Below are 288,358 nucleotides of genomic sequence, written 5' to 3'. Positions count from 1 at the left end.
CACATATTATATTTTTTTTTATTTATTTATTAAGGAAACAAACAGTTACCTACATTTTGAATACAAAATATGTTAAAAAGAGAATAGTGAAATTAATTGCAACCAAAAAAGTTTCCATGTATAAATTATAATATATTTAAGCCTAACAAGAATAAAAAGTGAGAAAGTAAGAAACGCATAATTATATTATTACATACATATATATATATTACATATGAAAAATGAGGAATAATTATAGACAAAATAAGTTATATTAAATATTATTATATACATACATTTTAAATTTGGTTAATATCCATTATACAAAATTTTGGAGATAGCGCGTTTAAACGAAACAGATGTATTATTGAAAGGATCGACGGTGGAGAAAGACATATTGTAATTTAAAGAAGAGCGCCGAATAAAGGAGTTTTTTGCATAATTTGAATCACTACGACTAACATGGTACAAGCTTGGTTTCGCGTAAATTGAATTAACTACATAACCTATGTAGCAAAATACTAGGTAACTATACTCGTACTAATATATATTTTTCAACAGTGTCCTAACAAGTAAAACTCACCGCACGTTAATAGTAGATAGATACATTTATTTATGTTTTGAAATAAAAAGTGTTATTGTACCGATAAAATGATCAAATGAGAAAAATTTTAACGGATTTAAAAAAAATAATGTAACATAACTATGAAGCTAAAACGGTGAAATAGCTATCAATAAAAGTTAAAACTTACAATGCCTATGTAAGTAGGTTGATACTTAGTGAAATCAATCTGACCTTTGTCATAAATCATAGTTTAGGTGTCGTGAATTGCACTAAATGTACAGCCAGAGGGATGATTTATGTTTGCAAGTAACTTTTATATAAAACTACCCTAAAATCAAACCCGTTATGCCCGGGGTCATAATTACGCTGATGGAAATTACGCCTAATTCAGAGATTGAGACATTTCGGTCAGCGAGCGATGTTTTTAAGGCTATACTTCAGCTGGGGCACGGTCTAATACGATCGTGATTATGCACGCGAAGATTTTGCAAACGACGCGTGCAGAACAAAAGAATTTGTCATAAAAATTCAACACACGTCCATTAAATGTTATGTTTATTGTTCTTTTAATAATAATATATTCTTTAACATGTTTTCTTTTTCAAGTAAATGGGAAACGTTTTTTAGTCATCTTTACACGATTTAAGAATTAATTCCCCCGACGCCATCACAAAACAAATTGACGTGTTCACAGCTCGACTTTCGCTCTCCGATTGCCAGCGAGTCCGAAATTTCGTCGCACATATAGTTGAAAATTATTTGCCGTTTCACTGAAGTATGCTCTTAACTACATGTCTCTCTTGGCGGCTCTCGTGGTGCAGTGGGTAAGGCGCTCGCCTTCCACCCGAGAGTTCCTGGGTTCGATTCCCGGTCATGACAAAAACATTTATGTGTTTTTCTCAAAGCCTGGGTGTTTGTGATTGTTCAAAATTACTAACAACCACCTTGTACGAAAAAGCAAGGACATGGTTATTAATAATTCTAAAAAAAAAAAAAAAACTTAATGTCTCTTAAAAAATGAAGAGCGAATAGGTACCACATAACAGATTAATAATATACGAAGTCAGTCGCCATAGATCAAGTTTTTGAAGCCGAATTTAAAATGCTTGAAATATAAAGCCTCCGGAATTTTTATGAATCTTACCAGTATTGAATACCTACATACTTATTCATATCTAAATTGATTTCACATTTCAACTAAATATATTTAGTTATGTTACATACCTGCAATTACTATCCCCTAAATTAATGTGTACCCATATTTAGTGTTTTTTTGTATATTTTAATAGATCCTTTTTATTTTTTTACTATCACTGCAAATTTGTGATGTGTGTTTATTTGGTCGACTCGCCTCGCCGGGCCCCCAGGCTAGAACGATGATAATGCATCAGTGAGGAATGAAAAACTAATGCATCATTTTGGTGAATAATTAATATATTGTGACATCACACACGATTAGGTAAAAAATAACGATACTTTAAACACTGAGAGAAATTCAAAATTTTCTTATCCAAGGATTAAATAGATTGTGTGATTCTTCTCTGGCATTAATCCAATCGTAACTCGTAATTGAATTACTGCTAGGACGGTCAAACTAGTGCAAGTCTTGAGGTTTTGATGGTCTGAAGATAACTGGCTTGTTTATAATATACCTAGATGCACAATAATGATTGTGGGAGGTAGATTAGGAATTTTTATTATATTAGCGCTACCATAATTGGCCCAAAAACACATTATTTGACAATAAATAAAGTAAAATAATAAATTGTAATAGAAAAGAAATGTGGAAAGAGAATATCCAATAAATCTTATTATAGAACAAGGTTATTGACTCCTTATGTAATACGTAACTCTGTTGGTTGCTATTCAGGATCGGATTTAACCCTTTGTTGCCGGCGGCGTGTTGTGCTTTATTTGATGCAGCACATCACTGTAATAATGATTGAATATCACCTGTCAGGCTAGATACGTTACGATGCGCACTTTGTTTATGTACCTACCGACACCGAGAGGGTTAAATCTAAAAACAATATATATATATATATATATAGGTACTGCCTAAGACAAACAGTAATCATAATTTCATTGTATTCTTTGTCTATTACAAGCTAAAATAAGTCTCCCTATGTTTCCTACATTCAACCCGATCTTGCGTTACTACGAGGGTGGGTCAATAAGTCCTTAGAAAAGCCGACAGGTGGCGCGACTAGTACTGTAAGCGGTTTGTTTTCATGCAGCGGCACTACCGATTCAGTATGCTGCGAAGTTTCAATCAGATTGGTCGGGTTGTTGTGTGTTTGTCGTACATTTAAAAAAAAAATTTGCTTGTGGAAAATGGAAAAATGGAAAATGGAGAAAATTGAGTTTAGAGCTGTTATTAAACATTTTAATATAAAAGGGTTAACAGCAAAGGAAATAAAAAATGAGTTGGATTTAGTTCACGGCATATCTGCTCCTTCACTTGCAACTATTTATAACTGGTTAAATGAATTTAAACGTGGTCGTACATCAACAAAGGATGAACCACGCTCAGGACGTCCTGTAGAGGTGACTACACCAGAAATGATCAATAAAATCCACGATATGGTGTTAAGTGACCGAAGATTAAAGTTGAGTGAGATAATTGAGGTTACAGGGATCTCAAAAGGTAGCGTCATTTCTATTTTACATGACAAATTGGGCATGAAAAATATTTCTGCAAGATGGGTGCCGCGTTTGCTCACAGTCGACAATAAACGCAATAGGGTGGTGGCCTCTAAAGCCCTGTTGTCGCTCATGCAACGCAATCCGGATGACTTTTTTCGTCGCTTTGTGACTGTAGATGAAACATGGATACACCACTATACTCCCGAGACGAAAGAACAGTCAAAGCAGTGGATTGCGAAGGCAAACCATGTCCAAAGAAGGCGAAAACCGTAAAATCAGCTGGTAAGGTTATGGCTACTGTATTTTGGGATGCACGTGAAATTATTTTCGTTGACTATTTGGAAAAAGGAAAAACAATAACAGGGGATTATTATGCATCTTTACTGGAACAGCTAAAAAACAAAATTGAAGAAAAACGGCCTCATTTAAACAGGAAAAAAATCCTCTTTCATCAGGACAATGCCCGTGTTCACACATGTTTACGATCAATGGCTAAAATTGAAGAATTGAAGTTCGAATTGGTCGACCACCCACCGTATTCGCCAGATTTAGCCCCCAGTGACTTTTTCCTTTTCCCAAACTTAAAAAAATGGCTAAGTGGACAACGTTTTTTTTCAAATGAAGAAGTCATCGATCGGACAAATGCTTATTTTGAAGACCTTCCGAAAACTTATTTTTCTGACGGTTTAAAAAAATTTGAGAAACGTCTAACCAAGTGTATTGAGCTCCAAGGAGATTATGTTGAGAAATAAAAAAAAAAACAAAAAAAAAAACTGTTTTAATGCTTTTTTCTAAGGAATTATTGACCCACCCTCGTATCATTAATTAATTCCTTTATGTCGTAATATGCTATCATCCCCTCACCTTGTTTGATGACACCTAGGGACACTTAATTATTACTAAACTTATACGGTATTCTCCACTCTACGATATATTTGGTTCATATGCTACCTGGGATCCATGCGATGTGTTCTTTTCTTCCACTTTTACACCTCTGGCAACCTGATGTTTTTACAAAATTACTTGGGTCTTATACCAAAAGTGATGCAGAGCATGTGAAAATTCATTCAGAGAAAATTGATTGGAAGTTGGAATGCCGGTAAACATGGCCCCCACATCCTGAAGCGGGCCCACAGGTTAGGATCTTTGCAGCCCCCCTACCTATCGTTAAGAATAAAGGCACTGTGATGCTCTACAGTAGCGTTTTTCAAATGGTGTAGGTACGTGGTAAAATTAATGTGTATATTTAGTGTTTTTTTGTATAATACTCGTACATCCATTTGAATTATAGAGTTGTTACACAAATAAAAATTGTATCGTTCAAGCACATACTTTTAAATATTAACCTTATTGAAGGAAAATAGCACCGCAGGTGACTTTTTTTTACTGTTTTTACCTAAAGAATCCGGGCCCCCAGGCTAGAGCCCTGTCAGCCCCCCCTTTGTGGGGGCCATGCCGGTAAATGAATATCTTCCGGGATGGACAATTTTATCGTGTCCGGAAACTTGTACGTATGCAGTTCGCCGTATCACACTTCACCGTAAAATGTTGTACCTATCGGAAATATATGGCCGTTTATTAAAGATCGTCCAACCTCGTTGCGTCGTATAGATAGTACTGGCATAAAATTCATGTCTAATTAAAACACGGTTTTTGTCGGTTTACACATTACAGGAAGCCAGCAGCAAACAAATTTTGAAAACAGCCGATATACTGGATTATTTATTAGGTTTTCATTGTTGAATTCATGAATTTTGCCGAAATCAGCTATGAAAATTGAATTAATGTTCGTATTGAATCTAATAAAATTGGAGACCGTATAGTATAAACTCATGGTGAAACGTTTTAGCACAATTTATATGTAACCCAATTTTATAGTAGGTAGGTACAGTTAATTACTATCCCATGGAAAGAATAACAAGCGATGATGACTAATTTCTGATAGCATTTTGGAACTAGAAAGAAAATAGATTACTGAAGATAACATTAGGCATGCGACCTACTTAATACAGTTTTTACCTAAGAGACTATAGATAGATAATTCGTGAATCTCAAGGATTCCCGAGATTATTTTTGACGGTCTTACAAGAGGGTAATAAAATATGATTTCCTCTCATAAATCTCGAAAACTACCCAATCAAGACTCGTAATTGGACAAAATCAACATTCGAATGAAATTTTCAAAATGGCGTCCGATGGTAGTTCGAAGTTCCATTTTTGGCCATTCTACAGATAAGTTTGTAGGTCTGTACATTACACGAACCCTATACTGTGCCACACGGTTCTTTAAGATGCTTTCATTTAGTAGTAGAAGTTTAATGCATTAATAATACAATGAAAGCAATTTGAACATTAAATGTTGGTTTAATTTTTTGGTATATTTTTATACACAGATTCTGAATTTTTCTTTTTAATATGTTACTGTTTGACTTGACGGCCCATCATTGGTGATCAGAATATATTTACTGTTTGATATATTTACGGTTGTTTTTATCGTAATAGATTATTGGGTTTCCACCGCGTGTACTTCTTCCATCTTTTCTTGACGTTTCGGGCTCTTTGCAGAGGCCATTATCAAAAGTGTTATGATGAAGTGTAGTGTAGGTGTATGAATGCAAACGTCGATCTAAGAATGCCAAAAGGAATCCGATTAGCTAAGAGCACATGTTGCTCAGAGTAATGTCTCACTCGTTACATACACCTACACTACATTTCATCATAACACATATCACTTGATAATGGCCTCTACAACGAGCCCAAAACATCGAGAAAAGAAGGAAGAGGTACATGCGGTGGAAACTCAAGAATCTATTACAGAATATATTCATCTTAAATTCTTCGATAAAGCCACAAATTGACAGTCTCCAATCTTATGATGGCTATTTCATTCAGTGTCAAACCTTTTAATACTACATGTAAATGCAGAGTAAATCGTTTACCAGACTTCGATTACCATTTCAAGTGAGAATTTTACGACCATTAAAATGGTTTAATATAATCTCTCATCATCCAATCAGAATGGGTAAAATGGCTGACCTGGCGCCAGCTGGAGAGCACTGCATTCAATAAAGTTTTTTTTACAATACAGTGTTGGTATTTTCCTATCTTTTTTCTTACACTTTTAAAAATACATTCTCGTAAAACGTAATTAACCCAGCGCATATATTGTATACTCGTATGTACAGTGGCTTGCAAAAAACTCTCGAAATGGGTAAGCATTTTTAAAAATTATACAAGAAAAACAAAATATATAAAAACAAACAAATTTCTTCTAAATTAATACAAAATGGGTTGATATTTTTAACGTTTTGTTTCACTGAAATGATAATAATTAATTTATACTTAGGTACCTACTTACGTAAGTCAGAAAACTCTTGTAGTTTACAAGTCCTACAAACTTGAAGCTGAACAAACAACATGATAACCAAAAAATACGACACCTACCTAGCAGTGGCGCACCCAAGATTTAGTATTGGGGGGGGCCCAAGGAGGAGAATGTAAATTAGTCCCATAGGCTTTTTTCTTTTTCACAGCTTAATTTCTCGTTTATCGGTCTTTTGTCTATTGCACTCTGTGTACCTACACCATGGTCCCCACATCCTGAAACGGGCCCTCAGGCTAGGATATTTGGCGGCCCCCCTACCTACCGCTAATATTAAAGGCAGTATGAAACACTAAATTAACGTTTTCCAAATTGTGTTTTAGTTAAAATTAAGGGTACTTATACAGTGAATTATTGGCGATTTTTAATACATCTACTTTAATAATAGAGCTGTCGAGTATCGACACATAGTAATCAAAAATATTTATTGCACAATTATATTATAAGGAATTGCAAATGTTCATGGCCATAAAGTATAATAGCGCCGCAGGCGACTTTTTTTAATATTAAAGCTAATTTATGAGTTTATCTCACTTATCTGGTCAACCCGACACGCCGGGCCCCCTATAACCCGGGCCCCCCGGCTAGAGCTCTGTCAGCCCTCCCAAGCTATGACCTACACCACTCCGGGATTCGGGTGGACACGGAGAATTTTTTGACAGTTCCATTAGGGATTGGGTTTCTAAAAAAACTCGACATTAGTATTTCGAAATTTTTGTATTAGAAATTAAAATCTAAGAATTTTTTCTAGAAAGGTGCTGGTGAATTACATTCTGATAATTTTTATTTTGGGGAGTGCCAGGGCCCCCTGGTCCCCCCCTTGGGTGCGCCACTGCTACCTAGTATCTTAACATAGTTATAGGTACTTACTAATGAGATAAGATGAGAATAAGGCCATCCGCTCACGCAGAAACTAAAATCTGACGAACTGGTTGGTGATGGAACTCATAAACTGGCCAGTGACTGATGCTTTGCACACAGCGCTAATGAAACCTAATAATTTCATAACCTCAAACTGTCAAACCCATTGTCTTTCCTACTTCATTTTAAGCTTTTTCCGTAATATCTTTACGGGAATATTCTGGCAGCCTGTAATTATACAGGCAAGAGTATTTCTCAACATTTGCCACATATTTTAAATTAAAAATCGGTTCGCCCATCTTTAAATTTTGACGTCTTGATCTGTTATTGCTTGTTTAGTTCAGTTCAGTGCTATCAATTTTGGTAAGAAAATATGATTTTTCATCGAATCTACTGATATTGGTATTACTGTTTTATGGGTGACTGGAAACCGAGAGACTGGGAGACTAGCATGTCACGTCTTTTCGGTTTCGGTCGCGGACGTTTTTAAATTGAGAGATTCCAGTCTTGCCGTCAGCGAGCCGCCATTGAAATACATTAGCTAGATACTGGAGTTTCAGTCTCGTCTTTTTTGAGTATTCACATGAGCGGATGGTCTAAGAAAAGGGTATCATTGAAAGACAGATATTGACAATGGTCTTCGAAGCAGTACCTATTAAACAATGGTTCAACGAGGGCGACTCCATTGGAAATGATAGTCATATAAGTAGGCTTACCATACTTCTCGGTTTCACACATTGGTCCCGGCGTCCGGTTTGGCATGTTGTCACGACTGCTGTTCCGCATGTGAATGATTGTCAATAATAAATTGTCATGATTGGCCGTAGTAGCGTACCTATATGTGATGAGACAGCGACAAGGGTGCAAAAATAGTTCATTCCAGCAAGAAGTACGAAATGACTGATACAATAAATAAATAAAATAATTTAAATTTCTGCTGCAGCAGAGTTTCTGCATTCTTCTTTGTACATAGGTACTTGTTTTAGGCAATAAAACAAATTTTGGTAGTTAAATTTATTTCTCTACCCTATATCTACCCCGTTCCTGTCTTGGATTAGAGTTTCATAATTATAGTAAGCCTAGTCATAAGGCATGTCTATAAGACTACCAATCATGCAAGAGGCTATTTTTTAATGGTTACATGTAAATTGGAAGTAAAATTTTCCCTGTGGCACAATTCGCCGTGAGCTTTCTTATCGGAAAGAGATGACCGTATACTATACTGTCTCCAATTTTATTAGATTCAATATGAACATTAATTAAATTTTCATAACTGATGTTGGCAAAATTCATGAATTCAAGAATGAAAACCTAACCTAACAAATAATCCAATATATCGACCATATTTAAAATTTGTTTGCCGGTGGCTTACTGTAAACCGACAAGAACCGTGTTTTTTTTGACATGAGTTTTATGTCAGTAATATACGACCCAAAAAAGTCGGACGGTCTTTAATATACGGCCATATATTTCCGATACAACATTTCACGGCAAAGTCTTATAATAAGTACTCACGCACGTTCTTGCTCGATGGTTTTACGCTCATTCCAACATGTCTCAACGCGTGTACCTTCTGGCTCGATGGTTTTTTGTTCGACATCGAACAAATTGCGCTATCCGAAAAAGATTGAAGGTCCGTAATTTGTGCTCGATGCAGTTTGAGTGAGGGAGTGAGAACGCACCGACAAGGCTCGTGTGGCCTCGCTCTCACTCGTGGTCGAAGTCGTGGTGGTGCGACAGTGGCCTCACAGCGTCTTGTGTCGAGTTGCTCAACTGTATGGACACAACGACGAGCATGGTTCCAAGTCAACATGCTCGATCGAGCAAGAACGTGGGTACTAGGCTTTATACGCCGAACTGCATACGTACAAGTTTCCGAACACGCGTTTCAATATACTGTATGGGAAAGGTAGGATCAGGAGATTTAGAATGAGGTTATTTGGTCATGTAGTTTGGTACGCAGTACCTAACTCTGAGACTTAAAACTAGTGGCAGACAAAGACGAGTAAGATGGCCAAAGCCCAAGACCCACATTGGGTTGTAGTGTCGATGATGGTTACTTAGCAAACATAAAGGATGAACAAGAAACTTATTTATTTTAACCTTTTACAATCTATTCTCTAGACGTCACTGGGTTTAGTATGAAGGTAGCTACTGGCTTTTAGTCGAGTATAAAATAATTGCAGGTCTACGTTGTGCCATAATTTGATTTGCCGAGCGAACCCGAGGCACAGTGGTAAAAAAACTGATGCGTGAAGGTTTTCTTCCATTAAAATAATTATGTTTACTGCTACCTTATTAAATTTTTGATTACTTATGAATGTAAATCAATTATATTATTATTGAAATGTCGAATAGTGAATGATTTGCTGTAAAAAAATGATAAATGTAATGAATGGAAAATGCTTGAGTAATTATTTATTAAGTGACCAATTAAAAACAGTAATAAATACTATCCTGTTAAATCAATTTAAAGAAAAAAAGATTAATTGAAATAAAATCTATTCAATGAATTACGAATTCATTTTATTTGTAAAGGTTAAAGTAAAATGTATTGATATTAATGAATGAATGACTACACACTATTTTTGTTATTAACAATATAAAAAAAATATCATTCATACCTAATACATTGGTAATAATAATTATCAATAGCACTTATTTCATTCACAATATTGATTTTTTACTTAAAGACATAGCAAATCTACTAATAAAGCACGCTTGATTAAAAAATAAAGTGATTTAAATGTTTGGTATTATTTTTGATATTGGCGATGTAAATCTATAGGAACATTTCTTATTATCTGGTTACGTTAAGGGGGGACATGCTCGTCGAAGGTCAAAATTGAGTTTTTATTGTATTTTCAAACCATGATCCTTTATCGTGAATATTTTACAAAAATTATCTCGTAATAAATTATACCAATGGTTTCATAAATGCGTTTAAAAATTAATAAATGTAAAAAATCTTAACACCACTGCACAGTTATGTACCGAAATATGACTATATTCTAAAACATTAGAGCGAGAGGTTTAAAAGAATACTATTTTATGTAACATAAATACTTTATGCAGTCATCAAATGTTTAAAATAACTATAAAAGATAATAAGGCTTCAAAATTATATAAATAGATTATCTACAACGTTTAAGGAGTGTCCAGGATCATTGTTTGAAAATACAATAAAAACTCAATTTTGACCTACGATGAGCACGTGGGCCGTTAACGGTTTCCAGATAAATTAATTCCACGACAATACGTTTTAAATAATTGCATGAGTTAGTCGATGATGAAAGACGTGTCCGGAAACTTGCACGTATGTAGTTCGCCGTATCTCACTTCACCGTGAAATGTTGTATCGGAAATATATGGCCGTATATTAAAGACCTTTTAACCTCTTTGGGCCGTATAGTACTGACATAAAATGCATGTCTAAATAAAGCACGGTCCTTGTCGGTTTACACTTAACAACAGCAACATTTTGAAAATAGCCGATATACTGGATTATTTGTTAGGTTAGGTTAGGTTTTCATTATTGAATTCATGAATTTTGCCAAAATCTGCTATGAAAATTGAATTAATGTTCATATTGAATCTAATAAACTTGGAGACTAAAGTATTACGGCAAATCCAGAAAGGTCCACAGAAAAACTAAGACCCGGCTCTATAAAACCGTCATACGCACAGTCGTTGCATATAGGTGCGAGTCATGGACACTAAATATGAAAGCAGCTGAAATGGTGGACTGCTTTGAGAGAAAAATCCTGAGGCGGATATACGGACCCATGAATGATGGTGGGGAATGGAGAATTAGGTACAACACGGAACTATACCGCTTATACCAAGATTCAAAACTCTCCACCTTCATAAAACTCCAGAGGCTAAACTGGGCAGGCCATATCCAGCGCATGCCTGAGTCACGGATATCCTCGAAGGAAACCCAGGGGGGGAAAGGAAAAGGAACTGGAAAAGACTTGCGGAGGACCGTTCCGGCTGGAGGACGGCGGTGGAGGAGGCCAGGGCTCGACTTGAGCTGTAGCGCCATCGAAGAAGAAGAAAGTATTACGGTCATTTCTTTCCGATAAGCAACTCACAGTGAAATGTGCCACGGTGAAACGTTTTACGTACAATTTACATGTAACCATAAGAAAATCAATGCTTTAGACACTTTAGAGTCTGAGGATATCTTATTTAATGCGTCTAGTCTGTTTGTTTATATACCATATACCTTTTTGACAGTTGAGTCCAGCGTTGTCAACATTTTTCTTGCCAGATCTAACATTTTTGGATAGGCATGTACTGTACGACAACATTATTTAGGCGACAACAGGAAGTCGCCTTTGTCACGCCTAGAATATTTCTAAGTGTTGTCATTTTTTGAGAAAACAAATCCCGCGAAATTAGGTTTTTAATTTATATCAATCAGTAAGTTCTCAGATAGTAATTAATTTAGGAGTCCAATTATTGTTCGATAAGTATCAATAGAAAACTTATTTTAAATAATTTCACCTCTTAATTATTACTATTATATAAGGATAATTAAAACAGCGTAATTATTGAATTTGGAAGGAACTATATCATTAAACCCACATTAACTGATAATATTGCTGCAGGTATTTATTAATTAAATAATTAGGATAACACAAATTATGACTAAATAAGTAGAAGTGAAAGATATAACATATTCAATATTATTTTGATGACCCAATCACATTTTTTTATAATTTACAATTGATGTCTTTTATATCGTATTTTTAGTAAAATTGTTGTCGAAACACATACCTACTACCTACTAACCTAACCTAACCTAACATTATAAATTTAAAAAAATATGTACCTACTTATCGGTTTAAAAATACAAGGACAATTAATTAACTAACCGTAAATACAAATAAGATTAAAATAATTGATAACGTCATAAGGTCATCAACACAATTTTTAAAAGTACATTTCCAAGGACACGACATTAAAAATTGATTAAACCAATAATCATGTGAGGTATTCTACACCAGACATATTGGTTTCATCATCACTCGATACTAATTCACTTTCACTACTGCTGTCAAAATCGACACTAAAAACTAAACTTTGGTCACTCATAGTCTGACAACATCTATCTTTTACCATATAATCCTCTTCCAAATGTATTGTGTGTTCACATTGTTTTTTCCAATCGTCCGGTGTTATCGTTACAAAAGCATCTTCTGTTAGCCTCTGCGTGTCAGTTGTTCGGCAATCAACATTATTACTTGCAATTCTTCTTTTCACAAGTGACCAGATAAATTCTATTGGGTTAAGATCACAGGGGTATGGTGGTAGACGAACTACTGTTGAGCCTTTTCCTTTAATCAGCTCGTCGAATAAATACTTTGGTGGTAGTTTATTTCTATCAAATATTTCTTTTAATTTTTTTAAGTAATTGTGGGAATGTTCTCCACGCAACTATGCCGTGTCTCTCTATGATAACATTTCTTTTAGAAAGGCTTTTTTTTTAAATTAAAACCCTAGCTTATGTAACCTTCGCCGTAAAAATTCTTTGCTTCCTTGAAAATCCATGCACTCTCCTAAAAAAACCAGTAAGTTTTGCAGCGTCGGAACTTGTTTGTGGACAGGATAAAGCTCCTGCACTTTTTGACGTATGGTACATAAGTCCATACTGTCCAATGCAATCTTATTTTTTCCAGGCGTTACGATTTTTGAAGAGGAGGCACTCGCTGCAGTCATTTCTTTCATGATTCTAGAAACTGTCCTTGGGATATTCTTGTAAATTAATGATACACTACGTATAAGTATCTAGATAATTTTAAGCATTTTTGTAAATTTTACATCTCCGTAATAATTGATTTAATGCCAATAATGTTTATTCTTGAAAATATTCTTCTTGCCAATTTATTATTACACTGCCAGTGTACTTAGATGATCATTTATACTTAATTATTATACCTCACAAATATTAATAAAATAGATTACAATACACACAACTATATAATATACAAACATTATTCCCAGTTTTTGGGGAAATATTTCTAGTATTACAACACTGAATTTTGACATACCTGACAATGACAGCAACCCGTGATATGGTATTGTATAGGCTCGCCTTTTAAATACGACTCTTTTTCTTCTTCACAATAAATCAAAAGTTTACTAATAATAATTCGAACATGACTTCGTATTGTTTTAGACATCTTTTGAATATAAAAAGCTTCAAATTACGTAAATTGATAGATGCGTCCAATACGACTGTCAAAAATGTAATGAATAATTTGGGGGCGTTCCTTTTTTGAAACCGGAAGTTCGATTAGCTGATTGTAGTTCACAGTTTTGCCACGTAGCCAAGATGAAGTTGCCGGACAATAGCTTGCAACATTTCCATCTGGCGTATGGTATTACCTAAATCTAGCGTTTTCCACATTGTAGACAGCTTCAAACTTCTCATAATAAAGCTAGGATTATTACTCCAAATTTGCTCTAAAATCAACATACATACTAGTATTACGTACAAACCTTACCAAGAAAAATACCAGGTGGCAGCTTCACCTGTCAACAAATATAGATAATGTATGTGCATTTGTGTGTGCCTTGCGCTGGGTTGTAGACAGATAAATCACGACAAAGAATTAATATACCTACCTATACACATAATTATTAATGCACTAGTAAATGTTACATTCACAATTATGACTAAATTTCTTACATGTATTAATTTTAAATTTTATGACCTATTAGTTGTAAAATACTTAATTATTTTTTGACCTTTCTTCTTGTATAAACGATGTTTATAATAATTGTGACACTATTTTTTTGAATTGATAGTATGTAGACAGTTTTACAATTTTGAAAACGTCTAGCATTTTATTATGTCATCTGGCTTATTTTTTTACCCCTACCTGTGGGTCTATTCTATACTTATCGACCGCTAAAGTGATAAAGTGATAAATAATATCAAACTTAGGGTAGGTTTGTATCAACATATTAGCACTTATTGTAACAATTACACGAAGTTGGTTTTTATTGTTGCAATACGTGCTATATTTTAACAGCACCTATCTTGCTGCTGTTAAAATATCGCACTTATTGCAACAATAAAAACCAACTTCATGTAATTGTTACAATAAGTGCTAATATTTTGATACAAACCTACCCTAAGTTTGATACTATTTATCACTTTAGTGTTCGATAAGTATAGAATAGACCCACTGGTATATTTTTGTAAATGGCAGTAAGTAACACTGGTTAAGTCGTTCTGACTTTATAGAGAAAATCGCGTTTAAGTGTGAAATTTAAAAAAAAAAACTTAACTTTTAAAGATTTAGATTCAATCGCGTTGGAACTCTATATGCGGACCACCTTAAAATAATTACAAGTGTGTTGAATTGTTCATAATAAATCATATTATTATGGTAAGTATTAGGTTTTAGTTTTACCAATAAAATTATAATTATTTATATACTTACCTATATATTATTATGTCTTAAGTAAATAGGTACCTACTGTAACTGTGGGGTGTTTTCCTCAAACTCCCCTTACCCTGCAACGATAAGAATGACTGCAATAAGTATGACCTATATGTACGATGCAAAGTTGACGTGAAGAGGCGCCACCCCACGGCACAAGCATTTCTTTTCATATAGTGATTTACTTATATACATACATACCACCGCGATTTTCCATAACATAACAAAGCAATGTTTATCTTACGGGAGAAAACGCTCAAGCCAGAAATGAAAATTGAAAATTTAGGTACACTTTAAACTCGCATATTGAAAAAATTGTCAACAAATTTGTCGTTTGGTAGATGCATTTATATGTAGGTAGATTGGAGAGCAATAAAAATAATTACCAATTCGGTCCACTCGCTTGAGTTTGAGTGCATTAAAAAATTGATCGCAACATGTGGTGTTCGCGCGCGGTTCACTGGGCATAAATGCGCGATTGGCGCCCTCTCGCAATTGCGTCCCGTGGCGCTGAGGGGGCGGCCGTAAACCTCATTACGTCACTGGGGTGGTTTCGTTAGTGGATGGATCATTGGATACTTCAAGTGAGAGGGCTTTATTGCGACGCGATTCTCAAACTAATATTATATTTTATCGAATATATATTTAGGATTAAAATAAGAATTAATAGGTAGGTACTCACCAGATATATTTTTTTCTTTTTAATATTGTGTATTGTTCTTATGGCTAATTATATACAAATTACATTAATAGTTATCGTTTCAAAACTAATTTGTATAATTAAGGTCGGTGTATGTATCTTAATTAGTAAGAAAACTACGTGGTATTGACCAGATCAATAGACGGAGAGTACCTACCTAGAGGACAAGCAAGAGTTCTCTTCAGATAGACGGACCAGATAAAATATGCTACAGGTTTTCTACTGATATAATTTCTCCATGCCGCAGAATACCTAGAGGGCTGAGCTAAGCTGAGGGTAGGGCAGGCGAGCACACGGAAAACGATTAGGAGGGGTTTCCATTTTGACAACATATCCATAATATTTTTTTATAGATTTTAGAGGAAATGGGGGGGGGGGGCATGGGTTAAGGAAATATAGCAGATATCACTGACTTCCACATTTACCCCGCCTACTACCTTGCACTTTTTAAAGTATATTCCCCATACCCAGATACTCCGCACTTTGAGTCTTGCTATAAACACCTGACCTGCTGCTATAGCCACAAGTCACCTAATCACCTAAGTTATTGGGGCCGGTCGCAACCATGAATGCGCGTGGCCAAACGGTCATAATTATTACCATCCCTAGTGTCCGTTTGTGTCGTCCGCGCTATAATGTATTTTAAACATGCCACATAAGAATACATATCAGACCAAATATTGGATGCCAGTTGCCAGATGCCAGATTGAGGGATCAATCCTTTGAGAAAGCTGTACGATAGCCAAATCACCCAGTTTACGATCTTCGGGCATGATGAAGAAGAAGAAGTTTAGTAATATTCCATTCATCTCAATAATTTGTATTTTTTTTTTGTCATTATTCGTTCAATTATATTATTATGTCATCGTGAAACCAACAGTGAAATTTTTATCTGATAAATCAAATATTAAGTATTAGTTTTAGAATATAGGTACATAGTAAATTGGAGTTACGGGATGCTAGCATAGTGTGGGAAGACGCGAGAATATTAGTATGCTCTAACGGAGTAGCGGACATGTGTGTAAGCAAAAAATATACTTACCTAAATAATAATTATTGTTTGTACAATAATAAATTATTTTCCCATTTTCGTGAAGTTTTAGAGGCGCTGTAAATTCAAGCACTTGCTATAGGTCCTTTTAATCACAGTGATGATTGATTTTGATTGAATTTATTTTGTTTGAGGAAAGTTGACTTTGTTCAAAGCTATTTTATTATTTGATTTTCTTTGCTTTACAGAAGATAATAAGTATTATAGGTCACAGAAATTAGAATTCACAGAGTATGTAGGCCTTTTATTATTGAATAGAAAATGCAAGTACCTACTACCGATTAGAGTTTGCAATTCCTAAAACCATTATCCCGGGGTCCCACTCATTTTTTTTGATCGAAAATCCCGGTATTACGAGATTAGTTTTTACATTATTTTCATCTCAAACAACGTAGGTACTGTGTGCACTAAAAGACAGTATAACTTGAAGAATAATGATTTTTTATTACTAAATCGTTGTCAAAATTTCGATTGTATACCTATTGAAGAAGTGCTCATGGCCGTTGTATCGAGTCTGAAGGCAAAAAAATAAGAGAAAATAATTAAAATAGGGGTTTTCTAGATTTGATTTAACGGTTTATATATAACTACTTATATCTATGAGAGTATTAATTTTTATTATAATGTTGATTCATCATAGATTTTAAATAAGAAAATGAATAAATTAGATTGCTTCAAAGACAATGTAAAGCAACTAAATGTCCGTCTGTCTTTCATTCATATTATATATTACTTCCACTCTTCCACACCAGTGTCCAGCCGTACTTTATATATTGTAGTACAATATAGGTATACTGTGTTTTATTCATTAAAATTTTAATTGAAAACAAATAAAGTCGAAATACTATAATTTGTATACCTTCGTAGGTACTATAATCTAATCAGCATAGAAAATAATCACAACACAACACTGTAAATTCCACATCGATGAAGCAATGAAATATTGCCTTCAAATGACAGAATTTATCGAACAATAGCTAAACGGTGTTGTTTTTATTTATAGTCTCCTCCACATTTATCACCGAATCGACAGCAGATTGCATTATGTTGTGTGCGATATGTTTTATCGAATTTATCACCTCTATAAAAATGAATTACTTCACGAATGAGTTAGCAACGACAAAATACTAGTAGCACATGTTCCAGGATTATTTTTCACTTGAATTGCCAAACATACTTTGAAATATTTCCTATATATTATCAATAAAACTATTAACTATTATTTTTATTCAACGAATTATTTACAAGATTTAAGAATGTAGCATTATTTTTATTAAACATAGGTACATAATTTTTAAAACACTTCTGAAAAAATATAATCCCAATAGAAAAAATCTTTTTTGAGAAAAATACGACACCCAGCAGGATCGAACCTGCGTCTCTCGGGAGTCACGCCCGCGCACATCGACCACAATGCTATAGGTATTACATCTAAATGCGACAAAAATGTAGCTAATGGCTCTTACAATACTCTTCTGAAGCGCTTTCAAATTTAGTTACTATTGGCAATCGGCTTTTGTATTTTTAAATCAAAGTATTATTAATTTAATTACTAACCGACATCCCTGATCGGTTCAGATCAAAAAACATTTTTTTATTGATTATATATTTTCTCAGAAGTGTTTTCAAAATTATGTATGTTTAATAAAACTATTTTTGGCAATAATTATTGACGATTTTATAGTACTTTTTCTTCGGCCATATATACCCCTTAGTTGGAGCATATGGACACCACGCGACGCCTCCAAGAATCCTTGTCACTCGCCAGTCTTGTTGCTTCGCTCCAGGTCAAACCAGCATCCCGTAGCTCCCCCGTATACACTCTCTCTATGGATGGTATTTAGCGGCCTTCCAGGATGCTGGTCGGCTTGAAGAACAAGCAAGACAGGTTGAAATTCTCTTTTGGCATCCGCAGCACGCGGCCGAGCCAGGTCCAATGTCTCTAGCGTGAAAGCCTAAAATGAGTTAAAGATTATTAACTTTATTACTTTATTGTAAAACATTAATTTTATTTAACAAAAATAATTTGGAAACTCGTCAGAAACATACCTATTAAAAAAATATGAAGCCGGACAAGACTCAAACCTGCATCCATCAGATTTTAGCCAATGTGCTTTACTATTTTAGCCACCTGCGTCTTACTTAATTAGGACAAATTTAACTAATAATCATGAACTGAAGCACTTTACAAATTTCACTAATATTTGCGACAGGATTTTGTGATTTGAATCAGGTACCAAAAATAATGTAGAATAGTGTCAGATTCTTGTGGCAGTGTAGGCGACTCATTTAGGTGTTCGTACCTATCGTTACTTTCAAATGACACTAACACTGTTCTAAAGTGATTTCGTCATAACCGTAATGCCAGAAGAATCTGTCCTTTCTTTACTTATTTGGATTACCAGCCAGCATCAAGATCTCTCCAAATTTTAGTCGATGGCTAAGGATTTTTTTTCCGACCATGTCCGATCTTTATAAAAACATATGGGCCTCCACAGCGTGGAGGTTTGTATTAACAGATTTTGTTTTTACGAGAAATGGATGTCAGCCACTTGCTCAACCTATTAGGTCCATACTCTGACTCACACACAAATTGAAAAACAATATGTCGTGTAGATACTTGTTAGACCCAGGATTCGAACCTGGGACCCAGGACGCTATAGTCCGACGCTTAAGCCGCGTGGCCATCGTGCATCTGAGGATTTAATAATTTTTTTTTATTCAACGAATAATCCACAAGGTTTGAGAATGTAACATTCTTTATTGAACAAAGATAATTTGGAAACACATCAGAAACTTACGTAATTAGAAAAATCGATAGCACAGAAAAACCTTAAAAATAGCTGCCCTTAGAATTGGTGTTTTTAGACTTATCAACATATTCACGCCGTACACGGAATATTTAAAAAGCGATGAAGTGGGATATAAATCAACGATTTTCAACATAACGATAAGCTACGGAATCCGTGATTGCCCATAATTTTTGCTTAAAAATCGAATTTAACTCGCAATATAATATAGTTTTGTTTTTACAGAGGATGAACTTACCATACTTGTTTTTATCTCTAGAACAAATTTAAGGGATGGGTTGAAGTAAGCAGTATAGATAGGGTATAGTGGGGAGGAGATGAGAGGGGAGGTAATGACCCGTGAACCATTATGTAATAGGTGATCAGATGTCACGTGACCTCTGTTCTACTGCACGGACTGCACCCCTTTGAACTCAAATCAATTTTCGATGTTGAATTACCTATCTGAAAGTGAACTTAATTTTATTAAAAAATGTGTAGGTAATAATTTCATTATTGATGACTATGTTGTTGTTACGGATCGAAAGTATTAATTTAACTGTACATAATACAACATCTATAATAATATTATGATCGTATTTAATACCTTCTTGACTGTTGGGACCACATAACTAAATATCATCATCATAATCATCGTCAGCCTGAATCTATCCACTACTGGATGAAGGCCTCTCCAAGCTGAGACCACTCCTCATTGTCCTGTGCGTTGCGTTGCTACGTACTTCCGCAGAAATATATCATTTCGATCCAGCGGCCTCTAGGTCTACCTTGCGGACGTTTTGCACCTCTTAGATACCACTGGATGACTAAATTTGTCCAACGATTGTCGTTTCTTCGAGCTATGTGTCTAGCCAATTTCCATTTGAGGTTTTTAGCAAACTCTATTTACATCGCAAACCCTTAACTGTTCCCTTATCCACTCATTCCTCTTCTTGTCTTTTCGAGTTATGCTCGGCATGCACCTCGCCATACCACGTTGTGCTACTCTAAGTTTCTGGGTCTCTCTTTTACTTAGGATCAATTTTTCACACGCATATGTGATTACGGGAAGCACACACAGGTTAAACACAGTGGGACTGATTACTAATCCATATTATGATTCAGCTGTCAGCTTCAATGGCATTCAGCGATATGAAAAACTTGTGTTAGTGGAATTATTATCTCAGGAGTTGGGAAATTATAGTGGTGCATATAAATATAATATTTGCGACAAAAAAGCTCAAACAAAACAAATAATGAAATGGGTATACATACTATGTATTATACAAAATAACGTCAAAGATACAGCTATATTATTTTACAATAACCAACATTATTGTGAACAAGAATATTCCACAGAAATCGTTTAGAACCATCACACTGCAGCGGTGCTCCAAAAGCGATCTACGCACATGGCGAGAAGCACGAGGCGAGGCGATGGACCGAGGGAAGTCGCGCGACCTTGTGCTTTCCCAATGTCCTAACGCTGGGGCGTGACAGGGTGAAGTAAGTTATCTTGAGAGAAATCGATTCGAAATTACAGTGACTTTCTGGGGACATCTATCGGCTGAAATGTGAAAGGTTCAATTTAGTAAATTTGTACTGGTAATTTGCTTACCATAAGTCATATAATATATCAGAACATAATAGTACAACGACATTATAATTTATGTGCCAGTGCGTGCGGTTTCTTCTTCTTGTAGGGATGCTGTTGAAAAATACGCATATATATATATGTAGGTACCTACTATTTGCTACATATTACACTTAGGGCTTTGTACCTTTGTAATTATTTGAATCTTGGCTACTAGGACTTGGCTACTGGAACTAATTGAATCTTGAATATTAATAATATGGATTCTGTGTTAAAGTGAAGTAAAATTCACCATACGATTGCATGCATACATTAATTATTACACACTATGAAGATTATTTCTGGGGGTTCAGAGCGGGTACACGTAAATTGTACGTATTACATTTCACCGTATCACAGTTCGCCGTAAGCTTTCATACAGGAAAGAGATGTCCGTATACTATACGGTCATCTCTATTATAGCACCGAGATGAAGAAATTACGCGTTGTTCGTGGAGCATTTCAGACAATAATGTTCCAATTTTATAAGATCCTAACCTGTAATGATGATTGATGCCTTTCAGATCCAGTGATTGTAGTCATATAAGATAGGATAAGTAAATGCTCAGAATATCAGTCCTATACGACATTTGTTTTACCACGGGAAAAACTTAGCTATAAATAATTGCAGTTCTCAGTTACCAACGAATACGACAAAATATTCATCAGAATCACCACCGCCTTGCGCTACAAAGAATTTTCCAGAGTTTTTGCAAGGCCGTTTCATATGCCTTGGCCTCGAATTCAAATTAGCAATACGCGATGCGGGTAGACGAATGGTTTTCAATAAGTCATCTTTCTCAGCCGCCACAATTTTCATTTGACTAGCATCAAATAGAGTAGTTTGCATGCCAAAGTACTTAAAGAAACATCGATAGTAAATGCGAGGTATCCATAAAGACATCTAGAGAAAGGAAAACAACCCCAACCTAACCAAACTTAACCTAACCTAACAAATAATCCAGGAATTATATTGGCTATTTTCATAATTTGCTAGCTTCCTATAAACCGACAAGAACCGTGTTTTATTTAGATATGATTTTTTTCTCTTTATAACGGTCTTTAATATACGAGCATAAATTTCCGATGCAACATTACATGGTGAAGTATGATACGGTGAACTGCATACGTACAAATTTCTGGACACGGTGCAGAGCATCTACAGATTCTACAGCATCTATTTACAATACACCACTGACAGTTACCTACTAGAGACATCGTTTGTCAAACACTACCGCCTGTTCCGAAATAATGAATTTAGTATGAGCAGAACTAGGTGTCAATAAACGAGGGCCTGTTTATACCTCAGATACTGCATCAATCAAGAAAGAAAATTCATGAAATATTATTTTTCACCATGTTGAACTATTTGAAACAGACAAAAATACCACTGCAATGTATATTCTGTAATAGTGTAATACCTACCTGGTGATTTGAACTGGTGCTTAATGAAAGGGGAGAATTAGAGATGTGAACCACTGGACCGTGGGTCGCACGCGCGTGTCACTCCGCAGACCATCAGCCACGCGACTCCCTCAAGTACCATCTGCCGTTGGTAATAAATACCATGGCTTGGGTAAAAATAAGCCACCGCAAAGATCAAATGGATTCTATAAAATGTACTTATCGTCTCTTATCACGCGATCCGTTTTAGCTGACATGCTTAGATACTTAATTTCTGTATGAAAGGTTTTATAAAAGTACTTACCTACATTTCCATGCAAGAACAACTTAAAAAATATCTGATATTTAAAAATAAAACTTTAAAAACATAATTATTTAGGTTTTATAACTGATAAATGGTTTTATTTGAGCTGAAATTTTTCAAGATTACATTTTTTGAATACGTGTGCATCAAAGTGACAGATGAAGAAAAACAAATGATAAACGAAAACAAAAAAAAAACAGATTTGAAAACAGAACAAAAGTGTCGTATTCTTTTGACCAGTGTTGCCAACTGTATAAGCAGGTAAGTCTCATAGACTATGCAATATTTTTTCACCGATGCTTCAAATAGACTCTATGACGATCGGTCATATATATGTCGAAAAACCCGTTTCTTATGTTGGCGTCCTGTGTCACAGGGTGTCACAGAGTGTAAATACGATGTCATAGCTGTCATACAATATGTATGTATAAATGTCGGAATGGCATAGATTTGATCATAGACACTAAAACGCTCTTAGCATATATGTGCCCGATCGTCATATAGTCTATTTGAACCTTAACAATGCATACATATTAAAATGGAAATAATTACAAGATAAAAAGAACTTTTTATATACAACGTTTTTAAAATTTCTGTTGAATCATATAAACTTGACTTGACTAGCTTAAACGATCGAAAAAAATTGTAGGTACTTGTTAGAAATAATACTAAAATGTCATATTGACATGTCATATTGATTTCCATAGTAACGCAAGTAGGTATATATTAATAATTTAGTTGCTAGGACCCCAGACTCCTAGCAACCAATAATGGTGTCGAAATAACTTTTCATACAAAACAGAATTAACTGAAAATGAATTCAATTCTACTTAAAGATGGCTAAAAGTATTAAAAAATGCATTGGCATCGTGTTCTGATAATATATTCTAACAGTTTCAAATGTCTAGCTAGTCGGGAAGTTAGTTAAAAATCGATCGCAAGATTTGTACCGGACAAAGAACCACCGGACAAATAAGAATACGAGCTAAGAAAAAAGTTGTAAAATTAACGAACCGAAGCGGTCGATAATTTTCTGAAGATATTGACATATTTATCAAATTTTATATGTATTTTCGTAGCTCTGATGGTCAAATTATTTTTTTCGCGAGACGGAGCGATGATTTTACCGATTTTACGAACCGGAACGGAACTCCGGTGCGCTCCGGTGCATTTCAAGTCTTGCATAATATTGTATATCATAAAAATGTTGGACTGGATGGGATTCAAACATCTTTCCAGTGGCGGTTTACCAAGACGCAGATGATGCGATCACTTCGTCAGAAAATATCATAATATACCTACAGTGTAAAAAAATCAATTAAAGCATTAAGTATAACAATGAAACGGAGGGTAAAAAAATGTAAAAATAATTATTATTAGGCATTTGTAACACTCAACGATGGTTTATTGCATGGCCATTTTTTTGCAAGAGGGCCACCAAAACAGTCAGTGCATCAGGTCTCCGCGCACATAAACTGCCACTGAATATACACACCATTTGCAAGATTATATGGTTAATTAATTTGAAATAAATCATTGGGGATAGCCTCGCGTATTAGAAAAAGTCTTGACAAAACCTTGAACGTGTGGTTTGAACACGCTTCTTTCGATAGCTGGTGGCCCGAAGAAGCTTTAAAAATATATTTATTAAATCCTGGCAATACCTACAACAATACAAGGGGGGCCTCCAGCCATGTCAGTGCCTCGGGCCTCGACGTACATTTGTAAAACCATCGCTACATCCTTCACTTGCCAAGGTGTTTTGGTTACGAATCAGAGCTCCCGAGATTCGGAATCAAGAGTTTCGAGTTCAAAAATATTTATCTATATAAATATATTATCAGGGGTTAGGGGTTTTCTTCCGGTTCTATGTCCAGCTCTGGCATTTAATTAGAACCTATGCATGATATTTATAATGTCATAATAACAGATTTGCAATTTATAAAAAGTCAGACGCCATTTTAGGCGCATACTGACTGACGAACAGCCTCAGGCAGCTCATATCACCGTCAACGTCATGCGAAACAGCCGCGCGCAGCACCCTTGAGCATTGATAAACCGATAACGATTGGATCGGTCGTGTTCAACGCCCGGGCGAGCCGCGTAGTGACTGACTGAGCATTTTGCCTTGCGAGGCTTTTACGTATATTATCCATGGCGAAGCTGCCTCGCTACCACGCGAGGCTGCTCGCTTAGTCAATACGCTCCTAATGGCTTTTTGTACAATGGATATCTGGCAATTTATCTTCAAAAATACTATAAATAATATGACTGTTTGTTATACCTAGTATGTGGAAACGAACTCAAAACACGTATTTTTAAACTTACGACCATACAAATATAAACTTGGAAATATTGAATAACTTGGGCACCAGAATTATGTTTTATTATGCAAAAGTACCTACTCGTAAATCAAACTGCATATTTAAATGGCCAATGTGTTGTCATTTAAAATGCATCCCTCGCGAAATATTAATTAATCGTACAAAATGTATTCATTGCGCTGAAAATAAAATAAATAATAATATAAACCCTTATTTAGCGAAAATGACAAAGCAGCGTTCAACAAACTACGCCCCGTCACATTTTTTTCATTCGACTTATTATTGTCAAATCAGTTTCCGCATCAAGTCTTACTAGGTTGGGGGACACTGGTGGCAACATTCAGTGGCGTAGGTAAAATCCTTTCCGGTATACATGTTATATTCTCGTGTTAAACAATAATAATGGTGTGTCTATAATCCGTGGAAGGTCATGGCTTCATCCAAAGACTTTTTCCATCCCAGATGTTGCTGCGGACGATACTCTTCATCACATGAACATAGAACAAAGAACAAACACAAGGTTGCGTTATTTACCAGACCTGCAGCGCATATAATATATCGCATTTGTAGTGGAAAGTAAGATTAGTTTTACCACGATTACAAAATATAAAATAGAATAAATTGTGATGAAAGACGTATAATACTTATATAATTTAACGGTTCGTGTCTTTTTCGTGGAAGCCAGCGGCAAATAAATTTTGAAAATAGCCGATATACGGGATTATTTATTAGATTAGGTTAGGTTAGGTTAAAATTCTTGAATTCATGAATTCTTGCTGAAGTCAGCTATGAAAATTGCCGCTGTTCCCGCTTGGCTTCCAATAAAGTTTACTAGTAAACATACTTGTACCAAATAAACGAATCAAGTCGTTAGATAGTAACCCCAGATTGCATTCAAGCGGAGCTTTCCATAAAGAATTGTTGCGAAATATAGTGTAATATAAGTAGAAAATGTGAAAAATTCTGTTAAGGTTCTATAGTTTTATCTCTATTTGACAAAAATCTTCGAACATTATTAATCGAAGGGTGATTTATGCGCTATTCACGTCCTCAAAAACGAGGGATAAGTAATGACATTTTTCTTCGAATGATAAATGAAAATCAAAATTATACCTACATACAATTTGAAAACTCGCCATAATAGAGTGGTTCACAAGCATAATGAAACAAGTCCATTCTGGTTATTTTTGAGTAAGCTAGATTCAAACATAATATTTGAGTATTTTTTATTCTGTGGGTACCTATGACTTCCCTTACATAATAACATAAATGTACTCAAAATAACACTTTAGAATTACAATCCCTTACAAAATTATAAATACTCAAATATCATGTTTGAATCTAGCTTACCCAAAAATAACCAGAATGGACTTGGTTCATTATGCTTGTGAACCTCTAATATATAAACAAAATTTTCTACGCCACTGCAATACCGAATGTCAAACTGTGATTTGTATTGATTCGAAGCTATGGTGCGAAATCAATTGGCAAAACAATCACCACTCAGGCGTGTTTTATTTATGTTTAACTTTTTCGCTTTGTTGACATAACAGTTTTAGAAATAAATTTTATTATCTACATATAAGTATTTAATGTTTTTCATTTTGTAGTAGGTAGGTAGTAAATCGTTTTTTTAATACGTTTATAGAAACCTGTTTCAGACACATTCGCCTATTATTAAGACTAAAAACATAATAATTTACGCAGGCACTTAGAAACTTAAGTTCGGCTTAATCTAAATATTTGTCATATTGTACCTACATACATGGCTGTATTGCATTTTTACAATCACAGGTTAATTAACAGATATATGTATTGTACTTAATTTATGGAAGAACTTGTTTTGATCATTTTGACATAGGTACAATACAGGTACCTATATAAACTAAACAGATTATGGAACCCATGGAAAATTTCAATGCGTAAATATGTCAGCATTGCAATGTATATTTTAATAAGATTCTTCTTAAATAATTAATAAAATTCAATAATTGCATTTTGACTTGGAAGTAAAAAAAATGTTACAACGATTGACATAAGTAGGTACTTAAGCCTTAAGCGTATTGCAGTCAATCTACGCCTATTTTCGAAGCTTGACCTAAATTAATAGAACTTCTACTCCATTATTTTATTTTTCTCTGTGATAAGATAGGTAGGTACGTCAGAAAAATAATTTAAAAGTCATGGTTGAATTAAAAATGTAACACAAATATAATTAGATATTTTTTTTTAAATATTGCTTAGACCTTTTCCATCCAAACACTGGTGTACTAGGATACCATTACATATATTAGATACCTATTCTAAGAAGCAATAATCACTGGAAAAATCTAGTCATCCAGTGTTACCGAAAATATAGAAAACATCCGAAGGGTAGACCTAGAGGCCACTGAATCAACAAAGTAGTTAAGTTTGTAAGTGGCTACGTAATTCATAGAACCGACAAGAATGGAATGAGATTCGGGAGGCTTTCATCCAATGATGGCTTAATCAGAGTTGATTATTTTGGTATAATTATGGGGATAAACAACTCAATCCGTATCAGCATATTGATCGGCGATATTAAATAACTGACCGCAAGTATAAATTACTTAATATCCATTTCCTGTACTGTCCAATTATGGCGAACTCAGTAAATAGCTTACTGCAATTATAATTTCCGCAATTTTCTATTTTTCCACATAGCCAGATATATCCAAAGACGTAAACTCCATATAGAGTAGCTGACTCAATTATAATAATTTCCTAAATACTCTTTTCAAGATATTATTTTGATTGTGAGTAGGTACGTCAATAAATAGCGGATCATAGTTCATTGAAGATGTCACTCGAATATTAGTTCCCGGTCTGTTAGTATCTCAGTCTCTGTATCGCTCCACACAACATCTAATTCTCGGACTCGGACCTCGGAACAGTATCATAAGTATTGTAACATAACTAGTGTAACATACTATTGTACCGACTGTTTACGCTGCAAATGAAACCCGCTCCTCAATTCATCAGAGCAACCACCAACTCTCGATCTCTTCACCCACCATACCTGAAACCCACATAATTTATTTTACATAATTGTAAGGCGATCCACACACAGAGAATCGACGCGAATTAAATAAAATCTGAACCCATAAAATCTAAACTAAATCAATTAAGTATTTATTTGAAGTCGCACACAAACGCGATGTATTACGTTATATAATTAAAAGGTGAATATCGACTCAATAGTGAAATACTGAAACCATCTAAACTCATTGAATAAAAATGTCAACTAGCAGTGATTTTGAAGTAAAAATATTGGATTGGAAAATATTTGAAGTAAAAATATTCAAAGATGATGATGATTATATTTGAAGACAATATCCACAACAATTGAAAGAACGCAGACTATGAATGAAGAGGAAAAAAACAATCATTTTGATTTGGGGCCAGCGAAGGTTGAATGAACGAATATACGGGGTGTTCCGTAATAACAGTTGACGTTAGATTAAAAAGCGAATTGCAGTTGTCGCGCCCTGTTACGCGACATTCGCATTGTGTACCGTCGCTGATGATGATGGTGATTCTGATTGTCAACCGGAGCAAGTGCACCCTATTGTTTCGTACCCTCCCCGAAAACGCGCGGGGTGGACGGGCGTGTGCCACTGTGTTTTTTAATCGTTAAAAAATGAGACCGATTTTTATTACTTATATTTTGATTATTAATTGACTATTTAAAATAAAAATAGTACATACATAAATATATTAAAACATGATAAAAGGAATTGTTCGTAATTTTTAATGGTAGGCTGTAAACTGTATTTATATATTATGTTACACCGAATGTGCGAAATTGACTATTACATGAAATGGGCAAAATTTTGGCTAATTCATGTAATAGTCAAGCCTGTTGCCTTATTCATGAATTAGGTAATTTTTCTGCTGAGTACATGAATTCGCCACGGTATGGAATTCTCGAACTGTCAACATGACAGAAGAAAAAGTAAATTTAATACGGATGGTTTTATTAGTTATAATTGGACATAATATAATATTATTATTATTAGGTTAGGTTAGGTTAGGTTTTGTAATTCTGAATTAAATTATTCAACTGAATGTCCATTTTGAGGTTAGCTATCAAGTGTCAACAAACTATCACAAACATTCAATCGACCATTGCACAATTGATACCCAAGCACGAATCAAATCGCGAAAATACTTTTCAATAAAATTCTTCCGTTATCATATTATAGTTCTAGAATTTTTTTGCGCATAGTAAATGGATATGAACGTCATTGTAGTTATTGGTTGGTATATTTTTATATTATAATCAATGACATTTGACACATTTGTTTAGTTACAAAAAACACCACGGAGCGCGATCATCTATTTTGACCATAGATAATATAAATGTACAAATGTACACAAGACATGAAGTAGGCAGAAAAATTACTGCCGATTTCACGCACTCTCTAGATATTTTGTCTAATTTTGCCCATTTCATGTAATATTCAATTTCGCACATTCGGCGTAACATATATAAGAGTCCCATTAATATTTTCTCCAAATCGGAACAAAATAAAATAAAAAAATAAGAATTATTACATATTGAATAAAAAACACTCACTATTGTACCTAATTGAAGGCAATTAGGAATGGTCTAAATCTGATATTAATCATTTAGTTTTGACCGTTCATATAGTCTAAAAAGTTAAGTACTTACTTATCATTTTAGAATCACAATCAGACGTTTTGAAGCTTATATTACATAAAGAAATAATACCTATGCCAAAGACAAACACATTTTTCAATGTTTTTACGTGTTATTATAAACACAGACCTACAGTATGACCACGCCTGTACAGACTGTGCGCTCCAAAACCACGAGTGACGTTGTGACATAACTGTGATAGTGTGTGCGCGAGTGACTTGGCAGTCAAAAGTGCGGGACTTTCCGTTCCGTTATTGCCCGGAGTTCTAAAATCCTACCCATCCGAACAAAGACTTTTCATTACAGTCCACTTAAATTATTGCTAAATAATATTATTTATAATACAACTAATATAACTCATGGCAATGTACTGCGTTAGACCGGTTACTATATATTTTATCAAGTATTTTTTCTGCAATGATTTTAATCCATAAACTTTTCAAGAAAGGAGATGAAAAACTTGATTTTCCCAGACAAATAATAATATAGTACAAATTTGAACCATCCCTACATAACCTAGCATTTTTTTTTTTAATTTTAATGGCTACAAAAATCAGTCTCACTTTTTCCGTTGCACCGCTCAGAACTAATAAGTCCCACTGCGATATTAAAATGTATTGTCGTGTGTCGCACCATTATCGGGACTGACTTTTATTATTAGAGGCTCGCGCTCCGCCAAATTATAGATTACAAGCGGGAAGATAAATATTTTGACATGTTCATCGCACTGAGAAATTGTCGACTCTCAGCCATTGTCTGTGACATTTGCAATCATAACTAGACATCTCGAATGTCGACATCCAAATAGTCACCCAATGACATTTCTTACATACCAGGTTTATTACGTATTATTTAAAGTTGATTCTTAGAAAATTAGTGGGGAAAAACGGCAGGAAGCTTTTAAAATGTGGTACAGGAGAAAGAATGCTACGATTTCCATAGACAGCATAGTGCATGAACAGTTATATTCATAGGAAATTATGGTTACATGTAAATTGTACGTAAAACATTTCACCGTGGCAGTGACGTCCCTAGATAAAATGCCGCCCCATGGCTCATTTTTTATCACCCTTTCATGAGTCCAATATCTAAGAAATTTGTTGTCAGGATGCATTACAGACAAAATATCAGATTAATTATTCGCAAATCTGCACGTGTCGTTTCTGGTCACCAAGGACGTTGAAGGGCAACGAAAGTAAACTAGATATCGCGAACCCAACAAAACCAGTGAGCTATTTTTTTAATGAAAAGATATTTTCGTTATTAATAAGTTTAGGTAGCTATTTCTATATATATTCCAAATGATTTTCTTCGATTTGCCGCCCTTCGAGTAACTGCCGCCCACAAGCGATGCTCAATCTGCCTACCCCCACGGGACGTCGCTGCACCGTGACACAGTTTGCCGTGAGCTTTTTTATCGCAATGAGATGAACTATACGGTTTCCAATTTTATTAGATTCAATATGAACATTTATTCAATTCTCATATCTGGTTTTGGCAAAATTTATGAATTCAAGAATGAAAATCTAACCTAACCTAACCTGATAAATAATATCGGCTATTTTCAAAAATTGTTTGCTGCTAAAATGTAAACTGACAGAACCGTGTTTTATTTAGACATGAATTTTATGTCATTACTATACGACCCAAAGAGGTTGGACGGTCTTTAATATACGACCATATATTTCCGATACTAAATTTCACGGTGAAGTGTCATACGGCGAACTGCATACGTACAAGTTTCCGGACACGGTTCACCACTGAGTCAGATAGATTGCTTAATTGGGAAAACACGCTTGAATTCAATGGATTCAGATTCGCGTCCCCTCGGGATAAGTACCTACATATTTTTAATTCTGAGTTTCCAAATTATGTATTTTTAATATTGGTTTAATCAAATAAATAATTTATATGTAATATTAATTAATAATGTCATTTTCTTAAAATACACAAACTTGTCTGTCCGTTGTCGTAAAAATAATTTTCTCTCAGAAGGAATACAAATATTTGCATTTATATGAAGTATAATATTATGCTTACATACATTCAAAACAAACTGCGTTTACACGTAGGTAACTGGGGATATTCTGTCCTACCTATTTCACAATATTACGTAGGTATACACAATGTCTACGGTCGGTAGATATTAAGTTCGTATACACTATACAGAGTGTAGGAGAAGTCAAGAAAGTAGATATATTTCATTTTATTATATTTATTTAGTTTAATATTTTTGTATCATGTCTGTACTACCTGTAACGGTGTAAAAAACTTTAATATATTCAAATTCTGAATTCAATAATAAATATAGTTATGTAGGTACCTACTGATTGTAATATTTTAAATATAAAAGAATTATTAAAAAATCGGTGTGTGTACATATGTACGCGCGTTAGAAGTTATACTTCTTTGGCGTAACAAAACAAAAACAAAACTTGTGATAAGATTCTTCGATTCTTCGATTAGCTCTTAATTATGTTGTTAAATTAAACACTCAAGAAAAAGGACCACTTATTGGAACGCCGTTGGTTTATTTCTATACACTTTAATTTATATTACTAAATTATATATTGTTTTCTCGTTGTTTTTATTTTTAAAGTGCCAAATGTCACTGACGTTTAATCTTTTGTTTACGTAAGGAATTGAAAATGGCTGACAATAATAAATTCACTGCCTAGGCAACGAAACAATTTTTAGCTATAATATTATACTGTATAATTGTCACGATTGCAGTATCACACTGTGGCGTAAAGGTAGTGCGTTCGGCTGATAACCGAACAATCGAATGCAACAGTTCGAATCCAATCGAGTGAGTTTTTTTTTTGTGTGAAAAAATAAATTATGTGTTACATGTCACGCCAAAAATACACTCTAATCTGATTTTCCAAACGCGCCAAAAGAAGTATAACTTCATTCTCCTAGGCTAGATACTAGATCTAATGGCTAAGTACACGAGTAGTCTCGTTGACTGTCCGTCCCTTAGTGACTAGAGAATGAAATATATATTATTGCCCAAACCAACTCAATGACTGGAGCCAAAATGGTTACCAAGAATGACTAAAGCGTCAATTACATTGAGCTTCTTTACGAGCTGTTTGTTGGCAAATTTATAATCTGCCTGTAAAGTCGCATAGTGTAATCATCGAACAAGCTAAAATGTTCGATGATTACACTGGGCGACTTTACAGGCAGATTATAAATTCGCCAACAAACAGTTCGTAAAGAAGCTCAATGTAATTGAAGCTTAAATGATTTAATCTATGATTTAAACAGAAACATACAATAATAACACGAAACAAAAATTTGATCATAATAAATACAATTACTAATTAGCAACTTATACCTACTATGTCCGATCCTAATAATATGATTATATGGGACTCCACGGAGTGGAGTTTTGTAGATGTAGTTTGTAGATTGAGAAATGGATGTTAGTCACTTGCTCAACCTATTATTATTTAAAATATTTAAAATTATTTATTTATTTAGAAATCAAAAAAAATTGAGTAGCGCAACGTGGCATGGAAAGGTGCGTGTTGGGATTATCAAGTAAAGTTCACAAAAAAACCAATCGATAAGGAAACAGATAAGAGTACGCGATATGATAGAGGTCACTAAATGGATAAAATGGCAATGAGCTCGACATGTCGTTCAGAGAGTAGACAACTGCTGGACAAATGCCGTCATCCAGTGGTAGCGTGTAGTGCCCACAAGGTCGCCCTAAAACCCGTTGGATAGACGAACTTATAAAGTACTTACGGTGGATGTACATGGCAGCAAATAACTATGGACCGAGAAGAGTGGAGGGAACTAGGGGAAGCCTAGTGGATCGACCCCGGCTTATGATGATTTATTTTATTAGAAAAGAAGATTATGGCATTATAGCTACCTATTGGCCAATACATAATAAAATACAATACAAAATTATAAACAATATGAAATTATAAATAGTCATGAAAAGAATATAATATAGACTTAATTCGTAATAATTAGGGATTCCAATTCCGGGATCCCGAGCTATTTTCGGTACCTATGAATCCCGGGATTGATAAACATAATCCCGACACTTTCGGGATTGATTTTTTTATAATTTTTTATGGAAAATAAAATAAAAACTAAAATATAACAGAAAAAATACTAAAATTGTAATCCCGAAATCCCGGGATCAGAATTTTGGCTCGGGATTGGATTCCCTAGTAATAATAACCAATATAAATCATGAAAGAAGAAGAGAAAGTAAGTTCTTTAGTAACCCGCTCTTTCCTGTGTGCACACCTTCGTCAGCTGAATGCAGAACTATTCTAACTCACATTTGAAATACTTTACAAAAGTGTTTCTTGAAACTACATAGTCAAGTTATTTATAAATAATTTATACCCCTTTTTTCATAAATAGTTCTAGTAAATTATGAAGACATTTTTTTATATATATAATTGAAGTAGGTTGTTCCAAAGAACTCCCTTCCAAAAAAAAAATTGAATGTGAGTTAGAATAGTTCTACATTCAGTGTATATAACTAATTTAGTCTCAGATATATAAGTGAGACAATGGCAGGTTAAATGTCTCAAAAATGGAAGACACCTAATTACTTAAGAGGCACGTTGTCACTAAAAGAGGATCAGAAAACATCAACTAAGGTTGTTTGAACTTGCAGCACTATGAAACTGTGAAAGTAAGACAGCAAAGAAAATGTATAATAATTATTACTGATAATGGTGAGTGTATAAGATTTTTTTTCTATTATTTCCCAAGTCTATCCATTATTGTTTCAAAATTTAATAGAAACGTGGACTATGTCCGTAAATATAGCACCCCGTATAAACCACCACATTCATAGGTAGTGGCTTCGGTCCATTAGTGGAATTAAACCACCCACTCCCCCTTAAAAGCCTTTCTCCCCTCTCCTTACCTCATGGCTCGCCGTGGCAAGGGTTGCGGTACTCGCTTCATTCTCCACACACTGCCGGATTTATATGAATTCTATTTCCAGCTGCATTATAATTTTGTTGAAAATTCAAATTTTATTCAAATTTAAAATTCAAATGTATTTTTATTTTTTTTTACATACGGTAAACATTACAAATTATAAATTTAAGACGTTCATAACATGACATTTAAAAACAACGAAATATTATTAAAACAGTGTAACGAAGAAAAGAATATAACATACAGTATCACAAAAACAGTCAAACATGTCCACCTCTAATTTAAATGCGACTTCTGAATGTCAAACAACACTATTTACAAAAGTGCATCTTTACAGGAGAGCCAAAAAACGTTTTTTTAGTTTCTTGTACGAGTAACTCAACAAAGGATATGTTTATTTAAAACCAAATGGTCATATGTTATGATTTATTGTGTATTGTAGGTACCTACATTTATATTGATTTATAGTGATGTTAAAATTTATGGGTAGTACCTATGGTTTTAAAAAATATATGAAAACATGGGTAACTTTATGTAGTGAACGTTAAACTTTACTGATGACTTAAAAAGAAACTAGAATCATCTAAAAAAAACTTTTTTGTAGATAACGTTGTTTGATTTTAAGCACTCGAATGCATAGCTACCTACTCATTGTATGGATAAAAAAATGTATATTCTTGATATACGGGTTTAATTTAACAATTTAACGAAAGAGATTTCGATAATTGAGCCAAAATAAAGACCCAAATATTGTTTTGCTGACATGATCTGTTATATTTAAAAGCTACACTTTTGTGGACTGTATGGAGTTGGGTTGAGGATTTGGATGTTAATGAGGGGCAGCGGAAGCAGGATTATGTCCACGCACTGACCTTTGATGTTAAGCTGGACTAGACTGCTGACTCTTGGGGCGCTCTTCTGACTCCCGGGTCCTGCACCACACACTTGTTACTGCTTAGCACTCTCACTTTCACATGAATCAACCGGAACTTTCTTTATATGGAAGTTGACACTTAGGGGGTATTGAATTTATTATTGGGCGAATCACGGTAATTGACGCAGCGGTCTAGCCTTTACTAGTGACTGAATGTTTGCTATGGTGACGTGTGGCGGTTTTCATGCAACACAGTTGAACTGTCACTTTTGAGTCGCCTTGTATGGAGTTTGTAATGACAAAATCTTGACTCGCTCATTGTCTTGATGTAACTAACTGCTTATTAATCACGGTCAACTGATGACCCGTAATTGCGTTTAATGCCTGGACTTGCGACAATAATATGGATTAGAGGTAGAAGGGAAATAGTGGGATTAGGGTGACCATACTTGGCTCAACCATTGCGTTTATACTGTATTCATATGACGTTTTTTTCAAAATGTATACTTATCTATATTATTATAAATATAGCTACTTCTATATAGGTATTTTCAACTATCAATGAATATACAAGAGAATCTGCTTGAATTAGTAATTGTATGTAGGTAGGTACTAGAGGTGGGAAAACTGGTCGATTTTGAAGACTAAGTATACTTACTACCAGTATAAAAAAAATACTTGGTATCTAAACTTGTTCCAAAATACTTACTAGTATTTGAAATATCAGCTTTAATAGAATCGTTAAAAATACATCGGCTTTTTGAAATGTCCCATTTTCGAGACAGGTACAGCTAGAACTGTGGCGCTAGTCACTCATGTTTCAGTAGTTATCCATTTATACAATCACGCATATAATTTGAATTCAGTTTATGTTTACAAATTACAATTATAACACTAAAAAATCGAGAAACTTGACGTGACGAAACCAGATAAACGCGTAGTCAGTTAACGTTATCAGAACTCCGTTATTCTGGCTTGCGACTGACGTCAATTCGATGTAAATGTCTTACTCAACTAAAACTAAAATTAAAACCCGTCGCATACTAAGCATACGCGAGTCGCGACGCCGAAGCGATGATTTCATACGTGGCAAAACTACGAACTAGCTAGCGGTCGGCGAGATCTCATACCATGTGTCGAACTCCTGGACTCGATAAAGTTTCATACTCAACTAAAACCAAAAACCAAAAACTCTTTTAAACCTAAAACCCTAAGGCGAACTCAAAAGTATCCTATAAAAAGAACACGTGACCATTTCTGTCCTTCACTATGCCAACTTTACAACAGAGGAGAAAGGGAGAACAATGACAGTTGAGTATAATATCACGGCTAGACATACGTGTATCATGATATCTCGCTCGCGCGCATTTAATATCAATAGCGCTGAATAGCGAGTCACGGCGCATATATTAGCGAATGCGTTCGAATTCGAACATCTAATACGTTTCAAGTTTCTTGAAACAAGTTTATTGGGCAACAAATACTTAGTATGGGTATTTTCATCCGAAACTTAAGTACACAAACTTGTGACAGTATTTCCAACTCACCTCTAGCTAGGTACCTACTTATATAAATATATAAATCTAATATCGCATACTTATTTGAAATTATTTAAGAATAGGTAATGCTGTAAAAAAATCAAATTTTAAATATGTGCAATCATACGATTTGGCTAATTATTGAGTAATATTATTCAGTTCCTACGAAAAATCTTCGCGTTCGTAGCGATTAACCATTAGGGATGATGATTGATGGAACACCCTGTAGGGGAAAATAACAGTTTTTCTGTTTGCGGGTCTCGGTGTACTGAGGTCGATGAAATTTATGGGGAGATACTTTAATTTAATATACCTATTTATCTACATGCCTCCATAATACATAAGGCCATATAATACAAACGACTCTAAAGACTACACGTACCTACTTACCTATTATTTTTGGTTATATAGATATTTGGTTATATAGATATAGATGAGGAACTGCTTTTCGGACCCTGCGATTATTTGTATTAATGGCACCCAACTCAAGCAAGTCAGCAGCTACGTTTATCTCGGATAGCAAGTGCCCATAGATGGAAGCATGCACGATGAAATTGCTCAAGAACAAAGCTGGGATGGAGTGCTTTCGGACATCTGAATAGTATATTCAAGAATGACCTACCATTATGTCTTAAGCGTAGGGTGTTCAACCAATGTGTGCTGCCCCTGCTCACGTATGGCTGCGAGACGTGGACCCTCAACACGAGAGGTGTCCAAAGGCTAAGAGTCGCACAGCGAGGCATGGAGAGGTGTATGTTGGGTATCACGCGAAAGGACCGTAAGAGAAACGAATGGTTTAGGAAGCAGACAGGAGTACGCGATGTAATAGACGTTGCCAAACAGCTGAAATGGAGATGGGCGGGGCACATTGCTCGCCGAAACGACGGCCGCTGGACAAATCCCGTCATCCAATGGTACCCAAGGGGCACGAAACGGCCACAGGGTCGCCCTAAAATCCGCTGGATTGACGAACTGATAACGTTCGGCGGAAATGCGTGGCAGCAAACGACACATGACTAGAGTTGGGTATTTCCCGAGAAAATCTCAAACTCGAGATTCGGGATTTGCAGAAAAGAATTCTCGGGAATTCTCGAGATATCGGGAATTTAAAAAAAAAACTGTGAACATCCTAAAATCAGTGTAAAAACAGACAAATTCCAAAAAAAATACAAACAAAATAAGTGTAGGAAAACAAAAATAATTAATAACATTACTTATTGAAATGGAATTTCAAAAAACACAGACTCTCAATCACTGCATCTGACAATCACGTACGCTTTTGAGACACAAAATTCCCTGATGTTGCACAAATTGCGCTCATTTTGAGTCGACGTTGGCTTAATTGTGTTAAATGCCCCGATCAGTCTTTGAAAGTTTTGTGTTTTCTGTCCACTTTTTTAATATAGAAAATCGTTTTTTCAATTAATATTTGAGAAAAGATTTTCGAGGTCCGGGATTTCCCGAAATGTTAAAAATTTCAATACTCGAGATTCGGGATGGAAAATTCCCGAAACCCAACTCTACACAGGACCAAGAGAGTTTGAAGAAGCTTGGGGAGGCCTTCATCCAGCAGTGGATTGACTCCGGCTGATGATGATGATATAGATATATGATACTTAATAAAAAGACACTACAGTAACCAATTGTCGACGTAAAAGTTCGGCATACATACGAGGAAACATAGATATCATTTTAAGTAGATAAGCATCTAATCTACGGGTTCCAAATCCATCCGACCCTTAGGGTAGTTGCAACATATTTTCTAGGGGTCAACTAGGTACTAAATAATAACATAAAAACAATATTAACTCTATTGGTGTTTGATGGCGATGAAATTTCAAATTTCATTTATCGGTGTCTCTTTGAAAAGCAGGCTGCTTCAGATGGAATTTTATATTATGTACATACTACTGTTATTTTGTGTAAAAGTTATTTACTCTTGATAACCCTGTCGACCAAAAATTAATGAAGTCGGCTGAAAGCAAGAACAAACATTTTTAGTGTAAAAATAATAAAAGTACCTACCTACAATGAATAATATAAGAACACTCATACATAATTTTTAAAAACACTTCTGAGAAAATATAGAAGTATTATAACTAATAGAAAACATCTTTTTGAAAAACGTGAGACACCCGGCAGGAATCGAACCTGCATCTCTTGGGTTTACGCCCCGTCCGCGCATTGCCCACTATGCTACTAAGTGACATACTAATTACGATACATTTGAACTATTGGCCTTTTAATACCTGCTCATCAATGCTCTTCCAAATCAAGCTACTATTGGCAATCGGTTTTTGTTTATTTAGGTACCTACTACTTCAATTACTAACCGACGTCACGGATCTCTCCAATATTTTATGATGTACTTAACTTATTCGAACTTGCTAATAATTTTTAATTAACTATTTCTTATTTTCTCAGAAGTGTTTTTCAAAATTATGTATGTTTAATAATTAGAATGGTACATTCTTAAATCTTGTGAATTATTCGTTGAATAAAAAACTAGTTAATTAAAAACACTCAGTTATCGGCAGAGACGATACAAATTAGTCTCCAGGAAACTAGAAAAAAATGTAATGCCGGCACTCTATTGGCACGCAAGTCAGACGATTTACAGTCTTCGGACTTTTTTTTCGCGTGGAGCACCCCAGATCTGCGGACTTTTTAATCCGCAGACCAGGCTCGTTAGATTTCAAACATGTTTGATATTTTACTCTCTGAGTTGCCAGACTTCGTCCGTCGATCACTATGCAAATTCGATTTGACATTAATACGCGATCATTCGGACCGAAAAAATCTGTAATTGTTTTAAACATTTTCATTGATTAATTTGTTAATTTACACTTTAGAAAATGAGAGATTTATCGATTATTTTTTTATTTGTATTTATGAAATTCATAAAAGAAAACATAAAACTTGTGTTGTTTTCACTGCTATATTATTTTATGCAAGTCTACATATAAATAACACAAAATTATAGGATTATCGGAAGAAATTACGATAATCGCAACATTTGACTTTTGACAGCTCGACTTTTTTGTTCGTTCGTTAATCAGTAGCAGAGCATCGACAAATCGGATGATTTAATTGTCCTCGGACTTTTGGCTCGCCAATGGAGCGCCGGCATAATGTTTGACAGTGAACGGAAAAGAGTAAAGCAAACCCAAATGCGATGTTTCCTCGTTTAAAAGTAGAAGCACATTCAGTGTGAAACAGTGTAATAATTGTCAATAAGCAGAAATACATAAATTAGTAAACAAAAGCGTGTTTATTGATAATCTAAGTGAAACTTGCCGTGACATTACCTATATGAATAAGCAAAAGGTAATACCTACAGTAATTCTGAGCCCACATGTAAACACAAAGTGAAAGAAAATTCGATGATGTACCTAATTCTAATGTCAAATTTCGTTTTATGATTGTGTTTAATGTGTTTTATTCGCCGTATTAAAAGGGGTCACGACGCATAAAAAGTTGGTAGCCCGTGATATAATCCATTGCTTTTGAAATTTTCTAAAAGTACGTACCTACCCATAATGTTTTAAATATTTAAATACAAAAATTTGGCGATTCACCCAGGAGTGCAAGCGTTATTATTATTATTATACATCAGAGCCAGTGTGTCATATGTACGATTTTGCAGAAAATGAGTTAATACAGAGTTTGGTATACCCAAAATAACAGCTAAATTCCATTTTGAGTTCCAAAACCAAAAATATAAAAAATATAAATTACCAATACGAAGCGGCTAAAAAACCATGTATTTTTTGACTGAGTCAGCAATAATTTTAATAAGTAAACATATTGATTAATATTGTTTATGGTTAACAGAAAGCCCATGATAGTCGAGCGACTTACGCGTCGGCTTATAATGTCGTGGAGTCGTGGACCCCAGGTTCGAATCTAGGGTCTGGAAAATATACATTTCAATTTGTGTTTGGAGCAGAGCGTTGGACCGGAGCTTGGAGCAGGAGCACGGATCACTGGAGCAATAGAATTTTGCCTGGAGTAGGAGCGGAGCCAGAACACCGAAAATTTATAGTGCTCCAATGCTCCGGATGTTTTTTTTAATATTAAATTTTCGTCCTAAAATCCAATGAAAATAGTATATTTTGACACTTTGCAACACTGGAATTATTTGAAATATGGCGACACTGCCGAGTGATAAGTAACCTCACTTTTTTGACAGAAGAGGCAACCTAAGGAGGATACCTACCCCAGATGATTGAATTGCAGAAGTCATGAGTTCCCTTGACACAGACCTTGTGTAGAATCGTGGAGAATCGTCAGATAAATCATCCGTATCATGTAACGAGTTCCTGACGAAGAAGAGGAATAATATTTCATTCACCAAAATAATTTGTAATATTCTTGTTCCTGTGGAGTTTAAAATCGACTAAGCATTTACGTACCTATCTACGTACCTAATATTATGTAAATTATATCTAAATTAATAAATTTGGTGTTATAGTAGAGCGTTGGAGCGGAGCTCGGAGCAGGAGCGGAGCTAGAGCACCGAAAATTTGTACTGCTCCACTGCTCCGGATGTTTTTTTTATTATTAAATTTTCGTTCTAAAATCCATTGAAAATAGTATATTTTGACACTTTGCAACACTGGAATTATTTGAAATATGGCGACACTGCCGAGTGATAAGTAACCTCACTTTTTTGACAGAAGAGGCAAATAATGAGAGACGATTTGCTGTCGGGTTTTGTTTAATAGAATTAATAATGAAAATGACGATTATTTTAAAACTACTTATTTTTTTAACATCTGTATACATATAATACTTATTAAAACAAGTGGCTAACATCCATTTCTTGTAAAAACAAAAATCTGTTAATACAAACCTCCATTTTGCGGAGGCCCATTATGATCATATTAGAATCAGACATGGTCAAAAGAAGAAAGAAAGAAGGTTAACAGTCTGTGTACATGTCAGACAAAATAATTAGTTATGTTCTTACCACATAAATTTACAATTTCAATAGCTATTCCTATATGTATACTTAATTGGAACACATAAAAATATACCTGTTAGAAAATACTTTTTGGAAAAATGATGATACGGAGTGGGTCTCTAATCTGCAACCATCGGATTCCAAATTCCCAATTAATACATCCATGCCATACCTAAACACGACTTTGTAAGTAACAACTATGCAACTGTGTTATCAAATTTCGTTAATAAGGGCGACCTTCTTTTATGATTTTAAATGAAGTTATTATCAATAAGTCCCTAGTTGATATCAAGTAGGCTTAAGTTTCTCTCCAAATTATAACGTAGATACTTGAACTCAGAGATATAGGTACCTATTATTAAATATAGAATTGAGTATCTCTAATACCAAAGTTTTGGTAAAATAACAGCGATGGAAAGCTTAAAATGCATCATGCACCAGAGAATAACTATATTGACTGATAGCTTGAATATGCAATGTTGTGCAAGTTTGTTTTAGATAGAATATTGCAACGGCAGCTAAAATAAATCTATCGGCCGATCGTGTGTGCCCAGCTGAGTGGATGGAACGCATTAAAAGTTTTATTTTGTTTTGTTGCAGACAGGGAAATTGTCGGGAAATGTACTTTGTATATGGATCGAAAACAGTTAAAATCCACACCAGTCAATTAACAATGCGGATATTAAAATATACAATAAGAATTAACTATTTTTTTATTCAACGAATAATTCACAGGATTTAAGAATGTAACATTCTACTTATTGAACATAAATAATTAATAATTAGAATGTTACATTATGAAATGAATGTGAAATTATTCGTTGAGTAAAATAAAATAGTTATAAAAATTATAAGCAAGTTCAAGTAAATTACAACGAAAAATCTTGGAGTGATCCGTGACGTCGGTAAGTAATAAGTACCTACTTCGATTTAAAATACAAAAGCCGATCGCCAATGGTAGCTCTATTTAGAAAGCGCTTCAATGAACATTAAAACCCATTAGTTAAAATTTGTCGCAATTAAATATGACTCCTTTAGCATAGTCGTATATGTGCGTGGGCACGATACCCGAGAGATGCAGGTTCGATTCCTGCGGGGTGTTTTACTTTTTTCAAAAAGTTTTTTTCTATTGGCTATAATATATTTTTTCAGAAAAAATATGTAAGTTCAATATATAATACTACTTCAGCCTGTCACACTGCAGCGTCAAAGGACAAAGCTCGCGCACAAGGTCGCATCATTTCCCTGTCTAGATACACGTTTTACCCATCTTGGTCTATCAGAAGTGCAGTACAAAGATTGCATCGCAAAGTGCATCGCTGCATAATAAGGGAAGATTGACCACAAAAGCGAAATCGGCACAAAACATGGAATAACGATAGGTAAAAAATAATACTCTTGCAAATATTAGAGTTCTCCACATTTCTGTACAGCGTCGAGTCATGAACCCCGAGTGCAAGGAAACGGAAGGCAATTGATGCCTTTGAAATGCGGTGTTGGCGCCAAATTCTTCGTATTTCTTGGAAAGGGTACAGGGCGAGTCAGATAATTAAAAAGAGACTATATATAAAGGAACGTTTCTCGACAATGTGTTTGAGACGAAATCTGGAGTTTTTTGGACATATTGTTCGGCACTGACCGAATAACCTGGATAGACTGGTAGTTTTTGGTGGTCTCCAGGGATGGCGAAGCAAAGGTAGAGCGTCTGCGCGCTTTAAGTGACGGAGGTAACTAGAGGCAGCATTCACTCTGCCCTGAGAGAAGCAGAGGATCGAGAGGGATGGGAAGTTTTCGTCGCTCAAAAAAAGATGACAAAATTAAAAGATGGTTACGACTCACGATCCTAAACCATGAGGGAACGACCAAAAAGAATATTGCAATGTAAGCAGAGCACATTTTTAAGTAGACTTCAAACTAAAACTTTCAAACTAAAAACTAAAACTAAAAACTAAAACTAAAAACTAAAACTAAAAACTAAAACCTAAAACTAAAAACGAAAACTAAAAACTAAAACTAAAAACTAAAACTAAAACTTTCAAACTAAAAAGTCGCATTCGACCAATCTGCGGTGCTTCATTTGGCAACGAGTGTTTTGTGAATAACAATGATGTCACACCGACGTATTCGACACGTTGCAGACGGACGAGTTTTGATGTGACACCCGGTTAATAAGTATTTCTATAATACAACAGGTACATTGGCAGAATAGGACAAAAATTATGTGCAGACGTTAACCCAACTTTGCAAAAATGACAATTGCTGCAATATACATATACATTTTTCAATCGTATGTACCTACCTATCTGTGTTTGATCTTGTTGTTAAATAATAAAATTTGTATAGGCTATGAGCAAGGTCATTCGTGAGAACTTTTATTATTTATCACATACTATGGGTATTAGGGGTTACATGTAAACTTAACGTAAAACATTTCACCGTGGCACAGTTCGCCGTGAGCATACTTATCGGAAAGAGGTGACCGTATACTACACTGTCTCCAATTTTATTAGATTCAATATGAACATTAATTAAATTTTCATATCTGATTTTGGCAAAATTCATGAATTCAAGAAAGAAAACTTAACAGAACCTAACCTAACAAATAATCCAGTATATCGGCTATTTTCAAAATTTGTTTGCTGCTGGCTTCCTGTAAAATGTAAACCGACAAGAACCGTGTTTTATTTAGATATGAATTTTATATCAGTACTATACGACCCAAATAGGTCGGACGGTCTTTAGGTAATATACGACTATATATTTCCGATACAACATTTCACGGTGAAGTGTGATACGGCGAACTGCATAAGTACAAGTTTCCGAACACGGGGTAGTAGAATGTCAATGGTTGCCGCCGAAAGAGCTTTCATTTCTTATCTCGAATAAATTAAAACTAATAAAAAATATATACATACCTACACATTTATTTATTGGTAAGAAATCATTCAACGGGTGATAGTAATGTTAGTAGTAGAAGGAGAATATTAAAAAAGTATTGCCAGCTAGTAGTAAGTTGAAGCGACGTGTTTTACATCTGCTTTCAAGTAGTTTTGATAAGCTCTTGTGATACATACTCCGCATTATTTGTACAGAATCGAATTAGGATAAGATTATTTAAAATTAATTACAAGATAAAAATAACTTTTTATATACCACGTTTTTAAATTTTCTGTTGAATCATATAAACTTGACAATTCTATGTATTAATAATTTAGGACAAATAAGGCATTTGTCAACAAATCATTTTTTTGCTATTTCGCAACAAACAAGCAAATATAGAATACTGAAATGTCATTTTGATTTCCATAGTAACGTACGTATATATTAATAATTTAGTTGCTAGAACCACCTCTTAGCAACCAATAATAGTGGATTGGATTACGGATTTCTTCCGAAATAACTTACAAAACAGAATTAACTGAAAATGAATTCAATTATACTTAAAGATGGCTAAAAGTATTAAGAGAATGTATTGGCATCGTGTTCTGATATATTCTAAAAGTTTCAAATGTCTAGCTAGTCGGGAAGTTACTTAAAAATCGATTGCAAGATTTGTACTGGATAAACAAGAATACGAGCCAAGAAAAACGTGGTAAAAATAGTGAAGAGGTGTGCCTGTTAGACAGAGATACAACAACTACTTAAACTAAAATAATATATGAAAATCACTTTATGACCAAAAGATGAGTAGACTGTTTATTTAGAACAGCGGCAATTTTCATAGTCGATTTTGGCAAAATTAATGAATTCAAGAATGAGAACCCATCCTAACCTAACAAATAATCCAGTACCTATACCTATTGGCTATTTTCAAAACGTGTTTTTAGTGTCCACTAAATACACGAGAACCTTAACCTTACTCAAGACGGAACACAAGATTTTAAAATGCAATAATAATGAAATACCTATACAACATTTGGAATGGCCTCATAAGCTTCAGAATGAATTGCAATGTATGTGAGTGCAAATTAGGTTCGAGTTTTTCTGAAGGAAATTTTCGAATATAATAATTGAATTCATTACTTTTTTTATTCAACGAATAATTCATAAGATTTAAGAATGCAACATTCTAATTATTGAACATACATAATTTTAATTAAATTTAATAACCAATAGAAAAAATCTTTTTGGAAGAAGTAAGAGGAATCGAATCTGCATCTCTCGGGTTCCGCGCCCAAGCACATAGATCACTATGCTAAATATGGCCGCGATAGCGATAGCCAAGAATAATGTTTTCAAAGTTATGTGTGTCTAATAATTAGAATGTTGCGTTCTTAAATCTTGTGAATTATTCATTGAATAAACAACGTAGTTAATTATTAGCAAGGTCAAGGAAGCTACAACACTAAAATATCTTGGAGTGATCCATGACGTCGGTTAGTAATTAAAGTAATACCTTTTTTAATTTACCATACAATAGCCGATAGCCAACAGTATCTCAATTTAGAAAACGCTTCAGAGAGTAGATATTATAAGAGCCATTAGTTAAAATTTCTCGTAATTAAGTATGGTACCTTTCATTGGGTGGAGGTACGCTGTTAAGATCTGATATAAATTGTGCATACTAAACATTGTCAGTTATACGTATTTGTTTTCATTGAACTGAGACTACAATTTACAGATGGTGTTGGTCAGTTATTAAAATTCAACTAAACCTTACGAAAACCAAGCCATAATAGATAATAGTCAAAAAATACTCGTCTAACCATAAAACATCTATAATTATGACATTGAATCATGAATAATTTTGGATATTTTATAGATAGAATAATATTTTTATATATTATGGTATGGTTTAAGCAGGGCTTAAGAAATTTAAAAAAAACTTAGCAAGAACATGTGCAATATGTATTCTTAATTTAACGAAAGCAAATAAGTATGAATGAAAAAGTATGCACGATTTGATTTTTTTAAATTAACCAACTCCACCTGTAAATTGTGGTCTTAGTTCAATAAAATAATGCGTATGACTTACAAATTTTAATGTGCACTATTTATGTCAGATCTGAACAGCCCACCTCCACCCTTCGCCACTTGTACCTTTAGCATAGTGGTATATGTGCGTGGGCGCGAAACCCGAGAGATGCAGGGTCGATTCCTGCGAGATGTCTTACTTAAAAAATAAGGTTCTATTTGTAATAATATATTTTCTCAGAGGTGTTTTCATAATTATGTATGTGTAATAATTAAATTTTATGTTAAATTCGTCACTGCATTAAATGATGTATGTAAAAAAGACATAGCACATTGCTCACTGCACCCTTGTGCTTTAAAGATTTCTTATCCGTTTAATATTAGGCGCATGGCGCTTGTGTTTCTCGTTTGATGTTTCCGCTCTCAAGTAATTTTCCCATACCTCCTCCAGCGGGCCGATTGACTTCACACACTATGCACAAGGGATAATATTTTACTCTTATCGTGTATAGTTTTTAGCTTCTAACATGCTTCAGTTGCATGCTATAAATTATATTCTAATGTCACGTTTTTGAAGTGGGTGCTAAAGCTGTAAGTATTGTGCAGCGAGAACCGCAGTCGAATGATAAAAAACAAAGTAAAAATATTACATAAAACAGTCTATTTTACCACGTTTTTCTTAGTAACAAGAATACGTGTTTATCCGGTGGTTGTTTATCCAGTACAAATCTTGCAATCGATTTTTAACTAACTTCCCGACTAGCTAGACATTTGAAACTTTTAAAATATATCAGAACACGATGCAAATGCATTCTTTTAATACTTTTAGCCATCTTTAAGTAGAATTGAATTCATTTTCAGTTAATTCTGTTTTGTATGAAAAGCTATTTTGGAAGAAATCCGTAATCCAATCCACTATTATTGGTTTCTAAGGGGGTGGTCCTAGCAACTAAATTATTAATATATACTTACGTGCGTTACTATGGAAATGAATGACATTTCAATATTCTATTTTGTTTGTTTGTTTGTTGCAAAATAGCAAAAAAATGATTTGTTGTCAATTGCCTTATTTGTCCTAAATTATTAATACATAGAATTGTCAAGTTTATATGATTCAACAGAAAATTGAAAAACGTGGTATATAAAAAGTTCTTTTTATCTTGTAATTTTTTTTTTTAACTTTTCATGTGACAATTTTAATATTCTCAAAATTGCTTTATTGCACTTTTCTTCAAGGTGCTGGAAATAGCGAAACTACCTTGCGTGGGGAAGGTTGGTATAGGCAGCGGTCGAAATGGATAATTTTACGAACCGGAGCGCTAAATGTTTTTTCGAAAATATGAACATACTCGTACTTAGATACTTATTTAATTTTATAAAAATAAGTGTGTTAGATTGTTTGTAAATGTCCTATTTAGCTCAGATGGTCAAATTAAACTTTTCACTCGACTGAGCGATAATTTCGGGTAGTTCATGAATCGGAACGGCCGCGGCGCTCCTGTGCGCTCCGGTCATTTCGAGCCCTGATAGCACCCTACTTTTAAAATACCCTACAAAATACAGAACACATATCACAGTTTGTTAAAAAATTGAAGGAGAACATTGATGTAGGTACTTATAGGTATATGAATGGACGAATTGTGTGAAAAATAAAATGATATCAAAATTTTTATTTACCCTGTACCTACTTAGCTTAATCTAGATACTAAGATCAACTCATATTTTTTATTTTTCATAATAACCGGATACGGTTCTAGTCGGTTATGTGGAATACAGCGGCCAACACATTTTGAAAATACCCTATGCCTATATACTGGATTATTTGTTAGTTTGGGTTAGCTTAGGTTAGGTTTGGTTAGGTTAACCTAACAAATAATACAGTATATCGGCTATTTTCAAAATGTGTTTGCCACTGTATTCCACATAACCGACTTGTACCATACGTTTTATAGCTTTTTTCCCTCGCCAATGAGTCCGATTCCTAACGCAAAGCGTTCATTTTATAAAATATACACAGGTATTGTATGTATTTAAAACTATAATAATATGATTTGTACAGATTTTTGTCAGATGTCAGAGTTTGAAGCTATTTTTTTACTCCTTTCAACCACTGGGATAATCGTCTTTCTGCTTCGTAAATGCGAGGCGATTCGCCGATCAGTATAAATTATAAAGTAAATCCCTAATTATTTTTAGCTTAAATACCCTGCATTAAAAAAACCAATTAAATCACTTTTAAACGGAGTTGCCACAGAAATATGCACCACTATATTTAAATTAATGTTTTCGTAAGTGGTAATAGAGAATTTAACACCAAAGATGTTAGAAGACATAAAAAAAACACTTTTGAAAGTGCTTTTAAAAGGGAGGAAGTTAAATAGCTCTATCCGCTTTTTAAAGTGTTGCTTTATGAGGAATTCTGTTTGAAAAAATAACTCTAACTGTCAAAGGAAATTACCACTTTATTTAATAAACCAAAATCAGACAGAAATATGCTGTTTAATGTGTCTTAACATTATACATTACCCAAAGCATTTCTATTTTTATAAAACTTCATCATCGTCTCATCCACTGCTGAATGAAGACCTCTCCTTGCTGTGTTATTAGTGTTTCATCGGAACGTACTTCCGCTGAACTGATTTTCTTATCGATCCAGCAGGCTCCTGGCTGCCCTTTATGATTTTTTAAATATCATTTGGATACATCTGTTACCGCGGTTGCAACATTAATTACTATAGGGTTTATTTAAGGTTTGCCAAATGCATCTACAATAAAATATCACTAGGTATAAATTGATAGCTCCCACGATGACTGACTCGTATTGTATCCTTAAAGGCTTAAAGTATATAAATAGAGGGTATCGGGCTCAAATCCCGGGTCAGGAAAAATGCACGTGTGGTTCAACCCAGAGTATGGACCAAATTGATTGCGCAAGTGTTTAACATCCATTTATCGTAAAAAATGTGTAGAGCAATTTTTTTATGGCACAAGTCGAAACATTTAAGAAAAGTATTTTTTAAATAGTTAGGATGCGATAAAGAAATTTTTAGTCGAAGAAATTATGGGATGAAAAAATAATCGGCTGAAGGCGCGTACACAATAGGGGGGGGGGGGGTTCTGGTCGAGATCTTCTGATTTTTTACGTGACAATTGGACTGAGCGATATCTAGATATATCGCCTGCGCGGTAGAACGATAATAGCGAACCTGTCGGTAAAAAAACGAACTACACCGTGCAGAGACTCATTTTGAGGTTAAGCGAATTTCACGACCTATCAAATAGTACCATACAATGACGACACGCTTACTCTTGAAGGATGAGATTGGCAAGACAGTTAACACTTTTACGTGTAAACAGTTATTATCGCGATAGTTCAAAAATTACACTATTGGTGCAAGTAAATCGGCGATATTATATGAATACAATTTATATGCAAAATGTTTGTTTACTAAAAAACCACGTGTTCAATTAATCACTGAAAACAAAGAGCATATAAAAGCGCCGCTTTCAAATATGTATAAATCCTCGAGCCGTATGATTCCAATTATGAACGGCGTTCAGGTTAAAAAGCTCCATTTAGTAATTAAGACATTTGTGAACATGTGTCGTGAATAGATTTTGTGAACATACTTATATTTTTAGGGGGGACTGGGTAGAAAGCGAACAAGGGAGATGTCTCCTTTGTTTATGTTGTACGACTGACGATTTTGTCCCTTTTTATCAAGCTGATTGAATTTTTTATTATTGTTAATCATTAAAATGATTATCGTATAGGTAGGTACTTGTATGCGATAAAAGAAAAAAATAATGGGGTTTTTATATTAAAAAATAGTTTAACATATAATATCAGTGTTTAATTACTAATACCTACCTGATTAACGGAAGCTCAACTAATAAATGGATATGTGTATATTTATGAATATAAAAAAAAATATTAATAGGGGTCATCTCAACATACAGACATGTCCACTAAAGAGGTTTATAGCAAATTTTATGAGGGTACCTTATACATACTTTAAATTGAAACCAGGGAATACAAAAATAATGTAATAAGTTGCCTACCTTCTGGGTGTGGTAGAAACATGTTTTAAATCTACAGTGTAGAGAAATGTGAGATAAACTTAAACACGTATTAATGAATATGTTATTTTTAATAATTATTTCATAAACAGTCCACAGTTTGGCACGTATACGAAACGCGCATTCAATATTGGTGATATTTCAGGATATCCAGCGCTTTTTTTTCTTGTCATTTATGATAGGAAAACAAACCGAACTCGATTTCAAAAACTTCGTGATGATTGGCTATTAAATTTCTGTTTTATTAATCTGTTCTTTGATTGAAACAAAAAATCTACTGAATAAATAAAATATCACCACAAACTCATATTAACATCGTTTGGTATACTAACATATTAATTAATTGCTTCAAGCAGTGACTACATATTTATAATAGCAATATACTTATCCCATTCGATTCCACATATTATATTCTCCTGATAGTACTTAGTCTCTGTAATAATTCTGAAATGTAAATAATATAATTTAAAGAAGATGCGAATGGGGGATATCCATACGTTCATTCTTACGGTAATAGATATAACAAATTTTATTAATCACTACTTTATATTCTAATATCATAATTCATATAATATGCCAGTTTGGTAATACAGCAGAGTAGAATTCCAGATTACAAATAAACCGATTGACACAATATGGCTAACCCTACTGAAAAGAGACATAGATTTCTGAAAATTTAGGTTAGTTAAAAGTAGTTTTCTTTTTAGAATAGGCGAGTAATAATATATTTAAAATACGTAGCGATATATAATTATACATCTTAAAACTGTTCAATAGTTTAATAACCGTACCCAACTCAAAATGCTATTCTATTATTTTCTTATTCTTTGGTACAAACCATAAATACTTAATTACCAGAAAATACAAGAAAAAATCGCGAAAGTCTCGGGCACTATCAAATTACAATATTCTTTCTCAAATTTACACTGCATGCGACTTTCATGGCAGGCGTCAAAGCTTTTAACTTTGCCCATTAGCTGTCGCGAGTCAGCATAGAGATCATGTCTCACACTGAATTAAAAGCTGAATGCTTTTTTATTTTATACGTCTTGTGAGGCACACAGCAAGTCAAACAAAAACCTAATTATGGTTTTGACTCAATTTACCTCTGTTTCCTCAATCATCATCATCTTTATCAGTCGGGGTCGATCCACTGCTGGAGTAAGGCCTCCTCTAGCTCCCTATGCTCTTCTTGGTCCCGAATTCTTTGCTGCCACGTATATCCACCGAACTTTATGAGTTAGTCCATCCAGCAGGTTGTTAATGTTTAGGTTTAATATTCAAGTATGCAAGACTCATTTTGGTTTGTGCAACTTATATAATATATTGTTTTAAATATCTATTGACTTACTAATCCGCCAGCATAAAATAAATTATCACTAATACACATTTTTGATAAATGAAGGAAAGGTCGGGAACTTGTTTGCCAAAAATATTGATATTAGGCACATTTTCACATTTTTCACAGTGGCCATGAGAAGGAATTCACTTAAAATTAATCACATCTGCCACAAGTTTTGCACAGCTGATTCATTATTTTGCTTGAGTCCAGAGTAATCATGATATTCACTCATGGGGTGACGATGAAGAAGAAACTTTCGCCTGAAACACAATTTCTAGAATTAAACATATAAGCATTGTAACATTGAATTATTCTACCATGAAAATGCCAACTCATTTATATGTATCATACCACCCACCGATCATCATTATTAGCCTGAATCTACCCACTGCTGGATGAAGGCCTCTTCAAGCTGCTTCCACTTCTCTCGGCCCTCTGCATTGCGTTGCCACGTACTTCCGCGGAACTTTATCATTTCATCGATCCAGCGGCCTCTAGGTCTACCTTGCGGACGTTTTGTACTTCTTGGATGCCACTAGATAACTAGATTTGTCCAACGATTGTCTCTTCTTCGAGCTATGTGTCCAGCCCATCTCCATTTAAGGCTCTTAATAAACTCTATTAGGTACATCGGATACCCTTGTCTGCTTCCTTATCCACTCATTCCTCTTTTTGTCCTTTCGCGTTATCCCCAGGATGCACCTCTCCATACCACGTTGTGCTATTTTAAGTTTCTGGATCTCTTTTTTACTTAGGGTCCATGTTCCACACGCATATGTGATCACGGGAAGCACACACGGGTTGAACACTTTACGCTTTAGGTACAGTGGAAGGTCACTTTTGAAGACATTATTCAGGCGGCCAAAAGCACTCCAGCCTAGCTTTGCTCTGCGAACAATTTCATCAAATTTTATATACATCCATATATACTTGATTTGATGTACTTGTTGTCCCAGATAGATGTAGTTTTTCACCTGTTCGAGCTGAGTGCCATTGATGAGGATCTCTTTTTGGCCCGCAAAGCAGTTGAACATGACTCTCGTCTAAACCAATACTTATTATAAAATATTTTTAACGCTAACGAAAACAAATGGGACAGTGATATAAACACAATCTTCTGGTTGACTAAAATAAAATAAATTCTAGTCCAAAATATTTAAAAAAATCAGCAAATATGGAAAACATATTTTTAAAGTTTTGGATGATTTTAGATAAAGAATAAGGGCTCCCTCAGAGACGAGGTTATAGTAAGATACTTTTTACAAGAAGTAGTTGTTAACTATTCGCTCTACCAATTGAATTCTTGCTCTGGATCAAACACACGTTGAAAAAATAATAGTATTTTTTTCCAGAGACGAGCGTTTTATCAGCTACGCCACCGTGGGGCTAACCAATTGTAATAATATTACATATGATTTTATTAAACCATTGACATCTTAGGCAATTGTGTAAGTACATACAGCATTGTATTCATACCACAATGGCTTTGAATGACGTTTCGGTTTATGAATTAATCAGGCCATTAAAGGCCTCCAGAATGTAATCAAACAGTACCAACATTGAACGCGCGTTTACTTTACGTGACAAACTTTAATGCATATTAAGTTGTGATTATAATTGAGAAGCACGTCGAGTACTTTCCCGTCGATAAATTCAGTCTATGGTTTCGTCATTTTGCAGAATATTTTGAACGATTACCATCTCTAAATCTAAGTAAATTCTATGATGGAGAATGCCAATTTTGATGTAGGTATTAGTATGTTAAATTATTATTCATTATTCATGCTAATTTAAATTAATTTTAACACTTTCTACGTACGTACGTTAAAATTACTTTATTTTTACATCCATAGATAATATTTGAACAGAACCCAACCTGCAGACCATAGATTTACATTATTATGGAAAATACATAGTGCCAACCGCTAAAAACAAAAAACACGCGATTTAGATATGAGTCGAAAATGTGTAAACATGTAGAAAATTATAAAAAACGTTAATTGAGTCATGCAAGTGTCAATGAAGTGCGGTACAACGTGATGTGACCTCATTCTTGTTCTGGTGATTTCGGCAGATTTTGATAACCGACCTTCGTTTAAAGGTTCAAAATGTGCAACGGGATGGAAGCACCAGTCTGATTTGAGATGACCAGTATGATCATTTAAAACATCAAGAAAAACGACATTACACACTTCTTTCCCATAGTGGCAGCTTAATGTGACGTCACGTGATAGTACGCTATATGCATCATAATATAATCTCAACTTTACATACATGACCATTGAAAATAACATAATATTATTTAACACCTGTTTACCTTCTAATTTTACCTTCTAACAGACACAGCTGGAAGATTTACTTATTTTACGTTTTTCTTAGCTCGTATTCTTATTTGTCCAGTGGTTCTTTGTCCGGTACAAATATTTCAAACGATTTTTAACTAACTTCCCGACTAGCTAGACATTTGAAACTTTTAGAAAATATCAGAACACGATGCCAATGCATTCTTTAAATACTTTTAGCCATCGTTAAGTAGAATTGAATTCATTTTCAGTTAATTCTGTTTTATATGAAAAGTTATTTCGACACCATTATTGGTTGCTAGGGGTCTGGAGTCCCAGCATCTAAATTATTAATATATACGTGCGTTACTATGGAAATCGATATGACATGTCAAAATGACATTTCAGTATTATTTCTATCAAGTACATTTTTTTTTGATCGTTTAGTTTAGTCAAGTCAAGTTTATATGATTCAACAGAAAATTTAAAAACGTTGTATATAAAAAGTTCTTTTTATCTTGTAATTATTATTGTTATGTTCTCTGATGTAAATATATTAATATAAATCCTGAATTATATAGGTATGGCAAAAGAAAAACTTTTGAAAAACCATATTTAAAATTTAATTTTCATTTAACTACCTTCAGTCGATAGTATGTACCTACATTATTATACCTATAAGTAAGTACCTACCTACTTCCTGTCAGCCTATGCACTATCTCCATAATTACGTGAAGTATGATGATGTGAGTCTGATGACACCCACGGTGGTCGCGCGGCTTAAGGCTATATATACCTACCTCAGTTGAGGCATGGTCTAAAAAGATAGTGGCTACGCGATGCGCGGATTGCAGGTCGAGGAGGCAAATGACGTATGCCGAATGAAATGTAATTTGTCATATAAATCCAACATGCGTCCACTTAATGTTCTGTTTAGACGTATTCTGCAGGCACCAAACTAGAAGACTCCAACCTTCGCACTGGATTAGCCAGTTCCTCACCGGCCATGGCAACTTCGCCGCCAGACTCCACGAGTTTTGCTTGATAGTAGATGGGCCGGGTTGTACCTGCGGGCATGACCACCAAGATGTTGAACACATCCTCTGGGATTGCCCGCTTATGGAACTCGAACGAACGGAGCTGTTTGCCAGGGTCCGTCCTCACACGGGCCCAATTGGTCATGGAGATCTGAAAGTAACCGAGGCCAACTTTGCGGCATTCGAGAAATTAGCAGCGTCGTATGGAGAGCGGGATAGTCCCGATTCTTCTGTAGACTCATCCATTTCAATTCGTGGCACTCAGTATGCGGGTACACAAAGCGCTTAACGTCAGCGGACAGCAGAGCCAGTCCAAAAAACAAAAACAAAAAATTCTTTCTTAACTTTCTTCTTTAAGTACTACGGTGCATGGTTGCAGCATCAGTCCCGTGCGGCTCCGTCTGTACGGAATGAGCACTTAAAATTACTTCTTTCAGACACGTTTAAAGCGTCATAGAAAGCGGCCGTGCATATCCGCGGCCGTGCATATCCACGGCTGTGCATATATGACGGGTGGTGGTGGGCACTTATATGTTCTATTTGTAACAATAATAATATATACATTGACATGTTTTCTTTTTAAAGTAAATGGGTAACGTTTTTAGTCATCTTTACACGATTTAAGAATTAATACCCCCGTCGCCATCACGAAACAAATTGACGTGTTAACAGCTCGACGTTCGCTCTCCGATTGCTAGCGACTCCAAAATTTCGTCGCACCTATAGTTGAAAATTAATTGCCGTTTCACTAAAGTACCGTCTCAAGCTTTGGATTATAACGCCGTGAGTCCCAGGTTCGAATCCTGGGTCTGGCAAGTATACATATTGTTTTTCAATTTGTGTATGAGTCAGGGTATGGACCCAATAGGTTGAACAAGTGGCTGACATCCATTTCTCGTAAAAAAAAAAACAAAATCTGTTAATACAAACCTCTACTCTGTGGAGGCCCATATTATGATCCTATTAGCAGTGCTCCGAAACCGGTGTGCCGCGGCACACTGATGTGCCGTGAGACGATGCTACGTGTGCCACGGTGCAATAGCCAAATTTGCGTACATGGCTGGTAATATATTTGAGCACCTGCATGAACTTAATAAAACAATGCAAGGTCAGAATGAAAATATATTGACGTGGTCTGATAAATTAGCAGAATTAAAAAATAAACTCGAACTTAAGCAGAAGGATCTCTACAAATGTTCCAAAGGAACTACCAGACCACCATTGAAAACAAGTAATCAATTTTGGATCCGTCTCAAAAACATTTAACTTTGCTGCAAAAGAAATTTCATCAGTACTTTCATATGTTGGTTGTTGGTCGCCACTGTTGAGGTCACTCCAGTGTGGTGTCGATGCGTAGGTAGAGGATGATAGTAATGACGAAGTCTTCGATGTCGTATGGTGAGATTTATTTAGCAGCGTATTTATACAATGATAGTTACTTGCTAATTACTCTGAGTCGAGTGACTTGATTTGAGTGACATTGTGTTGAATTGTTTTCCCTTATTTATACAATACCAAAGTAACACGTCAACACAAAATTTACACAATATAAAATATAATAGGTATACAATTACATTAGACTAAGTATAAGCATCAGCGTTTTAAATCGAATAGTGAAATGAAATATTATTTGTTATAAAATATGACACTACGAGAAAACTGATTATTCAGATAATATAGTAATAGTATAATGCGCTATGATATTATGTTATTATAGTTGTAAGCAAATACTATGGGAAACGTTTACTTAGCTCAATATGCCGTAATACTAATTAAGTATTGTTATATGTAATACTACACCGTCTCTAATTTCGCTGACGATCTGTATGTTGTTTACTAGAAAATACATTCAGTGGGAATGTATCGCTGCAAAGTAACTTGATATTTTTATAAACAATAGATGAATTTGATAGTTATTATTCGGCCACTACACATACAATCAATGCGACTGGATACGAAACCTTTCTGCAACCAATGCCGAAAATTCTATAGAAGCGCTTTTCCTATAAATTCGAGAGGAATTTGTTGAATTGATAAATGACGGGACGCTAAAACTGAATTTCGCCGATGTTCCATTGGTTATTTTATGAATTTCAGTTAATAAAAACCTCGGATTTCCGACAAAACTATCGCAGTTCAGCTCCCATTTTCGAGTCAAAAAAAGTTGCCTGCGGCGCTATTTTACTACGCTGGTATTAATATTTTAAGACATCTTATTGTAGAATACAATTTATTATTATTGTGTCAATACTTAACAAATAATTATTCCTAACCTGACAACTAACCATAATTATATTAATATAATATAACCATACGAAAAATTGCTAAACATAAAATCAATACCATTAATTTTACCTCGAACACTATTTTAAAAATGCTATTTTAGAGTATCACGCTGCCTTCAACCTTAGCTATAGGTAGGGGGACCCGCCAAAGATCTTGGCCTGGGGTCCCCCTTCAGGATGTGGGGTCCATGTTTTGGTGTATAAATTGTTTTACGTGTGGTGTGCCACGGAATTCTGAGAAGACCTTTGGTGTGCCGTGGGTGGGAAAAGGTTGCGGAACACTGCTATTAGGATCGGACATGGTCGGAAATATGATGCATACCTACATCAAAATTTGTTGGTTAATGTTAATCATTGTAATTAATATTCTATGCAAATAATCCCTCTTGGAAATATTTAATTGAAATTAATTCAAAGCTAACACAATACTATATTGCATGTGTGCAAATAAATTCATTACGTTCGGTTCCGTAAGTGGGAAGATGTTTGCGCTCGACTTGAAAATGCGAGAAGCTAAACAAATTTTAAGCCCGACCCAATATTGTACGGACCCAAGGAAAGGGGACTCTCAGGCAGAAATATCGAACTTTTTATTGGTAAAATAAATACTATTAATTTTTTAATTTTTTTTACACTGATTTGGTGACATCAGCATGTGAACGATCGGCGATCAGAGATGTGGCACCATTTAAGGCTATATTTCAGCTGGGGAAGATTGTGCAAATGACGCGTACAGAACAAAACATAATTTGTCATAAAAAGTCAACACGCGTCCATTTAATGTTATGTTTATTGTTTTATTACTAATAATAATAATATATTCACTAACATGTTTTCTTTTTCAAGTAAATGGGTAACGTTTTTTAGTCATCTTTACACGATTTAAGAATTAATTCCCCCCGCGCCATCACAAAACAAATTGACGTGTTCATAGCTCGACATTCGCTCTCCGATTGCCAGCCAGTCCGAAATTTCGTCGCACCTATAGTTGAAAATTATTTTCCGTTTTACTGAAGAACCGTTAGATTAATAAGTTAGAAACGTGAACGCCAGTCGGCATGGCAGCATCTTGGCAAGACTTTGGTGGTAGTTTTTGTGGATTATTTAATCAGAGGTAAGCCAATAAATACAATAAATATAAAGGTCCCTGAATGTCCTCAAAAATTACCAATTTAATGCGCGTTACGTGTAGGTACGTGACAAAGTTTTACACATTGTTTGAGCCAATATTGTTGGAAAACTCCCACCAAACCTTCTCATCCTATACCTTTCAAATCATTTATGTCTCCCAGGCACATAATAAATTATTCAGTTACAATTTGATCGCCGCCATGACTATAGTTTAACTCAATCATAAACACATTAACAGAACCACAGGGTGACCCGTCGCGAGAGTGATAAACATAACAATAATCGACCCGGAATCCAGCTGGAGCGCTCCGGAAAACCAGCAATTTGACCATCAAAAAGGTTAGTGCCTGGACCACATCCCTGTATCCACTAGTTTCAAAAAAAATCTAACTTCCTCAAATACAGTCCACTCAAAATTATCACCACACATAAAATACCTCATTCTATAACACGTGTTTAAGTTTACCCCATATATATCCACACTTAAGAACTGTACCTTATTACAGCCACACCCAGAAGGTAACGCACTTCTCATTACTAATGTGTTCCTGTGTGGCACATTTAGATTTACAAAAGTTCAACTAAAACTGTCAAATAAAAATATAGATAACATACAAGATAGAATAACTTGATTCAGTAGAATCTAGATTATCAACTAGTTTTATGTATCATAATGTATCCTAATATGTACTGAGAAAATAGATTAATATACTTTAAAAGGGTAAATTACCCTTTAATGCAGACGAGTTTGAAAAGACAGTCGCGTCTGACTACTTCGTATTTATAGAAAGACGGTCGCTCTACCAGCTAGGCCAACATGGGTACATAGATGATGCGCCAAAAAATTACATATATTTTTCAATGTGTATTTGGTCCAGTGCAAGGACCTATTGGCTTGGACGAATGACTAACAACGGTCCCTCGTAATACATACAATTTATTAAAATATAATAAAATACGGCGTTTTATTTTTATGTCAGTATTCAAAATTCGAGTTCCGGCAGTTGTGCTCTGCATTTCATATATAAAACAATTTGTAAGCAAATGAAAACACTTGAAAATTTCATTTCCTTTTGTTTGAAGTGAGACCTTTGCAAAGGGTATATTCTGAGCGATCGCAGTTCAGTTTTCCTCAGCAGAATATATATTTTTTGTTATATGAAACCATAATAAAACCTACCTATAGATAGGTACTTACATTAAATTTAATGAAAAAAAATGTCATTGAGTGACCAAGATTGATTACCTAAAAGTGACAAAATTTGGATTTCATCAAATCAAACAAATATTTTTTAAATAAGTTCGTTTGAGATATAAATTAGTTTTTAAAGCAATTGTCAACATATTTTTAATTAAATGAAAGTCAAGTGTCGATTGTATCATGATCTCATAATCGCGACAAAACAGAACATGACAAAACAGAAAATGACAAAACAGAACATGGTAAAACAGAACAGCCAGGGGAAAAATGAAACATTAATTTTTGTGGAATCAATTTAGGTTAGGTTAGGTTAGGTTAAGTCATTATTTCGTTGTACCTAGTGACCCAATCATTTTGAAAATATTATATTGATTAAGATGAGATATCCTAAGCTTGCCGCAACACCGAGTTAAGTCCCGTTGATTTGAGGCTTTTTAGCGATCAGGAATTCAGAAATTAGCTACATAATTTGATTTATTATGGCGTATTGAAAATCTGTGCTATTAAAAATCTATCAACATAATAGAGATAGGACAATTTCAATATTAAATTTATATTTTTCCTGAAAGGTCATAGTTATATTTGTCGTTGTTCTGTTTTGTCACTCTTCTGTTTTGCCATGTTCTGTTTTGTCATTTTCTGTTTTGTCATGTTCTGTTTTGTCACTGTTATGTTTTGTCATGGAACTAATAAAAGACGTGTTATTGATATATTGTGGAGTTACATATTAATTTTATCCTTTTTATATACATGAAACATGAACGTAATCGTCCGCAAATGAGTTCAGAAAGTCCAAAATTAACCTATGCCCACTAACTTCTGCTATCACCCACTGTACTACTTGCAGCGCATCGTTGATTCCACAGTGGATCTCTGCATTTGTGTATTCCCCATGCTCAGAAACTCCGTGCTTTGATTCTAGCCTCTACTTATATATACTGAAGGGATTCTGAAACCCACACGCGTGGTCTAGCGGTACGAATGATGCTGACAGTTAGCCGGCTCTCACATCTAAAATCGCCCATTTGCCGCATAGCCATAATTCAATCCTTCCTAGAACGTCGATCCGGTGTTGCATATGAAGACCGCGCACACCTAGCGACAGTCGCACGTAACATTCGAAACGTATAGATATTTGGATGCATCGATCGGCGAGCCGGTATAGGAATGACTAATTCGTAGGTATTCGTATGCATCCTGTCATCTTCGACACGCAGCCCGAGAAGCGTGCAACTTGTCGATTGCAACAGTGGATGCTTTTTTCAAGCTAAAAATTCGCATTCGACCAATCTGCGGAGCTCTAGCCAGCTAGCTCTAGAGCTGCCAGCTTAGTGTCCGTTTTTGTCATGCGCGTAGTGCTGTCCCATCGTTTATATGTCTCGCATGGCAGCCATCAATTTATTTTAATATCATTATTGTAAAAACTAACCTATATAAATTTGTGATTTTAATTTTTTACAGAGGGTGGGTAATTCCGAACATGATAACTCAACCCTTGTGTGTGCTCCTGTGCCTACGGTTTAAATGGAAAAGTTTTGTAAACTTTCAAGCAAAAACAACATAATATAAATAATCATGTCTCTTATATTATTATTTCCTCTTGTAACAATTTAAAGTTTCCCCATGTCGATTTTACTCAAATGCGCAAACTACTGAAAAATAATATTCCTCTTTCAAAGATTTGTTGAACACTGTCAAAAAGTTTTCTCGTCTTGATGTGAACAGCGCTTAACATCTGAGAAGAAAACATATTATTCCAGTTTGGGCCAAGTTCTCCAAAAGTAGTAGAAAGTGAATTATTGTAACAGATTGAAATTTACGGTTTATAATACTATTTATGAAAGCAGTGTTTAATGATTTTGAAACAAAGTTTTTATTTGTAAATTCTACTTTGTCTGAGTTATTTATGTTGACAGCTTTCTGAGGCTATAAACCGATCCTCAGAACAGTCAACTAGAACCATTATAATAGAGTTTTCCACGTAAACGCCAGTTAAATTAATTAGCAATGCTTAATTATTAAAATAGTTTAATTTAATTATTAGCCATTGCTGCATGTTGTAGGAAATTTATTCACTTATTACTATTTTTTTCAAATCAATGCAATTTAATTTTGGTAGGTAAAGTGTCTAATCTTGAAATTAAAATGAAAACATTTTTTTTTTTAAATTACCTAACTATATTTTTAGACACGTACATCAGTATCACACTCGACTATGCCTGCGAGATGGACAACGCTAATCTGAATAGCCTTTCCAGGTCATTCATTTGCTCGTATAGTGTAGGTAGACAATGGTAGATATACCTACATATTCAAAGATAACCACAGCATAGTCACAAAAACAAAATCATTTTCTTAAGGAAATATCACTAGAGAGTCACGAGTGTCACCATGTCAGTGCATTTTTATCAGCACAATGGATTGCACAGTGTCCCTCAGGGAAGGTATACATGTCAGGTCTCAGCCGCTTGGATTTATTCACTATCACATAAAGTAGAAGCAACAATTGCGGAGGAGTTTCTTTAAGCTCTAACATTGGATTTTCTTATCACCGATGTCTGCCATTTATTGAGCCAGACCTCTCTTTGCGTAGCTCTTTTCCTAACATCCAGAAAGACTTTCTTGAGTTTATGACGGTACATGAGGTGAAAAGATCAAATCGATGTAAAGGCTGAATAAGGGGGGTATTCACAGTAAGATAATTCAAAGGCCGCTCAATATATCTACATTGGTTAGTAATTAGGTTTTACTAAATGCTTTAGTCAAGGTGAAATAATTAAAAGGTGTCATGATGCGTTCACCCGTGTTTTGTAGATATTTTTAAAAATATAAATGGATAACATTGTCTTATGAATGTTAACTTTCTTTTTTCGAATAAATAATATTAGAATAGATCGAAAGCTTTCATTCCAATGTTAAACACATATCGGGAAGGGTATACCGATATATTCTATTTTTGACTTACGCCGAAATATTTCATATAAAGTTAAATAAAAAATGCATAAAAAAACTTGGAATTCTATTTATGCGATGACAGATGTGGTCGTGAATATTTATTTATATTCCATAAATCAGTTTTCGGCTTTCAATCAACATTACTATCTGTATATTGCGGTAGGTACCTACTCCTGTGTATTGAATAGTAGTCAGTCGGCTTTAGTGAGTAAAAGGGAGACATGTTTAATTTTGCGGCTGGCAGGAAAGCGGTTGAGAACCATTTTCATTTATTCATTTTCTTTGTATTTATACTATTCTTTAACTTAACATCGGTGCTAAATAACATATAATATACCTAAATACATATTTCTTGTTCTCATCGACACCTTGTGTCAGATTTGACGTCGATTTTAATACACCAAACTTTCAACAAAATCTATTGACGTCTTATACTTATACATCCGTTCAAGGAAGTGCTACCCATTGGATGCTAGAACAAATGGGTGCCTAGATAAATTTATGGGCGAAGAAGTTCATTATAATTGAACCGGCAAGTAGATAAACAAGTATACATGTAAAAAAGTAAAAAATATGATGGTGTGCCTTCACATTCCAATACTTTACTAAACCACGGCGGTAATGGTTATGTAAACTAGGTACCTACTTACATGTACGAAATAATTTTAAATCAATAATTTATAAATAATAACATAATTGAGGCCCGTCGAAGGATTAAAATATGAAGCTACCTACAGGTGATGCAGAGTACTGTTTTATCGACAGTTAGTAGTATCTGCGACATCTATTAATTGTTCTCATATTTAATTTATTCCTTGATGTCATTGATATACTACTAGATGAGCAGTTCCCATACAAGTGTCATTTTAAAAATGTACCACAAAAGATATTACGAATATCGTCTTATAATATTTCCTTGTAGGTATAATGCGTTAAGACCGTTAACATGGATTCCCGAATTTCACCCGTATTGCCCTGGCTGTAAAACTAAATTTGCGTTCTTGGAATAGTGAACCTAAGGGTGGCTTCAACGCAAAACAGACAGAGCAAGTCGTCATGCGCTGACTATTAGTTAGAGTAAGATGCAAGCTAGATCGGGCTTACTCAGTAAGTTTTAAGAAAGGCCGAGTCGCTGAAAATCGGGCGTCATTTTAAGAAGCATATGATTCATCCAGTAGTATATCAATGCTTGATGTATAATAAAATTGTGTTCATAAATATTTCTGACGTTTATAATGATTTACTATAAACAGAACATACTACTTTAAGTTTAGTTCCAATGGTTCTCTATCTGTGCAGTCGCCCGCGAGTGAAAACGAGAGTGCGTCGACGTGTTTACTGTTTGTTTATTTATGCCTGAGTAATTCTATAGTGAGTCGGTTCGACGCTACTGGGCGCCAGGCTTAAAAGCATTCCGATTTAGCAGACGGCGCACATACATTTTCGATGAACTCCACGATGATCGCGAGGCGCCGCCCGTTGCGCGTCTTCACACGTGCGATTTTGGAGATGTTTACACCTATAAGTATTTATCTATCTGTGAAAAATCTACACAGTTTTAGAACCAAGAATTTAAACAAAAATTGAATTATAAGTCGAAGCGTACACAATAACCCACTAGAATCCCAGTAGTGGTCTAAACTATAACTCAAGTCCAAAGTCGTCGCAGAGGAATCATCATCAGTGACCCGTGTAAACGTACAATCGTCAACGAATCATCAAAAGTGATCATCCGGAATCAAAAGTGAATGAAGTTCAACTGGTACTACTTTTTGATCACTGCGGATGATTCCAAACCTGGCGCCCCTGAATATCTACTGTCATAATATTTACATAGGTACGCAAACTGTCATTCCGAATTGAAAACAAACCAGTTATATAGATGCTCCCATGATATTACGTCGCATTACCCATGGTTTTATCCACCACCACCTCTTTTTCCTATTCCTATTTCTCTCGATGAAATATCTGCGTTCATATAACAAATAATCACAAATTGCTTGAATTCCAACCTATACCGCAATTTCACTTGACGCCATTTTAAAATTAATTGAGTATTTCACTTTCGGTGACACGTCGTGTAAACAAAAAGTGAATGCCTGGATTCAATTCCCTGCGGATGATCATCCGCAGTGCCTCGTCTAAATGAGCTTATAGTTCCAGGTTGAAAGTAAACCCGAGTAATTTTGGAGACAATCATGGTTTTATATCTAATATTATCATTTGGTTTGTGCAGGGTTTAATTGAATTTTAAAAACTAGCTAATACGACCTGTAATTTGCAGTATTTGTTCAATAAAAAAAAATAAGTATGACAAACCAATTTATGCACTAAATCTCCACAGCCTGCCTCCACCCTTCGCCACTATTATATTATTGATTAAGTGTCAATTGTATTATTATGATTTAATTTAATTAATATATGTCTTTATAACTATGTCTTTCCACTAATAATTGACAGCCATGACGATACATTGTTAATGTAAAATTGTTTCGCAATATCTACAACAAAACAATTATTTATATGTCAGCAGTAAACTTTTAAAATCCGAAAATATCAATAAAATTGTAGCACAGTTGGTTTCCGGGGTAAAAAATTGTACAAATGTAATAAAAATTCTTTTTTAAAGAGACATAAATTATAAGTAACATCGGACAGGGATAATTTAATTATTTTATTGAGTGTGCCAAAAACAATGCGCTATTTTGATGAGTCGAGCACGGTGGTCCAAAAAGCTGTCATCGGAAATAAATTAAATAAAATTTCATTCTTCGGTCGCGCATCACGAATGAATGCTAAATTTAAGCAAAAAAATGTAACCTGTTGGAGCCACATTACATAACATACTTTTTTATTTTTAAATAAATAAATAAAATAAAAAAACTAACGTTGTATAGGAACATAATATTAAAAGTTTCTAAGCTTGAATATTTTTCTCTCGGAATCAGTTAAGTCAAGATTAAGATATTATATTTAAAATGTAAAACAATTATAGGTATATCGTAAAAAAAATCATCGTATATAATATATTATATTATTAAATTTAGCCAATTTATTTAATTTTGAATTTATCACCTGGAATATCTAGCCATGCTTAAGTTTTAATACAATGCATTATCTTAGTTATTGGGTATAAGCATCTGGGATAATACAAGTCGAGGAAAAACCGTTGGCAATTTAATGTAAAGTTTTTTTTATTGAAATAAATTTATTAGGTACGTATACATAATTGAATGTGAATCATGTCCGAGTTTCATCTGTTTCAATAGAAAATTTTCAACCGATGTCCTGAAAGCAGACAAAATCTGTCATTATTATGAGGAATAAGTAATCAATGTGCGAAGGGTGGAGGTGAGCTGTTAAAATCCGACAGAGTTTAGAGTGCACAATTTATGTCGAAACTTAACAGCCTACTTTCACTCCTCACCATGACCCCCACATCCTGAAGCGGGCCCCCTACTTATCCATAAGGATAAAGACACACGCTCTACAGTAGCGTTTTCCAAATAGTGTAGCGGTAAAATTAATGTGTATATTTAGTGTTTTTTGTACCTATATTTTAAGACATCCATTTGAATTATGGAGATGTGGAGTATCGATACACAATTAATAATTGTATCGTATAACCACATCATTTGAAATAATAACATTATTGAAGGAAAATAGCGCCTTCAGAAAATAGAGACTTTTTTTTGATATTAAAGCAAATTTGTGATGTGTGTTTATCTGACTTATCTGATCGACTCGCCTCGCCGGGCCCCTCCCGAGCCCGGGCCCCCAGGCTAGAGCCCTGTCAGCCCCCCCCCTTGTGGGGGTCATGCTCCTCATCACGGAGTAATATAATATATTATATAAATTGTGGTTTATTTTAGTTGTCACAATGTCTACCTTCCCGCATCACACTCGATCTTAATCGAGCGTATCACGAGGCTCTACAATTGATGTGAGACATCTGCAGTTTTGTACGCCTTGGAATGTCGCAACAGAAAATACCCAAGTCTGAGGTCACCACGCTATCAAGTGTGCTTTGACTGAGTTTACAGAGGCTTTCTAATAAAAGCGCCCATAGGAGAGAGGGTCACGATGAGCTTACAAAAATAAATGATTCTAATTAATAAATATATAGTACAAAAAAACACAGGTAAAATAAAATATACGAAACTATGTGAAGAGAATTTCACGTCTGTAATAGGTGTCCCGTATTTTTTAACACAAAATTGACCTTTGTGGCGACCAGGTTTTCCCAACAACTGGTTGGTCCATTTAGTTACAGTAATATTTGCACGTCGATATTTGCTATAATGAAAACCGATTTCTTTAAACAATTTCAGTATAAATGAAATAAATGATTTTATCAGTCAGAAAATATATGATAATTCAAAATCACACGTTAAATGATGATATTTATTATGCTATAACATAATCACTTGTCTGGATTATGCAATTCGCCGTATGCAATTCGCCGTATCACACTTCACCGTGAAATGTTGTATCGGAAATATATGGCCGTGTATTAAAGACCGTCCAACCTCTTTGGGTCGCATTTAGAATATGTCTAAATCATGGGTGGCCAACCTTTTCAGCAGCCGGGCCAGATTCTAAAAGTCATCATGTGTAAGTGTCATCATTAGAGCATGTTTGTAAAATGCAGGAAATTTCTCCTTATCCAAATATGTTTTATACAACTCTTCCAAACCAACCTGATGGAATTTCTCCTTTAACTGTTCATCGCAACATATTTCACAATGCTCAATTTGTATATTTCCCGGTAATAAATTCACGTCTACGGAGAATGGCGTTGCAAATGCAGAAAAAGCACATGGTGCTTTTTAAAATCTTGAACTAATATCGAATCTCAATTTGCGAAATTAGCACATCTAGCGGCAGCATTTGATATTATTGCTATTTTCTCACTGCTCTACGGGCCACAAGTTGACACCCAGTAGGCCGCATGCGGCCCGCGGGCCGCGGTTTGGCCATCCATGGTCTAAATGAAACACGGTTCTTGTCGGTTTACACTTTACAGGAAGCCAGCGGTAAACACATTTTTAAAATAGCCGATATATTGGATTATTTGTTAGGTTTTCATTCTTAAATTCATGAATTTTACCAAAATCAGCTATGAAAATTGAATTAATGTTCATATTGAATGTAATAAAATTGGAGACCGTATATTATACGGTCATCTCTTTTCGATAAGAAACCTCACGGCGAACTGTGCTACGGTGAAATGTAATACGTACAATTTACATGTGACCCAGAATCACACGTTAAATGATGATATTTATTATGCTATATTATAATCAATCAACCATGCTGATGGGAAAATAATATTTAAATATGTAGTAAATTTAATAATAATTTTGTAAAGAAAGTAATTTATTCGTGGTTTATAGGTTAAACGAGGTCGAGAGATTTGAAATAGTCCTGCTAAGTGAATCAGGATTGATGTCAGCTATTTACTCAACACACGTGTTTCGTAGCTGTAACTGTACCACACTTATCTAATGATAGATGAGCCCAACTATATGTTATTGTAACGTAAAATGAAGACAATAAACTTTACTATTCTTTTATTCAAATAATAATTTATTCACAAGATGAGTGTAAGATTATATTATTGAACATGACATGTATACTATGAATATAATATAACCACTAGAAAAAAATCTTTAAAAAAAATACGACACTAAGTGTGAGGTCTCAGTGCCAGCGTTCGGCGCAGCGTTGAGCGTTCTGCGCAACTCAAACGTATAACTGTATAAATGTATAACCAAAAAAAGATATTGTCTACGAAAATTTTCACACACGGTTATACGTTTGAGTTGCGCAAAACGCTCAACCCTGCGCCGAACGCTGCCACTCAGGACGTACACTAAGGATTATAGCCTGCGCCTCCTGGGATTCGCGTCGGAGTGCCCTGGTAACTACGCTTTACGTGTCCTATCTAATTGCGACAAAGTTAATTAGTGGTTTTATTCTGACGCGCTTTTTAAATTGCGTTACTTTTTGGCAATCGGTATTTGTATTTTAAATCAAAGTCTATGCAACTCAAATCTAATTTCTATCTTATTTACCTGTTATGTACCCTGCTTCGAACCGTTATTTATTATCGTTTCAGATTTCGTTCCGGTTCCGGTTTAAAAAAAAAACGGTTTTTCCAAGGCCTGAACAAAAACGATGCATAAGTGCGAGTGAGAAAGTATTCGGTACCCTTATAATCTCTGCGAAACGCGCTAAAGTAAGATAAAAGGTTTACAGATCTGGGAGATGTTTTGCTACGGTGTAGCCGGCAAATCTTCGCTTATTGCATAACTAAGCGTCGATAACCGGGTTGCTAAAATTGCTATTTATTTGTTAAACATAAAGTCAGTGGTAAATATTTTTAGTTAATTAAGTAGAAAAGATGGTTCTGTGTGTTGTATTAAAATATGGTAGCCGTATTAATAAGCAAGAAGATGGTATTACGTTTCATAGGTAAGTTGATACATGTTCGTGATAATTTATTTGTATATTATTATAGGTATATTTTAATATCAGTGACTAGTGTTTCTTTAAAATAACTTAAATTATGAATATCTTTACCTAATGGTTGCATTTTGACCACTTAAAAATACTATATGACGTAAAAAAAATAGAAAATTATATTATAATTCTGAGCGTCTAGTGCGAGCACTAGCGAAATGGTCTATGGTCTCGAACATTTGTAGACGAATGCGCTCGCTCGCCCACAAACCAAATGCACGGCACGCAGCTTCATTTAGCAATGCAACGGGTGGCGTCTAGATGTATCTATAGCAGGGGAGGGCAAACTGCGGCCCGCGGGCCGCATGTGGCCCGCCGGGTATTTTTTTGTGGCCCGCCATCATTAATTGTACTTCTGATTACGAATATTTTTTTTATAATTTAAAAAAAATATTGACAATAGACTAAAATTTGAAGAATTTGTTGTTTCGTAAATGTATTATCTCAGTACGTCTTCCTTGCGTCTCGTCTCACACTATGTAACCACTATTTTCTACGTTGAACATCGTGACACATTTAAATAATTTTAACTTCGCGTTGCAAGGAAAAAAAATATTATGCCTAATGATATGGTAAAAAGCTTGAATGGATTTCAATTAAAACTCAAGTTATTCCTTCGACAAATATCGAATAACAACGTGGACCACTATCCAACTTTGAAGTTGCTGAATATACCAGAATATAAATTTGAAGAATATGGTTAAATTATCAAAGCTCTTTATGACGATTTTTCACAAAGATTTGGTGACTGACCGAAAAATTGAGACAAGTTTAGCAGTACGCGATCCATTTTCAATAGATATTGATAGTGTACCGACAGAGCTACAACTTGAGATTATTGATCTGCAGTGTGACACTGATTTAAGAGAATTGCTTCATCGTGAAGAAATCTCCAAATTTTACAATGCCCTTAATTCAGACAAATTCGACCAACTTAAAGATTATGCAAGAAAAATGTTCGTTATTTTTGGATCAACCTATATATTATGTGAACAAAAATTTTCGATCATGAACCTGAATAAAAATTCTTTACGATCAAATATCTCCGATGCCCATTTACAAGCAGTTTTGAGAATATCAAATATAAAATTAACATCTGAATTGAAAAAAATGTATAACAGTTTCATTCTTCTCATTAATTTTTTTGTAAGGTTTTTTTTCGTGATAATAAATAGTGTATATCTAAAAATGGTATTTCACTTGCGGCCCGCCGCTCATTTTGAATTCTTGAATTTGGCCCTCCATCCAAAAAGTTTGCCCCCCCCTGATCTATAGTCTATGGGTTTATCTGATTTTCGGTTTTCAGTTCAGCTCCGAGTGATTAATTTTTAAATGTTTCGAAGACTTCAGACGTATGTCATATTGCGCCTACGACAACTGAACGACAACTGAAGTAGGGAGTAAGAAGTTCATGTTAACGGGCGTGTTTAATTATGTACCGAACCGAAAAACCGATTTTTCTCCGATTCGATTCCACTTCTCGTTCCGAAAATTAATTCCGGTTTTGAGGTAATGATTAATTTCTAACTGAGATAGGTAGAACACCTATACCACTCTCATATTTCAAAGAAGAAATTTGATGGATTCCCAGGAGGGAGGGGATCTGTTAGAGTTGTTAGACGAAATTTCACTGGGGAGAAAATATGCAGACCCAGATAGCGGTTGCTTTTCAATGACCAGATGAAAAGAGAAACGAGAATTTATTGTTAATGTCAGTATTTGATTTGGATTATAGCGTCATCGAAGAAGAATAGTTATGGTATACAGTGACGTCCCGTGGGGGTAGGCAGGCCATACGTTGTATATGGGCGAACGGAGGAGAAATGGAGGAACGAATAGGAATATTACATCTTTTGAGAACAGTGGCGATGTTCCGTGAACCAGACGATGCAGTTGCTTCGTTAGAAAGTACTTATATTATATTTTTAAAACATCTCAAGGGAGCATCCATACTTGTCAGCACCTCAGTCCTCCACGTACCTAAAACCATCGCTGTTTGAGATTAGGTTTCGTGGAAATGCTCCTAATTTTCAGTAGATTGTTTGGGTACAAGTCGGTTATGGGGAAGCCAGGCGGGAACCACGCTAATTTTCAGAGCCGATTTAGACAAAATTCATGAATTCAAGAACGAAAGCCTAGCTTAACCTAACAAATAATCCAGTATATCGGCTATTTTCAAAAAAATATTTGTCGTCGGCTACCCCATAACCGACTTGTACCATTATTTGTTTATGTCATTTTTTCAAGATTTTTGTTGCGTTTGTCTGTTTAGCTGTTTAGCATGATAAAATAATATGTAGATATACACTGTACAATTTTGCATTAAATTTGAGACAAAACATGAAAGGGGGTGGTATTATATATCCGCTTTACTTAACGACGTCACTGATGGTATATTTTTTACAACGTTTTTTTTAGCTCGTATTCTTATTTGTCCGGTGGTTCTTTGTCCGGTACAACTCTTGCAATCGATTTTTTACTAACTTCTCGACTAGCTAGACATTTGAAACTTTTAGAATATATCAGAACATGATACCAATGCATTTTTTTAATACTTTTAGCCATCTTTCAGTAGAATTGAATACATTTTCAGTTAATTCTGGTTTGTATGAAAAGTTATTTGACACCATTATTGGTTGCAAGGGGTCTGGAGTTCTAGCAACTAAATTATATACGTGCGTTACTATGGAAATCAATATGACATGTCAAAATGACATTTCAGTATTATTTCAATCAAGTAATTTTTTTTTGATCGTTTAAGCTAGTCAAGTCAAGTTTATATGATTCAACCACAGAACAGATAATAAATAGAATACCGATAGGCAATATTCAATACGCCGCATGGTGAAGCAGGCTTTTGAATGTGTGAGTGTTCTACGAAAATGAAGCACGCATTATGCACGTGCAATAGTGTGTGTAATACACCAACATTAAATGAGCGTAACTGCATAAACCGAGAGCAGTCTTTAGTATTCGACGTAAAACGTATTCTTAACACGCGTGTAAGTTTAACCCGGATTCTTCCTTACTCGAGTCGGTTACCTGCTATCGCCTTACCCGTTGTGTATTTCAGTTCCTATTATTTCTGAGTTCCCTGGATTCAACAGAAAATTTAAAAACTTGGTATATAAAAAGTTCTTTTTATCTTGAAAATGTAGCTTCATATTCATAGTATGTGGCATGATATCTTTGGTTTTATACGTAACGGTTCAAGCAAAAATAAAACTGACAGATTGAAGAAATACACCGCTCACTAGATAATAAAAAAAGTCTTTAAAGAAAACAAAGAATCATAGTGAAATAGTGAGACTCGTAAAGGTCGCCAGGTTCGCAGTACATTATACGGGGACATATTTCAATTTTAAAAAAATTTAAAATACACACCTACAACAAAATTATGACATGTGCAATTTTAATTAGTTTGACATAAGAACATAACTTGGAACAACCTTCGAAACATAATATAGAAAAAGCCATAAAAAATGAATTCGGTATATTTTTTACAACTTTTTCTAATATGTACCTATATTCATTTCTGGTGTTCAAAATTATGTATCGTCTCTGTTCTGGCAGAACACACTAACTGGAAAATACTAGTTTTGAGTAATTTGACTTTGAAGTTGTTAAAATGTTTGAAATGGTCTATCATGTGAGGTTTATTAAGTAATCGTAAAAAGGATGACTTTAAAAAAAAGACTGTTTATTTATTAAGAAGGTTTCCAGACGGTAAAGTTTGAAATAAGGAACATTTTGGTATAACAAACTCAATATGTCATTTTTTCGAATTAGTGTCTTCTGCCAGTGATTAGTGATAGTGATTAAATACAATGAAATAATCAGTTATTTTATTTGTATACTTATTGTCGGACAAGAATTTGTTGTCCACCTGTTAAAATATGTACTAACAATCCCTTCCAGTGCAGTAAATCGAACTTCTGTTTTCAAATGTGGAACGCTACCAAATTTATCATTTAATTTTACGCTCCTGTGGTGCTGATCTATAAATTTACGTTATTTGAAGCTTTTTCTAATAAAAATATGTCTAAAACGATCAGTAGTGATGTAAGAATTATTATTAGTAAACTTTTGGTAAATTGCAAAGAAGAAAAGAAGTCGCATCTAAAAAGAGAGCTGATACACTATTTAAACACGCCGTGCACGTTTGCCGCCATGACAGGTATGTCACTGAGAAGTCTCCTATATACGACTACAGCGACTTCCTGGTATCGCCGATTTATTGCGTGTCCGGAAACTTGTACGTATGCACTTCGCCTTATCACACTTCACCGTGAAATGTTGTATCGGAAATATATGACCGTATATTAAAGACCGTCCAACCACTTTGGGTCGTATAGTACTGACATAAAATTCATGTCTAAATAAAACACGGTTCTTGTCGGTTTATAATATACAGGAAGCCAGCAGCAAACAAATTTTGAAAATAGCCGATATATTGGATTATTTGTTAGGTTAGGTTAGGTTTTCATTCTTTAATTCATGAATTTTGCCAAAATCAGCTATGAAAATTTAATAAAATAATGTTCATATTGAATCTAATAAAATTGGAGACCACATAGTATACGGTCATCTCTTTCCGATAAGAAAGCTCACGGCGAACTGTGCCACGGTGAATTTTTTTATGTACAATTTACATGTAACCGACTTATTGTTGTCGGACATTATGTGAGGTTAGCTACTTACTCAGTCTATGGGGTTCATGTTCTCATATAGAAACAAATATAGAAAAACAACGCGACTTTAGCAATCCCGAGATTTATATTAAAAACGGATGTGTTCAAAATTAATATTACAATTTTCACTGATTATAAACGATTACTATATTACAACATTAAAATAGATTATTTTACATTGCATACATCTTCAAAGTAGTCGTGAAGTTAATTAAATGTCAAATAATAATAATATGTATGTATATTAAAATAGCTGACGTATTTAAAAAAAACCAAGTCACGTGATAACCTGTCATGAGGTGTTTATTAAATAAGTACATGTGCGTAAGGATTATGTCCGCAGCTCAAGTTTATAATCCTCTAAATCCTTTGCGATATTACGGCCTCGCTGTGAGGTCCGCACCTCATGATGTCAGAGGATTTAAGTCAAATTGGTGATTACAGTATTACCAACAGGGTCATTATAATTCTACATAATATTATAACAAGCAGTTCACTGTGCAATGTAGAAAGTACCTAATTCAAATTTAGCCCCTTTTTTGGTTAAAATCGCATTGTCTCTTTCGCATCATTTCGTCTAGCTATTGGTTTTAAGCTGTTCCAAAAAGCGAATGAAACTTCGGCCATGCTTCTTTCTAGCCAAGTACGAAATATTATTTCTTGAGAGTAAGGGTGCCACGCGCTATCATTATTTGGTATATCATTCGATATTTTTTATACTGTGATGAGCTTAGTTCTAAATCTAAATTCTAACACGTGACGATTTATAATGGTACCTATATCTATACAACACAATCAAGAGTGCGTACTTCATATTAAGAGCATACATAAGTGAAACGGAAAATAATTTTCAACAGTAGGTGGAACGAAATTTCGAAGTCGTCGCCAATCGGAGACTGACAGTCGAGGTGTGAGCACATCAATTTGTTTTGTGATGGCGTCGGAGGAATGTATTCCTCAATCGTGTAAAGATGACTAAAAAACGTTCCGCATGTACTTGAAAAAGAAAATATGTCAATGAATATACTATTATTATTACGAATATAATGATAAACATAACAATAAAAGGACGCATGTGTTTGTCATTTGCACAATCCGCGCATCGCCTAGTCACGATATTTTTTGACCATGCCTCAGCTGAAGTACAGCCTTAATAGCCGAGCTTTCTTTATCCCTATTAATATATGTATGACAATAGATCGGTTTGAAAGTATTAAAAACTAACTAAGCCTAAGACGTTGCCAAATGGAACATCGCACATTGGACGAATGCGACTTTTTAGTTTGAAAAAAAACATCTAGTGCTGCTAGTAACAAATCGCATGTGTCTCGGGCTGTGAGTCGAAGACGCTGGAATGCATACGCACACCTAAGAATTGGTCATTTCTATACCGGGTGGCCAGTCTATGCATCCAAAAATATATACGCTTCAAAAGGTTACATGGTAGATGTGCGTGGTCTTCATATGCAACATCGGAGCGACGTTCCTAGAAGGTATGATCTATGGCTGCGCGGCAGATGAGCGAGTTTAGATGTGTGAGCCGGCTAACAGAGATTTGTTTGAAATTCTATCGGTTCACAAAAGTAAAAATAATATATTGCGCTGGCTACATCATTTATTTTTATCTTCATAATATATAAACCCAACTATCCTAGGGAACACGAATCTCTTCTGTTGGGGCTTAAAAGTGGGGCGTCTCCGTTATGCAGGCCATGTCACAAGGATGAAAGATACCCAACAATATGAAATGGAGGAGTTGGGATGTGTAGAAAAAGACAGAGCATCCCCGACGCTACAGTACTAAAGGAAACTTGCGGTTGACATCGTATGGTGCTGAATTGCAGACTCACATTAAGTTGTAGTGTTGATGAGGAATGAATGAATTGTAATACTGTTAGGTTCCATCATTGGTGTATAAGCTTCAGACAAGCATAGCGTAACGGCACTTCCCTCAACCCATTGCCATATCTCGAACCACCTTCCTTGTGAGGTCTGCTGCGAGTAGGTCGCTTTGTAGCAGGGAGAAGAAAGATTGGTTACGGCGATGGAATCCTTGTAGCTGTGCCATAAGGGTACGAAGTGTCGCACTCTCTGGAGGCATCCGTAGCACATTTCCAAACTGCGTGAACCGTCTCTTAGTGACTTCTTTACTCGTGCACCAATATCACCCGAGAACTAACGTGTCCATTCATACGTATATAATATATACTTACTAATATGTAGGTACATCGTATATTTTTAAAATACAAAAACAATGTAAAAACACTGAGTTTAAAAAGTAGGAAAGTAATAATTATTATAATATTATGACAAAAATATTCTGATAATCGCATTAACGAGATTATCGTGGATTATTCATGAATATGTTTTACATAATATCAAATCGATCAAAATAATGATGTAAACTTATATACGACGAAGTCATTAGTGTAGACAACCAAGTACTTCCATTGGCATTTATTCAAATATTCGTATGATATCAGTATAATATATTGTATAATATATTAATGAGATTAAAAAGAAAAAAAATACTACAAGGTACATAATCATATTATGTAGTTTTTACTCGTTCAAAGCGGTTTATTAGTAAATATATTTATTTAAATTTTAATAAGACGGAAATTTTTATCGTACTTATTCCACTTTTAATTTAATATCATGACCGGTTTTGACCACCTCAGAGGAACATTTTCAACCTACAAAAATGCGTTTTATTAAATTAAGAAAAAATAATTGAGTATCGCTTGGGGGCGGCAGCATTTCCACCATGAATTGACAGTTAACACAATAAAATAAATTATTAGTAGATACGTACAGTTCCGGTCATAATTTAATAGGTATGTACCAATGAATTATTGATAAGGTTATTTTGTTCGCTATATAGACAACACTTTTATAACTGTTAGTTTTTGTAGTTCAGGGCCCAGGGGTCTACATCTGTGGTTTTAAAACTTCTCCGTCTCAAGGCTCCATTAGTGTAAAAATATTCTTTCACGGTGCTCTAATAGCTATTCGGAACGGATGCATGATTTTTTTCAAAACCATTCAAGCTTCTTATTGAAAAACTTATATTAAGGCCCTCCTCCCACGGAGCAACTGAAATCCGACGGAACTGAAACTAAAATTCCAACCAGTATCTAGCTAATGTATTTCAATGGCGGCTCGCTGACGGCGAGACTGGAATCTCAAAGTTTCAAAACGGTCGCGAAGCGACGCGACATGCTAGTCGCGCGGTCTCTCAAGTTTTCAGTCACCGTAAAACAGTGGTACCAATATCAATCAATAGATTCGGTGGAAAATCGTATTTTCTTACCAAAATTGGTAGCACTGCGTAACAAGCGTCATGCTATAAAAACCATAACAACCCAAGACGTCAAAGGTACAAGATAAGCAAAATTGAAATAACCTAATTATTGTATTCGAGTAAACGCAGCAGCGTGCGTGTTGTCGATTTTTGTACAAAACAGCTGATGGTCCAGTTTGACAGTTTGGGGTTATGTGATTATTATTTCAAGTGGGTTTCAGTAGCGCCGTGTGCGAAGCATCACATTGGTCAGTTTATGAGTTCCATCATCAACCAGTTCCGTCAGATTTCAGTTGCGCCGTGGGAGGAGGGCCTTAGAGTTAAATTGACCAGGACTTTAGGAAGTTCTGCTGAGTTGCTACTAGCAAAATTTTAAAACGCGATGATCGTTCTTTACGCCATATCATACGACTGAAAGGATGTGTAGACATGTTAGGTGTGGGGAAAACATGTTTTTACTTAGAATAATAATAGAACAGCATCTGAAGTTGGGCTCGAAATGGAGCGTAGCGGACCGGAACACAACTACTATCGGGACTATCGCTTCGTCTCATGGAAAAAATGAAACTTACGTACGGGGCCGTAAATTAGTAAGAAAATCATTAGATTCATTTACAACTAAATAAACTGATTAAACAACCGTTTTATAAATACGAAACAATGAAATCCTGTGATTTTTACAGTATATATGTTGTAGAAATAATGTTAAATCATTTGTGGCCTTGACAAAATCTGCCTAACCAATCGTTAGTAGATATACTTACCTACCTGTCAAAGGCTTAAAGACTATAACAATTCTATTTGACAGTCCAAGGTACCTATACTTTTAATATATTTAATTTATCCAGCACTCCGGTTGATACATTTTTCAATTTCGAGCGCTGAATTTTGAAAGAGAAAGAAATGTTATCTTTTAGTAGACATCGGTGACGAAATAATACATGTAATTTAAACCATCTATCTACGACTATAATCATTATAATAGTCTACAGTATAATATAATATAATTTTGAGTGTTTCTCCCTCTTAAATTGAAGCTTTTGGCGTGTAGGTAGTAGTTATCAATAAGCACCATAATAAACACGACAGTCGCATAAACTAGAGCCAAATCACGAGCTTTTATATTCTCGTAAGGCTTTTAAGATAATATGAAAGCTCTTTTGAGTCGTGAATGGATAAGTCCGATCCGTCAAGTCACGAGGCCTCCATAATGACATTAGTCAATGTCGTAGAGGTCAGAGCTTTTCACGATTGACGCTTGGGCACACAAAAAGCTCTCTCCCATTGAAAAGCAATCATGTGGAAATTTATTGGATTGATAAAAGGCATATGAGGATTATTTGATTTAAGTATTTACTTATTATGTAGCTAAGCAAAGTGAGTAAAGCTCTCGCGGTTCTTTTAGTTGTTACAATAATGATCAATTTTACAATTAGAATTTATTAATTCAAGAAATATATAACATGATATTTAGATTTTCTTTGACGTTATAGAAGTAGAGACTTGTTGATTCAACGTTTGACCAGTTGGAGATCCCGATAATTGAATAGGTTCACAACCAACCCGGCTCATTACAACGTGAGTCTTCAATTGATTGCGACGATGTGCAGTAGGTAGGTACTGCATGCATTGACGTCAATAATCCACTTCGCATTTTACCCCTTGGCAGTATAAATAGTTCCTAAAAATAATTCCTGCATATCTGACTGTCTGTTTTTTCCAAATGTCAAATGGCAAATGGAGATAACCGCTTTGACTCTAGATAATTACACCTGCCAATTCTTGACTGGACATGGTGACTTCACTTGTAGGCTCTATGAGCTTGGTCTTATTACCCGTTCAACATGTCCACGTGGCGGCGAAATACAGGATGTAAACCAAATCCTCTGGGAATATCCTAAAATGTGTACGGAAAAGGAAGAGCTACTAATTAGTAAAAGTCAAAAATATATTCAAACTATAAAAATACCACGAGGCAGTAGAAACAGTGAAAATGGCTAGTAGTCTACTGAGTGTAATTTTATCTCACGTAAGTGGAATATATCAATACCCGAAACAAACAAAAAACAACAACAAAGTTGAAATTGGCTCTACCCTCCAAATTATTATTATCATCAAAGGCAGGTTAGTTTCATGACGTTAGAATTTTTCATTATTATATCTAGGTGACTATACCTAGGTGATTAAAATTTATGAATATGTATATAATCTGATGATAGACGGTACGATTATTATAGCCATTAGCCAATAATTTACGAAATATATTAACACAATATAGAAATAATTACAAGACAAAAAGAACTTTTTATATAAAACGTTTTAAAAGTTTCTGTTGAATCATATAAACTTGACTTCACTAGCTTCCCCCCCCCGACCATGTTCGATCCTAATAGGATCATATGGGCCTCCACAAAGTAGAGGTTTGTATTAACAGATTTTGTTTTTACGAGAAATGGATGTCAGCCACTTGCTCAACCTATTAGGTCCATACCCTGACTCACACACAAATTGAAAAACAATATGTGTACTTGCCAGACCCAGAAATCGAACCTGGGACCCACGGCGTGATAGTCCAACGCTTAAGCCGCGCGGCCACCGTGGATATAACGCTCTATCACTAGCTTAACGGCCCACATGCTCGTCGTAGGTCAAAATTGACTTTTTATTGTATTTTAAAACCATGATCCTGGACACTCCTTAAACGTTGTAGATAATCTATTTATATAATTTTGAAGCCTTATTATCCTTTATAGTTATTTTAAACATTTGATGACTGCATAAAGTATTTTTGTTACATAAAATAGTATTCTTTTAAACCTCTCGCTCTAATGTTTTAGAATTAGTCATATTTCGGTACATAACTGTGCAGTGGTGTTAAGATTTTTTACATTTATAAATTTTTAAACGCATTTATAAAACCAGATTAACACATTTGAAGATGGTTAGAATTATCTTCAAATGTGTTAATCTTGCCGATTTTTTGAATAATAAAATGCCTAATTCTTGTCAAATTTGGGATCACAGAGATTATCAATATAATTTTTTATCGTGAATATTTTACAAAAATTATCTCGTAATAAATTATACTAATGGTTTTATAAATGCGTTTAAAAATTAATATATTTAAAAAATCTCAACACCACTGCACAGTTATGTACCGAAATATGACTATATTCTAAAACATTAGAGCGAGAGGTTTAAAAGAATACTATTTTATGTAAAAAAAATACTTTATGCAGTCATCAAATGTTTAAAATATATACGAGGGATAATAAGGCTTCAAAATTATATAAATAGATTATCTACAACGTTTAAGGTGTGTCCAGGATCATGGTTTGAAAATACAATAAAAACTCAATTTTGACCTACGACGAGCATGTCCCCCCTTAATTGTACTTGATAGAAATACTGAATAATGAAATGTCATTTCATATTGATTTCCATAGTAACGCACGTATATATTATTTAATAATTTAGTTGCTAGGACCCCCTAGCAACCAATAATGGTATCGAAATAACTTTTCATACGAAACAAAATTAACGAAAAATGAATTCAATTATACTTAAAGATGGCTAAACGTATTAAAAGAATGCATTGACATCGTGTTCTGATATATTCTAAAAGTTTCAAATGTCTAGCTAGTCGGAAAGTTAGTTAAAAACGATTGCAAGACTTATACCGGACAAACAACCACCGGACAAATAAGAATACGACCTAAGAAAAACGTTGTAAGAAAAACGTTGTAAAAAATATATTGTGATATAATATTCAGTATGTGAAAAATCTAGAAAAATCGGCCTCGCTCTGAATCTGGTTGAATTTGGGGTAGTTTTATTGTCGAAGGGTAGCAATGCGAGAGAGATTCACGAAAACAAGTAAGGGAGGGGATGAAGGAAAAATAAGAGAGGGGTGTTATTCTGTAAGAGGGGTGGAAATCTTAGAGCCGCATTATTTTTGCCTTCGATACAAAGCGGTATCGTGGTTAATTTAGATAATAATTATAATTTTAGAATATACTTACCTATTTTTTTCTATATTGAAAAAAGATACGAAATTACATGAACTGCATAATATACTAAAAATGACGGATAAAATATAATGTTAAAAAAACCGTCTTACATGAAAATGAAAGCTTTAAGCTTAAATTATGTCAGTCGGCTTTTCTCATTGGTTTCAAGTATTTTATGCCACTAGCACCACTTAAGATTAATCATCGATTGGTCAAGAGAAAAGGTAAGTGCCGTTTAGGTTATTACATAATATTGATACATAATAAACATTACAAATTGACACTGTGAGCACATGTTAATTGCCTAATTTAGTGGTACGTTATGCTTTAATGATATGTACATAAAGAAAGCCAAAATAAAGTAAAGATCCTAGGCACCGACCTTGAATGATGATGAGGCTCCGTGGTCTGGTTCTCAGTCACTCGCACTACCACTCTCGCACGTTGCTGTTTATTGAGTCACCCTGTGCGCGGCAATGGACGGTCAAAACTAGTGCATGTAAATGACGTCTTAATGTTTTACATGTTATAGGTATTCACAGGCGCACGGTTGCAGAATGACTCCATGTTAATAGTATGCCTGGCAAGGTGGATAGGATATTTATATTGATATATATTTGGCCCAACCAATATGAAGTAAAGTCTATCTCATGGCCCCCATATCTGAAGTGGGCTCCCAGGCTAGGATTTTAGGCGGCCCCCCTACCTATCGCTAAGGATAAAGGCACCGCAGGCGAATTTTTTTTTTACTATGAGAGAAAATTTGTAATGTGTGTTTATCTCACTTATCTGGTCGAGTCACCACGAGCCCCCAGTCTAGAGCCCTGTCAGCCCCCCCCCCCCCTTTATGGGGGCTATGGTCTATCTAAATACTGACCACAAAACAATCATATGGTAGGTAGGTATATTATAGAATAATTACATACCTATTAATAATAGTATTATGTTATGTAGTTGAAAATTTTGAGATAAATTCTTGATTTTATATAATACTTATTTTATTTTCAGTAGATACGATATAATAAAAAATCTCTATATCTTACCCACCTCCCCTGTGGCTAGCATGCATTCTGTGTAAGTATATAAGGGTAGTTATATGAGAGCGTCCCGACGCTGGATTAACAGCACCACTTAGCGCTAAGAGCCTCCGTCTCCACCCTCTCTCCCTTCGCCCCCTTCCGATACCCTTCATTCTTCGCCGTCCACCCTCGCCAGACACCCCGCGGAAGACCGACAAGTAAGTGTTTACTTACAGAAAAAAATAAAATGAAAAAAAAAACATGATTAATGAATTTATAATATTCACCTACGTTCCTTAAAAAATACCGATGTGGTGAAAGAAAAATATATTTTTTAAGAACAATGCTTTAAAAAATAAAGTGTAAATTTTAAAATAAGTTATATCTATCAGTCTTGCTACATTATTATAAAATAGCTATGGTCAAATACATATAGATAATTTTCTTAATTTTTTAAAAATATTCACTGTTCGTTTACTTCTATAATATAGACTGAATATTTTAGTGAAACTCTCCATGTTTCATGAAAATTCTTTCTTTTATAAGTCACACTATTTTAACCTAAATATGATATTGTTATACTTATTTTAATATTTAAATTGTTGTATTATGGCTGTCAATTATTACCGTGATATATTATTCACTTTAAGAGCATACAAAAGTGAAACGGCAAATAATTTTTAACAGTAGGTGGGACGAAATTTTTCACTCGTCGCCAATCGGAGACCGACAGTCGAGGTGTAAGCAAGTCAATTTATTTTGTGATGGCGTCGGAGGAATATATTCTTAAATCGTGTAAAGATGACTAAAAAACGTTACCCATTTGCTTGAAAAAGAAAACATGTCAATGAATATACTATTATTATTACTAATATAACAATAACATAACATTAAATGGACGCATGTTGAATTTTTATGACAAATTATATTTCGCTCGGCTCGCGTCATTTGCACCATCCGCATAGCACCTAGTCACGATCTTTTTAGACCATGCCTCAACTGAAGTATAGCCTTAACAAAAAATATCTGTAATAATATTGTATTGAAAAATAAATTATGTTTCGAATTGTTTCGTTTTATTTTTGGAAGATGATATTGAATGATGAATTATTATCAGTACCTACACAGCGATATTTATTATAAATGAATTAGTTTTTTAGAATAGGTACGTGGCTTTTAAATTGTTTTGTTTACTCACAAGAATGAGATATTCGTGAATATTTCCTATGGGATTAGAATGTTTTGATGTCTTATTCGTATTAGCTACATTGTTGTACACGATTGCAATGAAAAGGAAAATTCAGATTGAAAAGAAAATTTGAAAGCTATCAAACAATACTAAAATACCTTTTCAATTGGAATAAGAAGATATCGAAATGAATACTGTAGTAATACCAACCTTCGGTTAGATAATAATTTAAATTATTTTATTATAATTAAAAAAATCGATGTTTATTTATTTAAACAAATTTATAACAAATTTTTAATTCAAGACGTTCACAACATGACACTTAAAATAAAAAGTACAAGTAAATCAACTGACACACACGGTGGCCGCACGGCTTAAGCGTTGGACTATCACGCCGTGGGTCCCAGGTTCGAATCCTGGGTCTGGCAAGTACACATATTGTTTTTCAATTTGTGTCTGTCAGGGTATGGACCTAATAGGTTGAGCAAATGGCTGACATCCATTTCTCGTAAAAAACAAAATCTTTTAATACAAACCTCTACTCTGTGGAGGCCCATATGATCCTATTAGGATCGGACATGTTCGAAAGAAAAGAAAATCAAATTACATAGTAGAAAAAAAACAAACAAAAAAATTTTATAGCAAGAGAAATAAAAACAATAATTCAAGAAAAATACGAATTAAACAATAAAACAGAATTTTAAAAACAAAATACAAGCCGAAGCCGTACCACTAAAAATGTCTTCATCTCGAGGGAGTGCATTGACCAGTCGGAAAGACCTCGCTATTGGTACCTGTGGGTCTATTCTATACTTATCGAACACTAAATTGATAAATAGTATCAAACTTAGGGTAGGTTTGTATCAAAATATTAGCACTTATTGTAACAATTACACGAAGCCGGTTTTTATTGTTGCAATAAGTGCGATATTTTAACAGCAGCAAGATAGGTGCTGTTAAAATATAGCACTTATTGCAACAATAAAAACCGGCTTCGTGTAATTGTTACAATAAGTGCTAATATTTTGATACAAACCTACCCTAAGTTTGAAACTATTTATCAATTTATCACTTTAGCGGTCGATAAGCATAGAATAGACCCACTGGTGAGCCTGACATAAGGAAGTTTTCACCCAAAATAGGTTACGCATGTAATTAACGGATGCATAGAAATTCAAATTTTCTGGAATATCAGAATTAGAAACTATACCACGTGAGAGCAGGGATAAATGCTTTAAGTGACCTACGAGCTGTAAGAGAATGAAAGGCGAGAATGCCTTGAAGAAAGCTAGTGGGAAAATACTCGTTTGAGGAACTGTCAAAAGGGAAATATTTATATACTTACATTAAAATAAAGATGTCGAAGAGATTTCTTCTGTATATGCTCTATAAGTCTAAAACAAGCTTATGGGAAACCCTATAATGACTCCAGATAATGGACCCATATTCAGAATACTCCATACTAACGACTCAATATAGAATGTACGTAAAACATTTGGATTCTTGAATGTCCTTTCAAATAACATAAAACAATACATTAAAAGCTTTGAAATTATTCAAAAATATTTTCTATACATTCGACAGAACTGAAGAATCATTAGCCGCATATTATTTTTACCTTTTGAGGTATATAATTTAAAACCTGCGTAGTAACGTGGCATATATACGTGAAACAAGTAACTTTTTAGTAGAGCGGAAAAGGAAAATTATCTAATTTAAAATGCATAGTCTATTTATTAAAATGAGTAAGTACGAATTATACCTTAACTAAGAATCATTAGATGAATGAAAAAAAAACGTAAAAAAATGACAAGACTCCATTGTTGCATCTCACTGGTCAACGAGTTATCTACAGCTCTTCTTCTGTCCACAATCAGTGAGGTTACGAGGAACCCAAAAAGTCTTTAGATTTCGTGGGTTATATTTTCAGCTATATACCGAAATGCTACATAATATTATATGCAGACACTAGATTTTATAAGAGAAAGTACTTAGTTTGCATTCCCATTATGGACGGTTTAAAGAAATCAAAAAACCGGATTCCGGTTTTTGACAAATGACCGAACATCCGATGAACCGTGAAAACCATTTCCGATTTTCTGAGAAATTCAAAAGAATGAAAAAATAAACGCAAATTTTCCCTCAGACGTAATAGCTCAATTTTATTTTGAATAAAGTAAATTATTATCGAGGGGTTTTTTAAAGCATTGTGTCGACTCATTCGAATTTAGGGCGGACGAGAAAATCAAGATTTATGAATACAGAATGTAGATAATATTGTAAATCTAACATAGGTACACGTGGTAAAGACCTATGACTTCCTTTTTATTCGAAAAAAATATTTGGGTAGGTAGTAAGAGCTACTATTATGGGCCAGCTTCAATTATTGGCCACTTGCAGATAAAATCTAGTTTTTTAAGATATTAAATCAACATTGCCATCTGTTAAGTTATTAAAAAATCTCGTCAATTATTCCTCCGTTGGTAAAACAGATAATTGTTACTTTTAGCATTATAAAACAACCTCAAAACCGCATTTGTATCTGACAGTTCGAGCGAAACCGTGAAATAAGTGCGATTTGTTGTAAATTGTACAAGGATATGACTTCTGTTAAAAGGTATGTTAAACATTTAATATCATACAAAATGCTAATCCAATTGACAAGTATCTATGTATTTGATTTATGTATACATCATTAGACATATATTTTGGAAAAAATATGTGGGTAGGTATATTATGATGGTGGCCAATAACTGATTCCAAAATACGTCGATTTTCCTTTATCGGCCGGCCTTGCTAATAATAGAATATGTGACTAATTAGTAAAGTATTACATTTATTTTTATTAGGTAAATAGTGTTTTAAGAGTATTATTAATCATCTTTGTTTTTATTATATTTCTCCGACATTCGTAGATAAATATTGGCCACCTGGCCCATAATTGTAGCTTTGATGGCCGATAATAGAAACTTTTTTCTTGATTGTTCCAGAATAAAAATGCATCAAAATAAACGAATGAAATATAGTCAAGAACTGAAGAATTAAAGAAGCAATAGAGTATATGAAAGACCATAGTGAAGAGTCTTTGCGTTCAGTAACAAGAAGATTTGAAATACCAAGAAGCACACTAAAATTCAAAACTAAAATTCCTTCCGCAAAAATCCTCAACTGAAACTTGAATGATTCTCATTTATCCTTTATGCTACGTCAAGATGTTTGTTATTTCTATTAGCTAGGTATTAGATTTCTTTTGAATTTTTGAAATCAATTTTCAACAAGCTCTGCGTATTTAATTAAATATGCCTATCTCACTGTAACTCAATGTGAACGTGTTCTTTGTATTTTTAAGTAATATGTTACGTATGTCTAATAAAATGACGATAAAGTTGCATTAGGTACTTGATTGAACACTTAATAATGATGTGTGATCATAATATTACATAAACTATTTTTTAATTTTTGTTTAAATAATGTTATTACAGCAATTTCGGGGTGGCCAATAATTGAATCTTTTGGTGGCCAATAATTGAAAAAAGTGGCCAATAATTGTAGATTTCTGCCTTTTTTTTTGATTATTTTTTTTAAGATGTAAAATATATTTTTTTAAATGTTCTGATAATTGATTATTATAAATAAATAAACAATTTAACGCACAATATTTTTTTATTTCACCTTCCTAATGATATCTGTCCACAAAAAATTAACAAAGTTGAAAAAATCCTTAACTGGCCAATAATTGTAGCTCTTCCCCTATCAAAATTTAGTTTATTATTGACAATTAGTGGTGAAGATTCGAATTTAAGTGGTTACATTGATGACGTTCACACTCAGGTGAGGTTTTGAAAGCTCCGTGCACTTCTTTGGAAAGCATTTAGTGACGCGGTATACGCTAAAAATGGTGGTTACACGTAAATTGTACGTATTACATTTCACCGTAGCACAGTTCTCCGTGAGCTTTCATATCGGAAAGAAAAGTATATGTGAATGTATACTATACGGTACGGTCATCTCTATAGCACCGAGATGAAGAAAATACGCGTTGTTCGTTGAGCATTGCAGGCAATAATGTTCCAGTTTTATAAGATTCAATATGAACATTAATCCAATTTTCATAGCCAATTTTAGCAAAATTCATGAATTCAAGGATAAAAACTTAACCTAACCTAAAAAATAATCCAGTATATCGGCTATTTTCAAGATTCGTTTGCCGCTGGCTTCCTGTAAACCGACAAGAACCGTGTTTTATTTATACATGAATTTAATCTCAGACTGTACGACCCAAAGAGGTTGGACGGTCTTTAATATACGACCATATTATATTTCCGATACAACATTTCATGGTGATACGGCGAAATGCATGCGTACTAATTTCCGGACACGAAAAATGGCATGGAAACATTGTGGGTAGTGGAAGCAAAACAGACTAAGAAACACAGAAACCCGAATCTGTCTTTAGGTAGGTACATAGTACCTACAGAGAAAACTCAATATTTAGAAATAATAAATAGTTAAGTGTAAAGTTTATATTGGCACGTGAAAGTAATCAAATTTTCAAATCAAATTTAAAAATCGAATCAAATCAAATTTTACATATAACGAACATAACAAATTATAAATTCAAAGCGTTCATGACATGACATAAAATAAGTGTTAATAATTCTTAAAAATAAAAATACAGAGAATAAGTTATAAAATAAGAAATAAAATAAGGAAATAAATAAAATAAGTAACAAAATAAAAGTAGATGGAAGCACACAGAGTGAACGTTGATAGACCCTATCTTAAAAACTTATAAAACAACGTCCACCTAAATTCACCCTCACGTAAGTGGAATATATCAATATCCGAAGCGATTTCAATGTAAATATTAGAATGTAAAAATGTAATGTAAATATTTATTTAAATTTTCAAAAAATAATAATATAACCACAAAATGATTTTCTATTTTATACGGTATAAAATACAAAACCAAATTTAAGTTGGCTGACATTACAATCAATACCTTTGACGGTTTATCCGAAATTGGTTCCGCTATTCAGCGGTTCGAAAAAACTTAGTGACTTCCATTCAAATCCGATTTGGACATACAAGTAATTATTGATACATCAGAAAAATCTCTTGAAAATGATATATTAACTCTGAAAAAAATCATTTTCCATACGCCTATTAGTTGGTAGGGGCCCGGAACCAGAAATATTAATTAAAATAATGTTGTAAATGTGTATATTATAGGTATATGCCGCAATGACACAGTCAAACACATACAATTTGTGGATACATCAAATAAAAAATAATATTTATAAGAAGTATTGATGGAAGTTTTAGTGTTGCATATCAGTTGTCGTTATGTCGTTACGTCAACACACGTAATAATAATTACAAGATAAAAGGAATTTTTTATATACCACGTTTTTAAATTTTCTGTTGAATCATATAAATTTGACAATTCTATGTATTAATAATTTAGGACAGATAAGGCAAATTATCAACAAATCATTTTTTTGCTATTTTGCAACAAACAAACAAAATATGTAGAATACTGAAATGTCATTTTGATTTCCATAGTAACGCACGTATGTATTAATAATTTAGTTGCTAGGATGACCTCCTTAGCAACCAATAATAGTGGATTGGATTACGGATTTCTTCCGAAATAGCTTTTCATACAAAACAGAATTACCTGAAAATGAATTCAATTCTACTAAAAGATGGCTAAAAGTATTTAAAAAATGCATTGACATCGTGTTCTGATAATATATATTATACATGTTTCAAATGTCTAGTCGGGAAGTTAGTTAAAAATCGATTGCAAGATTTGTACTGGAAAAACAACCACCGGACAAACAAGAATACGAGCTAATAAAAACTTTGTAATGTAAAAATATGATTACCTAAGCAAACATAAAAACAATAGGTATAAGTATAATTAAAAAATAAACTTTTTGTAAATTGCATTTTAATAATCCCCAATAATTAACAGTTGGCCTTCAAGTACAAATTTGTTTCTGCCGGCGCAGGAAAAGAATTAAGTTGAAAGAAGTTCTTACCGAGACAAAATTTCACAATTTGAGTGATTGATCAATGCCAGTTTTGATATTAAACCTGGAAAATACAATACGCAGGTTGCTGTATAATATAATGATTATGTCAGTAATTCAAAGTGGCGAATCTGTGATATTAATCAACAAAAATGAATTTAATATAAGTAATATTTATTTATAGATATCTATATTCTCCGCGTTTCCGATGTTTTTTTTCAGTCAAACTCTTTCCCGGGTCCCCCACGAAGCAACAACAAACTGCCTCGGTTGAAACTCGAGCCCGGGTTTCCCGCTTGGCAAGTCTACGCTACAGTGGTGTACTTACTTATCTATATTATTAATGTGCAAAAACAGGCGTTGATATTTTACTTTATTGATTTTAATTAGATTTTATTTATATAGACGCAGCGAGCAACAAGTGTCAGCCATGATCGAGTAACAGAATGTCCACATCTGAAGTTGCGGGTCGCGGTTTGATTCTTGCGCTATTTCAATATTATATATTTTCATAATATTAAAAAAAATGCAACATATTGACCATAATTTATGCCAGATCAATTCTATGATGATCTGCATTGGAAGTACACGTGGTAAAAGTGATACATACGCGGTTAAATATCCGTTTAGCGTTCACACCAAACAGTATAACTCAAATATTCTATATCTATGACAAAGTGTCAAAATCAGAGTTCAGAATAATAATAGAAAAGCAACGTTGTTGTCATCACAACATCATGTTGTGCTCTTCTGAAAAGTAAGCTTGTTAGATTAATTTATACTTCAAGACATAATCCTATAAGTTTTTTGCAAGATTTTAGAATATCATGAAAAAAATACTTAGGAATGATTGAAAGTCCAAAAAAATTGTTAGAGTTTATCTAAGCTAGCTTTATCTAGCTAAGTGTTTATCTTAAATGTATATCTTATAAATTGGGAGTATCAGTATTTATATCTCTCCACCACTCACCTGTCATTGGTAATGCTAATTGGGAGGGCTATAAATATGGTAACTCTACAATTAAAGCTCTTCAAATGTTGATATATTCAACTGGAGGATAAGTTTATGTTTTTGTTTTATGTAGGTATTCTCAAAATAGGGTATGTACACCACCTATCACACGCAGTGTTCTTCCATATTACGTTATTTTTGTTTGAATATTTTTATTACTATTACTTCTTTGTTTTTTCATATCGTGGTGTGAAGGTTTTGAATGTAGGTACGTATAATTTGTAATGTTCACTATGGCCGCGCGGCTTAAGTGTCGACCTATAGCGTGGGTTCCAGGTTCGAATCCTTGGTCTGGCAAGTACACATATTGTTTTTCAATTTGTAGAGTATGGATCTAATAGGTTGAACAAGTGGCTGACTTCCATTTCTAGTAAAAACAAACCACCACTCTGTGGAGGCCCACATGTTCTTATTAGAATCGGACATGGTCGGAAGATAAATAAAATACTTAAACGAATTTTACTAAAAATATACTAGCAGTGAACTTCCTAGAAAAATCATCATCAGCCGAGGTTATCCACTGCTGGGTGAAGGTCTTCCCTACTCCCTTCACTATTCTCGGTCTTTAGTTCTTCTCTACCACGTACATCCACCGAACTTCACAAAAATAAACGAATGTAATGTTCGAACGGGTATAGATATAACATTTCGTACCCTATTTTCAGAAAATATTGGCGCGTCACTGGCTAGCGTATTATTTTCTCCCAACATCTGCCGCGTAAACAAACAGAAAATATAAAAATAATATAATGTAGTAATGTATGGACGAAATGTGAAACTCGCAAACAGATTCAATGACAGCACTGTCCAAAAATGACATGACGATGTCAGAATGACTGGTGACGTCACATCACTTGATGTCAAAACGAAAATATTATTTATCGGGGTGCAAGGTTTGTTTGCTTGTGCGGTTTTGATTTCGGACCACCGATGAAGAGGAATGAAAGAAATTATTAATAGAATTTATAATTTCATTAGGTCTTTTTATATATTTATATCCACTACTTACTGAATTCGATTCACATACTTCTTATAGGGTGTCATCATCATCATCAGCCTGAATCTATCCACTGCTGGATGAAGGCCTCTTCAAGCTGCTTACAATTCTCTCGGCCCGGTGCATTGCGTTGCCAAGTACTTCCGCAGAAATTTATCATTTCATCGGTCCAGCAGCCTCTAGGTCTATCTTGCGGACGTTTTGTACTTCTTGGATACCACTAGATGACTAGATTTGTCCAACGATTGTCTCTTCTTCGAGCTATGTGTCCTGCCCATATCCATTTAAGGCTTTTAATAAACTCTATTACATCGCAAACCCTTGTCTGCTTCCTTATCCACTCATTCGTCTTGTTGTCCTTTCGTGTTATGCCCAGCATGCACCTCTCCGTACCACGTTGTGCTACTCTAAGTTTCTGGATCTCTCTTTTACTTATGATCCATGTTTCACACGCATATGTGATCACGGGAAGCACACACTGGTTGAACACTTTGCGCTTTAGGCACACTGTAAGGTCACTTTTGAAGACATTATTCAGGCGGCCTAAAGCACTCCAGCCTATAGCCCAGCCAGGTGTACCTACCTATAATAAATAGCACTTCGATAAATAAGCTCAAATTACACTGGCATACTCTCAAGCCGATCGTCTGCTCTGATCGTGAAATCGGGGCATACGATCAACGTGAGAATATTTCAGTTTAATTTGATTATAAGTACATATATGTTACTGATGGTAGGTATTCACTTGCGAAGGCCCAAAGGTTTGTAATTTACAGAATCGATGTCTCCCCTAGATCTTAGGATTGCTCTGTATTGTACGATCGCAACACGCTAGAGTTTATGAGCTAACTTGTCAGTCCTTGATATCTAATCACGAATCACGTCGCCAGGGAGTAGGATACTATGCACCCTTCTAGTTCAATCATACGAATTCCATCACCGTGACTGACTTTTGGTGTTCTCACTAACAGCACTCGTAACCCTGTGATCTTCATGATACCCCATCCCAAGATGGATATGAAGGTTTTGTTTTTCCATATGTTGGCATGTAGATATTTAGGCGCTTTCCTGATTGGTATAGGTGTCATTATGTGTTTTCTACCCTTATGATTATTCAAGGCGTATCCGGTAATTTGTACGAATTAGTCGTTATTTTCAAATACATATACGCCTGTCAAATAAATTTCACCTGTGTAGAGGTTCTTATTTTTAAAATTCGTACACATTACCGATTTGACAAAGAGCAAGTCGATGAAAAGTCTATTCAGCTTGAGTGCTTTTCAATTTGTAAATCGGTTTAATGCTTTTGGACAATTTTGCTAATAAAGACCTACTTAATGTTATTTTAGAACTCTCATTAAAACAGATCATATTATTTTATGTATACTACCCATGGCCCCCATCAAGGGGTGGCTTACAGGGCTCTAGCCTGGGGGCCCGAGCTTAGGAAGGGCCCGGCGTGTCGAGTCGACCAGATACACGTATCACAAATTCTCTCTAATAGTTAAAAAAAGTCGCCTGCGGTGCTATTTTCTTTCTTTAATGTTATTATTTAAAATTATGTGGTTGTACAATACAATTTTTAATTGTGTATCGATACTCGACAACTCCACTAAAATATACACAATAATTTTACCGCGTACACTATTTGGAAAACGCTACTGCAGAGCGTCACACTGCCATTATCTTTAGCGATAGGTAGGGGGCCCGCCAAAGATTCTAGCCTGGGGGCCCGCTTCAGGATGCGGGGGCCATGATACTACCTATTCTTACCTATACTACCTTCTTTGAATATCGATATTGCATAGATTGTACTTTTATTGTGTATTGTGGTGCATTGGGCAATCACATAATAAGGTTTTTTTATAAATAAATAAATATTAAAGAACAGTAGCGAAGGGTGGAGGTAGACTGTTACGATCCGATATAAATAGTGCACACTAAACTTTGTTAGTTAAACGTATTCGCTTTCATTTAACCAAAACTAGTGTCCAGGTCAATAGTAGATAATAGTAAAACAATATTCGTTGATATATAAAATATCTAAAATAATGCCATTGATTAAACCATACATAGTTTTAGATATTGTATAGATATAATAATAATTTTATTGATTATAGTTTGATTAGACAGGGCTTAATGAATTAAAAAAAAACGAATTAACACCTTGTGTAGTATGTATTCTTAATTCAACGAGAACAAATTAGTATGACTGTAAAAGTGTGCACTATTTTTGTCGGATCGCCCATAGCATGCCTAAACTATTATGGTTTGGTTGGGCAGGGTTTAATTGAATTTTAAAAACTAACCAACACCATCTGCAAATAATTGTATTCTTAGTTGAATTTAGTATGGCCGACAAAGTTTAGTGTGCACTTTTTATGTCAAATCTTAACAGCCCACCTCCACCCCTCGCCCCTGTGAAAAAGTAAATGAGCATAAAAATAAAAATCGTACGTAAGTTAAAAATAAAAGACACAAATTCGAATATCACAATATGTATTTATTTTCAATCGTTCATACAATTGAAGTATTATTTTATTACACGGTGCCAATTTCTCAGGTGAAAATTAATTACATAAAACGTTAGAATATATTATCGAATACAATATGTCATCATCACTGTTTGGTTTATTTAAATAATCATTCTAAGCTATGTGAAAAATACCTAACTAATAAGTAGGTATATAGTCAAAACGCAAAATGTGTAAGTATACAATATAGTGAATAATTTAGTAGGTATATAGGTACATTTTTGGATGGTGATAAATGGTAACCCTCAATTTTAATTACATTAGGATGTCATAGTATTATTAATGTAGTTTTTGAATAATAATTCATTGCACAAAGTAAAAGCTCATACAGAGGTGAGGTTAAGTTAATTATTTACAATTGGATGGGAATAAAATTTACACTTTGTTTTTTTTTTTTGATCAAACTGATTGCCAACAACCAATCATTTTTGAAAAAAAAATGATTATCCACATTATATACTGAGCAGAATGGTAATTTACCTATATACCAAAAAAGTTTATTCGCATGGTGCATTTCGTTATCGCATATTGGGGACTTTTGAAAAATTCTGTATGTATATAAATAAAGCTGCCAAATTAAAATGGTCAACAACATGCATAATGATAATATCGTCACCTCAATACTACAACTAGATAAGTCTGATTTGGTCATTATTTGGAAATTTAAACTTTACTTCATTAACTTAAATTTAAGTTAAAAATATAATTTAAAATAAAAATGGAAAATTGTGCGCGTCTAATTGGGAAAAATTAAATAATCTTCAATTCTATGTTGCATGTATGGTTTTAAAGTAATCTAATATTTTCAAACACAAAATTAATAAAGTTCCCATTAACTTCCGACATACATAGTATTATCATTTTGTAGAGAAAGAAATGTAGAATAATATTCAATAGCTAACTCAAAAACAGTGAAAATCAGGTTATCTATTTGCTGTATTGGGGTGACGATATATTATACATATTTCATACGCGAAGATGGATTCTCAAGCCTAATTAATAAGAAGAAAACCATTACAAGACAATAATCGTGTATTGTGCAATTTTTTTTATCTTAAATGGCGATAGTTAGTGTATTTTATTTAAAATCTTCAATACTTTCGAGTTCACAGTTCAATTAAACCAGTTACACAAATTGATAATTCTTATTAGGCATTCCTTAAAAGTGCAGCAACCATAAAGTAAACAAAGCAGTGATAAAATAAAACTGGATATAATAGTATATTTTTCGCCTGCGGTAAATTTTCAAACAAATTTAAGTATATAATATTCGATACCCCATTTCAATATGGAAGTAACTCAAAATTTCAAGGTTTTGAGTTAAAAATGCCATTCGATGTAGAAAGGTCTTCTCTTTACAATATTCAAATTATGGTATTTATTATGTATTTATGAAGTCGAGTGTTTTTTTTTATTATTTATTATAATATAATATTATATAATATATTAAGACTTTGTCAAAAACCTAATAGTGGCCGTTAATAATTTTATATAATAAGCAATGTTAATACTTAGTAAAAATGCGACTAGTTTTGATTATCAAATACTATTAAGAAATATTATATTATTTTATAATAGGAATGCTAATTCATAAAACTATTAAATAATGCAAAATAATAAAGAAATATACTATAGTATATTAGTGTTTTAAATAAATGTTTTATTTATATATACCTAGTGAATGCTTATTTGTTTTAAGGTGAAGCTAAGAAAGTTATTTCAGATTAATTTTAACACACATGACGATATAGCCCAATTATCAAGAGCCAAATATTATAATAGATACATACAATTCATGAAATGATTTTCAAGCTATTTAAAAAGTCTCGGTTTACAATATGTTTATAAATGTCTCTCAAAGATACATCAGTTATGATTTGGACAGATTTTTACAAAAAAATATTGGTCCTGGTCCGTGGTAAATACCGAAAAAAGAGTCATACGATTGAAAAACCCTTTCTGAGAATAATCATTAATTCAGTTATATAGTGAAATTTCTGTGTTAATTCGTTATTGAATTGTAAAATTTCATTGTGCATTGCTGAAGTCCACTAAACTAAATATAAAAAAACACACATTTTTCTCAAAATAAAGACTACAATTAAAATGAGAATTTTTGCAAAAAATTCAAACGTTAAACAAGGTTTTTTGAGTTGTTTCCCTATTGAAATATGGTATCGAATGTAAAACTACAACATCAATTTTACGTGAATTACATTGATAAATTTGAAAATTAATGTTATATAATGAAACAAAAAAACGAATGTTCTACTGCTACAAACCAAATATTATATCGGCACCTCGTTTCTAACTTGTTGTAAGGTAAGGTTTTTTTAATTTGTCAGTCATTAATCCCACTTCCTAATTGGCACCCACGTGGCCACGCGGCACAAGCGTCGGCCTATAGCGTTGAGGGTCCCAGGTTCGAATCCTGGGTCTGACAGGTACACATATTGCTTTTCAATTTGTGTATGAGTCAGAGTATGGGGACCTAATAGGCTGCGTAAGTGGCTGAGATCCGTTTCTCGTAAAAACAAAATCTGTTAACACAAACCTCCACCCTGTGGAGGCCCATATGATCTTATTAGGATCAGACATGGTCGGGAATCATTAAAAATGTGTATACTTTTACAAACCTCCATCCTGTGGAGGCCCATATGATCTTATTAGGATCAGACATGGTCGGGAATCATTAAAAATGTGTATACTTTTACAAACCTCCATCCTGTGGAGGCCCATACGATCTTATTAGGATCAGACATGGTCGGGAATCATTAAAAATGTGTATACCTACTTTTGGTCTCTCTTCAGTAAGCATTATTATTATTTTACCAACTTACTTAAGATTTTGAAACTCGGAATTCTAGTCAGCCGTGTTATAGGTATATTTTGAAACTTGATTAACTCAAAACTAATACATCGCACTCACAACGAGTTAAAACAGGGTGACGTTATCAAACATTCATACATTATTTTTACGTGATTTTCTTTATTTTTTTTGTTTCACGTATAAATTGACTGAATATAATGTTTTTTTCTATATTGTAAAATAACTAAGTATTTACTTACAAAGAACAAGAATAAATATTGTTGGTCTGGTTAAATGGTTGAACATCACTTAAATTCCTAAGCGTTAGTTCATAAGATTATTCTTATAATATGTAATATTCAAATTATGGTATTTATTATGTATTTATGAAGTCGAGTGTTTTTTTTATTATTTATTATAATATAATATTATATAATATATTAAGACTTTGTCAAAAACCTAATAGTGGCCGTTAATAATTTTATATAATAAGCAATGTTAATACTTAGTAAAAATGCGACTAGTTTTGATTATCAAATACTATTAAGAAATATTATATTATTTTATAATAGGAATGCTAATTCATAAAACTATTAAATAATGCAAAATAATAAAGAATATACTATAGTATATTAGTGTTTTAAATAAATGTTTTATTTATATATACCTAGTGAATGCTTATTTGTTTTAAGGTGAAGCTAAGAAAGTTATTTCAGATTAATTTTAACACACATGACGATATAGCCCAATTATCAAGAGCCAAATATTATAATAGATACATACAATTCATGAAATGATTTTCAAGCTATTTAAAAAGTCTCGGTTTACAATATGTTTATAAATGTCTCTCAAAGATACATCAGTTATGATTTGGACAGATTTTTACAAAAAAATATTGGTCCTGGTCCGTATTCAAACACACTTAGGACAAGACGGATCCACGGTTTATAATATAAGAAAAAGGGTACTGTTCGGTTATCAGGAATACAGCGGAAAATACATTTCGAAAATACCCGATATACTGGATTATTTGTTAGTTTGGGTTAGTTTAGGTTAGGTTAACCTAATAAATAATCCAGTTTATCGGCTACTTTCAAAATGTGTTTTCCGCTGTATTCCTGATAACCGAAAATACCAAAAATGTAGATGCAAAAAAGTCCACTGTTATAGGCTTTTATTTCATATAAAAAGAGCTTCGCGAATTGCATATTATTCGTTGTCATTAACACTTCCTTTTGAAAACAGCTAAAAATAGAAAAATAATACTTGGCTCATTTTAATGTGAGAATCACAGAACAGATTAATAATAATAGAATTCAGATAGGCTATAATACACTATATTTTGAAGCAAGGTTTTGAATGTGTGTGTGTCCTACGAAAGTGAAACACATTATAGACGTGCAATAGTGTGTTGCAACCATCAAATGTAGCAATATTGAATGAGCGTCAGTGCAGTAACTGTTGTTGTCAGAACGAAAGACAAGCTTAGAATGACGTATTCTTGACACGTGTTTAAGTTTATCCAATATTCTTAAACACTCGAGATAGGTTGCCTGTTACTCCACACTCGTTAGGTATTTCAGTTCCCATTAATTTTGTGTTCTCTGATGGGAATATTTAAGTAGGTACCCATAATTGGTTAAGCATGTTTTTTGTACTTTACGAGTGCGACGATTCATTCTAGCTTCGCCCTAATCAAATAATCGATATTGTGTGAAAATTGACTTTCTAATGAACACTGCATTACGTGAAAAATCACAATGTTAGATTGAAAAATTCGCAAAATAAGCCAAATACATGAATGCGAATTTGCAATATGTACCTCAGTGGCGAGGGGCAGAGGTAGGCCGACATAAATATTGTACACTAAACTTTGCCAGTCATACCTATTTGTTTTCGATGAATTAAAAATAGGTACATATTACAGATGTAGATACCACACCATAATTGACAAAAAATATTCTTCTATCTATAAACTTTCTAAAATTATGTATGGTTTAATGTCATAATTTTAGATATTTTATAAATATGTAAACGATTATTTTTTACTATGATCTACTATGGCTTGGATTAGGTAGACTTTAATTGGATTTAAAAAAATCTAATTAACACTATCTACACATTGAAGTTTTAGTTCAATGACAAATACCTACGTTTGAATGAAAAGGTTGAGTGTTCCTACACTGTTTATGTCGGATCTTAACAGCCTACCTACACCCTTCGCTACTGATACACCTCTATTGCGATATAGGTAGAATTCATTTTTCAATTATAATACATACCTATGCACTTTATTTTTATATGAAATTTAAGCGGATACCAGCGAACACGATAGCAGAATATGACAACAATGCCGTTAGAACATCATTAAATTTTATGCACCCTCTTTTAATCACATTCATTTGTATTCATAACATGTTTACGAGAGTTGTTTTATTCTTCAGGGGCAGGTTCCATTAGTAAGTCAATACTTGTGATAATATACCTATATTTTTTATTAAATAAATCACACAATGTAAAGCTGCCAAAAGTTGGTCAAAAAGTTATAGTAATAATGCCAACAGCAAATTCAATTAAACCACCAGAGTATTTGAAAATATGAAACAAGAATATTATAATAAATATGTATACATTATATTTTTATTAAATTAGTGACATAATATGTCAGATTTTCACGACCAAATATATACAAGTTCAGAACAATCAATAGTCTATTACAATAAATACATTACGGTTATACATATTTGTCTTAAGATTATTAATATGAATATTTTCACTACAGTACAGGGTTACTAATAAGTGTTATTAGTATTCTAAAGGTAAACCCATTAAATGGTCGAGTATGAAAAATATTAAATATAATATTCGCTAATTATTATTTATCACAATCCAATCGTAAGAAGGTGTCATTAAAGTGACAACTATACTCTTTTTTTTAAGTATTTCAGTTCTGCACAAAACTTAGTCTAGACACTGAATTCATTTCATAAATAAATAATACATATTATATGATCTTTTCAAAACGATCAGAATTTTATTAGTTATAATTTGGAGGGCTGAAAATACAAGTGGACCAAGTCCACTTAGGTACGAAATTGAGATAATTATACCAAGAGGTCTGTATTAATGAGAAGTACCTATTTAAAAAAAAAATCGACCATGTCCAAAAAAAATTTTACTCAAGGTATCATGAGAATACAATTAGACCGCGTACATTTTTTATTATTTATTGAGAATACAAGTAGACTATGAGCATTTTTGGCTTTTTTTTAAAACTATAGTTTTCAAATATCCCTTTAAAATTTTTGAAATGATTGGGTAAATCGTAATGTACAATGCACCTACTATTTTTTTTTTGATATATTTAAATAAAGTAGTACGACAATGAGCCGCAAACACATTTGTCTTTTATTTTATACTTTTAAGTTATTAATTTCTCTTGAAATAAAATTTTTCAATGAGTAGATCTTATAAAAAGATTTTTCAAAATAATATAATATGTGACTTGGTCTACTTGTAGGTACACATAAAACATGTTTTTTTAAAACTTCATTATCTTGAAAATCATAATATATTTTGGAAAACCCAATAATACATTGATTAGTACTTATTTTATTAAACTTATATGTCAGAAACTTTTCAAGAAAATGTAAATTAATGGTAGACAAAAACGTTCAAAGCTTAATTCTTTAGAAGTAGGTGTATGTCACTTGGTCTACTTGTATTTTCAACCATTCATTTAAAAAAAACTTACTCCATAAAGTTTAATATGTGAACGAAACCTGTGTCGCTTTATCATTATTTCAACTTGTGGTGGAAAATAAAACAATTTTAAGATACAAATATTCCATACCTGATTGGTAGCTTTTGTACCTTCCTGTTCTGGCTGCATATCCGATTACGATTGATTTATTCATAGTGTGCGGGAGTGAGTAGGAGATTTTTAGTTTCACAAATCACCACTGTGACATAAGCGAGCACAAAAAGGTTGATCCTACGGTTCGGATATAACACATACATAATAATATATTTATCGGGAACTCGACATGTTAAAATCGTTTATTATCATTTACCACTCCTTTCTCCTTGAAATGAAATCATGACGCATAGCTTTCTGTCGTCCTAGAAGAAAGCTTACACTATGTGCAAGTACGATTTATTTCTTCGTTTTTATACAGTGCTTTATGAAGATGGTTAACATGCCACTATATTTCGCACAAAAATGGTAAATAGGCATAGGTCTTATTTTTTGATTACGTAGGTATGTGGCATATGGAAATTTTTCCGTAGTGCTTTACCGAGCACTATATGGTGGTACTACAGGAAGGATTAAGATGCCAGGTGACATTTTTCATACTTTATTAACACTGAAATCTTCTAACACCTGCTACTACCAAAGTGCTAGACATTGGAATTGTTTCAGATTTTTACTTTCTTATAGAACCCAACGCATCGGTTTATTCGCAGGCCTAGGCAAACTACGGCCCGCCAAGTATTTCTGGGAGGCCCACGAGCTTTAATAGTTTTTTTTTTATAAATAAGTTTACTTTTTCTACATTTCAACGCCTTATAAAAAATAAAATTTGAATTTGACATGAATTGCAGTCGAGAAGAAACCTGCAAATTTTACAACACTCTTAATTCGGAAAAATCTGCTGGAAAAATGTCGGTTATTTTTGGATCAAAATATTGTGTTATATGTGAAGAAATATTTTCAATTATGAATATCAATAAAAACTCTTTAAGATCAAACATTTACAAGCAGTTTTAAGAATCTCAACTACAAAGTGAACACCTGAAATTAAAAAAAAATGTAAAACAGTTTCATTCTTCTCATTAGATTGCTGGCTATTAGAAAATCATTTATTATTTTTTTTATGTTGAAGTTCCTTTATCATGATAATAAATAATGTAGGTACCTATGTCTAAAAATAGTAATTTACTTGCGGCCGCTGTACATTTTATATTCCTAATGTGGCCCGTCATCAAATAAGTTTGCCAAGATCTAGTTTACTGTAATACGATAAGATTTTGTTGTATCGTGCAAATAACAGTTTCAAGTAAAATATACTGTTGCTTAAGTATATAGAATATTGTATATATTTATGAATTATCCACCTATATATTTGTTATTATAGATAGTGTAAAGTGACATTAGATTTGATTGCACTGTTAGTTAATTTCAATGAACTAAGTTATTTAAAATAAAATATTGTAAAAGTCAGATAGATTACTATAATATTTAAACATAAAGCAAGTCCTTTACCTCGTAATATAAAAGAGTGCATTTATTCATTAAAAAAAACACAACCAGTTTCTACACTGCTACAACCACATGTGCAAGAAAAATAAATATTTTGCAATGATATGATATAATATGTAGTACCCAATCCATATCGTCACCTTAATACTACAACTAGATAACTTGATTTTCACTGTTTTTGAGATAGTTATTGAATATGATTCTACATTCCCTTCTTTACAAAATGATACAACTATGTAAGTCAGAAGTTAATGGAAACTGTAGATATTAATTTTGTGTTTTGTGAAAATATTAGATAACTTTAAAACCATAAATGCATTAAATAAATAAAATAATATATCTACAATATTTTTTCATACAATTTCCAATTATACCAGCACAATTTTCCATTTTTATTTTAAATAATAATTATAGTCTAGATTTATGTTAAACAAGTAAAGTTTAAATTTCATTTTCCCAACAATAACCAAATCAGAGTTATCTAGTTGTAGTATTGAGGTGACGATATATATGTATTAATTATACATTATTATTAACTGTCAATTTGGATGGCAAGTTGAAGATAGTCGCCTCCGTGGTGAATTGACATGTTCTAGATTCGTCAAAGTCAGAGATATAAAAGTGACGTGAAATTAAACATCACGTAACCAAAAAATGTTATCATGTATGGATAAAATTAAACACCGTATTTTCCAATAAAAACATGGTAGGTTTAAGGTTAAAATTAAAATTAAATTAAAATGCGTAAAAAATTCGACGATGTTCCAAGATTTTCATGGAAGGAAAATCTTAATGTAAATTATAATTTGGAAGTATTACCAAACTAAGATATTGTAGGTTTGTGCTTTTATCATAAATTTCAATTAGGTATACATTCAATTTTATATTTTCATATATGCGTAATACAATGTTTGGATAGTTTTGGGTAATTAATTAATACGAGAGAGATTCACAGGTATGTTTGATTTGGTGAAAAAATAATACGTTCTATTAGTAATAAATTATTTAAGATTCGGTTGAGACTTCAGGTTTCTCCTGCACCATCAGGCCAATCAGCTTGGATTTCTTGCCGACTTCTGAATTCTTGAAGTCATCCAGTAACTGAAAAAAAAGAAGCATAATATTCTTAAAATACTCCACTGGATGAAATTACTTAGCTACAACGAAATGGATTAATAAACCATTTCTTTTATTCAACGAATAATTCACAAGATTTTGAGAATGTAACATACCATATATTGAACATACATGACTTGAAGACGAGATTTGAACCCGTATAACCCACTGGTATCGCGCCAAATGTGCATTAACCAATTATGCTACGAGCCCCCTATCTAATTACGACAATTTAAACTAGTAGGTCATACATGAAATGCTTATAAAATAGCAATTTTGCGTTCAAATCCCGTCGAGCATCGTATTTTTGTCAAATATGATTTTTTCTAGTTAGTATCTGAGGTGTTTTCAAGAAATGGGTTAAACGTAGACAATCATCCACATCCACGATTGTTCATTGGTTAACTACAAACACGAGCAGTATGAGCATGTGTCATTTCCACCGGTTTTCTCGAACAAATAGTTAAATATTCACAGGCTAAGAAGTGGTTGTTAACGCAGTATGAAAAAAATACTAATGTATGACACCTTAGGACTAAGACACACGGCCCTGCAAGTTACTACGTTAGCACCGCGACGACGCGGATACTAGGTCGGTTTGGTTGTGTCAAATATGCAAAGACAATGCAATGTAACATACTATTGTATTCTTTAATACCACAGATGCCGACGATGGTGGTATATCCAGTGAACTTGGAATCCGCATGGGTATGGCATGGAGGTCAAGGCTGTATTCCGTGAGAACCAAAATGTCGATTGTTCAACGCGTGCGTACTACTTGCGTTACTGTATGGCTGTGTGACGTTATTTTACAAATTGCGTTAACTGTCAATACATGGTGGAACCGCATTGTATTATTGATTAATTTAATAAAACGCATTTTTTTGTAGATACTTAAGTATTCCTCTTTTTTATTTGATAAATTTGGACCGGTTTCGTTTGTCTCAACAGTTGAAAATGTCCCTTTGAGATGGACGAAACCGGTCAAAATTTATCAAATAAAAAAGTGGAATAAGTATAAAAAAAAAAATTGCGTTTTATTAAATTAATCAATAATGCATCTTACAAAAGCTTTAAAAGTCTCGGCTTATGAGCTTTGAGAATCCATGTGTCCGCCGATTCTTAGGAGTACACTAGTACGACCGCGATACAAACACTCGAGTTAGTGTGTTCCAGATGCCGCCAGAGTGCGACGCTTATGGCCTCAGGAGTTCCATCGCTGTGGCCGGCCCTCACTCACCCTGTGTAGCGATGCTACAAAAGTGACCTACGCAGGCAGGTCTGGCATTGCGGGAGGCACGAGAGTTGGCGTTGGACCAAGGGAAGTGACGTGTACTTGTGCTAGCCTTATATGCCCCAATATTGGGGCGTGACAGGGTGAAAGAAGAAGAAGAATAAGTTTATCCCATACTTCTTACAACCACACCCAAAAGGAAAAGTACTTATAGTTATTTTTGTGTTCTTTGATTGCAACAATATCTTGTATATATCATTTTTGTCTCAAAATTGTGTAAGACACGTCTACCTATTTTATAACACGTACATGTCATTCATGTCAAAAATCAATCCACAACAATCTCGTTAATTGTTGTAATGTAGATGTTGAGAAATACTCCTGCCATAATATTTCCGTAAAGATATTACGGAAAAAGCTTGAAAATGAAGTAGGAAAGACAATGGGTTTAATAGTTTGAGTTTATGAGATTATTAGGTTTCGGTGTGTGCGAAGCATCAGCACTGGCCAGTTTATGCGTTCCATCAGCAACCAGTTTGTCGGATTTTAGTTTCTGCGTGAGCGGGTGGCCTTATCTGGTAAACAAAAGCTCACGAGCAGAAAAGCTTCATAAAGTAAGTCCAATTAGGCGATCACTTCTGGCAGTGAGTGCGGCAAAGAGTCCCAAAGCTCTCAGGCAGTGCCCAAAATCGGCATCCCTGATATCGTTACGTACGGCGGTGATTCTCCTACATAATTGATAAACTGCGAACGAATAAACAAAGGGATGCAGGGGAGATAGAGGAAGACACGTGGAGTAGACTGCTGTACTGGAAGGACAATCGCTTTTTTAATGCCAATTTGCGGGACAGACCACCTGGCTCATAGATAATAGACACCCACATATAGAGACATCTTAATCATTGTCATGGCTAATTTATAATATATGCGTAGGCCAAAAGCAAAAGTGCTTCTTTCCAATTTTGAAATACACAACGGTCACTTTTTGAAATATTAAAATTAGACCGAATAACTTAATTATTTCTAATTTAGACAATGGTCGCTCAGCGGGTCTATTCTATACACAAGGCAGTTGTACGTATGCAGTTCACCGTATCACATTTCACCGTGAAAAGTTGTATAGGAAATATATGGCCGTATATTAAAGCGTATCCGGAAATTTGTACGTAAACAGTTCACCGCAGGACACTTATTCGTGCGCCGCAGAACGTGAAACATGAATTCGTGTAACATTTAATCAAATGACGAGTTGTTCGTTGAATATTTCACCGTGGAGTATATTTGTACGTATGCTACAACATGTGGAGATGTCTTTAATAGGTTAGGTTAGGGTTAATCTAATTGGAACAGTACTATTTGCAAACTATCGCCGCATTTTGTAAAATGGTGAAATGTTCAACGAAGAACTCGTCATTTGATACAATGTTATACGAACTCATGTTTCACGTACTGCGGCGCACGAATAAGTGTCCCACGATGAACTGCATACGTGCAACTTATATGTAACCATATTAAAGAATGTCAACCTCTTTGGGTCGTATAGTACTGACATAAAATTTATGTCTAAACAAACACGGTTCTTGTCGGTTTACACTTTGCAGGAAGCCAGCAGCAAACAAATTTTGAAAATAGCCGATATACTGAATTATTTGTTAGGTTAGGTTTTCATTCTTGAATTCATAAATTTTGCCAAAATCAACTATGAAAATTGAATTAATGTTCACATTGAATCTAATAAAATTGGAGACCGTATAGCGTACGGTCATCTCTTTAAGATAAGAAAGCTCACGGCGCACTATGCCACCGTGAAATGTTTTACGTACAATTTATATGTAGCCAATGCTGTCGGCGGCTATCGAGGGTAGTTTATCATAAGTATGTATTGAGGTATTATAATTGTTACAAAAATGTCTTCAATTATCTGAACTAAAAAAGATAGTAGGTACGTGCCACTTAAAAGTAGTTTAAATTTGTTATGTACACTTTCCAAAATAACTATAAATATTGGATAAATTTTCCTAAATTAGAAATGATTTTTTGTGATAGGTCCCACATATTCTCCAAGTAGTGTAAGTGAAAACCTTTCAGCATGTGGTAATACCGATTAACCGACAACACACGGTGATTAAATATTATACGAAACCCAAAGAGAGTGCACGTTGGCATCATCAAAAAGTTTTCGTGTAAGGAAACAACTCACATGACACGGTAAACAGACTTCCTAAGTAGACATTTCCCAGGATAGTTAGCAGGAAAATTACTTGGAGTAAAGTACAGGACGCACTGCACGGGAAGCGGATAAGTTATTGTAATGAGTTTGCGCTTTCTGGCGCGCAGAGATGTCACTAAAAGGGGTCGCGCATAAAAACACCACGAGGATAAAATAAATGTATAAATAAATAATTTCGGCGAGGGTTACGCCGCCACTGTTGCCGAGAACAAGCTGTCCAGAAAACCAGAGCAGGGAACCGAATCAAAACCGAACCCCGGAATCGTATTAGCATAGATTTGAGAACCCGGAACCCGAACAAACGTTTAAAGGTTGTAAATGATCTTGAAAATGTTACCAACATGTTGCGGCCCACAAAATAATGCGTACTTTTTGCGTGATATAAGCCAGTAAAAAAGTTTGTGGTGACGGTATTAATAATTGAGATTGTACTGTGTTGACACCAAGGCCTGCACAAATACGATGCATAAGTGCGAGTGAGAAAGTATTCGGCACCCTTATAATCTCTGCGACACGCGCTAGAGTATGATAAAAGGTTTACAGATGTGTGAGATGATTTGCTATGGTGTCGCCGCCAAATCTTAGTTTGTTGCTTAACTAAGGGTCGATAACTTGTGAGCGCGTGTTGCTAAAATTGATATTTTTTGTGTTAAACATACAGTCAGTGGTATATATTTTTATTTAATTAAGTAGAAAAGATGGTTCTGTGTGTTGTATTAAAATGTGGTAGCCGTACTGATAAGCGAGAAGATGGTATTACGTTTCATAGGTAAGTTAATACATGTTCGTGATAATTTATTTGTATATTATTATATATTTTAATATCAAGTGACCTAGTGTTTCTTTAAAATAACTTAAATTATGGATATCTTTACCTAATCGTTGCATTTTAACCGTTTAAAAATACTTTATAACGTAAAAAAATAAAAAATTATATTTTAATTCTGAGCGTCTAGTGCGAGCACTAGCGAAATGGTCTATTGTTTCAAACATTTGTATACGAATGCGTTCGCTCGCCCACAAACCAAACGCACTGCACGCGGCTTCATTTATCAATGCAATGGGTGGCGTCTAGATGTATCTATAGTCTAAAGTTGACACTATCTGGGTGCGCTTGTATGGTTGAGATATCATAGTATAAAATGGCCGCCGGAACACACTAACCGAATCCCGTTTTTTCCATCCATCTCGGCGACCTTGATGATCTGACCGATTTAAATCTGATATTTAGCATCAGTGGGTATTTTTTGTTTTGCTATGTGTATCTATAATTTATTTTATGGTACCCTGAACACGGCAAAGGCCCTTGTCTATAAGCTCTCCCCGGTCATGGTTTTTGACAACGTGTGTCAGAATTGTAACATGTAAATTATTGAACCCTGCTATTATTTTCGGGGGCAATGATAACAATTCGTGCTCTTTGCTCCCGTTTTCCGCATTTTATAGTGATGTATTTAACTGTGTAATTTCGTGTTTAGGGTTTTTATTAATACCTGCCTTGGATGACAAAGATTTAACTTAGTTTGCTTACCTGTTGTGAAACCTCTTGTTTGAGGAGTCTAACGGCTGCATCACAGTTGGTGGAACAAGCTATCAACACGGGGAGTAGCATCTGAGAGTGTTCGCTGCCACTGAAGTACCGGAACGGTAAGGTGCTTAGCTGCTGGACCACGCATGGAGACGAACCGGCTGTCAGAAGACTCTGGTAGGACAAAGGAAAATATCATGATATAGGCGGTTTCCATTTCGATGCCCTAGGGCCTAGTTCTATAGGGAAACAACTCAAAATTTCAAGGTTTTGAAGTTAATAATGCCATTTGACGGGAATGGGACGGCTGGACTCTGGACAATTGGACGCCGCACTGTCTTAGACACGTATACAGAACATAGGCGAGGTATTTTAATCAGTTCCTATCTACTACTCAGTAGTTTTAATTCATTTTACTCTTAACAAAATGTATTCTTTATTGCGGATTGAGAATTACCATGCCTAAGGCTTTATATAACTCATGTTTCAAAAACACATATGCACGATTAAATCATTATTTACGCATATTTACATTCTCACCAACTATTAAATCATAATATAATCATTTAAATATGAACAATAATATTAAATATTTTTTTTAAAGTAGGGCAGAGCGGGGTCACTTGATCATGATTTTGCTCAAAGCAGTATAGCTCCTAATTAACGAAGAAATAATAAATGATATCTTTTAAAACAGTTAAGTTGTTTATTTGGTCATGTAACTCCATCAAAAAACTGTAACAAAGACGATGTTTACAAGACTAAATTTACATTAATGTCACAAATGCCAGATGGCTCAGTTGACCCCACTAGGTGGGGTCAACTGAGCCACCCAATGGGGTTAGTTGAGCCAGTGGGCATAGAAAGGTTTTTTTTCATCAGAGCAATATAAAATACAAACAAAATCTTTCTTAAATCTTTAATCCAAGTTATTAGAAAACAATAGGAACATATAGTTATACTTGTCTGTACTTTTTTCTTCTTTCGGAGATTTTTAGTTTTCTTAACAGGTCGTGTCTCTTCATCAGATTCAGAGGACTCTTCAAAATAGCTTTCTTCACTGTCAGTTTCTTCGACTTTACTATCTTCTCGCTACCCTCACTTTTCCGATTACTCTGTTCTGCAGCAAGCTGGTCCTTCTCAGGTGTAACTGTTACTCTCATGTGTACGTTCGTTATGGCTCAAATGACCCCTTCCCCAAATTACTACTAATTGGATTGAGCCCCCCAAAGACTATTGAAAATAGATTATTTTTGATACTGTCATCGCATAAACACACTATTTTTAAATCAAAATACATTTGCTTGATTGCCGTAACACCACAGACATGTGCTTGAGAGTCTTGAGACCAAAAAGTATGAGGAACTGCTTTCTTTACTTTTGGTGTGAAAATAGTAACATCGCACGTTCACAGTCACATCGAACACCGGACGGTGACAGATGCATTTGCGGATTGGCTGCCTACCCCTCCCGCTTTGTTCGGAATCTACCGCTTGCATCTATAATGCAGCGTAAGAGTGATACTAAGGGTGGCGCAAGTGACCCCGTGGCTCAAATGACCCCGCTCTGCCCTACCTATAAGTACCTATTTATTTTCGAATTCCATGGCGTCCAGTTGTCCCGGTGCCAAATCGTTCTAGACCCCATTTGACGTAGAATTGTCTGATGTTTATAATTCAATAATAAAAAAAAAACATTTCTTCAACGGGTCATAAAATCCAATAACCCCTTGTTGGATTAATCATTAATTCAATTATAAACGGGAATGTCTAGGTTGATCATTTGCTAAACTGTAAAATTTAATTTTAAAAAATCAAGGCTTTTTAAACATTGAAATGAAAATTTGTGGAAAATTTTCAAACGCCATTATCTTAGAAAAAGGTATTTTGATTTCTTTCTCTATCTGTATCAATTTGATGATCACACAATATTATCTATAAGTAGAAATTGCTTGAAAAATATGCAGTCATGCTCACCATACTAAGGTTATTGCCGGGAGTTCATCCTACCTACTATCTGAATAACCATACATTACAGTCCACTTAAATTATCGCCAATACCATAATTTTTGTCAGGCTAATAGTGACGTAAAGAATACATAAAAAATACTATGGCGTCTTGTGGTTGAAATGTAACATGATGTTGAGTAACGTAAGTCGAATGAGTGAAAAAAGGCGTAGTCGATGAGAGATATTATTGAAATGGTCGGTACACAAATTATTATTACAATTCTAGAAATTAAATTCACACGGGCGGTCATACCGAAATGTCAATCACGGTTGTTTTAATCGGATCACACGGCTACCGGTTTCTTGGACACGGCCGTATTAAGCGGCGCGACATTCCGGTGACCACACGGTAATTTTCATAAATGTTTCATTTAGTCGTCTTAGTATCGAAGGCAAAACTATCACATAATACAGATACAAGACACCGGAATTGAAACGAAATGTCCGGAGATACACTAGAGGTGAGTTGGAAATACTGTCACCAGTTTGTGTATTCAAGTTTCGGATGAAACTACCCATACTCAGTATGTGTGGCCCAGTAAACTTATTCCAAAAAACTTGTGATGATATCATCGCGAGTCGCTGTTCTGTGCACTCGTGCTATCGTGCTGTGCATTCGTGCTATCGAAGTATTAGCACTTATTGTAATTGTTACAATAAGTGCTAATACTTCGATAAAAAAAATTAAAAACTACCCTCGATAGCTCCCGATAGCGGCCTATAGCAGTCTTGTGTATAGAATAGATGCACTGGAATGTATCAGGAGCAGTTAAATCAAGAACGAGGTCGTTACGCACTCTAATGTTCTATGACTGAGTTAAAATGAATTCTTTAATACAATGTGTCCATTGAGAGAGGAGCACGGATAATAAACAACACTGAATATCATAAAAGATTTTTGGGTTTTCACCGCGTATTTTCGATAAACGTCGAAGAAAGAAAGCAGAACGCGTGATGAAAACTCAAAATCTATTACGATAAATCAATCAACCGTGAAAGTCTTTTCTTGAAGACTTATTTAATGAGTTATAACAATAAATAATATAAAAAATAAATACTATAAATAAGTTCCTTTAAGGTGTTCACGGAATATAATATACAACGGAATCTTAGGGTTGACAAGATGGGTGGGGGAAAATTAGCGTCGATAAGTGCGTTCCGGCGGCCATTTTATGTGCAGAGCTCTCTGCGATCTCACTGGATCTGGAAGTTTACATTGTACTTTGTAATCCGTTCATTCATGTAATAAACAAAACAAATTAAAAAAATATATTTCTTTCACTAATTTCGTTCCGAACCGCTATTGTCGACAAATTCTATATTCGTAAATTCTCCGGCTTACTTCGCTAGAGACCGACAAGTTCAACGTGAGGCTCCGCTGCACACAGCTGACGTGTTGCCTGTGAGCCTCACGTTAAGGCTATACTTCAGCTGAGGCATGGTCTAAAAAGATGGTGACTAGGCGATGCGTGGATTGTGAAAGTGACGCGAGCCGAACGAAATATAATTTGTCATAAAATTTCAACATATGTCCTTTTAATGTTATGTTTATTATTATATTCGTAATAATAATAGTTTATTCATTGACATGTTTTCTTTTTCAAGTAGGTACATGCGGAACGTTTTTTAGTCATCTTGACACGATTTAAGAATATATTCCTCCGACGCCATCACAAGACAAATTGACGTGCTCACACCTCGACTATCAGTCTCCGATTGGCAACGACTGCGAAATTTCGTTCCACCTACTGTTGAAAATTATTTGCCGTTTCACTTATGTATGTTCTTAAACTTGTCGGTCTCTAGTGAACGAGTGATTTTTTTGAAAATTAATTTGGTATTCATGAGCCGTGTGGCCACCCCATCGAATAACACGAACCACGCGACGTCACACATTTTAGAAATGTCGAGATAAGATCTCAATCACCAATCAGGAGCAAACACGACAATGAAATGTCGCGACGGTCGCACGGGGTTTATTCAATTCAATCCCATTTATTAGTTACTCACCGGCCGCCGTTGATAAGACGAATTATTAATCACAAGAGGAATCGAATCATTAGAAAGACTTGAATCATTTCTTAATTCGGAACAAGGCTTACTCACATGAATGACACTGATTCATTTTTTATCACATTGCAATGTTCATACACTAAGAATGCTTGCTGTAAAAGAAAATACAGGAATCAACTTTTTTGCGAACGTGTTTAGTCGAATCTTTTGAAGAGATTTATCGTTTTATCGTAGGCTGTTAAGATCCGCCATAAATAGTCCACACTAAACTTTGTCAGTCATACGTATTTGTTCTCATTGTATAGGACTACAATTTTTACAGATGGTGTAAACCCTGCGTAAACCAAACTATAATACATAATAGTCAAAAAATATCTAAAATTATACAATAAAATTATACATAACTAATTATAGATGGAATAATATTTTTATTTATTATAGTTTGCTTTAGGCAGGGCTTAATGAATTTAAAAAAATGATCCGACAATATGTGTAATAAATATCCAACGAAAACAGATAAGTATGAATGAAAAAGTGTGCACAATTTTGTCGTATCGCCCAAAATATACCAAAATTATTATGGTTTGGCTTAGGCAGGGTTTAATTGATTATTAAAAACTAACCAATAACATCTGTAAATTGTAGTCTTAGTCCAATATAAACAAATTAGTATGACTAACAAAGTTTAACGTGCACTATTTATGGTGGAGCCTACCTCCACCCTTCGCTACTGTTATTAATTAATGATTAATAAAACACATTTTTTTGTACTGAATCCATCTTTTTATATTAATTAATTTGTTGAAAATGTCCCTCTGAGGTGGACGAAACCTGTACAACTATAATAAAAAAAGTGGATTCAGTACAAAAAATGTGTTTTATTATAATTATTAATACAATGCATTTCCAACATGAAACGATTTAAGTTATTTAAGGTATAAAATGCTGAATCTGTGCTGACATGCCAAGGAGAGTGGGCTGACAGGGCTTTAGCCTGGGGGTCCAGTCTTAGGGGGCCCTGGCGTGGCGGGTCGAGCAATTAAATGAGATAAACACACACTACAAATTGCTCTAATAGTAAACATAGGTCGCTGTTTCGTGAGTAGAATTTTATTTTATAATAATTTTAGTGTGTTTCTAAGGCCTTATAAGGACTAATAAATATGACTACTTATCCAATATGGTGAAGGGCCGCCTGTTACTTGGCTATTACAAAAGGGGGTTGTGATCAGTGCTTCATAATAAATGATGCCGAGGGCCAACAGTTCAAGTGGATTTATTTAAAAATACCAAAAATCGCTAAAAATACAAGGAATACCATTTGGGGAAGACTACTGTAGAACACCACACTGTCCTTAACCTTAGCGATATGTTGGGGGGCGCTTCATACATCATGGCCTGGGAGCCCGCTTCAGGATGTGGGGGCCATGTCATGGCCGGCCACCCTTCATATCGCTGAGGTTAAAGGCAGTGTGACGAACAACACTAGCGTTATCCAATCGGTGATCGAACTAAAATTAAAGGTATTCAGTGTACCTATTTTTAGCGATTCTTTGTATTTTTACAACGTTTTTATTAGCTCGTATTCTTGTTTGTCCGGTGGTTGTTTGTCCAGTACAAATCTTGCAATCAATTTTTAACTAACTTCCCGACTAGCTAGACATTTCAAACTTTTAGAATATATCAGAACACGATACCAATGCATTCTTTTAATACTTTTAGCCATCTTTAAGCAGAATTGAATTTATTTTCAGTTAATTCTGTTTTGTATGGAAAGTTATTTCAGAAACATCCGTAAAAAGTAAAAGACTATTATTGGTTGCTATTGTATTGTGTATTGGTGGTCCTAGCAACTAAATTATTAATATATACTGCGTTACTATGGAAATCAAAATGAAATGTCAAAATGACATTTCAGTATTCTATATTTGTTTGTTTGTTTGTTTGTTTTTTTATTTACTTCATATCAAGTACACGTTTGAGCACAAAATATAAAAAGTTCTTTTTATCTTGTAATTATTAATACATCTACTCGAATTATAGAGTAAAGTTGTTGAGTATCAACACAAAACAATCAAAAATAGCATCGCACAACCTCATATTTAAAAATGAAGGAAAATAGCGCGGCAGGCGACATTAAAAAAAATATAGCTATAGGTACAGAACTCTCACCCAGTTAGCATTCATCGATGGATCGAAAGCTCGTCTTCTTTCAAAGGAAGACTTTGAGAAAAGTCTTCGGCAAGGCTCCAAATGAACATTCACTTGATGAAGAGATTGCTATATAATATAATTATTAGTCACTGACAAATGTATAAATTACAATATGAGTCGCTTAGAGTCATAACTCACATATTCCAAAAATCAAGTTTTGAGATTATCGCAAAAAACTACCAGAGTATTTTTTTTTGTAATTAGAAGAAAAGTATTGAACTCCCTTGAATATTAATGAGTGATTCGATTTACATTATTTTTTTAAAATATATATACTACTCCTAACGCTGCAGACATACAGCATACTATGAGAAATAAAGCTCCCTGATTGGTTAGAAAGGCCTTGGTGACAAAACTGTTGATACCAATAAATACCATAAAAAGTTATGATACCAACAGTGAACTTTGTCAACGATTTTCACATGGTTTGAAGTAACTTTTGATACCCAACTATTTTTCTGTATATAGATTAATGCATTTAGAATCACTTGGCATATTTAACTCAAAAATGTAAAAATTGCAATATGTGAGTTATGACTCCAAGCGACTCATATAGTCTATCCCCCATATTCGACTGCTGTCTTTTACTGACTACACAGAACTGACAAAGAAAATATTATGTACTTCTAGGTCATTCTAGGATGTACATTTGCGTTTAATTCACTTTTGGTTTTAGTATATATTAACAACCGAACTTTTGGTGACACCAACACACCAACCTGAAAATCAAGCCTGACATCTCCATTGTGCATGCAGATTGCAGTCAGCGCCGCTCGCGCTGTGGGAAATTATTGAACTTTCACCGAGGCCACTAATTTGATTAAAGGCAAACAGCGGACGGAAAAGTATGCCCGGCTTTCACAGTTGTGATAGACTCGATCAGATTGTAATCAGTAATCATATTAGAGTTGATTGTCTCGGCCCCATGTTCCCCTATTGTTTGCACCGAGACGTTAAACGCTGTGCCTATCGATTCTAATCGAAGCTGGCGATAGAGGGAGTTTCTAAAACAGTCACTGCGATCGCAGAGCCCCTATTTTATTATTCCCGGCCTTCACGACCACATTTTGCAGTCGATATGGGCCGCAATATGTGGTCGCAATACGACGAACTGTGGTTGATATATTTTCTCTGAGCACATTATTACAGTACATGAATGGCCGTTTGTAGACCACAGCAGATGTGCAATGGAGGTGAGTTACTACAGCATATAATTACATAAACATCACAACTAGCTACGAAGCAGTCTAGATGTAGGTACATTACAGGGACGGTTTAGAGACGGAGATATTACGCGACGGGGTGCAGAAGTGTTGCACGCCCATAAATCTGGGTGCGATCAAAATTCCGGCGCGGCCGCGAGGAATTTATTAGCGTTTACCTTCGCAATCCTAATTCTGGCTCGTATTCAGAAAATTGTAGGTACTATGAAGTTGGTCGTATCACAGTTAACCGTGAACCGTTGTATTGAAAACTGATGGCCGTATAGCAGGGGTGGCCACAGTTTTTTTTTCTAGGATCGACTAGTCGCTTGTAATGCGAGAACAATAAAAATCCAATTTTTATAATTCAATACTAGTTTATGAACAGGAAATCGAGTATGATTAATATGCGACTTAAATGCATTAAATATATTATCTTCTCCTCTGGTTCGTTCCTACAGTGGTAAAACTGTTAATAATTATTCAGAAGCAGACATATCTTCAAAAACCAATCGAATAAAAACGCATAGTTTTGCAATATCCGTCTAATCTGCAGACTCGTCAAATTGCAAGGATAGGAATTTACATTTATTAATGTTTTCCTGTAGAATTTCTTCCAAGTTTAAGCTCATCACCTGTGTTCTTTGCATGACTATATTTCAACGTCGAGTAGTTTTGACTCGTTCGAACAAGAAATAGTATGTACAATATATTATTATGTCCGCGATACCTTCGCGATCGACGCACTGGCCATCCCTGCCGTATAGGATTGATATCAAATACATATCTAAATAAAACACTTAATAAAAACCACAGGAATACAAGAGAGAGGCAGAAGAAATTACCTAGGTAAGTAAATTAGAAATAGGTACAATCATATCGTATGTTATATAAAACATATTTATAGAAAATTTTGAATAATTAAAAAGTAAGTTAGCAAGTAGGTGCTCGTGAGTATCAAGCCGTACCTACATACCTCAAATTAATGTTCTTATTGAATGTTATAAAATTGAAACATTACTACCTGAAAATGCTCCACGAACGCGTGGTCTCAATGTCATACGGCCATCTCTCACTGGTAAGACGGCTCACGATGAACTTTGCTACGGCAAAATGTAATATAATTGAAGTTAATAAACCAAAATCCGCCACGCACCACACCCGGTGTCTTAATCGAGCGTATCACGTTGCCCTACATTGGCGATGTGTAGCATCTAGCTCAGTTTTAGGCCGGGAATGCCCTAGGAGAAGATACCCAGGACTAAGGTTGCTACGCTCAAAGTGAGCTCTGACTGAGTTTAAATGAGTTACTTTCTAATGCACCGGAGAAGAGCACAAGGAAATTATAAAAATAAAAATGATTCTAGTGTATATATAACAAGAATAATGAAGCTAATCATACGGACAGCAAAAAATATGCGAAGAGATCTTCACGCCCACAGTAAGACGCCGCAAATTTTTAAAATGCAAGATAACTGGCCTTAGTAGCAACCAAGTCGGACGGCCCGATGGGCACACTTGTCAGGTATATCCACTATAATAAGACTATAGAGAAATAAGAAGATAATACGATATTTACTACTAATGAATACACTAATAAATGACGACGACACACTAATTCAATGAAACTTCAAAAACTCACTGACGACATAAAAATGAGCGATGTGTTCAAATTACGTATTTTTCAACAAATTTATACCCATCAAAAATCATTAGATAAAATTTCTTTTTATTTTTAGAAACAATCTATACGTATTTATTAATATTCGATTAAATGCCGTAGATATTATTTTTTTAAATTATCTAATTATCTATTAATGATTTTGGACAAAGTGCGCAGTCATGACAACAATATTATGCGCGAATGTTTTAGGCTCTGCGATAGGAGCTTATCTTCTTTCGTACAAAACAGCAGACTTGCTGAGGTTACGAGACGTAAAGTCCATACGAAAAAAATTCAGAATTATTTCACACATAATCGGAGATTTATTTACGTCGAGACGTAGCGGCGTTTATTATTTATTTACGGTGCGCTGTGGTATATTTTTTAATACCTTTGCAGTTGTTTTGTAAACTGTGTAATACTGTAATACATTCCTACATATACGACATCTCTCGTTGGCAAAATAAATTATTTTTATATAACATAAAATAATGAAGTGATTAAGTATATAAATATGTCAATATGCAGTTAAAAAATATTTTTCTTAAGAAGGTAGGCTTTAAATAATTGCCTAGTATGGAGTCTTCGCCACTGCCGTGTCCAGTCACAAATTGACTGGTGTGATGGTCAGGAGTCAGATATGTAATAGGTAAAATTCACATGTAACCACCTTTCTGGACAAATTAAATGTGACTGAACTCTTTGGTCTTTAGAAAATATTATAAAACACCAAGCTATTCTGCAATGTACATGAGGGCTGGTAAAAATAATAAAAAAAATACAACGGTATTATATTATAAACCCACTATTGTGATCCAACACGACTTTGACAAGAAATACCGTGTACACATATTCATTATAAACTTATTTTTTAATATTTAACGAGCAAAGGTAATTTTAAAGACATGCGGGCGGTCAGTTCTTATGGTGTATAAATAATATTATTCTGTTATTATCCGGCAGATGATTTGTATGAGGTTGATAATATTATGGAATATTGTTAAGAATCTTTGACATATTGGCAGGAATATTAATATGCAACGTGTGAGTAAGTAAACATTTATTTGTAATTCTCCATTTTTTTATAATTTTATAAATATTTATTTTTTTGAAAACTAGTGAAACAATCACATAAACCATTATTCTTTTATTCAACGAATAATTTACAAGATTTGAGAATGTAAAATTCTATATTATATTGGACATACATAACTTGAAAACACCTCAGATATTATATACCTACTAGAAAAAATCAAATTTGAAAAAATACGACGCCCGACGGGATTTTAATGCGTAGATATCTATATCCACTGGTATCACGCCAATATGCTTTAACCAATTAAGCTACGGGCCTCCTATTTTTTAGGTTAGGATTAGTAGGTCGTACATGAAATGCTTATAAAATTGCGTTATTTTTGAGTATCGATTTTTGTGTTTTTTTAAAATTAAGGAATCATTAATTGCCTTAATTACTAACCAACGTCCGGCTCTCGCCAAATATTTAGTTATAACGTATACTTGGATTTGCTAATATTTTTTAATAACCATTTTACTCGTTATAAATATCGTAATTAAGTAGGAGGCCTGTAGTTTTATTAGTCATATCTACGAATTTATTTTTATTGAACTAAGACTACAATAATTTACAAATGGTGTTCGTTAGTTTTTAAAAATCAATTCAACCCTGCATAAACCGAACCATAATAGTTTTGGTATATTTTGGGCGATCCGACAAAATTGTACACAATTTTTCATTCATACTTATTTGTTTTCGTTGAATTAGAAAAACATATTACACAAATGTTGTTAGTTATTTTTTTTACAAAGTAATATAATAGATAAAAAAATATTATTCTATCTATAAAGTATCCAAAATTATGTATGATTTAATGGTATAATTTTAGATATTTTATAGATAGACAAGTGTTTTTGACTATTATTTATTATGGTTTCGTTTCGCAGAGTTTAATTGAATTTTAAAAACTAACCAACACGATCCGTAAATTGGGTACTGTTCGGTCATCAGGAATACAGCGGAAAACACATTTTGAAAATACACGATTTACTGGATTATTTGTTAGTTTGGGTTAGGTTAGGTTAGGTTAACCTAACAAATAATCCAGTTTATCGGCTATTTTCAAAATGTGTTTTCCGCTGTATTCCTGATAAACGAACAGTACCGTAAATTGTATTCTTAGTTCAATGAAAACAAATACCTATTGACTGACACAGTTTAAACTGCACTATTTATGGTGGATCTTAACAGTCTACCTCCACCCGTCGCCACTGTATTATACCTAGTTATATTGTGAAACGCTGACTTTCTATTTATATTGCAAAGAAAACGAGAAAGTCATAAAACGACAAAAGTGTTAACATTCAAAATATCGTACCTAAGGGAAATTAAATTTCTCACACTAAATCGATCCCTAAGAATTAGTAATCATCCCGGTCATTATGACGGTTATCATGATAGATTTAACATCATTTTATTGAGGAAAAGGTAACATAATAAATACGATATAATATTATAATCTAGTCATTAATAATAAAAAGCATTATGCTAATGAATGAAACCCGCACACGTGTGCAAGTTGCAACTGGTCAAGATGGCAAACTTAACATACCATGGGAACTCAATAATAATTTATTACATGTGTTGTTTTGGATAATTATGAAGGTAGATAGATACAACTGGTAAGAAATACTGGTTGGTGAGATTGTGAATCATGAAGAATTTTATGCGCTTATTTATTTTTTTGGAGCACAACGGTTTTTTTTTCTATGTAAGTATAGCATTATTATACTATTGTAAGAGATGATGATGATTATACTATTGTAAGAGCATACATAAGTGAAACGGAAACAAATTTTCAACAGTAGGTGAAACGAAATTTCGCAGTCGTCGCCAATCGGAGGCCGACAGTCGAGGTGCGAGCACGTCAATTTGTTTTGTGATGGCGTCGGAGGAATATATTCTTAAATTGTGTAAAGATGACTAAAAAACGTTCCGCATGTACTTGAAAAAGAAAACATGGCAATGAATATACTATTATGATTATGAATATAATAATAAACATAACATTAAAAGGATGCATGTTGAATTTTTATGACAAATTATATTTCGTTCGGCTCGCGCATTTGCACAATCCGCGCATCGCCTAGTCACGATCTTTTTAGACCATGCCTCAGCTTTCCAGCATTGGAACACAGGACAAGAACAAGGTCGGACCATTAACATCGGGTATCGCTACGTCATCCCATGTGAAACCTGCAGCGCGTAGATCGCTTTTAGGTATATACCACGGCGCTCTCTGGCGACATCCAGGACCTGTGTCCAATCCACGTGAAGTGTCTCTATGTTACTACATTCGATATCAAAGACTGACGTGTCAGCTTACTAACTCGAATGTTTGTACAGCGGTCGCACCAGTGTCGAAGACATCGATTGTCAAAGCTCAAAAGCCACGACTCATAGCCGCGGAGAGACTTAAAGCTTTCGAGATGTGTCTGTATAGACGCATCCTCAAACTTCCTTGGACCGACCGGGTGACAAATGTTGAAGTTCTCAATCGAATGGGGAAGGACCGAGAAGTTCTACGTAGTATCAAAACCAGGAAACTACAGTACCTCGGCCACATTATGAGAGGACAAAAATACAGCATTCCCCAACTTGTCATTCAATGAAAGATCAATGGGAAACGTAGCAGAGGACGGCGCCGCATTTCGTGGCTTAAGAACCTCCGTGATTGGTACGAGTGCAACTCCACTGAACTGTTCCGGGTAGCAGACGACAAAGATAAGATCGCCTTGATGGTAGCCGACCTCCGCTAGGGGATGGCACAATGAGAAGAAGATAGCTGTATAGGAGCACAGGTAGCACGCACGCACTATTGAAAAGCAGCAGTTGACCTCCACGAGACTGTGGAAACCCTGATAGGTATATATAGGATACAGTTCAAATCTCACATTGTAGCATTTAAATATTTTTGAAATTACTAATTGAATTGGCGTTTACGCGGTATAACTCTATTGAAATAGTTTAAAAACACCATTTTTGTTAACTATTCTACGATAATTGAGTTATGTGTGTTGACAGCTGTTTCGGGCTATGAAGCAATCTTTTGAACGACACTAAGATAACCAGAGAGTGAGTTTGGTGGATGCTATTTTATAAATTCTTAAAATAGGATCTTTTAGTAAAGTCGGTGTACTTCTTTGAACTTCTATAATATGTATAATTGTATTTTATCTGCTTTTGTATGTTTATATTATGTTCTCTTTTTATATTTTCATTTTTATCGCTTTTATTACTTTTTATTCTTCTTTATAATAATGTTTCATGTCATGTTGTGAACGTCTTAAATTATCCACAATACCTCAATAAAAATAAATAAATTGAATTGAACATATTTTTAAGCTGTGAAAATGTTCGCCGATGCAGAGGACGGCAGTATTGAAAGCGTTGTTCAGTTTAAAAGGTTTGGGAACCACCGTACTAATATAATCATACAAATAATAATATACATTGCGAAAATGCACAAACCAGATAGGGTTAGTAAAATATCAAAGTATGTATCGTAATATTACATGAATGTTTCCAATGTAGGTAGGTAGGTAGGTACCTTGCATTACTAAATAGACAGGTGATCGGCGATCGACATTTTTTATTAGGTGCGGAAGACAAAAAACTGCAGGTAGCAATAACACAGACGCGACATTTTATAAGGGCGTGGGAATATCTTCATATCAATTCATACACTATGTTGGTCAAGTTTGACGCGATGGGAATCGTCTAGTTATATGACGTTTGGATTAATTATATTGATGGAGATAGCAATTGGAAATTTAGCGGTACATTTTGCCATCAATCAAAACTAACAAAAACTGCATCGTGTCTTTTAACTGGTGCTTACTATACGGGTGACTCTACCATGTATGTAGGCACTTGGAGACGTTTCCAGAGGAAAAAATGACAACAAGCGGAATGCACATTGTAAGAAGGGTGTAAGACAGTAAGCCGTTGCGGACATGTGGCAGGTATAGGTAAATCATTCTACAGTGGCACCATAGGCGTTTCGCGTATGTATTGGAATTGTTTGCTGCAGTGCTTGATTTAATGCTAACAAACAACACCACTACAACTGCAAGTCCCCCATGGTGCCACTGTAGAGTGATTTACCTATACATCGTACATTTAGGATTTGAAATAATGGTAGCTTCTCAGAGTTCACGTGTCATATTTAATTGAGAAAAGTTCCAGCCGATCGCTTTAGAGGTTATAAGCAACGGATCCACGGTTCGAACCTGGATGACAATGAAATGCACGTTTTATTTTTCTGGACTGAAATAATATTAGGTATATAGGTACTGTCACTAGATGAAGATAGTGGTTTGAGTTTTATCCAGTTTCAAAGTACTATAAGTACTTATATAAAATATTTTTTGACTATTATCTACTATGGCTTGGATTAGTCAGGGTTTAATTGAATTTTAAAAACTAACACACTATCTACACACTTGTAGTCTTTTCCGACCATGTCCGATCCTAATAAGATCATATGGGTTTCCACAGACTGGAGGTTTGTATTGACAGATCTTTTTTACGAGAAATGGACGTCAGCCACTTGCTCAACCTTTTAGGTCCATACTCTGACTCATACACAAATTGAAAAACAATTTGTGTACTTACCAGACCCAGGATTCGAGCCTGGGACCCACGACGCTATAGTCCGACGCTTATGCCGCGCGGCTATCGTGGGGCGAAGTCTTAGTCTTAGTTCAATGAAAACAAATACGTTTGTCTGACAAAGTTTAGTTTGCACTATTTTTGTCAGATTTTAACGGCCTACATCCACCCTTCGCCACGGGGACCGAGTATAAATGCAAGACTTACCCCCGTTTCAGACGGGACACCGGTGTCGCGCTCGTATATAATAAGGATGCCTTTGTATTCGAATAAAGGGGCCTTTGTATTATGTTTATGAACGCCCAGAGCTAATGAGTCAACGCATAATTTTGCAATATAAATTAGAACATAAAACTGGCTGCGGTCATAAAAACATGTGTATCGGCGGCTTGAGAATGTAGCGGCCGACGGAAAGTGTACCGGACACGCTTTGACTCATTAGCTCTGGGCGTTCATAAACATAATACAAAGGCCTCCTTATTATATACGAGTGCGACACCGGTGTCCCGTCTGAAACGGGGCTTAGTCGTAATAAAAAATAAAATAAATAATAATTCGTCTGTAAGCAATAATAAAATAACGCAATATGTCCAGCAATAATTCTTTCCTTATCCACCCGTATTTGTTAAAGCAATTTGCAGCTTACAAGGCTATCATCTTGTTATGAATTTTTATCGGATTGATCAATATGACGACACGGAGGTCATTTCCCATTGTCGACCTTTCGGATAACTTTCGCATGAAGGCACCTATCTACTTAAAAACAAGTCACACCTGTGTCCTTTGTGTCGCCAACACCTGACCCGTGAGAACAGACCATACGGGATGCCCACCGCACTCTGTTCATATTATGCAACAGAACATCAACAAACGAAAGTGGACATTTATGTATTGTATAATAAATTTGAGTTTCATTAAAATTGGACCTTCGCCGATTTTTAAAGTATTGTTTATATTAAAGAGATTTCATTCATCATCATTCATTATTCATATAGATTTGTTTTTGTATTTGGACTAGTTTAACATTCACCTACTGCATAGTCCAAAAATCATACCTATAATATTTAAAAAAGAATTACACCTATAGCATGACGTAACAAATTCTAAAGCCAGATTCGCCTGCATAATGTGATATACCTACTTGGTTTATTTTGACATTATTTGTCTTCCCGAGACGAGAGTATAATATGGCAATATGCGAATAATCATGCTGTCAGCACCAGAAGTGGTCGGAATCCAAGTACCAAGTTATGGAGGTGAGGAGTGGGAGCCACGACAACTTCCTGGCATGGCTTTTCGTACCATGAGGTTACTGCCAAAAGTTGGTAAGTCGATAATTTGGGTATTTAGAGTTAAGAATGGATAATGTGTATATAGGTAAAAAAAATCTATTGATAAAAACCTCTACTCTGTGGAGGCCCATATGATCCTATTAGGATCGGACATGGTCGGAAAAAAGGTATATAAGTAGGTATCTATGGAGGTAGGTATGCTAGAAAAAAAATTCAAGGTCTTCCGATATACAGAACATGCACATAAAGCACAAAGAAATTAGCATTGTGCCTGATTTTCGAGGGCATGTCATGTATATTAGATATATTATATATTTTTTATAAATTGCTTTACTCTTTACTTTATTAGTTGCAGTCACAACCAAAAGTTAGTTAAATAAATCACAAAATAAATTACGTACATTATAATTATGTATACGAATTTGAGGCACGAAACCGGTGCCCATCAAGTACCATCAAGTGACGGAGGTGAGGAATGGGAGCCACGACCACTTCCCGGCCTGGCACTACAATTTTTCGTGTATAGGTACTATCGTCTCAGGTAGATGAATCAAAAACGCAAATGCCTCTCCTTAATTATGTATACGAATTCGATTCCAGCACCTGGGCTACATAACATACAACGTAAGAAACAAATACCTATTTAATAATATATGCTAGTTATTTTGATCTAGGTATATTTTGCTTCTTGGATAAAAAAAAATATTGTAAATTTTAACGGAGAGCTACCGGTATTGAAAAAATTCCAGTCAGCAAGAACTACATAATATAATATGACCCACTAAGATAATAATGTCATATCTAAAATATAATCATCAATCTCATCTTATTAATATGAAATAAAAACGAAACCGGGAGAACTTCTCATTTACGAAGAGTCCGAAGCAAGTTGATCAATCACTCTTGATATTATCTCGAATTTGAATATGTCTCGGCAGCAATTTATTTATTTAAACTACGTACAACGGTAGCTGAATATTTCAATGTCGCATGTCGATATATTTATAAAATGAACGATGGAGAAACTAATATACACGGTTTTAGGGAGTAGTTATGAATAATAATATGTAATTTGAGAAAAGAACCTGTTAGTTTGGTACCTACTTAAATTAGCATGTTTTCTTTAAAGCTTGTCTAATAGAGGTGTTATTTTCAATAGTGAAATAATTACTTTGAATTATATTAAGGCACCTGGTTACATGTAAATTGCACGTAAAACATTTCACCGTGGCACAATTCGCCGTGAGCTTAATTTAATTTTCATAGCTGATTTTGGCAAAATTCATGAATTCAAGAATGAAAACCTAACCTAACCAAATCTTCTTCTTCGTCGTACACTCATGGCTGAAGATCGTGATCACTTTTTTTTAATTTTGCCATCCTTTGAGCGACCAAGACTTTCCATCCTTCTCGATCTTCCGCTTCTCTCAGGGCAGAATGAATGGTGCTATCTGTCAGCTCTTTCACTTGGTCGCTCCAGCGCGCAGACGCTCTTCTTTTGATTCGCCTTCCCTGGAAGCCACCCAAAACCACCAGTCTCTCCAGGTTGTCCTATGTCCAAAAAACTGCAGAATTCGTCTCAGACAAAATGTCGAGAGCCGTTCCTTTATCTGCAGTCTCTGGATGATTGATTGGTTCGTCCTGTGCTCCGTCCAAGAAATACGAAGCATTCGGCGCCAACACCACATCTCAAAGGCATCAATTGCCTTCCGCTCCCTTGCATCCAGGGTCCATGACTCGACTCCGTATAAAAATATAGAGAACACTAATGTTTGCACAAGCATCGTTTTTGTGGCAATCGAAATTCCCCGATCTTTCCATATAGTGGTACGACGTGTTATCGCATATTTTGCAATCTGTGACACAGATTGCAAAACCTAATATAACCTAACAAATAATCCAGAATATCGGCTATTTTTAAAATTTGTTTGCTGCTGGCTTCCTGTAAAGTGTAAACCAACAAGAACCGTGTTTTATTTAGAAATGATTTTATGTCAGTAGGTACTATACGGGTAATACAACCCAAATAGGTTGGACGGTCTTCAATATACGGCCATATATTTCCGATACAACATTTCACGATGAAGTGTGATACGGCGAACTGCATACGTACAAGTTTGCGGACACGAAGGCACCTATGCAATTTGGTTTAGGTTCAGCCGATACATACATTACCGCATAGTGCATACCGATTTTACGGCATTGTTAAGACTAAAGATTAACAGTTAGGTTTTATGAAAGGTACAGTAACGGAATTGATAGTACATACCACAATAAATATTATTATTATGGTGATAGAAAGAAAAAATGGTTAAAAATACATTAAAAAAAACAAAATAACAAATCTACAGATCTAGTTACATAAAGACACAGTAAAACTGGCCTCTGGTTCGGCCTGGCGTATGGCTGAAACTCCTCCAACGAAGGCATCGGATGAATCTCAGCATACTTGCAAAGTGGGAACTCTTTCAAGGCCTATTTACGGCACCATATAAGCATATTTTCTAAAATGCCTAAATAGATACTAAACAAGACTTTTTGTTATTAATTGAGTGCATGATCGATTTCAATGAAAAATGTGATTTCAACCTTCATCCTAGAACGTAGATCAAAGATTAGGTTCCTATAGTTCGCTGTGTTATCCACTCGTTTATATATCATGGAAGTATGGACACTGAATCAGGAAATAAAAGAGATGTGATGCCTTCGCAGTGTGGCTCTATATAGTCAATATAAAAATCTAGAAGAAATTTCTTCTACGTCTTTATTTTAAGACATAAGGGTACCTACTTAACTTTCCAACTGCTTTTCTACAAGGCATGGTTACTTTTCACTCTCTTGAATCTTGTAGGTCTCTTCTGTTCTTGAAACACTTTTGCCTATTATCGTGAGGGATGGTTTCCAAACCTGGTGTCCTAATGAATTTGAACATACATGCGCATGACAATTAATTACCTACGTGGTCGCAGTCATGATTTATTCTGGATCGGCACCGTCTCCTCGTGACAAGCCTATCGGACTAGTCAATGCGCTTTCCAAAGACGTATATATTTTCGGTGACGTGCTATGTATTTTGTTTTCGAAATTCAATTTTTCTGTATAAAATTGTACTTATGTTTTTTTTTTACTATACATATTATTATTATATATTCTCTTCTTCTCTCTTGTGAGGGTAATATTTGTTATAATATAAATATCATGTTGTGAACGTCTCGAATTTAGATTTGTTATGTTTACAATGTTTTGTTTTCTTAAATAAATAAATAAATAGAAAATATAAACGTCCCCAAACAAATCAGAAAGAATAGACATTTTGCTTATTATTCAAACTAGAAAACTACAGTAAGTACCTCGGCCATAAGTCAAGCTAAGCTAAAAGCAGGATTTTTCTATAGAAGTACGTAATTAGTGTTTATCTTCGTAAGAACTCTGCGATTAGTCTTTTTGAAATCTCCCAGAGAAAGTACCTAGTAGAGCATTTTTCCAAAGTTAATAAAAACGTTAAGTTGGTTACGCTGCTCGGCCGTATTATGAGAGAACAAAAGTACAGACGACCTCGTCAGCTCATTATTTAATAATGAATGAAACATGTCATCTATTTTCTTACCTATGTCAGAGTATAAATAGTTGCCTATAAAATGACGAAGGTATAAAACTAAATAGTTCATTCGTCAGGTTTAACCAGAGAATTTTGACAGTAGATAAACAGAGTATTATACGTATTCCGTATAAGGAATTATGAAAGCAGTTAGTTAATTATTTTTATATTGGCAGCTCCGAAAAAAAAATGGCCGCTCGCAGTATGATGATTAATTGTTTAACTAAGCCTTTAATTCTAAGTTAAACCCGCATACACATTCCTCGGTGTTTTACGTGATTATTCATCTTAAAAATAATGGTCAATGTATCTATCGCTCAAATGTCTGTTTTGATACGGCAATATGTGAGTTGTGGGAAATGTTAAATAAAAGTCGAATTTAATTATATCTACACCTTTCAATCATATGAATATAAGACGTATTGAAGGCATATTTTGGTAATATCTGTATATATTATTATTTTGTATGTAGGTAAATAATCAATAGGGTGAATTTTAAATTACAGTGGAATGTTATATGTACCCGATCCAATTTCATACATTTAGGCACTGTCTCGATAGATAAAGGCTTTTTTCAATATCTTTGGGTTTACCTGTGTGTAATAATAGTAGGTACCCACTGAAGCCACATCGTACTATATACATGTAGATACAGGTGCACCACATTTTTCTGTACGAGTATCATTTCCGGAAACATGGAAACTATCGAAAGAAACATAAAAAGGGGGATGTGTGTAGAATTAAGACAAATGTGCACACGTGTGTTTTTTATTTTCTCACGAATAAAACGGACAACCAAATACATTAGTAGGTACCTACCTAAGTCTTCAAATTAGGAATAGGTACCTACATAATACAAAGTGCAGGACTACAAATAAAAACCATTGGGGTAAGGAAGAAGCAAACGTAGTCAATGAAATTGTTCACACTTAAAATGCGGTGTGGTAACTTCACAAGGGCATTTCTACAAAATATAAAATATTCATATTAGATAGAGGACATTGAACGTATGCAGGTTTAAAATATTGATTCATAAAAATAAAACAGCCCTTTAAATGTGTGTATTTTTTGCACAAACCGCACAGGCAAGTCGCTGTCGTCTAGCCGGCGCATTAGATATGCTTATGTTACGCCGAATGTGCGAAATTGACTATTACATGAAATGGGCAAAATTTTGCCTAATTCATGTAATAGTCAAGCCCGTTGCCTTATTCATGAATTAGGTAAATTATCTGCCGAGTGCGTGAATTCGCCAGGGTATGGAATTCTTAAACTGTCAACATGACAGTAGAAAAAGTAAATTTAATACGGATGGTTTTATTAGTTATAATTGGGCATAATATAATATTATTATTATTAGGTTAGGTTAGGATTTGTAATTCTGAATTCAACTGAATGTCCATTTTGAGGTTAGTTAGGTCAACAAACTATCAAATCATACTATCACAAACAAACAATCGACTATTGCACGATTGATACCCAAGCACGAATCAAATCGCGAAAATACCTTTTAATAAAATTCTTCCGTTATCATATTATAGTTCTAGATTTTTTTGGGCATAGTAAATGGATATGAACGTCATTGTAGTTATTGATTGGTATATTTTTTATATAATCAATGACATTTGACACATTAGGTTAGTTTGATTAGTTGCAAAAAACACCACCGGAGTGCGACCATCTATTTTGACCAATGCATGAGCATTTGACACATTTGGTTTAGTTGCAAAAAACACCACCGTAGCGCTACTGTCTAATTTGTCCAATGCATGAACTAGGCAGAAAAATTACTGCCGAAATCACGCACTTGGCAGATATTTTGCCTAATTAATGAATAAGGCAAGGAGTTTGCATTTTTCATGATTTAGACAAAATTTTGCCCATTTCATGTAATAGTCAATTTCGCACATTCGACGTAACACTTACATAAGTATAAACGCCAGAAGATATCTATATACTATTTGACCACGTATTTTTTCCGACATATACCTACGTGGTGTAAATGAGAACTCTGCTATTCTTGGTAGTTCTGACCGGTGTGTCCCTGTTAACTATCTTAGAAATCGGGAGCATGAGCCGTTTGTTCCTCCAAGGTACAGACATAGGCTGCCATTGGTGCATACCTAATGCCAATTGGAAGGGCAATAACTGTGTTTAATAAGATCACTTCGGATGTTGATATATTCTACCTACGTGAGAATGAGTTTAGGTGGACGTTATTTTATAGATTTTTTAAAAATAGGGTCTACTTACCTACTCTTACTTAGGTGATGCGTTGCAGGTACTTCCATGTAGACGCTTTTTAATTGTGTTTCTATTGACACATCCAATCAGTCTTTTTTTGTATATACTATAATACTGTTACACATTTATTTTCCCCACTCCTCCATGTCATGTTGTGAACGTTTTGAATTTGTAGCTGTCAGTATATTAGTGATCAAATATCTATTTTTTAACGTATCAAATTATTCGACCGCAATAACAATTTCTCAGCGACTCATAATATAACGGTAAACAAGTTTACTGTTTATCTGGATCAGCAGATTGATTGGCGATATGAAATACGATATCGCAATGGAAAATTAGTCGAATAATCCTTTCCCATAGTATCATATTATATTATGACTGTAATAAATAATAATAAATAAAATTCACAAGCTACTCGTATTTAAACCGCTGACTCGTTCAATATAATTATGTACTAGAATGTAATGTTTAGGTATTACTTTGGACTGTATAAATTACGAATACTGATTTATCAAAATGTCACTCGAATCTAAGTACCTGGCTCGTAACTATCTCAGTACGTAATATGTACTGTCATTGTAAACATACTATTGTACCGATCGTTACGCTGCAAATAAAACTCGCTCCTGCATACATCTTCGACTTCTTCATCATCATCCTCAACACCATAACCCACATATCGAACACCACAGTGGTGACACCATCAAATTTATAATATGTAAACTATAAGTATGTAAAAAATAAAAAATCTGAATTTATGAAGTATTCCCACCTGATTGTGCTCGTTGTTAACAACGAAGTATCCAATGGCCGGGAGTAGATTCTTGAGGATTCCGTCCTGCAAAGCAGTGTCGCTGGTCTCCGATGACGTGTGCCGTAATAGTCTCGATGCCATGTGACGAAACTGGAGAGCCGCACCCCCGGATAAGCCATCCTGTGTAAAAAAATAAACTGGAGTTTAAATCTATGACTGTTGTCGCGGCTCTTGAGTTAGAAATATCGCATCTCTTTTTGAAACTGCTATTTAGAATATTCTATAGAGCAGTGGTGAAGGGTGACTTTTGGAAAGAGGTAGGCTATGGAGATCTGAGAAAAAGAGTAGGTACACCTGTCAGGTATACTTACGAGAAATAAGACGATAATACGATATTACTACTAATGAATAGGTAAACACGAATGACAACGACACACCAATTCAATAAAACTTTAAAAAATCACCGACGAAATATAATTGAGCGATGAGTTTAGATTACGTATTTTTCAAAACATTTATAAACATTGGATATTTTTATTTTATTTTTAAAAACAATCTATATTTATTAACATGCGATTAAACGCGATAGACATTATTTTTTATTTAAATTAAGTATATGTTAATTATTTTGAACAAAGTGCAGTCATGGCAACAATATTAAGGCTCTGCGATAGGAGCCTACCATATTATTTCATATCATTCGATAGACTGACTGGGGTTACGTAAAGTAAAGTTCTTACGAACATAATTATAAGATAAAAAGAACTTTTTATATACCACGTTTTTAAATTTTCTGTTGAATAATATAAACTTGACAATTCTATGTATTAATAATTTAGGACAAATAAGGCAATTGTCAACAAATCATTTTTTTACTATTTTGCAACAAACAAACAAATATATAATACTGAAATGTCATTTAGATTTCCATAGTAACGCACGTATATATTAATATTTTAGTTGCTAGGACCACCCCCTTAGCAACCGATAACAGTGGATTGGATTACGTATTTCTTCCGAAATATTTTTTCATACAAAAGAGAATTAACTGAAAATGAATTCAATTGTGCTTAAAGATGGCTAAAAGTATTAAAAGAATGCATTGGCATCGTGTTCTGATATATTCTAAAAGATTCAAATGTCTAGCTAGTCGGGAAGTTAGTTAAGAATCGATTGCAAGATTTGTGCTGGATAAACAACCACCGGACAAATAAGAATACGAGCTAATAAAAACGTTGTAAAAATCTCGACAAAATATACACGAATTCGGTCGAAATCCGATTTTTTCTAATAAATATTCTTCTGATGTGATCCCAAATTATGTACCTACAATAATTTCAATAAAGAATGTTAAAATGCCAATGTTTTATTTATAATATGTAAGTTGTCTGAAAGTCTTATATTTTCACTAAAGTATTATATCAGAACACGATTTCTGATATATTTTAAAAGTTTCAAATGTCTAGCTAGTCGGGAAGTTAGTTAAAAATCGATTGAAAGATTAGTACTGGATAAACCACCACCGGACAAACAAGAATACGAGTTAAGAAAAACGTGGTAAAGTATCACAGTTCCTTGACAAATAATCGGACATTTATTTACGTCAAGACAGATGGCGAGCTGTGGTATATATTTTTTAAACCTTTGCAGATTGTTTTGTAATCTGTATAATATATTCCCACATATACGACATCTGTCGTTGGCAAATTAAATTATTTTTATCGAATATAAAAAATAATCAAGTGATTGTATAAATATGTCAATATGCAATCAAAAAAATATTTTTCTTACGGAGCTAGGCTCTCAATAAACTACCAATATGGAGTATTCGCCACTGCTATAGAGATAGTTACGATGATCTACTAAGTAGAATTTAAAAAGGGCATCATTGAAAGTAATCATTAATCGAACTAATTTTCTAAGTATATCTACAATAATATAGTAACATTATAAGGTGCAGGATTACTAAAAAATAGATTTGGGAGGGCCTTAATACAACACTGGATAAATAGTGTCGCCATTTCCCGTAGCAGTAACGTAACATAACTCAATTTTAAAGAGCAACAAAACAGTCTAGTTTTTCTTCGAAGCTTAAAAATTACGAAGTTTCCTTTTGTCATGATATCCGGAAAAGGCGAACTTCCGCAGGCATTAAGGATGGCCATTCTAACATTCGATTCTAACAGGAAAAGCTGAGGGTCAACTCCTGGCCATATTTGATTAAGACGACATCATTTCTCAAACGGTTTAAAATGGATGTCATTTTAGTAATACATATTTTTTATTAATACCCATATAAATTATTGTATACGTGCACCATTTAACTTTATGCGTTTAGATATTATAGGTAGTTATATTTCTACAAAACGACATTAAAAGTAAGTAAGATATTGCCTTTAAATACCCCAGTTTCATAATTGCTTGTTGAATTAATCAAAATGAAAGTACACACTCCAATCCGTATTATTTGTGGTAAAACATAGTGATATATACATTATACATAGGTACACAATAACAATTTTGTAATGTAATATCGCCTGTACACATGCATGGATTTCGTCTACTTCGTAATTTTCACTCACAATTTCTCAGCCTTGGCTTAGTCTGAATAGCTCTGACCACTTTGATCATGAAGGTCCTTTATTTTGAGACTAAGCACCACAGAGCAGATAATAAATATAATACCGATAGGCTATATTCAATACGCCGCATCTTGATGCAGGGTTTTGAATGTGTGAGTGTTCTATGAAAATGAAGCACGCATTATGCACGTGGAATAGTGTGTGTAATACACCAACATTAAATGAGCGCAAATGCATAAACCGAGAGCAGTTTTCAGTATTCGACGTAAAACGTATTCTTGACACGTGTGTAAGCTTAACCCGATTCTTCCTTACTCGAGTCGGTTACCTGCTATCGCCTTACCCGTTATGTATTTCAGTTCCCATTATCTCTGAGTTCCCTGCTAAGCACCTTACACTATCGAGATCCGTTTCTAATGTTAAGTGTGGTTATCTAGTTGTCAAATGCGATAAATACTTGAATTGAACTAATAGACACTGTACACGTGCATGGATTTATTTGCACAAATACTGCGTATTTTAAACTATCGCGATAATAAGTGTTTACACGTCAAAGTGCTGACTGTCTCGCCAATCATATTCTTCAAGAGGAAGCGAGACATGATGTTGTGTTTTATGATACTATTTGACAGGTCGTAAAAATCGGTTAACCTCAAAATGAGTCGCGGTGTAGTTAGTTTTTTATCGACAGCTTCGCTACTATCGTTTTACTGCGCAGGCGTAGATGATTCTAAACTTTTTTGATTCATGCATGCAATCTTGAAATTTTCACGTTAATACGTATTTACACGTGCATATAACTGCGATACTACGTATTGTCAACAGTAAATTCATGCACATGTAAATGGGGTATCGCGGTAATTATTGTGTTCATTATCAGTGTTTATTTACTGTACCTAAAGGTATTTATGTACTTAATTTTTTTTTTTAAATTTCGGTTTACGAATCTACGCCATATCAAGATATTGCATGGCACTATAGTTTGACAATATCTGGTAAACTTGGAAAGCGGTCGTGCGAATATTTTTCACGGAAAGGGGCATCGCCAAATTGAGTTGAAACAGTACCTAAACAAAAAGGTTTATATGAAAACAAGAGATAAAAGACTAACTTAGTCTTTAAGGCTTTAAGCTAAGGGTACACAGATCGAATCCGCAAAATGTTAATACCAAACTTGGCACAATATAGTAGATACGTATCTACCTACCTAATATAAAAAAAAATTGCCATTATTATAAAATTATCATAAAATAAAATTTCGATAAGAAAAAAGTAATAAATAAAAAAAACTACAAGGAAAAACCTCAGGAACAAACTTATTAGAAAAAAAAACATTGAAGATGGTTCTGTGATATTCAATAAGATTATATCAATACTTTGTGGTTTATTTAATGATGTTAAGGTGATGTCTCTAGGTAAAGTTGTTATCGAAAAATAGCTAGAAAAGTTTATTAATCGGTAAATATATATTCAAAAGTAATGAGAAAAATAAAATAAAAAATTAAGAAGTATCATGGAGTTCTATATACCAAAAATAAGTGTCAAATTCGGTACATTTCTATCGGGTGGTAAGAATGAATGACATAAGATTTATTATCAAAATTACGATAAAAATGTACGTAAATCTATTACCCAGGGAAACGCTAAGCGAAAATTGGAATTTATTATATCCTTATATCTCTTTTTTCAAATTTAAAAAACATCGATTTAGAGGTTAGAAAGCACGCAATTAAAATCGAAAAATCTCGGCTTACACGCAATTTATCGCGAATAACGCTTAGCGTTTCTATTAAAAATATTATTTATTAATTTTTACGGCAGTTATTTAAATTTAATCTTGTATTTTTGTATATTAACGAATCGATAGAAATCGAAACCATAATAATTGCTCAAATTGGCAACATGTTTGTCTGTATGGTGCTGCCGTTGTGGAATTATTTGGAAACAAAATATCTCCATACAAAACACACATACCATAACATGACGTTGAAAATGAAACTCACACATAGACAAGACAAAATAACATTTCTCTGCATTTTGACAAAAATCAGTTTATCAGTTTGAGGCGAAATTGCCATATGAATAAAAATAACTTAATAATTGAAATTACAATATTAACTTAATTTACGTATAAACCTGCCTATATTCAAAATTTGAAACTGCGAATTATTTGCAATTAGTATTTGCTTAAATTACAACTGTTTTTTTATCATTATTTATGATAAAAATAATCAACAAAATAAACAAATCTCGCATTTTAACATATGGTAGCATTAGTCTATGGTAGCATTCGTGCTCTCGATCTAATATCGGATTTATGACAATTCTTTTTTATTTGGCCATTATTAGGTATATTGTTTGAAAACAGGAAGGAATCGACTCATCAGTAACATTTTTGTCAAGTAAGTAAACTTTTCAGTGTATAATAAATAATATTATTATCGTACATCAAAATGACAAACTATGTCACGCAGTTTTGATTGTCAAACAAACATTCAAAAATTATTGAAAAGAGTTACATATACTGTATTTTCAATCACCATCATGCATTTATCATCAATATATATTATTTTAGGCGTAGACTCATCGTTTTCGTAAAATTATAAATACTTTACGTTAGTTTGAGGTTATGTTTATGACAAATGTCATCGAGCCCATCTTGTACGTTTTGTAAATTATCTAATAGATAGTGAATTTCTTTCATTCGCATATTATGATTGTAGAACCGAATTTAATAAAATAAAATTTTAATTTCATTCAAAATTACTGAAACTTGTCTCGAAAATGTATCTCATAATCATCATTATAATTATTCACAATGCTACAGTGATAAGTTTGACACGAGTATATGAATGTAATTAGGTTATGTTTTTTTGTTTACATATAGATAAATCTTTTAATACTGATGAACTCGACGAAATATTGGACGACAGACTGCGAAGTCGGCGACGGTTACGAGTCCGACAACAGCGACGACATTTACATTCGACATTTACAACCTTCGACATCACAATCCAGGGTGCTTCCCTGGCTCACAAAATGGTAGGTTTACAATTTTCTTAATAATATATTTATTGGTTTTATATACCATCCGGTCATACACTAGATTCATTTTCATTACATGCTTTGGCATAAAAACAAGAATTCATTACATCTTGTACACATGATGTAGCGATTGTCTCGAATGAGGAGTTGATGGTTTGAATAGTAAACTTCAATCAAAACATATTATTACCCATCATTATTTGTATTTTTACTGCTAAATACTTGAATTAATGAGGAAATATGGATTATGTAATAATATTTTTTTCCTATTGTTTCAGTATGCCGAATGCTGGTCCGGAATTGGAGGAAGATTTGTTGGCGAGAGGGCATGTCGGCGATCGGATAATTGCTTATTACAGGACTGCGATGAAGACATGCAAATGGCCTGTGAGGGTTTTTAACCACTTTGTGGACTTGGCGGTAGTAAACTGTTGGCTAATGTATATGCGGAATTGTAAACTAGAAAATGTACCCCGAAAGGATATTATGAGACTGTTGTCGTACTGAATCAGATTAGCGAAAGCTATGATTCGGTATGAAGATCGGGTAGCCAACATTTTAACACTGCCAGCACGAGGTCGGCCAAGAAACATGTCGACATCGCAGGTAGACACAGAGCCACCAGCTCGCAGGAGAACGGTTTTCCCCCAACCGATCGCTGAGGTACGTTTGGACAGCGTTGGCCACCATTCAGCATCCGTGTGCAGATACCCTGGATGCAAGTCCCGCACCAGGTATATTTGCATAAAATGCAATATATACGTGTGCACAAAATTTTGCTTTGAGCTGTATCACACAGTATAGGATGCAGCTCAAAGCAATTTTAAAGTACATATTTAGGGTTTTATTTCATAATTTTAACTAATTTTAAGTGTAAATATATTTAATTATCCTATTTATAATGTTTTTGTATTGTTTTTATTGTGTAATGTTCTATTAAAATTGACCATTCCTATGACAAGTTGTTTTCTTTACCTTCCCTAAGTTTATAGAGTAGGTAATATTCATCTGCAGTGTTACCTGGTATGTGCATATAGTATATTTTACTTTACAAAATAAAAAAAACGTAAAAAATTTTTTTTTGTCAATAGACTAATACTTCTCTTCCATAAAATCAAAGAAATATTTTTTTTGATGGCTGGTTCTCCCTCGGGTCTCAAGTGGTTATATTAGAATATATTATTATATTCTTAAATAATAATATGTAAATGAATTTTTGTCTAGCAATTTTATTCATCTAGAATTCCATTCCATTGGCAACTTTAATTTACTTTTAAAATTAGTTATGGTAACTCACTGCCATCTGATTGAAACTGACCAAAGTTTTTAGTAACAGATTTTTAGAAATTCATGGTAGATGCCTTTAAATATAAATAGATGGCGTAAAAGTCACATTATATGTGTTATTTAGGCCGAAGACATCGCCTTAACATATTATGAATTCTTTGTGAAAGAATACAGAAACACAAGCAGAAAAAAAAACTTACAATGTTTGCCAGTCTTGGGGTCGAATCCGCGACACATGGCTTCAGAGATGTTCGGTGTACTAACTAGGCCACAATATTATAGACAATATCATTATTTTTAAATACTTCAGTGAAAATATAATAGCTTTCGAACAACATACATATTATAACTAAAACATTGGCATTTCAACACATTCTAACATATTGGAGATAAAAATGTTAACATTCTTTATTGACATTATTGTATATAATTTGGGATCATATCAGAAAAATATTTATTAAAAAAAATCGGATTTCGGGCGATTCTGTTATATTTTTTCGAGATTTTTACCACGTTTTTCTTAGCTCGTATTCTTATTTATCCGGTGATTGTTTATCCAGTACAAATCTTGCAATCGATTCTTAACTAACTTCCCGAGTAGCTAGATATTTGAAACTTTTAGAATATATCAGAAGACGATGCCAATGCATTCTTTTAATACTTTTAGCCATCTTTAAGTAGAATGTAATTCATTTTCAGTTAATTCTGTTTTGTATGAAAAGTTATTTCGGAAGAAATCCGTAATCCAATCTACTATTATTGGTTGCTAAGTGCGTGGTCCTAGCAACTAAATTATTAATATATACGTGCGTTACTATGGAAATCAAAATGAAATTTCAGTATTATATATTTGTTTGTTTGTTGCAAAATAGCAAAAAAAAAATGATTTGTTGACAATTGCCTTATTTGTCCTAAATTATTAATACATAGAATTGTCAAGTTTATATGATTCAACAGAAAATTTAAAAACGTGGTATATAAAAAGGTCTTCTTTATCTTGTAATTATTTCTGATATGAATGTTTCTGACGTTTTCCAAATTATGTAGTTATATCATAGAAAACCTATTACACTACATTGTATAATATGATACAAATAACCACAAAATAATATGTAAGTAATATAAAGATGAATGTGTTCAACTAACGCATATTTTTAAACAGTTTTTTTTGAATTGTAAGTTAATCTCTTTATTTTATTTCTTTTTAATGTTTTAAAAAACCGACTACCCACCTACATTTTGAATATTTCAAACACGTTACATTGCAAATTATCAGTAACATGTTTTAAATAGTATATTTCGCATTGCAATAGACTGGCTGGGATGTTGCGGTCCCTGTGTTCAAGTACAGATATTGCGAAACCGCCCCTATTAGAATTCTACCCACCCACATACGTCATCAGTGCCAGCCAGACTGCCAATTAATCGCATCGAAGTAAACGTCAGTAGGTATATTGTATCAGTATAAATTCACCGCAAAACGTTCGCTACATCTCCTGAATCTATTTATCGCTATACGGTTAATTCCACGATCAGACACTGACGTCAGTGATGGAAAACATTTGACGCCAGTCGCGAATACTGAGAAATGAGAATCATAAACATATTCGGTACTGTTCGGTTATACGGAATACAGCGGAAAACGCATTTTGAAAATAGCCGATAAACTGGATTATTTGTTAGGTTAACCTAACCAAACCTAACCTAACCCAACCTAACCCAAACTAACAAATAATCCAATTTATCGGCTATTTTCAAAATGCGTTTTCCGCTGTAGGTATTCCGTATGACCGAACAGTACCAGATATTCATCTTTCTTTCGCATCACTACATTTATGCATGAAATATGATTCAAACTTCGGAATAAAAGTATTTTATTCCGAAAATTACATTTTATCTCATGGTTATGCTGCATCAAACGTCATTATTATTATAGTAACGGGTATAATAATTGGTCTGACTTGTCCTCCTTCAAGCCAGGGCTTCGGACTGGAACTGAACCAAAAACCGTTATTATTGTTGGAACGAAAACCGGAACCGAATCGGTTGGGCACATCTGCAAACACGCGCGTTAACATGGCCTTATTCCCCATTTCAGTTGTCGTTCAGTCGTCGTAGGCGTAAAAATTAATCACTCGGAGCTAAACCGAAAACCGGAAAAACCGTTATTTTTCTCGCAACGAAAACCGAAACGAAAAAAAAATAACGGTTCGAAGCCCTGCTTCAAAAATTAAAAACATAAACAAAAAACAAATATCTATGTTTTTACTTAGAAAGTAGTAATGCATCATTTAAGGACAATACTTACCTCATTTCCAGAACGTCGAAAACAGTCATGCAAAATTTACAATCGTTTATTGAACTTATGAGTCGATTTAGTCAATGCTCAGCGCTCACAGAATTTCAAATGTTACATTTTAATACTCGCGCAAAGTTTACTGTGTGACTGAAGCACATATCCAGATTTTTTTTTAAATTATATAATTGATATTGACAGAATACTATGGATTATTAGAGGTTTTATTGCGATCCAATAAAATAGGAAATTGTGGAGATGTATTCATCCGGAAAACTCCTTATTATCACAATAATATAACTAATTGGCATCGCTTATAAAGTTCGTAAGCTGCCAATTTTTTCAGATTTGATTACAATCAGTACCGCCTGTCACCGGTTCAGCATCACCCCCACTGAGTACACATTTGCTTAGGACGCCCCTCTTACTCGCACGATCACTGGCATCCACGAGTCAACTGGAGCGAGTGGCAAGCAAGCAAGTAAATACGTCATCAGGCGGATCCAGTCCAAACATTATTACCTTTATTAATTTGTTTGGTCAAGTCTGGTGGGGCGAGTGGCTTTGTGGCGGCATAACGAAGGGAGATTGGCATCGGTTTGATTGGGAATCTATTTAAAGAAGAAGCGAGATTGATATTTAAAGGCAATTGAATATGTGGATACAGATTAGGCATGGTAAATGTCGTAATAGGTATAAGGGTAGATTCAGGTGTTTTCTCTCTATATGCTTTTATGGATAAGCCTTTAAATAAAGAAAACTACTCTATAAGCTTATTTTAGAACGCGTCCAGAAGAAATTTCTTCGATGTCTTTATTTTAAGACATATAACTATTTTCCTTTCGATAATTCGTCAAATGATTATTTTCCAACTGCCTTTCTACGAGGCATGCTTACTTTTCACTCTCTTGAATCTCGCAGGTCTCTTCTGCTCTTGAAACACTTTTGCCTGTTATCGCGAGGGATGGTTTCCAATCCTGGTGTCCTAAAGAATATGAATTTACATGCGCATGTCAATTTACCTACGTGGTCGCAGCCATGATTTATTCTGGATCGGACCCTATCCTCGTGTCTAGCCTATCAGGCACCATTAGCGAGGGGTGCAAGACTAATAAATGCGCTCCCCAAAGACGTAGATATTTTCGGTGACGTGCTATGTATATTGTGTTCGAAATTGTACTTAAGGGGAAGTTCTACAGAATTGGCCATGAGAATTGAAAATATGATTTTTTTACATGTGGTCCATAATATCTGGTCTACTAGTTAATATAAAAAGGTCGCGTCAAAGTTGTTTGTGTCAATAAACTTACTCCACGACTCGATCGACTCGTATTTCATATTTATTTCATCAGGACTGTCGAAAGACATAAATCATAAATATTTATAATTTTAAATTTTTATTTATAACTAGCTGAAGTACCCGGCTTCGCACAGGGTCACTTCGTGGTTATATTTATCTTAGATATTTGAAAAATAATAAGAGTTAATTATTTTTTTAATATTAAAATATCTGTGTAATACAATATGGCAATATGAAAATAATTCTAATAGGAGTAAAGGTCAAACATAAGAACACTAAATAAAATCGAATCCAAAATATGAAAACGTTATTAATGTTATTAATATGTAGTAAAAAAAATCAAAATTGGATGGAACAAACAAACAAACTTTGTATTTAATATAATAATAATTTAGAAACCTTCGCAAGTGTGCGCACAACAACTGACAAAAGTTTCATCGCAATCGGATGAATGGTATAGGAACGCATACGAATATTAGAAGAAGATGATTTTCTAAATCAGAAATCTTCGTGGGCATGCGCATGACAACTCACCAAAGTTTCATTGCAATCGGATTAATGGTATAGGAACGCATACGAATAGAAGAAGAAGAAGATGGTTGTACTAATTCAAAAACCTTCGCGGGCATGCGCACAACAACTGGTCAAAATTTCATCACAATCGGATGAATGGTATAGGAACGCATACAAATAGAAGAAGAAAAAGATGATTGTACTAATTCAGAAACCTTTGCGGGCAAGGGCACAACACTTGATCAAAATGTCATTGCAATCGGATGAATGGTATAGGAACGCATAATAATAGAAGTAGAAGATGATTTTCTAATTCAGAAATCTTCGTGGGCATGCGCACGACAACTCACCAAAGTTTCATTGCAATCGGATGAATGGTGTAGGTACGCATTCGAATAGAAGAAGAAGATGATGGTTTTACTAATTCAGAAACCTTTGCAGGCGTACGCACGACAACTCACCAAAGTTTCATTGCAATCGGATGAATGGTATAGGAACGCATACGAATAGAAGAAGATGGTTGTACTAATTCAGAAACCTTCGCGGGCTTGCGCACAACAACTGGTCAAATTTTCATCGCAATTGGATGAATGGTATAAGAACGCATACGAATAGAAGAAGATAGAATGAAGAAAAGGAAGAAGATGATGATTTTTCTAATTCAGACACCTCATGGATGTGCATACAACCACTTACCAAAATTTAATTGCAATCGGATGAATGGTATAGGAACCAAGGAAGAAGAAGAAGATAGTTGTACTAATTCAAAAACCATTGCGGGTGTTACCACAATAACTGACGAAGGTTTCATCGCAATTGGATGAATGGTATAGGGACCATACGAATAAAAGAAGATAGAATGAAGAAGAAGAAGAAGAAGAAGATGGTTGTACTAATTCAGAAACCTTCGCGGGTGTTGGCACAATTATTGACGAAAATTTTATTGCAATCGGATGAATGGAATAGGAACGCATACGAATAGAAGAATATAGAATAGAAGAAAAAGAAGAAGAAGAAGATGGTTGTACTAATTAAAAAACCATTGCGGGTGTTACCACAACAACTGACGAAAGTTTTATTGCAATCGGATGAATGGTATAGGGACCATACGAATAAAAGAAGATAAAATGAAGAAGAAGAAGAAGATGGTTGTACTATTTCAGAAACCTTTGCGGGTGTTAACACAACAACTGACGAAGGTTTTATTGCAATCGGATGAATGGTATAGGGACCATACGAATAAAAGAAGATAAAATGAAGAAGAAGAAGAAGATAGTTGTACTATTTCAGAAACCTTTGCGGGTGTTAACACAACAACTGACGAAGGTTTCATCGCAATCGGATGAATGGTATAGGAACCATACGAATAAAAGAAGATAGAATGAAGAAGAAGAAGATGATGATAATTTTTCTAATTCAAAAACCTTTATGGATGTGCATACAACCACTTACCAAAATTTCATTGCAATCGGATGAATGGTATAGGAACCATACGAATAAAAGAAAATAGAATGAAGAAGAAGAAGAAGATGAGGATTTTTCTAATTTAGAAACCTTCATGGGTGTGCATACAACCACTTACCAAAATTTCTTTGCAATCGGATGAATGATATAGGAACGCATACGGGACAGACACACAGACAGACAGACATACAGACAGACAGACATTCATTTTTATATATTAGTACAGCCTATACTCTTCCCGCAAGTGCAAGCAATAAGTATACAAAGTTTTATCGCAATCGGATGAACAGTATGGCTGCGCATTAAATACGAACAAACAAACACACAAATACACAAACACACAAATATTAATTTTTATATATTAGATATATATTATTTAAGTTTTGTGCATCTAATGCCGGGTCCACACTGGCAACAAGTTGCTGGCAACCTCGTTAGATTTTACGATAATTATGATAATTACCGTAAAATTTCTTAAGCAATTATGGTAAGTATCGTAAAATTTAATGAGGTTGCCAGCAACTTGTTGCCAGTGTGGAAATGGCGTAATATCCACTGTGGTTCACGTAGTGGCATGGACCTGGGGTTAACTAATTCAGGAAGTCAACACCCCATGATAGAATTTTTTCCAGTTTTGGTTGCATTATATTCCAAAACTCTTCTGTAAAAATCGTTTCCGATTTTATAAATGGAAATTTCTTGGTGTACATAGTAAACAAAACTACGAATAAAAAAAGATAAGAAGGAAAATACTGATTCATCGCAGTAAAATCTGGCAATCAAATTCGCCATTTTGAAAAGCGACGATTTTGCGTAAGCAAATATCACGGGTCTGTACGTGTGCGGCAAAATTCGAATGTGTTTGTAATTTTGTGTATTTTATGTTTGTGTATCACGCATTGCCGGCCATATTTTCCGGCCTTTCTGATTGCCGTGATTTGTACACATCTTCCTTCCTGTCTTTTTTTATTCGTAGAAACAAACAGTATTTTTTATTAGTTATATGAAGTTGGCCTTGAATCTGTAATAAAATAATACACAATTAAAAGATTTTGAAATAGAAAAAAAACACATTTCCAAACTTTCAGCCGTGCTCACTCATGAATGTCATTCGTCATTTAGATAAGTATATACACATTTTGAAGTTATCTTGCAAAGTAAACAGTTATCTGATCTTTACACTATATATGTGTATGCGAATGTAATGTTTTCAAAGAATTGATATGGATTATATACCATCGTATTATTTTCTCGAAATCATAAACATACTATAATAGTATTTGAGTATCAACCTATGTTCAATTTGAATTGGGTTATAATAATAATATACCCGTATATATATCAATAGTATGTTTGCTACGAAATTTACCCAAGTTATCAGTATGTACATGCACAGGTTTGATTAAAAACTATGATGAAATTAACATTTTAAAAATATTATTTCATATATTATTTTGACAGCCCTGTTTTCTGATCGGCGGACAACGGCAGGTGTTTATAAAATAATAATGTACAGAGGCCGACAATATCAATAATAATAATAATGTGTCTTGAAATAAAATCTCCGATGATTAGTGATTTTTGCGAAAAGATCGATTTAAATTAACGTGCCTATGACGCCGAGGTCCTTTTTATACTAAATTATAATATAATTGAATATCGAGCTCTTCAGCCTCCCCTTAAATATGTTTTTATTTGTTTTTTTTTTACAATAATTATTATATTGTATATTCTCATCTTCTCTCTTGTGGAGGGTATCTAATATCTGTTATAATGTAAATCTCATTTTGTGTACGTCTTGAATTTATATTAGTTATGTCCACAATGTTTCGTTTTCTTAAATAAATAAATATTTATTAGCTAGGGCCTATAAAACCGCCTTGCAAAAACCCCGATTCTTTGTAACGCAAGTCGCCGGTGATTCTGATGAATACTTTGTCGCTTTCATTGGGAAATGAACTGTTTTCTCCAAACTTCGATTTATAGCCATTTTCTAGTTTAACTGTGGAAGAAATGTCGCATATGACTAAACTTCTGAGCATACGCTGCTGCAGAGGAGTGTATTCACGTAAGGACAAGAGGTATCTCTTGGCGTGTTATTCCTTTATATCGCCTATAACTTCTGCCATATATGAATAATATTCCTAGTTGATTCAAATACGTAAAATACGGTATCTACGTAAAAACATTTCGAAAAGCAGAAGTACTTTAGATAAAGAGCGGTTGGAACTACCAATTTTTCAATGGTTCGGTTTCATCGAGTCAAGAATCGGAAACCCGATTCTAGGGTCCGGTATCGGTTCTTTATAAATATCTGTATACTAACCTACATATATACCAATCTATCTAGCGATAGGTATATTATAGATATTACAATTTGAAAACACAAAAACTATTTTTTAAATATATCTTTACCATTCAGCCAGATAAAAAAAAACTTTTGTAAAACATTACATCAATTAGGAAGGTATCAACATATTTTTTTTTTGAATAACTGACCACAGCACGAGTCTATGGTGGCGAAACATAATATAACAATGTAACCTTGCCATTTTTAAGATGTTTTTATTCTAGTTCGCGGTTCTCATGAATAGGAATTAAGGATATAGAATAGAAGGAATAGGAAAAATAGTTCAATCGAAGAGCATAGGTAATATGGCTACAGGGGTCGGGTCCATTCCAGTTCTGGTAAGAAACGATATACACTTTGAAGGATTCTCACCTGATACGCTGCGAGATCAGCCTCCGCTGTAGCCCGAAGCAATCTGAGGGCAGCGTTGGCGAGGGCCAGGGCTGGCTCACTGGGCGGGCCACAGCTGGACAGGGCGCAGCACACGCCTCTCACGCATCCGCCCACCTCAGTGGTTCGCAAGGCTACGCTTAGGCGGGAACAGGCTTCACCCTACATTAAAACATTCCCAAATAGGTGATAATATGTAGAATCAGAAGGTATCCCTAGTTACCAGTGGCGAGGGATGGAGGTAGGCTGTTAAGATTCGACATAAATAGTGTATACTAAACTCTGTTAGTTATATGTGCATATTTGTTTTCATTTGAACTAAACATACAATTCGAAGATAGTGATGGTTAGTTTTTTAAATTTAATTAACCCCTGTCTAAAACAAACCATAGTAGTATAGGTATGCTATGGGTGACCCGACAAAAATAGTGCACACATTTTCAAAGAAATTTATTTGTTTTTGTTGAATTAGGAATATATTATACCTATTACAGATGGTGTTGGTTAGTTTTTTAAAATACATTAATCCCTGCCTAACTAAACTATAAACGATCGAAAAATATTCTTATATCTATAATTATGTATGGTTTAATGGTAACAATAGTTTTAGATTGTTTATAGATAAACGATTATTTTTTTTACTATTAGCTACTATGGTTTGGATAAGGCAGGTGTTAATTGAATTTTACTAACAACGCTATCTTCACATCGTAGTCTTAGTTCAATGAAAACAAATATGTTTGACTGACAATGATTAATAATATGCAGTATTTATGTGGGATTTTAACAGCCTACCTCCACCATTCGCCACTACTAACTACGTATGTCTTCCACGTAAATGAGAACCGTCTTATGTCTTCGATATGTATGTTCCTAATATATATCAATTGAATCAGGATTATCAGTTGTTCGTTCCACTGAGGCATATAACTAACCTTCATAAAAAGAAAGGACGGATTGAACATGGGGGGAAGTTGAGTTGGATATGGGGAGAAAGAGCGGAACGAACTGCAAGAAATATATTATATTTCCTGATACTGTTGCCCAAACTATTCCTGAAATATAAACCTGACCTGCTACTTCCTGCAACTAGAGGTTATAACGTGCGGACAGTCTTAAACGATATGTAGGTACATACCGAGGGTATACTGACAGAACGCATTATTTCAGTTTTTGCTGTTTTTCTGTTTTAAATGCCAAAATGTATACAATTTTACGCTCTACGTTCTGGTAAAACGCACAAAGGCATAGGATATAATGGTGAGAAAATAGAAACATTATTAAATCATATTGTTATTTTTTTATTCTGATAGAAAGCATGATAATGACCTAATGCGTTCTGCGTATACAAAATACAGGACTTGTAACATGTCGTATATTGTGTTTGCCATAAAGGTTAGTCTTTATAATGTAGAAAAAATGTTTTCAAATCATAAAAAAATCTACGTGGGAGAAAGCTTTGAAAAAAAAAATTAAAGTTCTTTTTGCGATTATCTCAAAACTTGTTTTAATGAGTTAATGCTTTCTGCCAGTATACCCTCGATACATTAAATGAAAAATACACATTGCACTAAAATGAGCGTTAGTAAGTCGTATGTTGAGTAATAGTTTGTTTGATAAGTGGGAAAATACCTGAGCATCTTTGGCACACCGTTCCGTAAGCGCGGCGAGGAGTTGGAAGGACGAGTCGATGAGTTCGCAGGCACCGGCCGCAGCAGGATCCTCGGCGTAGCTGCAGAATTGAGAGACAAGCTCCACTAAGCCGCCTCCGATTACGTAACTGGAAACAAGAGAGAAAGGTACTTAGGTATTATTACAAAAAATACGTTAAATGTCACAACGACAAATTGAATGTTGGGGTTCTTTTTTGCTGGGAATGAAAATGTTTTAGCTTCTTGAGGAATCGCCAAAATAAAGGACGAAAGAAGTTTACTGTGGTAGAGATTTTGTTTTGGCCTCTTTGATCTACTCTGTCTCCTTCCGTTTTCAGTTTTCTCACATTTTTTGATAACATGTTGAGTGGTTTACGAGTCCAACTGATTTTACAGGTCTATTATACATATTACTTTACTAAAAATATATTTTTATTCCTGTGGCTAAAAAATAAAACAATACTTATAGGTAGATAAGTAGAAATAGAAACTATTATCTTTCATACATGATTTAAAAAACACTTCTGAGAAAATATATTATAACCAATAGAAAAAATCTTTTTCTGAAAACAAAATTGTCTTCAAAACCGGGTGTCTTTCTTTTTTCAAAAAAAAAAATTTTTTTATTGGTTATAATATTTTCTCAGAAGTGTTTACAAAATTATGTTTGTTCAATAATTAGAATGGTACATTCTAAAAATCTTGTGAATTATTCGTTGAATAAAAGAAATAGTTAAGTAATTAAAATTATTACCCATTTCAAGTTACAACACAACATATTGGAGTGATCCGTGACGTCGGTTAGTAATTGAAGTAATAAATAGTTTAAGAGGGGGCTCAAGAGAAGGAGATTGAAATATAATCTAGTATCAAAAGGACATCGGCGTCGTTAGGACGTTAATTTAAATCGATATTTTCGCAAAAGTCACTAATCATCGGAGATTTTATTTAAAAAAAAAAAAAATATTATTGGCTTTGTCGGCCGTGTTACACATTATTATTTGATAAACAACTGCACGTGTCCGCCGATCAGACAACAGGGCTGTCAAAATATTATATGCATTAATATTTTTAAAATGTTAATTTCGTCATAGTTTTTAACCAAACCTGTATGTACATACTGATAACTTGGGTGGATATCGTAGTAAACATACTATTGATATATCTACGGGTATATTATTATTATTACCTAATTCAAATTGAGCTTAGGTTGATACTCAAATACCATTATAGTATGTTTATGATTTCGAGAAAATAATACGATGGTATATAATCCATATCAATTATTTGAAAACAATACATTTGCATGTAGGTACATGTATAATATAGTGAAAAGGTCAGATACCTATTTAATTTGCAAGATAACACCAAAATTTGTATATACTTACCTAAATGAAGAATGACATTCATGAGTGAGCACGGCTCAAAGCTAGGAAAATGTGTTTTTTTCAATTTGAAAATATTTTAATTGTGTATTATTTTATTACAGATTCATAATACATTATATAACTAATAGAACATACTGTTTTTTTCTATGAATAAAAAAGACTGGAAGGAACATATTGTGTCACGGCAATCAAGAAAGACCGGAAAATATGGCCAACAATGCATGATACACAAACATAAAATACACAAAATTACCTATTTAAGTTTACCGCACACGTGCAGACCACACGATATTTGTTTTCGCAAAGTCGTCGCTTTCCAAAATGGCGAATTTGGTTGCCAGTTTTTATGGCGATGAATCAGTATGTCCCTTCCTGTCTTTTTTTATTCGTAGGTTTGTTTACTATGTACACCAAGAAATTTCCATTTATAAAATCGGAAATGAGTTTTGGAATATAATGCAACTAAAACTAGAAAAATTCTATCATGGGTGTTTACTTCTTGAATTAGTTGACCCCAGAAACAACATGTCCATGCCACTACGTGAACCACAGTGGATATTATGCAGGGTCCACATTGGCAACATGTCGCCGGCAATCTCGTTAAATTTTACGATAAGTATGATAATTATCGTAAAATTTATCGAGGTTGTCGAGCGACATGTTGCCAGTGTGGACCCGGCATTAGATGCACAAAACTTGAATAAAATATATTATAAATAAAATTTTAAAAGTACAATACAATTAATTGCGTCGACAGCCCTGGCGTCGCCCGCCAGTCGGATGGATTAATAAAAAAATAATGTGTCTAGTGACTGTATGTTAATAATTATTTTTAGGCACTCATGATATAAATTATTTCGCCCATTGCCTTTACATGCAATAATGGTTCTACCTACCACTTGTTTCACTAGTATAAAAGTGAAGTTGCGCAGTCAATAAAAAGTCACTTTCTTTTTATAATAGGCAGACACTAAATTCTACGTTTTAAAAAATATGCATTAGAATTAAACAATACCTATTATTCTTAATACGTAGGTCCTAAACATTACAAACAAACACTATTCATTAGTAATGTTTTTTGGATAGCACATGAAATAAAAATGTAGGTAGATATGTATGTCAACATCCTTCGTATATTTAGTTCTCGGACAATTTCAGGTTAAAAAGTTATTAATATATTATTAAGTTTATATCGTGGCTAACACATAATCAAAAAAGTTATCATATCCATCATATCAGTTGCAATACTTCACACCAAAGGACTGTAAACATATTGAATTTAGTAACATTTATTAGAAAGTACTATTTTTTGGTCACCCCATAGCTTCACTTGGAGGGAGTTTATTGAGACAACAAACATTGGCGGCAATCTCTTTATATTAACTAGTAGACCAGTTATTATGGACCACATGTAAAAAAATCATATTTTCAATTCTCAAGGCCGATTCTGTAGGAAGAGCCCGCCGTTCAAATATAATTTAGTATAAAAAGGACCTCGGCGTCGTAACTACGTCAATTTAAATCGATCTTTTCGCAAAAATCACTAATCATCGGAGATTTTATTTCAAGAAATATTATTATTATTACTGATAATTTCTGCCGCGCGGAGAATTATTATTATTTTATGAACACCTGCGACATGAAGCCGATCAGAAAACAGGGCTGTCAAAATAATATTAAGCATTCATATTTTTTAAATGTTAATTTCATCATGGTTTTTAATCAAACCTGTGCAAGTACGTACTGATAACTTGGGTGGATTTTGTAGCAAACATACTATTGATATATATACGGGTATATTATTATTATAACCCAATTCAAATTGAACATAGGTTGATACTCAAATACTATTATAGTATGTTTATGATTTCGAGAAAATAATACGATGGTATAATTAATCCATATCAATTATTTGAAAACATTACATTCGCACTTTGCACAAAATTACAAACACATTCGAAGTTTGCCGCACACGTACAGACCACGTGATATTTGTTTACGCAAAATCGTCGCTTTTCAAAATGGCGAATTTGATTACCAGATTTTACTGCGATGAATCAGTATGTTCCTTTTTGTCTTTTTTTATTCGTAGGTTTGTTTACTATGTACACCGAGAAATTTCCATTTATAAACTCGGAAACGATTTTTACAGAAGAGTTTTGGAATATAATGCAACCAAAACTGGAAAAAATTCTATCATGGGTGTTGACTTCCTGAATTAGCTAACCCCAGGTCCATGCCACTACGTGAACCACAGTGGATATTAAGCCATTTCCACACTGGCAACAAGTTGCTGGCAACCTCATTAAATTTTACGATACTTACCATAATTGCTTAAGAAATTTTACAATAATTATCGTAAAATCTAACGAGGTTGCCAGCAAATTAACTTGTTGCCAGTGTGGACCCGGCATTAGATGGACAAAACTTAAATAATATATATTATAAATAAAAATTTAAAATTATAAATATATATTATGATTTATGTCTTCGACAGCCCTGATGAAATAAATGTGAAATATGAGTCAGATCAGTCACAGAGCAAATTTATTAACACAAACAACTTTGACACGACCTTTTTATATTAACTAGTAGACCAGATATTATGGACCACATGTTAAAAAATCATATTTTCAATTCTCAAGGCCATTTCTGTAGAACGTCCTCTTAATTTAGAACACAAAAACCGATCGCCTACCGTAACTAACTACCTACTTTGGAGAGCGCTTGTGAGCGGGGCAATCAAGCATGAAGGTCATAGCATAGTGGTAATGCACAGGGCGCGAAACCTAAGAGACGCAGGTTCGATCCTGTCGGGTCTTACTTTTTTCAAAAAAAAAAGATTTCTATTAGTTATAATATTTTCTCAGAAGCATTTTCAAAATTATGTACTAATGTTCAATAATTAGAATGATACATTCTTAAAATCTTGTGAATTATTCGTTGAATAAAAGAAATAGTTAATTAATATTATTTTTCATATGAATACTTCCAATTTGCAAGAAAATATATTAAATGTAGTGATAGGCCAAGCTCCGGTTGATAATGTACCTACTATCCAATTTGCAGGGAGTATTACTTCTAGCATAATTTCAATCAAATTTAAAGTACTATATTTACTTTGATTTAAGAAGGTAGGTAACAAAATAAAACGAAAAAATATGAGTTTACAAAATGTATTACAAAACGAAATCGGCAAAATCTCGATAAAATTACAAAACAATCTCCTCGCGCCCCAGTGAAATTTAATTCAGTCGTCGCGTAGACGACGAGCTTTCAAGATAAGGAAGGGTCTTATTAAATTTTCCCACAGCGTACCTGCACAATACAGCGATGTACGTACAATAATTGGATTCGCGACGATACGGTAAATATATTAAGCAAAGTGATTTTACGTGGGTAGGTTAGGTACCTTAGTACTAAAATCGACTTCTATAAATGGAACTAATTATATCAAGAGGGAGTATACTACTCTGCTACAAATGACATCTAGTGATGGCATACTAAACATATAATTTACAAGATTTCCACTTACAAGTGTTTTATTTAATCAAACATAATAAAAATAAACTTACAACTAAAAAAGCTGTTGTACAATACAGTGGCGAAGGGTGGAGGTAGGCTGTTAAGATCCCGACATAAATAGTGCACACTAAACTTTGTCAGTATTTTCTAGTGGATTTAAGTTTTGTACTATTCTATTTGAGTCGTTTTTGGCGACCCAGGTGTCGCCTTTCGGATATACAAGGCAGTCAGTGTTTATTTGCCTTTTGGTGAGTGTACACAGTGCCTGAAGATGCCGAAAGGCGAAACCCGGGTCGCCAAAAACGACTCAAATGGAATAGTACAAAACTTAAATCCATTAGAATTTAAATTCAGATTCCATCAAGTACCATCGGTCGATAGTATTTGTAGTATTTACTTAAGCCATAGTAGATAATTGTCAAAAAAATATTCGTTTAGGTATATAAAAAATATCTAAAATTGTGCCATTAATTAAACCATACATAATTTCAGATATTTTATAGCTAATAGAAGAATATCTTTTATATAAAAAAACTTTTAATTAAAAAGTTTTCCAACGTCATTTGTAATAATTTTCTCAATTCAACGAAAACAAGTTAGTATGACTCAAAAAGTGTGCATTATTTTTTTTCGGATCGCCCAGAGCATACCTAAACTATTATGTTTGGTAAAGACAGGGTTTGATTGAATTTTAAAAATTAACCAGCACCTAACCACTGGTACAATATGCGTTCACTAATATTAATGCTATACTTCAGTTGAGGCATGGTCTAAAAAGATTGTGGCTATTGAGCAAATGACGCGTGCCAAAAGAAATATAATTTGTCATAAAAATCCAACATGCGCCCATTTAATGTTATGTTTATTGTTATATTACTAATAATAATAGTATATTCATTGACATGTTTTCTTTTTTAAGTACCTACATACGTAGTATTTAGTCATCTTTAAACGATTTAAGAATATTTTCATCCGACGCCATGAGAAAACAAATCGGAGTGCGGACACCTCGACTGTCGGTCTCCGATTGGCGACTAGTGAGAAATTTCGTCGCACCTATTGTTGAAAATTATTTGCCGTTTCACTGAAGTACGCTCTTAATACTATTCAAAGAATTTGGGCTCTATAAAATAAAAGAGTCTTATAAGTTATTTCTGTAATGGCATTTGAAATAATTTTGAAACCTGATTCAGTTTAATACTTTAAAACGGTCAGCCCTTAAAACGTAAGAAACACAAATCGTGCCGATTGTTTTCAAATATTATCAACATTGAATGCGCGTTTCGTTCACATCACAAACTTTAATGCACATCAAAACACAGACCTAACTGTTGAATTTAACACATAGTTAACCACCGGACAAACAAGAATGCGAGCTAATAAAAACGTTGTAAAATAAAGTTAAAAATGAAAACAAATGGTTTGCCTTTTTAACAAGGTGTAAATTTTGAGTACAAATCTTGCAATCGATTTTTAACTAACTTCCCGACTAGCTAGACATTTGAAACTTTAAAAATATATCAGAACACGATGCCAATGCATTTTTTAATACTTTTAGCCATCTTTAAGTAGAATTGAATTCATTTTCAGTTAATTCTGTTTTGTATTAATTTCGACACCATTATTGGTTGGTAGGGGGTCTGGGGTCCTAGCAACTAAATTATTAATATATACGTGCGTTACTATTGAAATCAATATGACATGTCAAGTACAAAATTTTTTGATCGTTTAAGCTAGTCAAGTCAAGTTTATATGGTTCAACAGAATTTAAAAACGTTGTATATAAAAAGTTCTTTTTATCTTGTAATTATTTTATGGTAAATACCTATTACGTTTATACTATGTAAGTAATTGTCTAAATTTATCGGATCACGGGGGCGGTTCGGACCCCCCGATCGTTCCCACACGTGAGATTCATGCATTAAAACCCAATACAAGAATAATAGGTAGACACGCATCCAATTGCTCCGTTTTGTATCCAATTTGAAAGAACAACAAACGAAGCCAAAGAAAAACGCCCACACGGCGCCGCTGCAACGAGACGAATCTCATTTTGCAATTTGCATTTAGACGAGTTGATTTTGGACTGTTTGTATTTAATTTTTGCCACGAGTTGACATAGCGGAGAATATGATTATATATCCGCTCTGTGTTATCTCCCATTCCGCCTTCTTTTCTCTCGATCGAAATCGCAAGCCTTTTTACGAGCGGCGGACGATTTTTTCCACATTCCTAGTCAAACAAATTATGCAATATATCTTAATAATGCAAGGGGTGAATAGAACGACTTGGGGCCGCCAACTGAACTGGACGCCGTCAACTGGACCACGCCAACTCTTAGACGGTGATACCAAATATCACAATGCCTAAATCTCAGCGCTCGAAATGGAAAAGTTTACGAACCGGAGCGCTCGACAGTTTTCTGAATATATTTACACAGTTATCAAATTTTATGTGTATTTCATAAAAATAATTATGTTAGATTTTCTATTATATGGCCTATCTAGCTCAGACGGTCAACTTATTTTTTTCACGAGACGGAGCGATAATTTTACCGATTTGACGAACAGGAACGGCGCTCCGGTGCGTTCCGGTCCATTTCGAGCCCTGCTAAATCTCCCACGTAAACGAGAGTTGGGATGATAATAATATTATATTTTGTAACTGTAAATGAGTCGAGGCCAGGCCAGGCCAGCAACAAAAAAAAATATCGTTAATTGTTTCTGGGCGGACGAAGGACCGAGAGTAGGTAAGTTTAGTCGGTAACCTACCCCCGAGCCTTGAACGTCGCGTCTGAATACAATTTGCCACCTTTTCGCGCCAAAGCGTGCGTTTACAAATGTTGCTAATAATTAATAAATTATTACTTGTCTTAAAAGCGAAATATACTTAAGTGATACTAAGTGTCCCTGAATCCGTATTTTTAATAAGTGTAAAAGTCAACACCCTACATAAACCCATACCTATCAACGGCTATCACATCTAAAATCGTCTCGTCTGCCGCACAGAATAGATATAAGATAATAGATATATAGATAGAATAAATCAAACCATCTAGGAACGTCGATCCGATGTTGCATATGAAGACCATCCACATCTACTTACGTGCGACAGTCGCACGTAACCTCTCGAAACGTATAGAAATTAAATTTGGATGCGCATCCGCGCGAGCTGGTATAAGAATTACCAATTCGTAGGTGTTCGTATGCGTTCTGGCGTCTTCGACTCGCAGCCCGAGGGACATGCGATTTGTTGATAGCACCACTAGATGTTTTTTTTTCAAACTAAAAAGTCGCATATGTGGCAGCCATGACTTCGAAAAGAGACCCACAGTTGGCGCCGCCCATTGCCTGGATTTCGCAAGCGTTATGCAGACGGATTAGGATTAACCCTATGTCCACTTCGTAATTTTCACTCACATCTCCAGCAACAGCTTAGTCTGATTAGCTCTGACCATTTTGATCATTCAGGTCCTCTATTTTGAGACCAAGCACCTTACACTATCGTGATACGTTTCTAGTGTTAATTGTGGTTATCTAGTTATCAAATGCGATACAAACCTGAATTGAAGTAATAGCACCTGTACATGTGCATGGATTTAATTGCAGCAATAGTGTGTATTTTAAACTATCGCGATAATAACTATTTACACGTAAAAGTGCTGACCATCTAATCGCCAATCACATTCTTCAAGAGCAAGCGAGACGCGATGTTGTCATTCTATAGTAGTACCTACTATTTGACAGGTACCTAGTGAAAATCGTTAACCTCAAAATGAGTCACTGCGCGGTGTAGTTCGTTTTTTTACCGGCAGGTTCGCCACTATCGTTCTACTGCGCGGGCGCAGATATCGAACAAACCAAATTTAGCGTGAAAATTCAGAAGCTTCCGAACTTTTTTGATTCATGCCTGCAATCTTGCAACTTGTATGATAATGCATGTTTACACGTGCATTTTCTTGTTATGACCGCGATAATACGTATCAGTAAATCCATGCACGTGTAAACGGGGTATAATTCTTTGGCAAATTTCATCTGCACATTGGATCGAGCCAATCCTATCTTATTAATCTACTTTCATGTACCTACCGTTTGAAGTAATCTCTGTGAACTCTAAATACATACTAAAAACCGAGATTGTTTCTATTTTATAATAAACACTCAGACATAATTATTGATTGCATTCGACAGATACCAATTCACCGTAGAGATTTGAAAAATGGTATAATGATCTATCTATATAATGGTGACAAGCTTTAGTTTTACTTTGATAGCATGGTGTATTTCCGTTTCTTATAAAAGCTAAACGGGACTTTTAAGCTTACAAGGGTGTCAGATAGACGTGTCGGACTAACATCTTGCTCTGTCATTGGATTCATAAATGACGTAGACTGAGTGAATTGAGCAATGGGCCGATAACCTATAAATTTCGTAAAAGTATGCCAAGAGAACCTGCACTCTGCCGGGTCCAATATTTCAGTATAAAATAGGTATATAAGTATTTTACTAACTACAAAATTCATTATAAAATGCTTGATATCTAACATTGATCTATACGCATAGGCAAGTACCCATTTCAAAATATACGCAAGCTTCCCAAAACAAACAGTCCAGGCAACCCATTATTTACAGATTCACAAAACAAACAAATTTATACTACTCAGTAATCACAATACCAAAGCTTTAATGTTATAAGTTTACTTTTGGTAAACCACAGACGTATTCTATGCTTGAAGTAAACAGGAGCGCACTAGGGCGTAGGTAAACCGAGCACATATTTTTTTCTGTATTACGGTGATTTTGTCCCACAATATTTAAAGGTATCTTGTTAAAAAATATTTTTTTGGGGATTATCTATCAACAGATCACAAAATCGACTGTTTTCACAAATGATCGACCACTATTATATGGTAGATTTTCACTACGGAAGGAAATAGTTATAACTTGTCAATAGATTATTGTATCACTCAAAAATTAATAGGTGTATATCGACCATGGCCCCCACAAGGAGGGGGCTGACAGGGCTCTAGCCTAGGGGCCCGGGTTCTGGGGGGTCCCGCGTGGCGCGTCTACATTATAAGTGATATAAACACACATCACAAATTTGCTCTAATGGTAAAAAAGTCGCCTGCGGCGCTATTTCACTTTAAGAATATTACCAATTTAAAATATGTGATTGCGTGATATTCAAAAACTTCATACCATAAATGAATTTATTGAAGAATACAAAAAATCGTTAAAGATACACTGAATATCCGTAATTTTACACGGAATACCATTTGGGAAACGTTTCTGTAGAGCCTAGCGATAGGTAGGGGGGCCCGACAATGATCCTGGCCTAAGGGCCCGCTCCTCGACGGTAAATACATGTTGCTCTTTTTGCAGTTAAATTAATCAAAAGAATATTTATATATATACATTCAGATTAATAGTATTTTTATATTATTTTTCTGATTTAAAAAAACATGAACCAACGATGTGTGTAATAGGTATGTATTCTTAATCCAATGATAACAAATAAGTATGAATGAAAAAGTATGCACAATTTTGTCGTACCGCCCAAAATATACCAAAACTATTATGGTTTTGGTTCCGGCAAAGGTTTATTGATTTTAAAAAACTAACTATTTACCATCTGTAAATTGTAGTCTTAGTTCAATAAAAATAAATACGTGTGACTTTAAATGTGCACTGTTTATGATGGATCTTAAAAGCCTACCTGCACCTTTCGCCGCTGCTACCTACTGTACGACATAAATAGATCACGAACTATCACGCAATATATATTAAAATTAAATAATATAATATATAGCTACCTATCAGTTTTTCACATAGGTAAATATCAAAGATCACAGATTTTAATACAATTTGCTTACTTTATGGTTATTATTGAATAATAGCTACAATACATAATTGCCTGTAAACTTGATGAAACATTAGCAATACCTACGCAATTTTTTTTCTTGTTTTGTGATGTTAAAAGTGATTATTAATAATATCGTTAAATATCACCGTGGATAACGCATAGTTTTTAATGAAGTCTGTGAATTATCCGCTGCGATTAGTTGGCCGGTAGGTATTACTTGCAGGCATTGTAGCTTTAACAGGGCCCCGCATGTCCTTGATACAGTACTGACAATTTTCCGCGGATATGAGCGCATGGCAGACATCAAAGGCGAAGGGCCCCTGCCCAATTCCCAGCGGGTCCCGCCAGAACGAGGGCCCGGCGAAAGATTCCCATGTTTTGTATCCCCACGGGCCCGTGGAACGAGCCGAGAGTGTAAGTAATTCAGAATGGCACATCCCTAACTAACGAACATCATAATAAAAACATATCCATAAAGCCACTTATCGAGGAAGAATGAGCTTTTCTCCCTACCCCGTTCCGGGAGCTTTTAATGGTGGTTCGGTAATATTACATTTCAACTGTCATTGATTGAATTAACAATTAGGTAGGTATATAGTATTATATTACGAATGACAATTCTAAATGTATTTAGGTATGTTTAGAATGTTTATTTGATGTAGTTGTAGATACGTGAATACATTAAAAGACAACACAGATATTTAATCTATAGATACTAATATTAAAATCTATTGCCGGCCTAATTACCTGAGTTGAGGCACGGTCTAAAAAGATCGTGGCTAGGCGATGCGCGGATTGCGGGTCGCGGGTACAAATGACGCATGCCAAACGAAATATAATTTGTCATATAAAATCCAACATGCGTCCATTTAATGTTCTGTTTATTGTTCTATTAGTAACAATAATAATATATTCATTGACATGTTTTCTTTTTCAAGTAAATGGGTAACGTTTTTAGTCATCTTTACACGATTTAAGAATTAAAACCCCCGTCGCCATCACGAAACTAATTTACGTGTTCCCAGCACGACGTTCTCACTCCGAATGCCAGCGAGTCCAAAATTTCATCGCGCCTATAGTTGAAAATTATTTGCCGTTTCACTGATGTATCGTCTTAACTAAAAAACTGCTCGACCAATATTGATGATTTTTGCAGAGTTACAAACTCTGATTTCGATTCCTGAATTCCCCATTAAAATTTCGTGAAAATAATGCAGTTGCAATACTATGAGATTATGCCGCAGATAGAGAAGCGCGCACCTAGAAATCGAACAATTAATAATACGAATTAGTCTATTTCGTCATTGAATATACCTACCTAGCTACACCTTCATTATTACATGCGAACGAAGATTTGGTTGATCACTAGTTTACAATAATATGACGTATTTTAAAATATCAAGTTGGTATGAATACTGCCTCACAGAACAGATTAATAAATATAATTCCGATAGGCTATCCCCCAATACACTACATTTTGACACAGGATTTTGAATGTGTGACTGTCCTACGAAAATGAACCGAACATTGTAGACGTACAATAGTGGGTAGTAGTGTCGCAACATTCACAAACACCAATATTGATTGAGCGTCAGTGCATAAGCCGTAGGCGGTTGTCGAAACCAAGTACAAGCGTATTCTTGACACATGTTTAAGTTTATGCCATATTCTTCCACACACCCGTTAGGTATTTCAGTTCCCAGGTGATACTCCTTGAATCCGTTGTCGTGGTAAACTGTTTTTTCTTAATTAAAAAAACACTTAGGGTAGAGGTAGGCTGTTAAGATCCGCCATAAAAAGTAGACATTAAACTTTGTTAGTCATACGTATTTGTTTTTATTGAACTAAGACTACAATTTGTAGGGTTAGTTTTGAAAAATCATTGAAACCCTGCCTCACCAAACCATACTTGTTTTGGTATACTTTGGGCGATACGACAAAATTGGCCACACTTTTCATTCATACTTATTAATTTGTTTTCCTTGGGCTAATTCATATTACACATATTGTTGGTTCATTTTTTAAATTCATTAATAAACCCTGCGAAAGCAAACTATAATTGATACAAATATTATTCTATCTACAAATAATAATAACGAAAATTATGTATAATTTCATTGCATAATTTTAGATGTTTTATAGATAAACGAGTATTTTTGGACTATTATCCATTATGGCCTGGCTTTTGCAGGGTCTAATTGAATTTTAAAAACTAACCAACGCTACCTGTAAATTGTAGTATTATTTCAATGAAAACAAATACGTATGACTGACAAAGTTTAGTGTGCACTATTTATCTCCGATCTTAACAGCCTACCTCCACCCTTCGCCACTGTTTGTACAGCAATTTACTCAAGCACCTACTCAATTTCATTTCCATATCAACAGTAGACGCCAGGCGGTTACCAAATGGTGACGTTGTAAAATTCATCACAATAAATTATTATTACCAGTAGCTCTTACAAGCATCGACGAAAAACTAAATCATGTTGAAGTTTCAAAACGCCTAACACGTTGGGAAGCACTGTATCTTGTCTTACGCAAAAGCGTATCATGCCTTTGATTAAAATACAATTTCTTATATCTACCTATTATAGCCGACGTCTACAATACCACTTAAGAGCGCGATTGCAAATATTATTATCGCCATGCTTACAATAATAATTGATAAATCAATTATTATCATAATTTCCGATCCCCCTTATCGAGATGCTAGACGAGAAATTGATTACAGAAACTCCCCCGCTAAATTATGGCACTCTCAGATTGTTGCTTGCGAAAACCCGTTAGGTATCTACAATCAATCAATGGAGTGTAAATGTTGCTTTGCGTCTGGAAAATTAAACTACTGTGCCGTAAGGGGTCGGGGATTTCATATAACGTGAGCAAACAAATAAAATAACACCACAGAACAGATAATAAATAGAATTCCGATAGGCTATAGGTCCAAAGTAGTCCAGATTTTAAATTCAAATTCAAAAAAATTCAAATTTTATTTATTTTTACACCTATACCAAGGGTCGGCAGTTTGTCAAATGAGAAGAGCTAAATTGTCAAGAAAACAGGACTGCAAAGGTACCAGAGAGCCGGATATATGTAATATACATATGTACAACTATGGTTATGGATTTTTAGGGGAAAAAAGAACGGCGTCTATGCATCGCTTTTGATAGCTTTACTATAACTGGCAAATGGCTACTAATTTTTAATTGAATGTATGATTGTAAATTATCATTCATTATTCTGCTTCTAAGTTTAGTTTTTATTTTGTTCAAAGATGAGAATGTTTGTTATGTAGAGGCAAAGATTGTGAGAATACCAAAAGCTAGTTTTTTTAACGCTTCGTATGTTTCAGGTAAACTATTCCTTTGTATAAGATATTATTGTTTCTATTTTAAGCAGTTGTTTTATAGCTGTCCAACTGTCCTGATAAATCAAAACTCATAAGTTATATGGCTGCTTGGAATGAGGTGAAATTGGAGTTAATATCTGAAAAGCCGAAAAAGTATATGCAAAGAGCCGCTTATGCCGACCCCTGACCTATACCAATACAGTAAATTTTAAAGCAGGGTTTTGAATGTGCGAGTGTCCTACGGAAATGAACCACGCATTATATACGTGCAATAGTGTGTGTAATACACCAATGTTAAATGAGCGTCAATGCATAAACCGAGAGCAGTGTTGTCAGAATTCGACGTAGGTATGCCGTATTCTTGATACGTGTTTAAATTTATCCCGTATTCTTCTTTACTCGAGATCGGTTGCCTGCTTCTCCTTACCCGTTAGGTATTTCAGTTCCCATTATTTATGAGTTACCTAAATAACAGTACAGGTACAAACAATTTAGCGCCATATGCAGAGATGTCGCCGTTAAATTAACCCAGCTGCGGGTCAGATATTATTAAATTTAGTCATACATTATTATTTACATAAGTGGCGCCGCCATTAAATAGTGGCAGAATTGGGAAACACAAGTGACACCCGACAACAATGTCAAGTATGTTGTATACCTACACGATTTAAAGCATAAAGTAGTGTGTTTCGTTTATTCACATGCAAGATAAAATAAACCATAATTTAGATTTAAATTAAAACTAAATAAATATAAGTATTATTGTGGTTTTTTGAATTCTAAGTGTTCTCAATTAGGTCACTATTTAGCAGTGGCGAGGGGTGCAGGGTGCAGGTAATCTGGATTCGACATAAATAGTGCATCATATAATTTGCAGATGGTACCCACTGGTTAGTTTTCTTAAAGTTTAATTAAGCCCTGTCTAAACCAAACCAAAACAGTACACATATTTTCAGTCATATTTATTTGTTTTCGTTGAATTAAGAATACATATTACAGATGGTGTGCGTTAGTTTTTTAAAATTCATTAAGCTCCATAATCGATAAAAAATATTCTTCTATTTGTAAAATAACAAACACTATATATGGTATAATGGCATAATTTTAAATACGAGGGTGGGTCAATAATTCCTTAGAAAAAAACATTAAAACAGTTTTTATTTTTGTATTTTTTTTTTATTTCTCAACATTATCTCCTTGGAGCTCAATACACTTGGTTAGACGTTTCTCAATTTTTTTTAAACCGTCAGAAAAATAAGTTTTCGGAAGGTCCTCAAAATAAGCATTTGTCCGATCGATGACTTCTTCATTTGAAAAAAAAACGTTGTCCACTTAGCCATTTTTTTAAGTTTGGGAAAAGGAAAAAGTCACTGGGGGCTAAATCTGGCGAATACGGTGGGTGGTCGACCAATTCGAACTTCAATTCTTCAATTTTAGCCATTGATCGTAAACATGTGTGAACACGGGCATTGTCCTGATGAAAGAGGATTTTTTTCCTGTTTAAATGAGGCCATTTTTCTTCAATTTCGTTTTTTAGCTGGTCCAATAAAGATGCATAATAATCCCCTGTTATTGTTTTTCCTTTTTCCAAATAGTCAACGAAAATAATTTCACGTGCATCCCAAACTACAGTAGCCATAACCTTACCAGCTGATTTTACGGTTTTCGCCTTCTTTGGACATGGTTTGTCTTCGCAATCCACTGCTTTGACTGTTCTTTCGTCTCGGGAGTATAGTGGTGTATCCATGTTTCATCTACAGTCACAAAGCGACGAAAAAATTCATCCGGATTGCGTTGCATGAGCGACAACAGGGCTTTAGAGGCCACCACCCTATTGCGTTTATTGTCGACTGTGAGCAAACGCGGCACCCATCTTGCAGAAATATTTTTCATGCCCAATTTGTCATGTAAAATAGAAATGACGCTACCTTTTGAGATCCCTGTAACCTCAATTATCTCACTCAACTTTAATCTTCGGTCACTTAACACCATATCGTGGATTTTATTGATCATTTCTGGTGTAGTCACCTCTACAGGACGTCCTGAGCGTGGTTCATCCTTTGTTGATGTACGACCACGTTTAAATTCATTTAACCAGTTATAAATAGTTGCAAGTGAAGGAGCAGATATGCCGTGAACTAAATCCAACTCATTTTTTTATTTCCTTTGCTGTTAACCCTTTTATATTAAAATGTTTAATAACAGCTCTAAACTCAATTTTCTCCATTTTCCATTTTTCCATTTTCCACAAGCAAATTTTTTTTTGAAATGTACGAAAAACACACAACAACCCGACCAATCTGATTGAAACTTCGCAGCATACTGAATCGGTAGTGCCGCTGCATGAAAACAAACCGCTTACAGTACTAGTCGCGCCACTTGTCGGCTTTTCTAAGGACTTATTGACCCACCCTCGTATTTTATAGATAAACGAATATTCTTTGACTATTATCTACTGTGGCTTGGATTAAGCAGAGTAGGTATAATTGAATTTCAAAAACTAACAAACATTATCTACACATTGTAGTTCAATGAAAATAAATACCAACGTTTGACTGACAAAGTTTAGTGTGCACTATTTATGTCGGATCTTAACAGCCTACCTCTACCCTCCGCCACTGCTATTAAGCATCATTGATAGTCACTAAAGGGCTGATTTCGGCCATGTAACATTGTGGTAGTTAAAATTACTATGTACGTAATTATGAATAAGAATGTGGTCCACATTTTGATCAGTGAGCAAAAATTCTAAGCTAAGATATTTTTTAGCTTATTGAATCAGTGGGTCTGGAAACCATATTAGGATACTCTAAATAAGAATATTTAAACAATATTAATGTTTGATTAGAATACCTACCGTAAATATTTCGTCGCATGGATGAGGATCTTAGTTTTAGTTAGTTATAGTACCTACTGCCAAAATTGCGTTTTGACAGAGTACCTATTCCGAGTATCTATTATATATAAACAATCATGATACCCACTTAAGGGCCCACATGCTCAGCGTAGGTCAAAATGGAGCTTTAATGGTATTTTCAGAGCATAACCCTGGACATTCCTTAAACGTTGTACATAATCTATTTATATAATTGGAAGCCTTATTATCCTTTATATTTATTTTAAACATTTTTATTACATAAAATAGTATTCTTTTAAACCTCTCGCTCTAATGTTATAGAATATAGTCATATTTCAGTACATCCATGTGCAGTGGTGTTAACATTTTTTATATTTATTATTTTTAAACGCATTTACAAAACCATTAGTAAAATTAATGTTAACATTATATAGTGACATATTTACGATAAAAAATATATTTTATAATCTTTGTGATCCCAAATTTGACAAGAATTAGACATTTTATTATTCAGAAAATGCGTACGATTAACATAGTTCAAGATCATTTTAAAGATACTGATTATAAGCTATGTTTTTGACCATTCAAATGTGATAAACATCCTATGAATAATGATTGCTTTATAATAATTATTGACCTAAGAATAAGGTAGTATTTTTTTAAAATACGCCATTTCTATTGGCATTTCCCAGTGGTTAAGCTACAACATACGGCTGTAGCCATAAATTGACAAACGATAAATGAAGTAGGGAGTAAGATCATGGTAACGCGCGTGTTTGAACATGAACACCACTTCACATGGACGTACTGAAATATGACTATATTCTAAAACATTAGAGCGAGAGGTTTAAAAGAATACTATTTTATGTAATAATAATACTTTATGCAGTCATTAAATATTTAAAATAAATATAAAGGATAATAAGGCTTCAAAATTATATAAAAATATTATCTACAATGTTTAAGGAATGTCCAGTGTTATGCTCTGAAAATTCCATAAAAGCTCCAATTTGACCTACGCTGAGCATGTGGGCCGTTAACCTGTATAAAATTAAAGTGAACGAATGCCCACCACATGACAGAATTACTCGGTATTTTGACAGGTAAATGATATAAACAATCTGCGTCTGTTTTAGAAACTTTGCTTGATTTTTAAAGGTGTTATAATTAACTCTAAGGTAAATAAAACTGATGTATGCACGTATTTTAAATTTGACAAGGCCTGGTGTGATGAATGATAGGTATCTATCTACAAGACAACATAAGCAAAGCAGTGAGGCATCTCCACAAAGGCGGTTTTGTTGGCGAAGTGTCGGCGAAATTTCATTATTAGTACAAATAGAGAGCAATGGCGTACCTGTATAGATGTAAATTGTACGTAAAACATTTCACCGTGGCACAGATCGCCGCGAGCTTTCTTATCAGAAAGATATGGCCGTATATCTACTATACGGTCTCCAATTTTATTAGATTCAATATGAACAATAATTCAATTTTCATAGCTGACTTGACTGAGCTGGCAAAATTCACGCATTCAAGAATGAAAACCTAACGTAACAAAATATAATCCAGTATATCGGCTATTTTCAAAATTTGTTTGCTGCTATAATAGATAATATTACAGATGGTGTTAGTTAGTTTTTAAAATTCTTTAAGCCCTGTGAACACCAAAGCATAATTGATAAAAATACTCTTCTATATATAAAGTAGGTATCTAAAATTATGTATGGTTTGATGTCATAATTTTTATAAACAACTATTTTTTAATTATTATCTACTATGGCTTAGATTAGGTAGGGTTTAATTGAATTTTATTAAAAACTAACAAACATTATGTATACATTGTAGTACAAGTTCAATGAAAACAAATACGTGTGACTGACAGAGTTTAGTGTGCATTATTTATGTCGGATATTAACAGCCTACCTCTACCCTTCTGTTGTCTGTCATCTTTTTCAAATCATACCTAATTCATCTGAAATTAGCACCACTTGCATCGACGTTAACCCTCCTCTATATATTTAGGTATATAATATTTCGTGACGAAAGTTTTGGTGTCACAATACCTTTAACTTAAAAAGTAAACGTTTTTCGAAGTAGTATTATACTTTAGAAACGCCACTGGCTCAGTACAGGGGCGTACTAAGAGCCAATGAGTGGGCGTTGTCTGTTCGCAGAAGGGTTACATCATAATACGTAGATACAGTGGGCGGCAAGTGGCGAATTTGATAGCCAACTCGGCGATAATTTTGTTTGCTGACGCGGTTCACCGGCGATCGGGGAGAATTTGGAAAATAAGAAAAGGCTTTCACGGTATTGCCACCAGCTAACTTTCAGATTTGTTTGCCTCATCGCCGATTGCAATTATTACAAGATGGAAAGACTGACAATGGTATCAATTCGCGAAAATCGTAAGAGAAAAATTAATAATAGACACTGTCGATACAACGGAGAATTATCAAGGTGGTAGTCGCATACGTTGAATTAACAAACTATGGACATCCACATTATATAAAAGATTCGATAGTTTGGCAGGAAATAACAAAGAATGGAAGGGGGCGCGTCTAGCGAGACAATATGATACAAAAACTTCGATAACAATACAGTTAGAAGTAATAAAGTCTGTACCTAATTAGTATGAAAATGAAAATTTACTAACGACTATGAAACTCAAATTAAGTGCTCTTTTGGTAAATAAAATTATTTTCCATACGATTAAAAACTTTTATTTCTACTTATTCGTGAGTTCATTTACAATAATTCAATACTAGAAAGTGTGATATTTCGTGGTGATGTCTATCGTGCGGTTAATCTATTTGAAAGCACGGTCAAATTTATGTATTTTTTCGGACTATTTAATTTTGTGGGTGTATTGAATATCGTCAATATTGACAATCGCTGGACAAATCTAGTCATCCAGTGGGACCCAAGAGGTACAAAACGTCCGCAAGGTAGACGACCTAGAGGCCGTTGGATCGATGAAATGGTTAAGTTCAGCGGAAGTAGGTACGTGCCAACGCAACGCAGAGGATCGAAAGAAGTTGAATCAGCTTGGAGAGGCCTTCATCCAGCAATGGATAGATTCAGGCTGATGATGATGTTTGAATATGTTAGTGTTATTGTTATATTTGTTGATAATTTGTATATCTACACATTGTACATATACTTATTATTTAAGCATGATTATTTCCCTCTATTTACAATAATAATTAAATACTAGAAAGTGTGATGTTTCATAATGATGTCTATCGTGCGGTTAATGCATTCGAAAGCACGATTAAATTGATGTATTTCGAATTATTTAATTTTATGGGTAGGTATATTGAATATGTTAATAGTTGTTGATATATTGTATATCTACATAGGTACTTAAATTTTTCATACATTTACTGTTTTATTAAATACGTTGTTCATACTGTTATAATCTGAATCAAAAAGTATGAATTCGTCATACAGTAAAAATAAAAAAAAATGTTTTTTTTTTCTTTTAGGAAATCTAGCACATTTCTTTTGCCTAATAGTTGGCTTATTTTTGTCGACAGTAATTGGCAAAATTACATTAATTATAAGTACTCACTTATAATATCCGATCATTTTTATAAGCAGGTATGTACGTTTTTAATTATTTAACAACATGTATGCGTAATTGCCAATTGGATATATGATGTATATAAGGCACCCCCAAGTAGGTAATCAGACATACAAAAATCGACTACAGATTTTATTGACTAAATAAAACACGAGTAAATCAGCAGGATATCAATTCAGCAAGCACAGTATGACGTATTTTAAAATAAACTTTACAATAATAAAAAAAATCTTTGATTGGGTATGTATGCACATTGGGTACTAATACTATTACTATTGCTACTGATACTAACGCATACCAATCGTAGTAGATACGACGTGAGTTTAAATAAAACAGTTTATTCTTCTTCTTCTTGTGTCGTGTCTGTGCGAGGATGAGCCTAGACCACAGAAAAGAAAATAATAATAATAAGAATTATTTCTGAGTTCCCTGGCCTAGACTCATCTAACTAAACTAAGCCATGCCTTGGCCGTGATGGGCGCGTCATTGGCTTAAAACATGACACACAAAATTAATGGGAACTATACCTAATTCTTCCCTCCAATCCTAACCTCCCAGAACCACACTAGCGTATCACGAGGGGTTACATGTAAATTGTACGTAAAACATTTCACTGTGGCACAGTTCGCCGTGAGCTTTTTTATCGGAAAGAGATGATTTCCAATTGTACCTATTACTAGATTCAATATGAACATTTATTCAATTTTCGTAGCTGATTTTGGCAAAATTCATGAATTCAAGAATGAAAATCTAACCTAACCTAACAAACAATCCAGTATATCGGCTATTTTCAAAATTTGTTTGCTGCTGGCTTCCTGTAAAGTGTAAACCGACAAGAACCGTGTTTCATTTAGACATGAATTTTACGTCAGTACTATACGACCCAAAGAGGTTTTACGGTCTTTAATATACGGCCATATTATATTTCCGATGGCGAACTGCATGCGTACAAGTTTCCGGACACGATCACAAGGACCTACTTTGCATGTGAAGTAATTGTTTACACCTGGGAATATCTCACGAACAGATGTCAAAGACTGATGTCACCACGCATTCAAATGTAATTTGAGTGAGATTACTGTGACATACCTCAGTTGAGGCACGGTCTAAAAATATCGTGGCTAAGCGATGCGCGGATTGCGGGTAGCGGGTGCAAATGACGCATGTCAAACGAAATATAATTTGTCATATAAATATAACATGACGTGTCCATTTAATGTTCTGTTTATTGTTCTATCAGTAACAATAATAATATATTCACTGATTTGTTTTCTTTTTCAAGTAAATGGGTAACGTTTTTAGCCATCTTTACACGATTTAAGTATTAATATGCCCGTCGCCATCACGAAACAAATTTACGTGTTTCCAGCTCGACATTCTCTCTCCGAATGGCAGCGAGTCCAAAATTTCGTTGAAAGTTGAAAATTATTTGCCGTTTCACTGATGTATCACCTTTATATAAAAAGTGCATATGGGAGAGAACAGTATAAGAGCACCCCTTCTTGTGTGCGCGCCTGGTAAAATAGGTTTGATATTATAATTTAAGCACATATATGGACCTGAGAGGAAAGGTAACGTAAGTGCCTACGACTAATCACACCATAACAATGACCATGCAAAAAAAAACGATGTGAATCTTTCCCTGTGTGTAATGAATAATGATAAATTGTACCAACTTTGCGGTAAAAAGCGCGACCGTTAATAATTCAATTGTTCGATTTAACCATTATTATTCTAAAAAAACAGCCCCCCGCGGAGCGCGAGAGCCCCCATATAAAAGGGGGCCCTCTCATAAGAGTACACACTCACACAGGGGGCGCATTGTTATCTCAATTACGTTGGCGGACGCCCTCCCGTGGGACGCAGGAGCGCCAGAGTTGCCGCTGAGACTTCTGCCTCAAGTACACCACAAGAATTATTAATGGTATTGAAAAAGTTCTAACTGCCTTCTATAGAACTTATTATTTAGACTGACAAACTGTACACTATTTTTATCCGATTACCACACCCTACCTCCACTATGATGGTTCGCTTTAGGCAGGGTTTAATTGAATTAAAAAAAAAATATTAGCACCATCTGCAATTTATATTCTTAGTTCAATGAAAACAAATAAATATGACTGACAAAGTTTAGTGTGCACTATTTATGTTAGATCTCCACGACCTACATCAACCCTTCGCCATTGATAGTAGTTAACTTCACAAAACAACAGTGATCATCGACAATTTACTTGGTAGAATTTTATTTTAAATAATTACTATTTAGGCCATTATTACTCATTCGCTGCTGACTAGATAATGATTTTTTAATTACCACCTTTAAAATGCACGTTAATTACATCGATCGGCCGCCTGGTCATTACGCGCCAGATGCGTTGTCAGCGCCCAAAGTATTAAGTCAGCATAATGTAATTACAGCCGATATAACTATCGACTAATAAAAAATAAATACTTATAATTAAAAAAAATATTGTTTAATTCAAGTCTGAATATTAACATATAAGATTTTATACATAAAGCAGTATTTTTTATTTAAAAAAAAACACAACTTGAAAAGGCATCGGAAACATACTTATACAATAACAAAAATCAACGAAGAAAACTAATGAGACTCAAATACAGTCATTTCGTTTGCAGGGATGAATGCTTGAATCAATTATTAAGTAATCAATACACGTATTTACTTTTCTTGCAGATATTTTACAATATTACAAATATTTTTTAATTCCGTCAATAAATTGTTAACTTAAATTAAGATTTTTAATCACATTTTTAGATAATGATGTCATAACGTAAATAGCTATAGTTTAAAAAAAGAATTTATAAAATTTTATATATTATTATTATTATTAACCGAGTAGAAGAATTTCTTTCCAAACATAATATAAATCTTTTTTTATAAATTTACTAATTCAATTTTCCGATTTACGATTCGCGTCGTATGAGTCTAGCTTTACAACTCAAAGAGAGATGTAATAGCGATTAAAATTTTATTATTTATTTATCGTTAGGCTTCCACGATCATATTATTATCTTTTGTGTTTACTTATTTGCGGTTCATAGTTACATAGGTATGCATACACTTACAGTATAAATATACTAGGTACTATATACAATTCGACAGTCTGCCCGTCTATCCGTTTCCGTTTGTTCGGTTATAACTTATAAACTACTAAATCAATACTGACAGAGACTTCATTGGTGGTATGAATTTAGTAGAGTTTCAACTTCTTCTACAGTTACTACCTACTCCAAATATGAGGTCCCCATAAAACTTGATGAGCCAGCCACGTGACGCATATGGATAATCGAGCAATCACCCATGAAGCGCAACACGTTTAGTGGATAATACGATAAAGTAGCTAAGTGCGAAAACACTTTGGTAACTTGGTGGTATACAGAAAGACAACTCTGGGAATCATCAATTGGAGAAGGAGATCGGGCAATGTTTACCCCGGATCATAGCTCCACAAAAGAAGAAGACAATTAATTAGAAGCCTTTCTAACCATCAACATTTATTTTATATTATACTTTCACACTAGGGTATATACCTACATTACTTGCCGTCTATACATATATATATATATATAAATATAGGAGAATAAAATCTCATAGCTACGAGGGTGGGTCAATAAGTCCTTAGAAAAGCCGACAGGTGGCGCGACTAGTACTGTAAGCGGTTTGTTTTCATGCAGCGGCACTACCGATTCAGTATGCTGCGAAGTTTCAATCAGATTGGTCGGGTTGTTGTGTGTTTCTCGTACATTTAAAAAAAAATTGCTTGTTTACAAAAAATGGAGAAAATTGAGTTTAGAGCTGTTATTAAACATTTTAATATAAAAGGGTTAACAGCAAAGGAAATAAAAAATTAGTTGGATTTAGTTCACGGCATATCTGCTCCTTCACTTGCAACTATTTATAACTGGTTAAATGAATTTAAACGTGGTCGTACATCAACAAAGGATGAACCACGCTCAGGACGTCCTGTAGAGGTGACTACACCAGAAATGATCAATAAAATCCACGATATGGTGTTAAGTGACCGAAGATTAAAGTTGAGTGAGATAATAGAGGTTACAGGGATCTCAAAAGGTAGCGTCATTTCTATTTTACATGACAAATTGGGCATGAAAAAAATTTCTGCAAGATGGGTGCCGCGTTTGCTCACAGTCGACAATAAACGCAATAGGGTGGTGGCCTCTAAAGCCCTGTTGTCGCTCATGCAACGCAATCGGGATGAATTTTTTCGTCGCTTTGTGACTGTAGATGAAACATGGATACACCACTATACTCCCGAGACGAAAGAACAGTCAAAGCAGTGGATTGCGAAAGGCGAACCATGTCCAAAGAAGGCGAAAACCGTAAAATCAGCTGGTAAGGTTATGGCTACTGTATTTTGGGATGCACGTGGAATTATTTTCGTTGACTATTTGGAAAAAGGAAAAACAATAACAGGGGATTATTATGCATCTTTATTGGACCAGCTAAAAAACAAAATTGAAGAAAAACGGCCTCATTTAAACAGGAAAAAAATCCTCTTTCATCAGGACAATGCCCGTGTTCACACATGTTTACGATCAATGGCTAAAATTGAAGAATTGAAGTTCGAATTGGTCGACCACCCACCGTATTCGCCAGATTTAGCCCCCAGTGACTTTTTCCTTTTCCCAAACTTAAAAAAATGGCTAAGTGGACAACGTTTTTTTTCAAATGAAGAAGTCATCGATCGGACAAATGCTTATTTTGAGGACCTTCCGAAAACTTATTTTTCTGACGGTTTAAAAAAAATTGAGAAACGTCTAACCAAGTGTATTGAGCTCCAAGGAGATTATATTGAGAAATTAAAAAAAAATACAAAAATAAAAACTGTTTTAATGCTTTTTTCTAAGGAATTATTGACCCACCCTCGTACCTATTCGTACAAAGCTCATAGAATGAGCTTTTTGAAATTTTACTGCGTAATAAATAATCATAGGGCACCCCCGTCATGAAAAGTTTACGAATATGAAAGCAACAGGAATGGAATAATAAAAACAAAATAAAAACACGACAATTTACTTAGGCGTATTGGGAATGCTCCTGGTAGACTGATAGAGCACTTCCCAACCTTTACCATGCAGCAGAACACTGTTCTAAACAGGGATGCGGTGCTGAGCTCAAACCAACCTAGGAGATTCTTCTGTCAGAGGATAGCTTACCGAAAATCTTCTTTTGAATAATGGTATGCCAACTTTCTAGTGTTTACTTCTCTGATTTTTGATAAATACACTTATCAGCTGATACGGATTATGCGTCCGTATAGCCACACTTCGAAAGCTTTAAGTTTCTTTTGGCACCTGTGAATGTCACCCTTCCAATCTATATAGGTAGTAGGACCAACAACAAAACATATGTGGTTGCTAGTCGTCCAAAAACCTCTCTGACCTTCTCAATCAGACATTTCAATTCAACACTATGGTCTCAGTTGTCATCCAGGATAAATGATAGTTATTTTTTCTATGACACACTTGTGCTTGTTTATGAGAAGATAACCGTTTGAAAGAGCTAATACAAATAATGATATGAAAATGAAATCTAAAAATATATTAATGTCAATATTATCGCGTTAATGTAATGATTTGCACGATTTGGTGTTTTTCATAACAAGTACCTATGGGCCGACACCAGAGACGAAGATTAATAGCGCCTGTACACGTGCATGGATTTACTTGCACCAATAGTGTGTATTTTAAACTATCGCGATAATAAAATGTTTACACGTAAAAGTGCGGACTGTTTTGCCAATCTCATTCTTCAAGAGTTAGCGAGACGCGATGTTTTTATGGTACTATTTGACAGGTCGTGAAAATCGGTTAAATTCAAAATGAGTCTGCGCGGTGTAGTTCGTTTTTTTTACCGGCAGGTTCACCACTATAGTTATACTGCGCAGGCGCCGATATCGCATTGCCCAATTGTCGCGTGAAGATTCAGAAGCTTATGAACTTTTTCAATCCATGCATGCAATCTTGAAATTTGCACGATAATACGTTAAACGATAAACGTTTTTATTAGCTAGTATTCTTGTTTGTCCAGTACAAATCTTGCAATCGATTTTTAACCAACTTCCCGACTAGCTAGACATTTGATTGCAATTGCTAATATAAGCTGAATTGAATTCATTTTCAGTTAATTCTGTTTTGTATGGAAAGTTATTTCAGAAAAATCCGTAAAAACTTAAAGACCATTATTGGTTGCTAAGGAGGTGGTCCTAGCAACTAAATTATTAATATATACATGCGTTATGTCAAAGTGACATTTCAGTATTCTATGTTTGTTGGTTTGTTTTTTATTTACTTCATATCAAGTACAAGTTTGAGCATATTGAGCATAATAATTCAACAGAAAATTTAAAAACGTTGTATATAAAAAGTTCTTTTTATCTTGTAATTATTTTTGTTATGGCCGCGATAATACAATATACTGTCAGCGAGTCAAGAAACACGGTGCGACACACTTACAATAAGCTCCCGGCTCTCTGGTTGGGAAGCTTTCGACTAGTGCGTTAGGGTGATTACACCGCGCGGGGTAGGTTCCTCGCAACATTAGCTGTAGTGTGAGAGACTGCGCGAAATCTTTAATACGTATGCCTCGTCACGGCTGCCAAAGTATCCCACCTAGGCAATATTGTTCCGTGACACCCCGCCACTATCCAAGTACGATGTGAAATCTCGATGAGATTTATCTGTAACACTATAATGGCCGGCAGACATCTTGTGATTTATGAAAACAGAATATTGTAGTCTCTGAAAAAATGGACTTTTAGATAATAACATTAAACTGTCAAAAAATAAAGTAAATATCATGACAAATTGTTTGGGCCAATAATGGTAGCGCTAATTCTATACAAATTCCTAACCTATCTCTCACAATCATTGTTCTGCGTCCAGGCATGTTATAAACAATTCAGTTACATGTAGACCACGAGAGCTTCAAGACTTGCACTAGTATGACCGCCATAGCGTCGTTAAAGCAGTGATTCATAAACAATCATAAACCCACCCATCCGTCACAAGTACAGTGCAACCGTGAGAGTGATTGTACTAGTTGTGTGAGTACGGGGACACAGAACCAGCCCAAAGCGACCACCATTTCAACATCAAAGTTTAGTGCTTGGATTGATCCCTGTGTAGCCGCCCTCAAAATCATTCCCTTCCTACAGTCCTCTAAAAAGCGCCGCGTTACGAATCAAATCGAGACTCAATTGAAAAAAAAATTCCGAATATATTTTCCTATAAGTACAATATTTAATTAAAATGAAAATTGAAGATATAATGCACGTGTGCTATAACCACGGATATCACTGATGTACTAAATATGGCTTTGTTCTCAATTTTAACATGGCACCGTTTACAACAATACGATGTTAATTTATATGTTGACAAACCACAAGGTACCATAACGTCATACAGCACGTATTTCCTACAGAGTCTACATAATATTATTTAAGCTAAGTTCGCAAAGATACCCTAAATGCTTCATTTACGATCATTACACAGCATCTTCGCCCTTAAACGCGTTTTACTCAAAACAATAACATTTACGCCCCACATCTACCGAGCTCTTAAATTATTGTGACACAAGTAATTAATTGAGTCCACGATACCCGATTGTCATCCGTATTTACGAGGATGTTATTTACAAAATTATTTTATAATTGATACTATATTATGTTAATGTGGAACTGAATGTGTTGAACAAAATAATAAGTCGGCGCTAGTATTCTACTGTGATCCTGCGGCACACGTGGCGACATCACACGACACTTAAACTCAACTAAATACAGTCAGATTACAATCAAAAGGATTCACGTACGATTCAGATATTACAATTGATTAATTGACGAGTTATCGGCCATATATAAATTGTAAAAACTCCATAAAGTAGACAATCTTTGAGTTAGCACCTAACGAGAACGTAAAAGAAATCGTGAAGCGAAGATAAAAGGAAGAGATAATATTTGACGTAATAGTAAAACAAAGTCGCCTGCGGCGCTTGTTCACGAGGGGGTTGTTAACATTCAAAATATGAGGTTGTACCTAAGATTCAATATTTAATTGTATCAATATTCGACATCTCCGTAATTCAAATTATTAAAATATACTTTTACCGCGTATACCATTTGGTAGAGCGTCACACTGCCTTTATCCTTTAGCGATAGGTAGGGGGGGGCAAAGATCCTAGCCTGGGGGCCCGCTTCACGATGTGGGGCCCATGATCGTTATATTCAGTGTAATGGTCGGATTTGGTTGACGCTTATTCCAGATTCACAGAGTTCATTCACCCTAATTTGAACTTTTTATAGTGTTTTTGAATTCAGTTCCGACCTCACTGTCGAACCGAGAAAACGCGTTTCTAACTAAATACTTTTCATCGCACACGCGTTGTGTAATCAAACATAATATACAATACTTATTTTGTAATTTTTACCGTGTCAATAAATCTGTTTGCATAATCAATATTCATTCAGAAGCAACCCCTTTCCACCAAAAACATTCCAATTTTCCCCCGTATTCGTCTGGAGCCAAAGGGCGGTTTGTTAGTAGGTACCTAAAAATAACTAGTATGGTACAGGGTCAAAATGAATCTCGTACCTAATTTTAATAATATAAAAAAAAATCGTCTATTTTATGTATAGCAAAAACAACTGGCGAGAAGTAATAAAGTTTATTTATTTGGTCAGAATGATGCACGGAGAATTTTTGTTGTGCGTGGAAATATTATTTTCATGAGCTACGCGGTCATACTGGTTGAAAAATAAACAATCTCATTATAATATTATGACAATGGTGTTTTTCTTCTCTTCTTCGACCATGTCCGATCCTAGTAGGATCATATGAGCCTCCACAGAGTAGAGGTTTGTATTAACAGATTTTGTTTTTTTTTTTACGAGAAATGGATGTTAGCCACTTGCTCAACCTATTAAGTCCATACCCCGACTCACACACAAATTGAAAAACAATATGTGTAGTTGCCAGACCCAGGATTCGAACCTGGGACCCACGGCGTGATAGTCCAACGCTTAAGCCGCGCGGCCACCGTGGGCGTTTTTACTATAGTATAATCATTATTATGGATTTCCGTTTAAAATTAATCACATTGTTATTCAAATTGCAAAAAATAATTATCTGCAACACCTGCGTTTCTTTCTTTTTGTTATATGGTTTTACAAAATACATCAATTATTAAACATTAATTAAATGTATACAATTTTGCAGAAAATTTTATTTTTCTATCTTGGTGGGCTGTTTATTTTGTTGGTTCTACTGATTATAAAAAATAAAACCAAAGTATAGTACGATTTCATTTTGGGTCGACTGGACAGAGTAGGGATCTGATTGAAATTAATGATTTGAAAACAACTTCTCAGATTATAAATTGTACAGGGTGAAATTCAAAGAAGGCTTGAATGGAAAGTATGTAGCTAAATTGTACAAAACACGCCAAGAGTAAGCTTGTTGCAATAATTCATCAAAAGAATTACTCACTGAACACTGAAATTATAAAATTTTGCCAATAACATTAGTATAATTTTACGGAAAAATATATTTTTTTAATGAAGAGTAGGTACTCACTTCTACTAGAACGAAAATTTTCCATACCAAAGAATTAATTGAAAGAGCATTTAGGTGAGTAGAACTATATAACAATGAAATGAGAACATTGAAACTGACGAAAGGTTTTGAGCAAACACTGTGTAAAAAAAACTTTAAAAAAAACACTCATTACGTACAATTCTCGAGTGTGGATAAACTTAAAATTTAAACACGTGTTATAGAATGTTATTTTAAATAATTAGGTCTGCTCATAATATGCAATAAATTTTGACACAAAGAAACGCGAATTTAATATTGGTAATATTTGAGAACACTCAGTAGGCTTTGTATTTCTTGAATTTTATGCCCAGACTTGTTAGTGATACACCAAATCTGGCTTCAAAGTTTTGGTCTTTGGCGACCAGAGTCGGTAGTTATAAGTTATATGGACTAGTGAACTCGTCTCAAAACCACCTCTACGTCAATAGAGCCACAGCTTGAAAGCATGCAAATATCTATTGGTCTGTATTTTCTAAAAAAAATATCTTAAATATTTTTAAATATTGATAATATTGTGTACGAAATTTCAACATTAAATTTTAGTTCAACCACGGATACAAACAAGAAAAATTTGCATATAAAACAATACTTCAAAAGCTTTCACTCACAGTTTGAAATGACCATTTTGAGTGCGAGAGAAAAAAGTTTATATTAATCCGGAATGGGCAGGGTTGGGGCGAGGGGCCCGGAAGGGCGCACGCGACTCCAAGTGGCCCACATTTGAATTGCAAATCGCCAATAAACCAACACGTAACAATAATAATCCATCGAACAGCGGCCCGGCCTCGGAGTTATGCAAATGAGCTTTTCATTTTATTATTGCAAAGCTCGAGTATTTAAGCTCGCCGTGTTTGCTGCAGTGGCGATCGTTTCCGACTTGAAAATGAAATGATTTTAATATGTAGATTCTTTTATTTGGATCAAAGTTTGTTTAGTAGATTAATTAAATGTGCGGGACATTGTCAAAACTTGTGTAGCGTATTAACATGGTAGATGCTTACTATACCTAATATCTGTAGGTATTACCTAATGTAGGACAGTAGTTCGACGAATATTTGACTTAAACGATCAATACTGAATTCCGCAAGAATAGTGAATAATTCCACAATGTTAACACCGTATTTCGTACATTAAGAATATCCGATCTTGATACGAGAGCAGCTCCGCCGTGAAGATACCCCTAAAGAAGCGGCCGACTTTCAATGGAGAAGATTTAAACCATTTGAAACAATATCTCTATTCCATTAATGATAATTTCCCCAATCGATATCTATACGGAAAAGTGCGATTATAAAAAACGGTCCACTTAGCTCATTCGGTGTGCTTCCATGCTTTATATATTTTTTAAATGATTTTTCTACTTTTTACTTTACTTAGTTTTCATACTGTTTTTGTGATACTGCATATATTTATTTCTTCTTTACACTGTTTCTTTGTTTTAAAATGTCATTTTGCGAACGTCTTAAATTTATAATTTGTAATGTTTACGGTATGTAAAAATAAATAAATTTGTTTTGAATTGAATTTCCTGTAGAAACCTACATATTTCTTTATCCCGAAGATACATTATTTAACAAATAATCCTTCTATTGACATATTCAATAGCCATCTTCTAGCTATAAATGTTGTTTTTTTATAAACTTCCCGAATCAGATACATAATAAACTTGTTATTCTAGTTAAAAAATATATACTTACATATAGTGAATAATTTATAATATTATACCAATACTTTTGACCGAGGGTTCTTGATGTAATTTGAATTTAAATTATGTATAATGAATTTAAGTTGTGTATAATTCCATTTGAGTCGTTTTTGCGATTCGATTTTAGCACGATCATTGTGTATTTACCATTAGTGAGTGCGCATTGTTCATAAAGATACCGAAGGCAAAACCCGAAATAGTACAAAGCTTAAATTCATTAGTACATTCTTGTTTACCTTTTATTCGGTAGAATAGACTTAAGCGGTCGATAAGTATAGAATATACCGACAAGTATTACAAATTAAAATTGTTGTAATTGAAACATTAAGTATCGAATATCGACCCCAGTACAAATAATATACGTAGCACTGCAACTGTCACCACTTGGCCCCATGCGAAAAGCGCTGTCCAAAACACTTGTATAAATGTTAACACAGCCATATTATAGCGAATCTCTGAAGCCGTTGCAACTTTAACAGAGAGGTGTGGATGTGACGGTAAGTACACTTTGGATCTCCCAAAATGTATCGGCTGCACGGAAAAATGTCGGAACTACTGACTGAGAGATATGGCAATATATTTACATAATATATACTTTCTGTTGGTAACGTAGGTAAATCAAAAACTTTTGAAAAAAAGAATAATATTTAATACCTACCTGATTAAATTATAATTTTATTACCTATTAAATAACAATATTCAATACCTACTCAAGATTTATAAATGTTAGATTCTTATTAATGAAAATACTTACATAAATTTGTAAAACCATAAAAACATAGGTACATACTTATTAGAAAAAATCCTATAGTAGAATACGAACTCACACATTATTTATGGATACTATCAGTTGCTTTATCCAACTGGCTTTCTCTTAGGTATTTTTACTTAGTAATTTTGGCTCGGGATTGGATTCCCTACACGTACTGTTGGCCATGGCCCCACAAGGGGGGGTGACAGGGCTCTGGCCTGAGGGGGCCCGGCGTGGCGCGTCGACCTGATAAGTGAGATAAACACACATCACAAATTTCCCTTAATGGGGAAAAAGTCGCCTGCGCCGATATTTTATTTGTGTAGTCTGGTATGTCTGGTTGTGTGATGCAATATTTGATTCCTGTGTGTCGATATTCGACAACTCCATAATTCAAATGGATTTATTCAACAATACAAAAAAATCGCTAAAAATATACCGAATACCCGTAATTTTACCAGTAACAACATATAAAAAACGATTCTGTAAAAAGTACCACTGCCTTTAATGGGTAGGGGGGGCCGCCAAAGATCCTGGCCTGGGGGCCCGCTTCAAGATGTGGGGGCCATGCTGTTGGCTGCCTTGAAAACGATTTCAAAATGACATCTCGTGATAAATCCCATGTTTCATAATATTGCTTCCACTTACTTTTACAATGTAATAAATACAAACAGCATACAATAGGAATGTCGGTGTGACGAAAGGAAATTCCAATTTTACGACCTTCTAATTCCGAAGCGACCAAAATGACCGGAATATGTCAAAGCTTCGCCGGAGCGCATAAGACACCCAAAGATAACAATTAAACAAACAATTCGTAATACTATTATTTTAGAAGTGTGGTGAATTAGCATACGGCCGCAAGAGATTGGTCGCCGATTGGAATAAATCAGAGAGACAAAGAAGGAGACGTAATAAAAAAATCGGAGCCGAGTCGACATTTAACAACTGATAACGGATGAATCGAGACGGGGGAGAATGGGTGGTCGACAACTTGATAATTGTATGAAGCTATTAATTTCCTTATTATTTCGCCACCCACCGTGGCCTGGTTGGTAATATTGCGCCATATCCGTCTGAATCCTGTCGAACGCTTTCTTCACACGTAGAGCGGAATGCAGTAAACATTTGTCATAACTAAAATTTCCTTAGCAGAAAACACTATGCAGAAACATTGTCCTTAGTTAAGATCATTTCTATTGAAAATAATACCATATTTAAAAATTCTCTTTCCTATAGTTTAGGTAAATTATTTTATAATTGTTAAACAATGACAAAAATATGACAACTGCATTTTATAAATGTAATAACTATAAATACATATTAATATTTAATTGTAATACTCTTATGTTTCCGTGATAAGTCATTATACGTGATTCCACAGGCACCGCAAGATATTTTTTTAACATGGTAACATTAGCGTCAAGTGTCATTCTATCATCTGGCATCTTGTATTGCTGCGGGCTGGCGTATAAAAGTAAAATAATATTCTGCAAGTACATGCCAAACGAATTAACACTAACAATATCCATATTGAGATAGATTGTTAAATGAATTTGAGTGTATGGACTGTTTTATAGACATGCGAATTTATTTTGACAGCAGCTGTCAGTGGTAAATGGTAATACAGAGGGGGCGTGTTCATAACAAAAGTAGTCTATAGTTAAGGATTCCTTAACTTTATACTCAGTATAGTCAATAGTTAAGTCATGCTTTTCGGCAACTTATCCTTAGGATCGAAATCTTGGATTCTGCATAGGGCTCGTAGTTTTTAAAAATAATACAATATGTAGAAACCAGTGGCGAAGGGTGGAGGTAGGCTGTTAAGATGAGACACAAAAAATTGTGCACACTAAACTTCGTCAGTAATACGTATTTGTTTTTATAGAATTCTAAGACTACAATTTACAAAAATTAAAAAAAAATCAATTAAACCCTGCCTAACCAAACCATAATAGTTTTGGTAGGTATACCTACTTTGGGCGATCCGACAAAATTATGCGCACTTTTTCATTCATACTTATTTGTTTTCGTTAATTAAGAATAGGTACATATTACACAATATGTCATGTCATAGGTCAGTTTTTTAAAATTCATTAAGCCTGCTTAAGCCAAGCCATATATAAAAATATTATTATATCTATAAAGTATCTAAAATTATGCATGATTTAATGTCATAATTACAGATATTTTATAGATAGACGAGTATTTTTTGACTATTATCGATGATGACTAGGTTTCGCAGGGTTTAATTGAATTTACAAATTTACAAATTGTAGTAACATAATTACTGGATTTGGTAATAGCGGGAATTATGGGAAAATCTAAATGATTATTAACGGTTAAAAATAATCGGTAGGTACCTACAAGCATTCATGATTGAACGAAATCGCACTATATAAAAAAGAATTAGAGTAATAAGTATAATATAAACATGAAAACAAAGGTCGCCCACCGCTGGTTCTAAATCCCAGCGTCCTGGCCACGATCAGTTCCGTCAACCGAGAAATAATAACTAATGAGCAGGAGAAAACCTTCCGATATCAAAATGGGCAGAGAATTGTATTATCACCTCGCGTTGACCGCAGGAATTCAACGGACAAGACAAACCGCACACTACATCTACCAAAATATTTGGTTAAGGCGACTCGCACAGCGGATAATTTCTTAGGTATAGGTCAGGTCCCATTTATTTATTATTAATTATCCATAATATTTGAGGGGTATGGGTAAATCTATTGCTAAAATATTGCTACTGTTTTATGAACAACCAAATGATATTTCTTTTAATCTAGTGCAGTGGTCTTCAAACTGTGTCAAAAAATCAACAAATAGACCTAGACTTCGACAAATTGTGTAAAAAATGTAATTATTTTAAGATATATTTTCTAAGGATGGGATGGGGTTCCCCGAAAAAAAACTTGTAATTCTAAGGGTTCCGTGAGTCGACAAAGTTTGAAGATCACTGCACTAGATTAAAAGAAATATCATTTTATTGTTTATAGAGCAGTAGCAATATTAATACAGTATGCTGAAGAGGTTTTGTACAAAACTCTACAACCGTCATGTTGTTGTCTATGGCCATTGATAGACCAGAGATAGAGAATAACGTAAACGGATATGCAAAACAGTTGTGTTTCCGGTTTCGGCCTTCCTACAATGTAGTCGATACGCCTCACTGTTCTGTGTCTCGTACCGTATCTAAATTTCAACTTAATATAAAACAAGAAAATACCAACTCCGTATATTATTTATCACTGCCCGAACATACCATGTCACACAGGCATCAAGCAACCTTCTGAATTCAAACATAACATCGGGGGTAAGAACAACACTACGCCCCCCGCTATGTCCCCCGACAATGCTAACCGCACAAAAAAATTTAATCCCGATATAATAAAGATTTATAGTATTAACTAATTTAAAAAAAATGTTGAAGCAACCTCTGTGTGCGAGCAGGCTAACGGCTAGATAGGACACAATAATAAGCGCCGTGTCGGGCGCCGAAGACGACCTACCGTAGACGCCACCCTAGATAAGAGGATCAAGTCACCGGTGTCGTATGGACAAGGTGAGGTCATGCGAAGAGGTCTTTTACAGTCTCTGTTATAATGACAAATGAACTGGTAATTATTTATCTGTTTTACGAGTTGTGTATTTGTATTTTGTAGATAATTATAAGGAAGAAACGGTTTTCTATTGACGTGGTCATAAGTTAGTACCTAGGTAGGTAGTGACTGTACATGGATCGTTCCATGTAATACTGTACCTAGCGATTCATGTATTTCATTCGATATCTATCAATTGTTTTCCGTCTATAAACTATGCTGTAAATCTATATACGATAAAATACAGATATCTAGAAAACTTTACAATGTACTTACATAGAAATTCATGGCCTTGCACACCAGCGCATCTATTCGATACACAAAACTGCTAACGGCAGCTATCGAGGGTAGTTTTTCATTTTTTGTATTTTTATATTATAGTAAGCCGCCGTCTAAACAGTCAAAACTTTCTATCTCGCTCGAAAATTTAACATGGCCAAGAAAGGTGCTGTCAAAACATAGCACTTATTGTAACAATTACAACTAACTTATTGCAATTGTTACAATGAGTGCTAATACTTCGATACAAAAAAATGAAAAACTAACCTCGATAGCTGCCGATTGCAGTCATATGTACAGAATAGATGCGCAGCATATAATAACGAATGGAATTGCATGTAACCCTGGCATATTGAAAATATTGGGGACAAGCAAAAAAATACGTTTATTAGAAGCAACGTGGCACGGAGGTGTGCATGTTGGGAATAACGTGGAAATACCACAAAATAATTCAATCGAAAATTAGGCAAATAAAAGAAGTACATAGGCAATGTTATAAAAGTTGCAAAGCTGTTGAAATGGCAATAAGCTGAATGTCGCATGGATGGTAAATAACCGCTCAATGATTTTTTTTTGAATTGTTTTATCTATTGAATAACTGAATGATTTACAAAGTATATTGCAAAAAATCGTGTGTATAAAATGGCCACTGGAACGCAGTTATCGAGTCCTACCTTTTCTCTGACATTGAGGTTTAGACCAGTTTTTGATTTGGCTCTGATTTTTACTGTCAGATGACACATTTGGTATAATTTTTGTTTCGCCACATTTATTATTTACTCAATAGACTATTCAAACGTAGTATTTTTGGGTACAAGTCCGTTATGGGGAGCGGCAAACACATTTTGAAAATAGCCGATATACTGAATTATTTGTTGGATTGGGTTAGTTTAGTTTAGGTTAAGTTAAGTTAGGTTCGGTTTTCATTCTTGAATTCATGAATTTTGCCAAAATCGGCTAAGACAATTAACGCGGTTCCCGCCTGGCTTCCCCATGACTAGGGAATCCAATCCCGAGCCAAAATTCTGATCCCGGGATTTCGGGATTACAATTTGACAATCCCAGGATCCCGGGACTAGTCCCGGGATTGACATTTTTTCCATTGTTAATATAAAAAAATATATTTACAAATAACATTGATAAAATCGGTCAAAAATAAATCTAGTATAATTTACACTATTTAAGACATTTATTGTTAATATTGTATACGTTCAATCATGGAAATACATAAGTTTAATAGAGTAAATAATATTGTAATATAAATAATAATGTGAATTTAATATGAGATTGCTGATTCTAAAGGTAAAGACTTAATGAATGGGTTAGCGAAATTTAAAATAGTAAAGAAAATCATGGTGTAGGTACGTATGGCCTTTCCGCTTCATAAATCTAATTAGTCAGCCAAATATGAAACTGCCGTAAAACGTATGAGATCATGGTGGAATTACTTTGTTTATAGTGCAAAGCATTGTTTTTTTTCCAATCTTTCTCATTTTTATTAATTTATGTGAAAAAATAAAATGAATCGCCAACTTACACATGGGTATAAATCAAACTTCATTCAAACTCAGTTTATTTCTAATGTAGTTATTTGTTATTAAAAGTATTTGTTCTGTTATATTTTCGTTTTTATTTTATTTTCCATAAAAATTGATAAAAAAATCAATCCCGAAAGTTTCGGGATTATGTTTATCAATCCCGGGATTTATAGGTATCGAAAATTGCTCGGGATCCCGGGATTGGAATCCCTACCCATAACCGACTTGTACCTTTTTTTGGACATTAATAGCGAGCGGTTGGTGACTAAAAAACTACAAACTATGTTTTCCGAAAATATACCCAAGTATTAAATACTTTTATATAGATAATGATAAAAAATAACAATATCGACTGACAGCCATGACACGACTCATCCGAGTAGTCCAACCCGAGGGAGACATCACGCGACAATTCGTCGCCGGCTGATAGCCGAACCATAAACCATCGGCGTCCAAGTCTCGAAGGAGTAGAGATAACGCGACCCGACCTCGACCGCCGCGTTGTTATCACTCGGCCGCGCACGTTAAACCACTAATAGGGTTCGCCGTGCGGGGATTCTTGGAATTTTTGGAAAATTAGTCATTCCGTTCGGTTATTAATGATGATGATGTAGGCACGCGGAGACGAAGCCTTCGTGCGAGTATTTTACGACGATGATAAGGGAGTTTGTATTGTTTACGATTCTTAGGATGACACCGATCATTGGTGTAATGAGGCGGACACACCGGGAAAAATATTGTCACTTCGGTTGCAACACAATATTATGTAAAAACAAAGTAATAAAGAAATACTTAAATTATATAAAATAAAAATATACATATTATATTGGGTGTCTATTTTTTTATGAATATGCGCGCTGCATCTTATGTAAATTTAATCGCCCCTTTACAATTTCATTAGATCAATATGAATTTATCATTGCCCCTTTTAATGGTAAAATAACATGTGCCTTATTTTATTAGAATGCAGTGTGTCAATTAAATTTAATATATTATGGTCGGTACATAATTTTAATCAGGCTGCCATATTTTAGAATGTTTCCAGTTGGGCAAGTCAATAACCATGAGTATAATAATTATACTCTACAGTCTACAGTCTGCCTAGTGATTTTGATCGGTGCATACGTCATGTACAATTAATACAGTAACTATAGGTTGAAATCCACGTCGAATCAAGAACTTCGTTCGCATGTATCGAATAACTTACACCTATGTCAATGAGTGAAGTAGGGGAGCAAGGGGGAATTAGAGCCTACTAAGGAAATTGTTGAAAAAAAGTAACAAAATGATCTAATCGTTTATTAGTAAGACTTGAAATGAGTCCTTTGGTTACATAGTAATAATATTACTGCAATTTGCACTCAAAAATTCTATATCTAAGGTACAAAAAAAAACGTTTTCCCAAAAAACACATTTGGCTCCAATTACCCCACATGTAGGGTAATGAGAGCCAAAAATTTACCAAATATGTAATGGGAGCTTCATATTTTAATATGCTTACAAACACTTATACACATTATAACAAACATAGGTACAATAAAATGTTAAATATTTACTAACATAATATAACATAATTCAACAAATATATGCTCTAGTTTTAAAAATATCAAAAGAATCAACACGTCATGTTATGGAACTAAGCAAAAAACACAAATATAATCTTTCTGGTTTCGGAGGGCATTTTCCAACGAAGTCACCGTCCAACCAGCCTTGAAAGTCGTCAGCTTTCTATTTCTGGGCATCTGGAACAATTAAAATCTTGTCTACTAGTAAAAGAGGTGTGAAATTTATATAGGGGTAATAGGAGCCACCTAGGCTCCAATTACCCGAATGTCAACCACTTTGAAGGTTGATAAATAACGTAACCAAACCATTTTAAACCTTGATTCTGAAACTACTAAACAAAAATACATGTATCTGGCTATACAATGGACACAAAATATGATAAAATAAGTAAAATTTTAAGTACTTACGTTGATGTTTATGTATTGTAAATTTATATAAGCACCTAGCCCAAAACACACTTCCGCTCGCCACGCGCGTGCACGTGACACTAAACAGCCGACACCGATCGACGGGCTTAGCCAACGATTGACGAAGATGTTTTGGTTATTTTCGAGTCATTTTAGTGTTAGATGGTACCTGTTTTGCAGTCGCTCCCATTACCCGCCGGCTCCCATTACCCACGCTCCCCTACGTGTTTGGATTTTTTAATGGTATTATTTGGTTCTTCATTAATATGTATCGTGGAAGGAGTCAGTTTATGGGGGAATAGATAATAATAATCTCATACAATGGTTGGCGCCGCAGGCGAAAATTTAGTAAACTCCAAAGAATTTACTCAACGAAGTGTTATTATTCGCACATTATGTTCTTTAAAATCCCGTCCCTTAAAATGTGCCACCAAATGTGAAATGTGATTTCCAATAAGTTAGTAAATAATATTTTTGAAAATCTTACTAAAAACACAGAAGGCATTGCCTAGACTTCGTGGACAGAAAATTGATTTCAAGTCGTACCTTTGCAATCTTTGAAAAATTTCACAGAACCTCTGACACGGCTCGTGGAATCCCGTTTTTGAATTACTGGAGTATCGTGTAGATATGTGTGTGTACACTGTACAGTGCACAGAATAGGACTGTTCATGAATACCTCAGTCTTTAGTAATGTCTAATGATGCAACGACAAAGCAAAAATTAATAAGAATGCATTGCCCCTGAAATCGATTGCTAATTAATATTCAGGTAATTTAATTGCCGATCAAACCGATGAAAAAGCTTAAATTGCGTTTTCCACAAGCGTTATTTTTGAACAAACGATACACTGGCTTTCAGGTAGAGAATTGTTTATTAAATTTTAAACTACTAAGAGTCACTGATAAATTCATTGACCCATGCAAGGCTGATTAGGTACTTAGCCCAACTGCATAAATAAAAGAGCAAATAAATCCAGTGCATTACTATCGCATGATTATTAACAGTTGTTTCATTTGGTCCCCATGGCTGGCAGAAGGCCTGCGGGGACACGGATAGTGTTTTCATTTCAGAGAGCGGGTATGCAGTATCGATGTCACACTTCAAACAATACGAGAGACATGTGACAAGTGATTCTTGAGCCCCTGAATTTATCATAACATTATAATCAGAACGGTACAGGGTGGTTTTAAAATACATGTCTAATCATAATTCTAATCATTCTATCATTCTAATCATAAGAATTAATAATTAATTAAAATAATTAGTAAACAGATTGGGTAAATGTATGATTTTTTTCTCGGGACTGAGGATCGTAGCCCGAATGATTCAGCCGTAGGCAGCCTTTTCCACGGCTTGTTTACACTCATTTGGCATTCAGCAAAAAAACCCGTGACATTCTCGATTTGGTCCATACATCTGAAGGGATCTCTGTCCCATTATCTCCGACCTTAGTTTTCCAGATTATCATCCTTTCTGCACACTACATGAACCTAAAATTGGAGAGTACGGCGCAGTCAAACGTGGTGGTGAGTCTATCACATTTGATTAAACGTGGAGCAGGCGCGCACACAGAAAGATGATTGGGGGGGGGGTCCATTTTGTAAAAATATCGATAATATTTTATTGACTTTTGAAGCGGGTGGGAAAGCAGGTGTCTTTGACCTCCACATTCACCCCGCCTACTACTTATAGCTTCTCGTCTTTTCAACCGCGACATAACGAAATTAACCGTGTACATTCTCCATACCTAGACACTCCAAACGCTGAGTCTATCGATGGACATTTGGCCTGCAGGTATAACTACGGATGTTTACATACGAGTTATTGCATCTCCTATTTTTTAAATGTGATTGATACAGAACAAGGAGCCAATGCGTTGGCTGAATGGCTATCAACCGTTGCTCACAACAATCAGTTTTAACTCTGTGGAAGCCCATGTACACTCGCTTCAATTAGAATTTGTTTTTATGTTTCTTACTTTACACGTTCAATTAATTCACCTTTTACTTTAGAACGTGTACATCAAAAGAGATGTGATACTTAACGTACAGATGAAACTGTAATACTAATTGAAAATATAAAACTTTGATAACTACATGTTGTATTATCAGTTAGATACAGCTACAAGGATGAATTTGTTTGTATTCACCGTGTAGATCATAAGGGCGCTTTTGTATAAACAATTAAACGGGATCATCCCCACCGAATCGGGCGACATCAGCAGGGGGCGCAACCAAAACATGCCCCCCCAACCGATCTTGTATTACTACATTAAATAATATTATTAGATGCCCATATTTGATGTCATGTTTGGCCGCATGTCGCGATTTTGCAGTATTTAAAATCACATCATTCAGGTCGGACCAGAAAATGATTGATCCACAACTGTCAGTATGATTTACATTGTACTGGCTGAATTATTGAGCACAATTTCCAAGGAGGTGTTAATACAATGACTTCATATAATTTGAAATAATATTTTGTCAGGAATAAATTATTCGAGCAACTAATTATATGTAAATAGATAAGTACCTAAAAATTAATTGAAAGAAAGATTTTGAGAACCAAAAATAACTATGAAGCATATGAGACAACCACGATATCGACGAAGAAATGTATGAAGTCAACCATGGCTCCCACAAAGGGGGGGCTGACAGGGCTCTCGCCTAGGGGCCCGGGCTGAAGAAGGGCCCGGCGTGGCGAATCGACCAGATAAGTGATTTAAACACACATCACAAATTCTCTCGAATAGTAAAAAAAAAGTCGCCTGTGACACTATTTATCTTCAATATTATTATTATTTAAAATTATGTGGTTGTACGATATAATTTTTAATTGTGTATCGATACTCGACAACTCCATAATTCAAATAGATGAATTCAAATATACAAAAAACACTAAATATAGGGACACATTAATTTTACCGCGTACACTATTTGGAAAACGCTACTGTAGAGTGTCGCACCGCCTTTATCTTTAGCGATAGGTAGGGGGCCCGTCAAAGATCCTAGCCTGGGGGCCCGCTTCAGGATGTGGGGGCCATGAAGTCAACACACTCCTCCAAAATATCACAAAGGTTGGCTGGTCGTGTCTATCCCAGCGATGGCAAATACGTAGCATGTGTGCCCAACTTGGCACGCTAAAAGGTGTCGATGGCACACCAAAAAAATTAATTCCTTTTATTTTGTTATTATTCAAAATCTCGGAAAATGCGGAAAAATATAAAATCAAAGATATGCGATCTAATCCTAATTGGACTGAAAATTTTGTAAACATGTGAAAACGTATTGAAGAATTGGAATGTCATTGGCTTTCTCAAATTGATGAATCGGAATGCCGAATTGAAAACATATAAATTAAAAAGCATGCCTGATACTTTTATATCTGTTAAAAACTAGCAATCTCGTTGTTGACCATTTTTTCTTGCGCGTACCTACTCATGTGAAAGTATTTTTTTTCTATATTGAATCATGTATATTCAAAGACTAGAAATGGATTGACAAAGGAAGATTCAGCAGCATGTACTGATTTGCAATCAACGATATTGAAACAAAAAACCTCAAACAAAATGTAGTGTTTTTAATAAACCATTTCTTTTATTCAAATAAATAATTCACAAGATTTTGAGAATGCAATACTCCATATATTGAAAACACCTCAGATATATACCCACTAGAAAAAAATATATTTGAAAAAAATACGAAACTCGACAGGATTTGAGCCCGTATAACCATTGGTGTCGCGCCAAACCGTGCATTAACAAATTATGCTACGAGCCTCCCATCTAATGACGACAATTTAAACTAGTATGCCATACATGAAATGCTTATCAAATTGCGTTATTATAGACTATCGATTTTTGTGTATTAAATCAAGGAATATTAATTACCTTAATTACTAACCGACGCCCGGCTCTCGCCAAATATTTTTAGTTATAACGTCTACTTGAACTTGCTAACAATTTTTAATAGACCATTTCTTTTATTTTCAAAGTTTTATGATACGCGGCTAAAAAAATACTACAATAATCATTTCGATCAGTCAATCTAATCCTTATGTAATGCAGTGAGATACACACATGAAGGGGGAATGGGACAACTGGACGCCAGGACAATTGGACGCCGCACTGTCGGAGACACGTATACAGAACGTAGACGAGGAATTTTAATCAGTTTCTATCTACTACTTAGTAGTTTAGATTCATTTTACTCTTAACATAATGTTTTTTATTGCGGATTGAGAATTACCATGCTTTAGGCTTTATATAAAATAAAAAACTCTTTTTTCGTTGGAATTTAAACATAATATGCACGATTAAATCATTATTTACGTGTGCATATTTAAATTCTCACCAACTATTAAATCATAATATAATAATTTAAATATAAATAATAATATTAAATATATATTTTTAAAGTAGCTATAAGTACCTACCTAACGTCTATTTAATTTCGAATTGCGTGGCGTCCAGTTGTCCCGGCGTCAAATCGTCCTAGACCCCATGAAGGCGACCAAACAAGTGAGCAGTAGCTTAGTTTAGTTAAAAGTAATCCGATTCTGTAAGTAACAAAAGTACGGATTTGCAACATGCAACAGAATGTAGCAATCACTTATAATACAATAAAACACTCCATACGGTTCGAATGCCGGGCATAACAAATGCAGGGCAGTCCACCTACCCACTGTTCAAATAAGTAATCCGAAGGAGAGATTTGCAAATCCGAGAGGGGTGACACATTATTCCATCAAGTTTCAATGCAAACGAACACAGTAAATGCCCATTCACATCGGTTTAATTTAAATAATATAGAAGTTTCATTTTATATTAAAATTAAATGTTACTAGCATAAGTATCACCTTCTTCTGCAAACTAGACTACGTAGGTACATACTTAAATACCAAAAATTATACAATTATGAGTGTTGCTAAGTTTCAAAAGAAAAACATAACACACTTAAAGCATAGCACACGGTTTGTCAGAATATGAATTCCATACCGAATTGAAATTCTTGTAACTATATTTATGATCTTATTCTTTAATCATTGATTAGACGGCTTATTTTTTACAATGTAAGGAAGGTGTTTTCCAAGCAAATATAATACAAAATATAGAAAAAGAATAATAAAAGTGAACTTACAGAAACATATTACGGCGCAGACATGGGTAATGATGTAAAATAATCCGCCGTACGTACTGGAACCCGACTGTTGTATCTCGAAAAATGCAGTTTTAAGTTAACTATAGGTACAACTTTTATCAGTGGGTATTCAATTCCATATCTGACAGTGAAATCGTTGGATCTGAATTTTATTTTATTCTGAAGTTACTCACAAAAATTTAGTTTTATTTCTATTAGAATTATGCGTACGCACTGGAGAAGTAAAATATTTACTACGGTTTAGCCATGCCTTGAAACTTTCACCTTTACCAAGCTACATAATAGTATATTATATACAAATGTCGTATGTCAGTTCTATCAGTGTAGTTCCTGGGCTCTTTGTTTTTTTTTTTTTTTTTAATTATCCATACCTTTACCAAGTACTCTATTCATTATTTTATGGCTTGGTTTAGTAAGGTTAAAATCTTTAAGTTCAATTATCTCAAATCTATGATTGTTCACATACAATAGTCTCAGACGGTGAATTGTATAGCTATAGCATCAATCTATCCGTGACAGAACGTCTGTTGTGAGTTCGATTCCCGCGTCTGGAAAATTCAATATATGATTGGACCCAGAGCATGAATCTAATAGCTAGAGCGCACAAACGGTTTGTGTTGCCTGGTTGAGTGAGTTGAAAATAACCATCCTCCTCGACAGATTGACAGATATGATGTACATACCCAATTGGTGCGGTTACCAGCTTACCAGCTGTGAACCCTGACCAAGTCAGATACCCCCTCCAGTTCAATCGATTATTCGTAATCTGTTGTACCTAACCCGCCCAACTAACATTGCTTTGGTCTACTGACCCTTCTTCAGCCTGCAAGCCTCCAAAATGGTACATAGTATCTTCATAGTTAAAATATGAACGCTACACCATTTTTTTCTTAATGGCATCTGCGCATCTATTCTATACACAAGACTGCTTTCGGTCCGCTACGGCAGTTAAATAAGGTAGGAAAGTATCGAATTATTAACACTTATTGTAACAATTACAATAATTTAGTTATAATTGTTACAATAAGTGCTATATTTTAACAGCACCTCTCTTGGCTGTGATAAATTTTAGACTGAGATAGACAGTTTTGATAGTTCAGACGGCTAACGTATTGTAATTGTTAATAATTTGATGCTTTCCTACACTATTTAGCTGCCGTAAAGGCCAAAAGCAGTCTTGTGTATAGAATAGATGCGCTAGTGTTTAATAAATTTTATGAAACTACAAAAGAAAATGTACCTATACCTTCCTGCACAATATAGGTATATTACAGTAACTATTGGTCACTTTGATGTTTCATTCCATTTCCACGTTTGAAGTACATATAAAAATATGCATATAAATAAATTATAGTGTTGATTTTTTGTTGTTGTGTGAATGAGCTTTTTGCGCGCCCTTTGAGTGAATGTTTAAATACAATCGAATGAACTTTTGGAGCGCATAATAAATTAACGACAATGGAAAAGCACATTCGAATAAAAAGCACTGCACCCGATTGGACGATTGACGGAAGAAGAGTTACGAAGTAATAATCATTAAATTCATAATTTATTAACTTACCTACATTGTGAATAATATTGTCCATCGAAATTTTGTCTATTTTTTGATTGACTTGCATAATTATTATATCAACTGGTTTTTGTTTGTATTTTTTTGAAATTAATTAATTTGGCATATCGTTCGCAATCGGGATATATCGACAAATATAGTGTCATATTTTAATGCTAATAATATTATTATCATAGATTCCTCGCAGAACCAGACTGGCTTGGCACAGTTAAATGGTTATAATTATATTTCTAACAGGTGTATTCAAATTATTTAAATAAAACAATTTTGATTGCATGTATGGGTAGGTATGCCATGCACATTTGACAGTAGGTAGAGTATAAGTTTTATAACTTTGCACCTTTTTTGCAGTGTTTACTACACTGATACGCCTTTCTGCCTGATTACCTCACATACAATTAAATCAAATGATATTCACGTGTATTAATATGTGTAGTAATAAGAAAATAAATACATAATAAATACCTATGTAAAAAAAATATTTTTGTAATATTATATTGCGCGATGCGAGATACCAAGATGACATCATAAAGACAGCGGGCCCAAATTGGCTACAAATATCCAAAAACAAGTCCAGTAGGACTCTTTGGAGGAGGCCTTCACCCGAAGAGGGGTTCTTACAAACCAATCAAGCTAATTACTTATCATTGTTTAATTTATAAACATTATCTAATAGTATTATATACAAAATAAAAAATATAAAAAATAATAATAATTCATATTATATAAACTAGAAAATAAGTAGATAATACAATCATAGATAGATATATATATATATATAATAGATATATTCATGGGTTATATATATATATTCATTAGATATAGTCAATTAACTGTCATTTACTTTTGTTTGTAAGAAATAAAAAGGCTTTTTTATTTTTTTTATTTATTATATTACATCATTTTCATCCTAGAGTCGGAGTGCAAAGTTATGAAACGGCAACTCTATCTGTTGCCAACTTGGCTACTCTATCTGTGAATCTGTGTCAAATAATATAAGGCGGCGACGTGTAATAACTGGATCCAGAAATGGTAACCCATAGTTAGATCAAAGGGCTTGAACATAGTCGACATGACAGCCATAAAAATCCAAAGAAATACAATACTATTACTACATCAGTGAATTAACAACACATGAATATACAAAATGGATAGACAAATTGAATCATTAATTAGAATTACACGCAATTGAATAAATATGCAATATTATATTCTATCTATACTCTATCTAATTTCAAATTTAGAATAATGGTAAAAAAAAAATTGATTTATGAACATGAATAATACCTATATAGATATGAAAGAGTTTGACTAACACAAGAGGCTCTCCTTATGAAATATTAGTAGGTACGTACATATTAAAATAACTTAACTTAAATTGTGTGCCATCTCCGTTACTGTATCCTATAATATAATGTTCGGGACTGTCTTATTGATTTAACATAACTTCATAGAATGTGCATTATTTATAATTTTATTTATATTTTTATTAATTTTATTTGCTGATTTCTTTTTTCTTGATTGTCCGTCAAGTGGTAATAATGTAAATTGCAAATTTTTTAACGAATTATCAATCAAATTTAATGTATCATGTTATTAAATATTGATTAATCTTAATTAGTTGTTTTGTGATAGGTATATTATTAAAATGTGTTTATTGCTTTATATTTTTGTTTTATGTTAAGGCTATACTTCAGCTGGGGCACGGTCTAAAACGATCGTGACTACGCGCCGCGAAGATTGTGTAAATGACGCGTGCAGACCAAAACATAATTTGTCATAAAAAGTCAACATGCCTCCATTTAATGTTATGTTTATTGTTCTATTACTAACAATAATAATATATTCATTGACATTTTTTCTTTTTCAAGTAAATGGGTAACGTTTTTAGTCAATTAATTCCCTCGTCGTTATCACAAAACAAATTGACGTGTTCACAGCTCGACTTTCGCTCTCCGATTGCCAGCGAGGCCGAAATTTCGTCGCACCTATAGTTGAGAAATATTATTTGCCGTTTCACTGAAGTATCATCTTAATAATTAAGAATGTTTGGTTTTAGTGTCACTTTAATTATTATGAAATATTAATATGCAACTTGATTCATTTTAATTAATAAGTGTTATTGACATAATATTATTTGAAAAATACTTAAGTACTTACTTAAATGTATTGGTTGATTGTTGTTGTTACGTTTAGAATTTGTTATTAATTATTATAAATAAAAAACTAAACTAAATTATTATAAAAAAAAGCTAAAACCGCAACAATTCGGTTACATAATGAATACTTTGTTAAATTTAATATAACCACTGATTTTAAATCTAAAATTGTGTCAAAACAGTAAAGTTTTCTACGGATCCTATACAAAAACAATTAGGTAGAGCTAATTTAAACAGTAGTTTTTGAGTTTTTTTTCTCGGCTTCACCTGCACAGGCTCCGTCTAGTAGAGGGTTTTCCATCATTGCATAATTTAATTACCTATTTTCCGAAACTGTTAAAATATTTTCTCCACACATTCAGATAAATGTACCTGCATATACGTAGCGATAGCTGATAAGTAGCAGTTCTACAATTGAATAGAATAAAACCTATGGGGAAACATTTCAATCAATGCCACTTTGCATCAAGGAGGATTAACCCTTTTATAGCTACATGGGGTGTTTTGTTACAGTTTGAATTAATAAGTAAACTGCTTTCGAACAGTCATAATACTATATGCAGGTATACAAAATGCACTCATTGTATGGTAATATTTTGTTGTTGTTGTTAATGAAAGTGTTTCACGATTAAAACAGCGCGTCGTCGCAGGTCTTACTTGATTCCAAATGCATCCGAGTAGAATCTCCAGTTGGATAGAAATAATCAAAATTGAGATTTAAATGTGATACATTTGGAATCAAGTCGTCGACGCGCTACAGCTGCAGTGCTGTGTGTATGAGCACTAAGGTAGCGCTCCTGCGAAATGACTGTGCAACGTAGGCGGGCGATAGCTAGGTACTGCTCATAACACAAGGTTATGTTATTTTATTATCTATGGAAATATATATTTAAAGGTCCCTCCTTCCATGTAAACTCGAGTTGAGCGTAGATCTCTCTTGTAGCATTGCTGGAGACTTTCTGTCTAAGTATCTACCTAATATATTGTAGACAATGTATTTTACCGTTAAAAGTTTATAACATTATATGGAAACGGAACTTAATTAATAAATGAAAGTGAACAATGCCGAAAAAGATAACTAGGGCTGATGATCAAAACAGTCATTTTAAATTGCAGATTCATTTGTGACTACTTTATACAGCCAAGGCCATCTACATAAAACACAAACAATTATTGCAAATAATGGTGGGTACGAACCACAGAACAGATAATAAATATAATTCCGATAGGCTATATAAATACAGTAAATTTTGACGCAGGGTTCCTACGAAAATAAACCACGCATTATAGACGTGCAATAGTGTGTGTAACACACCGATATTAAATTAGCGTCAATGCATAAACCGAGAGCACTTGTCAGTATTTGACGTATGACGTATTCTTGACACATGTAGTCTCCCTTACTCGGTTGCCTGCTTCTTCTTGCCCGTTAGGTATTTCAGTTCCCATTATTTCTGAGTTCCCTGGTATGCACCTACGCTATACATATCTACATAATAACAAAACGTCAAAGCAGGCTGCCATCTTGTTTATTGTCGTTATTTTGCAATGCCGATACGTACATAAATTGCTTATTAATTTTTGTGTGGCAACAGATTCAACCACACTAAAGCGTTCTGACATCACCATATCGTTATTTGAACAAAAATATTTAATAGCAATCCTTCCAGGAATAGCCCAAATTCTCGAAAGACATCGGTTAATCAAACAATATACTATAATATTATATGAATTATAAATTTTCAGGCATTTCAGTATAGAGCTATTTGGCATGTGACGTGTTCGCCTCCCTTCCCCCTTCGCAGTGACAGTTTTAAAAGGGGCCACGCTCATGATTATCGAATTATATTACGAGAGGGTGGCCGGGGGAGGGGGTGGAGATGGCTGGAGGCGACCATGCTGGCAAGGGTAATTGAAATGTATACACGAAAACAAGGACATATATTTCAATCTGTCCCCATCTTTTGGCGGCGTAGCGAAGGAAATATTTACGATCGAGAAGAAAAATAACGGGACGCCACTGTTCGGCCACTTAAAATAAAGTTAATCAAAAAATTAACTGAGAAATCTCAAAAAAAATAAATGCTCAGCCGTTTGTTATTCTTCTATATCGATTCAATAGCTACATGGTGTCGTTTCAGTTAGCAAAGGCAACGTAATTTTATTCAGTTTCTAGGAAAGAACAAACATAGATTAATTAATACAAAGCACCAGGTCCCAGCGAAGAAGCAGTATTTTTAAGACAACTATGGGGAACTATCACTAATTCAAACTCAAAGATTTCAAATTGAGGCGAATTTTATACTACTCATTTTCATCAAGTACTGTCATAGGCAACGGTCACTATAATAGTCAGGCCGTGATTTGAAACTATGGTAGTGCTGGTTATTGCTCATACTTTCAATGTAATAGTAAACTCTGTGGAAAATGATGATTGTTACAATATGTGGAAATAAATGGTAATAATTTGAACGAAACAAACGGTTAGAATCAGAGCGTTGGAACGGAACTCGGAGCAGGAGCACGGAGCAGTGGAGCAATGGGGTTTTACCCGGAGCACCTAACATTTGTGGTGCTCCACTGCTCTGGATGTTTTTTTTTATTATTGTAAAATTTTCATCCTAAAATCCAATGAAAATATTAGGTATATTCGACAATTTGCAACACTGAAATTATTTGAAATACGGCAACACTGCCGAGTGATAAATATCCTTATTTTTTTGACAGAAGAGGCAAATAATGAAAGACGATTTGCTGTGGGTATTTTTTTTAAAGTAGAATTTTAATATTTGTATACATATAATACATATTAAAACTTTTTACCCGGAGCGAAGCAGACCATGAAGCGGAGGTGGAGCAAGTATTAGGTCACCGGAGCGGAGCAACTCAAAAAAGGGTACGCTCTATTAGAGTAGATATCTCGAATAGATCTATTTTATTCGGATTTTGCGAGGTTCAGTCTTAGTTATCTTTTCAACTTTTAAGAGGTTAACTAGGAAGATAGCGGCCAGTGGCCTCCGTGCATCAAGATATGACACAACCTCAACTTTTCAAATCTCTCGGATTTGTTAATTTTTTTATGTACCTCCTAATCTCTAAGGGTTTTGCCTACGATGGATTTGACTGTCCTAAGTTATAGGCTTTGTAACATATATTAATTGTTTTTTTCTTGTGTCATCTTCATATATTATGTCATAATTATTAGTTGTATACATAATATATACCTATACAAAATAATCCCACTTGCATTGCATTTCAAATGAAAACTATAATAGTCTTATTCTGTGTTTGCCAGCTACGTTTGGTAGATATAAAATATATTCATTTATTGCGAACAGGTGACTGCATTGCATTCGAAGATAATCCTAGCACTACCATACCAGTAATTCGCAATTCAGTGCCACTGCCTGAATACAGTCAGCTCAGACCCAAAATTAATAAGGCACTCTTTGGCCTGAATTTAAAAATACTTCTGGAGGCAGAGGCAGGCAAAAAATTGATATTGTATTCATACAAAATAGTAACACAAAAAAGCGATAAAATTGTATTGTCAAGTGGCAAATTGAAGTGACAGTGCAGCGCTTGTACATGACAGTTGTTGTCTCCCCCACTCGAGCGAGTAACTCACTTACACCAGTGGAGCAGTGCGATGCGGGGTTGCGGGGTATTTAGGGCAGGCCGAATCGCGGAATCGAGAAGCGTCCATATGTCGCGAAATACACCCTATGGTTATGCACGAATATTCAATAAAAAGCAGCCTCACAAAGATACGTTTACACTAATTTTAAAAGAGTCCAAATAAATAGTAGGTACCTACCTAATAATAAATCAACCCGAGAGGAGAGCGTGACATTCTGCTCGTTTATCGCTAGCCACTGACTTGTTACTCAGGAGTCAGTTTTATACACAAAATCACGTGAATTTTTGATATGCACCTTTCGTGCAATATCCATAGGGTTTATATTTCGACCACATATGTACCGTTTATGTTTATGAAGAAACCCAGTGAGCACTCGGTCTCTGGGGTGCCTCTGGAGGAAACACGTGTACCAAAAACTTCACGTAGAGTTTAACCCACTAAAGAGAGAACGAGCTCGGGATAGAGATCCTGCAATCGGTTATTGAACCGAATAGTCTGTTCAGCAATCTTAAGAAAGTAAGTAGGGTCCGTGTAAGTTGTATGTGACATTATTTAAGTAGAAGTGTTCTCATGTTAGCAGAATAGGACAACACTACTGTAAAAATATGAACGCGTGTCACCTAATTGCAATGTATGTTTAGTTAATTTTACAACCATAATAAACCGAAATAATAATAACCGAAATAATGTTTTTTTTATGAGCATACCCATATGTTTTATATAAACAATAATAATAGAATAGATGAAGACCATGTCACTGATGTGAACGAGAAGTAAAGCAGACATTAACATAGTACCTACACCCCCTTGTTCTATCATGACTATCTGGGCGTGAAGGGAATTGTCTGAATCTTTACGACTATTCTGTGTATGGGTTTATAGCCCGTAACAGCAATCAACATACATAATTCATATTTCTTATACCACCAAAAATATAATAATAGAGTTCTACCAAGGAAACGCCAGTTAAATTAATTAATTAACAAAGAAAATACACATGTAGCCATTATTGAAGAGTGTATTTTCAAAGTGAACTTATTCCACTACTTGACGAAAATGAGTTATGAATGCCAGATGTAAAGGATAAAATTTTTAACAAGTACCTACTTATTTTTTGTATACAAGAACCTAATAGCATTCAATCCAGTAGAAAAATCAACTTCAAAATTGGTGTTAGTAACAAAAGTAACTCTGTACCTTAGAGCTAAAAGTGCGGAAGTCACATTTTTATCATTTTTGAGTTATGCATGCAGAATTTAAATGTGTATTCACGTTCTCTTAAGGGGGGACATGCTCAGCATACGTCAAAATGGAGCTTTAATGCTATTTTCAAAGTATGATCCTGGACATTCCTTATAAGTTGTAGATAATCTATTTACATAATTTTGAAGCCTTATTATCCTTTATATTTATTTTAAACATTTGATGACTGCATAAAGTATTTTTATTACATAAAATAGTATTCTTTTAAACCTCCCGCTCTAATGTTTTAGAATATAGTCATATTTCAGTACGGCCATGTGAAGAAGTGGTGATTTTTTTATATTTATTAATTTTTAAAAGCATTTATAAAACCATTAGTTAAATTTATGTCGACATTATTATAGTGAAATATTTACAATAAAAAATTATATTGATAATCTCTGTGATCCCAAATGTGACACGAATTATGCATTTTATTATTCAAAGAATGGGCAAGATTTACACTAGATAGCCCAATTATTATTATACTTCAGAGCTGAAAGAGCAATTTAAGTCATTTTTGCTTTACGTTGCTTAACATACGGAGTTTGAGACCAAACGGGAGTAGGTATTTTAACTAGATTAGATTAACTATGTTAAAACTGCTCTCCTGCAAAATATTGAATATGTGACTTCCAGGCTTCAATACAAAAAGCATGTATAACATAAACACCGTAAACAGTTTTTTGGCTTTAGTGGAATAAGTTCACTTTGAAAATACACGCCATTATTGACTTTTGCCGTTTTACAGTTTTACTATTTTGTAAATCATTTTATATGGGTCAAGTGTGAACGTGCCATAATGGTCAACCCTTCCGCCAGTGCAGCAGTATGCCACGGTTGACTTATCAATCCTCCGATTCCGCATGTAAACACTTAAATAACATCAAAGCAAATATCGAGTACGCCATGCACTCGATAATATATTAATATAACTTGATTAACGAGGGATAGATAAACCATAAAAAAATATATGCTCATGCCTCACATATGGCGGAGAGGTCGTTTATGGGTCAAACAAGGACACCCGTTAATGATTATAGCTAGAACGCCGAATTTGAGGTAAATGTGGGAAACTCTACATGCGAGTAAAGCGCGAACCAAAATGAGGTGCATGTCGCGAACTAGCACGTGACGTCACAGTAAGCTGCCGCTACGGGAAAACGTGTGTAATGTCGATGTTCTAAGTGTTTAAAATGTTATCAGACTGATGCCCATCCCGTAGCACATTTTGAACCTTTAAACGAACATTGTCAGTTGGCAAAATCTGCCGACATCACTAAAACAACAATGAGGTCACCTCACGCTAAACTGCACTGCATTGGCACCTGCATGACGTTTTGAACGTTTTTCACGTACAAATATACTCCACGGTGAAATGTTCAACGAAGAACTCGTCTTTTGATTAAATGGTACACGAACTCATGTTTCACGTACTGCGCCGCACGAATAAGTGTCCTGCGGTGAACTGATACGTACAAATTTCCGAATACGACCTATCTACGGTTTACATGTATAATATTAGGAAGTCATATTCAATGGAGTTAACGTTATTCAGTTGGTACTTGATAAGACATGGACGAACCTCTACGAATTTGTCCTTCCACCCTTGCGTAGCAAAAATGCAACATTTTCCACCCCCCGATTGGATTGTCGCATTGTTGTCGGTCTGAGCACTTCGCCGGCCGTCATCTAATTCGCATCAAAGTGCCGGAGCGAGTAGGTACTTGCTTCGGCCACCCCTAACAACCGGGGGATGAAGTTTCCATCGTATACAATTATTTCAATGTATCACGGTACAGCGACAGCTAAAATTACATTAAATTAATTTATAATACGAGATTTTTATTAGGTACTCGTATATAATAGCATCAGTAATAAACAAAAATGACAAAACAACTGGGTTTGCTTTGACTTTACATTACTAACCTGTCGCCATACGATAAAATAAATCAATACCTACTTAAGGCTATACCTAATCTGAGGCATGGTCTAAAAAGATCGTAACTATGCGACGCGCGGTTTTAGCTAATGAGGCGTGCCGCACGGAACATAATTTGTCATAAACATTCAACATGCGTCCATTTAGTGTTATGTTTATTGTTATATTAGTAATAATAATAATATATTCATTGACATGTTTTCTTTTTCGAGTACAGGCATAACGTTTTTTAGTCATCTTTACACGATATAAGAATACTGTATACCAGAGGTAAACTACGGTAAATCCAAAATAACAACTTCACAGGAGAGACGAATTTGTGATTTTTGGAACTTTCAACTTGTGGCATTCGTGAATGGAAAAAGATAAAATTTATCAAAACCTTTTTGTTTGTTTACCGCTGTAGTTCGATTATAAGTTTCATCAAAAGAATTGTATGTTTTCTTACTGTTGTTTACCTCTAATAGTTATGGAGTTAAAATGACATTTTTTATTTTTAACTTTTATAATAAGAGTGCTGAGAGCTGTTTACCACGCATGCAGGATAAGTAATGAAGTAACAATATAACAATAACTCCATTTCACGATTTTTGGAGTTACAATAGTTTACATTTGGTATACAGAATATATTCTTACGGCGCCATCACAAAAAAAACGACGTGCTACCACCTCGAATGCCGCTCGGCGATTGGCGACGTATGCGAAATTTCGTTTCACCTATTCTTGAAAATACTCACCCGCGCGCGGATTGTAGGTAATATTTTGATGTTAAAGATCTGATTCCAAAAAAAAAAATAGCTCATGGAATACTATATGAAAAGTATAAGGAAATAGTAGGAATAAAAAATATATGATAACCGTTTTCATATCTTTACAACAAGAGGATTTAAAATATGCCGTTTGTTGTTATTTAGTGTAAACAGGCATTTTGAAAAACGCTGAAGATTTGATGATTAAATCAAAATTTAAAAAAAATAATATTGTTATTTTTCAAGAACATAGTTCAATCTTTCCAAATGATCATAGTTTATTGCATTTATTAGAGTAGTGTGTTCTTTTGGTGCATGTGTATTTGTGATATGAATTGCGATTATATGCCATTTCACTTATACAGTTCCGACCTAGGTACATTTTAGGCATATTTTTTTCGACATCTGAAGCAGCACTCAGGTTTATTTGTGAGTTGAAATTACTTGTATATGGTTCGACCTATAACATATATATGACAAAACAGAACAGTGACAAAACAGAACATGACAAAACAGAAAATGACAAAACAGAACACGACAAAACAGAACAACGATAAATATAACTATGACATTTAAGGAAAAATATAAATGTAATATTGAAATTGTCCTATCTCTATTATGTTGATAAATTTTTAATAACACAGATTTTCAATACGTCATAATAAATCATTTCTGCATTACTAATCGCTAGAAAGCCTCAAATAAACGGGACTTTGCCGGCAAGCTTAGGATATCTCATCTTAATCAATATAATATGTTCAAAATGATTGGGTGACTAGGTACAACGAAATAATGACCTAACCTAACCTAAATAGATTCCACAAACATTAATGTTTCATTTTTCCCCTGGCTGTTCTGTTTTGTCACTGTTCTGTTTTGTCATGTTCTGTTTTGTCCGGTTACCGAAAATGTATATAGGTACATTGATACGATATAAGTTATTGTGTAGTATATTTCTGTGTACCTGTAACAAAACTGAGAGTTAAAATATATTTCCTGAATTGTCAAATAATAATTTAGTCTAATAAATTCTTTTTATTATCCCACGAGAACGTAAATACAAGCAAGCAGATTATTTCGATGGGTGATCATTTTAAAATTCAATTAAATACTTTGACACAATTTGTCCAGAAAGTGTACGTACACCACCCCGCCCTGTTAATGATACGTCCCATTATCGTCCTCTTGTGATGCTCCTGGTCAGTAATATCCTCAATAAGGAGCGCACGAGGGTCGCGGCAGTCACATTATCAATCTGGCATTTGCAACACTCGCTGGATTTGCGACCGAGGCTTGGTTAACGGGGAGAATGCATGAAATCGGTGTTCTGGTCTGTGGAAGTCCGCATACAAATGACACGACGCGATAGCTGATATGTTGCTACAGTTATTTGCGGCATATTGCAAGCATATCTATCAATAATATAGCCGGAAAATTACACGCGCGAGTAAATTCAAACTTATTAAAAAAAGTTTACCTCTCTACTTCTTGTGAAAAGAAGAAAATTAATTATCGCTATACGAAATAACAAACACTATTATTTAAATATGTTAGTTATATTTATTTTGCTTTAGTATGTAAATACTTCTTCCATATTTTATAAAAATCAAAGAACCAGTTTCGTCTTACGATATGACCAGTGTTCTTGGGATTACAGTGGAAAAAATACTAGGTATAATAAAATAACCAATATAGTTAAATTTAAAAAGTTTACAAAACGTACTATGTAGAAACCTATTATTAATTCGTCAAAATTTTATAATAATCAAGACTGGTTTCATAATGGATTTCATTAATGGATCATCGTCAACTGATAGAAAATATAGAATATTACAGCTACATATTACCTATAATAATAATAATAATTAATAAAATAAATTACAAGATAAAAAGAACTTTTTATATGTTTTTAAATTTTCTGTTGAAACATATAAACTTGACTTGACTAGCTTCAACGATCAAAAAAATTTGTACTTGATAGAAATAATATCATCTTGACATGTCATATCGATTTCCATAGTAACGCACGTATATATTAATAATTTAGTTGCTAGGACCCCAGACCACTAGCAACCAATAATGGTGTCGAAATAACTTTTCATACAAAACAGAATTAACTGAAAATGAATTCAATTCTACTTAAAGATGGCTAAAAGTATTAAAAAAATGCATTGGCATCGTGTTCTGATATATTAATCTAAAAGTTTCAAATGTCTAGCTAGTTGGGAAGTTAGTTCGATTAGGATATATAAATAAAAAGGATTTCAAGTTATACACATTTATATTGATATAAAAATCGATGTTTTTTAAAATTAATATAAAAAATATTAAAACTATGAATAATTAGTCAAAAATCTAAGTAAGTAAGGAAGTTAGTTAAAAATCGATTGCAAGATTTGTACCGGACAAAGAACCACCGGACAAATAAGAATACGAGCTAAGAAAAACGTTGTAAAAACAGCTATTTATTGAAGATATCGACAATAATTAAATAAAAGTTATTATCGGTTTAAAAATAATACAATTAAATTTACCGAGCTATCAGAAAATAATTTTATTAAAATTTTTTTTTTGCTATAAATAGCTTCAATATTTTATACTTTGTATCAGTTGATTATGTTCCATTGAAGCGGACGAAATCGGTCCTGATTAATATTAAATTATGTGGACTAAGTACTACATAATCACTATCATGTCATTCAACATTAATTTGTGTGTTGATCACTTTGAGCTTGTCCAAATGACGAGTGTCTCGTCGCGATACGACGCGAGTGCATGTGGACGGCTCAATGAGGTCACATGTACGTGAAATGCGCGCGAGTCAAATCGCGCCATCTTGACAAGGGTTTTGCTTCACATGAAATAGCGTCTGATCATACGGATTGGTGTGTCTTACACACTCTAAGGCCAATCAAATGAGTTACACAAGTGAACTTTAATTTTATCCAAATTTGATTTTGATGATTTGAGTAAAGATAGGATAGCCCTAAAACGAGATACCTACCTATAAAATTACACTAACTGTAGGTATATCTAGCTAGACATATCACATCCATCATAATCTATTGGTACCTACCCATCAAGCTAAATATGCGTATCATCATAATATGACAGGCCCGCTACGCTATTTCGGCGGGAGAATTTGGCGCCAAAAGTCTGTGCAAGTACTTATTTTGCGACAGATGCGCAGGAGCACGCGCACAAATAGTGGGTACATAAAACGCAAAAGGGCCCGAGGAGTAGATCGACAATAAATAATTCCACTAACTGCTATAAAGAGAATTATGTACATACCTACTTACAGAGTGCTCTAAAACCAATATTACTATAAAGTATTAATTATCAAAACTAGATATACGGTACCTACTCGATTGTTTTACAGAGGTACACGTAGGTAACTATACGATTTTTCTACAATAAATAGGTGACTCATTCCTTCCTATAAAGGTATAAAGCATGTGAAACACTAAACTGTGGATAATATAAAATAATTACAAGATAAAAAGAACTTTTTACATACCACGTTTTTCAATTTTCTTTTGAATCATATAAACATGACAATTTTACGTATTAATAAAAACTTTTTATTGTACTTGATAGAAATACTGAATAAATATTATAGAATAAGTACAGAAATGTCATTTTGACATTTAATATTGATTTCCATAGTAACGCACGTATATATTAATAATTTAGTTGCTAGGACCCACTTAGCAACCAATAATAGTAAGTAGTAAATTAACGATTTAACGATTTTTTTTTCCGAAACATACAAAAGAGAATTAACTGAAAATGAATTCAATTCTGCTTAAAGATGGCAAAAGAATGCATTGTCGTCGTGTTCTGATATATTCTAAAAGTTTCAAATGTCTAGCAAGTCGGGAAGTTAGTTAAAAATCTTGGACAAACAAGAAAAAATTTGTACTGCACAAGAAAAAACCTGTACCGGACAAACAAGAAAAATAATAAAATTAATTAATTAACCTAATAAAAACGTGGTAAAATACGGTGACTAATTGTTGGTAAATTAATCTAAGCTCGTGATCAAGAAATGGACAAAAAGTATTAAAGGCACTATACATGAGAGAACACAAATAGATTTTGTCATTAATTAAATTTACATGACATTCTGTGCATAGGACCCCTAACCTAAACCACAAACTCATAAACTCATATTCTTTCTATTCGTTGTTCACGACTAAAGATTAGCTTTTCTCAACCTCTGCAAGCCGCGTGGTGGATGCTATCGGTTTCCCAGTTAATATCTTTACTTGGTCACTCCATCTCATCGGTGTTTGCCTTCAATTTCTTTTACCAGGCATATTGCACAAAACAAATAATCTTTATAAACTTTTTGGGCCACGGCGAACAGTTTGTCAGAAGAATCTCACAATGTGATGCAGGCACACAGGACGAGCTCTCGCTGATACGCAGCTCGTGAAGTATCGAAGAATTTGCTTTATGTTCCGTCTAGGACACCCTCAACAGTCATCGCCAACACTACATTATGAATACGCCAAGCATTTTCTATTCCTTGGCTCAAAATGTCCAATATTAATGACAATGGAAAAACTCACGTCCGCACCAGACATATCTTGAAATATTACAATTTTCACATTGGTCATAGCAGATTTGGCCATAGTCATTCTACGTTTCATAGGCTATATCATAGAGGTATGAAATAAAAAGAGGGGCAAGAAATCGGCTTTCTCATACAACTGAATGAAGCAAGCCAACAATAGCCGACAACCTACGAGAAATAGCGACGCGATAAAAAATTCAGGGCATCACGGAGGATTTACTTTGGTCATTATAACGTCCCAATATAATATAATGTTAACGCGGAAATTTTGCCACGAATTGATTAGCAGCCCGCCTCACCATACTTTTTCACCATACTAGCCTGCTTCACCATACTTTCATATAACCTGCCGCCCCTAGGGCTATATGGTTCTAAAAATATGTTAATTTTACTTATAAAATAATACGTATTTTATGAACCCTACTCAGTATTTTTGGCTCACACTGCATTTATAATACTAAAATCGAATGCTGGGGACATAATTAAATACAAACACGAATAATCTCCCCTTAATGTTTGTCCATTTTTTTATTTAGATATATTTATTTAATTCGAATTGAAGGGGGCTCGGTGTGTTTAACGAGCTTCAGATGAAGACATAAACAACAAAAATTGAATTAATCGAAATTATATGATTTAATAAAAACAAAATAGGAAGGCATGCACATAACTGTACCCATTGCGATATGATACCAATGACAAATGAGGTAGCCAATATCGACGGATTTAAAATAACTCACATAGCGTAGTTATTAGATAATCTCTCCAAATTCAGTACTTGGGTCGATAAGTTGCTGGAAAAGCTTCGGCTGATGGCGTTCGAATGACACTCAAGCTTTTGGGTAGAAATTTTCTAATAGGTGTGCATGTATCTGAGACTTTTACATGTTACGTATTTTAAAATGACATTCAATAACGTTGAAATAACATTTCGTACGTATGATCTTATTCTTTCCATTTCTTTGCCTACATTTAGTGCATTGGATTGAATTGTATTACTGAGAGCCGAAGAGTTTAGACCATAACTATATGAACATTTTGTATTAATATCTACAATTTATGTCTATTCCACAAAGTTTTTTAATCAAATTGGTAGCGATGGAAATATAATATTCTGCCTGTTGGCGCATTGAAACGATAGTTTATACCCACCATCATCAGTCAGGCAGATAAAAACAATACAAGAAAATAGTAATCCCGGTAAATGAATAATTTCTTTACAAGTACCTATGTAATATGTAAATACAAAATGTTAAATAGTTGATTGATATTGACTCTTCGGCATGGCTCCCACATCCTAAAGCGGCCCCCCCGGTCAGGATATTTGGCGGGCCCTCCTACCTATCGCTATATTTGATGGCATGTGTCACGCACAACAGAAGTATTTTCAAATTTGTGTTAGAAGTAGAAGTAAGGGCCTTAAGTTTATTTTTTAGCGATTTCTACTAATTGAATTATGGAGTTGTCGAGTATCAACACAAAACAATCAAAAATTGCATCTTACAACTATTTTGAATGTTAATAACCTCCTTGTGAACAAGCGCCGCAGGCGACTTTGTTTTACTATTAGAGCAAATTAATAGTAGCACTCAAAAATCAATGACTAATTTCAGAGCAATACCCATGCCAATTCACATTTTAAATACAACTGATAATATTACATACCTAGAGCCTGTAACGAGTGATATTTCAGCAGGGAAAAAATATTTAAATCCATGTGTCTCTTTTCAAAACACAAAATTTGCTACTTGTTGGCTAAAAGAGCATGCCATACATCTCTCTCGAAAAGGCGACAGACCGTAAGTGCAATATGCACTAACCCTCCTGCTCGATGATATTCAACATCACTTCAAGTTCAATACCATACCAATACTCAACACTTCAATGGAAACAATAGAATATTGCCGCTTTTAAAAATAGCATGAAACACTTTTAATTCTTTTGTGGTGGTACAGTCTTGAGTGGACATTAACCGGCGCAGACTCTACATTCTTAAATTGGGTGGATCACGTAAAATTTTCATAAAATTCGATTTATTTGTTTCAGTGATTAGATAAAACAGATTTCTATATTGTGTGTTAATATCACAATCGTAGCTCTACAATTTTTCGCATAAATGGCGATATTAGTATTAATAAGACATAAAATCGAATGTAAATCATGTCCTTTTTGACAGGTTCCTTCAGCCTGAATATAGGTACTTTATGTTTCGACTATTTATTGAAATTGATCCATAAAAAATGGTAAGTATTATATAAGTAGTGAAAACATTCGTGAATTTTACAAAAGGAGTTTTAACTTTAGGTCCAAATATCTCGGGATCTATTTTGAAGGACTTGATCCATAATTATTGTGAGCCATCCAATTATCAGGTTACATGTAAATTGTACGTAAAACATTTCACTGTGGCACAGTTCACCGTGAGCTTTCTTATCGGAAAGAGATAACCGTATACTATACGGTCTCCAATTTTATTAGATTCAATATAAACATTAATTCAATTTTCATAGCTGATTTTGGCAAAATTCATGAATTCAACCTAACCTAACTAACCTAACAAATAATCCAGTATATCCGCTATTTTCAAAAATTGTTTGCTACTGGCTTCCTGTAAAGTGTAAACCGACAAGAACCGTGTTTTATTTGGACATGAATTTTATGTCAGTAGGTACTATATGACCCAAAGAGGTTGGACGGTCTTTAATACACGGCCATTTATATTTCCGATACAACATTTCACGATGAAGCGTAATACGGCGAACTGCATAACTACCTACAAGTTTTCGGACATGCAATTATCGACCCCTAACTACTCCATTCTCGACTTTCTTCGTAATTCGTATTGAAAATATATTTGCTACGAGTACCATAATTCAGAACATTTTATGGTATCTACTTGTATGATAGCCCGACGCCACGCTCCGAAACCAATGGTTATGCTGCACCGCACGGCCGTAGTCATATAAATGTATATATATTTTTTTAATAATATGAGAATTATGTCGAGAATGATTTCTTTGTGCCTTGAATTTGAGGACTTACCTACGACTACTGAAGTGGGGAGTAAGCTCATGTTAACGCACGCGTTTGAACATGTACCGAACCGGTTCCGGTTTTCGGTTCAGTTCCGGTTTGAATCCCTGATTACAATACACAATGTGGGGTCAGAGAGCGGAGCGAAACGAAAACACGCCCGCACTCAATGAAGTCTAACGCCGTACCTAAACTTTTTTCAACAGAATTCCTACAAACAAAAGTCACCGCACGCCACAGACAAGTTTTATTTATGTTCTTCAAAACAAAGGCAAAAATACTACGTTTCTAAAAGCTATTCCGATGTGAAGTGGACAACGTGTCATATAAACGACAATCGAAATATGAAAGAGCCTTTTCAACGTCAATTAATCGAACTCCAATACAAATGTAACAAAGAAATGCTTTGTTTCAAATGCACTTCAATGGGCATTGTGAGACATTTTTAGCGGTAGGAATCAATTTGTATTCTTATAGAACAGGGTTTGCGAACCTTTTTACGTATACGCGTGCCAAAATTTCCCAAATATTATTTTTCAACTGTCGCGCCGAGCAGTTTTTCACGGGGGGGAAAGTCACTTTTTTCAATTATGCCATACATGTCCACCAATTTTAAAACTGTGCCATAATTATTACTACTAGGTCCACCAAGTTTTTGTTTCTTATTTGGTGCAGTCATTTTTTTGTGGGTAGAATGAGATTGTTTGTTAATGTATTAATTAGTTTGGTTCTTTACGCACAAATTGACACCAGAGTTGCTCCGATCAGATGAGACATTCTCTCGCTACAGTGGTCTCAAACATTGTAAATCGATCAAAATTATAAGTTTGCGGTGCGGGATCCCCCGTCGCCTGATGAGGTTAGTGCGATAATATTATATGTGACGCATAATGCCTTAGGACCGACCTATGTAATAATATATTTAGATTAAACGTAATGCTTATTCTTCAAGAGTATTTGCTTGATATTTTTTGTACAATGCAATCTGTCATTTATTATTATTAGGTATTTTTCTATATTCAAACGCGTGCCATATGTTCGCCACGACTGCTATAGAATATAGACATTAAAATGCAAATTAGTCGACTAAAGTCTATTCAGCCTAGACAAGTAAGTTCTTAATACTTTAAGATTATACTTACTCACTTTTCTTAAACTTTCTTTTAGGTCATGGACAACATTATTATCACGAACGATACCACATGTCAAATATATAATACCTACACCTATACAGGAATATAAAACATAATATGTTAAATGTTTTTAAAAGAACTCACCTGACGAGATCTTGTATCCTGGGTGCGACAGCTGCGGTGGCGTGCCTCAAGGCTGAGCACAGGACCTGCTGCAGGGAAGTTGCCAGCGGACACGGAACTCCTGAAGTTACCGATATCTAAAGAAAATAAACGAATAAGACGAACATTATTAAACAATGATTTAAAGATGAACGGTTTCTAGAGTCAATAATTTGGTATTCACTAGGGATGGCAATTAGGATTTGATCGACGTGCCAAAATAAGCCGATTTTTTTTTTTAATTCGTGGCACGTGCCATTCTTTTTTAAGTATATCTACACAATATGATATAATCTAAATCACATTTATTGAATATAAAGAAAAAACAATTAGGTAGGTAGGTACATTGGTAAGTATTATTGTTTACTGAATATATAAAAAAATGATACACATAAATGAAAGAAAATAAGGAAATATAAAAACATTTAACAACACACTAATTTTTGTTTGACGTTTTTTGTTTCATGTTATTTGCGAGACTTTTTATACCAGGCTGATAATATGTCGTTGATTGCAAATTAATACATTCTGCTGAACCTTCCTTTGTCAACCTATTTCTAGACTTTGAATGTGCATGAATCAATATAGAAAAAATACTTTCACATGAGTACGTGGAAGAAAAAATGTTCAACATCGAGATTGCTAGTTTTACAACAAATATAAAAGCATCAGGCATGCTTTTCCATGTTTTTAATATTATGTTTTCAATTCGGTATTTCGATTCATCAATATGAGAAAGCCGTTGACATTCCAATTCTTCAATACATTTTCGCATGTATTATAAGTATTTTTAGTCCAAATAGGATTAGATTGCAAATCAATAATTTCCATTTCAAAATTTTCTAGATGCATCCAATCAAGAGGGTAAGAAAAGACATTTTCCATATTGAATATGTCTGGATAGTTTATGCAGTGTAGGTGTTGGCTGCGAAACAAACATTGGAAACCAACCTACGTGAGAGCAAGTAAAATTCTTTTAATAACAGAAGTAATCTTCTGGCTAGTGATAATGAAAAGAAATTAGGTATGTTTTGTAGAAAGATGGTCGGAAAATACCCGTTTGAATAATTATCGAAAGAAAAATAGTTGTATTTTATTAATATGTTTAAAAAAGACATCGAAGAAATTTCTTCTGTAGGTATACAAGGTTGTAGGAAACTTAGGTAGGATGAATATTGTGTTCTTTAAAGTTTTGTTACCAATTGAAAATATTTGTCATGATGAAACCGGATATTGTGTTAAAATAATTAATTAAATCCGGAAAAGATACGTAACTTGAACATCGCAGTGTTTGTTTTTTTATATGTACTTAGTACCTATATAGCTTTGTAGGTATAGACTTGTATTGGATGTATATCTCAAAAACATCAATGCCAATCCAGTCAGAAATGAGTTGTTATCCAAAAAGAGAGAAGAAAGAATAAAACGAGGGCAGGCAGTCAGGCAGGTAGATACGGAGCGGCTTAAAAAAGTTCGGCCGATAATGCGCCGAGCTTTAATATCGTTTTCCCTCAAGGCTTCGCGGAGACCTCCCCAAAAGCTTTCAAGCTTAATGCACTCCCCCGCCCCCTATCTGCCTACCGCCTTCCCTGTCACTCGTGCTTCTCTTTCTACCATTACAACCCCCAGGAGCGTATGATGCAGCGTCCGCGGTCTAATTGAAAGAAGTAATAAAAGGTTTTTATAATATTCATACCCTTCTATCGTCTCACACGTAAAAATTGAGCTCCTTCGGTCATGCCTTACTTACCTATCTCACGGTTAGCTACAACGTAATCACACAGGAGGATCGACCACTGGCTAAAGAAAGACATTCGTAAGATATTGCCTTGCAACACTTTTACGTTTTAACAATCTTAACAACGAATTAATTTCATAAATTTCAGTTTCTAAATCAAGTACGTGTAGCAAAAGTTCGGCAATAATTTATCTAATTATTGAACAGGTCCATTTTGGGGAGGAGTGATCATTAATAGCGTCGAAGGAAGGAGGTCGCGAGCCGACTAAATTAACAATACCTGTTAGCGATCAGCGCAGGATCACTCAGATTGTAGGAGTTTGATGGTAATGATGGTAATCTTCAGTAATGAGGTAAAGGGTATGAAGAATAATAGCCACTTGCAATATTGAACACATTGATACGCAGAATGGACATTAGACACATATACGTACTTTGCTTACTCTATGATTAGAAAATTATGTAGGTATAAACATAAACGTTTAAAAAAACCGAACAATTAAATATAATATCTGTGCATCAATTTATGATTAGTACCTACTAAAGTTCATCAGAAGAGTTAGAACCTTTGTGTTGTCCTTGTAAACCGAAAAAAATCTCCATGCCCCCTTATCAAAATTTTATAGTTAGGTACCTAATAAATTCTGGAAAAAAATAAATTGCTTCAAATAAAAAATGCAAACAGGCAATACTATTTTTAATTTAACTTTCGTAAGTAAATAATATATAATAATAATAAATGCTACTTTGGCCTGTTAAGACATTTTAAGTCCCGCATACTATCTCGCCGAACTAAAAGCACTCTTTACAAGACACTTGTAAAGCCAGTGCTCACATACGAATCGGCAACCTGGACACTAACTCTGCGAAATGAACGAGCCCTGAACATCTTTGAAAAAAAAAATTTCCGCCGTATATATGTACCGATCAGGGATGGCACCAATTGGAGGAGAAGATATAATGCTGAGCTCTACGGGCTGTACGAAGAATGCAGCGCAGTTCAATCGACTAAGATTGGGAGACTGCGATGGCTAGGTCATGTGCACCGTTTGAATGACAATGAACCGGCAAAGAGAGTGATGTCCAGCAATCCAATAGGACGTAGAAGAAGAGGGAGGTCAAAGATTCGCTGGTTGGATGGAGCTGCCAGTGAATGCCGTATTCTGGGGGTACCAAATTGGAAAGCGGCCACACTAGATAGGGACAGGTGGAGGGAGCGGTTGGAGGAGGCCACGACCCACACCGGGTTGTCGCGCCCCTGATCATGATGATGATGATGAAGTAAATAATATATAGGTAAATTATGTTACAAGTAGGTACAATTCAGAAGAAAGTTAGTGCGATCCTTGTGCTATGCTTCGTCTTCAAACAAGTTTCAAGACAACCTTTTTGTCCCCCAAAACATTCAAATTACCCCCGGGGCGTACGCCCCTCGTTGGGAAACACTGCACTATACCTAAGATTATTGATAGTATAATTAATATAGCCCCATGTTAGAGTTATTGCTAAATCACCAGTTTAAATTAAATTAAAAGCTTTGGATGTGGATTTGAATTACACATAAACGCAAAAATCACTTTCAATATGTAATTGATCCAGAGCAAGGACATAATGAGTAGAACGAACGACTAAAACCATCCCTCGTCAAAGGGTGAAACCGTAGTGAATTTATTAAGCTTAGTCTAACCACGTATATTTAATTAAGTACATACATAGATTAGAATCATATTATGTTTTACTTGGAAAGGCCTGCCTACAGTATAGACTTATAGAGATACCTTCCCGTAGAGGCCCACGCCCTACACCAGTCAGGCTGATACCCATTGATCCGGCCCGTAGGCACTCTAGCCGGCGTAGACGCGGCGTAGAGGGCGGAAAGACCGCAACGTGGATTATCGTATTTCAGCAGGTAGCTACGATGCCCGTGTACACCATTCGCTGCTTACTACCTGACGTAGATGGCTAGCTATCTACGTGCCTGATGCTATATAAGAGTTCGCAGTGCGCTTTTATGTAACGATGCGAAACAACAAGATTTTCTTTTGCTTAATATGTATTTTTAAAACAACGAAACGTGTTCCGTAAACATATTAAATACATATATAATTTTGAAAACACTTCTGAGAAAATATAATTATAACCAATAGAAAAAATCTTTTTGAAAAAAGTAAGACACCCCGCAGGAATCGAACCTGCATCTCTCGGGTATCGCACATAGTCCACTATGCTAAAGGAGTCATACTTAATTACGACAAATTTTATTTATCGGCTTTTGTATTTTAAACCAAAGTAGGTAGTACTTTGATTACTAACCGACGTCACGGATCACTCGGAACGTGCTCACAGGGCTCTAGTCTGGAGGTCGCCTAAAAAAGTCGCCTGCGGCGCTATTTTATAAGCGCCGTATTCTAATCCTATACATATTATATTCGAACGTACATATATTTTTTTAAATTTTCACAATATAAAAACACAAGAGGCAATAAATATACTATGAATGCCTTCGCTCTAAATAACCTAATGACTAGATAGTTATTTTATTATTTAAAGGGGTAAAAAATATTGACAAAACTGAACTAAATTAAAATAAAATTAGAAGATAAAAAGAATTTTTTATACCTATACAACGTTTTTAAATTCTGTTGAACCATATAAACTTGACTTGACTAGCTTAAACGATCAAAAAAATTTGTACTTGACATGTCATGTTGATTTCCATAGTAACGCACGTATATATTAATAATTTAGTTGCTAGGCCCAGACCCCTAGCAACCAATAATGGTGTCGAAATAACTTTTCAAACAAAAAAGAATTAACTGAAAATGAATTCAATTCTACTTAAAGATGGCTAAAAGTATTTAAAAAATGCATTGGCATCGTGTTCTGATATATTCTAAAAGTTTAAAATGTTTAGCTAGTCGGGAAGTTAGTTCGATTATTCGATATAAATAAAAAGGATTTCAAGTTATACACATTTATATTGTTATAAAAATCGATGTTTTTTAAAATTGATATAAAAAATATTAAAACTATGAATAATTAGTCAAAAATCTGTAGGTACGTCAAAAAATAGAAAACAATAAATATGACTATAAGCTAATATGTAATAATAACGTGGGACCCTGCACCAAATTCACATTTTATAACATTTTTCTTAAATTGTAGGTTTATCTTTGACTTAAAATAAAAAATATTTTTCTTTTTAAAGTTTTCAGATACATATTTATTAATTAATAAGTTGAAATCGTAAATTATCAAAAAAATCTCAAATTGCAAGCTTCGTATTTTCCCGCTAGGTGCCTCTTTAAAAAAGGCTCAGTAAAGGCATCACCTTAATTCAAATGGATGTTTTAAAAAAATATACAACAAAATACACTAAATATACACATTAATTAATTTTACCGCGTACACCATTTGGAAAACGCTACTGTAGAGCATCACACTGCCTTTATCCTTAAAGATAGGTAGAGGGGGCCGCCAAAGATCCTAGCATGGGGGCCCGGTTCAGGATGTGGGGGCCATGCGTACAAGTTTCCGGACACGGATTATTCGGGAGATCCATAAATTGTCCGTGAATTTCTATTTGGTTCGTCATAAAATAAGGCGCTACTTAAACATCTTTGCTTCTATAATAAACGTGACAGGTTGTATCTGACGTGTGATAATAATTGATAGTAATATTGTTATTACCTAATTGTGATTTCCGATAGGGCAAGATAATGAACCCTCGAAGGAGTTGGACTATCGATGTCGTCAAACAAAACTGTTTATTTTCCATTATTGGTAATCGCGAGCAGATACCATGTTATTTGCGGAGCACTCATGAGCTCATCTGTTGGATAATATTCCTGGAACAGGTTGGAGGAGAAAAATGCTTTCATTAACCTATTCGTAAACGGAAAACAGTCATATTATGAATTTAATCATATACTTAAACAAATTTTAGCTTATCATGTCTTAATTTGAGTTTGAGTTCTAGAATGACGATTCATTTAGATCAGGGGTTCACAAAGTGTGTCCCGCGAGATTTGTGTTAAATCGGTTTCATTTTTTTTACAACGTTTTTATTAGCTCGTATTCTTGTTTGTCCGGTGGTTGTTTGTCCAGTACAAATCTTGCAATCGATTTTTAACTAACTTCCCGACTAGCTAGACATTTGAAACTTTTAGAATGTATCAGACACGATGCCAATGCATTCTTTTAATACTTTTAGCTATCTTTAAGTAGAATTGAATTCATTTTCAGTTAATTCTGTTTTGTATAGAAAGTTATTTCAGAAAAATCCGTAAAAAGTAAAAGATTATTATTGGTTGCTAAGGGGGTGGTCCTAGCAACTAAATTATTAATATATACGTGCGTTACTATGGAAATCAAAATGAAATGTCAAAATGATATTTCAGTATTCTATATTTGTTTGTTTTTTATTTATTTCATATTATCAAGTGCAAGTTAGAGCATATTGAGCATAATAATTCAACAGAAAATTTAAAAACGTAGTATATAAAAAGTTTTTTTTATCTTGTAATTATTTATTCTTCATATCGAATATTAAAAATTGCATTTAAAATTAAATATCCTCTGGCAAGAATGAACGGTCAGACACTTCGATATTTGTGTATGCATATGTGCGAAGTGCTGTTCCCGTAAAAATGCAGTTTAAATGAATAGATTTGCAAGTGAACGTGGAAGCAAAAGCATCTTATCGTGAATTTAATTGAATAATTCTACAAAGGACTTTCACTTGAGGTATATCCAAATATAGTTAAACATGCTCATCAAATGGCTTCTTTATTTGGCAGTGCCTATATTTGTGAAAAAACATTTTCTACAATGAGCATTAATAAATTAAACTTAAGATCAAAATTAACAGACAACCATATCGCATCTGTTTTGCGTATTCACACCACAAAATTTGAGCCTAGATTGCAGGATTTAGTTTCAAACAAACAATTGCATTAATCACATGGTGACAAAATTTAAATATTATTTTTTTATATTAATAAGAGGAATAATAATGTAGGCACTTAATTTTAGTTTTAGTAAGAGATATATAACAGGATGAAATATTTTTTTATTTTTTTGCCTTGTGTTTTCTTAAAAACTGAAAATATTTACAAAAGAAAGGGCAGCCCGCCAAATATTTTTGATTTCAAAATTGTCCCTTTGACGAAAACGTTTGCGAACCCCTGAAGATCGTGTGATTAATAGAGCTTTTCGATTCTCAGGAATCGACATTTGAGGAATATTTGATTCATAAAAAGGGTTAGGTTGGTTTTCTCGCGCGGGATCAACGGTCAATCAAATAAAAATAATTGTTAAAGTCACTGGCACCTAAAATACTTACCTATAGTACGTTCTTTTTTTCGTATGTATATTTTATAGATCTCATGAATGTGGTGAAGAGTTCTCGAATTTTCTAGAATTCTCGATTGCAATCACTAGATTAGTTATCAGTAGCGATTTTCTGTGAAGAATACGATGAGATTGATTTAGTAGAGTTCGAAAATTAAACATTACGCATGCACATCACCTTAATCGATGTTCAAACTGAATGCACCTACGGCCGTAGTCGTCGTCCGACGCAGGGAGCTGAAATTTGGGAGTGCCTTTATGGGGCAGTACCTACAGCTACTTACTTATCACGATGTTTACGAAATGTCGCCTGAGTTAGCTTGTAACTATTGTAGACTAACATTTTACATATCGAACAATTCATTGTATACCATGTCCGATCCTAATAAGATCATATCGTTACTGTTTTGGCAGAAGACACTAAATCGAAAAAATGTCATATTGAGTTAGTTATACCAAAATGTTCACATAAACAGTCTTTATTTTAAAGTCATCCTTTTTACGATTACTTAATAAACTCACATGATAGACCATTTCAAGCATTTTAACAACTTCAAAGTCAAATTACTCAAAACTAGTATTCTCCAGTTAGTGTGTACCTACCTACTGCCAGAACAGAGACGATATGGGCCTAAGTTTGTATTAACAGATTTTGTTTTTATGAGAAATGGATGTCAGCCGCTTCCTCAACATGTTAGGTCCATATTCTGACTCATACACAAATTGAAAAACAATATGTGTATTTGCCATACTCAAGGATTCGAACCTGGGACCCACGACGCTATAGAGACAGACCGACGCTTAAGCCGCGCGGCCATCGTGGGTTATAATTACCATAACAATTCATTTAGATTATTTTTATTTTTTTTATTATATTTAATTACAATAAATCGCCACGTAGTATTGAAAATACAGTGGGCAATTTAAGAGTAGGTATAATAATATTATATACCTATATATTTATACCTACTTCAAGGATTATTTTAGACTTAAAAACTGCAACTGTATTGTATAAATTTGATAATATAAAAATTGATAAGTATAGTAAATAAACAGATTGAGTGTTTATATACAGAATTGCAACGAAATAGTTGGCCATGCAGACGCGCAGACCCAACCCGATCCAACGATCAACGCCAACCGTCGTGGCGAACGTTTTTATGCAATTATGTGCAATTGCAGGCAACGATTCAATCGCGTTGGTCCTTGTTTTTGTGTTATTTTTTAGTGTTGCTATTATTAAAAATATAGGTTGACCGAAAACTATTTTCTACGTTAGATTGGTGGCAACACTGAACAGTATCCCCGCACAAATTTACGTCAAAGCTGAGCTGTCAAACCTAGTGGGCGGTGTTCAGATATTTTCGTACGTTCTCGGCAATCTTCGCTTGGATCGGGGCGACGGAAAATAGAATTTATCCCACTTTAATCACGACCGCTCCCGATCCTTGAAAACCATAGAGAATAGATTTTGACAGTCGTGGCAGATGATCGGGCCAGACGCAATCTGCCAATGTAATTTGAGCTTTATAACCGCGTGCCATACTAAACCTATGATTTCTGTTCATGGAAATATATTTTCACAAAATATATTATAAATTATAAGTTATAAGCATCTGATCGTATCCGTTTATATAGGCATACACTTATACTTACAAACTTAGTAAAAAATATATTTTCATGAACAGAAATCATAAGTTTAGTATGGCACACGGTTCTAAACCGCATATGGTTTCGATCTATGAATGGCCTCTTAAGCTAATCAGAGAGTGTTATATTTTAGATTTTTTTCATAACGATCGATTCGTCGCACTACCATTCCTATGATCTTGACGTGCTTGAATACAAAAAAAAACAATTAGAGATATCAATCAAAATATATGAAAGTACCGAACGTGTTAAAACCTATCTTTCCCAACAAAACAGAAACATTGTCAATGTTACAAAAAATCTGTCGTAATTTTTGTGTAGATAAAAAAATACACTGTTTATGATAATAAATCGGTACCTACATATTTGAGTACACGTTACCTTAAGCCCTTTTTATCACTGTTATCAGCTGGTTATCTATAAAACAGGTAGGTACCAACAAAATAATAATGTAAAGGTAAACTAGACCAATGAAACATAATCCCATAATGGAAAAGATTCATCGTTATGATTTATTAGCACTCAAAACACATAATCCACGTTATTGACTTTATAAATGGTTACACTAATCTACTCTCGTAAGTAGAAAACTGATTAACATAATATATTAACGTGTAGGCAGGTGACTAGCATCATCAGTGACATGTAAGCCCGTCATGGATCCTGGACTGATCAAGATGTTTTTGTCAAAGTTATTTCCCAATATTCGCAGTATCTACAATCTATATACAGTTCACTCTCGATTAGGGAATCCAATCCTAAGCCAAAATCTTGATCCCGGGATTACAATTTGACAATCCCGGGATTGGCATTTTTTCAATAGTTAATATTATTTTTTTATAAATGTACAAATAACGTTGATAAAATTGGTTAAAAATAAATCTAGTATAATTTATACTATGGCCTTTCCGCTTCATAAATCTTATTAGTCAGCCAAATATGAAACTGTCGTAAAACGTATGATATCAATAATATTATGGTGGAATCATTTTATTCCGATTTACTGTGGAGCATTTAATTACTTCTTAATTACCACATTTAAACAACATGCTAATTATATCTAATGCCCCCCTAATCAGGACATAACAGCTGTGGCGTTCGCGCTGTAAGGATTAAAAGTGTGAAGCATTTTTTTCCAATCTTTCTCATTTTTATTAATTTACTAGCTGAAGTACCCGGCTTCGCACAGGGTCGCTTCGTGGTTATATTTATCTTAGATATTTGAAAAATAATAAGAGGTAATTATTTTTTTTATTATTAAAATATCTGTGTAATACAATATGGCGATATGAAAATAATTCTAATAGGAGTAAAGGTCAAACATAAGAACACTAAATTAAAATCGAATCCAAAATATGAAAACGTTATTAATGTTATTAATATGTAGTAAAAAAAAATCAAAATTGGATGGGACAAACAAACTACAAACTTTGTATGTTATATAATAATAATTTAGAAACCTTCGTAGGTGTGCGCACACAACTGACAAAAGTTTCATCGCAATCGGATGAATGGTATAGGAACGCATACGAATAGTAGAAGAAGATGATTTTCTAATTCAGAAATCTTCGTGGGCATGCGCATGACAACTCACCAAAGTTTCATTGCAATCGGATTAATGGTATAGGAACGCATACGAATAGAAAAAGAAGAAGATGGTTGTACTAATTCAAAAACCTTCGCGGGCGTGCGCACAACAACTGGTCAAAATTTCATCACAATCGGATGAATGGCATAAGAACGCATACAAATAGAAGAAGAAAAAGATGGTTGTACTAATTCAGAAACCTTTGCGGGCGTGTGCACAACAACTGGTCAAAATTTCATCACAATCGGATGAATGGCATAAGAATGCATACAAATAGAAGAAGAAAAAGATGATTGTACTAATTCAGAAACCTTTGCAGGCAAGGGCACAACACTTGATCAAAATGTCATTGCAATCGGATGAATGGTATAGGAACGCATACGAATAGAAGTAGAAGATGATTTTCTAATTCAGAAATCTTCGTGGGCATACGCACGACAACTCACCAAAGTTTAATTGCAACCGGATGAATGGTGTAGGTAGGCATTCGAATAGAAGAAGAAGATGATGGTTGTACTAATTCAGAAACCTTCGCAGGCGTGCGCACGACAACTCACCAAAGTTTCATTGCAATCGGATCAATGGTATAGAAACGCATACGAATAGAAGAAGAAGAAGACGGTTGTACTAATTCAGAAACCTTTGCGGGCTTGCGCACAACAACTGGTCAAAATTTCATCGCAATTGGATGAATGGTATAAGAACGCATACGAATAGAAGAAGATAGAATAGAAGAAAAAGAAGATGAAAATGGTTGTATCAATTCAGAAACCTTTGCGGGCGTGAACACAACACATAATCAAATTTTCATTGCAATCGGATGAATGGTATAGGAACGCATACGAATAGAAGAAGAAGAAGATGGTTGTACTAATTCAGAACTCTTCACGGGCGTGCTCACAACAACTGTTCAAAATTTCATCGCATCGGATGAATGGTATAAGAACGCATACAAACAGAAGAAAAAGAAAATAGTTGTAACAATTCAGAAACCTTTGCGGCGTGAGCACAACACTTCATCAAAATTTCATTGCAATCGGATGAATGGTATAGGAACGCATACGAATAGAAGATAGAATAGAAGAAGAAGATGGTTGTACTAATTCAGAAACCTTCGCGGGTGTTGGCACAATTACTGACGAAAATTTTATTGCAATCGGATGAATGGAATAGGAACGCATACGAATAGAAGAATATAGAATAGAAGAAGAAGAAGAAGAAGATACGAATAGAAGATAGAATAGAAGAAGAAGATGGTTGTACTAATTCAGAAACCTTCGCGGGTGTTGGCACAATTACTGACGAAAATTTTATTGCAATCGGATGAATGGAATAGGAACGCATACGAATAGAAGAATATAGAATAGAAGAAGAAGAAGAAGAAGGTGGTTGTACTAATTCAAAAACCATTGCGGGTGTTACCACAACAACTGACGAAAGTTTCATTGCAATCGGATGAATGGTATAGGAACCATATGAATAAAAGAAGATAGAATGAAGAAGAAGAAGAAGATGATACTTTTTCTAATTCAGAAACCTTCATGGGTGTGCATACAACCACTTACCAAAATTTCATTGCAATCGGATGAATGGTATAGGAACCATACGAATAAAAGAAAATATAATAAAGAAGAAGAAGAAGATGATGATTTTTCTAATTCAGAAACCTTCATGGGTGTGCATGCAACCACTTACCAAAATTTCATTGCAATCGGATGAATGGTATAGGAACGCATGCGGGACAGATACACAGACAGACAGACATACAGACATTCATTTTTATATATTAGTATAGCCTATACTCTTCCCGCAAGTGCAAGCAATAAGTTTACAAAGTTTTATCGCAATCGGATGAACGGTATGGCTGCGCATTAAATACGAACAAACAAACACACAAATATTAATTTTTATATATTAGATAGATGTGAAAAAATAAAATGAATTTGCAACACATGGGTAATAAATCAAACTTCATTCAAACTCAGTTTATTTATAATATAGTTATATGTTATTAAAAGTACTTTTTCTGTTATATTTTCGTTTTTATTTTATTTTCTATAAGAATTGATAAAAAAAATCAATCCCGAAAGTTTCGGGATTATGTTTACCAATCCCGGGATTCATAGGAATCGAAAATAGTTCGGGATCCCGGGATTGGAATCCCTACTCTCGATTTATCTGACGGCGCGTCGAAATAACCGTGATTGTTTTCACTATTGAATTCGTAGTAGGTAAGTTTATAGTAAGTAGAATAAAACTTTTGCAACATTCAACTCGATGCGGAGCGTCTGGGACTGTACTCGGCCAAAACCAAATGCCGCCTATTCGACGCTTGCAGTCTGCAAGGATTTTTACAACGGATACCGGGTGTGCGGTGATGATATGACTTTAGGAGCAACGAGGAGAGAACAGAACGCACCAAGCAGCCTCTCATCGCGCTGAGAGTGAAGAGGCGACGTTGGACCTGGCTCGGCCACGTGTTGCGGATGCCAGAAGAGAGCTTCAACCTGGCTTGCCTGTTCTTCAGGCCACTAAATACTATCTATAGAACTACTTTTTTTACTTTTGTATACATATAAAACTTTATACCCAAAGCGGAGCAAACCCTGGAGCGGAGCCGGAGCAAGTATTAAGTCCCGAAGCGGAGCAACTCAAAGAAGGGTCCGCTCCAACGCTATTAAGTGTGTCAAAATCCAAACATTCTGAGTTTGCGAATCTGCTTGTGTAATTATGTCATTAGGCTAATAATTGTCCAGTGTTTTCTTATACAGACATACCGTCCATATATATATATATATATATATATATACCTAAATATTGTTGTAGTAATCAATCGTCACTGTTCTGGGGCCTTATGTTGTAACTTGCGAGTTGAAGTCGCCCGGTCGACATAACGTCATATGACATCATTGTGACGTACTACCGGAGTGATAATAGCATTCGAGAAATTAACGCTACTCAAATACTGGCGTTATTCATTGTCCCCATACACAAATAGGTGTTTCAGCATAATAATATCTATGGTGAGCCGTGTGCTTGGGCGGCTCGCCTCGATGCGTGTATTGAGGTTACGTCACAAATACGTCATGTCGTCGGGTGACTTCATGTCACAAGTTATAACATAAGGCCCCTGGCAGAAGACACTAATTCGAAAAAATGACATATTGAGTTAGTTATACCAAAATGTTCCTTATTTCAAACTTTACCGTCTGGAAACCTTCTTAATAAATAAACAGTCTTTATTTTAAAGTCATCCTTTTTACGATTACTTAATAAACTCACATGATAGACCATTTCAAACATTTTAACAACTTCAAAGTCAAATTACTCAAAACTAGTATTCTCCAGTTAGTGTGTTCTGCCAGAACAGAGACGCAATGTTACCATAACTTTTTAAAATTAGTCACGATAAAATTGAGAAGAAAAAAATCAATTCCCAAAATAACAAATTCGCTTTTACGACGACACATTTGTACGCTCTGTAATTCGCCAAATCGTCCAACTTTGCATGCGAAATACCGCGGTTCGAGTCGGAAATTCACCCGGCCGAGATGACAATATCATGGTCGTTAATTTTTACAACCCGCTACGGCAGCGGACTCAAAACTTTCGATTGGCAGCAAGCAATCACAATCGCTCGTCCAACCAAGCATAATGTAACCTTACTAACGGATTTGCATAGATTTGTTTGTTTTTAATAAAAAAAAACCTTTCTAACTGGTTAACCTGAATATTGTAAGATACGCACCCATATGCCTATGTCAAGATTAATTCTTTAATTAGATGTGTCTTACAGCCAAAACGACAAAACATAATTTGCTTTGTGCATTAAAACAGCTGATGTGAGTAACGATAATTACAAAATAAAAAGAATTTTTTTATACAACGTTTTTAAATTTTCTATTGAACCATATAAACTTGACTTGACTAGCTTAAACGATCAAAAAAATTTGTACTTGACATGTCATAATGATATCCATAGTAACGCACGCATATATTAATAATTTAATTGCTAGGACTCCAGACCCTAGCAATAATGGTGTCGAAATAACTTTTCAGACAAAACAGAATTAACTGAAAATGAATTCAATTCTATTGGCATCGTGTTTTGATATATTCTAAAAGTTTCAAATGCCTAGCTAGTCGGGAAGTTAGTTAAAAATCGATTGCAAGATTTGTACCGGACAAAGAACCACCGGACAAATAAGAATACGAGCTAAGAAAAACGTTGTAATAAACGGAAGAGCTTGTCTGTCGGGTAGAGGTAAACGATTTGGTATAACATACAGAGGCGATTTTATTTGACGCAAATGCCACAATCGATTCGTCAGGAGATTTAAAGGGGGCCTCGAAACTGTTCAAACCAGTCATACAGATTATTTAATTATAGGTACCAAAGTCTTAAAAAATTATGCGTATTTATACAAATATGGTAGGTATCTATATTATATCTACTAAATATTACCCACAATATAAAAATCACTACAACTAACATCAGTGACACACATACGTACATACTAAACTAATAATTATGGTTTTACCATAATTTTATTTTTTTCTTGTTTGTGTCAAAATAATTCAAAACTCAAAATCAGTCAGTTGGTACGTCGGGCCTCCACGTCGCTAAACCCGCCACAGATAACAAACGAATATAATAAAATATACACATTGACAGTGCCCTAATGGGATATTATATACATCTCTGCTATAATTTCTAAAATTGTGGTAAAAGTGCTTAATTAGCTTACCAAAAATATGTGGTAGTTACCTACCTATGTGTAGAATTTAACTTAACGATGTTTATTCCATCTTAGAATAATAGAAAAAAGATGGGAATACGGCCTCTTTATTAATAATATGAATAAAACCAAGTTAATGGTTATCGATCGGGCTAACCAGCAACATGTAGGTACATATACTCCAAAACTTAGAAACAGTAGATGGGTTTGTATATCTGGGATCGACCATTAGTGGGAAATGCGGATGTGGAGCATAAAAAAGAACGTGCACACAGATTGCAAAAATACGTTGACACGTCTTACTAATGGAAGGATCGCGAAATTTCAATTACTACGAAAATGATACTTGCGCAAACATCAGTGATCTCAATAATTTTGTATGGTGTCGAGTCATGGACCCTGAGGGCACGGGAGCGGAAGGCAATTGATGCCTTCGAAATATGGTGATGGCGCCGAATGCTACGTATTTTTTGGACACAGCACAGGGCGAACCAGTCAATCATCCAGATACTACAGATAGAGAAACTGCTTTCGACAATTTGACCGAGACGCATTCTGCAGTTTTTTTGGACATGCTATGTATTGTCCGGCGCGGACTGGATAACCTGGAGAGACTGGTGGTTTTGGGTAACCTCCAAGGCGAAGCAGAGGAACACCGTACCTTTACTATGCCCTGAGAGAAGCAGATGACCGAAATGGGTGGGTAGCTTCGTGTCCGGAAACTTGTACGTATGCAGTTCGCCGTATCACACTTCACCGTGAAATTATCGGAAATAGGTCTATCCGATCTATCTATCTATCTAATAGGAATATGACCATATATTAAAGATCGCCCAACCTCTTTGAGTCGTTACTATAGTACTTACTGAGATAAAATTCATGTCTAAATAAAACACGGTTCTTGTCGGTGTACACTTTACAGGAAGCCAGCAGCAAACAAATATTGAAAATAGCCGATATGATTATTTGTTAGGATAGGTTATGTTAGGGTTTCATTCTTAAATTCATGAATTTTGCCAAAATCAGCTAATAATCTAATAAAATTATTGTAGACCGTATAGTGGGTACCTATACGGCCATCTCTTTCCGATAAGAAATCTCACGGCAAACTGTGCCAAGGTGAAATATTTTATGTACAATTTACATGTAGGTAACTGGGTAGCTTGGTAGCTCAAAACATGAAGGAATTTCAAGGTGGACACGATCCTCAGCCACAAGGGAACGATTAAGGCTATACTTCAGTTGAGGCATGGTCTAAAAAGATCGTTGTTAGGCGAATTGTGCAAATGACGCGTGCCGAACGAAATATAATTTGTCATAAAAATCCAACATGCGTCCATTTAATGTTATGTTTATTGTTATATTACTAATAATAATAGTAGGTATATTCATTGAAATGTTTTCTTTTTTAAGTACATACGTAAAGGTTTTTAGTCATCTTTACACGATTTAAGAATATTTTCATCCGACGCCATAACAAAACAAATCGACGTGGAACATCTCGACTGTCGGTCTCCGATTGGCGACTAGTGAGAAATTTCGTCGCACCTACTGTTGAAAATTATTCGCCGTTTCACTGAAGTACGCTCTTAATGGAACTGTATCGCCATTTTACCAATATGGCGTCGTTTGCCCAAGGATGCCAGAGTGGCACTTTCATAACCAGCGAAACTGTGTCAAAATCAATCAAAAAAACTTTTGTTCTACAAGTTTCTACCTCTGGCGACCAGACGAAATATTTGTTGCATATGAAACGGAAGTAAGTAATGTATTTTCACTTGCTTTTAACCCTTTCGGTTCAGCGTGTATGTTTTCGTAAGTCACGCGTCGCGGCAATGCAGTGTTGATGTTGGCGCGTAGTATGTTGTTTTTCTTCGCCGCTAATGCGCTGTCGGCACCACGCTACCGTATCCCGTTACATTGTAAACGTCATCATAATTCATCATTATTTTAGTTTTTTCGTGTACCTACACTTTTCTACGTTGCTAAAATAATTAGATACTGAGAAATTGCAGTGATATAAAAGTATTATAAATTATCCCTTTTATATACGTACCTATCTACCTAATTTACTATAGGCATGTCCAACGGTTACATGTAAATTGTACATATTACATTTCACCATAGCACAGTTCGCCGTGAGCTTTCTTATCGGAAAGAGATGACCGTATACTATACGGTCAAAAATTACGCGTTGTTCGTGGAGCATTTTCGTAGCCGATTTTAGCAAAATTCATGAATTCAAGAATGAAAACCTAACCTAAGCTAACAAAATAAATTATATTCGACCATGTCCGATCCTAATAGGATCATATGGGCCTCCACAGGGTAGAGGTTTGTATTGACAGATTTTTTGTTTTTACGAGAAATGGATGTCAGCCACTTGCTCAACCTAGTAGGTCCATACTCTGACTCATACACAAATTGAAAAACAATATGTGTACTTGCCAGACCCAGGATTCGAACCTGGGACCTAACCTAATGTTACACTCCCAAATGGTCCCCATTTGGGGAGGTCTCTGTGGATCTGGAGAAGCCCGAATCGGTATCAAACCAACAAACAGTAAGGAATGATTGCGAAAATAAATAATAAAACTGACAATATTTTAAAATGTAATTTAACAACAATAGCAACACACCATTTTGCGCCGGATCTTGGCGCGCATGCACAGAAGAGGGTAGAAGGATTTTGACAGAAAAATTATAAACACGTTTATTTCGAGCTCCGCAAAAGATTGAAATTATATAAAATGTAGCCCCAAATATTCACGTAATAAACCTCGTCGTTTCCGACCACAATTCCGGTGTGTTATTTGTTCATCTCCAAGTCCCGAATCCAGACGAAAAACATAAGAAAAATAAAAGTGATAGCGTCTTTTCACTTTCGAAAATGTAGGAAGATGACACTAACCTAATATCCATTATGTATATAAGCTATTTTCAAAATTTGTTTGAAATTTGTTTGAAATTATATAAAATGTAGCCCCCAATATTCACGTAATAAACCTCGTCGTTTCCGACCACAATTCCGGTGTGTTATTTGTTCATCTCCAAATCCCAAATCCAGACGAAAAACATAAGAAAAATAAAAGTGATAGCGTCTTTTCACTTTCGAAAATGTAGGGAGATGACACTAACCTAATATCCATTATGTATATAAGCTATTTTCAAAATTTGTTTGCTGTTGGCTTCCTGTAAGCCGACAAGAACCGTGTTTTATTTAGACATGAATTTTATCTCAGTTGGTACTATGCGACCCAAAGAGGTTGGAAGGTCTTTAATATACGGCCATATATTTCCGATACAACATTTCACGGTGAAGTGTGATACGGCGAACTACATATGTACAAATTTCCGGACACAATGTCCAAATCAAGTAGGCTGTGAACTTTCCACTTTAAAAACAGGCGGTGATCTTCCACTCTCTACGATTGTCAATGTTTAACTTAAACAAACATCATAAGTATTATATTTGGCTGAAGACACTAAGGCGTTGAAAACTAAACAAAAACACCCGTCTTTCCACTGTCACAAAGAAATACCCACTGCATTTAGGTACCGTCAAACTATTATATTACAGCGCAATGGTAAGGGAAACTACGCCTCAGTTTAAAGCGCGCAAATTCACTTCTTCTCTTTCTCTCACTCCTGCGATAGGCCTGATTTAATTTTAATATCTTCCAAATAGGGATTATTAATCCAGAGGTTAGGGTCCGCCTTTACGTTGATCTTAATTTTCAGAGAAATATAAATATGTTGAATATGACTTTCTGGTTAATATCAGCAGCATTCAAAAATTCTCCCAGTATTTCATCTAGTGCAAATTCTCCGAATTGTGTAGCGATATAGTCGGTTGATAGCATGGTGAAAGCTTTCGCGGACCGGTAATAAATTCTTGCAGACCGGCGCCAGTCCGCGGACTACCGCTTGAAGAACACTGGTTTAAAACATAATATTATTTAAATCTGTCAATGGTAACCGAACACAAGTGAATTTAATACTTATAGGTTGTATAGGTATAAGGGGTGAATATTTTGTTACTACCACTGGGCACTAAAACACATTGATACCCCCCTGCGCATGCATGTACTTAGTACTACATGAATAATACTATTTCTTTGGCAACAATATAAATTGTATAAAAATAGGTCTTCATATTATTATTCTACAATATATTATGAGAATTCACATGACAGATAAATATCTCCTGACATAAGTATTCCATAATGCCATAAATAAAGGATAATCCCGAAGTATAGTCAATATTGACAAAAAAAACCACAACACAAAATCAGACATGCAGTGACACCTTGTGATAAATATTGGGATTAATGTAGATTTCTGTATAATTTTGGTTTGAATCTGAAATAAGATAAGCTAGTGGAAGACAATTTCGATAGATGTGTCTAATGAAAAAAAAAAAAAATTAATATTCCTACCTGCAATCTCTGCAGCATCAAATCAATGGGGTGTAAGATCTTGTTGGATAGAATGACATAATCGCAGTTTTGATGACAGTTCTGGCAGGCCATTTTGTAGAGGTTACTTGCAGTTATCAGCGTTCTATAAAGCAACAAAAGAAATTCAATAAATAAATGAATTGTGTCGATTTGTGGTTCTACTTGAAAGAATTTTCTCTTCTTTAATACAATAAGAGTTGTATGAAATTAGCAGTAAACTTACTTTGATGACACATCTGAAAAGTTTTCTTTTTCATTTATCCCCGAAGAAAGGATATCGTTGAGAATCGAGAAGCCATTAAGTTTTTGCCATGCCAATTTTTCTTGCGGGTTTATCTACAACAAAGAAATAGAAAGATAGTATTACATCCATGAGTTTGGATTTATAACCAGGAGGTATCTGATTAGTATTACATGTCAAGATGTTGATTTTGTAACAATTTTAGTGTGGTTGAATAGGTGCCTAGAAAAGTTTTAAATGTTCTGTAAGTTAGCTCGGTGAAACGTGGTGGCTAAAATTATGTTTATAGCCAGCATCTTTGCCATTTGTTTAATGTTTCGATAATCTGTTAATACAAAACCTCCACTCTGTGTAGGCCCATATGATCTTATTAGGATCGGATATGGAAAAAAAAAACTACTACAGTGGCGAAGGGTGGAGATAGGCTGTTAAAATCTGACATAAATAGTCCACACTAAACTTTGTCATACAAACATATTATTTGTTTTCATTGAACTAAGACTACAATCTGTAGGTGTTTTAAATTCAATTAAACCCTGCCTAATCCAAGCCACAGAAGATATTAGTCAAAAAATTTTAGTTCATCTATAAAATATCTAAAACTATGCCATTAAACCATACATATTTTATAGATAGAAGAATATTTTTTATCGATTTAAAACAAACTAAATTTGTAGTTCCAACTAAAACCATCTGTAATATAATATATCCTTAATTCAACGAAAACAAATAAATATGACTGAAAAAGAGCACTCATGCCATACCTAAACTATTATGGTTTGGTTTAGGCAGGGTTTAATGTTTAATTGAATATTAAAAACTAACCAGCACCAACTACAAATTATTGTATTTTTCGTTCAATGAAAATAAATAAGTAAGACTGACAAAGTTTAGTGTGCACTATTTATGTCAAATCATAACAACCTATCTCAACCCCTCGCCACTGATGTACCGTATGACACATGAGATTTTTATAACCATTCATCGAAATATTCTAAAGAATGTCAGTCTATTCTTTCAAAGGCAGTTAAAGTTAAATTTGAGTTATAATTGGGAATATTTTGGTTGCAGTACAAGTCGACCATGTTTCATATTCGAAATGGTCTATGTATGTAGTAATTAAAAAAACATCAGCACATCGATTCGAAACAATTTCATGTTTTAGAGGGTGGGTATTTCAGTGCCTGTAATTACATTTTTAATAATAATTTAAGAAATTGTTTCATTAAGTTAATTTGTGCTAAAGTACTCTAGTAGCTAATTTAATCTTTAGTTTTAGTAACCTTCTTCAATGTTCCTTTCATATCGGTGTCGTTTTCCAGAAAAGATTTTCTTCAATCGGTAGGTATTGTTACGTATTGAAGATGTTTATTTTTAAAAAGGGCCGTACAATCGACGACTGTTCTCAGTTATCGATTGGGCGACTTATTTTCTTTATTCGTAATTAATTATCAATTTAGAATATAATATTATAACAAAATAGAATAAAATAATTAATTAAATTCGAACACAGGAGGACACTGAACTGACAAACTGAAAACCGACGCGCACGTGATGTATAAGGATTCGCAACTGAACTCGCTCTGATAATATGTATAATCAAGGGGCTTTATATATTACGATAATAAGTCAATTAAGTTGACGATAGTCATACTTCGTTAGCACGTAACCCATTACTTTTGTTTGTGCAAGAAAGTGTTTAGCTTTCGATTTGTTATTGATATGTAAACCACACGTGTTTATCTACGTGATTCAGTAAGTAATAGATTGAGGTCACAGGTACACAACAGTATGTATTGTGATTCTATTCTAACGACTTACATCAACTATAAAAATGCTCACCTGTTTCTCCATGATCCTTGATAACTCTCCAAGAAACCTATCGAGCTGGTTTAGATTCCCTCCGCTGCTAATCGCGAACCCTTCACCTTTGGAGCTGCTGTTCTTACTGAGGTCACTCAATGAAGAGTGTACGGAGCTTCCTTTCTTGGAGTCTAGCCCATTCTTCATTATGATGTTCTGGTTCTTTGGCGGGCCATTAGCGGTGGAGTTGAGGCTTTGTCTTTGGACTATGCTGGCGATCTGATTGATGGATCGGGACATTTTGCTCTTCGCAGAGAATGCGTCGCAAGCGGGGAATTGGTATGTTGATTCATATTCTTGACCCCTGGTAATTAACACGAAATTTATTAACATGAGCATTCAGGAAGGTAAATATTCACTGTACATATTATTATATAAAAAAATGTGCATTACCATTTTCCTTCCTACGGGGTACAGACTTTTAGTGATGAATATTATTTAGCCATCCACCTAACACAATTAGGCTCTGAATCAAACACAGTATAATTTCTGCCAGATGCGATATTCAAACCCATAACCGATGGTTTCAAATTACTCCATTCGACTATTGACAATAAGAAATGATGCAATGTATTAAACTTACTTCGTAATCATTCGCTGCTTTATCTTCTTCAGCTTTTTCTTTTGCGCTTTGTGACGCTCTCTTGAAGCCGACACTCTGTTTTCATCTTTACCTAAAACAAAAATAAACAAAATAAATATCACTATGGTTCCATCTTGTTTTAACTTGATCTATTCCAACTACATAAATAGCATAACACTGCTTTGTGGGATGGGTCTAACAGTGGCGAAGACTCCATACTAAGCGATTATTTAAAGTCTACCTATTTAAAAAAAAAATTCATATATTAAGTATATTATTATATAAAAATAATAAATTTAATTTTCCAATGACATCTATATCGTATAATTATGTAGGAATATATTATACATTATAATAAGCACCATCTGACAAAAGTTTAAAAAAACATGCCACATCACGTCTTCTCTCTTCAACATTGCATTGTATGGATTATTTGCTGGGCGTTTTATAATATGGAGTTTATATCACGTGACCTCAGCGTGTCTGTTCCAGTCCATACAAAACGATACGCTGCTAGAGCTACACTTAACACATTTGCCCATAATTTGCACATAAGTATTTTAATATGTCTAGTTTCACAATTGTAAATTGTTATGGAACAGATAGGTACATAATAATGGATTTTTTCAAAGATGACAATATATTTTGAACGTAGGTTACGTTTAGGAAAATACATAATTCAAACTCATCGCTCAATTTTATATCATCAGTGAGCTTTTAAAATTTCATCGATTTAGTATGTCGTTGTCATTAGTGCAGTGGTTTCCAAACTTTATGTTACTTCTAATTATGTAGAAAATATTATTATCTTTGGCGGGCCCACCCACCTATCGCTGAGGTGAAGGGCAGAGTGGTGCTCTACTAATGTAGTATTATTTCCTAAATTATACACGGGAGTTGTATCACATGAAATTGCAACGCACAACCACATATTTAAAATATTTAATAGCTTTGAAACAAAGCAGCGCCTTTTACTATTAATAAAATAATGTGAAAAGTGCATTAGCAAACTAACCAAGAACTCAGTAAATAGATTTTTATTTGCTTCAATATATCTGGCGGAGAAATCATTTAAAAATAGAAACATGGCGAACTTATTTTTTTTGTAATTTTGATTTTCAAAGCTCCAATTTTTTATGAATGCCTTCACATTATTTTTAAATCTGTGAATGCATTAGTGGTCCTTGCATTGATTTATTCACACAATTTTTTTTTTCAATTTCAACCAAATAGACAAGTTTAACAACAAAATTATCATTCCTAAACAAATTTGCCTCAAATTTCAACATTATGATTTGTTCCTTTTATTTCATTTTTTCACGAGATAGCCAGCGCGCTTCAGAATATTATAGAATTATTGATTAATTAATGAATTATACACAGTATTATAAAATTAGTCTCCATATTTTCAGACAGGTTTGCAAACAACATTTTATAGGACTGTTTTTGTGGCCGTTTTATAAACTATGCATTTGCGAACTGCAAACTTGTGGCTACAATAATAGTGTTAAACTTTTCGCGCCTCCCTTTGCAACACTCTGCGCCTCCCAGTTTGGAAATCGCTGCATTAGTGTGTACCTATTCATCAGTAGTAATATCGAATTATCTTCTTATTTCCCGTAAGTATACCTGACAAGTGTGCTCTTTTTCTCAGATATCCACAGCCTACTTCTTTGCAAAAGTCACCCGTCGCCACTGATATCTAGATAGTATAGTAATAGTAAGGATCGCCATTTTGAGTCTGTGTAATATGGTCGAGTCTCTGCTTAGGTATGCCAATGCCTAAGAAGACTAAAATGAACCTCAACACAATGGACTGATAATATCGATAAGATGACTGGTACAAATAGGATGCCGGCAGCACTGAACAAGGTGAAATGGGGATAAAGGAAGAACACCTCTATCTATGTGCAGTAGTGGATAGAGTACAGTAAAACCTCATTAATACGAATTCCATGGGACCGAAAATCGAAAAAAAATTCGAATTACGAATTATCAAAATGTATGGGGGGAAAATACAAAAATTAAAAATTTTTTTTTTGATTTTCATTAATTTCGTTTCCGATCATAGATGTGCCTACCAAATTGGGTCATAAAATGTCAGGATTATTTTTATTACCTTCATAAAATAAGCAATTTATGATGTTTTAAAAAAAGTCTGTCACAATTTTCAGTGACTGGCTCATGAAACAGTGTACATTACAGTGGCGAAGGGTGGAGGTAGGCTGTTAAGATTCGCTGTAAATAGTGCACACTAAACTTTGTTAGTCATATGTATTTGTTTTTATTGAACTAAGACTACAATTTACAGATGGTGTTAGTTATTTTTTAAAAATCAATTAAACCCTGCCTAAACGAAACCATAATAGTTTTGGTCTAATTTGGGCGATACGACAAAATTGTGCACACTTTTCCATTCATAGTTATTTGTTTTCGTTGGATTAAAAATACATATTACACATATTATGGGCTCATTTTTTTATTTCATTAAGCCCTGCCCAAACCAAACTATAATAAATAAAAAATATTATTCTATCTATAAAATATTCAAAGTTATGTATGATTTAACTGCATAATTTTAGATATTTTATAGATATACATGTATTTTTTGACTTATTATCTATTATGGCTTGGTTTCTCAGGGTTTAATTGAATTTTAAAAACTAACCAACACTTTCTGTAAATTGTAGTCTTATTTCAATGAAAATAAATATGTATGTCTGAAAAAGTTTAATGTGCACTATTTATGGCGGATCTTAACAGCCTACCTCCACCCTTCGCCACTGGTACATTATTACGATTTATTGAATATTTTTATATGCCAGGACACTGAAATAATTTCGAATTACGAAATTCGAATTAAAGGTATGGTTTTATATGAAAATAATGTTCAAGGGACTTTTTTTTCGCCAAAATTTCGAATTATCAGTGTTTTTACTAACGAGGTTTTACTGTAGTTTTAAATACCTTCAGTAATGCACTTATCGCCATCTTCGTGTAGTGGCATCAGTGAATTGTATCCAACAGCTGATCCATTCATGCCATTATGTCGTCGGCTTGACTCATTGCTCGGTTTCAACCGACTTAGGACATCATTGTTAGACTGTCAAACAAAAACATCATTTGAAAAAAATATAGGTACATACCCAGTGTTGCCAACTTTTTCTATGCTGATTATAGTACAAAAGCGTAAAAATTATAGTATTTCTGGAAAATATATAGTACAGGAACATTTTTCGTCTTGAATCCTTTAAAATTATAGTATTTTGGTATATTTGGCGTAAAATTATAGTATTTTACATTTTTCGCAGAATTAAAATTATAGTATTTTACTATAATTATAGTACGGTTGGCATCACTGAACATACCCAACAATTTTCCATATAATTTTATATTAAATAGATTCAGGTAGAGATGAAAAAAGCCAAAATTACGAAGACATAGCCCGGTCACACATACAAACTCATCTTGACTGCAAAATTTAAAATTTGTCGATACAATTTTGTTGGCATTCACAATACACATGTAACTTAAAATGTACACCCGTCAATAAATAAAAAAAGAAAGGAAGGAACATACTGATTCATTGCAGAAAAAAAAACCAGAAACCAAATTCGCCATTTTGGAAAGCGACGATTTTGCGTGAACAAATATCTCGTGGTCTGTATGTGTGCGGTATATACTTCGTATGTGTTAGTAATTTTGTGTATTTTATGTTTGTGTAACACGCAATGTTGGCCATATTTGCTGGCCTTTCTAATTGCCGTGATTTGTACATCTGCTCATTCCTTCTTTTTTTTATTTGTAGACCCCCGTAGAAAGCGTAGATGCAACATTTTTGGTAGGAAAAAACAACAAGTGAACCGGCTTGATGACGCAGTCAACCATTCAAACACTTTTAGTATTATACTTAACCAAGGCCTGAACAAAAATGAACCATAAGTGCAAAGGAAAAAGCATTTGGCACGCTTATATTCTCCGCAATAAGCGTTGAGTAAGATAGAATTTCTACAGCTGAATTAAATATTTTTTGTACACATCGCCGGTAAATATTGGTTTGAGTTTGAATGATTCCATTCATTCAAAAACCGCGGGCACGTATTGCTGAAATTTACTGGTCATATTGTGTTAAATATAAAGTTAGTGGTAATTGTTTTTAGTTAATTTAGTAGAAAATATGGTTAACTATGTTGTGTTTAAATTTGGTAGCGGTACTGAGAAGCGACATGATGGTATAACGTTTCATAGTTACGTTAATAATAATAAAATTAAGGTTCTCCTATGCGTTATACGCAAGAAACGCAGCTTGATATAGCTGAACGATATACACTCTCTTTATATTATTACTCCAAGTACTTAACTGTATTTTAATTCAAGATAAGTCTCTATTAATATTTTTAATCACAGATAAGTGTTCATAGATAATACTTTACAGTCATACCGAAGGTATTAAAAAACACGCTTATTAAAAGAAATAAAAACGCGAAATTTATCCCTTCGCCTTAATGAGGGTTACGTAAGGTTATGTTAGATAGATGGTACGGCAGGTAAAAAGCTCTACAGTGACGCATGCACAGTTGCTGCTCTTTCGCTTTGGCTATTCATGTGACATCACAGTGCTGATTGCGTGCGCGGAAGACAGTTGCAATATTCTTGGCAGCTTTGATTTATGGCCATGTTGCAGTCGAGACGATTTTTTATGTGCGACTAGGCATAAAGTGGCTAGATGCTTGAACTAATATTACAAATAGGGTTTCATACTGGAAAAATGAGTTGAAATTAAAAAGTTTATAATATGAACCTTAATCTTAGTGCCTGAATCCCATTCATGGACATTAATATTAGCGGCGTTAGCATTCAGATGCTCAGGTCTCAGCGAAGACAGCTCCAACGCCCTTTGCCGAATAAGAGAGATGGTCTGCTGATGCCGACGCGCTGTCTCCCTCTGTTTCAAGCAGATTCGTCTACGAAGAGCTTGAGCGGTGGCCGCCTGTGCAGCAAGCAGAGCCGATAGTCTCTCTGATCTTCCGCGAGCCTGAAAGATGAAACAAACACAGCCAAATATATCTCTTTACCCCACAAAAGTAAACAATATTGCATATAATAAGAAAAATAATGACAAGGATGTTCACAAACGCAAATCACAAATAAGCAGACTCGCAGACTCCGCAACTATAACCTGGCCTGATCGAGAAATGTCATTTTGAATCTAGGTATGAGCTTCCGCTTCAATGCTGTCAGTTTGATGTTTGCTTTTATAATGAGTATCGCCTGACTTCATTTCGTTACTTTAATAGACAATAACTATACCAAACAAAAATAATATCCGGAATAGTTTGCGGTTTAATACCCCGTTTACACGTGCATGGATTTACTGCTGACATTACGTATTACCGCGGCCATAACAAGAAAATGCTTGTGTAAACATTTATTATCATGCAAGTTGCATGATTACATGCATGAATCAAAAAAATTCGGAAGTTTGTTCGAAGAACTTGTTGGAAGAAGGATTGTTCGATATCTGCACCTGCGCAGTAGAACGATAGTGGCGAACTTGCCGGTAAAAAAACGAACTACATCGCTCATTTTGAGGTTAACCGATTTTCACAATCTGTCAAATAGTACTATACAATGACAACATCGCTAAACATTTTTGGATTACCTACTCATAATTTTCAACACTACACATTATGAACCAATTAAAACGAGCATCGAGATGATCGAATTGGTATCTGAATCGTGGAGTGTAATTATTGCTATTTAGGGTTGATGATTAGGGATGATGACGATCGGCGTAAGTTGTCAACTCTGCTCGTCGAATTAGATTATTTTAAGCAAATAATTTGATGATGCTGTACCTTTTCTTCTGCGAGCTGAGCCCTTTCTTTTTCCCTCTGCATCTGCTGCCTTCCCACTCGTTCCTCTCTTTGCCTTCTGCTCTCTCTCATTTTGTCCAGTCTTATTTTCCTCTCTGTCTCGAGAGCTCTCCGTCTCTCTTCCACAGCTGCCTCTTTAGCCGCTTTCTCTTCCTACACGGAAACAAACAACTTATTTAGCAACGGTACAATCATTACACATTCTAACACCTAATGTGAAAAATTAATATTGTTTTACATTATAATTACATTTAACTGACTGATAAGGTTGACACTTGTGAATAGCCAGCGTCAATCTGTTATACTAACCTAAAATAAAAAATAAGTAATATAGTAATAGTAAGTAAGTAATAATAATCTCCATTTAATATTGTGAAAACTTTACGGTTTGCCAATATTAAAGTATTTTTCTCTATACATAATACAGTATACTCTCAGTAATCCGCCGCTCGATTATCCTACAACTACTATAATCAGCCGTTATTTTTACTAGTTGAAAGCACAAAATCAAGCTCCATAATTCGACGGTATTCGATTGTCAATTTCAGTAGTCCGCCGCGTACAAGTATAATACAACGCAGATGAGACGGGTTTATTTTGGAAACTTCCCCTTTGTAAAATGTACGTTTATCGCGAAAAAAGTAATGACCAAGGAGGAAAGTGCCCAAGGACCATATCACAATTTTATTATTATGCCCTGCTCCAATGCAACCGGGACACACAAAATGAAGCTTTTGGGCATAGGGAAAGCCAGGAATCTTAAGCCATTCAAGAATATCTGCTTAGTTGTGTATCAACTAGTTGTGTCAAGTGATTTACTGTTTAATATTCAGTTAATAAACTCAGTTTATAAATATGTAAATTATAAATAAAACCGTAATTTGCTAGTAAAAATTTTTCAAAAAAACTATTTTTACTACGAGGGTGGGTCAATAAGTCCTTAGAAAAGCCGACAGGTGGCGCGACTAGTACTGCAAGCGGTTTGTTTTCATGCAGCGGCACTACCGATTCAGTATGCTGCGAAGTTTCAATCAGATTGGTCGGGTTGTTGTGTGTTTCTCGTACATTTAAAAAAAAATTTGCTTGTGGAAAATGGAAAAATGGAAAATGGAGAAAATTGAGTTTAGAGTTGTTATTAAACATTTTAATATAAAAGGGTTAACAGCAAAGGAAATAAAAAATGAGTTGGATTTAGTTCACGGCATATCTGCTCTTTCACTTGCAACTATTTATAACTGGTTAAATGAATTTAAACGTGGTCGTACATCAACAAAGGATGAACCACGCTCAGGACGTCCTGTAGAGGTGACTACACCAGAAATGATCAATAAAATCCACGATATGGTGTTAAGTGACCGAAGATTAAAGTTGAGTGAGATAATTGAGGTTACAGGGATCTCAAAAGGTAGCGTCATTTCTATTTTACATGACAAATTGGGCATGAAAAATATTTCTGCAAGATGGGTGCCGCGTTTGCTCACAGTCGACAATAAACGCAGTAGGGTGGTGGCCTCTAAAGCCCTGTTGTCGCTCATGCAACGCAATCCGGATGAATTTTTTCGTCGCTTTGTGACTGTAGATGAAACATGGATACACCACTATACTCCCGAGACGAAAGAACAGTCAAAGCAGTGGATTGCGAAGGCAAACCATGTCCAAAGAAGGCGAAAACCGTAAAATCAGCTGGTAAGGTTATGGCTACTGTATTTTGGGATGCACGTGAAATTATTTTCGTTGACTATTTGGAAAAAGGAAAAACAATAACAGGGGATTATTATGTATCTTTATTGGACCAGCTAAAAAACAAAATTGAAGAAAAACGGCCTCATTTAAACAGGAAAAAAATCCTCTTTCATCAGGACAATGCCCGTGTTCACACATGTTTACGATCAATGGCTAAAATTGAAGAATTGAAGTTCGAATTGGTCGACCACCCACCGTATTCGCCAGATTTAGCCCCCAGTGACTTTTTCCTTTTCCCAAACTTAAAAAAATGGCTAAGTGGACAACGTTTTTTTTCAAATGAAGAAGTCATCGATCGGACAAATGCTTATTTTGAGGACCTTCCGAAAACTTATTTTTCTGACGGTTTAAAAAAAATTGAGAAACGTCTAACCAAGTGTATTGAGCTCCAAGGAAATTATGTTGAGAAATAAAAAAAAAATACAAAAATAAAACCTGTTTTAATGCTTTTTTCTAAGGAATTATTGACCCACCCTCGTAAATACCTGTTTTAATTTTTACCATATTTTGTATGCATGCACTATAATCCGCTGCTTTCACTAATTGGACACTTGTCTGGTTTTTGGGGTGGCGTATTACTGAGAGAGTACTGTACTGTCATATTTTAATAGTAAAAAAATGCCCTCCTTACCAATCTCCTCATTCTATCCGCCCGGACCTCTCTCAATCTGGAAGTCTGCTCTCGACACTGCGCCAGAAAGTCATGCCGTTTATTTTCAGCCTCCAACTGCTTTATGAAAGCTATCTCGCGGAGCTTTTCGTCTTCGTCGTGAGCTTTGCGAACAATATCCTGAAATTAATCAGATCAATAGATATACTAACATAAATTGACCGGTGTTTGAATTTGGAACTAAACTCATCACAATATAAAAAATACTGAATGATATGCCAAATGTTAGCTTGTAGCACCCTCACTCAGTGATCAACCAATAGTGCAGGGTTTCCCAAACTATGTTCCGTAGAACCTGAGTAGGTGTTCCGCGATAATTTGGAAAGGTTTTATACACTGCAATACATTTACTAAGAAGTAAAATAAGTAAAACTAAAATAAGTAATGAAACTAGTAAGGATGATTCCTGGGTTCGGAATCCATTTTCCGTGACAGCTAAACCAGTAGGCTTAAGTGCAATTGACTACCCCATTTTTTCAAAACAGGCTATTGTTGTTTTACTTCTGTTTTCTACAACCTATTTATGCTTAGCGGGATTTTCTTTTTATGCTACAACGAAGTCAAAGTGCAGGAACAGGCTCGACGCCACACCAGATATTAGAATGCAACTTACCAATATTGTGCCTGATATCAAGAAGATATGCAATTCAAGGACTCAAAATCATCAAAGTCATTAAGTGCTTTATTTATTCATATTTTAATGTTTATATTATATTAGTTTTATTTTTAAAAATAATTACTATCTAAATAAATAATGTGTTTTAATAACATTTTTTTTTTAATTTTCACTAGTAGGAATAACCAACCTAAAAAATAAGCCAAGTGTTCCGTTAAAATTTCCGGGTTTACGAAGTGTTCCATTGCAGAAAAAGTTTGGGAAACCCTGCAATACTGGATGATCTAGTTAGTTAATTACAAATTGCTAATAAAAAATGACCCTCGCAATGCGTACCTATCTTACCATCACACTTTATTATCAATTTTATTTTTCCAAATTACAAAAATATGCCTATTGGAAGAATTCTGTAAAATATCTTTGACCGAGTGAGATTCAAATACACATTCATCACTTTCTAGACGAGGGGCTCCTGCAACCGATCCAAGTGGCTTTCTTGTGGAAAATTCCTAATAACTGAGAATGTTCTCAAAGTAGGTCGACAAATGGCTGCCATCACTGTAACTTGAATCTAGGTAATAAATAATATTACCAAATTCGACTCATAGATGGCGTCAGGATTGCTTGTCTATGTACTTGCTAATAATTAAGATTTAATATACGTCATGTTGAATTATATTCCTGATAGATAATTCTGTGGTTTTCATATAAAAATCGCTGAAGCAAGTTATAGTTTGACATAAATGATATTTTTGTATGCAAAAAAGATGTAAAAGAGAAAATATCTAATTTTTGTTTTTTACAAGAAATGGATATCAGCCACATGCTCAACCTATTAGGTCCATACCCTGACAGACACAAATTGAAAAACAATATGTGTATTTGCCAGACCCAGGATTCGAAACAGGGACCCACGGCATTATAGTCCAACGCTTAGGCCGCGCGGCCACAGTGGGTGTCTCTGTATTTGTGGATACTTATGGTTTTCCATATATTTCACGAATACCGGTATTCAATTGGAAATGCCGAAATACCGGTATTAGTATTTTCATTTCGTATTGCTAATAACTGATAATTAATCACTTTCATATGTTTAGGGCCCATCATTATAGAAGCAGATTTTCTCGAACACGTTTGAGATTGAACAATATGTTCAAATATTGTTATATATGTTAATACCTTCAGTCTTTGGTCCCGATTCTCGGCAGCTCTTTGTAGTCTTTGCTCCATTCGTAGTCGCTTTTCTTCAATCAATTGAACCTTGGCAGCCTATAAATACAACTCATATTTAGGTCTACTGATATTCATAAATTGAAATACAATCATATTTCCTACCAATTTCATAGATAAAATTGGTTTGACTAATTCACTTGTAGAATCATAGATAAATTTAAAAGCTCACTGCATTATGAAAACTAATTAAGACTAAAGACTGGTATTATTTTGAAGGATGATTCTTTCCTTTCAAAGACAAACTTCCTATATAAATTCCGATTTCTATGTAGCTCTTGTTAATACGAAATTCAAGTAACCAAAATTTCGAATTGTGAATTACAAAATGTATGCACTTTAATTACTTAACAAATTAAAGACAGACAGAAAAAGATTAAAGCCAAGTTAAATTTTGAAGTAAATTTAACAATAATTTACTAAAACTACTACAACTTTTTTATTATATGGTTAATTCAAATATTTTTTAAAACTTGTACATAAGTATAGTTATTGAATATGTAGGTAAATTTGTTAATACATATCCAAAAATAAAAAATAAATCATTTATAGTACGGACAAATGGCGCCAAATTGACGCCGATCGTCCAGAATCCCTTGGTCAACAGCAGCGTCAAATTGGCACTGATTGTCTCCAATAAGTTAAATGTCTAAAAGTTTAAACCTATTACAATAATGAATATCATTGGAAACTTGTAATGAAATTCGTATGAATTAAAAATTAAGACCATTGCGTGAAAAAAAGTTTGTGAGGTGAAAAATTCGAATTACATATTACGAGTGATTAATTTATCTTAGGTTTTACTGTGGAAAGAAATAATACATGGGATTGATTTGAAAATGTGTAAAATCGTGAGGTGAAATAATTTATACCGTGACATCTTGTACTCTTGCCAAGAGCTGATGCAATTTACTGCTTCTTTCCTTCTGCAGAGCAGTCCGATGATGCTCGGCTCTCGCTTGTTTAGCTTGGTATCTTTGAAAATAAGAATACTTTATTAAAACATCTTTAATTCATAATTTGAATGGTATGAACATCATTTTATTAACCGATAGTACTTGCCTTCTCAAAGTTTCCTGCAAACTTCCTCTTCTTCGCATGCTGTTTGAAAGTTTAGCGTGCAACTGCTGAGCTCGTCCTGCAAAAAAATATTCAATAACACTGAATAAAACGCATTATTCTTTAGCTTCCGAATACTCAACAAGTTAAAGCATCAATTGTCAAATCCTTGAAGTTGGGTAATCCATGGTGATTATTTATTTATTGAATCCCCTTCCTTCAAAATGTAAATACAGTAAAACCTCGTTAATACGAATTCCATGGGACCGAAAATCGAAAAATAATTCAAATTATGAAATGTATATAATATCGTTTACGATCATAGATGTGCCTACCAAATTTCTGGTGCCGTGTGTGTTAATGGGTCATAAAATGTCAGGATTATTTTTATCACCTTCTTAAAATAAGCAATTTTTGATGTTTTAACCTTTCTAACGCGGCAACTGACTTTAGTCAGCCTATACGCGCGAGTCATCCGCGCGTCAGCTGACTAAAGTCATTTCGATTTTCGTTTGCCTAGTACTGCTTTCCGCCAGGCGCGAATAATTCGAATATTGATTTAATTTATTCAAAAATCATCCTTCTCTTGACATCTGTCAATGGATAGCCTAAACTTTTGTTCTATCTAATTTAAATAAATATTTTTCGGGAGCGTGTCTTGAATAAAAATATATCAGTCATCGGGCCAATTCAAATTTGCCGCGTATATAGTGTCTTATCGCTTCTTAGTGCATGTGCGCCGAAGACATTTGACTGACGTGTTTGTAACGATACGAGTTTGCGATATAATAAGTTATATTGTTTTTTAGTGATTGAAAAACTATTTGGTGCGTAAACTGTTAAATAGAATATTCGAAAGTTACATTGATCAAAGTGAATTTACAAAATATTTTTACAAAAGGAATGCTTTTGGAGATTGCATTCATTCGCCTATCTGCCAGTATATTATCCGCGAGTTTATAGTTTCGGAAAATAATTTGAACCAGGTGTCATTTAAATATACCTAAAAGTCCGCGATTTAATATGTCTCTTTGTTTATCATTGATTAACATTTTTAAATACTATTTTCTGGTTATAGTATTAGGTGAAACAGACAAAAATTATTTATTTACCCTAGTTATCAGCCATTTATAAAGAAAAGACACGAACACTCAGACGCCCGTTCCCGCATAAATGCGGAAATTGTCGTATTACGCAAACACCAGGTCCCGCGCTACTGAATTTTTATACACTGCGCGGCAAATCATCGTCTGCTGGTGTGAGACAGACACTTGAGAATTATTTTTTTCGTAATACTATTCAAAAGGGTTTGATTCATGACTACTATTTTTTTTATGTAGAATTCTTCTTATATTTATAGTCGAAAATAACCCGAGTTACTTACTATCACGTCATTATAATAAAATAAGAGATTACCTATTCTAGTACCAGGTTATTGAAGTAATATAATAAAAAAAAAAAAAATGAACTTGAAAATAAAATTGTGGTGACTATAAAGCATTTAGAAGTGCAAAAAGTGTTTGAAATTTAATATTTTACGAATTGTAATAGGTATTCGAAAAATAAACCATTTTGTTATATAAACTATGTGTCATTCGATTCCATTCAGTTCGGGGTCAATGGTAGGTACAAACCAGGCACTGGTGGTAAGTACATCACTCTCAAATAGCCAGTAGTTCTCAAGGATGATTTATTTATACTCGGCCTGCAGTGCTGCAATGTGTATGCGAGTTCAAACAAAAGTTACACAGTTTGAGATGTCCTGGATGCTATAAAAATGAGTTATTTATGACTGATATTTTTTCAACACACTCAACAAAAATGCTCATAAAAGTCATAAACCATATTATTATTCATTATGTGTATGGCATATTTGTCGAAATGGTAGCCGGTAGACTATAAGAATACTGAACTGTTCTTACACTTGTTAATCTGTCATCGACGCATTAGTCCAGCACCATTTCGTAAGTGTCATGGCGCCGCTCGAGTAAGCTGGCATTTTTTCAATGAAGAAGTCTTGTTCGTGATTTCTTATCAGATTTAGGCGACGAATGTTTATTTTTAGAGTCACATAAAATATTAGGTTCTGTCATAATCATTTTTGAACTTGACTCCGATTTTTTACTACTCTATTTGTGTATGTTTGACTGACATTTATTACGATTTATTGATGCTTGAAATCACAACGCGCACTGTTGTACTAAGTCGGGATTCGTAACGCTTAGAAAGGGTTAAGAAAAGTTCTGTCACAATTTTCAATGACTGGCTCATGAAATAGTGTACTTTATTACGATTTATTGAATATTTTTGTATGCCAGGGACTTCGAATTACGAAATTTGAATTAAAGGTATGGTTTTATATGAAAATAATGTTCAAGGGACTTTTTTTTCGGGAAAATTTCGAATTACGGCGAATTTTGAATTATCAGTGTTCTTACTAACGAGATTTACTGTATATAATTTAAACGATTGCGATGTCACTGGATTAATTGAATAAAGGTATTACACCGCAAGATGGTAACCCTTGCATTTGAGCATAACAATTTCAATGACAACACTATGTCAAACATTGACATTCATATTTATAAACATTATCCATCGACAAGTGACATTTAGAAATGGATATAATGCGTTTGCCTCAATAATTGGTGCAAATACAATTTTTCTTCGTTGCAAACAAGAAAAAAGAAATATTTACTCTTTTTATATTGATGATATACACAATTACTTGAGATTCTCTATACCAGGGATTCGCAACCCCGAGCCCACGCACGCCATGGCGCCCGCCCACAGGCCGATTTGTATGCGGCCGCCACTATTCAACTGGGACAGAATTTTTTAAATTTGAATTTAAATACTTATTTAATAAATATGCAATTCCAACTCATTTGTCTGCATAAGTCAACATGTTTATGTTGCCTGGTTACTCTGCTAGAGCACAGAATGAGGGGAGCGATATAGCAATTATTTTATTCTCATTTTTACCTATCTTCTCTTTCTTTTGCCGTTGTGATTGCGATTGCCGCACCGATCGAATCGGATCGGAACCGTAATAATTTGTCTGCTTTCTTTAGTCTCTATCAACATCATTACTTCACCGATGAGCATCTTTATGAATGTTTACTAACAGGAATATCATCATACTCTCTTAATAATTATGAGGTACTAGCCAATGAATTGTAATGTAAAAGATCACAGTGACTTTAAGATTAATATTATAAATTTTATATAACGTTTACTTTGTATGTATGAGACAACCATGACGTGTATTCATTATACAGAATATGTATAAACAATATTTTTAATTTTTTTAAATTATTTTTCTGTTTATTATTTATTACCTATGCCCAACTATAAATTTGCTTTGAAAAAATAGGTGGTGCCCACCGCCCTACTGATATTTTAAAACATGCTATAGGGTACAAAAAGGTTGGTACCCCTGACTGACATTATTGTCATAATGCTGTCACTAATTTTACACAACATAAATACCCAGTCTTCAGTTTGTATCATAATATTATATCAAAGCAGCTAATAAGTAATAAAATCAATCCATACGAACCTGGATGTCTTGAAACTAATGATTCAAGCGTAGCCAACACATCCATCCTCTCGCCCCAACTCATACTGGATAAAATCGGTTCATATCGATCTTCCAGTGACATGTCATCGTCACCTGTGGAAACTTTATTGGTGTGCTGGTTTGAGTCTTTGCCGATATTTCCTGCATCGCGCTCAATTAGTTGATATCGAGATTGTTTTAAGCGGGATGTTTCTCTTTGGAAATCGATTGAGGTTTCTTCAGTAGTGTCTTCATCTTCCTCGCAAAGGACTTCACCGTCGGTCTGAGACAATAAAGATATTATGTAATTTTTTTACCTACTTAATAAGCCAGAATAATACTATAATATGTTTAATCGACTATGTATTGAAAATGATAGCATTAGGTACTTAAAAAGATCACATATTGTCCCAATTTTGCAATTGCAGTCAATCATACACATACGTAAAACACAGTTACGTATATATTAATGCGAATATACATTTATAGTCATAGTGGACTGCATGGGACTTAATGGGCTCTGTTGTATGTATGTTTACATACATGCCATGCGTTACCTTCCAAACACAATACCAACCAAAGTTCTGACATACAATGTTGTATAAACTGGCGTTCCACACCTTTCATGATTTTTCCAAAATCCAACATTAAATTTAATAGCGTTCATTGTCAATTTTGATGGAGACATACTAATTAATATAAAACAAAATACATAAATTTATTAGCAAGAACAATATCTGTGTTTATTTATTTCAGTGCATCTACTCTATACACAAGGCAGCTATCGAGGGTAGTTTATCATATTTATGTAACGAGGCAGTTAACACAATAACACAATAAATTTACTAAATTATACATATTTATAAACTAGGTTTATTATCATTAAAGATTTGATGTCCTCATGGGAAGAAGCGAATCGCAGCTCTGCGATGAATGTCATGTTTTAGAGAACATTGTACATATAGCACTCTACAATGCCCTAAATATGAACTTCACAGAGTACAGCTGCGAATTGCGGATATCTATGAGAATGTCGATGAATTGAAGGGTGTCCTGGCGGCTGGTAAGACGGAAGAGCTAGGCAAAATTGTAAAATTATTTAACAGAATAGGAGTGAGGACCTGATCGACGGATCCTCTTCTAGAAGAGAAGAGGCGATATGACAGCGAGTCGCAGTCAAAACCTCGGTAAAACCACAAAAAAAAAAAAAACTAAATCACTTGACACAACTAGTTAGTGAGGCAGATATTCTTGAATGGCTTAGGATTCCTGGCTGTCCCTATGACCGAGAGACCCTAGAAAAGTTTCATTTTGTGTGTCGCGGTTGCATTGAAGCACTGCATAATTGATTACTTTCTTCGCGATGAACGTACGTTTTACGAATGAGAAGTTTTCAAAATAAACCAGACTCATCTGCATTGTATACTTGTACACGGCGGACTATTGAATTTGACAATCAAATACCGGCGAATTATAGAGCTTGATTTTGTGCTTTAAACTAGTAAAAATAATGGCGGATTATATTAATACTCGGATAACCGAGAGGCGAATTACTGAGAATGTACTGTACTCAATACATAAATATGATAAGCTACCCTCGATAGCCGCTGATAGCAGCCTTGTGTATACGATAGATGCGCAGGAGAAGTAAATTTATCCAAATTACATTAAAATTTAACACCAAAGATGTTTAATGTACTTCCAGATGAAACCTTCCATTGTTTCCCTATAAAAAACACTGAAGGAAGTTCCAGTTTGACACAAGTGTCATTTTATAATCCTGAGAGTTTGTATGAAAATCAGTGCAGTATTCCCGATGCTCCATTTTTTACCTAACTTTTATATGTTGAGGGTCCATCTCTATACAATAAGGTTTTCTTGAATAATATTCATTATTTCGGCACTTTATTGTTGATTATTAAACATACCTCAGTATCATCAGTTTCAGTGTCAATATCCAGATCTGAACCCTGCTGCAACTCTTGAATCTGCTGATTGAGCAATTCCTCTTCTTCGGACAGCTTCCGCTGGTCCTCTTCTGACTGCCAATCCAGCGCCAGATCCATCTTCCTCTCGTTCTCCTCAATCTGATTGGTCATCATTTCAATTTCGTTGGCCTCCGTATCGAGGTTATCTTTATTCTCTTCATCATTGTCTCCGTCGTAAACGTCGGAGCTCTTATTCAGAGAGTTTTGCTTCAGAGAATCCCGATCGATCGATATCTCGCTAGCTGTCAATTTTTCATTCACCGACATAATATGCTCCAATGAATTCGAAGTGTAACTGTCGCTGTTCAAACTCTCCAACGAAAGATGCAAGGTGACCTTAGATTTCTCGTTGATATTAGAACTGTCAAAATTCTTCGACGGCAAAAAAGCTTTAGATTTTAAATCGCTGATACTCTCGCAATCGTGAGCTGCTTTGCAATCGCTCAGATCCTCGGAAGAAAAATGCATTTTTGTAAATTTATTTTTGAATTTTTTAGACTTTGATTCGTAATCTGTCGTATCTTGACCTTGCTTTTTCGCATACTCTAAATATTTATTATCGATAAAGTCTAATTTAAAATTCTGAAACGACCTTTTTACATCCAACCTCGTCTGTTTGAATCTGTCTTTGACATTTTTAGTTTTTAATCCTGTAACATCTGACTTTTGCCTAATCATATCCAGATTGGGCTTATTGGTACAATTTTTCTTTCCGTCGATCTTCTTCTCTTTCTTCTGCCTTTGTTCTGGTTTCTTTTTATCGACAACCTTCGATTGAACTTTCGTTTCGATTACATTATCGTTCTTAACAAAATCGCTTATCTTTGAGACACCTTCTTTGGGAGATTCGATCATGTTTAGAGTAGGCAAACTGGCTGTGGCTGACGGTTGGTTGTATCTGTTCGACCAGTGAGAGCTCGATTTTTTACTTTGACCATTCTTCGCAAGTCGTCTACTTTTCACCGTCAACCAGCCATCATTACCGCCATTATCCAAACTTCCACTGTCGTCGATAATATTAAGAACCTCAACAGAACCAGCGAAAGAAGTGTTGTAGATATTCAACTCATTCTCTGGACAAAGAGTTCTAATACTCTCATTAGACTCAACGTGTGATAATTCTACTTTAGAATTAACAATAGTTTCCGATGAACTGTACATCGAATCCAAGCTTTGAAATCCTGACGGCTGCAATAGGCGTGCTGAAGGTATAAAATCATGTTTAGTCACATCATTGCCGTCAAGATTTTTATCATTAAGATCTGTAATAACATTCGACTTGGTATTTGGCACATCTTTTTTTAAAACAAGCGTATTCGGTCTATGATTAACAACGGAAGATACCAACTTCGGTTTTATTAAATCGGGTCTATTGACTTGGGTAACTTTTGAAGAAGGGTTTCCATCAAATATTTTTCCCCTACCGACGGTCAAATTAAAAGGGTAACTCCCCGCGTTTCTGTTGGTGCTCTGTTTGACATTATTACGGTTAAGATTTTTCAGTTCTGCTTTCCTGCAAGGGCCCTGTTTAATATCGGCGATTGTTTTGCTTCTCGTCATCAATACATCAACGCTGCCGCTTTTCGCCAAAATTCTATTACTCTGCAACGGTGCATTCCTTGCCGGAACACTACTGGCAGAGACAGAGTTTTTAAGACCCGCTTTAGAATCACCAGGAGTTACTTTCGCTTGAAGAGATGTTGTTGTATTGCTTTTAGGCTTTGAAGCAGCTTGCGAGTAGGCCGGTTTTGTTAAATTGACACTCTTATCTGTGTCGGATTTCTCAGTTTTTTCAGAATCAGTTTTGATATCAACACTAGCTTCGTCAGTCTTATTTTTATTGATCACATGTATATGGGCACTTGTGGATTCGGTATCTTTTATATTATAAACTTTACTAGTATCTATTATTCTCTTTTCAATATCTTCGACTGTGACCATATCTGCCGTGTTGACATTACCCAAGTCCAAATACTTTGCAATGATCATCTGCATATTTTCAATCACAGAACCATTATTCGATACCACTATCTGCTCATTATCATTGTTCTTCTTTTCGTTCATAGCCTTCAAATGCTCATTCTCCAAAGCGTCCAAGATATCTGTCGTATGCTTAATGTGACCCGGTAAAACTTTTCTCTTAACGTCTATGCTTCTTTTTATCACAGTGTTAGGCTTATCGTTAATTTTACCAGCACTCTCGTCACCCTGGGTAAGATTTTTATTTGAATTCTTCCTCATGACTATTGCTTTACGCGGCGTGGGCAAAGATGGAAATTCTGTAGCCGTACCGATCTCAACTTTGGGTAAGTTTTCGACTCCTTCGTAAGCATCTTTCTCTTTTGCCGCTGTAAGTGTAAAAACCTCTCTGACCTTACAATCAGCTGTAGCATTTCTAACAGAACTAGAGGCCACGGCATCTCCGAGTGCTTTGATTTCTTCAGCTACAAAAACAACCTTTTCCTCTTTCTTCACGCTGTTATTTTTCTTCTCCGAATCTTCCGATTCATTTTCACCATTACTCATGACAACTCCTTCGTCAATCTTTTCCACTTTTGCATTAAAAAAAGCATTGGTGTCTCCTTTTTGTTTTGGACTCAGACATGCAGATGGAGTTCTGGGGCTGGTTTTACCATTGCTCGAACTGAGGCTGATCTTATGACAAGAGACGGGGCTAATCTTACCAGGGCACGGGCTATTCTTCCCCGATACGCATGGACTGCTTTTTCCAGATATCGATGGAGAACTCTTGCTGGACCTCGTTTTTCTGGGTTCCGGTTTGGCAGGACTAGTTTTACGGACTTCCCAGGCTAAACTGAGAGGCCTCTGCGGAGGGGGGGTGTTATCGTATTCCCATTTCAATCGGAACCACTCGCACAGAGACTTGAAGTCCCTGGTGTAGTTCTCCAAGACTAGAATCACTTCTTGGCACTCGGAAAGGTTTTCGTGAGCTTCTACCGTGCTGTATATCTCACCGACCTGAAACAGTATAAAACTCAAATTGTAACCAACCTATAGCAAACATGTTCGCAAAAAAATTTGGATGTGCAGTGTAAAAATTCTTAATCGGTGATATAGACATAAAAAAAAAACCAGTTGAGAAAGTATAGCGTTGCTAGACATTCGTAAACTTTCAAGAGGAGGTTCTTTAGACCTATAATTTTACAAATACCATTGCTCTATCTTGTAAATCTCACAAATCTAAGGAATTTAGGAGGTATTTATGGATTGATTTTTGAGGTGATTAAACATGTCATGGACAGTGTTGCGAACTTAGCATTTTTCTTGCCAGGTCTAGCATCCTTCGATAGGCATCTATCTAGCTTGCAAAAAATTGATCTATCATAATATGGCGTTTTTGCTAGGATTTGTTGATGCCTTCAACAGCTTTAGTGCTGAATTTTTTAGCAGATTAAGTTTCTGACCATCTGATAGGTATTTAATGAAGGTAGGTCGGTGATATTGTTTTTTAATTTGTGTGTGAGTCAGGGTATGGACCTAATAGGTTGAGCATGTTGCTGGCATCCATTTTTCGTAAAAAAACAAAGTCTGTTAATACAAACTTCTACCCTGTGGACGCCCATATGATCCTATTAGGATCGGACATGGTCGGAAAAAAAAAAGGTCGGTACTTGAGAAATAAAACAACAACAGGAGCATTCTTGGCCTTATAGTGATATAAGGGTATCAGATATTATAATTTAATGTGTGCTTAGGCATGTGGCATCGGTTTGACAATTATCGGGGATTCCAATCTCTGATATTACCTACGTAATTATTACTTATCGTAGGATGTTGGGTAAATATTTTTTTTTTGTCAAATTTAAAATGAGTTTCTGGGAAAATGTGGTGTGGTTTTTACCCGTATACCCACTTTTTTTTCGATAGGCAAACAAAGGTAAGTATTCAAATTTTATTTTCACAAAATCTAGCGTTTTTTCTGCCAAATAGCTTGTTTTCGTACCCTGTCTGGAATGTTTTTGCAACGACAGTTGGCAACACTGGTTATGGGTGTCTTACCGAAATGGGATTTAGTTTTACATTGTCAGAAAAATAACATGTGCGTACTTACAAACCCACAGATTTACCTTTGAATTCGGAAATATTATTTAGCGGTTAACTCGATCGAGCAATCAATTTCTAAAGGGTGCTCCCATAAAACCAGAGTTTAGTTAGAGGGAACACTGCATATAAAAAAACGTTTTTTTTATTTAATTTTGAATGCATTAAATTTAATATGAGTATAATACAACTGTCGGCCTTAACGCATCATTTGTAGCCAACTAAAGAATTCTTTGAAATGTACTTACAGCTCTTTGCAGGTTCCCGAAGAGCAGTCCCCAGTACCTGGCCTGCAGCTCCGAGCGCTTGTCTCGGCCGGTAGAGGCAGAGCGGACGCGGGCACCCGAAGACGCCTTCCCATTCTGGGGCTCCACGGGACATGAGCCACGGACTGCCTTGCGAGTTGAAGCCTTGGCTCCTGTCAAAACAGTAAAGTATTAATTTATAGGTACCTAAGCTTTAATTTAAAATATTTTTTTATTCAATGAATTATACACAAGATTTAAGAATGTAACATTCTTTATTAAACATACATAATTTGAATTTCTGAAACATACTCAGGTATATAATATATTAATCACTAATCTGTTATTACTAATTGTATCAGTAATTTAATCAATAAAAATCACCACCCGGAATGAGTTTTCTTTAAGGATTTTTTTCTAATATGTAGGTATGTTATAGATATATTTTGTACAAAAACCTGACATATTTTTAAAGAAGGACTATTATCTCAAGATGAATCCTAAAGCTTACTTGCATATAAAGCTGTAGAAGTGACAGAGTGAGAAGATAACGTTAAGTCAAACATTATGCCAAGATCCTTTACCTAAGATTGACAGTTCGACAAACTATGAATCATCATATTATATTTAATCAGAAGTCTTGAACGTGAAAAGATATTGCACATATTGTTGGTAGCGTCGCTTATAATGTTGTGGGTCCCACATTCGAATCCTGGGTCTGGCAAGTACACATATTGTTTTTCAATTTGTGTATGAGTCAGAGTATGAATGGAGCTAATAGATTAAACGAGTGGCTAACATCAATTTCTCGTAAAAAACAAAAAATGTTAATACAAATCATCACTCTGTTGCGGCCCTTATTATGATCTTCTTAAGATCGGACATGGTCAAAAAAAATTGTATTTTATCAGATAGCTTACTAATGAATTCTGCATGTGAAGGATAAAAGTAGGTACCCTCATATATGACCCTGGTTGAAAAATGAATTCTAACTACATTGTGATAAGAGTGCATATAGGAAATTCGCGATCTTGTTTGACCTATTCTACTAACGTGTCCACTATAATATTGAAATTTTCTATGTAACGGTGTCTTCTGAATGCAACAGTGATTCCATTGTAAAGACATCATCTTGAAGGAAGAAAGATCATGGGTAGAGCTCGCTTTTAACGGCTTGATGGTGTCCAGAAAGACTTGCTAGTCTGTTGGGGTCAATAACAGGAAAAGTAAAGTGGAAGATCAAGCAAAATGGAGGAGTTTGTCCGAGGTTGTAGTACCACAAAAGAAGAAAGAAGAACGACATCACCATTATAGATGTGGGTTTTTTTGCACATTGCATCTGTATAAATTATGTAATGCCAAATCTATCAATTTGTGTCAACGATGTTGAATATTTTTATAGATTGAGCATTCTATAGCTTCCCTATAAAAATTGCTAAAGCAAGTTCTAGTTTGCCATAAGTGTCATTTTTGTATGCAAAAATATACATGCTCTCTCTCATTTCAGAGTTTGAATAAAAATGAGAGGTCTCCCTTTTCTGCCTCACTTTTAAATATTTCGACTCCTTTATGGTTTTCTTCAACATCTTTGATTTGTTTATATCATTTAAAGTCTTTGGATACACAGACTCTGCCCACGATGACCGAGCAGTTTACGCGTCGGCTTATAATGTCGTGGGTCCCAGGTTCGAATCCTGGGTCTGGCAAATATGCATATTGTTTTTCTTTGTGTTTGAAAGCAGAGTATGGACCTAATAGATTAAGCAAGTGGCTAACATCAATTTCTCGTAAAAACAAAAATCTGTTAATACAGACCTCCACGCTTTGGAGGCCCTTATGATCCTATTAGGATCGGACATCGTCAAAAGAAAAAAATAGATACACAGAGCGAGTGAAAGAACTATTGTCAGTTCAGTGGAATATTAGTGCCACAAAGAAAATAAAGAAGAACGGCGTCATCATCATAGATGAGGATTGTTTATTCGTACAATATATAAGTATCGACATAACATAATAGTGATTGTCGCATTTTAGTTTAATGGTGAACTTAATAATTTTTGTACAAAATTTATAGTCTTAGAGAACGGGTGAAAAAGCCCTATACTTATATAATTAATTAACTATTTCTTTTATTCAACGAATAATTCACAAGATTTAAGAATGTACCATTCTAATTATTGAACATACATAATTCTGAAAACACTCATGAGAAAATATAGCCAATAGAAAAAATCTTTTTCGAAAAAAGTAAGACACCCGGCAGGAATCGAATCGGCGTCTCTTGGGTACGCGCCCTGTGCATTACCACTATGCCACGACTGCCATGCTTAATTGCGACAAATTTGAACTATTGGCCTTTTTAATACCTGCTCATAAGCGCTCTCTCAGTTGAGTTACGGTAGGCGATCGGTTTTTGTGTTCGATCCTGCCGGGTGTCTTTCTTTTTTCGAAAAAGACTTTTTCTATAGGTTATATTTTCTCATGAGCGTTTTCAGAATTATGTATGTTCTATTATACTTAAGTATATCTAAATTAAAAATTATTATTAGCAAAATTAAATCAAAACTAACAAATGTCATGGGCAATTTTAATTGATTGTGTTTAGTATTACAAAAAAAAACATTACAATATAATAAGTGAGTCTGCGTATTAGTTAGGTAAACAAAGCGATGATTACTGTATTACAGCACGGATAACGCAATGTTGAGATTCTCACCGAAATATATTGGATTGTATTCTTCAAACATGAAAACTAATCTATGAGACATACTGCCTCACAATGGCACGAAATAAAAATACAATCATAATAGGATGCCACCCACACAGAGGCATGTCCACATAGGAACACCGCAATATATACTCCAAACTGACTACTCAATACACCCACACAATACACTTACTCTGAGAGAATGATTCTTTATTGGTGTATAATCATAGTATTATGTGCATGTATTTGTGTACCTACTATAACCATATTTTAACATTTCTCAACTGCCCAGCCTATTATTGATCTATTTGTAGGGTTACCACAATATACATTACATATACAGTCGAACTTGGTTATTACGAGGAAGATGGGACCGACTGAATTTGCTCTTTATAAGCGTTACTCGTTATATCAGAGAATAGATAGTACAGAGTAATACACAACTAGAATTTTTCCCCGAAACAAGCATGGCATTCATAAACTAAAAAGAAGTTGTTTATTGTAATGAACGCTGGTAGGTACCTAATGACTTCACAAACCTTGGATTTTTTACATATTTCAACCATATGCGTGGATAATTTTTCAATTTTGTCAGCGAAAACACCAATTAGGTACTTAGACAGTTAGCTAGTTGTCATAAACGTAATCCGATCCCAGCGGCATCGGTCTACGGTCGGATTTTATTACTTAGGGTCGAAAATGTTTTTAAACGATCGACACATTAATAGTTTTAAGAAAATTTTTGACGATATTTTAGCTCGGTATATTCGATAAGTTGCTCGTTATAACAGTAAATGTATGGAGAAAATCATAAAATAAAATATCAACGAATGTTTCCTCATTACATCCGAGATCTCACTATATCTGTGATCGTAATAACCGAGTTCGACTGTATATTATAATTTTATATTAAAAATTCCAATTTTAAAAACATTATTTTGAAGTCGATGACAGATAAATAAAACTAATGAAAATGGCATTTCTGTCATTTGCATTATGCACTGAAAAAATAATTATTAATTACGCATGCACAGTGACGTCCTATGGGGGTAGGCAAATGAGAAGAGACCGCTATCTAAATCTGCCTAAGGGAGGCACTTTGGCTAGAGACGTCAATGGGTGCATTTATACTTATATTGTGGTGGTTCCTTAAAATAGTGGGGAACCGTTTGCAAAACACGAAAAACATTTATTGTACAGTTATAAAAGACATTTTGGCCATTTGGATGACTCCGTTAATTATTAATTGTGGAAATCATACTTCTATGTACTTACGCACAACATTTGCAGTGGTAGAGGTAAATCATTCTACAGTGGCACCATAGGCGATTCGCAGGTGTATTGGCATTGCTTGCTACAATTTCAGTTTCAATGTTAGCAAACAATACCACTACAACTGCAAATTACTTATGCCGTATCCATGATACCACTGTAGAATAATTTACCAATAAAATAAATGATGATGTGATTTAGAACCTACTTTATAGGGGGACTTTAGGCAATCTTTTCTATTATTTTACATGAGACACATACTTAAATTATAGATGTCATTATACAGTTCCTAATAATAAACAAATATTTAGATATAATTTCTTACATCATTTGATGGATTTTCTACCTAGTTCTTAATAATTTAGAATAATTTTATATTGAAATTAATGTTTTACAACGGCCGTACTTAGGCTACACGGACAGCAGACACAGCCACTAACGACAATCTGTTTTTCAATCTTGTGTATATTCAGTACTTATTAAATAAAAAAATGTTATAGTGTTTTAAAAATTGTTATAGAAATAAAAACATTTTTGTGACAACCCTGCCTTCAGTACAAGTCAGGTTTATAATTTCGATTTGATTCAAATGTGAACTGCTCTTTTGATGAATATAACAGAAAAATGAATGCACAAAAAAGCCTACCAAAATCATTGTTTTCCAATGTTCACTGCGTACTGGATAATTTAAATAAAGTAAGGGTGTTTTTAAAGAATCATCAACTATTCGTAGCCATTCATTCTACCACTACTCAGCAGGTGGCAAGAGGAAGGAGATGGGGAAGGACATCACAGATTCCCACACTCTGGATCCAAATCTAACCTTACTATTTAATAGAATTGGACTGTTTATTTGTTTGTTTGTAAAAACTACTGGACCAATATTAATGAAACTTGCATGGCTTATAGACTACATTTTTGGTACAAAGTTATTAGATTTTTATCTTCTTCTAGTGTTTTAAACATGTAACCTTCTTCTAATGCTTCAAACATTTAATCTTCAAAAAAAAATTAATGTTACCACCAATCTGAAACCTTTACTAATAAATTCCACACGGCCAGTTTCCAGATAGGCATGCGAATAAACATGGGCATTGTCGATAAGCTTTTCGAGATAATTGACTTTGAACATTTTATTATTCGATATACCTTCAACTCTTGATATCTAAAAAGAATCAAAATAAATTAAAAAAAAAAAAACAAAGAAACTAAAGCACGTCTCGACACCTCCCCCGTATAAGGTCGAAACTGCAAAATGTAACTTTTCATTACTTACTTAGTATGATTTTAATAAATTTTAATGACACCACAACGTTAATTTAAATGGTGGAATTGTAATTTTTTAGTTAAGTATGCCTATAAAGTATTCATTAAATTTTTGTTTTTTTTTCGATATCATCGTTTTATTATCTTTAAAAATATTTAATAAAAGGCAATTAAGTCAAAATAGTCATAAACACAGTTCCGATCTTTTAAGTAGAAGTTGTCGATCTGTCAAATATTCAATACCATAAATTACACTCGAGCAAAAGCGGATACAAACTCAATAAAATTTCCTAATCAAATAAATTGATCCTTATTTTAATGAAAAATAAAGCTCAGAAAAAGCAGCTGTCCAATCACGTGTATATTTACCCTATCGCAGTTTATTATGATGAAAATAAGTAAACATAATATAAAACTACAAACAACTAACAAAAGATTACAAGAACTATATTATAAAAATAAATGACTATGTTCTTATTTGATATGTCTTAATGATTACTTGTCTTTTGTTACCTAATACTAAGCTATTTTTTTAATCTATTCAACTCAATGTCAAACGCAAGTCGCTCCCACACTAAAATGTCAAGATTGTTAACACTTCAATTTAATTCACTATCATTCAGTTTAATGAAACAACGATTGGCGGTGACTACTTACAACAAAATAATTGGTAGAATTCACAACACCGCCCACTAAATAGGTGAACGCAGTGCGCTTCTGATCCATGTGTCACGGGTGCGAGTCCCGTTGGCCAGGTAAAATTCATATTCTTAACACACTAAGAAAACATGCATATACCCACTAGAAAAAATCTTTTTTTTTTTTTAAAAAATACTTCACCCAACGGGACTTGAACCTGTAATCACTGCTCACGCCAGTGTGCTTTGTATGTTATGCTATATTCTCAAATCTTGTGAATTGTTCGTTGTGAATCTTGTGAACATTCCAAATTCAAAAAAACTAGAATTAAAAAAAGTATTTGTCTTATAATCAATGCAATAGGCCAATACGGTAATATACTTTTAACGATATTGTCCAGAGGTCAAAAATGATCTAGATGTATAATAAGGACAACTAAATAAAACGGTAATTGTGCCGCAGATGCCGACATGAGCTTTTTATATTATTTTTTTTACGTAAACAGTTTATTTCATGTAGACAATTAGGTATAACAAATACCTTTTTCTGTCAGAGCATAGGTTTTTCGATCCAATAATTATTGTTAATTTTAAATTTTAAATTTTCATACATTTTGGTGCATAATTATCACAAACTAATATAATATTAAGTTAGGGTAGGTTAGGTTAGGTTTGGTTTGGTCTAAAAAAAAAGTTATAAAATCTCATGACGGCATCTGCGGCACATTTACCAATAAAATATTCAAGAGTGACCCGTCAATTTCACCCTAACATACTTTTTGGTTCAAAACATGGACCATACATTCAGGAGGTTCAAAAAATTTTAGGTAACAAAACACAGCATGGAAAAATGCATGTTGGCCATAACGAACAGGAATCAAAAAATAAATAAATGTGGAAAAGAACAAACAAAAGTGACAGACATAATACTTGAAGTGAAGATGGGCTGGCCATCATCAAAAGAAAAAAGATCATCTTTGAACAAATCACATCAGCCAGTGGTAGGTACATAATTGGTGAGATAATCAAGTTATTGTTCATCTAAATATTCTAAATATTTGACTGTCTACATAATTAACTCGACAAGTTACCTACTGCACTATAGGTAGGTAATTTTTACCTACTATTTTCCTACCTATGTACCTTATTCTTTTCTGTTTCAAAATTAGAAGTGCATTGATATTTTAATTCTCTCACCAAACAATAACATTTCACCAAAAATCTAGGATTTAATAATACCTATGGATTTTGTTGTTTTTTTTAATGTTCTCAAACACATGTAATATGTGACAAAACCATAAAAGATTGTGAAACAAAATGAAGATTAATGAAGTGTCAAACTACGTTTGACAGCTAGACATAATAATTTTATTGTTCCTTCAAAAAAAAAAGAATTGTCAATGAGCTCATGAAATTTTGTTGAATAATGTCACATTTTACCTGGAGAATCAACGGAAACGTGAAAAGCGACGATATTTCTTGCTTCTCTGCCCTCCTCCTGAACCAATTGCCTCATTTCTTCCATATTCGCTAACTATTATTGCACATAAAGCTCATCCTAAACTAAAAACAAACACAAAGGATGACATCACTCCAGACGGTTGCCTTCGTATAATTTATTTAGAAAAGCTGCGAACAATACACGAAAGCAAAAATAAACTTCATTAACTCAAGCACTTGTTACATGTTGAAGATAAATATTGAAAGATTTCAAAATCGCGACAAAATTGTTTACATGAGACATTTACTATGAAAACACGCAGCTGATAACGCATCTGTCAAAATTTATTCAATCTTTACCACATGAAAAAAATCCGTTTGCATTTTCGTTAGTCTGGTTTCGAACCAACTTGTCGGTAAAGCAGTTTACTGTTAGCAAATAGTTAGCTAATGATAACATTATATTTTAAATACCTAGATGTCTATAATAGTAAATATATATTATAATAATTTACTGATTACTTAGGACTTTTCTTATAAAATTTAACTCTTCTAACTGCCTAATAGTCTAGAAAAGATTTTGTTATATACCTAACATATTAATCATCGTTGTTTGGCAGATATCCAAATTTCATATAAGCCAGTTTCACTATTTTTAGAAAATAAAACCAACATGAAAAATTTGAAGAATGTTTTCAAGTGATTAAAATTGGATCCTGGCCAGTTAATTATGAATCACATTTTTAAGCTTTCACCATAAAATTTGAAAATACAAAATGAATTTATAAAAATACCTAATCTGTTATGAGCAAGTCACTATATAGATAGCTTATATACCATCATAAATGGTCAGGTGTTAGAATTTATAGCTTAGCACATCTCAGTATAAGCAATATGAAATTATAATGTCAAAATGATAGTATGTGGCGCCCTCACTCAGCAGACAACTTATACTGGTGGATCTATAGTAATAACTAGATAATATTATATGATTGGTAATTTATTGTATCAGAGGTAAAGGATGAAGTGACAATATTATTATGGAAACTCAAAGTCATAACCATACAATATGAATAAATTACTTATTATTCCATTTAGGTGTGTAGCACTCAACGACCTCGGGTCTTGTCAGCATTATTTCGACAACATAACAGCAAGTCGTTTGTACTTAATTAGGGTGAAGCGTAGAGCTATGCTGGCCTTACAAGGAAAAGGCAATTACTCACAAAATTTGTGAAATTAAGTTATGAATGCCATCCGTTAGATAATTTGGAAAGCTATATATTCTGTTCGTTTTAAAATCAGTATTATCAATAAAATACCGTTAAAATCCTTAGTGAAAAAATGAATATCTGCTAAAATAATACACATTTCTTAGCAAAAAGGCAGTAATTGCTCCAATTTGTTGCAGTTACAGCTTGTTTATTATTTTTTTGTTTGTATTTTAACATCCTACTAATAAAAAATATCACCATTTTTTTAATAATTCACAGTACTAAAATTTGAAAACAAACACAATATGTCATTTATCTCAAAAGTGTGTGAGAGTCAGTTACTGCCTTCTTCCTTGGAATGGCAGTATGGTAGTTCTACGAGGTACATCCTGCGGTATAACATGATTTAATGTATGCACAGTGCTCGAATTGGAATATTTTACGAACCGGAGCACTTGATAATTTTACAAAAATATTAACATAGTAATATAATTGCATGTGTATTTTATAAAAATAAATGTTTTAGATTTTTTCGTTATATGACAAATCTAGCTTGGACGGTCAAATTAATATGTCTACGAGATGGAGCGATAATTTTGGGAATTCTATGAACCAGAACGGCGCTACGGTGCGCTCCGGTCATTTCAAGCCCCGTATGCAATTTAATATAATATTTAGAGACAATAATTATTATTATCTAGTACAAAAAAGGACTATGAAAAAGTGAAACAAAAACATTGTTTAAAGCATTTTATTATATTTGCACATTTTATTATAATAATATAAATTAAATAAATAATAATAATTAATGTTAGTACAAGACTTAAATGTCAACATTCCCAGCCTTATCCAACCAAACCACAGTATTATGTTATTTTACCCAAAAATACAATAGCTTAAAATTATTTTCCTAACAATAAAATAATTTTTCTTAAATTTATTCGATAATACAATCTAAACAGTAATTTTTTATTTATCTTTTAGTATATTTACAATGATTTATAATATGTTTTTTTGGAAACAGTTCCCTACGTTATACAATATCAATTCAGTATGGAGAAATAGCCACTACTTACCTAACAACAGGCCTATTCTAACATACCACTTAACATAAAAAAAGAGCTAATTGTGATTAATATTTCACATTTATCACTTTACGTATTCTGGTGGTTAATTATGTAAAAAAGTAAACCGTCTGATGTGTCAAAAGGTGATATCTTTTAACAGCCTCTCACTTGACCGTGATAAGTTTGAAAACGAGATTGATTATGTAAATTTTACATTTTGAGAATTGAGATACAAGATCCGACTGTTATGCTGCAATCGCAATGACATGACTAAGAAAATTGTAGGTTATGTTGATATGTCTGACATGTCAATACAAAATTCTTATGTTCGGTCTTATCTGCTTGGGTTCGACAGTATTCGAATTTGACCGACATGTCTACCAACCTAAATTCTTGCTGTATTATGAATTAGATATAGCCGCCGGTAACGGTTTAATAGTTTAGTGTTAAGAATACCTTCCATGCTAATTTGGAAGAATGTAAATAACGGAAACGTGCTACAGTGATAACGTTAAGAATAGACCTGCAAGACCCACTATATTCGTATATTATATACATACAATATAGTCGGCATTGTTATGTACCTACATATTAATTATTATTAACTAGACACTGTACTTAAAACTAATTGAAAATACAAATTAAATATAAAATTAATGCTCCTAAAATATACGTCAATACTTAATTAGTTATGAAATCATTACCTACTTGTACATAAATAAAAGGCCATTATTTTTTTTCAACATACATAATTGCAATGCCCCATAAAATCATTGTAGATATTAATTTATATTTTTTGGCTATTAATAAAATTTCTGTGTTCTTTTCTATGTCAAAAATATATAATTATTAATGATTTCATTAAAACGTTTATAGAATTTGTCCTAAAGAAACATATAAAATGAGTTATACTAAACTCAAAATGTTATATTGCCAGACATATTTATAATTCTGTAGATAATTAATTTTATTGTAAAGCTAGTTCTTCATCCACTTTTATGTGAGGATCTATTAGGAAATCAGTCGTTATTTTCAACATCGTTTTGTCTTCAAAGATCTGGGCTGGTGGACTTCCTCCGAACATATCTCGCAAAATAGTCTGGTCTCCAGCACTTGCACGAACCGGGTACTAAGAACCAGTCGTAATAGAGGCGAACCTAAAAAGAATTATATAGATAAAGTAAAAGAGTAGTCATGATGATTTAGTCTCAAAATTATCATTTTTTATTGATAATACATAATTTTGGAACAGCCTCAGAAACACACAAAAACCTTAGCGATGGTGCCCACAGACGCGTCGGGCGCGCGAAGTCGGCGAATGCAGTGTTTATTCATAACCATAATCACACGTCTCTTCCCGCGCATTACCCTTCACCTATGTTATAAGCGGCCCAAGCAGCACAAAATAAATATTATTACAGCGCCTCTCATAACAAAGCAATAAAAATATTATATTATTTCGGGGCTTGTAATTAAAATTTACGACGACATTCTTCAACCAGCGATAAACTGAACACGCAATAAAATAAAACAATGACTTCTCTGTAATTAAATAATTGCTTTCCGCCCGTCGATCGACAATGCCTCGCGCAGCGTGTTTTTGCTCACTGTGGTCAATGAATGGACTCCATTGTATTTTCTTTCATTCGTATCGCCGAGAAGCGGTGATTCGCGAAAAAACGATGATTCATGCGGCGCGCGCGTATAATGCGTCGCCATATCCAGTGGGCGCTGGCGTATTTGATTACGTTGTATTTTCAATGATTTATGCGCCACTTGTAGAAATTTTGCGCGAGTGCGGCGCCTGACGCGTTCTGTGGGCACCATCGCTTAGACCAAGCAGGGTTTGAACACAAAACATTAACTTATGCTTGAATTCCAATCAGTTTTAAAAAAATTCAGGATTTTTCTAATAGGTAGATATATTTTAGAGACTGCTCCAAATAATGTGTTTTCGATTACCTCAGTAGTAAATAAAAAAATATAATATTTAATTTATTTTAACCATGCTCCTATAAGCTGAGCTTATGGATCTCCTATAAGTCGTCGCTGTAGGATTGGTTTGTCGAATAGACCAAATGTCAAATGTTCAGGAGACGAAAAACAAATTTGATTATCCTATATTTAAATATATGAAGGTATTTAAATTGTTGTTTTTACAGCATATGAATGCTGTTTTCATTACAAAGCAATTTAAAGAAAAGGATGGTTCTGGTTCATTTAGATACAAAAAATCATTCTGCATTCAAAGGTTGATTTCGACAAAAACGGATATTCGACAAACCAATCCTATAGCGACGAAGTGGTAGTTATATTAACAAACACGTTTTTTCGAGGAATGGATGTTAGCCATTGAAAACACACAATCCACATATTTTTTGACAACCGACTACCCACGGCTTCAGAAATGGCCACTGCACCAACTCAGCCAAAATGCGTAATTACAAAACATTTTTGTTAATTCCTGACAATATTAATTGTCATAAAATTTTGGTTTACAAATCTTAACTAAAGCAATATTAGGTCGTTTTATAAATTTTTATGTAGCAGTCATGAAAAATGGTTAACATAATATTTTTTTAAGATTGAAACCAACATAAAATTTTTGAAGTGATTATTTAACTATTTTTAATGATCTTTTACATTGTTTGAATTCAAAGGAAAGATATTGGCCAAGAAGCAGTAAACATGTATTATTGTTTGATTTAAAAAAAAATATACCTGGAAGCATCCTAATTCATCGTGCCCATCACAGTGTGGAGGTTTATCGGTGGTGATCAGAGTATCATCGGGAGACGCTTGAAGGCCAGCTCTCTTCTGCAGGTATTGTTGGTATGCCTTGGAAACAGAAAGTTATAACTTCAGTGAAATTATCAATATATTGGAAATTTTTTCAGGGCTGTTTGCATATTAACCCCAACTCTGACTATAAACTGAAATCAAATATTTAACTATTTCTTTTATTCAACGAATAATTCACAAGATTTTCAGAATGTACCATTCTGATTATTGAACATACATAATTTTGAAAAACACTTTCTGAGAAAATATAATATTATAACCAATAGAAAAAATCTTTTTGAAAAAAGTAAGGGAATCGAAACCTGCATCTTTGATTTAGAAGAACGCTGATGAATAGGTATTAAAAAGGCCAATAGTTAAAATTTGTCGCAATTAGTATGTCACTGCATAACATATAGGTAAATGCGACGGACGGGGCGTAAACCCAGGAGATGCAGGGTACGATTCCCTGCCGGGGTAGCTTACTTTTTTCAAAAAGATTTTTCCTATTGGTTATAATATATTTTCTCAGAAAGTGTTTTTCAAAATTATGTATGTTGATATCAATTAAATGTCAATATTCGATTTGAATGTAATACTACCAGCGGGTCTAATCTATATAAAAGGCGACTATTGACCGCTAACGTGCTAACTTGTGTATTTATTACATACATTTTGTATTGAAATATTATAACTGTAACAATCATTTAGCCGTTTAATCAGTTGACACTGTCTCTCTCTCACTCTCTCTCTATTGCTCATGCTCTAAATTTTAGTACAGCCAAGGGGCATGCCGTTAAAATACAGCATTTATTGCAACAATTAATACCAACTAATTGTAATTGTTACAATTAGTGCTAAGAATTCGATACAAACATACTCTAGTTAGCGGTTTTAGCGGACAGCCTTTTGTATAGAATAGACCCGCTGAGCAATCTTTACAGCAAATTTAGAGAAATTTTACATTTTTAAATACCTACTGTTAATTTAAAATAGTTATATTAAAAAGAAAATTTTTTTTTAAATTTAAAGATAAAGGTACCTACTTATTAGCAGGGGGCTACATGTATTGCAGGCTGTATAAATAGACATTTTCATGAGAAATGGTTGTTAGCCTTTCGCCCAACTCATTTGATCCCTGCACTGGATCAAATACATATTTTTGATAAACAACATTTTATTAGACTAGCCACGGCCCAATCCTATGACCAACAATTTCATACCTATCTATACAAAAATGGCTATTTTACCAACTAGTCCAACACAGGTTCAAAAATAATTGTTATAAAATGTGCATTACTTGAAACACTGTTATAACATTGCATGTTCTATAATGATAACCTTTTTTTTTGCTTTTCGGCAAGATTTTTGAATAATATTCATAATACACTATTTTTAAAATTTTAGAAATGTCATTTATTTTAGAAAATAAAAATGGGTTTGATTCTAAATATACTCAATTTTATAAATAAATTCTATTTACATAATATTTATATCGAAATGACCTTTGGTATGGTCACAATAACGACAAGTTATTTTTAATTAATTTAAATTCCTTTTTTCATTTAGTTCTATCTTGGACTTACGGAAGTTATTTATATAGACTATTTACGAAGATTCTTTGTTAACCAATACCTAACTCAAACCACTAAGCATGCTCTGGATGCAAACATGCATTGAAAAAACATAGAACTTGAGACCCTTAGATTTAAAAACAGGTTAAGTAGGTACTATATCAGTGCTGGAGCTAGGGAAATAGACTAGATATTCCAATAGTATATTTTATAAAAATGTTAGAGAATAATATTATTCAATTGATATGCAATAATATATACCTGGAAATCATGCACTGGAGGAGGTGTACTAGCTGATGATGAAAGTGGGGGTCTTGGTCTGGATCCTCCGGCGGCGGGAGCAGCAAGAACAGCTCGAGGATAATGGAGTTCAGCCACCAGAAGAGAAGCCCATCGAGGAGACGACAAACAACCTCCTTCTAAATAATGGCACCGGGACTGCATACATCTGAAAATATCACAAAGATAAAATAATGATATTCATATTCTTCGATTCTTTCTTTTTCTTTCGACCATGTCCGATCCTAATAGGATCATATGGGCCTCCACAGAGCAGAGGTTTGTATTAACAGATTTTGTTTTTAACGAGAAACGGATGGCAGCCACTTACTCAACCTATTAGGTCCATACCCTGACAGACAAAAATTGAAAAACAATATGTGTACTTGCCAGACCCAAGTATAGTCGTTACACGGTGTTATAGTCCAACACTTAAGCCGTGCGGCCACCGATCAGTTGGCAATAATAATATAATAATAATTGTATGAATTATTTTAAGCTAATTACCTTGTGACTTCGATGGTTTGTGTGAAGTAGCCTTCATATGGAATTTGAACAACGTATCTCCATACACCTTGATAATTTTTAGCAAATACTGGGGTTGCGTATTCCACCTATGAGAGAGAAATATATTATGTAAATTATTAGTATGTAGGTGCTATGCCAACCAAATATCAAAATTCATACATAATTATAATATATTGGGTACTGTTACACCCCCGAATGGTCCCCATTTGGGGATGTCTCCTCTGTGGATCAAAGAGGCCCGAACCATTATCAAGCCGACGCATAGTAAGGGTTGATTGCGAGAATAAATAGAATGAATATTTCTCTGAGCATGAAAGTATTAATAAAACATGATACTTCATATTATTATGTTTGTTTCGCTAGATCGTTTCACGACTAGTGTACAGCATTAATAAAATGCTAAAGACAGCTTTCCGCTGACAATCTTGCTTGTGTTATTTGCAATTTAACACAATTTTTTCCCTAACAATGATGGTTCATTGTATTAACAAACATCTTTTAGGTCTGTAACACTGATTTACAGCGTTTTTATTTCAGTCCGATCCTGGCAAATAAATCTCAGAGCACAACCGTTAAGCTTGTTACTTAATGATACTACAAAGTAAAATAAAATTAAGGTTTTTCCTTAGATTCATCTAAGCTGATATTCTTGGGATCATATTATTTTTATCTATTGGCTTGTTAGACAAAATACTACGACAGAAAAAGAAGGTAGTTTTTTAATTGATTTTAATTAATTATTGTTTGCGTACCTTTGCAGGACAAGGAGTCGGAGGTCCATCATACCGTGGAGGTGGTGCTCCTCCCTGCGGTCCGGGTGGTGCTTGTCCATTCTGAGGAGGCTCGTCTCTTCTTTCTGCCGCAATAGGATTAGGTTCTCTTGTAGAACTGCTTTCTCCGTTTATCGCTCGATACAGCATACAAAACCTGTGAAATATATTGTAATAGCTTTGATAAATTATTGGTATATGGATTTGCATAATTTGATTACCATTAGTACATATCTCTGTTGACATAACATATTTTGCAAAAAAATGTCCCATGGTTTACCTAAACAATCTAAAAAAATATTTATGCTTACACGCCGCCTCCATCACAGAACTTTCTGGCCTCTCTCTTTGAGTCGATGTCTCTGTGTTCTGGACCATCTTCAAGAGGAGCTTCTCGCTTTTCTCTCTCTCCATCATAGGGATTAATTCTAAAAATCAATAATAAAAACATAATATGTGCCATCTATGAACAAACAATAGAATAATATTTTAACATGATTACCAAAGAGAGATAATGAAACATTGACATTATTTATTAAAATTTTGTTACTTGTAATGTTGATGGATCAAATTTAATGACTGATTCAAAATGGCGATCTGCAAAAAACTGTTTATTGTCATACTGAAATTGTATTATATCACTGACAAGATAATTTAAATTAGCACTAGGATCACAAAGGTAGCAGAACAAGTGACATTTATGTTTCTATCTTAACAATAATAGGGTATTAAACGTTAGCATTGATTCATTGCAATAATTGAATTGACAATTTTAACATTCAGTTGATCATTCGCATTGAACGACTCATTTTTCGTATTATATAATATGTTCTTACTCATTATGACCGAATGAATCCAAAGATTCTTCGGCTGCCGTCTGAAGCTGTGCTACTCGTGGTAAAGTGTCGTCAGCTCTCAACACTGGCAATGTCCGAGACAAAAACTTCAATGTCTGGTTTCGAATAAGATCACTGGAAGTAGAAAAGATCGATGTTACACCATATTACAATTTCATATTGTTATATTTTTATTGTTTTATTATACACAACAGCAAATTTAATATTAAAAAGGTTTTTAGATTCATTTCAATAAAATTCAAATACATATTACTGCCATCTATTAATCTGTGCCAATATCTTTAAATCGTATAATCAATCAAAGAGGGATGAAGGTGTCATTTTTATTATTAAACTAGATAAGATAAATTATTGTCTATTAAATTTGAAACATTACTACTTACAATGGATAAGGTTCTCCTGTGCTCCCTTGTCCCATAGGATTTCTTGGAATGAGACCTCGGTTTAAATCGCCACACAGGTTATGAGGAGAAGCCCCTAATTTCTCCAATAGTCCAGGACAGTCCGCCTGGATGTGGCGGTAAGGTGGAGGTCTGACCCTGAAATAAGGAAGGATATTTTACTCAGATTATAATAGTAATTAGCACCGATGGAAACACGGTCACACATTCTAGCTGTTTGGTTGTTAGCAATACATTAAATAGTCTGATAGTACCTACCGTTAATAATTATTACTATTATATCACCGATTTCCCTTTATTGAAACACTAAGTCATGTCTCAGTAAATGTCGGAACAAAATAATTAGATCTCAGTGGCGAAGGGTGGAGGTAGGCTGTTAAGATTCGCTATAAATAGTGCACACTAAACTTTGTTAGGCATTTGTATTTATTTTTATTGAACTAAGACTACAATTTACAGATGGTGTTAGTTAGTTTTTAAAAATCAATTAAACCCTGCCTAAACGAAACCATAATAGATTTGGTCTAATTTGGGCGATACGACAAAATTGTGCACACTTTTTCATTCATAGTTATTTGTTTTCGTTGGATTAAAACTACATATTAGACATATTGTTGGTTAATTTTTTTAATTCATTAAGCCCTGCGTAAACCAAACTAGAATAAATAAAAAATATTATTCTATCTATAAAATACTCAAAGTTATGTATGATTTAATTGCATAATTTTAGATATTTTATAGATAGACATGTATTTTTTGACTATTATCTATTATGGCTTGGTTTCTCAGGGTTTAATTGAATTTTAAAATCTAACCAACACTATCTGTAAATTGTAGTCTTATTTCAATGAAAACAAATATGTATGTCTGAAAAAGTTTAATGTACACTATTTATGGCGGATCTTAACAGCCTACCTCCACCCTTCGCCACTGTGATCTATACAATACGATCTTGATAGAAATCATAATATTATAATATTGAGATTAAGTTTAGTAAAAGAACAATCCATGAAGAGAATTATTACTATGCCATCTGTTGGTTATTCTCAGTGGCAGCTCGTGGATAAGATATCTGGGGGTGCTGCGTTGATTAAAAATTTAAAAAATCTTTATTTGGATTACATTAATTTACTATTCACATCAAAATTAAATATACATTATTAATTATATTAATAAGTAATTAAAATAAAGAACTTTTAACAATGTTAATAAATCATTAAAGCTATATACACCGTCGGGCCTGCAGTACCGATCAAGCTCCCAGCTGCGTGCCTCGCTTCCCGCACCCCTCCAGCACCCATTCCAGCATATTAGTTTGAAAACGGTACTGCAGTACCGCGGTATATGATAATTATTGGATATATCGACGCGCGGGCGAGCTTAATTCACGCATTTCATTTTTCTCAATTTGCTTGGGGGTGCTGCAGTTCCGCAGTGCACATGGACAAGCCGACACTGGTTATTGTTAAAAATAATTTGACAATTAAATGATTGTACAAACCTTGGGGGTACGGCACTAGGTGACTCTACAAACGCATAATATCCTTCTGGAGGACTCTCAGACGTTACTTCGCTTTCTTCTGCTAAGCAAAGCATAACTGTTCCTAAGATCTGAAAAAAAATATATAAGTACATAAATTATTATTGATGAAACAGATAATAACTTTAAAGCATTGTAATGTGAATTAAAAGAAAAGTGATTAATAGCTTTTTTCAATATCACAGTGAGTATGTAGGTAATATTTTTCTGAATTAGCATAAGAATTTTTGTCTACATTTCTATAAGGCAGGGATGGCCAGTGCGTCGACCGCGAAGGTATTTTTGGTCGATCGCGGACATAATAATATATTGTACTAGGTATTTCTTGTTGAAACAAGTCAAAAACAGAAAAAATAAATCAATTGAATCTACAACTTCAAGGGGGGAAAACGTCAATAATTTATTATTTGATTAGTGCAGTGAATATATTTAAAACCAAACTTTCATAAATTTAATAAGGTTGCCAGCAACTTGTTGCCAATGTGAACACCGCTTTACATATCGATTCTATACATCTTGCCACACTTGAGGGAGAAATATTGACACTAAAATGCGATGTGGTCCTGAAAGCCAGAGCTTTAAGTCTTGATAATTTTTGGAGCCTAATTTGTGAAAACAAATATCCACATCTTTGAAAAGTTGCAGCATTTTCAACTTGCTTTTTTGGTTCTACATATCTATGCGAATCGGCTTTCTCTTCAATGAATGCGATCAAAACGAAGCATCGCTCACGATTGACTAATAATAATGTGACTACGTGCTTATGTCCAGCGGTAACTTCATAACCACGTGCAATACGACAAAATTGCTGAAAACATGCAATGCAAAGTTTCAAATGCAAATAAAAAATAAATTTTAAGATTTCTAATATTCGATATATAGGTAAATTGTGTAACTATGTCGAAATTACCGTTAATGTGTAGGTACTTAATTTTTTTAGAAGTGAAATACATAATAATTATATTATTGTCGCTAATTTGATTTTTTCACATCGTTATTTTTTATATATTGTATAAAATATCTGTTTTCATAATACATAAATACCTACGTATTTGAATTATAAAAACTGGGTTTTTATTGTTCTCGCATGATATAATTACAAGTGATATTAGTCGATCGCCATAAATAATTTTATCAACTAGTCGATCCTAGACAAAAAAAAGTGTGGCCATTCCTGCTATAGGGCATGCATACTTTTCACTCTTTTGAACCTCGTAGCTAACTTTTGTACTTGAGACATTTTTGGCTGCTATCACGAGGGATGGTTTCCAATCCTGGTGTCCTAAAGAATTTATATTTATATGCGCCTGTCAATTCCTACAGCACTGCTTCCTCGAGTCAAGCCTAAGACTAGTCAATATGCTCCCTAAAGACAGACATTTTCAATGATGTACTGTGCATTTTGTTTTGTGAGCAATATTGTGTTTGGGTTTACTTCTTACGGGATAAAGGTAAAGAAATTGCTGAGTGTAAAAAGTGCGACAAACTAAAAAAGCATATTGTGGAATTACCAGTGACACGCGCATCTAAGAACACATCATACCTAATATAAATTTATTGAAAAATCATTCGAAGAAAGTGCCAATGGTTCAACTACTGGGTATTTGTAAACATTGTATTATGTAAGTACATATTTTTGTTATAGAGATTTTTATATCTAAGTATATTTTATTTGTGGATACATATTTTGTACATGTATATTTTAGTGGGGATTCCAATCTCAGGATCCCGAACTATTTTCGATACCTATGAATCCCGGGATTGGTAAACATAATCCCGAAACTTTCGTGATTGATTTTTTTTTATCAATTTTCATGGAAAATAAAATAAAAACGAAAATATAACAAAAAAAAAATACTTTTAATAACATTTAAATACTTACGTTAGAAATAATCTTATTATATTATCTTTTCATAAATAAATAAAACTGTTTTACTTTCACATTATTATTTATATAACAATATTATTTACTCCATTAAACCTACGTATTTCCAAGATTGAACTTCTTCTCTTCTTTCAACCATGTCCGATCCTAATAGGATCATTTATGGGCCTCTACATAGTAGAGGTTTGTATTGACAGATTTTGTTTTTTACGAGAAATGGATGTCAGCCACCCTGACTATAACGCCGTTGGTTCCAGGTCCTAATCCTGGGTCTGGCAAGTACACATAGATTGAACTTACACAATTTTAACAATAAATGTCTTAAATAGTATAAATTATAGTAGATTTATTTTTAACCGATTTTATCAAGGTTATTTGTGTATTTAAAATTTTATATTAACTATTGAAAAAAAGCCAATCCCGAGATCGTCAAATTGTAATCCCGAAATCCCGGGATCAAGATTTTGGCTCGAGATTGGATTCCCTACTCCAGATTGATGCCCTTTAGACGTAAAAAATATAGATTTTGTCGTTACTATAATAAAATTGAAAATTATTATTGTATGGTTTCTAATAGGTACAGATAGGTATCATAAAGATGACATACCTTCAATTTATTATCACACAAAATCATATTTTATTAGACCTCAAACGGTGTCAATGATTTCTGAAGAGAAATTCTGTAAAAATTTCTATTTTAAATTCCATTCACTAATATGTTACTGATAAATTTAATAATGCCTTATTATATAAATAACCTTTTCGATTCTCAGTAGCTAAGTTATTTTAATTAAATTACTGTGAATAGGCAAACAAATAAACAAGAGTCACCTTCCGGAACTATCAAAACTATAAACCTACATTCTTCGTTCTGACTAGAGTGACCTATTTATTTTTTCATTATTTTATTGTTATTTTATTTCGATCTCAACCGGTTTGAAAGCGTGTTATAAAAAGTGAATAATAATAAAACGCCGATGGCGAATGAAGTGATCATAACTTAAAAAGAGATTAAAGAAAAAATAATGAAAAGAAAATTAAAATTGATCTTTTGATACGCAAATATATTATTAATTGAAATAAAAATATTAACAACTATAAAAATAATGGAACAACTTAACTTTGAAATTGCGCAGATTGCGATTTCTTCTACTGCGCACGAATTACGTAGGCGAAATTTAATAATTTATTGTTGGGTACCGTTCTTATTTCCAATTGCTCTTACATTAAACATATTGTATCGTTTTCTCTCGCTCGGCATCGCACGCCAAAAGTTGGAAAGTCTAGAAATCATGTTATGGAGTAATTGAAATTTGAAGTTCTACATGTCCTCTAAAATCAAGCATAATGCTAATTTCTTTGTGCTTTATGTGCATGTTCTATAATATATCGGATGACCTTGATTTTTTTCTAGCATACATATTATTATTATTTATATATAGACAGACAATCCGTTGTTAACTCTAAATACCTAAATTATCGACTTACCAACATTTGGCAGCAACCCCACTTATTATATTCTGTCAAAACTATCGAACTTCACGCTTATGTGGTACCTATGTTTATAATGATAGTTTGTGACTTCATCCGCATGAAATACGAAAATAAAAAGAAGAAATATACAAATTCGACAATTGATTTCTTTTCAAACCAATGAGATAACCAACGGTTGGATATAGGCACGCGTCTCTCTAATCAACCGTTTCATTTTTATAAATAAATAGTAAATTTAAGCCAACGACAATTGGCTTGAATTGAGAATGAAATCTGATGAGATATTACGTATAAAATGGTCGCTGGAACAAAGTTATCGATATCTATTTCCCCCCACCCGTCTCACCGATCTTCAGGATGCAACCGATTTATACTGATATTTGACGTCAGAAGATGCCTTTATCCCATTGATATACTACTGGATGAATCATATGCTTCTTAAAATGACGCCCGATTTTCAGCGACTCGGCCAGTGTTAAAACTTACTGTTTTAATATCAGCGGACTTAACTTGATATAATCTCACTTAATATTTGTCTCGAAAACGACCTGGCAATAATTATGAGTAAGCCCGATCTAGCTTGCATCTCACTCTAACTAATAGTCAGCGCATGACGACTTGCTCTGACCGCTCAGACATGAATTTTGGTAGCTTGCAAGCTTTGGGTTGCAGACCCTTAGGGTCACTATTCCAAGAACGCAAATTTAGTTTTACAGCCAGGGCAATACGGGTGAAATTCGGGAATCCATGTTAACGGTCTTAACGCATTATACCTACAAGGAAATATTATAAGACGGTTTCGTAATATCTTCTTTTGTGGTACATTCATTTTTAAAATGACACTTGTATGGGAACTCCTCATCTAGTAGTATATCAATGCTTTATCCACAGTTTTCACCTACCACCTATCATAATTATTTATTATTTTTTTCAAACGGGACAAACTGTCCCACGACCATGCCAATGGCATGGTAAAAGGTTATTGATTTTTCACAACGTAATTTAGCATAATATTAAGCATTAATATATGATATTATTAAGGTACCATTGCGACTAATGCGTAATACCAAAATAAATGATAGTACTACTAAGTACAGTAAAGTTGTTCCAACAGAAAAAGGTTATCTTTGTATGGCAATAATGAAAATAGTATATTAAATTATTCTTATAGTTCATGCCTGTATCCATAATTGATTGTCAATATAATATATTACGTTAATATATGTATGTGACAGTGATTGCCAACTCGAAGCAGGTAAAAGAAATAAGGAACAGAATCAAATAAGAATCAAGACATGTTTATGCAGTGACGTCCCTAGGCAAAATGCCGCCCCTAGGCAGCGCCAAAATGCCGACCTATTTTTTATACAGCATTTTTCATTATCCTTTCATGACTAAAATATCGAAGAAATGTGTTGTATATATACATTACCGACAAAATAATTAGGTACTTACTAAATCAAATTTAAATGCCATCTCTGCTCCAATAGAAATATTGTGAGTCTACGGTTTCAAATACATTAAAAAATACACCTGACAACTTCAAAAATTCGCGAGTGACTGGCAAAAATATTTGGATAAAATTAGGCAAGTGTGTACCTACCTATAATTCAAAAATCTCCACGTGTCATTACTAGTCATCAAGGACGTGACTTCCAAGGACAACGGAAGTAAACTAGACATCGCGAACCCAACAAAAAAATACAGTCCTGTTAAATCATGTATGCTAATTAATACATTTTGTCTCCAACCAGTGAGCTGATTTTTTAATTAAAGGATATTTCCGTTATTACTAAGTTTAATTAGCTATTTCTATATTATATACCTATCGATTGTCCTCGATTTGCCGCCCTTCGAGTAACTGCCGCCCCCAAGCGACGCTCAATCTGCCTACCCCCACGGGACGTCACTGTGTTTATGATACCAGGATAATAGAGAATGCGGTTCAATTTACATATTATCAAGTATAGAGTGTGTATCCAGAATACATAAAATTATCATGACGATACAGGTTACCAAGAAGTTACATATTGTATATTAGATGCGACAGTAATCAATTAAATTATTATCATCCGCTGGACCTCACAATGTGGTGATAGTATTGATGAACGTAGTTATACGCAAAGCAACCAGTCCACACAAACCTCAAACAGAGATAGAAGCACTTTTATGTAAAGTATGTTTCTTTAGATCCACAAAGCCTCTGTATACTGTTTATACCATTTGAATGATAGATATTAAATATATATATATGATTTTGTGTAACTTATAAAGAGATAAAAGCATACAATCTATGAGATTTTGGTGTTTTAGCAGTACAGGGTGTTTTGTGCAAAACGGGTTTTTTAGAATCTTTATTCTTGAATGCAGCTAACTCTTATTTTTGTAAGAAAAACGTTATTTTTGCATCTATTTTCTTAAAAAAAAACCTTCGAAGTTATTCAAGTATTATGGGAATTTCAAAGTTCTGAAAATAATTCGAAAAACTTGTAAATTATACATTAATATTTAGCTGCCTGGCACTAATTTTTACATAAAAAATCTATATATTATATTGTATATATTATTTATAATAAAATGAAAAACATAATATAATGTAATTGAGAAAATAATGTTTATTAATTGAATGTAGAAAAACACACCTTACAGTCAGGATTTTAATAATTAGGTAAGTACATAATATTATCATGTGGCTGCTTTTTGCAGATCGAATACGGAATATTTTTAGAACGCATTTATATGACATTTTTGTACGACAGCAGCTTGTTTGCTTTATGCAGATCGAAAATGTCATATTCTCCAATTTGCAAAATCTTTAAAACGCATTTATATGAGATTTTTGTATGACAGCAGCTTGGCTGATTTGTGCAGAATGTAAAACAAACGTGTGACATTATTGAAATCATAATAACGCATTTTTTTCAAAATTGTGGCCTGGCTGCTTTGTGTATAACTACGCTCGATTTTTAATCCTATTAGCCATGGATTCAGTGCTTGTAAGGATACCGAATTCCGTTGCAGGCCCATAATTTGTAATCATTACCTATGTATTAAATTTTAACTCCTTGTGTCGCGTTTAGTAACGTAGAGGCCCGACGCACTGTTTAATTTTGAATTGGCCTTTATGGCAATCAGGACGAATGACCCCAACACTGATTGGATCTACTCAGTGATGCCCCGTGGGAGTAGGCAGGTTGAGCGTCGCTTGGGGGCGGCAGTTACTCGAAGGGCGGCACATCGAGAAGAATCATTAGGTATAAATGGAAATAGCTACCTATACTTAGTAATCACGGAAATATATCTCCATTACAAAAATCAGCTCACTGGTTAGAAACAAAATGTAACTATAATAAAAAACTGTAAATGTAAACAGAATGTTTAACAGGACTGTATTACTATTGTCGGGTTTGCGATGTCTAGCTTACTTCCGTTGTCCTTGGACGTCACATCCTTGATGACCAGCAATAACACGTGCAGATTTGAGAATTATATTTGAATTATAGGTAGGTACACACTTACCTAATCAATTTATCCAAATATTTTTGGCAATCACTCGCGAGTTTTGAAAGGTGTATATTTAAATGTATCTGAAAACTGTGGACTCGCAATATTGTCTATTAAAGTAGAGATGTCATTTAAATTTTTTTAGTGGTATATATTTTGTTATATACCACTAACGAACACATTTCTTAGATATTGCAGTCATGGAAGGATGATAAAAAATACTGTAAGTATAAAAAAATTGGGGGCATTTTAGTGCTGTCTAGGGGCGGCATTTTGTCTAGGGTCGTCACTGGATCTACTTGAGTAGCTTTTCGATTTCCATATACATTGTAGGCAGGAAACTCATAAATAATGCGAACTGAAATATCTAACGGGTAAGGAGTAGCAGGTAACCGACCTCGAGTAAAGAATAATCCGGGATAAACTTAAACACGTGTCAAGAATACGTTATAAGTCGAATACTGACAACTGCTTTCGGTTTATGCCTTGACGCTCATTTAATATTGGTGTATTACACATGCATAATGCGTATTTCATTTTCGTAGGACACTCACACATTCAAAACCCTGCATCAAAATGTAGTGTATTGAATATTGCCTATCAGAATTCTATTTGTTATCTGTTCTGTGGTTGTAGGACATTCCCAGTGCAATATAGATACACTGTAGGCTCTCGATCGATTTTATCCAGTAGCATTCATATTGTTACGTTTAACAAATTTGAGGAATGTGCATAATTTACACGCAAATACAACTTTTTGTTTCACATTTTTACTTCAGTTTATCCATGGGAGCTTTCGTTATTTTTACAACGTTTTTATTAGGTCGTATTCTTGTTTGTCCGGTGGTTGTTTATCCAGTACAAATCTTGCTATCGATTTTTAACTAACTTCCCGACTAGCTAGACATTTGAAACTTTTATAATATATCAGAACACGATGCCAATGCATTTTTTAATACTTTTAGCCATCTTTAAGTAGAATTGAATTCATTTTCAGTTAATTCTGTTTTGTATGAAAAGTTATTTCGACACCATTATTGGTTGCTAGGGGTCTGGGGACCTAGCAACTAAATTATTAATATATACGTGCATTACTATGGAAATCAATATGACACGTCAAAATGACATTTCAGTATTATTTCTATCAAGTACAATTTTTTTTGATCGTCTAAGCTAGTCAAGTCAAGTTTATATGATTCAACAGAAAATTTAAAAACGTTGTATATAAAAAGTTCTTTTTATCTTGTAATTATTTTTAAAGAAATACACAAAGCCAATGATATCGCATGTTATAAATTTTCTATACAACTCAATAATTTCCACAACTTGTACCAACACATTTAATATAAAGATTTAAATTTTCCAAAAATTTAAGCCTGAAATGCGCATGAGATTTTTTCGCAATTCAAATATTAACAATAAAAAAATTATTTTGAAGACGATGACAGATGAAAAAAACAATAGCGTTGCCGTCATTCGCATTTCTCATTGTATTATTTGACCATTTCCCATCTTAATAAGATCATATATATGGGCCTCCACATAATGGAGGTTTGTATTAACAGATTTTGTTTTTACGAGAAATTGATGTCAGCCACTTGCTAAACATATTATGAGGTCCATACCCTGACTCAAACATACATTGAAAAACAAAATGTATATTTTTCAGACCCAGGATTTGAACCCGGGACCCACGACATCTTAGGTGTAATTTTAATTGACGAAATAGTCATTATTTGTTCAATTATACGTGTATAATATTATCTATATATTGCGGTAGTTTCTTCAAATATTGTGGAACATTATACAGACCATAAAAACATTAGAAGGTTTTAGAAGAAATTCCATTTGTCCATTTCCACTTAATTAGTTATTGATTAATAATTGACCAATTGACGCTACAAACAATATTCTGTTAATACAAAACCTCCACTCTGCGGAGGCCCATATGATCTTATTAGGATCGGACATGGTCAAAAAAAATTGACGCTACTAATAACCGAGCGCTACTGTATCAACTTACAATGTCGTGGGTCCTCGGCTCGAATCCTGGGTCTAATTTACATACCGTTTTGTCAATGCCTATTTTTTGTGCCAATGTAAAAGTTGGGTAAATGGCGATGAGATTGTATCTAATATGACTTTATACTTTCCTTGGTAGTGATAGAAAATAATAAAAGGATTAGGTATCAAATTTAAAAGGAGAATTAAGTAATCTTTTTCTGCTATTTTCACGTTCATAAATAAATGACAGCATATTTTATTTCAATTCAATTAAATATTTTTTGTACACCCTTGAATGGGTTTTCCACTTCGTCTGTCAAGTAATGTCGAAGGGCTAGAAGCAGGGATTATAAACTGTTATGTCGCTTGAAGAATAACGGCATGATGGTAATTGATTCACCATTGAAATCTTACGTCAATAAATTTCAGGTTCGTTTCTTGCTAAATGCTAATATCGCTAATATGGAATGAGACAAAACTTGTATCCACCTGCCGGAAGACACAGCAAGTTCACGTCCTTAGGAGGAATGAAACCAGTTCTCGACATGTCTTTTTGTTTTGGAATAGGTACTATTTTTGTTTTAATTGTATCATCAATATTACGTAAAAAACATGTAAACACTCCGTTATCTTGAATAATATAAGGAACTAAGATTTTTTCCAATAACCTCCAATAGGATCTGGAGAGTAAAGTGATGGCTACATTTGAATAATGAGTAGCCATAAAAGCAGTGACGTCCCGTGGGGGTATGCAGAACATGCGTTGCACAGGGGTGAAGTAACGAATACAAATATTTTATTTATCGAGACCAGGCAGGGGGGCTGGAGAATTTTTAACTGAAGAGAGTTTCAGTTTTACAAAGATATGCCATTGTATATATTATTACAACGACTCCCTACTGAGTTTGTATGAAAATTAGTAGACATATCGTATGTTACTGCCAAAAGTTGGTAAGTATCAAAATCATCTTATGGAGTAATCGCAATTTGAAAGTTTGACGTGCCCTCTACAATTAAGCATAATGCTAATTTCTTTGTGCTTTATTTGCATTTTCTATTATATCGGATGACCTTGAATTTTTTTTTCAGCATACATATTTATACATAATCCATTGTCAACTCTATATACCTAAATTATCGACTTACCAACTTTTGGCAGTAATACCATGTGACGCGGGGCTACTGCCAAAAGTTAGTAAGTCTGAAAATCGTTTTATGGAGTAATTGCAATTTGAAGTTTGACATGGCCTCTAAAATCAGGCATACTGTTAATTTTTTTGTGCTTTATGTGCATGTTCTATATTTATCAGATGACCTTGATTTTTTTTCTAGCATACGTACATAATTCTAAATACCTAAATTATCGACTTTAGGCAGCAACCTCACGTCTATGCTCTTTGTTTGCTTCACTTCTAAATTATTATGTTAGGAATGTTAGGATACACGACTGTAGAGTATAGACTAAGGCATTCTTCGTCGTCTATGCAAAGATCCAAATAAAGGGCAAAAGTTTGATTTTTAAATAAAAATAAATCCCAAAGACAACGCCTTAAAATAAAAGAGGGTTAAATACTATGTCAAAATGTGTTGCTAATAATAATTAAATTATATTGAATACGATTGTTAGTGTGCCATGTATGTTGCATAGACAATTATTTCAGCCAAGCCTACTTTGAAAAGGTTACAAGTTGTTTGTAAAATGGGCACGGCGGTCAACCAAACGGTATCGACATATTTTTGACACTTCCTATCCGATGTAAAAATTGCGATTTTCCGTTACATCACGATTAGCACTTGCCCAATGCAAAACTTGTAACACATACCAAGTATGCACATATTCTTCCATTATCGAAATAAAGTTACCAATATCATGAGCCACCCACATTCTTACTAACCTTATTGGCTTAGGTCACCTTGACCTACCTACGTGCGAATGAGGTTAATATTTCGACTGTAGAAAGGAAAAAAGACGTAACCCTCATCAACATAGGTTTTATTGGACAACAACGTTATACACGACTAAGCGGACTAAGTACACAATATTATGTCCAAAGAATGTAAGCTGCAAATGTCGATTTATTATCTACCTAAATTTAGTTGTCAGTTAAAAAAAAAATGAAGGAAGCTACGTATGAAAAACTATTCAACCATACCTAATATTTACTGGCTTTTCTTTAATTAACTTAATAATTAATATCAGATTAGGAACATGGGCCCCACAAAAGGGGGGCTGACAGGGCTCTAGCCTGGGGCCCCGGTGTCTGGGGAACCTATCGTGGCGGTTCGACCTAACGAGTTAGATAAACACATAATATCACAATTTTTCTCTAACGGAAAAGTCGCCTGCGGCGTTGTTTTGCTTTAAGAATATTAACATTTAAAAATATGTAGTTATGTGGTGCAAATTTTAATTATTGTGTGTCGATATTCGAAAACTTCATAATTCAAGTGGATTTATTCAACAATACAAACAATCGCTAAAAATATACTGAATGTCCTTAATTTTACCTGGGACACCGTTTGGAAAAAACGCTTCAGTAGAGCGTCACACTGCGCTTAACCCTGGCGATAGGTAGGGGGGCCCGTCAAAGATCCTGGCCTGGGGGCCCGTTTCAGGATGTGGGTGTCATGATTAGGAATATAATATAATAAATTATTAATTATCATACACTTCAAAGTTATGTCTATTTTGTATTTTAACTTTGACCGAAAACCATAACAAAAACGTTTTTTTCCTTTCTACTGTCTTATAAAGGTCGTTTAGGCACCCCTACTTTTATTTATTTTGTCCATAATATATTAGGAATTTTAGTATTTATCTAAATATGTAGAATGGTATCAGATTCCTCTGGCAGTGCAGGCAACTCATGTTGGTGTCGTTACATTAAAATGACCCTAACACTGTTGCGCTGTTAACTGTAACTCGACATAATGATATTACAGAAGAAATCAACAAGAGAATCATGTCTGCGAATAAATGCTACTTTGGCCTGTTATAGACATTTTAAGTCCCGCATACTATCTCACTGAACTAAAAGCACTCTTTACAAGACACTTGTAAAGAGACCGAGAGACCGATCAGAGACTGCACCAATTGGAGGAGAAGATATAATGCTGAGCTCTACGGGCTATACAAAGATTGCAGCGCAGTTCAATCAATTAAGATTAGGAGACTGCGATGGCTAGGTCATGTGCACCGAATGATTCGCTGGTTCGATGGAGCTGTCAGTGACTGCCGTGTTCTAGGGGTACCGAATTGAAAAGCGGCCATACTGGATAGGGACAGGTGGAGGGAGCTGTCGGAGGAGGCCAAGACCTACACCGGGTTGTCGCGCCCCTGATGATGATGAACACTGTTGCGAAGTGATTTCGTCGTGGTTATAATGCCAGAAGAATCTGTCGTTCCTCTACTATTATACCTTGTATTAGTTCATTAAAACAATCAAATTCATCTCATTACACAAACTAAATTTTATTGAAATTAATCCATAAACTAATATTGATTACCTACGCATAGAAAAAAATGTTTCATTTTCTTCTAATTTCACCATAATATAATAATATGCAGTGGGGATTTCCTTTGTCAGAACTACACTACTGCTAAATTATACTACTGTTATTGGGAATCTAGGCCTGTTGTAGTGTTAAACATAATATATTAGGTATACTTATATATATATATATATATATATATTATTATATTCAAACTGGTTCGATTCAGTTACATCGTCAAACAAATGTCGTTGGTCAAGTTATTTTACGACACACTTGATAGATAGGTATACAAACATTGAATACCTGGTGGAGAAAGAATTTTCATAATATTTGATTAAATAGATCATAATCTCATGTGCAGTTAATAACATGGCATACTTATAGTAAATATTGGTCTCATATATAGCGACAAGCGGCAGGGTGAAAAAGCGCCTTTACTCGGGTCTACGCATTTTCGGGATTATGCCACTGTTCACACGCGATCACGTCGCAGAGAAACTCCCTTACAACAGTGAACATTGTGTTAATATGTATGTGAGGGGAGGCGACGGGCTAGCTGTAGCGATTTTTA

At 34.3% G+C, this 288,358-nt stretch overlaps 2 protein-coding genes and 1 long non-coding RNA gene across 3 annotated transcripts; 1 reads left to right on the top strand and 2 right to left on the bottom strand.

The window, feature by feature from the left end:
* Positions 1 to 102,315: 102,315 nt before the first annotated feature.
* On the bottom strand, positions 102,316 to 264,749 carry ssp3 (SCAPER domain-containing protein short spindle 3). Its single transcript, XM_085943312.1, has 21 exons — positions 264,395 to 264,749; positions 257,075 to 257,244; positions 252,705 to 255,743; positions 250,777 to 251,059; positions 247,218 to 247,293; positions 247,028 to 247,130; positions 246,105 to 246,194; positions 244,271 to 244,429; positions 241,879 to 242,049; positions 240,822 to 241,055; positions 238,988 to 239,123; positions 236,021 to 236,111; positions 235,417 to 235,741; positions 233,557 to 233,669; positions 233,313 to 233,436; positions 213,789 to 213,904; positions 148,350 to 148,497; positions 146,700 to 146,879; positions 131,509 to 131,670; positions 108,813 to 108,983; positions 102,316 to 103,802 (listed from the first exon to the last, which is right to left on the bottom strand). The coding sequence occupies exons 1-21, from the start codon at positions 264,477 to 264,479 to the stop codon at positions 103,707 to 103,709; spliced, it is 6,072 nt and encodes a 2,023-aa protein (XP_085799438.1). The 5' UTR covers positions 264,480 to 264,749; the 3' UTR covers positions 102,316 to 103,706.
* LOC147075255 (uncharacterized) lies at positions 135,475 to 138,172 on the top strand. The gene is made up of 3 exons (XR_015070047.1): positions 135,475 to 136,474; positions 136,960 to 137,114; positions 137,396 to 138,172. It is a non-coding gene; the product is annotated as an uncharacterized LOC147075255 (long non-coding RNA).
* A 2,913-nt stretch (positions 264,750 to 267,662) lies between the features above and the next one.
* spz6 (Spaetzle domain-containing protein 6) lies at positions 267,663 to 275,470 on the bottom strand. Its single transcript, XM_085942991.1, has 9 exons — positions 275,367 to 275,470; positions 273,848 to 274,003; positions 273,444 to 273,578; positions 272,919 to 273,035; positions 272,590 to 272,764; positions 271,817 to 271,923; positions 271,292 to 271,478; positions 269,397 to 269,513; positions 267,663 to 267,832 (listed from the first exon to the last, which is right to left on the bottom strand). The coding sequence occupies exons 1-9, from the start codon at positions 275,459 to 275,461 to the stop codon at positions 267,725 to 267,727; spliced, it is 1,197 nt and encodes a 398-aa protein (XP_085799117.1). The 5' UTR covers positions 275,462 to 275,470; the 3' UTR covers positions 267,663 to 267,724.
* Positions 275,471 to 288,358: the final 12,888 nt, after the last annotated feature.

This window comes from Rhyacophila brunnea, unplaced genomic scaffold (assembly GCF_057557595.1).
Source record: "Rhyacophila brunnea isolate RB1 unplaced genomic scaffold, BYU_Rbru_1.0 scaffold_15, whole genome shotgun sequence".
NCBI classification, from domain to species: domain Eukaryota; kingdom Metazoa; phylum Arthropoda; class Insecta; order Trichoptera; family Rhyacophilidae; genus Rhyacophila; species Rhyacophila brunnea.
This window is presented reverse-complemented; position numbering and strand designations above follow the sequence as displayed.

Excerpts from the sequence above, each read along its gene's own strand:
- spz6 (XM_085942991.1), bottom strand. The coding sequence starts at position 275,461 with ATGCTTTGCTTAGCAGAAGAAAGCGAAGTAACGTCTGAGAGTCCTCCA. Across the intron at positions 274,004-275,366 it reads CCTAGTGCCGTACCCCCAAG|GGTCAGACCTCCACCTTACC; the intron begins GTTTGTACAATC and ends TCCTTATTTCAG. Across the intron at positions 271,479-271,816 it reads CAAACCATCGAAGTCACAAG|ATGTATGCAGTCCCGGTGCC; the intron begins GTAATTAGCTTA and ends TGATATTTTCAG.
- ssp3 (XM_085943312.1), bottom strand. The coding sequence starts at position 264,479 with ATGGAAGAAATGAGGCAATTGGTTCAGGAGGAGGGCAGAGAAGCAAGA. Across the intron at positions 255,744-257,074 it reads TCGGGAACCTGCAAAGAGCT|GTCGGTGAGATATACAGCAC; the intron begins GTAAGTACATTT and ends ATACTGTTTCAG. Across the intron at positions 247,131-247,217 it reads TTGCAGGAAACTTTGAGAAG|ATACCAAGCTAAACAAGCGA; the intron begins GCAAGTACTATC and ends TTATTTTCAAAG.